The 288,358-nt window shown below is 38.4% G+C and overlaps 3 protein-coding genes across 8 annotated transcripts; 1 reads left to right on the top strand and 2 right to left on the bottom strand.

Moving 5' to 3' along the window:
- Window positions 1-3,071: 3,071 nt before the first annotated feature.
- On the bottom strand, window positions 3,072-84,121 carry CUNH4orf50 (chromosome unknown C4orf50 homolog). The gene is made up of 13 exons (XM_054295992.1): window positions 83,853-84,121; window positions 82,444-82,582; window positions 80,263-80,970; window positions 76,417-76,513; window positions 75,542-75,666; window positions 72,961-75,171; window positions 72,108-72,209; window positions 70,199-70,345; window positions 65,621-65,797; window positions 63,396-63,452; window positions 62,822-63,004; window positions 54,106-54,348; window positions 3,072-7,332 (listed from the first exon to the last, which is right to left on the bottom strand). The coding sequence occupies exons 1-12, from the start codon at window positions 84,119-84,121 to the stop codon at window positions 54,139-54,141; spliced, it is 4,425 nt and encodes a 1,474-aa protein (XP_054151967.1). The 3' UTR covers window positions 3,072-7,332; window positions 54,106-54,138.
- A 2,660-nt stretch (window positions 84,122-86,781) lies between these two features.
- JAKMIP1 (janus kinase and microtubule interacting protein 1) lies at window positions 86,782-230,760 on the bottom strand. Of its 5 annotated transcripts, XM_054295987.1 has the most exons (24): window positions 230,674-230,754; window positions 229,863-230,006; window positions 178,305-178,499; window positions 165,220-165,494; window positions 158,877-159,371; window positions 147,275-147,484; window positions 146,513-146,632; window positions 144,617-144,763; window positions 143,864-144,004; window positions 140,665-140,724; window positions 132,851-132,979; window positions 131,502-131,630; window positions 129,485-129,568; window positions 125,722-125,784; window positions 124,470-124,568; window positions 121,338-121,439; window positions 118,433-118,486; window positions 117,398-117,463; window positions 114,969-115,037; window positions 111,768-111,845; window positions 109,994-110,197; window positions 93,729-93,794; window positions 90,971-91,015; window positions 86,782-88,717 (listed from the first exon to the last, which is right to left on the bottom strand). In XM_054295987.1, the coding sequence occupies exons 4-24, from the start codon at window positions 165,346-165,348 to the stop codon at window positions 88,685-88,687; spliced, it is 2,523 nt and encodes an 840-aa protein (XP_054151962.1). In that variant the 5' UTR covers window positions 165,349-165,494; window positions 178,305-178,499; window positions 229,863-230,006; window positions 230,674-230,754; the 3' UTR covers window positions 86,782-88,684. The 5 variants fall into 5 exon arrangements, with proteins under 5 accessions (XP_054151962.1, XP_054151961.1, XP_054151963.1 ...); XM_054295986.1 differs by lacking the exon at window positions 229,863-230,006 and having other exon boundaries at window positions 230,674-230,760; XM_054295988.1 differs by lacking the exon at window positions 229,863-230,006 and having other exon boundaries at window positions 90,971-91,046; window positions 230,674-230,760.
- Window positions 230,761-249,563: 18,803 nt separating this feature from the next.
- On the top strand, window positions 249,564-282,751 carry WFS1 (wolframin ER transmembrane glycoprotein). 2 transcript variants are annotated; one of them, XM_054293117.1, is made up of 8 exons: window positions 249,564-249,677; window positions 251,511-251,702; window positions 268,277-268,359; window positions 272,257-272,401; window positions 273,228-273,398; window positions 273,975-274,055; window positions 278,307-278,452; window positions 280,096-282,751. In XM_054293117.1, exons 2-8 carry the CDS (start codon window positions 251,516-251,518, stop codon window positions 281,902-281,904), a joined length of 2,622 nt encoding a protein of 873 aa, XP_054149092.1. In that variant the 5' UTR covers window positions 249,564-249,677; window positions 251,511-251,515; the 3' UTR covers window positions 281,905-282,751. The 2 variants fall into 2 exon arrangements, with proteins under 2 accessions (XP_054149092.1, XP_054149100.1); XM_054293125.1 differs by having other exon boundaries at window positions 249,566-249,630.
- Window positions 282,752-288,358: the final 5,607 nt, after the last annotated feature.

The raw sequence follows: 288,358 nt of genomic DNA on the forward strand, positions 1-288,358 counted from the left end.
CCTCAGGGCGGCTGCAGCGCGTCTCGACCCCCGGAGCTGTCCCTTCAGCACCCCGGCCCGCATGGTGCTTCTCTGACTTGGCCTCGGCAGAAAGAGACAAACCAGGGAGGGCTTCGTTTCACTGGGAGGGATCCGAGTTGCCAAAAGCAAGGGCAGGAGGAGTGGAGAGTGTGCTCCCCTCAGCTCCCCGCACAGCCCGCCTCATAAAGTCCGTCCTTACAGCCCTGCCTTAAACATCCTGAGATTTGGTCCCTGAGATCATCCACCAAATTCACAAGTCCTTGGACACTCCTCTCCTGCACCTGCTGACAATCTCTGCAAATGTCACAGGCTTTGACTACGCCAGTAGTTACATAAGGGACATTTTCCGTTGCTCTGAAATAATATATTGAAACAAACTGGTCTGAGATTGATTATGTGACTAAGCAAGTTTGAAGCAGTGGATCAATCACATGGCCTGTTTACTGCTCATGTACAAAGTGATGTTTGAATACAAACCCAGCCACACTGCACTGTTGTCTTTGGTCCCCGGGCATACCTGGTGGTCCCAGCATGAGAAAAATTGCAAGTAACTAATTGCAAATCAGGAAAAGTGGGAGGTTAAAGAGAGGTCCCTGGGATTTCATCAGAAATGAGTCCAGATAATCATCTTTCTTATTAACCCATGGACCCAAACCGTGTGCAAAAGCAGTGATGTGACATACCTGAGCAATGCCAAAATACCTCCAAGGAAAACTTTATTTTCTGCATTTATAATCCAGTGGGACCAGCTGTCTTAAATGCTGCATGTGCATTCAACACTATAGGTGTTCACATGAGGGGTTAGTAAGATAGTCAACATTTCTTTTATTATTGTTTATCAGCACACTGATTTTAGTCAACTGACATTTCTGAGCATATATCACCCAGGATTCTACAGCTCACTTTATAAACCGAATTTCCAGATTAACACGTTAATATCATACAGAGGCTTCACTGGTGCATGTGAAAAATAATAATTATAGCTTGTAGGATATTGCTTCATTGCTTCCTTGAAGTCTTCTCCTGTATGGGCAAATATTGCTTTTTTGAAGCTGATGGTAACATTGAGATTTATTGATCAGGCTGGGGGAAAAAAAATCAATTTTTTCCTACACAGGACACCAAACCCTGTCAGTTAGTGAAATATGGAAGGTGGTAGGTGGAGGGAGTGTGATGTGTGACTTGCCTGTCTTTGCAAGTATTGGAAAAATATTCACTTTATGAGTTATTTCTTTGTAATCAAGAGATTAATTTGAATTCCCAGAATAAAAACTTCTGAAGGTCCCATAGTAGGTCCGATATGCTGCATATTGCATACATCTGCTAAATGAAGAGCATTTTTATTTATCATCTATAAAGCTAAGAAAGATGGACTCTGTTTACACTTGGGATCTAGTTAGATAACACTGTTCAGGTTTCCAGAGCACTCAGGGTTTTTAAAATAATAATAATAAAAAAGAATAATGCTATTTTAAAGTATTAAGTCAGGAGATTCATATTAATTCTGATACATAAGGAGATCACAAGACTCGGAGAACATGTCAGATCAATGCTTTAGAAAACAGCATTAAACTTTCTAGTTAGAAATAAGCATAAAATAATACCAGAGTCTGTCTTTGCTTTTAAATGTTTTGTGTTTTCTTGATACCATAGCCCTTAGTTTACTAAAAACTATTCTCAGTCACCAGATGCATGCCATTTCTTTGTTAGGTAAGAGATCAAATTGCAGTTTAAGGTGCTACAGAAGCAGATTCAGATGCATCCTGATTCTCTGGCATCCTGTGAGTTTGCCTAAAAGCAAGTATCCAGCTTTGCAGAAATATATTGCTTTGGTATATTCTCTTGCAGACATCCTGGTTTGACTTTGCTTGATGAACTTGATTGAAAGTGCACCATCTTCCTATGGGACCTTTTTTCCAAATAAACTAGATGAGTGATAGCAGCAAACCTAGAGACATACTTGCTTCACACTGCAAAACTTACAACATCTTGCTGGAAAAAAGCACAACAAGAAGGGTGTCACATACCTTGGCTTTATTTGTAGCTGAGCTCTTCCTCCAACAGCATGAACATCATGAGCTAGAACAGGACTTCCCTGGTGCAGGGCCTCAGAGAATGTAAAATGCACATTTTGTGTGACTGACATATTTTCTGAAAAATCCCTTTGACAGGATCTTTTCTCCTGAGAAGCTGGGAAGCATCAGCTTCTCCATGTTTTGCTTCTCTGGAATGTGCTTTGGAGAATTGTTTACCCAGTATATGAATTGTTTTTAATTAATGGCCAACCACAGCCAGCTGTGTCAGACTCTGAGTCAGTCACGAGATTTTATTACTCATTCTTTGCTAGCCTTCTGATGTCTCCTTTCTCTTTCTTTGGTATAGCTTTAGTATATAATTTCCTTTTAATATAATATATATCATAAAATAATAAATCAGCCTTCTGAAACATGGAGTCAAGATTCTCATCTCTTCCCTCAATCCTGGGGACCCTCAAACACCACCACAATTTTGCACCTATTTTTTGCTATTGTGCATTTTACAACAGAATCATCGGACCAAAAAAGGCACAAACAGTCCAAAGGGAATGCACGTGAGAGACACGAGTTCTCCTTCTTCCAGAGGAGTGACTGGAGTTGCCAAGTCACAGAGCCTGTGTGCTCTGTGGGACTGCTGTGTCTCTGCCAGCAGGATCCTCCTCCCCCCACACAACCCCATCCCATGGATTGGTGATTTGAACTGAATCCAAAACACAGCTACGAGCTGGGGATGGCTCAGGTTACCCACTTCATGAGCAGTGATACAGCCCATAGTATTCTGACAACTCATATTAATTCCACTAACTCAGCAGAAGCTGAATGGCAGCTCCTCCACCAAAAGGAGCAAGAGCTTGGGTGTAACAATTTCCTTACCCTGTTAAAAGATCAGGTGGCCCCTTCCTGAAAACTGAGACTTCCTGGGTTGCTACCCATGGATACAGTTGTTTATAAAACTGTATTTCAGAAGCTCTGTCACCATTTTAAAGTTAAAATAATAAAATTATAATATTTTTAATTTAAAATATGCATACATTTAATATACAAAATTATACAAATTATACATTTAGCTAACATAGAAAAATACATCTTGTTAACAAGATAAAATGTCAACATATCTTACATAATTTGTGAGAGTTACAAATCCGTGATCATCAAGTAGACTTTGTGACTTCATTACAATTCTGTATCCTCCTAGTTACACTGAGTATTAATACATATGTACAGTTGATATCAATGGCAAATGTCTTAGAGTGGAAATCTTTGCTGAAGAGTTATCCAGAAGGCTTTAATGAAACAGTTAAAATATGAGTGGCCTCTTTTATACTATTGAAACTTCTCACATAGCCAGAACTAATGTGACACCCAGTGACAGGGTGGTCATGGGTCAGAGTTTAAACTTTTTGCATTTATTTACAAACACCCCTCCTTCCCCAGCCTAACTGCTACACCTGCTTAATAAGTGTCACAACATAAATCCCAGCTTTTTTGTGCATTCTTTGGTACCTATTCAAATCCAAATTTGTGGCCCTAACAACTGCTCTTCATGACTTCTGGTTACCACTCCTCTGTTGGCTGTGCAAAAGTGTTAAACAGTTGTACAGCACTAGAGCTCAAAAGGCAAGATCTCCATACATTATTCATCCCAGATTAGTCATAAATACCTCAGGAGGTGGGGAAATATTTTTGTTTCAGTCTATAAATATGTGCAGTAAGTCTTCACTCCTTATTTAATTTACATGGTTTCCTTTTTCAAGTTCCAAACAAAAGACAAGTGTAAAGTTATAAATAAGCTATAAAAATCTTTTTCATGCTGGGCCTTGTCTTACATACTGTGAGCCACATAATGATTTTCTTTTAACTATTTACAAATTCTTTAAAACTTGCTTGTCATCACAGGGAGCAAAACAGAAGACCACCACCAGTCTGATTTTCAGGCCTTCTTTTTTTTTTTTTTTTCTTTTTTTTAAATTTAGCTCTGTACCAATAAATTGTTCTTAATTTCTAGAAGATAAAATTCACTCATGTGTTAAAAGCTTATTCAGCTTTTCCTAAGAGCTGCTTAGGACCATCAGTGAGTGGTACATGAATTGCCTCATGCAGGCTTTTTTGGCACTGGAGTGGCTTTCATCTGTTAGTTACATTTTCCCTCTTTTTGAAAAAGACCACAGTTCAGAGAGTAGAGCAATGTAGTTGTTTGGCATGGGTTGGCATACTGCACAGGAACCTCTCACATTGGAATTTACATTTGCATATTCATATTCCCAAAGCAAGAGTCCACGTTACACAGAGAAACAATAGTGAACAGAGATTTATACCACAGACCCCAGCAACTCCAAATCAAGGCAGGTGTCCAAAACTACTAATCTCTCTTTTCCTCTCCTACAACATTAAAGAGAACATGATACCCACATATCTACCACATCTGAGAATTTCTTAAGCCAAGTAGAAGCAAGCATGAAATCTTGGTCCCAAGAAACCCTGTGGAAATTTGCCAGTAAATGATACAAGCATTTAGTCCAGTATATTTAAACTTTCTCTTTTTTTTTTTTTTCCCTCTTTTTTTTCCTGCCTTTAACTGCAACTTGCAACTTTCCTAGTATGGATCTCAACTGTAGAATTTAAGTTAGCTATAATTTTAGGTTATATCCTATACAAAAAATAGTATACTCTCTTTCCTAACATTTCTACAGGGGCAGAAATTCCTGTCCATAATCCCATGGCTACTGATTTCTAATGCAAATATATTTAGAGCCAAAGGCACAATATATTTTAAAGGAATTCTTCTAAAGCAGGAAAGAGGTTTGAACAAGTTTCTGTAATCCTAGGGCCTGTTACCCCTCTGCCTCCTTAAGGCACTAAAGGATTTCCAAAGGATTAGTGGCAAAACCCAGCCTGCACATGTCCCTCCCTCCACCCCATAACCACAGTAAATTCAAATATTAAAAACCTTCATCTGCAAGTGAGAAATACAGGTAGATTTATGAAACACAAAAATCAGAGTTTCCACTTTTTGAAAGGCCACAAGGACAAACATCAGCCATGCTTTAGCAGGCAGCTTATCCTGGGAACTCTGCTGTGTATGTGACACACTTCCCAGCAACTGCATTATTCTGAATATAACGTGATTATCACGCCAGAGTCAATCATTGTACTTGCAGCATTTGCCAACCATAGTGGTGTGAAGAACAGAATTTGGGATTTAAAGGTCGCTTAAGGAGCAACCTGTAATCTGTATTTTCAATATCCTCCAATGGTCTGTACAGTAAAGTATACATAAATAAGTGAACTGCCAAAGAAACCATATTTTCCATGTAACATTGCCCATCTTGTCTAATTAGGGTGACAGAAGGAGATTGCATTTACTCATAGAACTTAGCAGCATCTTAATTTTGTCTAAAGAATTTGGCCAAAACAATGTTGTGCATAGAAAGTAAATCAGAACAAAGCGCCCCATTTTTCATTCTCTGAAGGTTTACCATGAAATGAAAATACATGTAAAGCATGTCCTGGTAACTCTACCATAGATAGCACATTAAACAAGTTAACTTCTGCTTAGTGAAAGAAACTCAGACTCACTAACAAGTAGACAACAACACTTCTCACTGTAAGGCAACTAGAAAATAATATCTAGGCTTTCTGTCTTAGCTAGCAATCTCACATGAAAAGTTTACTGCTTTCTTCCAGTGATTTGAGGTAAAGTTGGGGTTTTACTTCCCAATCCTCAGCCACATGAAACACATCCACTGGTCTATCAATGTAATTAATAAGCAGACTTTTCCTATATTGGTTGGACAATTTTTGTATGAGGAGGCGGTAGAATTTCAAGAACAATGTGGTACAAACCACAAAGAGTGAAGAGCACTCTACATTCCTTACTCTAATTGTTCTAAAATGAAACCAAAAGGCAGAAAGCTTAAGATGTTACAAAATGGATGACTTCATCATAAACATTTATAATTGATAGTGGGAGATTTTGCATAAATACTAGGAAAGAGGCCTGATATTTTAGTTCAACACTTAATTCAGAAGAAAGAAGTAGGGTTTAATTGCCTGAGTGTTGTAGAAATTATGTATGTTTTCATGTGGATAGCATGCAAATGGATAGAAACCTACACATATGTCATTGCTTTATTTTAGGAACTTGTAGTTAAGCTAAGCTTCACATGTTACCATGACAACATGTCATCTTGTTACTAATTGTAATCTAGAAATGCACATTACATTAATCTGATTTGGGATTCCACAGTTTATTCTTCTTCTGCTTCTTTTCAGAGGATATCTGTAATTACTGGGCAACTACACATTGTAAAGACAGCACATCCTAGCAGCTAGCTCAATGTTAAAAAAGCAAAAGAGAAATACAAGACAAAAAACAGTTTTCAAAACTGAAAGTGCATCCCAATGTAAGAGTTTGAGAGCAGCTGCTGCCATTCAGGTCAGCACAAGTATTGCCACTGACTCAATAATGCTCTGTGCCTCTAGTCACAGAATGGATGGAGGCACCCCCAGGACTCCTCAGGCACAGCTCTGGTGCCTGCACTCATTTCTCCCTGCCTTCCCAAAGGGCTCCCAGAGGTGAAGAGCGGGGGTTGTGGTGTGTAATCTGTATTGGGCAGCACGGCTGCAAAATGTGTTTGTGTCATATGTGCTGCTGCCAACCAGAGTGCACAAAAGGGCCTCTTTCAGGAGAAGCATGTGTGCCTGCAAGTGTTTTATCTGAAAGTTAAATTCAGTGTGGTCTATTCATGTGGTTGAAATACTCAGAGTATCAGGACAGAGCACTTTGATGTTCCAAGTGCCTCTCAGCACACACGAAGATCATTCCCAATTCCAACTTAGCCTTGTAAAAAATGCCATTCTGTCTCATTTGCTAAACAGTTTGTACCCTCAAGTGCCACATTCTCAGATATACTAAACACCCCAACTCAGATCAAAGGCTCTTTCAGGAATGCTCAAAGCCACACAAGGCTGAAGATACTGCATATCCACATAAGCAGACCCATGAAGATGGAGATTGTGCTTGGTAATTGCTTTAAAATGCAAATGCTGAGATCCCAAGAAAACAAAACAAAACTCAGATTCAAACCACACTTTGGGCTGGTGTGCAGGGCCAGCTTCCACTACAGCAGGTGGCTGAAATGGTGCAGATGGCAACTTAGGGCAACTTCTCACTTTTTCCCATAACAGAGCAGCTGCAGTCACCTTCAGGCCAAATCACATTTTATCCATCCTTCAGAGCTCTACTCCTTCTTCTGTGTGACTGATACATTCTTCCCTGGACAAGAGGAAGGAGGAGAAATAGAAAAGGAAGGGAAAAAAAGACAAAAACATAAGGTAAGTATCTGTATTTTCACAATTTAGGGAATTGTGTGTGTTATTCATCCAAGGTGAAAATAAAGCATTTGGGAAACAGTGTGCCCAGGTGCTTCCATACAAACACAGCATAATGGCAGCATATTGTAGAAACTGAACTGTTCAAAACATGTTGAGACATTCTCTCATGGTTTACTGATTAGGGGAAAAGCACATTCCATGCCTTTCCGTTTTGCTAGTCCTTCTTGTACACAAGACAAAATTCCATTCATCAATATGGAAATAAACATTCCCTGCCATCTTCCCAACCAAAACCCACTTGGCAGGAATCTACAGAAGTATCATGGATAAAGTTCAACTCATGGGATGACAGCCATCACAAATCCAACTTTCCAAGTAAGTCCTGTTTCTATGACTCTACTCAGAGAAATAATCAACATTTGCGTCCTTCCTCAGATATTAAATTTCAAAGCCTACAAAACATTTTCTCAGGCTTTACAATTTCCAGTGAAGCTGTCATTATTAGTGTTAAACATCACCAGTGATGCACTGCCTGCAAACTTAACTCTGGTTAAAACTTGATATGTATTGGAGAAACACACATATTAGTACATCAGGAGTACAGGAGATGATAATAGCATAGAGAATTTTTTTAAAAATATTATATTGCAATTATTATTATAATAAATGGCTGGTAATTAACTGTCAATACTAAAATGCATCCCAGTCACCAACATGCCCCTCAAAAGAGAAAAATTAAAAATCAGGAAAGAAAAGAGCCTTCATGGCTTATACTTCAGGGTGGAAAGATTTTTCCAAGCATGAAGAACAGAAATGAAGAAAAATTCTGAGGAGCAAGGCAAAGTAATAAAGGGGAAGACATTATTTTTGGAGAAGCAGCTGGATTGATTATTGTAGGACATAAAACCAGTGAGATATGCAAGAGTCAGTCACTGATCCAGGAGAGTGTCAGCTGGGCAGGAGGACATCAATGATTCTGAGTGATGAGAGGCATTTAGAGCCCTTGCATACTCCCTAGTTCAGCTCTCCATCCTGGATCAGAAACTGGTAAATATTCAGACTTGCTTTTCATTCAAAACAACACCAGAAGCTTTCTGCAGCCTTCCTAAGACATCATACATTAGTTCTGCTTCTGCTGTAGGTGCATCCAAACAAAATTTGGTTTGGAATTCCTTCTCTTTGCATCATTTAGGAAAGTCCAGGCTGTACTGCAAACAAAGAAAATCCATTGCAGTTCATTCTTATCTCCAGGCAAAGAAAGGGAACACTACTAGTGTCTCCATAGATCACCTTCTTTTTGATTAATGTCTTTGTAGCCTAAGTGCAATCAAAACAACACTCAACAGAACACACTTGCAGCTTTTGCTATCCACACCTTCCAAGGATTTTTCAGGACATCAGGTACTTTTTAATTTCTAATTCACATTACAAAGAGAAGTATGACTTAGTACCAGCAGAGCTGGCCTTGCATTTTGGGATAGTCTGAAACACGTCCCTGTCTCTTCCAGTCATACATGAAGTCTCTTTTCTGTGATCCTGTCACTGTGCATAAGCTCTGGGGAGGGTCAGGAGGGTGAGTCTCTAGATTCTCCTAAAATTTAACTTTATTTTAGAAGACAGAGAGGTTGCAATTTTAGTTCCTCAATTGGTTGCAGAGGAGCTACCCACTGTAACCAGTTGTCAGTTTATGGTTCAAAAGGAAGAATGTCCCTAAAGTATCAGGGATAGTTGTAATGGAAAACTATCCTTGAAAAACTATCACTGAAAACTGGTGTGGCCAGAATAATGGAAATCTGTTTCAAACTTCATTAATTCAGTGAACCTACATTTGTTTGCACTTTAGTGATCATTACTTTTGTTATCCATCAATTTAAATTTAAACTAAGTTCTCTAATTTTCCAAAATTGGGTTTAAAGAATATTTGTCAAACATGCAGTGCTAGACTAAGAAAATTTACAAATGTAAAATCATTATTTGTATAATATTTCCTTCCATTTTTATTATATTTTCCTCAAAACATTAGCTGCGAATTATTCAGTCTCTTTTGTCAGACTCTTCACTTTCTCTTTCATTCTTTTCATCCTCTTTGTCTATCCTTGTGCCTTCTTATGTGAATTATCCACCCCCTTCTTTCATTGTCCACAAGAAGTCTTCATGAAACCTTTTGTTCCTTGCAGTTTTATTTCTCTGACAAATTTATCCTCCACCCTTCTCTTATACTTTTTTTTTCATACCACTTATCTAATTAAGAAGTGTGGAACATAAATAACTACTGAATTGTTTTGTAATTACTCTGGTCAGGGAGAAATTCTCTCTTGTGAAATGCTTGAGGAAAATAAGAAAGGTCTTCATGATGTTACTTTACCAAACAAAAATATCGACCAAGCATTTCCAGGGCTCAAGTACAAAGGTGCAGTTTCTAACCATGCATCACAGAGATTAAAATCCAGTTGAGTATTTATCAATACTGTACCTAAGAGTTTTAGCATGGGTATTTCTGATGCTCAGAAATTTGCTGGCCTCCCATTCTTTGGCAGGACTAAAGCACATGGTTGAGCAGTGATGCAGAGGCTGGGCTTGTGCTCCTTCACATCACTAGCAAAATCAATTTTAGTCACCAATGCAAAAAGCTGCTAATGTAGAAGGTCATTAAACAAAACTGATTCCTCTGTGACACTGGAATCTCAAAGGAAACCTAGAAACATAAAAGTGATGACTGTGCACTACTCTCTAAGCCAGGACCAAATAACTTCCAGCACAACAAAGATCAGTGATCCATATTCATGCACTCACTTGATGTTCTCCAATCTTTTACCACCTCTGGAAGGCACCAGCATTTCTTTGTTCTAGCTGCTCCCAATCCATCATATCTGTACTTGTTCATCCTGTGCTAAGTGTCAGGAAATTGTAAGACCACAGGACAAACCTCAGAAGGTGATTTAGATCAACCTACTCAGAGCAGAGTCATTCCAAAGTCAGAACAGTTTGCTCAGGGTTTACCTAATCAAAGCTTGAATAACTCCTGGGGTGGAGTGCACAGCCTTCCTGGGCAGCCTGTCCCACTGCTGGGGTGTCCTCATGAGGGAAATGCTTTTCCTATGTCCAGTCTGAACTTCTCTTGTTTCATCTTACGCCCACTGTGTCTCACCCTCTCACCATGCATCACTGTGAAGGGCCTGGCTCTCTCTGCTCCATGGTTCTGTGTTTCTCAAAGCTGGCTCTTCCACAGGTGAACCAGCCTAGACCCCTTGGCCTCTTCTCACAGGACAAGCAGTCTGCTCCCTCAAGTATCTAAAATATCATTTTTAAGGAATCTTAGAGAGCTCATAATGGTGGGAGAAAACTAGTGCTGACCACCTCCTAAAGACAGCTATCCTGCTGGACTCCTCCACTCCAGCTGCCTGGAGAGCAGGGCTCTGTGCCCCTGCCAGGGTCCATGGTCTCTCTCCTCTGCAGAGCACAAGGTGGATGGATGTCATCTTCTTCCCATTAAGAAGGTACAGCAGTAAAAGCTTTGCTAAAACTTTCAGAGTGTGCACCAAAGTCAGAAAGGAACGAGCCAATATAGAGACTTTAAATACAAACAACATCTGGAAGGAAGAACACTAAGAGCTGCAGGACTGTACACACAATCCTAAAATCTCAGAGATTATCTGTGCTCATTTAGATTGGAAAAGACTTTTCAGATGATTGAGCCCACCTGTAATGAATGCACACAAAGAATTTGAAGTTAAATAGTTCCTTCCATTTGGAAGACAGAAATAGTAAAAGGAGGGTGTTATTTTATTTTGGTCATCTGAAAGAAGACATGAGATATGCTGATACCACTGTAAAAACATGTTAAAATAATGCCTGATATCTGAAGTTTGGGTGGTGGACCGTCATGCACTTCCAACTGCCCAAGTGTGACTTCAGAATATCAGTCAATGCATGCTGGGGACATTGCCCAGTGTGTAGCCCAGCATTAAACATCTCAAATCAGCAGTGGCTGCTCAATACCTCAGCCCCGATGTGCACGGCCAGAAACACCACATTTCCATTGGTTTGCAGCACTAGAGGTATTTAAAGTAAAAGCAACTGCAAAATTCAAGGAAATAATAAATTTTCTTTCTATCCAACAAAGAAATCCATATTTTTGCTATTTATGAAAAAATATTTGAAGAGGATCCTATACAACACCTAAAAAGAGTTTCTGCTGTAAATATAAAAAAGTACTCTGCTGTGCCTCTGCCCTTAACAAGGGTCACGAATTATCCTTTCTTTAGAACCACTGATGCACCACTGGTTTCTATCACTGTGTAGGAGCTAGAGTAGCAAAATGAGAGAAAATGTCAGGCAAGAGGACTTGTGCTATTCTTTAATATATTATAATGTAATTACAGATATTTTACTTGGTCTAAATTATATCATCACTAGAATCCAGTCATTTTATATTTTCTATTAATTACAGAAAATCAACGTGTCTGTGGCAAGCACACACTTTAACAGAAAATTATCTACCATAAATTGTTTAATATGTGTTTTATAGCACCTTGCTTTAAAATAGAAACATCTTCATTTAGAAAAAAACTGATTACTTGCAAATAGGAAAACTGTAAAAAACGAAAGTGATTACAAAAAGGAAAGGTTGGAAAGCTGCATTTTGCAATAATACACATGGGATGCCTCAGCTGTTTGGTAAAGAAATGCTATATAACTAAGAGCACGGTCTTTACAAAAACATTTGATTTCTATGCTTGGTAGAAAAAGAAAAAAAGATCAAATAGTATTCAGTGTAGTCTTCTCATTCACAAATTGCTGCTTCTAAAATGCATTTCTACTTGATGGATTCACTTTGCAGCTCAAGAGGTGTGAATCTCATTAAACTCTCAATGAAGACATATTGATCCCAAGCATAAACAATGGCCAACAGAGCTTGCCTATATCTCGGAGGAAAAGAATTGCAGCCAAGGGGAAAAAACCCAACAACCAAAAACCAAAACCAAAACCCCAAATAAATTATGTTCTCTTCTGTTAGAAAATTGTATTATGTATTTCTACATTCTTGTGCTTAATAAAGGTATAAAATACTAGAAAAGGTTACATATATAGATCTCATTCAACGTAATTTCTCTGGCTTTATGTCAGTTTCTTTCATATCAAACTAATGGTGTAATTCTGGAAAAATGCATTCATGAATGATAAATGAGCCTTGTCTTACTCAACTCTATGGAAAATGCATTATTTTCATTAACAGTAGAATATGGGCAATATACAACAATACAAGCAGTGCTGCTATTTAATGCTACAGAGCTCTTAATAAAAATGTAACACACAGAGACTCATTTTCACACTGCTTGGAGAAGAACAACTTAGGAGTCTTAATTAAGGTTGGGTAACCATAGTGAAGAGGATCTGCAAATGTGAATCTTAGAGATGTGCAGGGACAGTTGAACTCACTGCTGTGCTGAATGTCATTCTGGGAGTTAATATCTTCTGTTAATGGCCTATCAATATATATATAATATATTCGCTTTCAAAAAATGTATTCTAGAACAATATCCCTGCAATCCTTTGCAGCTCTGAGACGCAAATGCTTGCAGAAGATCCCTGATGTCTAACCTCCAGTTCATCAAATATTCCACAACTTTGCAGGCAGTAACAGCAGTAACATACACACACTTCTGAGATCAATTGCTAACCCAAAATCCCCAACATGCAGCCAAGGATAGCTAGCTTGCCAAGAGGCTCAGGGTGAAACGTGCTGATATGAGGCAGTTCAGCAATTTAAAATGACACACAGGAAACCTTGAAGATTGATCACAGATTGTTGGAACACACACATAAAAAAGGAAAAACCAGCAGGATTTTTTTAAAGATAGTCTTCGCCCAGTGCTAGTCCTTATCAAAGAGTGGCCTTATTCCAATTTAAAATAAGAAACAATTAAAACACCTTTGTATTCAAGGGAACTTCCACAGGACTCCATTTACTTTGCTGATTTGATTTTCCTATAATGGCACTGCCTCATTTAGACAGCTACAAGCCTTTATTAGCCCTGTAAACACAACAGCATTTAGTAAATGCAGGAGTTTTTTGTGGTAAATTATGCACATGAACTTAATGTTATTTACATTTCTCCCATTAAGACAATCATAACAGATTTAAAAGCTAATGTAAATGAGTTAACATCATACTACAGAGACAGTAACAGTGTGACATGTCCAAATATGATGGCAGAGTGGTACCTTCTGTGTATCAGGCACATTGCTTTTGAGAAGCATCTCACAACAATAATGCAACCCAGTATAATGAAAAAGCAAATTCCAGAAGGATTATCTTATCAAGTCAAAAATGAAGAAAACCTCCATCATGTGCATGTTTTGCTGAAGTTAAAGAAGTGAGTATTATCAAGAAATTACCTGCAATAACAGACAGCAGGAACAACCCACAACAAATACTTCAAATTTAATATAATTCACTGTGTGCTTTAGTACTGTAATGCACCCAGTTAAACACGGTGCTCCTTCCAGTGCTGAAAATGTAACAGACAGATTGACCCACAAGAGTCCCACAGCCTCCCTCCCCTGCAAAAAAATGCAATAAAAGTGTGTTTAACTTGGTTAATTTCATATGCTTCCCCTTTCAGTTTCTCAGGGAGGCACCCTTAACATAGAAATCATCATGGTAAGATGTGTACAACACATCTTGTGGTCCCATTCCCCAAATATACAGACTGTAGCATCAGTCAGCAGACTGATCTTGCACAGTATTAACTGCCTCCTCTCCTATCTGCTGGCAGTGTGCAGTGTCATGCTCACAGAGCAGCTGTAGAACACCACTGGAACAGATAAATTTGCAATAGGTAGCAGCCATGAACCTTCTAAGTACAGCCATGGTAATATGAAAAACCTGCTGGGATTGAAGAGCACAAATTGTGAGCAGAACAAAATAAGGCCCTTGGAAGTGGAGGCTGTTTGAGCCCTTCAGTCTCTGGAACATGCTGCTTCCTTCCTAGATGAGCCTCCCAGGCAGTTTTACTCACATCTTCATGGTAAAACTGCACACAAGTCTGAGGGCTGTATTCATCTAAGGCACAGCACCCTTTGGGCCAACGGGCTTTGTCCTGGGGACATCAGTGATGCCTGCAAATGCAGACCTGCCCATTGTCCTTCAGGAATTTTAATTATCTGAAAAGCACTTCAAATATCCTACAGAAAACCATTAATTTAAATTATTTGACTTAGGGGAAGTCACAGGCTTTTTTTTTTTTTAAGTCAAGGTCATTAAGAATAGCTCACTCAATATGAGACAAGATTTTATGACTCACAGGAGACTGGAAAAATCAGCAGCAACACTGCATATTTAAAGTATAATGTTTAGTCATCAAAGACACTTTCAGAGTTATTGCCTCCTCCTTAGACACATTTTTTTTAATTGCTACAACAGAGCTGCATCAGTAACAAAGATATATCTTCCCCTAAAATGCACAGTCATAGGAGTAAGTGATCAGCAGGTCTGCCTTGCTGCTATCAGCCTAAGAAAAACAGGCAAGTGAATTCACATTTCAACAAAGCATTTTTCATCTCACAGCCTAGTCTCTCCAACCATGCAGGGAATAATGATGTATATGCATCCAGAGCAGATTAAGCAGCATCTGAAGAAGAGGATTTCTAGATGCTCTGCACCCCAAAGCAAAATAGGCAGACACAAATATTTGAACATCACTGTTTTGCTTTGTTTTCCTTCCCTGATCTTTATAAAGTCCTGAAAAAATGCCGGAATAACTGCTAGAGTAGGTCAGATTTTAATTTTTTAAAATAATAACCAAAGCAGTATCATTATAAGTCTGTGAGCAATCATAAGCTTTCTGTTCCCAGATGAACCCACTGCAGATTTGTGTGTCAGCCTGTCAGACAGGCACAGAGGATGCACAGCTGTGGTTCCAGGATCAGGAGGGTGATGGTACTTTTGAACATTCCATGGCAGAGCCAGACACACCACTTGTCACTTCCAAAGCCTCCAGACCAACAGTGAACCAAGCCCAGCCACAGAAATCTAAACACTGCAGAGTTTAATGACTGCAACACATTGCAGTTAAGTTGCAGTTACTGCATCGTATTTTAATGCACCACCCACAGCAAAAGCCTAGATGGTTTTATCACTAATTAAACTTCTTGGAAATTATTCAGTAAAAGAAAAACATCTGCTACTCCCATTGATATTTACAGATGCAAATCAAGCTTCCCTGGTCCAGCTTTATCCCCGTGATGGAGGATTCAGCATGCAGCATATGACCTACATAGCAGGAATTCGAACTTTGTTATAATGCTGTCCCCCTGAGCACTGAAAAATTTGGAAATCAGACAAGATGAACACAGTGGCCCAGATTCTCTCTGTCATTTGGGCAATTTTGCATTGCATCATTAGTACTAATTCACCCTGCAGGGACCACAGTCATGACAGTGAGCCACAGGGCCCATCATCCTCCAGCTCTATGTCTAGGAAAAGCAAGAGGATGCTCACCTTCCAGGGCTCCCCAGCTGCTGAAACATCCCTCTGTAGCTGTAGATTATAAATATAAATTACAGCAACCTTTAGGATGCTATAACTCACATTTGCAATACCTACTGAATTTTGAGTACACGCTTGGGGCTCATGTGTGCCCAGAAAATTCTCCTGTGCACACTGTTGGGACCGGTATCTCTACTCAGACACACACCTCAGGGTCAATCCTAAAGCAAGCATGGGAAGAAAGAAAAAAACACAGGATACCAACATGTATTTCTTCTACTTTGCCACCATCATCATTTTAGCCACTATGTCAGTCAAAAGCCTTCCTGGAATAATCACATCTTGCAATACCTTCAGGACAGCTGGGGTTTGTAGGCCATCTGACTGCAGGCAGGCTGGTGCTGTGTGAAGAGCTGCAGGTGACCCACATCCCAACTTCAAAGATACTAGAATAGTGGAATTATTTCTTTGTCCTCTATTCTGCCTCATCGAGCTTTGTACCCACAATATCAACAGCAAAGGGCTGCAGGACCTCCAGAATCAGGTGACATATTAGGATTTCTGTGTTGGATTACTAAAAGTGGTCAGAAACATTTTTAATGGCGCATTTGACTTTGATGACACTGCAGAAATCACACTCAATTTCCTGCCAGGTCCTCTTCAAGTGTATTCCTGACAAGTTGACAGAGAGTGGGAGTTAGAAAGAAGTTATTGCTCCAGGATTATCTCAGAGATTGCAGAGCTCCTAAGCTGCTGGCTCCCCTACAGATCTCATTAGGCAGGATGCCAAGAAACTCAGAGCAGAGTATCTCTGCCCATCAACTCCAAGGCTGCCAGCTCTCTGTTAGCTCACCAGGCAGAAAGAAAAGAAGAGAGCCTGGAAGCCCTGGAAATGTGTAACTCCTTGGCACCCTAGGCAGCCAGAGGATCCAGACAGAATTCCTCTAGTTGGGGACCCCAGAGCCTCATGTCTCTAGTTCTAGATATCAGTACCTTCAGACTAGGTGATTGTCATAGGTCCCCTCCAAGAGAAAAAAAATCTATTTTATTCACTAAGAATGAAAAAAACCACTAATTTTCATTTCAAATCAGAATACAATCAAATTAAACAAATCCATCAAAATCCTCTGCAAATTGGCATGAACTTTTTTCATGCTGCACCACTTGAATAATAGGCTGTTATGGCTGGTGTACAACACAACTTGTGGTCCCATTCTCCAAAAATCCAGACTGTAGCATTAGTCAGCAGACTGATCTTGCATCATATTCACTGTGTCCTCTCCTGTCCTCTTTGTCCCAAGTATGTGAGCCCTCCCAATTTAAATTTAAAAACCAAGCCCCTTAGGGAATAACACGTTTTGTGGAGTTTCCCATTGTAAATATGCCTGGATTTTCTATCTTTGTGTAAGCTAAATTGGATAGAATTTATTTTTCTGAAACTCCTATTACCACAAAGCTCTATATGCAGGTCAGCAGGCTTATGTAACAGTGATGCATCTGGCTCTCTGTCCCACATAAGTAAGGCAGAATATGCTGTGACTGCTACCTAACCTTGTGCACTGTTCATCAAAGGCTCACATCCATCTTTTTTTTTCCTGTTAAGGGAGACCCACAGAAACCACATTTGTCCAAAGATCAGCTTTTCCAAAGACCTCTAATCATTACATGTTCTCCACAGAGTGCTTCCAAACAGACACACTGGATCATTTTAATAAAGCTTTTAAATCTTTTTTTTAATTCACTAGTGCTCATCTATTCAAGTTAGTTTTGTTTCTGGAAATAAGGTATTTTGATTTAATTCATATTAGTTGTATTTTAATATAATCTTTTAAACTTAGTTGTTATCTTGTGAGTTTCACTCCAGCAAATATTCTTGCAGCTGCTTCTTGCTCTGCATTTTCCTTTGACGTTTTCCATTTTGTCACACATCCACCAGTCACCCCAATGAAATGTTCATGGAAGTGGTCAGGGATTCATACATGTATGTCCAGAGGGCACAGCATGGAACAGTCCATCCACTCTCAGATGTTGTAAAAATCTTCTCTCCATTAAAACTAGGTCAAGGTATCTTGCAGGGATAGATACACAAGGGAACAGCAAGTGCCCAGCTCTCATGCTGAGAGGAAGCAGGCACAGATCCATGACACACTCAGACATACATACATACATACCTGAGAACAGCAATTTTGGCCTGCTGCAGCAGGCACAGTGATGTGCTTTATTCAGCTATCAAATACACGTAGACATCTATGCATATCCCAGGTCTAGATCAAGCACATAACTCTAACTTGTAATTCTAGCCTCCAGCTAGTGTGGAAATGAAATCACTGACTTTCTATAAGGATGCAAATATGGTTACAATGCAAGGTGATCTACCAGGAACAGGGAGTGCAGCCATCTCCTGCAGAATGGTGGATGTGTCCAGAATGGCCCTAAAGAAAGACCAGAGGCTGTTCTCACAGACAAGTCAGCACATCTGACAAGGACAAACCAGAAAGAACAAATAGGACTTGGCACATAAACCAGCAGGCTGACTGACAGACAAGCCTTTGACACCTCTCAGGGGTACTGATGCTGAGGAGCATATGTGAAGGAGGATTCCCCTCCCATTACTCCCAAGTCTGAGACTTTTCAGAAGAAATAGTCTATTCTGCAGATATGACTTCATACATGTTTTTCTGTTTGCTTGTTTGGATTTTTTTTTTTTTTTTTGTCTAATTCCATTTTTACAAACAAAAAAATTGGCTCTAGGCCAGGACAATAATTCAATACCAAGTTCACCAAAACCAATGGTTTTCTCTACAGAAGTGTAACACCAAAACTCCCTAAATCCGCATCTGTATTAACATCCAGAGCATGGCCTGTTTAGTTCATGCACAGAGCAGGCTCATCCATGAGCACTTGGATGCTTAGTTAATATATGCAGTGCTATACTGAGCCCAGTTAATCAACACTGTCTATTCTAAAAGCAGAAAAAAAATTCTGTGTGTCTATCACACTCCATCAGCTTTCCCCACTCACTTTAAGCAATTAGTTTCAAAGACTTCCTGACTAAATCTACATAAAATGCATCCTTCCCACCTACACTTTGTTAAAGCATTAGGCTATAATTTTATAAGGGGTTCTTGGAGATCAACAATGGCAGACAAGTACCAGAGATTACACTATGCCTCAAGCACAGACACTGGAATTTATGAGAGCAGCAATTTCCTGGATCACCTCATCACCTTCAATCGACTTAAATGCTTGTGGAGCAAGAATGTTATTTATTGTCAGAGACTTTCTGGGTTTGTCTGCAGGGAGATGCCTGTGGTTGCAGATGGAAGAGACAGATGAGAACAGCTATCAGTGGACATAAAGGTACAGTTGAAAGGTCAGGAAGACTCATTGGAAAACCTCTGAAAGAATGAACTTCAGTCATTTGCAAGGGGAGAGGGTGGAATGACCTATCTGGGTTTGAGGTCTAGGCTTCTGAGGGTCAAAATGTTTGGTTACCAGGGTTTTGGGTTTTTTTAGCCAGGACTCCAGCTGGCACAACTTCATGAGCTAGCTCAGTTCTAGACTGATGAATTAAGCAGGTGGTGATGTATTTGTGGCTTTCAGTTAATGACTTGGCCTTGCAAAACCTCCTCACATGGATCTGTTCAAAGTGTTGTAATGGGAACAGCATATTCAGGAGACTTAGAAGATGAAGCCCAAAGTACTGGGACACAACAGTTGTGTTGGCAACAAGCTCCTGCAAACAGTTGCATAAGCTGAAGAGAAGCAAGAGCAATAGTTCCAAGCGTCTGCTTTTAGTGTCATATTTACAGCTTCTCCCTGACTGTGCATATATTAAGCAGATTGTGAACTTGTAGTGAGTGGAGGGAACAATCTGGGTACTTAGAAGGCAGTTAACCTTTGGCAATGGCCTTTGTGTTAACATTAAACAGGTCTGCTTCACTTTCAGAGGACCAGGGTTTTCATCATTTGGAAAAATGAGAAAATATCTCATAGCTACCTGTGGAAATAGCCAGAAAGATTTATCCTTGCACTGTGAAAGTTCTTGGCTGATACAGACCACATGAAGTCAATGCAAACCTGGGACAGCAATGAAGTACAGACATTGGCAGGGAGCAGTGACTCCAGAACACATGCCAGCCTGAGGAACACTTTTCACCATCTAATATTCCCACTGACCTTCTTCTCATCAAAAGAAATATGCCACACCTATCTTTGTTCAGAAGCCACCTGCCAGCATCAACTGTCAGCTGGACTCCTCAGCCACATAATTTGTCCAATATTATGATGGAACCACAGAAACCGAAACAACAATGGCTGGCGTGACACTTATTTTTCTGACCTAACTTCAGTGTTTTCTTGTTTCTAGGGCAACTCACAAAACCCATGTGAGAAAATCCCTGCCATGATGGGAAAATAAGATTTTATTTTTAGATTCAGGAAACTCATCCATCAAGAAAAGGAAACAAAATGAAATGAGAGCTGCAGTAACACATAGGATAAACACAATGTTGTCATTGACTACATCTGTGGAAACAATTAACTGTAAGTACAACCCACTGCTGTTTACAGAGGTCCAGGGCTGATTTACTTGGGTTATTTCCAGATTGGCAAGTAATTTCATAAAAATATTTCAAATATACTGTGCATACTATACTCTTGAGATGCATACTTTAGTTTTATTGGCTAATTCAAAATTTTCTTTCTGATAAAGGACCACAGAAGCCAGAACCTGCCTTCCACTCACCTTCAAATATACAAAACTAGGAAAGCAACTTTTGGTTTTCTCCAGAGAGAACTTATGATGGTCCCTAATTGCATGTTAATATTGTGAATTATTCAAGATCACAGCAGGTAACAACAAACATTCTGTTAAGTGTAATGATACAGCTAAACATGAAAAACCATACAAAGAGTATAATTAACAGCTAGAAAAGCAGAGTTCAATTAAATAGCAAACCCCACTGCTGCTTATGCACTTCACTGGTGGATGGTTAATGCCACTAAGTGCCAAGCTGCTGCAGCCCCAGGAGACACAAGGCTTCAAAGATTCCCTCCTGCTCCATGGGAAGACAGACCAGGAGGTTTACAAGGACTATAACCAGTCCCACTTCTCCTCAGCAAGACAGAGAAGTCTCCATCTGCTTTCAGTTTGCTGCTCTCATTGGGAATATTTGGAGGGGAATTTGAGGCAGACCATACTCCTCTCCATCCAGCACATTTGTCCAGTAAATCTTGCCCCAGATGAGCAGAATTCACCACATTATTCACTGTTACCATCAGTAATACCTGCCCTGTTTTCTAAACGTTAAAAATGAGGCTCAGGTTTAAGAAACACATCCTCTGCCATTCAGCGAAGCACAAGGGGTACTTCATGGGACCAGTTAGTACCCCTTCTACACTGCTGCCTGACTCAGTGTAATTTAAGGGGAGTTGTAAAGACACATCTAGAAGAAAAGTAAAAATCAATTCTAATCCAAGAACTTAAAAATGAGGCATAATATTTTCATGGTTTGAATTGTTCAGATACAAATTGTAGATAGTGAGATTTTTCAGAAAAACAAAGCAAAGGGAAAAATCTCACATTTCCAGAAAACTAGTGAAGTCCAGTCATTTGGCAAAGTACAGATCCCCTGCATCCTCTGTCTCATAAACTACAACAAAAGAATGTAATTTAGGCAATCTAAGAAGTCATGGCACATGCTTCCTCAGAAGAGTGTTGCAGTGGTTATGAGGAGAAAATTCAACTCAAAAAAGAGGAAAAGTTAAAATACAAGTACCTGCTGCAGTGCTTTTTAATGATTACAGATGACCTTCTCTTTTTACTGAAGGTCTCAGGTTGGAGATAATGCATCTAACGTATTACCAGCTATACCTCATTCATTTTCAATTTACATTTCCTATCTCCCCAAGCAATCATTATTTAGTGATCAGAAAAGACAATTCAAACCTTCCTTACACCCAGAAGTCATTTTATTCTAAGTGATATGAATTAAGGGATGCTGGCAAGCTCACAGGGAAAACCAGAACTTCGCTGAAAGCATGAACTAATTTTTAAATAAATGGTTTGTTCACACTTTATTTCTTCCCACCCTTCCTCACTCCATTATAAATAGATTCTTATGTGATGTCTTTTGAAGATTCAGCAGCAGCCCTGGGATGAACTAGTCCAACTGGTATGTTCCTCTGATGGAAAGCAGCTCCCCAGACCATAGCTCCTTCTGTTTCTCACATCTGTGCACAATGAGGAACAGAATGACTGTGCTTTCTCTCCAGTCATCCCCAAGCCAGTATTTAACTTCCAGTATTGGTCACCAGGTTCAAATGTCAGCTCTCTGAGCCATTTTTAGCCAAAAAGCCAGGAGTAAATTGTCCCAGCTAAGAACATTGCAGACATTCTGTATCCCACACCTTTGCTTGAACATACCAAGTCATTGGGATTATGTGGCTGATTATCCTGTAAATTCCATAGACCTGAGACTGAGAAAGGGCACCAAGCCCATAAAGAATGACAGCGGGCAACTTCTAGGAACCCTCACTTCACCAACATTTCTTATGGAGGATTACACGTTCTGTCTTCACTTCAAAATATGTAAAACCACCCACTTCTGCAGAAGGAAAAGGAAATGAACAAATTCCTTCAAGCTTCCTTAATCATTGCCTAAGGGATTTAGGCACAGAGTCAGACACTCAGTTACCCATCTGATTTAGTGCCCAAATGCCTTGGATGTAGGGGCCATATCTATCCTCTTCTGTCTGGAGCCTAAACCCTGAAATGTGCCCAGCAGTGCTTGGCGCAAGGATACATTTATGTAAGACTAATACACAAAAAACTCCCTAGTCTCTGACAGGAGGAAAAACAATGTGGATACTTCCCTAATCCTGCAAATCCTTGATTACACAAGCAACATGGATAAGATCTTTTCAGGGGCAGAACCTATTTTATCAGCAGAGATTGATACACTGTAAGAGTGTACACTGGGGTGTACACCAGTGGGAACTGCTGGGAGAATTTTTATTTCCATGAGTCTAACATTATTCAGTCTACTGAAGTAATGTCCACCTTGAGAAGCCTAAGTGAGTGTCAGGGGAAGTGCTTTTCTTCTCTCACACTTTTGGCAGCAGCAAATACTCTGAACTGAAAAAAATACCAATGTGAGCAAATTAAAAATACCCAAATATTCCCTGTGTGCCACCAACAAGGAGGAAGCGCCTTTTTTGGTCAAGTTTTCTCCTATCTAATTATATTGCAGAATAAGAATAAAATATTCCAAGTTATTAAATTACTTCTTCAAGGATTCAAACCAGCGACTGCTGTCTCACGAGCTGCCCTGCAGCTGTGTGCAGTAACACAACAACCAGCTAATACAACAGCCATCTCTAGCCCATGACTGGAGGAGGGAGTGGGCACAAGTTTGTGTCTCAGGCTGCATGCCACATGTTCCACCCCTTCCCCTTTCTCCAGAGGAGAGCTCATTTCACGGCCAAACTTTTTTAGTTGGTTCTTGAGCACAAACAAAAGCACCTTTGTGCTGGGAAGGAGGCAAGGAGAGCAACACAAGTGGAATTTCTGATGCAGAATCTTTCTTTCCCTTGTTCCCCTGCAGAAAGCTGCCAGGCCAGCAGCAGCCTCTCGGCAGGAGCAGGCTGACAGTCTCAATAAAGCCAGCAGCAAAACTGATCTGCCTTTTCAGGGCCACACAAAAAGGAAAAGAGTTGGGACCCTTCTAAAGCAATGAGAGGTTTCCTTTGTAGGACTGAAGGCTGAACAAAGGCTCACAGGAGACCAGAATTTTAACTCTTCCCTTATTTCACTGGTTTAGGCTCAAGTGGTATTTTACAGGCTTAGCCAGCAAATTCCATTGGTAGCACAGATGAGCTGTGGCTACAGGAGTATTTTTAGGCTTGGTTTCCAATGAAAATGGAGTAATCATCACTACTCCATGATGTCTACACTCACTATTGCCTCTATTTATCCACATTCTTGCATTACTTTTGAACCCAGTGGCCATACTTAACTAAAATCCAAAAAAAGTCTCAAACTGCCTACAAGAATTTCCTACAAGAAGGAAGTGCTCTCTGAAAACTCAGAGGCAAGGTAAAAGCAAACAACTCTCACAGGGAGCTTCCTCACTCTACAAGAAAAGAACACAAGTTAGGATTTTCCTGCCTGCAGAGTTCACATGGGTCCTCTACGTACCAAAATACTGCAAAGCTTCTTTGGGGGCTCAAGCCCACAGAGTAACTATCAGAAAGATTCAACTCAGAGGCAAATCTGATTCAGAATTTTGTTGCTTCTCAGTTGAAGATTCTCATTCCTTTGTCATCAAGACAATCCCCATGACAGAACAGCACTAGCATTTAAGGATGCCTGTACAAGCCACTCTGTAATCAGGTTGTTTCTCCTGTAAGAGACGAAGTGTCTGGTCCTCACTAGCACTGGGCTGTGTCTTCAACAACTGTATTCAACAATATGGGCTTACCTCAGCTTCACAGAAAAGACCTTTACTTGGTTTTCAAAACATCTAAACATCTTCAACAACTGTATTCAACAACATGGGCTTACTTCAGCTTCACAGAATACACCTTTTCTTGGTTTTCAAAACATCTAAATAACATCTGCATCCAGGGAGCAGGTTCCACACCCAGGATCCATGGCAGTCTGTCTTCTGACAATGTGACTGACAACTGGAACAAATGAACATCAGCTGTGACACAAATCCTGGGCCTTCCCAGGGAAGAGCATCTCTCTAATTACTGACCTGTTTCACAGGAAATTGCCTTCAAGAGCCAGCCTTTTTCATACTCCTCAAAGCAAGGCCCTAATCCATGCAGGACCAAGTGCTCATTCAATGGAGCTAAGCATTACATTAAGCAGAATGCTGTTGCAAGCATCCCTCAATAATTTTATTTATCTAGATAGCCAGATCCTTCACTGTCTTTGCATTGGTAATGCAAGGTTACTATAGCAACATCTGTGACCTGCATGATCAAGATAGCAAAGAGCTGATGCCTGGATTAATGTATTTGTAGGCTTAAACAGAAGTCTAAAGATTAAAGATTAATAGTCTATGAAATTCATATGTACTCTACTCATGATGTTACATTTATCCCATTTCCTCTCCTTTTCCACAAACACTTATCTCTAAATACTAGAGTATGCCATGTAATATATTGTGACAACACTATTTAAACTTGCTGTTTATTTTCATTTTCTGTTTTCAGTTTAGCACACAATTAATCTTCTTCATGAGGTCCTAAGACTAATGTATATTTTGTACTATGGTTGGCCAATTTATTAGCATCTTGGAGAAACTAGAGTTCTTGACCAGATTTGCAGATGAGTTAGAGCTCCACAATATTTCAAAAAGAAGAACATTCAGAACAAGTTATCCAGCTAATGCAACATTAAACACAGAGACATCTTCAATTTTCTTTTTATTTTCCTGCATTTAATAGGTTATTTTGAAGTCAATGACTTTCATTCAACTAGGGATCTGCTTGCCAGCAGTCTGCCACAAATTAATAAGAGATCAACACACATTTAGATGCCTCCTTGAGAGCTCTTCTGTAGACAAGAGAAGACATTTCTCCTGAATCCAAGGCTGGATGAAAGCTGCTCCCACAACCAGGATTGGGACATGAAGGTTAGGCATGGAGGGAGGTACTGGGGAACTGAGGTAATTATTTTCTTTTTCTGGTTTCTCATTAAAATACAGGATTAGCTCCTGTAAGAATTTCAGCCAGAAAATAAAGTTCTACTCTTAATGTTTCATCCATTAATGCTGCACAAACTGTCTGAGAGGGCACACATGATCACAGATCAGAAAAGCATGAGTAGTTCTATCCAGTTTTAATTGCTTCAGGTGGAGGACAGGCAAAGAATTCTCATTCTAAGTAATCATTCAAGCAAAAGAGACAAAACAGTGGGCCCTCAAGGGAGACTTCAGCAGCCTCCAAGTCATGTGGTGATCTTCCACAGAGTCACAAAATGTCTCCATGAGACAGCAAATGAGTGTTCACTGTTCTCTCTCAAGCAAGTTTCTTCTTTATTTTTACATTTTTTTAATATTGCATGCTAATATAATTCTTCTCTGAGCCAACTTCTTCTCCCAAAGGCAGCAGGATTACTATTCTATTTTCAGGAAGGAAGGGAACAGAGCTTCAAAGTATAGTGCCCCAAAGCCATGCACTATAAAAACCTCCACCAGCATCAGTGGAAGAACTGTGGGGATGAACTAAATCCACTGTAAGAATATTCCATCACTGCAGTCTTGACACAAAATGCAGAATCTGTTATGGCCTTGGAGTGTCACATGGCTGAAAGTTTAAGGGATTCTTGGACTGGAAAGCTCTATCATCACATGGTCAGTTGCATTTGGGGATTTTTTTGTTGCTTTGTGGGTTTTCTAGCTTTGATTTCATACTGTTGGTGATTTAGCTTTTGTGTCTCCTGGATTTGGCCTTTTCTTTCTCATTGTTTCAATTGCAGTCTGTAAACAGAATAGGAAAGATAGGCCCTCACAAATCCAGTAAAAAATTTTGTCAGTCCACAGCCATTTTCCAACAGAAACACTTATTTCAAAGACATCCAGCTGAGGCTGCAGAGGGAAGAAGCTGATTACACTGGGGCCATCCACCTGCTTTCCCAGTATTGTTAGAGTTCTATTTCATTCCAATCAACCTGCATAATTGACACCAACCCAAGAATCATTGCACCATATGTCAACTTCACACTTCTAACTTTTACATTTACTTCTCTTTGATATTTTAAGGCTTTTGGCTAAGATTTTTAAAACTCACCTTCCCTAACCTCCCAGCTATAATTAAATGGCCTGGTTTTATAAAAGTGCTGAGTGTGTCACACCTTCCCAGAGGCCTGAATGGTACTTAATGTTTCTTGGTTTCAGTCTCACACGTCACAAGTTAATCTTCAAAAAGTCTTAACTGCATTTTACAACCACCAAGGAAAAATCTTCCTATCCCCCCAGCATAACAGAGGAGAGGAGATTTTGCCCCATCATCATTGCATTCCCTTGTGTATTTGCAAATGAATATTACACCTCTCCAGCTAATATGACCACACATCATTTCTTCTCACCTCTTTGCACCCTCCTGTGTTCTAAGCCTTTTATTTTAATTGACTTAAGAAAAGGTTTTATCAAAGAGGACAGCACACTGGCTAGCAATTAAAATCTATCAACATCATTTCTGCAACCTCCCTTAAAATCCTAGCCTGTCTTTCTCATCTTTTGCAGAAAAGGGTCAAATAGTCTTGAAAAACAACACAAAGACAAGGAAAAATAGACAAAGATATATCAAAGGCATGACTGAAAATTTTTAAATGTCTTTTTGTTTCAAAAGTTTCCCTCACTTTCATGGATAAAACTGGCCTAAACTATCTTATCCAAAACATCCATCTAAAAAGATGCTTAGTAAAAGTCCCTCATGGTACAAAAACTGGATTTTTTTTCCCTTCTACCAGGATCAGCACCAACAAATAGCAATGTTGACATCATCTACATTTTAGGGTGATTTTGTAGGTCACTCTTGAGTCTAATCTGGCATTAAAAGCACAAGAAAATTTGGTTCAGCTTTTTTCTTACCCCCAGACTTCTAGGAAATTGTTGGAGAAATCACTCAGGCCGTGTCTTGACTGTCTTGTAAAAACAATGATGTAACAACTGCTCCAATGTTTAAACACCTGCCCAACCCCTCAGTTTATCTACACCTTTAGTGAACTGTCTTCTGCTATTGAAGTTCATGAAATTTCCCTAAACATACACTTAAGCAGTTTTGCTGACATGGCACTGTAGTGTACAGAGCATTCCCATCTCTGTGGAGATGTTAAAAATATCTGAAGCTATAAAATAATTTATATTTTATACTCATGAACCAAGACAATATTTTCTTTCCTAAATCCCAGGCAATCATGTTCTGCCTTTGTTAAAGAATCCATGTGGCTCTGTGTGCCCAAATTGAAGCCATTAATCTCTCCTGTTTGTCACCTCCAGATTAAAGCAACCAGAGACAGTGTAGTGTGCTCCTGATGCTGGAACAAAGATCTCTCTCAGGAGCCTCTACTTATGCACAAAGGGTGAAAATTGAATGTTTTATGAAGAGCATCACAAGTAAGAAGGAAATTGTGTATTCCTTCAGGCTTTGATCCTGCCTAACTGAACTGCATTTCACTATTGACTTTAACAGGAGCTATTCTGTGCTACTAAAAGCACACAAGTAAGTATTTGATATACTGTTAGCATCAAAAACTTATTTGTCTTATAAATAAGTTTTATTTAAACTTATTTAAGTTACAACAGCTTTTTCAAGATTCTGTTATTATCACAAAGATCATCAAGGACCATATGTTTGCAACTGTATAAAAAGTATCTGATTATGAAATTCTGGTTGTTTTTCTTTTCTTAGCAAATGTCTGCTTTTAAAGGCATTTCCTATTTTGTGAAAAACATTTGAGAGAAAGGAAATTTTCTCCTTTGGCAATTTTAAAATATTTTGGTATAGAGCATTGAAAACAAGATTGTCATCATTTAGCCTGACCTACTGAGGTGTTTGAAGTTACCTTTAGTGACTACAAAAACAGCCAAAGCACAGTAAAAATGTAAAATTACCATTAATATGTTGTTCTTTGTCTAACTTAGGAATTAATGAAATGCAATAGGAGCACAGAGAACAGAAAGCTGGGATTAAGGACCCAATAGACACACTGGACAAGTTTTGGGCCTTGATTTTGGAATAGCTTTAGTCTGATCTGATGAACTGAAAACCATCAGCACCTGGAAAGCATTTTTCAGTACAGAAAATGCTTAGAAGAAATTAGTTTTGCTACTGCAGTATTTTATCTACACTGCAGCAGAGGGAATGAGCAGGGGATTAATTTCAAAAGTGTAAAATAAACACTCAGGCCAACACGTGCAATCTGAGTGCAATTTAAGGATTAGAATGTGAGTCAAATACTTCTTATTAAAAAAAAAAAAAAATGAAGTTGTGTCCATCAGCAGTTAGAGAATTTTTGATTTTACTCAAGAAAACTAGTTTTCTTCATCACTAGCTTTCTCTTCTATGACTACACTATGGCATTTGCCAAGGGAGTTTTCCATTTTACCTGAGGTAGATCAAAAGACACCTCTGTTAGAAAAGGTAGGTTGTTAAACTAAATAAGGATGTTTTAAAAATATTAAATCTCCATCTGTTGAATAAGATATCAAATATAATCAGAGAATAAAGATTTTGTGTGAAAAATTTTAATTTAAGCTCTACACAGATTAATTAAAAATAAACCAGCAAACATTCAGAATCTACTGTATGGCAATAAACACATAAGAATCACTTCTTTGTCATTTAAATGAGTAAAATTATTTTGCGTTGACTAAAATACAGCATAAGCAAGGAAGACACTCTCCTTTGTCTAGATCAAGATTATTTCATTTTACTTTTTTCATATCTGTCATCAAGACTAATCCTTCCAGAAATTGTGTGAAATCAAGATTTTCCAATTTTTATTTCAAAGGTAAAAAAAAAAAATCCCAAATCAAACAAAGTTCTATCTCAAATGAGTAAATTTGTGTTGTCTTTTTCATCCAAGAGGCTGAGTGACTGCATTTTTGTGGCAATGGACAGCACAGCCTCTGCCCTCTCTTGGACATGTACTGTGCAGGGACACCTGATGTGGGAGGGATATCCTGGGGAAATGAACTGACAGAACAGCAAAAAGGGAACATCACCAAGCATGTTCACGCATGAACATTTGTCACTCTGATCTGGGTTAAAAAGCCACCTTTAGACCTAATTATTGTGTTACAATATCATATTTATTATTTTAAGATGAAGGATCTGCCACAGCTCCAGTGCTGAAGGGCTGCCTTGGTGGTTTGTCAAAACCACTACAACACATCTCTAAAGCTGAACCAGTAACAGCATTTAAACAACTATATTTTCTTACTGAGGTCAGCCTGGGCATGCAGGAGCCCAAAACAGCAGGAATTTATAATTTCCACTTGCGTTCTAGGATGTGTACAGCACAGAACTGCTCATGTCAGGGAAACCTCTGGGCAGCCAGCACTGTATCATGGCTTACCCAGCCAAACCCAAACTCAGCTGTCACACCTTGCAGAACACACAGTTTTGGTGAGAAACTCTTTTCCTTCATGCAGTGCAGGAACCTGCCTTTAAATCCTGCATATGGATTACCATAGAAAATCTAATTTAAATTTTTTTATCAGAGACTCTCTCTACCAGGCCAGCATTTTTCTTCACTCTTCACCAAGATATGTTTGCCTCTTACTTTCTTCAGTAAGAGAAATTTTAACTTTCTTAACCAAGCTTCAGAAGATCCTCCAAACTTTGAATTCCAAGCAAACTTTGCCATAGCTGAGTACTCTTTCACTGTGTTCTTACTAACATTTTTTTCATGTTACAGTGAATATAATCAGGTCCTAAACAGGTAATCTGAAGTTGCTCTTTATCTCACAGCTACAGTAATCTCTTTATCAATCTGTAGCAAATCCAACTATCTCAGAGTTAACCAGGGCAGGAAGTTTGATTCTTAAAACTGAAACAAAACACCCTCAGCTCTCACTTTCCTTAACAATTAATCCCAGCTCCTACTCCATCTGCTGTCACTTGGACTTTGGTTTTAATGAGGAAATGAAACTCTGTTCTTCTCTGATACATGATATCTACTCAGCAATCACAAACAGATGCTTCAGTTAAAAAAAAAAAGTAGTAAAATAATTTGTGCATTTCTGCTGAATAACCAATAAATTAATGTAATACTGACCCTTTGTGGGTTCTCTGGCATAAAAGTGTCTCTGTATTAGAATGTGCCTATATTTAAATTAGAGGTTTTTGACACAAAGACAATAGCATGGGCTCAGCACAGAGATGTTGTGGGGTTAAACATGGCATTAACTTTGCCATGAAGAGCAAAACTGCTGCCTTACAGGAGCTGGTGACAGGCTGGTGCTTTTCAGAGCAAAACAACTTCAAATCATGGGGCTGCTCTCCTACACCTGCACTGTACATTTGTCTTCTCAGACAGCAAGGCAGAAACACCAGCAGTCTGAACACTGGTTTACAATGGACACAGAGACTGAGCTTTCTAAGGCAGCCTGGAAAAAGAAGAAATGTTAATGGCAAAATAAATTAGTTTTGTACAGCCTTTTTAGCAACACTACTCACTGCAAAAAATTTTCTGATACAATGCTAGACCAAGCTACTAAATGAGCACTGATCCTTTACCCTGAAAGGAGTTTTACTTGATTGCAGCAGCAGAGATTGCAGTACTTTGTGTGCTACATAGCGCATATATATATATATATATATATGTAAGTATGTATGTATGTATGTCATATGTGGTATATGAAATGAGAAAGGAATTGCACTGAGTTTTCTTTTAATCTGTAACACAAGAGTGTCAGAACACTTGTAAGTAATTCATTAAAGATTTCATTATCTTTTTTAGAATTTTTTGGAATATATTTTTGGCAAAGTACTTCACTGCACTATGCTTTGACATCTGGACTTCTGCTAAAGAACTCACTAAAAGTCAATAAATTGTTTATAAACTAAATTAGTTATTTCATGCTAAACATTATCATGGTTTCAAGTCTATGATTTCAATCTTTTAGGGAACTAAGTGTTAATGGCATTGAAAAAAGTTCTCTCTTTCCTGTGGGAGAGAACACTATAATATCCTTGACATAAAAATGCTTGTATTTAACAGCCCCTGAGACAATCCTACTCCCCTCACACCACCTGCAGGGGAGTAATCAGTATCTGTGAGAATTTCACATGGCACAGAAAGAAATGATCTTGCCTGTTGTAATTTTTATTGGCAGCTCCTAGGTCACTGGTGTGGGGTGCTGGAAGAGACCCCTGCAGCAGAGATCAGATGGACAGGGGGCAAAGGGACAAGATAAACCCATTTGCCACACAGCCACACAGTGTTTCCTACTTTTTCTCATACTTGTATCACCCCCAGATACAGCTGACAGAGAAAGGAACCAGTATCTGCAGTGGAAGAAGGTCTGCTACTGAATTTCCAAGGACAGATGCAGGGTGGTGACATGAGAAACAAAGGGTCAAATGAGCATTTTTAGATCACAGACTGAATCAAATAATTCCAGATGATTAAGACATCTGGGATAAAGGACACACAGGCAAAGCAGCACAGATATTTTGTTTCAAAGAATTTGTTTCAAATAATATTCAGAGTTAACTCTAGCTCAGAGAAATTAACCTAATCTTCATATACTTAGAGTAATAACTGAAAATGTGCTCTTAAAGAGCTGCTGTAACAGACTCAGAAGCTGCCCCAGCATTCAGAGCCCAAAGAAGATGGATAGGGCTGAGCAGGAGCAATACCACCAAGGGCAACCCCACTGAGCCTCATCCCACTGCTCAGGATGAGTAACTTGGTGCCTGCAGGGGCTCACTGGGGAGAGAACCACAAATCCCAGCAGAAGATAATGTGTGCCTGAGAAGGCACATCACATTCTGTGTGCTGGAATCCACCTCAGTGCGCCAGGAGAGTCCCTGAGCAGCCAGCCAGCTCAGAGGCACTGATGAGCCCCCAGAGGAATTTCAGAAAAACAGACAGGAACGTTTATGTGCAATACCAAGTACTCTTGGCTTGTTTCACACCTTTTTTCCACAGTTCAGTATTTGGTGTTTATTTGTTTCCATTTCCTTCTAAAAAATGAAGAAAGCATGAGAGCATTAGAGGTGTTCAGGGAGCAGCTTACCCATCTCTCGCAAATTATGCATGTCAGTGGTTGCTCCAGATTAAACATTAATAGAATAAATAATGTCTTTCAGCAAAGACTTGGGTTACCTTAGCACTTGCTGAACTCATGGCAGACTTCCCCAGTTCCTCATCTGGGTACAACCACAGCAGAAAACAAAAACAGTTAAAAGGGGGGTGTGAAAAGCACATGTTTATATGATTTAATGTAGGATAGATTGCTACCTTTGGGAGTCATGAAGCTGTAGCTGGTTATTAAAGGTTGATCTATGTTTCATAGCACTTACTTTATTATGATTTGATTAGATGGACTCAAGGGCAAGTAGATCTTCTGTCAAACTTGGAGACAAACATAACAGTCCCTCTGACCCTAGCACAGCTGTGGTATTCACATGGCTGACTAGAAATGGTCCTATTAAAGCTTTCCAATATCTGGTTTCCAGCTTATCATCTGATTCCCATCCACCAATTACTGCAGGAAGGCTATAAAGTAAGTAATATATATGTAAACAAAGGCAGTAATATATATGTAAAAATTGAAAAAGCCAGGCTAGGTATATTAGGCCAAATCCTAAAGTCTTTATTCTTCTTCCCCTCCTCCCCACATACATATTTAGGTAACTGACTTGCTTAAGCATCTTTAAATAATTAAACATCTTTAGCATTCAGGTAATTCTCAGGCTAATTCAAACAAAAGATACATTTCCAGGCTTTCACAGGAAGCTACTAGCTTGGTCTGCCTGTACCTGTGCTACAGAAAGCCAAAGGAATCTCTCCAACTTGACCCAGTGTTCACTGCATAAATGAAGTTGCACAAATTCATGCCAGCTCCCCCCTGCTTGGGACTGTGCAGATATATCCAAATTCTCTTTCAAGTTGTTGTGGACATCTTCAGTCCATACAGCTAATTTGGATAATTTGGATTTAATTTCAGCTTTGCATGGCAAAGTGCAACTTAATCATCAAGAAGCAGTGGATTTCAAAAGGACTGCTCAAAGAATCTACTCTTAGTTGGTGCTGAGCAAGGGCTTCAGCCACCAAACTGAAATTTAACTGACATTAACTGACAGTATAAACATTGACCAAAAAATTGGATACAAACATATAGCAACTGTGAGTAAAAAAATTCTTCAATTACTCTCTTAGTCTGTTGGAACAAAAACAATTTAAACAGCCTAAAGATCTGTTCCTAAATGCACATCTATACTGACATCTTAAGCCACAAATTATTGTATAAATACCACATATAATTGTATAACAATAAAGAAAATAGGACTACTATTATAATTAATGACACAGGACCAAGGCCTTGATAAAAAGATGGAAAGAACATCCCTTTGAAAGTTCCCAAGTCCTTTCAGATAACACTGGCATAAATCCAAATGACAGGATGACTAGGAGTAGTGATGTTACACTCATGGGGACTGCGTTTAGAGTAATGGCAAGGGCAGCAAAGACACATATTTAAAATTAATTGCACAGGAAGATGTTGAAGAATTGCAAAGAGTACATAATTTTAAACTAGAGATAACAGTAGCCAAACACCCTGTGTACCCTTAATACTGCATCTATACCAAAATAGTATAAAGAGGAGAGAATGTATTAAATTTCTATATTGATATTAGAATGCATTTTCAACAATAAATAAGAAAGTAATTTAAATTTTCATAACAAAAAGAGAGTCAAGTGATTCTGACTAAGTCAGCACAGATGTGTTGGTTGAAATGAACACAAACCTAGACCCACATGAGCTGCAGCAACCACTGTCTCCTGTCCTGCCACTTGGCAGGAGCTGTGAAAAATGGTTAACAGCATTGTAGGTCTCCAGAGGGAGTGAAATGTGGAAGGGGCATAATGGGGCAGACAGAGGAAACCCTGAAAGAGAGGAAACTCTGATTTGTGGAAGGGGAAGATGGAACAGCAGGTAAGTGCCTGGAATCCCATGAGGAATCCAGTAACATTTCCTCCATGAACAGTGATCTAAGCATTCAGGCAACCAAAGGATCAAAATACAGACTGTGAACTCTCATTTTTGTAGAAAAGTATCTCTTTAAAGCCCACACAAGCTTTCAGTAGCTGGATCAATGCAAATTATTGTGTCTGTTAATGAATATAGGACTCCTGCATGTCCCAGGGAATCAGCACAGCACCATTCACAAGCACTGCATCTATTCAGAATCACAGAATCATTTAGGTTGGAAAAGACCTTTAAGATCATGAAGTTCAGCTCTTAACCCAGCACTGCCAAGTCCACCAGCAAACAAACCATGCTCCTAAGTGTCACATCCACACATTTTTAAAATACTTTCTTACTCCACCACTTCCCAGAGCAGCATGTCCTTGACAACCCTTTCCGTGTAGAAATTTTTCCTAATATCCAATCTAAACCTCCTCTGGTGCAACTTTGAGGCCATTCCCCTCCTCTTGTCACTTGTTACCCAGGAGGAGAGGCCATCCCCCACCTGGCTACAACCTCCTAGAGAGTGACAAGGTCCCCTCAAGTCACCTTTCTCCAGACAGAAATTCTTCTGTATTTAGTTAATACATAAATTAATCTCCCATTAAAATTACATCTCAGATTTTCATACATTTATTTGTATTGGGTAAAAATGTGTCAACTCTTCCTTCTTGATGTAAAAGGATCCATTGCTTAGTGCACTGCCCTTGGATTTAGACCAGATTTTGATACCCTGTTTTGCTACAGACTGTGCATGGCTTTGGATTTAATCTTTCTGTGCCTCAGTAAAGGATAAAGCTGCTGTATTTCAAGGGCATGGTGAAGTGTGTTAGGTTAAGACTGTGTGGATCTTGAATGCAATCAAAGCAAGCCTTACACAGCTCAGAGAGGCAGGTAAATGGTTTGTACAAACTGGCTGACTCAGCAACATTGCACAACCCAAGTCCTGGCCAAGTCCAAGTGAGGGACCAGAACCAGTGAGAGCAAGAAACACAGACTTCTAAAATGAATAGGAAATATGGAAATAAACATGGTATTTCAGCTAAAAATATAATAATTTCATTAAGACCAATTTAAAATAGTTTATTTTAAAACTATTATGATATATATTTCTACTTAGTTTGCTGGCTTTATTTTTTTTTTTTTTTGGTAAGGCAACACAATAGATTATATGTCAGTGACCATTGTGCAAAAAATGACAGATGTGCCTTTGTCACCAGAAATGGTTCTATTGACTTTATTGAGTGTTTCAAGATCAATGTGCTTATTTGAAATTTAACACTCCTAAAAATTAGCATAGAGGGTTTTCTCGATGTAAAAAAAAAAGCATGAAATTTAAATAAAACTTATTTGCTGTTGAGATTGAACTTTAAATGTTCATTTTTGTTGAGCCTACCTTGCATTCTGCATTGTAAGTTACTGCAACATCCTAGTTCATCCTCATCTCTGAATTGAGCATCAGGATGCCTCTCTCAACTGTTAAATAATACAGACTGAATCAAGTGGTAAACCCATCTCTGGAGAGAAAACAAAAATCATACATCAAGAAGAGTATTTCCATTAGCTTTTTCAATCACTCACACAGTGTAAAAGTAGGCACTGGAGCTTTTGTTTCAGTGAGGAAAGTCAATTTAACAGTGTCCCCAGTTCAGCACAATATTTCATCTGAGCTGGTGCTATTAAGTCAATTGTTACCCCCCTGGCCAGTACAGCATTCCAGTTACAATGCAGTTTCAGAAAATGCTTTAAATGCTTTGGTTCAACAGGGACACAGCTTTCTAGTATCAACCACTCCTGATCAACACTGTGATTTTTCCCTATTAATTAATTAATTCCCTGTTAATAATTTATTAATTCCAATAAATTTTGGAGATTAGGAAAACATTACTCATCTCAGTCACTATCCTTAGCATTAGCTAGGCAGTCTGCATAAGATTCGCATTAAAATATGTGGTGGTACAATTACTTTAATAAAAGTGGACTAAACAGACAAAATAGTGAATTAAAAGAAGCAGGTGTAATAGAATAGGATGGAATTTAAAAGACAATATATGAAATAAATAGCTGCTAAATTCACAAGGCAGGAATGAAAGAAACACAACACCTCAAGCAGAAAAAGCTGACTGTCTTCCTTAATATTCAACAGTAGAACAAGTGAAAATTTGGGGTAGAAATGTGACTTAATGACATTAAGAATTTGGTTTTAAAAGTCTTTAAAATCCTTCTGTCACGATGTGTAGCAACTGCAAAGACAAGAGGAAGCCTGGAGGTGTTTGTTGTGCATACACAGCTGAAAAGGGTTGACAAGAAAAGACTCATTCTGTTTTTTCCTGTTTACTTTGCCCTGGACTGTAGTAACAGAAGACAATATGTGATACTGAGGATTTCCAGAGTGCAAAATATTTTGCAGCTGCACAGGACACAGAACATGAGAAATGTCAAGTACATCAAATGGAAGTAATTAACTGAATTAAAAGAAAAAAAAATTGTTTATTTTGTAACTTAGCACATCACCCCACTACTTATCCCATGTTTTTATTACAAGGAACCCAGGTTACAGTATTAGTTATACCTCCAAAATTTTCCTGTGGTCCCGAATTGGCCCAGTGAGTACTCTCTCTTTAAAAATAAAGAAAAGAAAAAGTAAACTCCATTTACAATAAGGACTGTAATCTTGGAGGAGAGAGGTTTTATGACTTTTCAAAAATGTTTACCTTATATATGACATGAAATAGCTTTGGAAATTTGATTCCAAAAGATAAGAGAGAAATAAGATGTTCGCTAGATAGATTCTTGTGAAAACTTTAAGGAAACCAGGAATGACAAGATCTGGATGCACTGACTGGTAACAAGTTTCTAACAAAGTGGTTCTTAACATGTAACTAAGTGGTGGGACTCCTTTCCATGGAATACTGCTAAGAGAAAAAGTTTATATGGGTTCAAGAGACAACTTAAAATCCATCAAGGTTTGCTGAACAAAGAGAAACCAACTCTGCTCCAGGAAATCCTTGAGCAGAAAATGATGAAAGCCCTGGAGAGAACCAGTCTGCCCCCATCTCTTCCCCAAGGTATCTACTCTCAGCTGCTGGCTCATTTTTTATGGATCTTCCTTTTCTGACAATAAACATATTTCTATCCTATCCACAAACAAGTTTCCTTTCTCTAAGCATAAGAAATAACACAACAATCTGGCTATTTGACTTCACTAGTTGTGCTCTACTGTACGCCTATGAAACCCATGAGGAGGTAACTTTGCAAGTAAGAATGAAGACAGTTTTTAGGACATTATGCCCTACAGTAATTTGAATGCTGTACCTTATTTGCTCACAGGATGTCCATGCCACAGTGCCAGCAGGTGTGGGGGTACCACACAGGCACAACAGGCGCAAGCCCTGTCCTGCCACAACTCAGCAACAGCAAAACCACTTTTGGCAGCAGTAGCCACTGTTGTCTCATAACTAAAAGGTCTGAAAAAGGGCTAAAATAAATTTTAATGATGATGCCCACTTTAATAACTCATTAAGGATGGAGGAATTAGCCAGATCCAACTGCCACACATCAGCAGGACTGAAAAAGCCATGATCTGTCTGGATAAAATCTTAGAGAGCACAAAGAGAGCTCTAAGTGCTCTAGCAAAGGAAGGAAATTTCAGCTGGCTGTTAAACTTGTGTTAGCTAACCAGACACTACTTCTGTCTCATTTAAAGACACTTTCAGAAGAAAAAAGGAAAGGAAATCCATAACTACAACTAAGTGACACAGAAGTAACCACCATCAGCTCTCTCTATGGGAAACCAGGAGTTGCCTTTGTCACAGCTGATCTTATGACAAGGCTCTCAGCTGCAAACATGTTGTCATAGGGTTTCCATAGGTGACCAAACAAAATGAATGGGAATTCCAGCCTAGACAACATCTGTTTCTTCATCCTGACCCACTCTCTCCCTCCCCCAGGAAGTTCTTTAGCACCTGGGCTCAGCCAGGCACACGTGCTTTCCCATCTGAGCCAACCCACCTGAGGATTTCCAATTCTGGCCGTTTGCTGTGGAGGGACAAATGCCTCCAGCATGGTGAGACTGAAATTCATTTGAAAAATATTTACATTGACTGTATCAGCCATGAATTCTTGAAACTCTGGGGAACAGAAGGAGGCTCCACTCTTCCTCCTGTTCTCCCCATTTTGAAGAATAGCCTAATGCATCACATGACATTTTATTCCTCAAATGCCTCTCTAAGAAATCTAATAAAAACTTGGTTTTCTCCCTTTTAATTATTCCATGAGCAACATATAACAGGACTAGGATTCACCCTGAATCCTACCCAGAACTAGGATTCACCCTGAATATTATTTCACTTATTTTGTTGAAAATGCTTAATGCAAACACCAGTTTGGAGAAAGACAAGCAATGACAGTACCTACATTTTTTTCTGATCTAGGTCATTTAGCAGTATATAAAGCTTTCCACCCCTGAAAGAAGCTGTTCATATTCTCATCAGAAATCATAATGTTTCTGGCTTTAACTACGCTCTATTGAAGAATTAAATGTGTAATTATGGAATTAGGTATTTATATGATTTATAAAGCATAACCATCAGAATTGAGAAACAAGAATTCACATGTAAATTTTGTCCTTCCTAAGACACATTGCCTGTTTATCTCTCAGTGTTTCTGCCTCAACACAACTTCATCTCTTTTTCCACCAGCTTCCGCTTCTGTTCCTGGACAGACTCTTGTTCCCATTGTTTCCTCTCTGAAATCTTTTTCCTCGCCCTCCTCACCTCCTTTAAAATGAGTAGGAAAGAAACCTCTACCCAACCCAGCCTACTAACCTTAAATCCTTAATCATTTCACTGTGGTTTGTGGACTCCATGAATAATGAGGCTCTCTGTCACCACAATCCTGACCAACACTCTCTGCCATCACCTCCTGGCACACAACAGTTATGAACACCCTTGAAGGAGACAGACAGCCAAGCCAACATGGAATCCTTTCCTTCCAGCTTAATCCTTTGTTTCCAACCACAAGAAATTTCTAAACTTCTCAGCAGAGAGAAGATCTGTATCGCCTCAGTGGGAAAACCTTGTTTTTGGGACACTGGTGGGTGAGGCCTGGCAGGATCCCCCTTCACACATCAGATGCAGACTGTGAAAGAGGCAGGAGCCGTCCCACCAGCTGCCTGGGACATGGCTCTGCTTACTGGTGCAGATTGCTAAAGGTCAGAACATGGAAAAAATCCAATTTTCTGGAAGTTAGGAACTGTGTTTTGGATTGCATATCCCAAACATGAGTGTTATGGCCTGGACCCACTTCAAGTTCACCATATAAGCAGGCAGAGCTTGCTCTCTTTCAGGTCACCAACAAGCAGACAGAACAAGGGAAATTAAGGAAAAAAAAAAAAAGGCAAGCATTGGAATCCAAAAGCCATAACTCATTAATTAAATATGTGACTGACAAGGCACTGAAATCCTCTGAGGACCAGACCCCAACTCCTAACTGAACGTCAACTGAATCAGGGGAAGCCTCTGTTGAAATGGGAGTGTAATCATCCTCATACTTCTTAGATCACAAGTACCTGCAAGCTGGAAGTCTCAATTTACAGCTGTTTAATAAATATGAAAATTAGTTAAAATTCCAGGTGCAAAATGCTAAGAAGCAATTGCTGCTAAAATCACAGCTCTGCTACTGAATCAGTGCATTTGGAAGCCATCTGTGCTCTTACAGATCTGATTACAGGTGGCAATTTTGCTGATAGTGGCATATGATTATCAGTGGCAGCAAAAAAAGGCTGTTTTAACTCTGAACTGTTCTGTGGATGAATCTGCAATCAAGCAGTCTGGGCACAGCCACAGCAGACCAAAAAAGAGAGAATAAACAGTATCCATGGCCTACTAGTAAGAAGAGGATGAAGGAAGTGCCTAAACCACCAGGCACTGATTCATACCCTTTTCCTAAGTTTTGCACCTTTCCTTGGCTCCAGGCACACGCAATATCCCATTTCTGCAGGATTCCATCACATGAGTTTGGCAAAGGAAAAAAACCCTTCACATTGGCTTTTCATGAAGAAAATGGGTTTTTCCTTTTAAACTACAAATGTTCCTTCATGCTTTTATGTGCAGGGATATTGGAAAGGGATTTCCACACTTTTCCAAAGGTTGAAAATGCTTAATGTGTCCAAAACAAAATATGATCCAGAGAACAGAGTCAATTTTCAAATAAAAATATACCAAGGAAAAAGCACCAATGCCTATGTGCTTACAGCACTTGGGTACCTCAGGACATTTTGGGAGGGAGGAATTCCTGCTGGAATTATTGTGCTCAGCCAGGGCAGCAGGCACAGACCTGTCTGCCTGCCCAGGGTGCTGAAGGGAAGCAGCTCTGAAGTTTTGCCTCTGATATATGAGTCTTATCGAATTTAGTAAAAAATTATACAAATGCACAAGATCCAGTAGTCCCAGGGCAGTGGCAAAACCACAGCATTAACCACTGTCACCTCATTGTACTAAGAAAACTGTTTCTCTTTGCTTAGCCAAGATGACATTATGATTATAATGATCCTCTCAATGTTTAGGGTACTTCACTGTTCCAGAGGGAGAATCCTGAGGTGGAACTTGCTAAATTTATGACCAAGATTTCATTACTTGGATCCTACAATAGCCTGGAGTCACGTTTGCTGACTTCCATTCCTCCAGCATGGTCAGGCCCAGAGGAACAATGATAATTCCAGCCCCATTACAGCTAACTTGCTTTCTGCTCCAACTAGCGAGGTTTCTTTTGGCTTAGTAAATTAATTAGTACCTGTCTATACAGAATAACGGGAATCTTTCCCCTCTCTTACTGATTTCTGGGGAAAAATGAAAACAAAATCAAGAATATTTGACCCACATCCCAGCCCACCTAAGAATTAAGGCTTCTTAGAGGATCTAAAAAAAAAAGAAAGATGAACATGTTTGTAAATGTAATATTATATGACCATATGGAAGGAAAAGCTAAACTGTCCTTTTCTGTGAAAGAAACTCAACAGATTGCCTAGAAATAGGCAGCTCCCATTCCCCTTATAAGGGAAACAAATGCCATCCAGATGGAAATTATCAAATGGATCAAACAGCTACATTTTATTCCCAAATGATCTTTGTTCTACTTACCACTCATTACACCAGGAAAATTATTTTTCCTGCAGCCCAAATATAGTAAAAAGAGTATTATTTATCATATGCTTGTTCAAAATACTCTGTATTGAAGGTTTCCCTGATGAGATATTGATCTTGACACACAAGAAGGGTGAGAAGAAAAGTGTCCTTCCTAATGAGAACATTCCTTTAAGATCTGTGGAATCTTTTAATTCCCATTAAACCCACACTGTCCTGGCAGCAGTTGGATCTGAAGCCACTTTCTGATGCCCAGGGTGATGAAATGCCCCTTCAGCAGCCCTGTCACTTGCCAGGTTTTTAAAAGGGGAATGCCACCAAGTCCCAGTGAAACCACAGTGAGGTTCTTCTGCTACCTTCACTTATACTGTCCAAAGGGTAAATACTTCAACTGTAAATTTGCACCGAATAAAGCCTAAATTTAGAAATCACAAAGAATACTCATCTTTGACCCTAAGTGATTATGTAGGGCATGTATAATCAAATTCAATATTTTAGGGGGCATTTTCAAGGACTTAAGAGGCATTTGTTACCACCTCAAAGAAAGGCAATGAAATCTGAACTCCTAATTTTTTATTATGACTTTGAAAAATATCTGTAGCATTTTATGTGCATGTCCTCCTATACATTTATGATTATATATATGGATAATTACCCTATTCTCTTATATAAGCTCTAGTTATTTAATTATAATATGATCTTTTAGCCAGAAAACCGACAGCAGCACAAGTACAGTTTTATATGAGTACATGAAATGTTTAACAGCTGTGGCTGACTGACAGGACTAGATCAAGAGCATCTAATCTAACTGGGCCATGTAACACTACCTTTTATTTCACATTAATCATTGAACACGAGTTCAACTGTGTCATAGATCGATCAAGTGGGCCTATAAATTAGGCAATAAATTAGAAGTTGATTTTTTAATGGTGTGGTCACTAACAGATAGCACTGGGTTCAGGTGCAGCAATCCAAAAGAACAAAGGATCCCACAGCTCCATGAGTACTGATAATCAAGGAGGAATTCAACAAGCAGTGTCAGATTTTTTGTACAATTCTGAGACTTGGAAATTAGTCCCAAAACAGTCATTCTGAAGTGGGAAGAAGCCCCTAGTATTAAGCTTCCAGAGGATGCAGCTGAGACATGCATAACAATGTATTGCTACAACCTCTGTTCAACTGAGAGCTCAAAAGTAGTAATTCATAATAAGCTGTATATCATGACATCTCTAATAAAACTTACAGATAGAGCAACCTTTTCTAAGAGAAAAACTAGGCTGGAATAATAAAATAGGAATGTTTTTACATTTTAAAAGGGTCAGATTTATCCACAGCAGAAGTTATTGCTCTAATAATACTGCTAAGGCAATTGTCTTACTCAAAACCTATTTATCTATAAAATTTACAGGGCAGCCCAGTACTGCAGAAGACAGTAAGACAGTATGTTTATTTCAAAACAGACAAGGAGTGTTTGCTTTCATGCTAGAGTTTAGATTTTTTTTCCCCCCAAGGACCACTATTAAATTGAAGCAAAGCCTTTTTTTCAAAATGGTTTATTAAAGTGAAAGATGTGTCTTGACAATAGCATTATTCTTTCCCCAGTATGCAGTTTGCCAGTGCAGAGAGCAGAACTCCCTCTTAGCTGACATGTCATCTTCCCTGGACCTGCAGGACTCTGAGCAATCACTTTTCATTCAGGAGCAGCAGAAACCACTTCCCTCCTTCACTCTGCAAAGCTCCCAAGGAAGCATTCCAACAAGGAACAGCTTTAATATAACCTTACTTAGGACACAGAAATTAAGAAGAACAACACAAAAGAGGTCAGAAGCCCTCTGAAGGAAACACTTGTGCTTAGCTGATTTCCCAGGAGAATGGCAGTGCTGCAGCCACTAATCCACTGCAGAGAACTGCCCCCAGCTCAGGCTGAGTCCATGCTTGAATACGCTGTTTTATAAGCTGCTGTGTTTTTATAAGCTGCTGTGTCTGTTCTGCATTGTCCTCTTTTAAACTACTCAAGAGGAAGCATGCACAAGTGCAGAGGAGTGCACAGTTCACAGATAAAGAACAATGAATCTGGCTTATTACCATGCAAAAGCTCCTGAGCATCAGCACTACACCTGGCACATGCTCAATACCTCACTTGATGGATGCTGCTTCTGATCTCCTGGGGCCTTGAGGGAATCTGTCAGGTCAACAAGGCTTCAGGTATACATGCTCATTTCATTTCCTGTTTAATCTATTCATAAACTGGTACCTAAACATTTTACAGGGAATCCAGAGTTTGGGACTATAAATTAAGACAAAACTATACAGCTAATCCAAGCCATAAGTACAGTGGAAAAGTCCTCAGGCAGAACATAAAAAAATAAACCCAAACAACAAAACCAAAACAGATAGAACAACACAAAAGAGAGGTTCCCAAGTATTAATGTCCCTTTTCTTTTCTGTGAAGACTACTCTGGTGTTCAGAGCAGTCACCTTGAACTCAGGAGGAAGACTGCAAGTCTTTGTCCTGCTAAGCACAACCAGGTCACCACCACGAGACCTTGGTCACTTCACTGCTGAAGTACCTTGGCAGGGAGTCACCTCCCCTTTTTCCTGCAGTGCAGATTTGACACCTGAGGTAGTTCCATTCCACTCATCTTTATAGTCAGTGAGTTGAAAAGGCACCTGTAGAGTGCAGATCATCTTGCCTATTTTAGACCTACATTAGGATGAGATGAATCCTGTCCTGTAGATCAAGAGATGATTTCTCTTCATGGTGGCAGGGACACCAGGAGACTAACTTAGACTTATACATGTCCCAAGGATTCCCACTCCTTAGAGCATGACTTCAGTTTAGCACTTAAACACATGGTAGGTAACCAACTCCCTGCCAGGGAGACAGACACCTGACAACCACTGCTTGAAGGTCTGCAGTGTTGGCTGAGCTGTAAGCAATAAAGAGCTAAATTCTGTAGCCTAATAAAGAAATCTTGTCACCAGAGAAGACCAGGAAACGTTGAATCAATTGTCTGTCCACATGAAAAAGTCAGTGCAAATGGCAATCTCAGAGTCACCTCCAAAGGGACAACAGGAATTGCTGTTCTGGGAAAGATGCAGATATCAGATATAAAAGATTCACAGAATTACACAACATTTTGAATTGGAAGGGACCCAGCAGGCTCATAGAAGTCCAACTCCTGGCCCTGCACAGAACAGTTCCAAGAATCACACCATATGTCTGAGAGCACTGTCCAGGTACCTCTGGAGCTCTGTCAGGCTGGTGCTGTGACCCCTTCCCTGGGGAGCTGTTCCAGTGCCCAAGCACTCTGGATAAAAAACCCTCTTCTGACATGCAGTCCTAACCCTCCTCTGACACAACTTTAGGCCATTCCCTTGGCTCCTGTCACTGTCACCACAAAGAGATCAGTGCCTGCCCCTCCTCTTCCCCTGACAGAGAAGCTGTAACTGCAGTGAGGTCTCCCCTCAGTCTCCTCCAGGCTGAACAGACCAAGTGACCTCAGCTGCTCCTCATAAAGATTCCCCTCAAGGCTCTTCATCATCTTTTAGCCCTCCTTTGGACACTCTAATTGCTTTATATCTTTCTAATATTGTGATGCCCAAAACTGCACACAGGATGTCACCTGATCTTGCTTCCACTGCTCATACATCCTCCTTTGTTTGCTTTATCTCCAAAGGAAAATCCCTGCTCAGCCAAGACAGCCCTCTCCCTCATCTGATAGACTGGAGACATTTAGGAATTGCCTGCTCCTATGCCCTTAGGAGGTGCTGCTTAAAAACTGACCAGCACAGATGGACTCCAGCATCTGAAAAAGCTTTTTCTCAGGGAACCTTACTCACTAGTTCCCTGAGCAGCCTGGAGTCTGCTCTCCTCATGTCCAGGACTGAAGTTTTGCTGCACTATTCCTCCTGTTTAAAACAAGTGATTTTAAACTCAACCCCTTAATGGCTGCTGTGGCCAAGACAGCCACCAATCTCCACCTCACTCAAGACCTTCTGTTAACAAACAGCAAATCAAGGAGAGCATCTTTCTTAGTTGCCTTTCTTATGATTTAGAGGAACCTCTTTGTTGCTCAAAGAACAATTTATCAGTGTCATTGGCCTGGCTAGGCAGCCTATAGCAGAGTCCTACAATGATATCCACATTATTTCTTAGCAGGTAGTGCTTTTTTCTGGCTCTCCTGAGCACCATCACACAAGGTACTTTCTGTATGAGCCTGATTTCCGTCCATGTAACAGACCATGATTCCTGTCCACACCAGCTGCAGCTTTCTTTCTTAGGTTTCAAAACCCTGAAGAGGTCATGGCCCTCAACATGCTCTCCAACACTCACTCAGGGCCAGCCACCTGCTACCCACCACTAATTCTCCAGAATTACTGCACAGCTCCTTCTGTGGCTCCTCATCTGCTCATTGTGACAGAATTGATTTCTGGTTGTGCTCACCAGGATATGTATGCTCATAGGATACAGACATTATACTTCTGCCTTGCAAAATGATGGGACATCAGATCATCTGGAGCTATATAGAGTTATTATTTATTTCTGCCAAGCTCTGGTGCTTTAAATGAGCCTGTCTGCTCATTCATAAATAGTCATTTGCAAAAGATCTACCATCCACAAAAGGTCTCTAATTAACTGTTAATTCAGGACCCACATCATATTGCTGATTATAACCAGCACAGAAAAGGCAAATAAAATTGTAAGGGTGGCGGGGATAAGCAGGGCCCAGTCCTTTGCTATCTAGAGAGTACCTAAATTATGAAGTACACTTTCTCCTACAAATCAGCTCCTCTGAGAGACAAGAAATGCATTGTCTCCCCAAGCAAAGCTCTCTGTGCAGTCACAAATTATCAATACCTTTCAGCTAGGCAACCTCACCATGAGATTTTAAATCCCATTTACCAGAAGGGACTGTCTGTAGCCAGCTGGAAATGGAGATGTGACTGCTGAGAGACAGTCCTCAGCCCACAGAGGGAAAGCAGGGAGGCAGCACTCAGCAGATGGTGGGGCCAAGGGACAGCCACATCCCCTGTTTTTAGCTGCAGCTTTCAGTAAGGGTGAGAAAGAGTCACTCTCAATTTTCAGCCTTGCAGCCACATTATAAAAACCAGCAATGTGCTCCAGGTGCTTCCCCTTCAAGGAGGCTTTGCCAGTCAACCACCCACTGACAAGCCACAGCACTTCCAATTCCAAATTTCCCAACTGCAATTAATACAAGTCCAACCAAAACAAACTCCCAGCAACTCTTTACTGAAATACCCTTTTGCTCCATATTCTCACACCATAATCAAAAACCAGAGGCTAGGCAGAACAGGTAGCATCTTAATTTCTGAGTAATCACTGAGTAAATACTCCCAGGAACCCATGAAAAAAAGAACTCTCCAGCCTTAGATATTTGACCTGGCTCACTAATGGCTTGAACACACAGTGTCAGTGCCTGGGAACCAGGCTCACAGCTGCTCTGGCCCACCAGGCTGAAACTGAGCTGCTCCTGCACCCAGCTGAACCTGACCCACCATCTGTAACAGGATCCTCTGGCTCTTTTTCCTTTCTTTTGCTTTTTTCTCTCTTTTTTTAAAGACCTGCTTCCTTCTCAAGTCATAACTTTTTCTCTCAAGAACTTTCCATACTACATTAAGATTTCCAAAGGCAGATAGTTTACATTACATGAAATATGACAGTGGCCACAGTTCAAGAGCCCTTTACAAGGGTGCAAGTCAGTCTGGCTCCCACCACAGGAGTTTGACACTTTCCCTAGGGGTGCCTCACTCCCACTCCAGGAAAGGCTCAATGGTTTATGCAGATAAAAGCAAAATTGTGCTAACAATATTTTATGCAACCACTGATTTTTTTTCCCTCTCTTTCAGCAGCAAAAGAGACAACAGCGAGCTGAACTGATGTAAGACAAAGTGTCCCCTGCTGGCCTGGTCCCAACGTCAGCTGCATTAAGGCTGGCATGTGGAGCACACAAGTGAGTGTCCTTCCCATGGAATCTAGTTTATTTGGGAAGAAGACATATTGATACATACCTGGATTTTTAATCTGCAGTGTAGTCAAGGTACAACAAGAAATGCCACTGCATAGTCTCAGTTCCCTCTTATTTAAGGTTTAAATTCAGTCTTTAAAATATGAATTAAAGAAATCAGTCTCTACCCTTGTCCTTACTTGAACACTTATACTTGCAAATCCCAAGACAGAGGAAAAAACAAAGCACAAAAAAATAAAGATCTGCAGAAAATCACTTCTCCCTATTATTTTAAACCATATTTATTTATGCCAAACTGCATGCAATTATACACATATATATATATGCACATAAATATTTTATGCACATTTATATGTAAATGAACACATTGTTCTATGGTTCACCATTACCCTGACTGATAGGATGATCAGAGCCAGATAGACTGCTGACAGTCTCTATTCCTAGCTAAATGTAATAGGCCATTCTTTCTGAAATATCTGATTTTCTGTCCCAGCCTTTGTTGTTCTCCTCATTCCCAAGAACAGGCATTGTGAGAAGGATGGGCCTAAGTCAGTGCTTCCAGGTGCCTGACCTGATGAGAATACTTTTGGGCAAAGAGATATGTGAGGTCTTTTTGTTTAGTCAGGCCTTAAGAGAAAGGTTTGCACTGTAGAAATCTTTCATGCATTATCTGGTTTTAAATAGGGGCTTTAATATCCATCAGCTTATGTGCTCAATGAAAAGGCTGTTACTGAGAAGGTACCAGATAGTGCTTTCACAAATCAGAATTGCTACTGAAAAAAAAAATATAAAGAGGGATTTTAGGGATTTAATCACAGGCAACTTGGTTTTGTTCTCACTCCTACAAATACCAGTCCAGAGGATGAAGCTGAGTGACCACAGACTGAACATAAGACCTGATTCCCAAATTTCCCATGTGAATGAAAGCTTCCCATAGCACAAGGCAAGCAATACATGGGGAGTGGCAGGCTTCATGAGCAGCCCTTCTGCATTTTCTACAAAAATTTAATATACAGAACAACCTAGGATCCTGGCATCTTTTACCTGAAAGAAATTGAGTTTTGTCATCTTCCCTACTTCCCAGCCTTCCCCAGCATATCAGCTCTCACAGAGGAATGGAGAACATGTTCCTTCCACTGATTCTGATCAAACCATTTCTGTTGTACACATTTGTAAGATGCAATGGGCAACTTTACCTTTTTAACTTGCAGGATGAATTCTTTCTAGTTAAGTGAGACTGCATGCACAGCTGAGTGCAGACAAAATACAGGGCAACTTACCATTTAAAAAAAAAATACCATGAATGCTACTTTCCTGAAAAATCAGAGAAGTAGTCTAACACAGGAATTGCACTGACTAAAGAGAACTCTTTAAAATATGCATGACCTGTCATTCTAGGTGTTCTTTGCATTTGAACATAAAAAGCTGGCATTAAATTCCCTGTTTATGACTTCACCTACCAGTGAAGAGCAAAACAGCTAAAGCCAACTGCAGGAGGATTATTAGTTTTCTTTAATTTCAGGAAAATGCTCATTCAGTGTTGGAAGAAAGTGATGGATTTTTTTTCACCTCTTACAGGAGAAAGGCTATTCTTTCCAGTGGTTTTTGATCCTCAGATTCCAATTTATCCCTTATAGTGGCTACAGACTGCTCCACAGTGCATTTTTAGTCTCAGATACACCATGAGTTTCCTTTTTATGTTTATCTCTCACACAGCCTTTAGAAAGCACTATGCACTATTTCAGGTTGCTATTTCTAGGTAATTCTATTTCTAAATAATACTTCTGTTAAAACTAGAGACAAAAGATATAACTTTGCTGCTAAAAAATGATATTTTGATTTCAGTATTAGGTAGCTCAAATCTAGAAAAAGAACTGGGCAAATATTGCCTATATATATTAATAAACATTCATTTGACACTATTGATCCCAGAAAATTGTTTCCTTTGCTGTTTCAAACAATATCTTTGGGAAAGGAAGAGTCTGAATGGGGAGCAGGCTCAGTGAGCACCAGTCAATAGGCAGCATTCTGTCATCCATCTTCCTTCCAAGTATCCTCCTCATCCAGCCCAGTACAGATAATGCCATTCCACTCATGCAGGTCCATGGATGGCAAACAGCAGAGCACAGGTGGCTCAACACAGGCCAATTCAGATTTGCTCTGCAAGCACATGGCTACTGATCCCTCTCAATATAGAAAAAACCCAGCAAATAGTTCACAGAATAAGGGCCAAAGTTAATTATCCTGTATAACTCCCTGAGCAAGCTGAGACTCCCACAGGACCTCAGCTCAGCAGGACACCAATAAAGGAACCATCTGGTCTGACACTACACATTTTGGGTCAGGTTCTTATAAATGACCATGTTTAAATAATTTGAAGTTCCTTGTTTGATGGTGCAATGTACCCTCTCATCTTCTTGTAAATCAACTAGTGCATAATTATTTGGTATGATCTTACCATCACTTCTCATTTGTCCATTCAGTAGTGGGAAAAACTGAGTAAGACAGAGGTCTAAAAGAGGAAACCTTTAGCTGACTCACCTTTTCCAGTGCTGCTGCATGCAGCTCTCCAAGCTGATTGTTACTAATTTATTGCCATTCCTCCAATGTAGTGTCCAAACTTCTGCATTTTTAATTAAGTAAAATGAAAAGCAGCTGAAACAGCTGGCCAAATGGTAACTGTGGTATCTGCACATCTTTAAACAATGCTTTGTAGTAGGAGGAATGGATGTCTTAAAAAATTAAAACCACAAGGGGCTACAGGATTTTAACTGAAATCCATGACTTGTGAAGCAAAGCAGCGAAGTGCCAGCACAGAATCCATTTGCTGGATGAATTGCTTGAGTCCATTTTGAATTATTGTGCTTCAATGCAGGTAATATCCTTGCAAATGTCTGTTCTTCCATTGACATCTCTGTGTCTGCAGCCCTTGTTCAGGAAATTATTAGTTCCAGCAGGAGGAAGAGTGGGGGCAAATAACCTAATTAGCTTAAAGTGAAGCCTGAACACTTAAAATAAACCACACTTATCTGTGATAGAAAGAGACTGGACTGACAAAGGCTTAATTTCATGGAAAGTCACCATAGCCCCAAACAAAGTAGATCGCTTCACTAGGGTAACAAAGACTTATTATCATAGTATCACAGAGTATTATTATTAATATCCTTATTATTAGCACCCTTCATGCATTATGATCTGACCTCAGACTGAACTGGCAGGCCCTGTATTTCACTGTCAGCAAGATAAAGCTCCAAGAAGTTCTCACAGTGGCTAATTCTTAAAGCATCCTTTTATCAATGTAACAGTTACCATGTTCAATATTTACAAGAGGTTTTGCATATCAAAACACCTTAATACTTGACAAGGCAGCTGATGGCTGGATAGCAGGTATATCTGTCTTCAGAAGTTCTGGCCAGGCATCAGGAAGAAGTGAAAGATACATAAAAGCAAAGCCCACATTTTGGAATCTCCCTGGAATCTCCTGCTTAGGCAGCACTCAACAGCATCACTTGCAGGGACTATTTCCATTTCCCTTGGCATCTAGGGTGTGCTTTCTAAAGCTGGGTTGGATGAAGTGCAATTCAGTTCCTGCTGTAATGCTACCTTACTGAGCAACTGAAGGCAGCTTTCCACAATAAAGTGCGAGTGTGGGCATTAATATTTCATCAAAACAAGGCATTTTATTTCTGGCTCCCGAAAAACAAGTAGTAACATACTATGAACCAGCTGGGGTAATCAATGGAGGCAGAGGAAAAGCACAGCAACTGTGACATGCATTACAGTGTGTGAATGCCCTTTTCTAATAAAAGTGATGAAAAATACAGAATAATGATAAAGATGTAGGAATAATGGATGTTTTCCAAACGTGTAACTCTGGTGAGATCACAATATAAATCAGTATTTTGCAGAATTTACAACCATGCTCAGTTAAAGTTCCCAGAGCCAGCCAGCATCAGTGCACTCCTGCACCTGCACAGACACACTGCTCCCTCCTCCTTTTCACAGCCAGGATGTGCCCAAGGCTCCTGCAGCCCAGACCACAAGTATTCTGAGCCAGACTGTGAGGAAGTGCTGTCCTGGCAGTGCCAGCACTGCTGGCCTGGCACTCCACACGCTTCTCCCTGTGGCAGGGGTCTGGCAGCACAGGGTGCAGCCTGCATCATCCATCCTCTAAACTCAGATATTTCTGGGCCCACAATGCCCATGCAGTGCCCTAAAGAAACTGGCTGTGGACACGACCAGTAAAGCTACTCAAGCTAAGCTACAAGTTTTTACTTAAAAGCAGCAATTGAAGGATGCTATTTTACAGATACTAGCTCCTACAGCAGTACACTGAATGTCCTGCTCTAGTTGGGCCTATAAAAAGAAAAAGGAAATTTTTTTTTTAAATATCCCAGTAGTAAAGAAACACAGCAAATCTACCCCCTAATTTTTGTAAAATTAATTTCTAGGAAGTCTATGACACTACATTTCCTGAAATTCCAAAGGAAACAGTCACACAAGGGAGATGTTCTTTTAGAACTTGCCACTGCACACTGAAGAAATAGGTTATACATAAAAGCAAAAGTGATTTAATAGATTTGTTTCACAGTCTCAGTTAAAAGAAAATCAAATCACCAACAAAAGGTGAAAAGAAAGTGGGGAGGTGGCCTGGTTAATGAAAAATCCCTGTATTTCAGTGATCTCAAATGTTCTATGAAATTTTGATCATAAAAACTATCACAGCTCTTTTCCATATATTTTCTAGTCATCTCAAACTACTTGCTAGGCTGTGCTAACTAGTAAAATATCTGTGATTTAAAAAAAAATTGTACTTTTGTATCAATGGGGAAAATGCCATTGCTAAGATGTTTACCTTATTTTATTTCTGCAGGTTTTATTCTTTCCCATGCAGCTGATTTCTCCCCATAGGATATCGACCTTTATTGCTTGCTGACAACATGTCTGGAAAATAGCTTTCTGCTGTGGTAGCTGAGGTTGAGCCATCTGTTTTTTCTCCAGAGAGCCATGCCTTATTCATAATGGCATTTTTGTGTTTCACTCCCTGGGCAATTGCACCTGCAGGCTGGTTTCCCATTATGAGAGCCTAGAATTTATCGTCATGTTCCCATCCCGCCCCTCCGCAGCCCAGAGCACAGCACGGTCCAGGGGCACCACAGCATCCTTCATCCCTGGCAGCAGAGCCCAGGGGGCTGCCCCAGGGATCAGGGCAGGCTGGGACCAGCCCATGGGTCTGAGCTGGAGGGGACAGCTGGAGGTATCTGAGGAGGGAAGGAGAACAGAAACTCTGCATGTCCCAGTGTGTTGCTGTATGTTTTTATGGAAACAGGATGCTCTATGCACTGAGGCTGATTTCAGCTGTGGCCTCCCAGATAATTGTACAAGAGGCCCATATCTTCTTTCATTGGGATTTATTCAAAGCTCATATGATTTATATAAAAAAAATAACCTCTGAGTTCACGAAGATCAACCAAAGAGCTACTCGCATTTTGCTGTTCATAATAGTTTTCTTTTGTGGCCACATTTTCATCAGTCTTTTTTCTGTGTGAGTGGGAGAGAGAAAAGGACCAAGAAACTTGATTTGAACTGTTACATATATCCCCTGTTATATCAGGATAACATATTATCAGAATTCTGAGTCACCATTTCATTGCATTATAAATTACTTAACAAAACAAAAATCTCAGTATCTTCCATGTTCTTTTCATTAATGCCAAAAGCAAAAACTATGCTTTTAATTGTTTCATGGCATTTATTTTAATCCAAGATCATAAAGGAAATTCACTGGAGTAATATTTTTAACTACCCTACCTAACTGGCTGCAGTAATTGCATATTTGACTTTTGTTCCCATACAAGCATGGAGAGGTTATGTTGTCTCGGAGAGGCTGAAATCTCTTGCGTGTTTAGTTTAGCAGCAGACTGTCACAAATGCAATTGCAATTGATCAGCTCTGTTCTTAACAGGATTCCTGCAGTTAATGGAAATTACTATAAAGAGCTTCAGGGCATAGGAATAATTGGATCACTAAAAAAAAAAAAAAAAAAAAAATAGAATTGGAGGGGAAAAAAGGTAGGACAAGATCAACATAACAACTTTTTTTTAAAACATCCAACAATTTGCAAAGATTATCATAACATAGAGTAAGATACACCATGATGAAATCAAAATCTTTTGATTATTTTTGTAAGCCCCATGCCTCTCTTAAACAATGGGAAAGAAATGCATAATGAAAAACATGAAACCGTTTGTCAGCTTGTCTAAACTAACAATCAGCTGTTCATCTCTGGAAGGAATCATTCAAACACCTGTATCTTCTGCCAAGAATAAGAGATTTCACTGAACTAAAACCAGTCAGAAAACTTTTACTGACCTGGCAGTTTTTGGGGTGGTTTTCTCTCAGCTCTCAATGCAAGGCTGTGATCCTCTCTGGGCTTGCTACTGTGACAGAAGAACCAGCACACAGGTTTGGGGTGAGGGGAGAGCTGTGGGGGCCACCCATCCCTGGCTGAGAGTCACCAGATGCTGACCCAATCCTCCTGTTCCCTTTGGCACCTGCCACGCGACCCTCTGGCTGTCCCTTAGCCTGTGAAACATCTGTGGAGGAAGGCAGCATCTGCAAGAGACAATAGCATTTTAACAAATTCAAGATTGATTAAGTTTTCCAATGCTCCTCGTTTTGGATTAGTGGAAGCCATTTGGATGAGTTCAGTAAAAGAAATATTCACAGAAATTACTTGTAAATTAACTACATTTAGCAAAATAAGGGAAAAGATAACATACTAATTATTTCAGATGTTGCGCATTCCTGCACCTCTCAAAATAAAGAATCCTATATTCAACAAGTCATCCTCAAAACAAAACAAAAAAGATCTCTAAGCTTTAATTACAGCTGAAAATTTGCCTTGGGCCATTAAGAAAACATAGATTAAAACTAGAAAAAAAGTCCTAATTTTAAAAATTATCTCAGTTCTCCAGAAAGATTTAAAAATTTCTAACAGTATTCTTTTACAAACATATTTTTTCACTCCACACTGCACAACTAATTCAGGTTTGTCTACCTATGAATGTTCAAAAAAGTAAAGCTGAACAGTCTCCAGAGGTTGACTGCATGAACTCTTATCCAGACCCTCCTATTCAAAACAAAAAAAAAAAAATTAATTCAGTTGATTATTTCACATCCAAATCAACTTTAACACCAGAGCAAACTGTCCTTTTAGAATATTTTCACTGAGCTGCAGACAAATTTAAGAGAGAAACGGCAGTTTATTATGCACATTTTCATAACAGTTGCAAGCAGATCTCCCAGAATACCAATGACTACTACAAGGCAGTACATTTTATCATTCAAAGCCAAATTTATTATACCTGCCATATCACTGTTGCATTGTTTCTTGAGATTGCAAGCCTTGTCATTTCAGCCTTTCAGTTTTTGAAGATTTATTTCTTTCTTTCTAAAATTATTTTACCTCATTATGCATTAACATCTCATTGCCATTAGGCCTCTTGCAAAAGCTCCAGAAATGCAATACATAAATATGCCAGGTCAGGAAGAATTACTTAAAAGAAAAAACATTTTTACTTAAAATAATATACAATTTTTACTTAAAATAATATATTGGTTTTGCTCTGTGCATCTTTACCGAGTCTTAGCTACATCACTTGTGTCCAGTAAAAAACCAAAAAATCAAAGGACTCTGAAATGCAATAGCAGTGTAAGATTGCTTTGAAATGACCCAACAGAAAGATGAGCATTTATTGACAAGTTTCTGCATCTAAATATAGTTCTATTATGACATAAAGAAGAACACATGGTGTTTTTGTTGCCATTTCACCTCCTGTTCTTGGCTCCCCACCATGAGCAGAGGGAACTAGTTCTGATGAATTGTGGCCATTGGTCCCCTTAAAGTGCCCAACACAAGCACGTGTGGCCAGCTGAGACACTGCCCAGCAGCAGCTCCCACCTGGATCCTTGATTTCAGGCTGAACAACAGGCCAGAGAACAAGGCAGGCGCACCAGGAATGGAAGGAACACCCATATTGGTCAGTTTGGGGCACAGAATTTAGATTGCTGCTCTTCCCTAAAATGTTTGTTTTCTCTATGCTGATTACAGAGGGGGCCTGTGATGCCATTTGGATATTGCATTTATTTAGGCAAGGTGGCATGAATACCCAAACATGTTCTAGCATTGCAGGAATAGATCAGCTGGAAAATGAAAGCTTTACATTTGGATGTTCCCCTCTAGACACAGGAGCCCAAGGCAGCTCCAGAAGTCCTTGGTTTCTAACCAAGGTTACAAGTGCAGTATCTCTCCCCATCACTCACAAAAAATGCCAGCTGGCTTAAAGCAATGAAAGGTCAGCCCTGAAGTGTTTTGAGGCATGAAGATATCAGATCTAAAAATATTTGATGAGAATTTCCTCACTACAGGAAGCACAGTTAGAGGCATTTGTGGTGATAGATGAGAGTGAGCAGGAGCAGAACAAGTTCTGGAGCTCAATGACCCATGAAAAGGCAAATCATTGTCCTGCTCATAGGCAGGGGAGTTGGTAAAGCTGCCAGAAAAAAACACAACACCAAATGAAAGCTGTGACACCGGCACAAGTCATTTCTAGAAAAATAACCTCCTTGAAGGGTCATTCCTTTCCTTCAGCTCTTTACCCCACAAACCTTTTTGCCTCTTGGAATTAGCAAATTCTTCTGCAGCCACAGTAATGAGACTCAGAAGAAAGCAGGGTTAATGCAAACCCCAGCGAGTGAAGATGTTACTCCCCTGATGAAGATTTCACAGTATAGTCTGTACTATATTTGAAATTGGTATGATTCTCATAAGACTCATCTCTGGCGTGTCATCAGACTAGCACTAGAGATTGTATTTCCTACAGCACTTTCCTACAGCTAAGCAAAAAATTTTGTGTTTTGTCTCAATTGCCCAGACATTAGCTTGTTCTTTTTCAGGTTGGTTCTTTTTTATTGTTTTTTTTACTATATTTATTCTATTTTCCTTTTTTTTTTTTTTGCTTTCCTTTCAGTTTTCCACAAAATATCCCACCTAGGAAGAAATGAAAATATTGTGATATTTGACCAAACTGAGAAGAGTGTAAACTTGCATAATGACAAGTTCTAGGAAGGATTACTATTGAAACCAAAAACCATCAGCTTACCCCAACACTACAAAAAAATAAGACAGTGGTGTCAGAGAGAAGATGAAAATCTTTTAACTTATCTGTATATTTTTAATTGTACATTTTATGATAACCTAAATTCTATAATTTATCAGAAAATAAAGGAAGGTTAGTTTTTAAAGCTTTTCCCTTTTTTTTAGTCATGGCTATTCCTGTAGTGGCATGTGCTGCTCTAGAGAAACACATGCTGTTGTCCATGAACTACAGCAAAAAAACATTGCTAAAATATCTGTATTATGCAGTCAGGAAATAGATCTAAATCTTGTCAGCTAAACCAAATTTTACTTTCAAAGGGCACTAACCTTGAGTAAGAACCTTCTCCTCAGCCAGCACAAATTCTTGACATCCTCTCTATCCAAACAACCACTTACATAATTATTGAACAGCTTTAATAGGTATTTTATTGCAAAGACCAGGCTGCCCCTGACTTTTTTAAACCTGTATTTCATGTCTCTCAGTATTTGTAATAATTTCTCTTAAAGTCAAAAATAACATATCTCTCAGCAATGGAGTTCACCCTTCTTTAAAAAAAATTACTAAAAAACTAATTCCACTCCTTCATCCCCTTGCAATTCCAATGATTCAAGGCATGTTTTTTGTAATGTCAGGTAAAAAAACACCTTTCTGCAAAGAAAACTTGGTCTTGAAAGATTCCTTGCTCTTGATCGGCCTTGTCCCAAAAAGGCTGAAAGCCCAAAGTTAAATTCTTTCTCCCTTCTGAGGGTGGTTTTTATCAAACCAAAGTCTATCTGCCCCTGGCCCTCCTGACAACCACAGGAGCCCAACTTCCACAGCTCTTCCCACCTTATCCCAGAATCCCAGGATGGGTCAGGCTGGAAGGGCCCACACTGGGTCATCTGCTCCACCCTCCCAGCTCAAGCAGGGCCATCCCAGAGCACAAGGCACAGAATTGTGTCCAAATGGTTCTTGAAGATCTCCAGTGAGGGAGACTCCACTCCCTCTCTGGGCAGCCTGTCAGTGCTCAGTCATCTGCACTTACCTAAAGCAGGTACATAAAATGGGCAGCATAATTCCTTGGAAGGATGTTTTTCTCTGGTTTAACTATGAAAATAAATAGATAAACTACCACAGATGATTGTCAGAAGTACAGGTATCATATAGGAAATGTATCTCACCCTCAGTGCCAAAAAAGCCTCTGGCCTTCACAGCCACACACAAAGCATTTTAAGGAAAACATCAGAGAATTTTACTTCAGGCCTATTATCTTCAAATACAGTTCACTGAAAACTTGCAAAGTAATGAGTAGAAATACAAACCAATAAACAAACAAAAAGCATTGTTCTATCAAAACATATCTCAGAAGAAATCCCTTGACAGAAAGAAGAATTAAGCTATGCTGTTCTGAGCATTTAATCCCTATTCTGTAAAACAATTCACTGCACTGGACACATTCCTTGCCTGGAGCTTTCCATCCATAAGGTTTAAGATGACTGCATGAAAAGCATTAAAAAGCACTACCATTTATCCCTACATCCCTTGCACAAATTCCCTTTCAGCCCCAAGAAATGAGGGCAAACAGCCACAATGGTTTCAGATCCACTATGGAAAGAATATATAAAATATATCATCAGGTCAAAGTGTTCCAGCACAAGAGAAATTGGATGAGCAGCATTTTCCATTACAGACATCCAGACAGAGGCAGTTTGCTCAATCGTTTGAAGGAAAGAATTAAACATACTCCTTTTTCTTCTCACCTAGCCCAAAAGAGAGAGAAAAGGCCCAAAATATTGCAGAACTGTAGTGGCTGGGCTGAGTCCATATGAAAGGGGAGCCAAGCTCACTTGCTCCTCTGCGTGGTTCTCTGATCCACCAAAAGCAGCATGGACACTGCCTCATGTTCAAACCAGCCAGACCAGGTAAATCCTGGCCCTTAAACTGCAAGAAGACACCTAAACTCAGGGAAAAAATCAAGCCTCCTCTTTCACACGTCCTATTACTTATCTGGAACATCTCCTCTTGCTTCCCACTTTTACCATGCCAAGTAAAGCAGCTGTTGCAAAGCCAAGTCCTTTATTGTAAATGTTTTGTGAACGTGAATGTCCAAGATCAGTTGATGAATGCTGTCCTGTGCTCTCTTCACTGGGAGAGGCAGAAAAACAGTAACTGTTAATAATGTCCACAAATTAATTCTACAAAGGCAAGAAAAAAGAGATGAGGCCAAGGTCCTTCCAATTAAAAAAAAAAACAGCATTGAAAAGGAGGTGATTAAAATGGGACATGACAAAAGGCCAAACGTGGACACGCATTTTGTGTCTGACATTGGGGATGTGACTGCCAGCCAGGGCACTGTGCCCAGTGCCACGTGTACCTGCTGGAGGCAGCCCTTGTCCCAGCAATGTGTCCTCTTCAGCCACATGCTTTTTGTTTTCCAGACACAAAACAAGACAAGGTTTTAAAATATTCCTATTGCCAAAATTTATTATCGCTCCACTCCAATGGGCTGCAATGGTTTTTCAAGTCTTTTAAAGAGAGAATATATTACAAAGCCTTAGAAATTACCTTCTTCATGCCTCCAAAAAATTTCAAGTTCATATTAGACATACATTGTCATTTCAATGCCTGCCCAAAAGATGACCTTTTTCAAAGCAGAGAGTCAGCATTTATTCACCATCCCACACAGAATTTTTGCTTTCACCAAAGTGACATAGATGCTGGATGAAAAAGAATTGAAATAAAACCCCTTCCTTGCAATCATATATGTTTATTATGATAAAAACCAACTAAAATTAAATTAAATTATACTAAATTGCTTAATTAAGCTAAATTACAAATAAAGAGCTTCATGGTGTACAGTTTTATCATGAGGAAAAGTAATTCAAAACCTAGTCCTCTTTACAGTGACTTTTTAAGATAAGGAAAACTGTCTTTTATGAACATAATACTCTAGCATGTATCTGACCTCAATGAAGAGTGCACCGCTCGAACAAAATTACGAGATACTACATGATTCAAGCAAATTTTATTTTTCACTAACAAACATTTGAATGTAACATTGAGCTGTGAAAATAATCAAGAATGACAAGCCTCAAACGTATGCAGCTCTGCTGAACTGAACTGATGGAAGTCTTGAGTTAGCAAAATAAAGTCACAGGGACAACAGGGATTTATCATGTCTGAGAGCAGAGCCTTGAAAGTCTGAAGAGAAGCTCCAAAGACAGTGGGCTTTGCATAATACCATCTTTGTAGTTTAGTATTTTAATTGGGATGAAAATTTGGGAGAAAATACTTCTGGCAAACAGAAGGAAATGACCAACCATCCATCGTGTCCTGAATGAGCAAAGAACTGGAGTTTGCCTTGGTCTGTGAGCAGGAGTAACTTGGTGGTGCCCATAAGTGCCCCACCAAAGCTGGGGCATCCCAGCACCCAGCTGAAGCAGCTCTATCCCCTCTACTTGTAATTTCATGTACCGACCAAGAAAAAAGAGTTCTTGATAGAACTATGAACCAATAATTTTTTCTCTGAGAACATGACTCAAAGATTTTTACTGAACTACAAAAGGTCAGGCCCTGAATTGAGTCCTCTTTCGCTTCAAAAAGCTCTGGATCAGTTCTTCATTCATCACTGCAAACTTTGAGCTGAAATTCATCAGTAAGTCGCAGCAAAGAGGTTTGCTGCCAATGTGTGACAGGGCTCCACTTGTTACTGGGTCCAGTAATGAATAAAGACAATTGCAAATCTTTAATTTAAGAAGGAAAATAAAAGCAAAAACCTCTCCAAAAAACAGCAATCCACCAGGTTTTGTATAGTAGAATTCTAATGTTATGAATGCTGTAGGAGTGAAAAACTGAGGGGAAGGAAGGAATGAGCTTTCAAAGGAATTTTATGTAAGTGCATGTTTGGTATAGCTCTGGTATCTTAGATGTGAAGTCCAGGGAGAATAAGAATCAAAAACAAGAAATAAAATTTCCAAGATGAAAAGTTAGTTCACTTAAACATATGTCCACAGAATTCAGTACAAGATCTTTTAAACCAAAGGAATGTGTCACATGAATATGAAACAGTCTCTCTCCTTTTCTTTTTTTTAATTTTTATTGTAATCATCATTAAATTAGTAGTGGTGAAACTTGGACATTTTTTCATTGAAAGTGTCTTCCAATGGAAACCTGATAGAAATAGACATTTTTCATGAGAACATGCAACTCTTCCTTGATAGGAAAGTTTCCCCCTGTCATATGTGGAAGGATTTAACACAGACCAGAGGAGCCTTCAGCTCAGTGTGAGCACATCCAGCAAGAGCCAGTCTGTTCCTCGCATGATAAAAGCCCCAGGCTTGAATCCTATTTGTGCCTGAGCCTAAGTGAGACCTGTGGCCACTGCAGTGCTAGACACCATGGAAGGGGCTTGTGCTCCACTTAATATGAACAGCTAAATATTTGTCAAAGCAGGGGATTTAATGTGGGGCTCTATGCTGCAGATAAGTTCACTGGCTATCAGAATACATATTTAATCTAATTCTCTCTTGTTGAACCTAGAAGTTGAATCTGCTAAGTTTTGTGGTAATTGAACATTTAGGGAGACACTGTGAGTGTGAACAGTATTTTGATATTTATTGTGTTGGCAAGCTTTATTAATGCTTATCTATCACAGCAGTGTCTGAGAAAAGCCTGAAGGCAGGGGAGTACTGTCTCCCTTCTGACGGATGAGTCCCATAGCTTGGGTGAGGCACTGCTGGACCCACACTTGAGGTATTCAAGGAGACACAGCCAGACACACAGTCCTGTCCCATCCTGCAGCCAGGAATCAATCCACCTTTTCCTTAACATGCAGTTAAATTGCTTTTTGCTACAAAAACAAGCAGGACTGAGTGATAGCTTGCAGCACTTAGTAACACTGTAAGAATAAGCACTATCAACATGATACAGAATGCCACTCGGTGTGTAAAAGTGCAAAATCATCACAAAAATAAGCCTGTGGATTTACTATACTATATGCCAATTTTGATCATCTTCTGCTGGTGAAAATGTCAAGTGTCATTAAGATAAATTCTTTTTATGCATTCATTTTGCAGTGCATTGTGTCAGCTGAAGTACAATATATAGTATGAACCAATATTCTGTGTACTGTTTTGACAAGCACACAAAATTATACAAATGTGTAACACACAGTACTTCTTCCCCATACCCCACTTTCAACCAAAAAGATTCTACTCAAGTGTACTTGACACAACCATTATCAAATATTGTCTGGGTACTTTTACAGGCTTTAAAAAAAACCCCAAGAAACAGACATCAAAAGGAAAAAGAACTTCTTGATGGACACTGAAGTACTGCAAGGGAATTCTTGTTTTTTCAGGTTGCCAGATTGAGATTCCTGTCCTTAAGAAAGTCTTCAAGTAGGTGTAACTCCAAAATTAGGAAGTTTATTCCCAGTATCCAAGATATTAATGACAATATTGAATATAACCAGGTGTGAAACTTCCTTTCCCACTTTTGCTTTGCCAGAGAAACACAAGTGACCAACTCCCTTTTGAATACAAATGTTCACTGAGTTAAGTCTTAAAATGTTCACAGTTGACCTTTTTTTCCCTAACTTCTTCATAAATCTGAAACAATGCATTGCACAGAAAAGAAATGCAAAATTTATATTTAAAATGTAATTGGGTAATACATGCTGCATTATCCATCAGATACTTAGTCAAAATACCAGGGGAGTGTTTCTTGCATGGAACACTGATGCACTTTGCTTTAAGCTCCTGAAATTTAGACCCTGCCAACAGCAACAGTAAAATGGCCAACTCCATGATTTGTCTGAAGCAATGCTTACATTAAGCAATGAAATATGTTTTACAATTGCACATTAAGTCTCCCTAAACACTTTGAAAACCACCACTTAATTCAATAGTGTACACATGAGGATACTACAAGGAAGTAGGAGCACTTACCACTTGATTACACATTGGCGTAAAAGCAACCATGTACTCTGCCAGGGTCATGTCATTCACCAGACTCTTCATCTCTTCATCAAATGCAGAGTTAATAAATCCTTGCCTGTGGAATTCATCATGCATCCTCCTAATGAAGCTGTTCCTTTCCTGGCACTTTTGGGTGAGGCAAGCCAGCTTAGCCTGTGTGGCATGAACACACAAACATCCCATGGCTCTGTCATTTCACTCCCTTCTGAGACTGCAAGATTACATTTTGTGTCTAATCTGTAATTCCACATTTTGACCCAAAGCTACAGACTGAATTTCTATGTCTCTACATTATATAGATGCCTCCACACCTTCAATATATATGCACAGATAAACTGGAAAGAGATGTTCCCTTTCCATGTGCAAGGTCTGCCTTTTGAGAGGCTGAAAGTCACCTTGCAATGATGTCAGTGAGCCCTTGCTCACTGAGGTGAAGGCAGCAGCACCAGAAAAACAGGGACAGCTGCAGAGGAAGGCACAGAGCCTGTAAGCAAAGGGATTCCCCCGTGCAGGTCCTGAATCAGGGTTCAGGGAAACACAGTACCTTCAGAGGAGCTAATGTCAACTTCACTTCAGACTTGCTCTTCTGCAGCTCTTTCTCCTGAAAGGTTGAATAATATCCTGTATCAATTTATTAAAAAATTACTTTGAAATACTCCAGTGGTTTTTTTATATTTGTTTTAGACCTGACTCTGAGGTGTACACTTTTCACATCTGTGTGACCCTGTATCACAACCAGGATGAATCAGTGCAAGGCACTGGCTGCACACAAATAGGCTCCAGCATACAAACACTGCCCTACATTAGCATTAGTCTTAAAAATTATCAAAGGCTTTTGGATGTTCTTAGATGGAGCCTTAGATCAGTGAGGTTATTTAATCAAAGCAGCATCACAGTCAAGACTTGGTATCCTTCATTATGCACTCAGGTACATATTTACTCTGTGAATCTTCCAAAACATTCATTGGGGGAAAATTTTCCTTTTCCTTATCAATATTATAACTTAGAGAAAAGAGGAAGGATTTTCTGCATGTATATTCTACTCTGGAAAGGAAACATCAACAGCCTTTTACTCTGACACAGCTGATACGTGTCCTCTATTAGGAGGTGAAGCAGGGTGGGCCAGATTACTTAGTCTGTACCTTATGATTAAAATCTACTAATGGTAACCCTCCTTTCTGATTATGCAGAAAAAACACAGTATCTTGCCACAAAAAAATCCATTACCATTATGAATAAATACAGTACTTTTGACAATAAAGTACAGATTCCCTTGCATTTATCTTGCCTGACAATTTATATTTCTATAAAGTTTACAGTAAATATACTATATTCATCATTTAAAAACCCTCCTTTATGAGAAATCAGTTATGCTGAAAAGGTCACATTGTCCTCAGGTAATAAATTGTGGGCTTGGGAGGAATCAGAGCAGGCAGGATAGAGGAAACATGTATTTACATTGCACTGGGGGAACAAACAAAGTAGGTCCCTGCACTGGAGACATTCAACTCTTGATGAGGCAGGCAGCAACACATCTTGCTGATGCAAGAGAACAATTAAGATTTGTCCATTTATATGGAAAGCACATCTCACCCTTTACTCGCCTACCACCTGATGTGACACTACACAACAGTTTCATTTTACCAGCACTGCTCTTCTAAGAGGCCTCCCCCAACCCATCCCTGAGAGAAGCCACTAACCCTCTTTACAGGACTGGTTTAGAGCAAACCACAGCCCAGGGTGAGGCTAGGAAAAACAAAACAGAGCTCCCACCACCAAACAAACAGACAAACAACAACAAAACAGAAACAAAAGTTGTAGAAAGATGGGTTTACTGTGGAGAAAGTAGAATGAAACCTGTTCCCAGTAGGGAGAAGACAATAATCTCTTGTATTTCAGAGTAGAAGCATGTTCTACTCGTTGTGTCAGGCTATGAAGAACAAAGAGCACTATTGAGACCATGCCATTTAGTAGCGATGTTTCAGAGCCTGGTGGGCAATTCCAATTTGGCTCACACTGTAACTATTATCCTATTCCAAAATATAGTTCCCAATAGGAAACAAAATCCAAGGGAAAGAAGTCCTAGGAGGAATTTGTTTCCACCCAAGAGTTCAGTAGCTGTAGTCACAGCAGCAGCTTTGCTGTAACACTGTAAGGCAGCAGCTTTGCAAATCTTAATGTACCTGCTCTGGTTTGCCAGGTGAAAAATAATGCACAAATGTAGAAACTGCTTGTGTCAGTGCATTTGTGCATACATGGGAATTCTCATCAGAATAATTATGACAAAAATCCAAACCACACACCTTTCTGAAAATACTGAAACTCTTTATGTGCAACCCCAGCAGATGAACCAAAGCAGTTAGGAAAACTCTATCAAAATTCTACTATTAGCTTGGAGTTTCATAATCTGATATAGTGGAAAAAGAGAGTTGTGAATGTTAAAAAATCCTGACAACTTAAGCCAAGGAGGTGGCTCTATAAAGAATTTCAACATCATTGTGCTTGCATTACACTATGGGGATTAATCAGAGCAGAGAAAGAATTTTCATGATCATTTATCATTTTTCCATAACATGGATCACTTAGGTAGTTTACATCTTTTCCCTAATTCTCTGAAGTTAGGAGCACTTTTATATGCCTGGAAATGATTTAACTATCCTCAGATTCATTCCCAGGAAAGAAGACTATTTTGTTTCACCCCTTTGAAAAGAGAGATGTAGAATCTGACATCTAAGCTCACATTTAAGCACGAAGAGAACAATTTTATACCTTTTCACATAGTTGAGCCTGAAGAAGTTCCACTTCATTCTGCAAGTCATGAAACTGATTTTGTAAAGCAGCCTGGTCCCTGAGCTGGGCTTTCAAGGTCAACACTTGCTGCTCTAATCTCTTACTGGCTATTTTATTCTCCTCTTTTTCCTGGGCATCCTTCAATGTGTACACAGGCTAGAGAGAAAATACACAGATTTTCAATTAAGGTGTATAAAACAACAAAAATATTCTTAATCATGTGGTATACCACAAAAATTCCCAATCAATATAACTACTTACCTTGTACATCAAAAAGAAGCAAGCTGTTAAAAAATGCATAATGTCAAAACTTCATGAACATATTAACACTTATATTTTTGCACTAATCTTAAACTCTTTATATGTCAAGAGTACTTGAACCCTGTGAGAAGACGTATAGAAATGGACTTCTACAACATTTCTTCAAGGTAAATATATGTATTGTAATGATTTAATAAATGGGAAAACTGGGCAAAGACAGATGAAGTGGCCAATCTGTGGTCACATAGCGAGTAAGGAAAAAACTCAGATGTTCCCAGTCTCCTGCTTCAACAAGAAGTAATATGTCCCTTGTTTTTCTATGTATATTTATCTCAGAGAGATAATTCCCCTCTCCCAAATATTTATTTGTTGTGGAAGATCATTAATAAACTAATTAGATCTTAAGTAAAAATTTCTAAAAATAAAATTTGTTACATTAAATGTAATAATCATGATACAGAGCAAGTGGAAAGAGAAGCTTCTGAATTTAACTCCTCCTCCCCCACCCTTAAATTTCTTTTCTCCCCAATTTCATGCACTTAGATTGAAAGGATTAGTGAGAGCTTTAGATTGATGGTCAGCATCATAAGGTCAGCTCCTACAAGTGACACTGCCTGATTAAACATATAGATTTAGAATGAGGCAAATCTGAAGGAGAAGGAAATATCCTGAAAAACACTTATGCTATTATATGTATTTATTAAAATACAATAAAAGAAAATACTGAGTTGATACACACAGCTGGTCAAGATTTCTGACAATGTAAGTATCAGTATATAAGCAAGTCCAAAAGATTAAGCTAAAAATTATAGCCTGACCCATGATATACTGTGGTAAAACTGTATCACTTTCTGGCAAAACAGAATGATGGTTTGATTTTAATGGTTACAAACATTGATAAAACTGAGAGAGAAGTTCATACTCAGCCCTGATGCACAACACCACAGTAAAATTTTCCCAGCCTTTCTGGCTTTGGCACCCCTGACTACAACACACTGAAGGCACCATTCCACAGGGAACAGCAAACTGAGCTGACAGATCACATTGCAGCCCATCAGTGCAACACAGATTAAACCAGAAATATGTCACTGTCACAGCGCTCCTCCTCCTGAAGCCAGTCCTCTGTGCACAGCACTGGAGCAGGTTGGATGCCTTGTACCAAACTTTTTGGCTCCCCCTTGTGTCAAGAGAACAATAGGAACAGCTGGACACATCACCATGGATTAGACCAGGGCTGCAGGATCAAAAGTCTGAGGATGAGTCCATGACATCCCTTATCTTCTCTCCCACATTAAAAGTATGTTAAAACCAAATGGGAAACACTCCCTAACTGAAGATGCTTTATGGGAAAAAAGGTGGGGAAATAAAACAACTGTGTGGAGGTTAGAGACAGAGAGAAGTTCCCTCTTTCCTTTTGCATTTGGCTGAACCACCAGCAGTTTTCTGTAGTTCCAATACACAAATGAGGCATACAAGATTTATGATGAGCACTCTGTCAGATGTCCCAGTTTGCAGTGACCATGGGTTATGTAGTCAAGCTCCAGAAGGATGAAGGACCCAGCAGCTGGGACTGGGAATCAACCAAAGGGTAACTAAGCCTAAAATATAGTATTTAACACACTGCATTCTTGTAAAACCTGGCAAGATCACTACTTTTTGAAATTGGTACCTAAACATTAAAAATAAAACCAGTATCTTCCTCTTCTTATGTGAATTGTGCTTGTCTGAAAACTCAGTGAGAAAATGAGAAGGAATATGACCTTTTTTGCTACAGGCCTTTTTTGCAGACAGTCATCAGGAGTTCACTGGGGAAGCCTTGTGCCTTATTTATTGTCTGCATTTAATGCAAAATTCTTCTATTAATTTTTAAAGCTGTAAACATTACCCTGCCCCCTTCCTGCTCACCCCCATATTTCTCTTAAATTCAACCACAGCACCACCTCAACATCTCAGAAAAACTCACCCAAATGCTTCTAGGCTAAAATGTATTTCACCTGTTAGCAACTTCACTGAAATAGAGTCCTAGCAGTAAGCTTCAAAGATATGATCTTATCTCTCTTTTACTTGCAATGAATAATATCATGACAGACATGGGATCTCAGGTGACAGGTAGGATCCCTGGGCAGCAGGGGCTGGAGAACATAAGAAATCCAAAAAGCTCTACAAGACACACACAAAACACAGCATATTTCAAACACTTTGGGTTCTAGGCTCAGAGTGCTCACATCTTCACTCTTTCAGGCATTGCAGCAAGAGGTGTTCCAGAAAAATAAAGTTTAGTACAGGAAAAAGCATAAATTACTGTGATTTACTGTATAAGGGATTATTAGTAACTTTGAGTAATGAAAAAGAGTTTTGGTCAAGGGTGGAAAGCAACTGAAAACAAAAACTGGATCACCAGTCAGCAAAACTGCCTTCAGGAAGTAACATGATGCTAGAAAAATAGATAATGATCTTTTCTCTGACAAAGTGTCTTTTTTTTCAATCGAGACAAACTTATTTTTTAAGGTCTCACACAAACCCGCTACCAACAGCTTGGTGTATATTAAGAAGTTTATTTTAAAGGTGAATTACTGAAATAAAGTTGACCTTTCTTAAGATATATACTACTCTATTTTCTATTTGACTACTTGCTAAATTGTGCCAAAAAAATAAGTATTATTCGGTCAAAACATAATGGACTTGAGTTATCCAGAGAATTAGTTCTGCCATCAAAAACTGAAGGATATACCCAGTTCTGTGAAGTGCATGAACTGCATCTTTGACCCTGGAATGAGACACCTGTATTCCAAAATTTGGCACTAAACCACAACAGCCTACAAGAAGTCAGACCTAAACAGCATCACAGTATTGCATAAATCTATCCTACTGACCAATAAACACTAATTTGAAAACATAAGTTGTTGGAGGAATTTAAAAGTAGCAGGGTTCTATAGTGCAAGGCTGACCTGCTCTTTTTCCAGTGTAAAAATATTCTGTCAAGGCCCATGAATTTTATTCCCATGTGAGTCATAATTAACATCTTGCTTCACTGACTAACATAATAAACACTAATTGCCCCAGAATGTCCCTAAAAAAAGGATTCAATTTCCCTAAAAAAATGATTAATGCTCCATTTCCCAAAAATGCACCCAAAATCTTATCTGCTGGCTTAAACAAAACATGTGACACATTTCTTTTTATTTTCAAACAATTTGGTCATTTCTTCTTGCCTGAAATAGATTCTGTTGTATTAGGATGCTACATGCCAACACATCAGAATGACAAGAAAAATATTTTAAATTTTTCATCTAAAAGTCTGAATTCAGCTGTCTAAACACCAGCCCATAGTTCCATGTAGGGTGTACAAGCTAACATGAAATAACTGCCTAAGATTTCCTGGCTACCTACACCTTCAGCCAGCATGCCCTAAGGCTTTTAACTGGGACAAACAATGACATTTAGGCAACTGAACTGATCTCAGAATCCTTATGTTTTCCAGAATGTTTCTATTTTCTTCTAAAACCATATCTGTCCAACCTGTTCAAAACAAATCTGCAAATGTCTGTAGATTGCTACAAATGTGCTTTTCCACCTAGTAGAAATGAAGTATTTCCTCTTTGCAGCTCACCAGTTAAGGAGGGCAAAAATAATTACAGGGTTAGCTGAAAAGTCTTTATAAAAGCTGCTTCCAGAAGATTATTCAGTAATTAAAAATGTTTCTGTAAAACAATTAATTTTGGTGGAAAACATAAACCTGTATGAAGACAGAGAACCACCTGAAAATTAAAAAAAGTTTAATTTACAGCAAACCCAGAATTTCTGTGATATAAACACATTCCAGTGAGATAGAAAGATTTCCTGGATTTTGGAGACACATATCTGGGCCACATGCCTCCATTAAAGACTCTGACTTTAATCCACACCATCTGTCCAGAGTGTCATTTTGCCTGCCCAAATCCAGCAATCAGGGCTACAAGGCCTGAAATCAGGGCAGAAAGGCCAAATACTGCAAAATACTGCAGATTCCTCCAAGACCTTTCATTTAGGCCATCTGAAAATGACTTTGGCTAAAGAGAGCAGAACAAGAGCCCTCCCAGACAAAACAGTGAGGTGTTTACATTGCCCATGCAGAGCCCAGAACCTGGGCTACTCTGCAGACAGATGGTCTACCTTGCACAACATCTGCTCTCTTTTAAGTTTTCAGTGCCTGGAGAGGCTCTTTAAATCTATTCCAAATACCAATAATGGGTATTTCTGCAGTCAGAACCCTCCTCCCAAGGCCCATGCTTTCCTCCATGCCATTTACATACATACCAGTAATTTGCAGTGCTGCTTTCCCTGCATTTTGTCCCCAACTTCTTGTTTAAGGTGGTGTAATTCTGAGAGAGCCTGCATCAAACGAGTTTTGGTTTCTTCATACCTTGTTTCAGCAAAACCAAGCTCTCTGTACCACTTCTGAGCCTAACAGGAAGAACAAAAATTCCTGAGTATAATTAGTCCAGCAGTGGGATCCTTTCTCAATAGCAGCTTACAACCATGGATTTGAGGCTGCTCTGTACATCATAACTTTTGAATTGTTAGAAATTCATTAAAATAAATGAAGTTATACAATACACTACAATCTTATCATAAAACATTAATGCAACTCTAGAAGTGTGTCCTATAGAATATCTCACTAGACCTATGCCAAAAAATATTATTTAAATTTGTTTCTAAACATGAAGCTACCATGAATATTCTGAATAAAGTTTAAAAAAAGCTGTGGTGTATGCACACATGATTTCAGAGATTATATCTTTGAAAGTCCTCAGAGCAAAGTAAAAACAAGTTTTTTATTAGCTGGGCAGGGGGAAAAGGTTTTCTTGAGGAATGTGCCCTGGTTTCAACTGGGACAGAGTTAATTTTCTCCTTAGTAGCTGGCACAATAATTCAGTATAAGAATCAAAACAAAAATCTCAAAAATGAAGAATGCAAAGAAGGGGAAAAAAAAGCCCTCCATAAACTCACCTTTTAATTTTTTTCTAGGCTGCCTTCATTCTACTTACACACATTAACTGTAGTTTTGAAAACAAAAGTAAACTTAAACCAAAAACCACAAAAAAGCCCCTCAATAGCTCAGCTGGTTTCCTGACAGCAAGCTCTTTCCTTTGTATGATATATCATTTTTTCTCCCTTCTGGAAGCAAAGGTTTCACATTATTTTAAGTAAATTGAGGAAAGTATTTTAACATACAACTTCCTTATAACACACAAAAGGATTAGAATGACCCAAGTTAATCAGATTTTACAAAAGAAATAAAAATAAAACTGTCTCTTTATGTTCAAAATAAAAGGTCAGAAGTCTTTGTCTAACCATCCAACAGTCATCTAAATCCATCCCTTCGTTCCAGTTGCCTCACTTGAAAGCTGGGAATCTTATAAAGCTGCTTTCAAAGGACAATAAATTCATACAACCACCACAAAAACCTCATTGCTATTTTTCTTTTACACACTCAACACACCTGCTGCTGCCAATGGTTTGTCCACAGGGCATGTGAGTGATGCCTGTTACAACCCCATAAATGTATTCCTGCCACAAAACCAAAACATTCTGCTTAGATGTGCATGGAGTGGAGATCGACTAATAAAAAACAGGAATGTGAATATCTGGTGCATTTGGAAAGGCACAACACTGAAAGCTTCCTTGGATGGTGTCAAAAGTGCAGAGTTTTCTGTGTCACACAGACACAGAACTACCTCTCCACACTTGGAAGTCTCCAAGAAGGTGTTGCTGGACTTGGTGTTGGCTACACAGCTGTGGGAGAATCAGCAGCACACCTGGCAATGCCTCTGGATGCAGCAAACCCCTGACAGTGATCTGGCTTCCCACTCAAAAACTGCTTTCAGTTCAGGTTTGCAGTAACCCTCAGTGCTCCCTCTACCTTCTCCTTCTCCTCATTCCCAGTGATTGGAGGGAAGCAGCTGCCCAGAGATGCCAGAGTGGGCAGGTTGTGTGTGCCTCTATCAGGGCACCCAGCCTCTGGCACAGTGTGCTGCAGGAATGCAGCTTCACTTGAAGTTCTGGCCAGCCAAGGGTGACTGTGACATTCATCACTCAAAGATTAGAGGAACATTTTGGTTCTGCAGATCAGAGACTTCCCTGTTTTGTGAAAGTGTTAGAGCCTGGCAAAAAGCCATGTAAGAAAACACAAGAAAAAACAAATTTGGTCAGAGTAGAAGGTTACCTCTTTTTTTGAATTTTCTAATTCCTTTTGTTGTATTTTTAGTTGCTCTTCCACTTTTCTGACTTGCTCTTTCATCATACTGTAGCTTTCAAACATGCTGCCCTGGATAGACAAAAAGACGTGATGACTCCTCTCACCTGTACCAAATGGCACTCGGTCTTTCATAGAACAATAGATGGTTTCCTCGTAAACTACTACCAAAAAATTGCATAAAATAAAGGTATTACATATATATATTTTCCTGCTGACTATTCTCAAGTGAAGTAGTAATTCTGCATTTATAAGTACATAATAATCACCACAGAAATTCACTGTGGTGTAAGATACATGGCTACAGAGGAAAAACAAGGATAAGAAATCCACCGCAACTAAAGATCCTGTCTTTAGAGATATACTTCATATACATCAAAACAATAAAAAAAATTAGACCAAATAAAAAAATAAATTAGTAAATGATCATGCGCACACTTTTCACAAAAACATGATATTTTCACCATTACAAAAAGTTTCCTTCTGTTAGGAGAACTTGTAGTAGAATAAAAGCTTCTTGTAAAAGCTTTTACTCTTGAAATAATAGAAATAATTTTTTAAAAGCCTGAACAGTGCAGTCTTTTAAGTATTATTTTTAACTTTGTAGCTTGCTGTATCAGTTTAACATTCTCTAATACAACATTCCAAAAAAAAAAACCCTCTCTGGCATTTTGCCTTCTCTTTCGAAGCTAACTTTAGCACCTCAGCTCATGTGACAGGTTACAGTTTCCTCCATCACTCAGCTTTGCCCTCCAAATGACATTTGTATCTCCCTTTCTTCAGAAGATCCTGATCAATAACATTCCTTACTGTTATTATTTACCTTTTTGCCAGGGGAATAATCAGAAGGATCTGTAGCCAGAACTCCCTGTTCTTCGGTTTGTGTTACACTACATGCTGTTTCAACTTTCTTTGACTTAAGACCAGGTGGTTGATTTTCTTCTTTTAGTTTTACTGTATTTTTGTTCATTCCTATACTTTCCCCTTTTCTCAGCTCTTCATAAGTGAAACCCAAAGAAGACATTAACTCTTTTAAATTTTTATTTTCTAAAATAAAGTTTGCGTTTGCTTTCTGAAGTTCACCAAGCCATTCTGAAGTTTTTTGCTTGATTCTGTCAATCTCTCTTTGCAGTACACATTTTTCCTCCTGTAAGTCAGAAATGGTTTGATAACAGTTAGTTTTGCAGTCTTGGAGCACTGAAACTAAGGCCCTGTATTTGTCTTGCTCACACTTTATCTCTGACAATTGTGCCAACAAAGTTTCTTTTTCACCTTCTGAAAGAGCTATTCTTTGTAAATTTCTCTTTCTCTCTTGCAGCAATTCATTATATTTTGCTACACAGTTCTCCTTGTCTTGTAATAATTTAGCCATTTCTTTGAAGCACCTGCTTCTTTCTTCTTTCAGGTAAGAAAGCAGCTGGAAGTATCTCATTTTCCTTCCATTCAGGGATAGAACACTCCCGTGAAGTTTATTTGATGCAAATGTCCATGGGTCTTTTTCAGAATTCCTGTTTTTCTCTTCAACATATGAGAGATTCTTAGAAAAAGTTGCAACTGAAGATGTTCCTGGGGTCATGGTGCTTTCTTCTGTAAAGTTATCATAACATCCACCAGCAATTTCTTTCTCATTAAGTAAGTTTTGGAACGAAACTATGTTAGCTTCATCTGCTGCTAAAACATATTGAAAACATGCATCCATCTCCTCTTCCAGGGCACACAGCATCTGGGCATATCTGTCATTCTCCTGTTGTAACATACTGACTTTTTTGGCATAATTCTCATTCTCTTGCATCAGCAGAAATATCCTCTGAGAACACGCAGCCACTGCTTTTTCCAGTACAGATATTCTCACATCACATTCATTTCCAGCTTTCCAGGTTGACAGAGGACAGAAACACCTATAAAAACTGTTCCCTGGCTGGAATAGTTTCCTTAAGTACACAGGCCTCTCTTGCAGAGGAAACAGCAAGTTTAGCATATATCTCTCCTCATCTGATGAAAAAAAAAAGTGAGAGTATTCATGCTGCACATTTTTAGCAGCTATTTTTTGACATGAGAAATCCTTATCTGGTTCATGGAGTTTCAAGGTCTGGCCTTTCATTTTTTTCAGGCCAATATTGCTGGAGGGGCTTGTTTGGTGAGTTGGTTTCTGAGCCTGCTTTCCTTTCTCTTCCATTTCAATCATGTCTTCTCCATTATGTTCACTATTCACATCAGGGATGCAGTTTTCTGAAATATTTTCTTTCTCCATTCGTTCAGGACTCCCTTCAAAACACTTTTGAAAGACTTTGAAATCAATAGGTAAACTCTGGGCACCCTGTGTGCTATGGAGACTCTCTCTGGCTTCCACTCCTTGCTTCCCAGGACTGAATAATTCATTTCTGTAGGAAACTTTAGAACTTTCCTCAAGATCACAGGTCACCTGTTCATGTTTGGCTTCATCATTCTGTATTTCCTCTCTTTCAGCTCTCCCTGTAAAGATTTTTTGGTGATACTTTTCATCATCCACATCTTTATCCAGACATTTTTTCTCACTCACACTTCCTGGCAGAATTTGCTTGTTTCCCCAATGTTTTTCTATGTTGCATTCTTCTAGAGATGTTGTGAAAATTTCAGCCACAGTGGAGGGCAATGTCCCATGAAGAAATTCAGTAGTTCTGTCATGAAATTCTCCTTTTGCAACAATGCAAAGATGATCAGACCAAAGATTAGTATTTGTCTCACAGAAACTCAAATTCCTCACTTTCTTCTCAGTGGTGAAAGCTGTTATGTGACATCTCCCAGGCTCAAACAAGGTCAGTTGGAGCTTCTTTCTCATTAAGATTTCAACCACAGAAGCAGGGAATGTCTTCACTGGTGGAGCTATGGTGTGTTCCTTCAAGAGAAAAAAAGTTTCTTCATCTTTGGTTTCCTTACTTGTCTCATCACTGGGTAACTTCTCAGAACAAGGGGGAAGCAGTCCTGCTGCATGATGACTTGGGGTACACCTCAAACTGTCCTTTAGAGTATTTGCCCTCTGTGGTCCAAGGGTGACCTGATGACAGCAAATGAGAAATGTTTCAAGTTGAAAAATATTTGCTACAGTCTGTTACTAATCATAATTTGTTTTTCCCTTGATCCACAAAATACTTGGTTACAGATTGATGAGAAAAAATATTTCCATACAAAGGGTTTTCAAATGATTTAAAGACTTGCAATGAGTGTAATGTTACAAATTAGGTATGAGTAAATCAACCATTGTCTTAGTGCACATGTGTATTCACCTTGTAAAGCATCTGTAGTAGCTATAATCTAAAGTTACTTTTATATTCACCTTTAAATACACCAACTCTTCATTTTCTCTCCAATTTCACATGCTCCCAGTGCACAAAGGTAGCAAGAACAGCAGTAACTTTTCTTCTCACCTGCTCAGTCTCAGCTAGACCAGCAACTTTCACAAAGGCACTGGAACTGCATTCCAAAACTGGTACAAGGTCTTCTGGAAGCTCCTCCATCTGCTTTAGTCCCTCACAATTACAGGCCGGTGTTTCTGTTATGGTGAAGCACAGGCAAATATAATGTCACTCCCAGATAGTTACACAAAAAGCAAACCGAAAACCATCAGAGCAGATGTTCTGAATAGAAAAATATTTTAGTGAGTATGCTCAAAATTACCTTTTCTATCAGCAGCATTCATCACCACTGAGACAGATACAAGCATAAAGTTAGACACGAAAATAAGCTTCAGAAAAACCCCATAAATATTGAGGTCTAAACTAAGGTGTATTTGGGGTTCAGAGTTCCCAGTTCCCAAAGCATTTAGAAACAGAAAATACATTTCATTACAGTGGGCAGGTAAAAACTTAGGGATTAAATTTACAGGTTAAAATTACTCAGTGCAGGTGTGGATTTACATACACAAAAATTTGCTATAAAATTCCCATTAATTTATGTTGGAAGAATTTACCTGATATAATCTGCCAACAAAAGAGCTTTCATGTTGTTTGGTCTGAAGAGCAAATCTGTCTGCTGCATGGCATTCCCAAATACTATACTTCATCCAGGACATACAAAGTACCCCCTCACCTCTGTAGCTTTTTCAAAGTTCTAGGATTTCTTGTGAAAGCTCATATCCAAATAGTGGCAAAAAGTTATCATTTCACCTTCCCCAGATACAGTTTACAGATTAGGAGGATTTTCAAAGGGTTTACACCTTTTAAGTCATACACACCCCATGAATGAAATAATTTTCACTTAAATGGCACAGAAATGAAAGAAAAAGTCAGATTTCTTTGCATACCAGACTCTTTATCATGTAGCAGCACAACTGGAGTTTGAGTAGCTCTGCTTCTGAGTGAATCCAAGACTGCCGTCCATTTCAGATGCTGAACTTCATCCTGGGAAAAAGGGGGGGAGAAGGAAAAAACCCCACAGGTTATATACATATACAAGTATTTGTGATATAAGAAACAGGCAAATAAATTTCCTTTGCTATTTTACATTCAAAAGACAAATTATTTCCTTAGAACCGCTATTATTTCATACAATTTTCTTATTTCAGCATTTTCAAGTAAGTACTGTAATTGTAGACTTTCCTTTAGTTTTCCCTTCATACTTTACAAAGCATTAAGGAAGGAAATCTGAGGCACAAGCATGTAATATGTCAGGTCACAGGTGGAACAGTGACTAAATTATATGGTCATCAACAAAGATAAAAGGAAGTCCAATCAAGAAGGGAATAAGACTAATAGTTCAGTGCCCAGCTACAAAAACAATTGTTCCTAGGTTGGAAGAACTCCAAGTGGAACAACCATTCTGAACAAAATTTTGTTTTTCCATTGATAATTTAATTGCATATTTCATATTCTGTTCTTGACATTTATGTTGAGTCCCTGACTGAATTAGAAAATTTTGACACTTCCTGATGCAAAGCAGATACCCCTATTGCTTCATAACAGCAGGTCACATTTCACATGCACTGTGCTCATTTTTAGTGAACAGAAGAATCAGATTTGACTGTCTCAACAAAACACATCATTGAGACAGTAACCAAAACAGCTGCACCACAGAAACCATGCCAACACAGGCCCTTTTGTCTTCCTGTAGTGCTCTGCATCAAACACCAGCAGAAAATAAATCTGAGCCCTTTGCACAGAGCTGCAATTTTAAAATTACATATGGATGGGAAAGGTAATGACTTCCAAGTCTTCAGTTCCTAGTGAGTCAGAAAAGGCTGCTGATTTTCCACAGCACCACCAGTGAGAATAATTTTTATTTCAACCCAAGTCAGCTGACTCATTGTTGTGCTCTATCAAGAGATCTTGACTGGGAGGCACAACTTAAGTGGAAACCACAACACTTCCAAGATTTCTTCCCTTATTTCCTCAGTAATATCAACTGATAGAAAGGTTTGAGTTGAAAGGTACCTTGAAGGTCATCTATATTCAACCCTCCCTGCCATGAGCAGGGGCACCTTCCACCAGACGAGGTTGCTCAGGCCCCATCCAGCCCGGTCTTGAACACCCCCAGGGGCAGGGCCTCTAAAACCTCTCTGTGCAACCTGTTTGAAACTAATGCCCGTTCCCTGAAACACAATCATTCCTTTCCTGCACCTTTTTGTTTATTTCTTTACAGATATCAACACTTGATTTATATGTGGGTACTGTCAAAAGAAGGTTACACAAAATTATGAATAAGACACAGGGTTCAGGTGGCAGAACATCACACAGAGAAATCAAGACCTCAGCTGCCACGTGGAAGCTGCAGAAAAATGCATTGCTTGGTTTTTTCATACTTTTCCCTCACCTTCAACAGACCCCCCCTAATGCTCACAGGTAGAAACTGATAAGTCAACACACAGCCACATGTAACAAGCTGCTTTTTTTGGTGTATGCTCATTTCTCATTTCTCATTCAGGCATGTACTGCAACTGGAATACTGCAGATAGGATGCTGAGTTTGGAAATTCAATTTTTCTACAAGATTTACCTGGAATCTACACTCCACCATGAGATGCAGCTTACCTCTCAGTCTCCAGTCTAATTGGATCTTGTATTGCACACAATTTCTCATTTTTATAGCTATAGATGGAGTATGATGAGATCAAACAGGATTTTTCTTGTAACTATTTTGGCTTAAATACTACAAGATGGAGGTGCTGAGACTGAGAAATTCTATTTTAATACATGCTGGTAAAACTCCAGATAAGGGGGAAAACCCTTTTCAGTTTTACAGAAAAAACACCAGATGTCTCCCTCCTCCTTTTATCATAGATACTGATTTTTTTTTCCTTGCTATGTCAAGTCATTTTCTACTAGAAAAATGCAAGTGTACTTGTAGTACCAAAAGAGGAGGAAGAGACAATCAGAAATGCAGAAGGCACAGGATTTGATGCTGCTGATTCTATACACAGTATTTAAAGAACACTATCCACTCTGCAGCAGAGTAAAGTAAACACAAATTAGGGCCTTTTCATTTATACCAAAGACTGGATAATTGAGACTCTAGTCTCCTATGACACCAGAAATGTAAATTAATATTTCAAAACTAAATGGTTAGAAAGCTTCCTGTAAAGAAAAAAAATAGGCTTTTATTAGAGTACAAAATAGAAAGAATCCTGTTCCTTGAAGACTTCTGGATTGGTCTCAGGCAATTAGTCTTTTGTGTATCTCGCTTTCTCATCTTTCAATAACTCATTTTTTTCCTCCTTTTCTCAATTTTATCAAACCAATAGTAATTCTTCACTACTTCTTCTCTGGCTCTGAAAGCCCTCACTCCTCTTGACTTTAGCTGTGCAGTACCCTCATTGTGCATTTGTTTGTTATACCTGTTTATGACTCAGTGCAAGTCCCTCAAAAAGTATCTTAAAATATTTTTAAACTGTATTCTTCATTCCCAAGGAAAAGTGAATACACCAGTTAAAGTGATTATAGCAATGGGTCATGGTAAGCAGCTGGTTTTTCTGCCACCTTGGGGCAGCTCCACAGACATGTGGGGTAAGCTGCAGCTTCTGAGCTCAACTCAGAGGTCACGACGTGCTGCTGGTTACTGCAGGATGATCTCACCACTCTCCCACAGAGACAACCTCCTGGAGCTCACTGCTTTGGGATCTAGAATCACTGATGGGATAAAATCACCAGGCCTGCAAAAGTGCATTCCACTAACAGGTTAAAAAAAAAAGTCTGTATTTCCTCTAGCTTTATGGATACAAGATCCTTTCTAGCTTCTCCCAGTTCTGGAAGTACTCACAGTCTGACTGACCTCCAAGATGAAATGGTTTTGCTCATGCCCATTGCCTCTTGGTTAGCTGCAATTAAAATCAGGAGAGGTCCTGGGATATCAGGTCACAATCTGAATGAGTGTGAGGCATAGCTGATTTCACTTTAAATAAAGTCTCAATAAAAATATTCTGCACCTCAGTGCATGAAGAATAAAACTTTGTTTGAGTCCACGCTGTGAAAATAATTGTTCCTTGTCAGCAAAATGAATTGGCAGAAGCTGAATGCTATATTTCAGCATGAGCAGAGCTTTCCCATGCAGGGCTGGGGTGAAGTGCTCAAAGCAAACAAGTCCCATTCAGTGTATTCAGGGCATATCACAATGCTGCAGAGCCACAAACCACTGACTGGCTCAGCTCATTTGCCATGAACGCTGCCTCCATCTTCCCTTGTTTACAATTATCCAGAAAATCTCAGAGACAACATTTATTGTCAAGGGTGCTTTTTGCTCCAGCATTTGGGCAATAATGAATAACACGCAACAACTCATCCAACCATATGTATCCTCCTCCACTGAGGGGTGTCCACAAGGCAGGTCTCAGAAGTTCTAGGTTCTACTTTTAGTGCCAATCTCATTCACATTGAGGCATTTTGCTGTGAGCACAGCACTTCAAAAGTTAAGGAAAAAAGGTTTGTTGAGTGTCCTCAATGAGCACCTAGCAAACGCTCAGATGCAATGAAGCTCCAACTACTGATTCTCCTGGGTGTGAAAGAGACACTGGGAAGTACTAATGGATAAACAATAAGAAGAAAAAAAATCAGGCAGGATAAAGCCTCACACTTGCATCTTGACTGTACCTCTAATGACAGGTATAATCCAGGGTGATACAAAGATAAAAACTAATTACATTTTTCATTATTTTTACTTACCAGTTGACTTACCAGGTAAACACTGCTGTCCCCATCCACCAATCTTGTAAGTTCTGAGTATTTTTCTTTCTGCTTTTTCAACTTCATAATACTTCGATCTTTTAAAGTTCTGTTTTCATCTAAAAGCTCTTCCACTTTTTCCTGTAATTTGATTTCAGATAATTTTAAGCTATAGATCTGATGGTGAGATTCTTCCAATTTAGTTCTGAGAAAGTCTTCAGTGTTCTGAGAGCACTGCAGTTCAGTCAGCAGGTCTGCCTGTTCTCTCCTAGTGTTCTCTTCTTTTTCCCTCAAGAAATTCAGGTTTTGCTGAAATGCCTTAAGGTGGCTTTTCACATCATGTTCCACATTTTCAATACAAGCCTTCCATTCCATTTCTTCCCTGCCAGGGTGTTTACAGCCCTGAGTCCCACTGCACACTGACTGCAGCTTCTGCTGCAGGTGCTGCACCATTCCCTCTTCTAACTTGGATGTCAAAAGAGCAATATGGGCATTAAGATCCAGGACTTGCTTTTCCAGCCTAGATACCTCACCCTGAAGGTAACAGTCCCTTTTACTCAGTACTGCTGTCTGTTGTCTCTGCCTTTGTTTGTAGTGCTCAAAATATTCTGACTGGCTTTTTATTTCATCCTCTTTTGTCTTCAGCTGCTCCTGAAGCCAACGCAATTTTTCCTTGTGCTTCTTCTTTGACTTCTTTTGGTTTTCAACCTATCATTTCAGTGAGATATACAGTTAACAACTGTTAATAACTGTTCACTTATAATTTTTCTTAATTTAGTGATAATTCTGCCTTTCTTTCTGAAAACTCAGGAATGACACAAGTAGAATTTTTTTAAAGCAAGTAAAATGCTGAATTTAGAGCAAAAGTAACCTGCTTTGTCATTTCAGCCATCGCCAAAATATCTCAGTAGGAACCAAATAAAACAAACTCATCCACATCTGCTACTACATGACATACAGGAACTTTTAAAACACATTTTTGAATGTTCTAAAGTACATATTAAACCAAAATAAACCTTTGAACTGTATTTCATATATCCAGCTCTGATGTATTCAGTAACAGATCCTTAACACTGACAGTACTGTAGCACTGGGGTGTTACAGGGAGTGGAGCTGTGGTTCTGTTATAGAAAACAGGACACACACTTTCCAGAGCCCAGAATTTTTCCCACTGCTCTTCACTGTACCTGTCACCTGTCAGCTCCTCTTATGAGACTGCTGAAAAAGGAGAAAGGAGCAGATGCCTTTTGAAACACTTTGAGAAAGGCTTTGGTATTTTCCTTTGCACTACGGTGTGTTTGAACACAGAGACTTGGAGGTGAAAGATGCCAGTGAAAGGCAGGAGAGGCTTTCATGAGTCCAGTACTGCCCCAGCTTTGAGCAGAGTAAGAGCCACCAGAATCGCAGGGACACAGCAGCAACTTTGAAGCGAGACTGAAGGCACAGAGACATGAAGGGATGACTTTGGTTTTTTTAAGGACTTCTTTAGATCAGTCATTTTGATCATCAGTACTTTCCTAGGACTGGTCAGAAGGAAAAGTCAGGTAGATGTGGACTAATATTTTGGTTTGTTAACTCTTGATGGGCATATATGTCTAAGCTTCCCGAGTCTTGAAAAATACATTTCACTTTTAATTACAAAAGCAGAGACTATTCCTCATTCTTGTGAATCTTGCCACATAATACTGGTGTCCTGTTAGAGTACTCATCTTTAACCTAAAATGCTGATAAAACGAAAGGATATCAGAATTGAAAGACATTGCTTTACTGAAGCCTGTTCCTGAAAACCTTTCACTCATTCTCCACTTTCATGAATCCATCGAATGAGCAAACTAGGTAAAAATGCCTGTTGTATGGGGCTAAGAAGACAAAGTCTGACCTAAGGAATACACTGAGCAGGTCCTAGGGAGAAAGTAAGAAGAGGGAGCATAAATTTCATCAAGGGCCTGAATTAGAGAAGTAACAGCAGCATTGTCAAAAACAACAGAGAAATAGAAAGCTGGGAGGCAAAAAAAAAAAAAAAATCCAAAAATTCTTCTGATTTCTCTTTGGTTGTGGCAAAAGAGAAAAGCTGAGACCATTTATTGCTTTAAAACAGAGGTCACTGGAGATGAGCTTGACTTATAAATTACTACCACAAAGAGGAAATAAACAAGGTCATTTGAAACAAAATCCCCTCACCAAGTGGATCAGGTCCTCCCAAATGCTTTGCAGTTTCCCTTTAATGCGCAGATTGGCATTTTCAACCTGGCCCAGCTTCACACAAAGTTGATCAATCCTCACAAGAAGTGTTTGGTGTGACAGCTCCAGCTCTCTCATCCTGTGATAGTGAGAATGAACATTTTTGCTAAGTAAATACCACAGCACAGTTCCAGATGGATAAGCAGTCACAAGCAATGCATCAATTTATCTTTTTTTTTTTGTATTTTTCTCCCAAAAATAAAATAGTAACAAATTTTTGGTCACTAATACAACAAATACTTAATTCTTAACAGGTCTGCTGGGGTTTGCACATTATACTGGAGAGTGTCAAAACTGTTAAACATTACCTTTCTGCTGACTTAATAAGAAGACCATAAGCAAACACATGTACAAAATTTTTGTTCAATGGAGTTTACCATGCTACATGAAATAACAACTCACCATAAAGACAACCACAACACTTCAGTCTCTGCATGTACCTGATCATAGGATTTTGGCAGGTTCACAGTGAAAGTCAATTTTTATGCCAGTAAATGTTTCCCATCAAAATTAACATTACAGGCAACCTGTGTTTTAGGAGCTGAAGTGAAAATATCTTACTGTAACATGCCTTCAGTGGGTTCTAAACCCTACAGTGCATAATTGTCTTTGTCCACAAAGATGGATTTTGACAAAATACATGTTTGCTTTGCCTGTTGCTAGCCAAATGGTATGAAGTGTGATATAAAAATCTTTTAAAAAAGATTATTATTTTGGAAAAAGTCCCATTATTAAAATATTTCTGACAGAATTCCTTGATGAAGTCAAAGCAATTAAAAATTATACAAATAAATGTTTTAATGTCATTTATATTTCCTATTCTTTTTAACCTTTATATTCTTTAGAACAGTGCTGACTATCAAAACCTTATTATTCTAGTCAAATGTATAATTAATGCATAATGGCACCTTCATCTACTGTAATGGTTTTATAATTGACACACTTAATTAGATGAAGCTTTCTGAAAAAATGAACTTTTTTTAAAACACAAAATTCCAAATTAAATCTTATTTTAAAAGGAAAGGAATATACTTGACAAACAGAATTTGCATCATACGAATATTTAAGAACAAAACATCCTGAGAAATCTGCCTAGTTATTTGCATAAATATGCTAGACCATGCTGTAAATCTTACTTAAATAATAATTCTTAAAAAATTATTATTGCATTTCTATTCTGACAGATATACAAAATACACATGAATCTTCTCCAACACTCTAAAACCACAGAAAGACTTTCTTTTTGCTGGTTCTGCATGTATCATTTGACAACCAGTACACAGGGCAAAGTGAAGAGTACATTTGTCACATAACAATAAATTTTAATGCAAACCCCCCCTTCCATTTACCTATTTCTCAGGATGGAATTTGACTCCACGCAGTCCTCCAGAACACCTTTCAGTTTTTCCCTTGACTTTTCCAGCTCTTTTATTCTGAGAGTCAAATTCTCTTCTCCAGCACTGTTTACTTTTTCATCAGGTGTGCCTGCATCTTCTAATTCCTGCAAAACCCAGGGAGTAGCAATTTTAACACTGAAATTCAGGATAGCAAATCCTTCATTACTGGGCATTCTAATACAGTAACAAAATTCTTGTTCTCTTCCAGATGAAGGATTCATGATGAAAAAGAGCCCAAATTAGGTTCTCAGTGTACTACAGTCTAAGCATGCAGTAACAGAGTCTAAGCCTCTGATGATCAAATGAACAGCCCTTCTTGATTCTGAATACATTTATTATTTATGAGAAAGTCTCATTTCATTAGCCTTATTAGCATGTGTGAAGGGAGTTGCCATTCACAACCCAAGATCCCCATAAAAGATTCAGTTAGACTGATTAATAAAGGAATTAGTCATCAAAGTTTTGAAAAGAGAATAATTTTCTACTAAACATCAGAGTTCATAAACTGAGTTTGTTTACTTTGGATAAATATATTACATTATTATTGTTTTAAGACAGAAGACTAAAAAAGGATATTTCCTATTCAAAAGGCATTCCATAACTATTTCAGAGAAAGCATTCTTTTTATTTAATTGGTATTTTGGATTTCTGCATGCAGTATTTTATTTGTGTCTACTTCACTTCTGACAGGTCATGAAACCATAGCTGAAAGAAACTTTCAAATTTGGGCATGAGAAAGCAAGTTAAGGTTGGTTCTTTTCTTCTGCCTCTTTTAGTCATAGGTCTAAAAATTCTTCAGAAACTCACTTCAGTAAGTTTAGTCTTAGAACTGTGTCCTGGTTTCTGCTGGGACAGAGATAATTTTCTCCTTAGAAGCTGGCACAGTGCTGTGTTTTGGATTTGGGATGAGAATAATGCTGATCACACTCTGATGTTTTGGCTGCTGCTCAGCAGTGCTCACCCTGTGTCAAGGACTCTTCAGTGGCTCCTGTCTGCCAGTGAGGAGCTGCACCAGGAGCTGGGGGGGAGCACAGCTGGGACAGCTGGCCCAAACTGCCCAAAAGGAAATTCCACACCACAGAGCTTCATTATACAAACTGAAGGGAATTACCCAGGGAGGGACTGATTGCTGTCCAGGAACTGGGAGGCTGCTGGTCAGCAGGTGTAGTGCAAAGCACACTTGCTTGTCTTGAGTCCTGTTAAATTCTTCCTCTTTCTCATTATAATTACAATTATTAGCATCAGCATAATATTATAGCAATATTTTTTCTCAGTTATTAAATTGTTTCTCAACCCAAGAGATCTACCTTTTCTTTCTGATTCTTCTCCCCACCAGTTGAAGGAGGGTGTGGAGGGACCAAGGCTGCATGGTGCTGGATGTCAGCTGGGTTAAACCTCAACCAGCTGCCACCTGTGAAATGCCGGTGAAATGATTAAATGATTTTGCTACATTTGTGTTGCTATGGAATTGGATCTGTTACTGGAATTCAACCAGATTTTGGATTTATTACCAAGGAAATAATGCAATTACTGTTGGTTTTTTGGGGTTTTTTGGCAGACAAATGCTGAATCTACAGTGCAAATAAGAACATAAAAGTAATTTTTTATACTGATGAATAGAAAATGGCACAAAAACAGTGCAAAAGAATAAAAAACCCAGTTCTCTTATCAGCTCATGTTTTGATGTTTTGTTATGTGCTATTCACAGGTTCAGTCAACACAGTTACATAGAGTAACTTTGGTCAATTGTATGAACTCACTGGCCTTGTGTCAGCTGCAAAAGGACATAGAACTGAAACAACTCAGGCACCCCTCAGCCTCTTAAGAAGACATGATATTGAAAAGCTTCAAGTATGGATAGACATCAAAGAATAAATCCATGTGGACAACGAAGTTCACGCTTTTTGTGATACCAAGTCCCATCTCTTCCCAGAGACCATGCACCCTTGCGACATGTTAACATAATTATGACTCTCCTCTGGATGATATCATTTCTCAAATGGAACAGTGTCTTCAATTTAGACTTCCTTGAGACATCAGTATTTTGTTTTTACTTGTTATTTGTACATTGAATAGACACCCTGTTCTGTGGCAATGGTTATATCTGAACAGCACTGCAAAAGGCACATATAATAACACTGAACATTGTTACTTTTCTCATTAATAATTTACAGTGGAAGCCAAATTAATATCACTTGCAACTCTAGTATGAAACCAGAAAAGCTGTTACAAGTGACACAAGCAATGAGAAAGTTACAGTTTCCTTCTTCACTTATACAGTTGGGACAGATGATTTGACAGCTGTGTCACAAAAAGGGAAAATCAGGTCCAAATTCTGTGATTCAGTCCATCTTGTATGGAACTGAATCACAAATAACAGAATCACTAAGATTGGAAAAGATCTCTAACAGCACCAAGACCAACCACCAACACAGCAGTGCCAAGTCCAGAATTAAAGCATGTCCCCAAGTGCCACAGCCACACCTTTGAACATTTCCAGGGATGGTGATTCTACCACCTCCCTGGATAGCCTACTCCAAAGCCTGAACACCGTGTTAACACACTGTACCCATTCTCAGCTCTACAGTAAATACCAATATACAACAGATAGTAAGACTGTAATGATCTGTTTTCCCAAAGTACAAATCTTGCTAGTTCCATGCAGAAAAAACCATCATAAATGCAATGGAAAATGTCAATTTTCAATCAGCCAGTTTTCTTGAGAAAACTGTCACATGTAAATGACAATGTAATGACAAAACACATACCAAAGTAAGGAAATGAAACTGCTCATACCTTCTCTGCCTTTAAGAACACCCTCTCCTGTCCGTGCAGCGCGCTTATCGTGGCAGCCCCGGGCTCTGACCATCCCATGTTTGTGCTTGTAGTTCCTTATTCAAAACACTGATGAGCAAATCTGTGTCTATGAGAAGTGTTTCTTTGCCAAGAGAATCCTTGTTCCTTCACTGGCACCAGGTTTGATTATCTAAGCTCTGTTGTGGTCCTTTGCTTTTGAGTCATCCCAGGACTCTCTCTTGCAGTGAAGGCCTTATTTTCCCACATTCTTTCATCACACTGCTAAAAACCATAACTAAAACTTGAAAAATTTCTATTTGAAAACACATTCCCTAAATGCTTGTTCCTTTTGAACAATATATTGTGAGCAACACATTTTTTGGGGATTGAGATTCCAGACTTTTGCATTATCCTTGTTTCCAAGGTAAATTGTGCTTTCTACCAGGGTTATTCCAACCCTGACATCAGCCACAATTTGCTGCATGTGACTGAATTAATCTTGTGGAGTGTCTCAGCTCCTTCTGTAGGTAAATGCTCTTGTTCAGTGATTCTTTGTGCAGAGTACTTCTCTTCAGAGCCTGATAATTATCTGAGAAAACAGGCTGCTTCTGAGGCTGATTCCAGCACCTTCAACAGCTTCCTCTGTCCTTCATAGTTGTTCATTGCCTTATGTTATGTTTGTCAGTCATAATTTCCACTTCATGTGATGTGTTATTTTTTTATTTTTAATTTTTTTTTATATTGTAGCCAGCTACTTCATGTTGGAGTTCAGTGTGTCCATGGGAGTAGATTTGTTTCACAAATATGATTTTCAAGAAAACGTGATGAAGGAGAAAGTTATCTTCTAATATTGTGCTCTTAATGTTTGCATCTTGCCTCAACATTTCAGAAATAATTAAAATTATCTATTTATTCATATTGCCTTTACAGTTCTGAAGCATTTATTTGCTTTTCCTTCTTTGAAAGAGTAATATTTTTTCATTTTCTAACCATTCTCTTAAAAGGTCTTTGCAACCTCCTTTTTTTCCAGTGTGTGCTTCACCCCAAATTTTTCTTGCAGTTCAGGTGGTCAATGATTGTTTATCTACCTCTGCTGGTGGAGGTTGTGCCATTTTTGCTAATGATGATGTTTTTTCATTTCACCTGAGTGGATGCAATGATTTCCAAATATTCACATTCAACTATTTCTCTGCTTATCACATTTATCTACATGACCATTTCTCCAAGTCCGTTCTTCTTGAAGAGATCACTGAGCACAGCACATCATGCATTTTCTTTTCCTGACCTCTCAGGCCACCATGGAATCTGTCATTTTCCCAGTGCTGTCTTTACAAGACATTGCCTTTCTTTTCAATAAACATTCAAAGAATCATATTTCCCCCACAGTTCTCACCCACTTCCAAGTTTTCATACTTCAATCTACCATCTTGCCTTTCTCCAAAACCCTTCCATTCTGCACCTGTGGATTTCCAACTTAGGAGTTTAATATGAATTTGACCACTGCAGGGATGTAAATCTTTATTTGTTTCCAACTTTGAACCGTTTGCTTCCTTTCAGCTATTTACTATAGACAATTTATTGTCAAACACTTAGCTTTTTTAATACAGATATTAAAAAGGAGATCCTGTGTTTCTTGGGTGAAATGCAAACCACATTTGTTGAAAGCATGCAGTATGGAGACAAAGATCTCAGTAGTGTAAGAAAACCATTTGGTAGATAACAGTTCACATAGCAGCCAGTAATTGCACTTGTATTTTTCTGCTGTTTGTTTGGTGGGAGAGTGTAAGTCCTGTTTGTAATTTTTTTCAGTGTTTATGATGTGCTGGTCTTTATTTGATTGTGAAATCATTCCAGCTTGAAGCCATATCTTTTAAAAAGTCTCTAATTTTAATTTTGCAGCTTCAAGTATTATGCAAACTGATTTATAAAAAAAAATGCACCAATTTAAAGCTGCTCGATAAATATTTTCCGTGTTTTTGCATGTGGACTCAGCTTTTCACTCCATAGCTTCTTTTAATAGCCTGTAAACAAAATGAAACCAAAACAGAAAACAAAAATAACAAAGAAAAGAAAAAGTCTGCTAAGCTTTAGATAAAAAACATTTCTTTAGAAATATGTGCTGGTATCAACCCTAAATTCACAGACAGCTCAATACCTGAATGTTTTATATTACCTTCAGAATAACTAGAACCAAAATTGCTATCAGTAAATCACCTGGTTTGCCTTGAAATAATTAACATCGTTGACAAGTCCAACTACAATTGGAAAAAAATTAAGTCACTTAAAATTGGCTTTTCTGTTAGATTAACCAGAGACAGATTCGTTTCTGGCAAGATGAATTAAAGAACATTGCCCTTCAAACCAGCACCACAATGTGATGTGCACTCCTAGAAATGTCAAAAGCTGAGTAGTTATGCGGCTGCACAGTCATTATCCCTGTGTTATCTCTTCAAAATGCTTGTCACCAAGCTTGAATTTAATTACTTAAGTGCTTATTGTTGACAGGAAGAGTAGTACATTATACCAGCACAATGCATTTTTTGAAGACTATAAAATTTTTCAATTTATTTTATTTTTTTTCTCTTTTAATCTAAGAGGAATCCAGAATACTATCAGATAATATCAGCATGGAAATCTATAAATCCTTTGAATGCATAACATGACAAAATATTTTAAATGGAATTTTAGAAATGCTGGTGATTTCACTGTTTATTGAATGTTTATAAAGTATTTCTAGATTTGGCCAGTATATCTTTCAACATATTTAAAAACATATATATTCATCCAGCTGTTAGCACCTCTAACTGGGACTGATATAAAAAATCTGGAGGAAATTCCAAAGGCAATAGTTTGATAACTCTTTTAACATTACTCTTTCCAACTTAACTTAACCAAAATAGCATCTGTCTTATCTCATCCAAAAATTCACTTCAGAATGTGGAAAGATGAATAGTTTACTACAAGGCTTCACCTTTCTTCAAACACCTTGCTATAAGCATATGCTCAATCTTTACAAAATAAACAAAATTTCAGAAGCAATCCTGAAAATACTGAAAATTTTGTGCAATTTCAACTACTTTTCAACTTCTAACAATCGAAAGAAACCTCCTGCACTTTTAATAAAACAATAATATCTGAGAATTACATTCTACCCATCTGCATTTGTTACCATTTTATTGAAAAAATTATTGAAAAGTAAAAAGCATATGCAGCAATGCTTGTAATAAAAGCCCAGAGCAAGTTCAAAAGAGCATCAACAGAAAGATGATAACTGAACATACTGGACCTGAAAACCCTAGAAAAAGCCCATAATAATACAGGTCTGATTTCTCAAAAGTATTTGAGATCTGGGCAGTAGAAAGTATTGTTTCATGCTAACAATATTGTTTCATGCTCATAATAGGGGCTTAGGGTAATGATTGTCACCATTCTTTTTCAGTTACAGTACTGAGAGCAGTTTCAAAGATGTTGATTAAGCTCCCACTATAAGGAGATTCCTTGAAAATAATTCACAACAGATTACAAAGAAAAAAAAGCTTAGAAATTTTGTAAAGGTTAAAAGCATTGTGTACTATCAGGTTAAAACCAAAAAAACCCCAAAACCCCAACAACCGTAACAATACAAATACTTTATAATATTCAATATCTTTAAAGCACTGGGCTGAAAGGACCAGGACACTGGGAAAGGACAGTGCGAGTGATGGCAATGTCTCAAGGGAGAGGCACAGAGGATTTTTATCCTCACCCTTTCCATGTTGTGTCATTCACATTGCAAGCCTCAAATCACCTCATAAAAGGGAAAATTTGCTATTATTTCCTAAGTTATTTCATGGCCTCAAGGATCTGGAGGAAGTGAAATCAACTCTTTATTTTGCATGGGTGGTTATGCTCACAGGGCTTCTTAGAAAGCAAAACTTGGGCCAAGTGATTCTTTGCCTCCTCTCCATCCAGCATGACAGAAGGCAGGAACCTACAGCAAGAACTGAACTTTGAGACAAAATGCACCTGCTCTGCAAGAATGGAAAGCACTCACTGCAGCTACGGCACTCAGTATCTTTGAATACAAAATCATTTCTCATTGAAAAGCCAATCACTTTCTGCAGAAATCTAGGAAGGAAGTATCCAAGTTGGACTTTATAGATGGCTCTTCCTCTCTGTGCAGGTGCAACCAGTATGCCCTTCCTCATGGTTTCAGGGTCTTACAAACAATCCCCAAAACATGGCAAAATCTAGGAGTCAAAAACTGAGTACAAAGAAATACAAAGAATACCAACCACACGTCTCGGCTCAGTTGTGTCATCAAGGCCACAGAATGAATGCTAGTGAAAAAAACAAAAAAAGGAACAAAAACTATAACATAAGATCAAAAGAAAATGAGGAAAAAAGAAAAGAAAGAAGATGTAAGATATGTAATATGAAATCCAGTGACATTACAGCAGTTAGTCTTACATCATTAATTGAGTTCATCTGAAAGAAAGACACAGTATACCAATCTTACTCTAAAAAACAGTAAAAAAAATCAGTATTTGAGGGCAGTTTTACAATGGCAAAATCTGTGGATCTTTAACTTCTTATATATTAGGCTTGGTTTTGTGATTCACTTAAAGAAATACTTATAATTACACACACTAAATCTTTCCTGAATCAAGGCTTACTAAGCCAAGGGCACAACCTAAATGCAATGAAACAGCAGAGAATCAGCTTTGAGAAGAGCACAGCGTGTTTAAACAGCATTTGTTCCTAATATATCAACCCACAGATTAAAACTGAGATTTTATATTATTCTTCTGTACAGGCTCTAGAAACAGGACAGTTTGCTGAAGAATTTATAGGGAAGAAATACTGTAATACTTATGTTTTGATTTTACACAAAACTTAAAAACTGAATCCACTTCTAAAGGAAAATGAAAAGTCATACTCAGACACAGTAAGTGGTGCATCCCTTAGCTACCACCAGCTATAAATGCTGCTGTTCCTTCAAAAGCATAAGGATCTCCTGCCCACAAGAAATTATTGTGCTCAGCATCAGTAGCATGCAAGTGTCAGTCTGCACCCTTTAACACATTAAACCTTGAGAAGAACAATGAGGTAAAATGATACCATCCATTGCTTCCCTGACAACACAATCTTCCTTTGGGCCATCAGAACGGGGTTTAATCCCAGGGAAAAAATAATTCAAATGTAATAGGGATAGAAGGAAGCCCTAAACCCATCCAGAAGCTGAAGGTCAATAGAAAGAGATGAAGCTTTTTTGAGGTCTCTTGCTAATGTAACATTAAAGCAAAGAGGATGTTAATCATTTTAACTCATTACCAGCTTTCTGCTAAGCTTGTGATTAAGCTCTTTCTTTTCCAATGCTTTTCCACATCCATCCGGCTGATGAACCAGCAGAGATAATGCTATTTTCCATTTCCAAAATTATCAGTCTGGCTAATCCTATACCTGCTCTGTAAACTCTAATGGCAATGCCTTAAAGGCCTACATTTTGGCAAGAGCAACATCTAGAGATGTTTATTTTTTAGAACAGGTGGATAAAGAGTAATATTTGAAATAATTAATGTGTACAAGTATTGTCTATCCCTCAACGTTTCTCTGCTTTGAGGAGTTAAGTGCAGCACCTTAGACATCACTGGCTGCTAGGCAGGAACAGTTTCAAGTACAGACATGGTCTGGGGCAGAAGAGGGCAAAGGCAGCAGAAGAGCCCTTTTAAGGGTGAAAAGAGCCCTTTTAAGGATGAATAGTGCCCGTGTTTCTCTGTCAGTGCCAACATGGAGCACTGCCCTCCCAACAGATGCAGACAGAGCTGCTCCAGCCGTGTCATTGTGGGGGTGATGTAGAGCATTAATTAGCAACAGCAGCAGACAGCCCAGCTTCTGCAGGCTCTTCTGCTCTTCCACAAACCCAGACAGGTATCACAGTCTCAAAAGTGCAGGATAAGTACAGCAGAGCGGAGACAACTACTGTGGGAGCAGAAGGGGCTGAGGAAGATGCTGAGAGAATTGGAATAGTTGCTGGAAGTGCAACTGGGAGGACTGCCACATCCTGGAAGGAGATGAAGGGATACTGAGATCAGAGAAGGGTGAGGAAGAAACTTTTCCACACCCAGTGAGCTGCTCCCTGAATCCTTCCTCTGTTCTGTCAACCCCACTGACCTCTTTCAACTCCCTCCAGAGTCCTGCAACAGCTTTCCTTTTGCCCTTTTACCCATTCTCAACCCAAGAGAAAAAAAAATGACTGAGAACTGCACTAAGGTCTCCATTCAGCCCAGCAGTAGGCTTATGTAGGATTACATGCACATAAATGCTGAAGAAAATGAACCTGGGACATGACTCTTGTTGGCATCTAGGCAGTGGTTCAGCAAAGGTAACATAACTAAAACACTCTGCTGGGGCTGGAGAAAAACCCATTGTCAGTCCATGCTCTCTGCAGAGCAGCCTAAACTCCACAGACCTGGGAAAACCTGAGCCCACACTCCACAAATCTGGTGCCATCCCTTGCTTGGGAACCACAGTGACACAAATTCATTTGCTGTCTGAAGCCTTGGTCAGAGCTTCTTTCAAAAAAAAATCAGATCCATTATATCAACCTTTTTCTATATTAAAACAAGAAATACTCCTTAATTGTAGTGTTTCGCAGGCGCTTCCCTAATTTTATTTTATTTTTCAGTGTTTGAAAGTTTTGCAAGGCAATGCTGCCAAATACGGCTGAGCTAACCAATTTTTTCAGAGAAAAAAAGAATCTTTGTTCTTTTTTGTTCTAAACCACAGCAAATCCTCCTTCTACTAGTCTAGAGTCCCCCCAGACTCCTTGATTCCTTCCTGTAATTGACAGAAATCCTGGATAGGAAATAATTTTGAGCAGATTAGGGACAGAGCTGCATTTCATGCTGCAATGACTCAAACTCAAATTTTTATCTCCTCTTAAAATAGATTTTGTGATATTAGATTAAGTACTATTAACATCAGTGCAACAGAGAAAAACAATTTTCTGTAGAAAAAAAATTTGTTGGTACTGCCCAGATATAAATTTACCTTTTCCTCAATTTCTTTGAGTTGCCTCTTTTGAAGTTCTATTTTATCTTCTAGATCTCGAATTCTCTGGAACAGAAAAAGCAAAATAGACATTATTACACCTAATTTGAAAAGGATGTGAATAAAAAAGATGAGAAATAGGTTAAAAATAAAGAGAACAAATGCCCATTATTACTGTTACGCTTCCTTTACAGCTATATTAGGCATTTCCTTGGCAGAATTTTCCACATTTCCATGAAACCATGGCAATTCAAACAAGCTGCATGTTCAGAATGTCATGTTTGTACCAGGAAGTCTACTCACCACCACTCATTATTCAAAATTTTCACATATACACACAGACAATTCCATTTTGCATCAAAATTCTTTTTTTTTTTGGTCCAACTGCTAGTTTTTCTGCTTACCTAGACAGTCAGCAGACACTATCACATCTCCTTTTAACCTTTAATCTTCTTTTCCTATGAAACATAACCATGCTTCTAGCATAGTCAGGCTATACCACAGGAAAGAGAATGCACAGATTTTCAGTTTATCACAAAGACACCATCCAGAGACTCAGCTCTGTCCTATTACCAGCCACCTCCCACCAGAGCCAGATGGAATGTTTCCTTCACTGTAGCTCCCCATATTTTTAAGGATTTTTCTTGTTCAGTTTCACAAAGATTCTTCAAAAACATGACTGCTGCTGGGTCCACTATCTTATTCTTTTCTGTATCACATATCTCCTTATTTCCTTTCTGTAAGTCACACTTCTTTTTTATTATTTTTATTTTTATTTTGATGTTGAGGGTCTTATACAATTTAGATGCATTTTATAACACTTTCAGTATAACGTACTTGTTACAGATAAAGTAGGTTATAAATAATTTTTTGTACAGGCAGAAACCTGAAATCTACTCACAGTCACTGGTGATCAAGAAACAACTTCATACAATGAGATTTTTTTGGGGATTAACAACCCAGTCTCAGCCTGGCCAACACCAGCTAGGGGTGTTAACAGTTCCTGAACTTGGAAAGACAAATTATCACCTCCTCTAACGTGGATGGCATAGGTGAGTGCAATTAATGCAGCTGCTGCTGCCTCATTCCCAAATTATTTCATGACTCTCAAACTGATGCAAACAACAGTACCTGTTTCAAAACAACATCCAGTCATCACTCACAAACCTGTGTGTATCAGCTGCTGCTGGTAGATGTTACCTGCATTCAGCTCTAAGACCTCAACCAGGGTAAAGCCTCCACACTCATAGCCCAGGACAGCTGCAGCAAGGCAGCAGTGAGCCAGTGACCAAACTGCTTTGGAGAAACATGGAGTTTGGCCTGAAAATCACAAATCTAACCTTGAACTATTCCAAAAACGAGGTACACACAACCTTGCAGTTCACTTTTCCTCAGGCATGCTCCTCCACACAAATGTTGAAGACAAGCCATAAGCAAAAAAGCTTTGTTATCATTGCTCCTGTTTCAAAATTGAAGATTTAACTTAAAGCCTGTTTTGAATATTATACATGCAGTGTAAGCCAATCAAAACCTACACTATATCATAGTGCAGTGCTCAAAGATTTCCCCAGATAATGCACAAACCAGCATGAGCCAGATTACCCTCAGGTGATATAAGTGAATGCACCTTTGCTGACAATCACAAATGCCCCAAGCACAGCTGTATTAATTCCACTTTTCCTCTATTCCATTTAAATTGATTTATAGCTCATCTACACCCTGTTCAAGGCAAGCCTATCTCCCAAGTGATCATCTTCACGTACTGCATGTAGCAGGAATGTTACAATACTGTGGAAAACCATGGGATGAGAACAGGCAGTTGGAATCAGCCCCAACATCTCTAATCCATCAGGTTAGACTCCTGTTTCTCTCCAACTCATTACAGTTATGCTGATTCCTGCTTCTAACCACATCCCAGACCTGATTGACAGAATTCAATTCTCTGGGGGATGTGCTCTGATGCTCTCAGATAAAATTTGACCACAGTGAGATAAGTGGAGAGAAGCAATTTTTTAAAATATCATTTCCATCTTCAAGATTTATCATGTGAAGATATTTTTCAATAACTCCTGAGACTCTGCTTTAGAAAAAAAAAAAAAAAGAACATAAAGAAAAAAAAATATATAAAATAATTTAAAGCCACCGAACATCTGGTGGCTTTCTCACCTCAGGGTTTAGAGCAAGTGTTCCTCTCTAAAAGAACAAGTTAATTAGGATAAGATGGCATTTTTAGGATTTGGGAATTCTGTTAATCAAGTAAAAATCGAGATGTTATTACTCCCTCATGAATTTTTCATCTTTTCAAGATTATGGCTATCCAGCTTTTTTCTCCAACTATTCAGAGCAGTTCTAAAAAAAGGGCTGAGGCTTCCATTTACCAATTCCTTCCCATAATAACTGTTAAATTTTGGGAGATGGAAGATAGATAATAGTTTTAAGGTGCAAAAACATATACTTTCTTAAAAATCACTTAAAATACAAAGACAACCTACCAGCTGAAAGGGAATACACAAAGGACTGAATCTCTGAGCACTGAAAATCTACAAAAACCCCTCAAAACAACTAGATTGGTAACAGTAAGGCAGATTGTGCTGGTTTTGGCTGGGGTAGATTTAACTTTCTTCACAGTGGCTGGTATGTTGCTGTGTTTTGGATTTGTGCTGAACACAGGGTTGATAACACAGAGATGTTTTTGTTATTGCTGACCAGAGCTTACACAGAGCCAAGGTCTTCTCTGCTTTTCCACTCTCCACTCTGGCAGGGGAGTTGGAGGTCAGTGGGAGGCTGGGAGGAGACACAGCCAGGACAGGTGACCCAAAGTGACAAATGGGATATTCCAAATGATGTGACATCATGCTCAGTATATAAAGTGGGAGGAAGAAGGCGGAAAGGAGAACATTAGGAATGGTGGTGTTTGTTGGCTCCAGTCCCTGTTACATGTGATGGTCCTTGCTCCTCTGGAGATGGCTGAACACCTGCCTGCCCATGGGAAGTGGTGAATTGATGTCTTCTTTTGTTTGGCTTCTCTGTGCAGCTTTTGCTTTCCCTATCAAACTGTCTTTATCTCAACCCATGAGTTTTCTAGTTTACACCTCCAATTCCTTCCTGATCCTGCTGGGGAGGGAGGGAGTGAGTGGCTGTGTGGGGCTTGGCTGCCAGAGGGGGTGAAAGCACAGGAGCTCTCTTTGGTGCCCAGTGCTCTGTTTGGTGGCCAGTGTGGGGCTGAATGGTTTGAGATAACAGCAGGTTTAATTGGGATGCACTAGATTGAATTTACAGCTCTCGGTGCTGTTCAGCCTAGGATCAGCAGGCTCCTGTTCCTGCCCTGGGGCTTGATTACCTGATTGTGTCTTAGAATCTACTGCTCAGTAGTGGCCACTTTGTGCTTTTCCTGCCTGCTGCAGTGCTGTACTGCTTATCACCTCACTGAATTGTGCCTGGGAAGGTTCTGATACCAGCCATGGTGCAGGGCCTGGGCTGGCAGGTGCCCAGGGCACTGCTGCTGCCCTGCACAGGGTGGGCACAGCAGCAGGGCAGGCACTGATGTGTACAAATGTGTGCTCAGAGCTGCTCCAGGTTGGTGCTGAAGGCAGGTGAATGTTTAAACAGCTTGTATTCCTCTCATATGAGTGCAAATCATAGTGACAGAATACTTTTGCTGCCAATGAGTAAAATTTTGTAACTATGTTCTTTGCTGCAAAAATGAAAGAGTCCAAATCTAGACAGGTCAAAATTTTGTTTTAAAACACAACCTTGGGCTGGAACTGTTCATCAGGTACCAAAGCTTGGAGTTGTTTGCTCCTAGCTGTTTCCGTGCTTCCCCCTGGAGGGTTATCCAGGAGGATGAAGTGGGTGTAGCTATTCCCATGAATATCCTCTGATTGCTCAGGGACAGACCTGGCAGATAACCAGTATAGTTCAGCTATTAATATATCCTGAAAAATATGATTTAATCATTTATTTCTATTTAACTGTAGAGAAAACCTTAGTATTTAACAGATAAAAAGAATAATTTTCTCTTATTGTACCTATCTGCATTTACTGCATTATCTTGATCACAAAGATGGCAATTTCCAAAAACAACTTTAAAAAATACATGTATGATAAATGACCATAGCTGTAACAAAAAGGTATCTCCTAGAAGTAGCAAGATCTGTTCATCAGTCAAAGGCTATATTTAATTACTGAGAAGGAAATTACACAAAAGTTAGAGATACCAATTAAGACCAAAGCAGGACTGTTTGAGATTCAGTATAAGCCTTTACATCTTTACCTACTGTTCCTTTAATTTGCAAGAATTACCAATCAACAAGCAGTGGACTCTCGGATTCCAACACTTGATTAAATGCTTTTAGTATATTCTGATTTATGTTTGCAAAAGTGTGACTAGGACAACAAATCATGCAGAACTATTTCATTGTTATCACCAAATTCTACATATTTTTATGCTTCAGTGTATAAATTGACGATCATTAAGTTGAGCTTTTCCTGCTACGAGGTATAGAGTGGTAACAATTGTGCTATAAAAGATGAATTCAGTTCTACCCATGACATGGCTTGCAGGAACCTTGCAAATCCAATATATTTTCAACAGTACAAAAAAAGTGTGAGGAAGCAACAAAATTGACTCTATTTTGCTCTCAGAACCTTGATAAGTCTCAGCTGAAAAGAAAGCCACAGGCTGTTCTTCATTTCATTTTTTAAAAAGAGAGGGTAGGAATTATTGATAGGCAGCCTGGGTCCAGCAGAGTGTTTGTGTTTCCTTTGGAGCCCCTAGCTCGGTCACAGTCAGAGAGAGAATTAGGGACAATGCAGGGCAGCGCTCTGCTGGGTTCCAGCAATTCCTGTGCTCCTGCAGTTAATAGCTGCCCCTCAGTCACAGGAGTGCACCTTTTTTGGGACTGACAGGATTCATGAGAACAACCCTGTGTAGTCAAATCATACAATGGAGTTACTGTAGGCAAACAAAGAGCCAAAGTCAGGCAAAAACAGGGCAATGGGAGTGCAACCGCGCCAGAGAGGAGAGTAAACATAAGGGATGGACTCCTAACACTGTCCACCTTGCCTGCTTTCAAAACCAAAATGACAAAACAACGAATACATGTTTCTCATTGATTTTATTACAATAGTAAATAAAATCTCATCACAAAATAATATAGATGGTGCCTTTGCAAATATTCCCTGCATGCAGCTTCCCTGAGTTTTGAAAGAGGGCTGGACCAGCCCCTATTTCAGCACGGCCGGCACCTGCTTGATAAATAAATCATTCCTGCAGTAGCAGCGAGTTTGCCGCCTCTCCTGAGTGAGTGCTCCCAGGCAGGCACGGCACACCCAGGGCTGAGCACTCCCTGTGCAGAGCTATCAGCAGATGGCTCTGCTGGCCAGGCTATGCTCAGCAGAGCTGCAGCTCTGCCAGGAGGGGGGCTCGGCTCACAGATCCACCCCACTGCCAGACAGACACAGAAAAAACTATGCTCAAGATGCCTTACTTATTATTTAATTGCAATTTGAACAGACTTTTAGGTTCCATTATAAAACTTTTCTTCATAGTCATTACACATGCAGTACATGTACCAAAGTGGGAGGCACAGATTAACAGCCTAAAAATGCTAACAATTAGGTAAAGGAGAGCACACCCAGAAGGGTCAGGCAGCTGAAGAACACATTTCCTTTGGAAGTCTGCAATGCCAAGACAGGCAAAGACTGCCCCTTATGGAGGCACTACATATGACATTGTTACTAACAGTCACAAAAGGGACATTTACCATCAGTCAACCACAGTATATAAATTATATGTTCACTGACTGCAGGCTTCTCCAGTTTAGTTCCTGGAGAGATCCCAAACACAAAGGGCCGTCCAACTGCCCCAAAAGCAAGAAATTTGACGATTTTTTCAGCAGTAGAATTAATGTGCAGAAGATTATACTCATAAATGCTCATTAACCCTCCATTTCCTTTCACCTCATGATGGAAACTTCATTTTTCTGGGAAACAGGATCCACTTCTTGAAATCCAGTGACTCAAGCAATTCTTTTTGGTAAACTTGGATGACAAGTACCTTCCAGTACTGTCAGGGAAATTAAGATAAGTCAGCTCTTGAGTACCAGAGGACTGAGCCCCCAGGATGGGATCTCCCAGCAGGTCTGACCTTCCTACAGAGTGGGAGTGTCTAAGTCTGACAGAAGCATTGCTTTATAGGCAGTATGTACCTGAGCTGGCCTTGGTGGACCAATTCAGGTATCCCTGTACCTACAGCTCAATTTTCCTGATAGCTGGAAAATTTCCAGCACTCTTGTTGCACCCTTGTGCATCCAAACTGAGCACGAGGCTAGATAACCCTGGATGCAGATTGATTGTTGTCATGACTCCCTTGTACAAGGATGCAACAAAAAGGATAAAACAGTATTTAGAACTGAATTGAAGACAAGGAGTCCAATGAAATCATATTAGTACACTTCCAGTAAAGAGCCAGCCAGCTACTGATTTCAAAAGGCAAATTTCTGTCATTTGTAGCATGCTTTGGTTCCTGCAGCTACACTGCAACCCCAAGATTGCAAGCCACATCTCTGGGAAGTCTGAGGAATCAAAGTTTAGGCAAAATGCAAGCAGCATGATGGTGGATGTGTGCCTGGAAATATTACTCTACTTTCACTAATAGAGACATTTCACTAACACAGGCTTAGAAGACTCAGCTTGTGCTTTAGCCAAAATGACAGTATTGCTCCATTTAAAAAGAAGAAGGTTAATGGCATTCCCACACAGAACAAATGAAGTATGAGTGCTCAGCATGTGTTTTAATAGCAATCCATCTACATTAAGTACCATTCCCATTAATACTGCTCCCCTTGTAAAGGAGCACTGAAATGAATGGAAATCCTTAGTCTGAGTTCAGTGAGCCCTAGATTGCAGCCTCAGAGCTATCATTCTTATACTGGAGGCAACATTTCAGCCCAGTAATGATTCCTCATAAATTTAGACATGGGAGGAACTTCAGCAATACAAAGAAAGAAAATTGATCTGAGATGGTCAGAAGTGCTCCACTGCACTTAAATGCCAGGTCCAGATTTCCTCCCCTAAGCAGCCAAAATGTGTGCACTTCCTCATGTGATTAAACTTGTCTTTCAAGCTACCTCAAGTTCTGATGAGAAATGGACTGTGTCACTCCACAATTACATGGTGCCTTTCACAGATTCCATTTTATTTTTTTTACTTGATGTGCCAGCTGCCTTTTTAGTTACACAGATGGACAGAATTTTTGCATTTTCTCCACATTGGGCAGTGTTGCAGGCTACAAGAAGTGGACTTCTTCATCCAAGCCTTCTGTCCAGTTTACGCACAGGGCTAGTCAGACATTCACAGTCCTGAACCACACCTTGGGTGGCTTCAAATCCTCAAGAAGCTTTGGGAAATGGGGAAAAATCTATCTGGAAAAAAACTTTTGTGACAAATTTTGTCTTTCAGACAATGATCACCACATCATCCTTCATTTAGGTGTCAAACTGCAGAACTGATATCCTTGTTCCCTAAATAAGTAAGTAAAGAGCCCACCCATATGAATGTACTGTTTTTACAGACAGCAACACCAAGAAGATCAATTAATCTAGCCTCAAAATATGCTCCTTGCCATGTTACTGCACTTGTGAAAATACAGAATGTACTAATCAGGGGGGTTAGAAATCACCTTAACAGTTCCTGTGACACACTCTTATTGGATTTACATTCACCAGCAAATCCAAGAAAACAATTTGATAATTTTAGCACAAAGCAGACAAAGAAGGATTTGCTAAGCTGCTTAGAGCCTGGCCCTGAAATGTTGGAAAGGTTCAGGTTAATGTCCTTTCACAGGACAGGCTACATCTGACATGAACCATGTGTTGAAACTCTGAAGCCATCTTATGATCAAGAAGGTATCTCATTCTACAGCAAAATTTAGCATGGGAAATATTTTATCAATCTGACAGAGGGAAGAATCAATATTGTTTCATTACATCTTTATTTTAAGAAGATTCTGCTCACAGACACAGGTATGTAAGATCTTGAGCAGTGTGAATGGCATAACTATGTTACATGTACAAATTTAAACAAAGATGAATATAAACTGACTTGCCTTTAGCTATTATTCAAATCACTAAAGTGATGGATAAACACATTCTTTTCTTGGGCTTTTTTGAAATCCAATGCATTTTAACAGCTGTTTAAAAGCATGTAGTGTTTTAACAATACAATTTGCATAGGCAATTGTCACATGCATTACTCAAGCTGTTGGATCTGCTGCTGGAAGGGATGTGTATTCAGAAATCCAAATGTTCCCTTTAATCCCATGTTCCTAGAATGTGATTTTGCATAATGGTCATAAAGAAACAGAAATGCCACTGCAACAGAAATGCCACTGCAACCAATAAGCATTATTGGTTTTGTTGACATCTTATTTTACTTCATGAATGAAAACTTAGTGTAAATTTCAGCCAGTTGCATATGATAATAATAGATCATTTTGGATGGACTGTACCTGTCTGATTCTCAATCATTATTTTGTTGTTTGCACAGCAGGTAAAAATTTCATTCTTTTCTCTGTTCTGCAGTCTAATTATAATCCAGTTAATAGCTACTGATGTAAGAGAATTGTTCTTTTTAAACTTTATTATGCATCTGTAGTTTCTTTATTTGCCTTTCTGTGGAGAATGAACCTTTTAGCAGCTGCACTGATGCATTTCTCAGCATATGTATTCAGTCACATTTGTAGATGTAAGGCAGTGAATTTTATAAATGCATTCAGCCCCAAATAACTATCTGTTATAATTTGATACAAATTACTATATGTATGTAGTATTTATTAGAAAATTTGATTCATCTTTTTTAACACTGAGAATCTTTGAATTTATGCAACAACATATTTTGATATCTAACAGAAGAATATCAACAGTCCTATTGCTTTTTCATTAGGGAAAAACAATAATTTAAGTTATATTAGATTTATATTTACACAGAATGGCTATGCTAAGTCTATGTGAGCTCAGAAGACAAAACCCATTCTACACATTAAAACTGACTCTGTGACAGCCCAGACACATTACCAGGCAGGGAAAAAAAAACCCAAAAAACAAAAAACAAACAAAAAAAAAAACCCAACCCAAACAAACAAAAAAAACCAAAAAAAAAAAAAAAAAAAAAAACCAAACAAAAAAACAGAAGCATAATGTAACATTTATCATTACATTTAGATTCTTTTACATTCAGATATTTAAATAACAAATTCCAATGTAGGTAATTATAATGGTGTCTGTATGCATTGGGCATATGAAAATACACTTATCCTTAGCTTCTGTAACAAACTTCACATCCTTTCCCTTTTAGCTTTGACTTTCTTCAGCACCCACTGGCTTTTCCTAAGAATCAGGGTATTCAGGATATCAGATGAAAGGATTTCAGCATTCAAATTTCAGATAAGAGTTTTCTTGATACTAATATTATTGCAAGGCATACAGTTGTTCTTACTTGGAGTAGAACCTCAGTCAAACATTGTTGAGGACAAAGAGAGCAGACCTTTCAGATGTATTTTTTTAGGTATTACAGCAGTCCTGCTATCACCACTTATTCATACAAGTAGCATCACTAAAGCAAGAAGCAAAGCAGACACAGTTGAAGACTATATAAAGAAAACATACACAGGGAAACACTGTAGGATGAACATGTAGAAATTACTAAAATTAACCCTCATCTGCCATGCATGTCTGCTGTGGGAAATTACAGAAGTTTATTGTGATATTGTCATTATAGCAGCAATAATGTGCTGAAAGACTCCATGCTCACTCCTGCATGACAAATCAATACCACAGGTCAACCATGATTAGCCTAGTCATGATGTGCTTGATGAATATTGATGACAGTTATACAGCTGTGGTATATCAGATGCTTTTAACAGCGATTCATGAAGATAAAAATTGCATTATCAACAGTAATCTATTACATTTTTAGCAACAAACTGCAGACCATTAATACTATGGAAAAAAAAAAAAAAGAAAATCAGTGGTTACCCTAGGTGTACCTCTTCATATTGTATGCAAACAGCTAGCACCTTAACATTTAAGATTCAAAATAAAATCATCAAATCAATAAATCTAGGTAGATTTGGAAGAAAAATAATCTGAGCCTCCCCATTTATTATTATAGCAAGGTTCATAGTAATAATTCACATAATTTCCAAATTGTGTGACACAGCTGTGAGTTTTTGACCAAGCCAGACTCTCTGGGACAAGGCAACATGGCAGAGGAGGCGTTGTCTTTAACTTGTCCTCTCTTTCACAAAGCATTGTGCCAGAGAGGACAGATTTAGTACAACACCTCCTCATGCCTATCAATGCCTATATTTTTATATATCAATGAGGTACACTAAGCACAGCATCCTCTCTCCCTCCCCAAAAGTTTTTCCATCAAACATTAAACCTTAATAATATTCCTTGGGTGAGAAATAAACACCAACCACACCCCTTCCCACACAAATATCTATTATAAATGGCTGAGCCTATATGTTCATATAGATATGGTGACATCCAACCCTATGGATTTGTAAACTGCTCTCTCAGTATGGAAAAGTTGTCCATATAGAAGAGAGCAGGAAGAACTCACGGAGCAATGGCATTTGCCATAGCTTTGTTTGGCCTTTAAGCCAGAAGAGCTGTGCCCTCAGAAAAAACTGCTGCTCAGAAGAAGTAAGGAACTTAGTGAAGAAAATTAGTTGTTGTATCTCAATTTCAAGTTCTATTTTGACATTTTAGGATGAAAAAGGACATTGGTGCCTCTGACTTTTCCTTGGTGTCCATAAGAAGCAGGCACCACACCAGCAGTGAATCCTTCTCTGCGGAGTGGCACTTGGAGGTCAGTAGCTGCTCTGTCCTAAAGCTTTGCCTCCTTCCAGTAAAACACGCAAATAAAGTGCTCATTTCTGCTCCTCTTACTTTTGAATAATCCATTCTGGTCACGAGAGTAAATGCCCTAGTTTAATGAAAACATAGTTAAAATTGTTACAGCTATGTTCTAACTATTTAAAGCTGGAATTGGATGAGTTCAGCAGTTCATAGATATTTTATATTCAGGTCTAGAACTAATGTAATGATTTCTTTTACTCTGTAAAACTGAGCTTCACCCAAGAATATTCTAACTCAAGTTAAAAGAAAACACACTCAGCTTAGTACAGTAGTACAGTACAATTTAGGGGGAAAAAAATCACACTTTTTGATGACACAATAAACTAAACTATCTTTTATCTTTCTTTTTTTCCCTAACAATTTTATACAAAGATAAGACTGCTCTAGGAAATTATTGGACTACATTAATAAAATCTGTCTTTCATATACCTTCTGACTGGCAGCAACCATTTTTGGAATTGTGTGTCAATCTGCTGTCCTTCAAGGATTTTCTATCTTCTCTTTGGATTTAAAATAACTTCAGACAAAATCAGAATAAATTACTTTTCTATTATAAATTTTCTTCATGTTTGGATACTGCCAACAGGGCAATTTGAATAAATCTATCCTAATTTTAAACCTGCTTCTGCTGACTTTCCCCAATTTCATACTCCAGAAGCAGCTACAGTAAAACCAACAAGAATATATTTTGGTTTTTATTATGTTTGATTTATATAAAGCATAATTTGACATTTAAATAGTTACTAGTTTTAGAAGACAAGACGATTACACTATATTTTGAAGGTGAACTAAGCATAATGTTGTGTGGATTTTCTGTACTGGGATTTTTTGGGCTGCTGCTTTTTTGGGGGGGGGGTTCTGTTTTATGGGGTTTTTTTATTTTGCTTAACTGGGAAGTTGATATCACTTCTTCAGAAACATGTTGCTCTGTTTAAAATATCTTTTCTCTGAGATGGATTTTAGAGCTACACAACACATTTTTCTCTCCCTCTAGAAATGATTCAAAGTATATGCATAAAAAAATTACTCTTCTTAACAGAACTTGCTAGTAATGACCTTCAGATTTTCAAAAAAAGCAGTAAAGTCATTCCACTGCACTGACTATAGCACAAATGTTACTTTTAAATGAAGTCCTGCTAAAAATAAACCAGACATTGATTTCCAAAAAGTTGTAAGAGCAGTGTAGCACAATGAGACTTTTCTGATGGTAACATCACCACATGCCCTATTGCTGGAAGCAAATAGCACAAGCTGCTCATGACAGATTTTTAATTAACAAGTTTTACCTCCTCCAAATAGAGAGGATGGTGTAAATCAGAGCACCCTCTCTGACTTAGAGGGAGTACTGCCAACATATTTCAGCTGAGGATCCATCCCCCAGACCTGCATGTTGCACTCTGGGTTTAATAAAAGTGTTGTGTGCCTTAGCAAGCAGATCTAATCACACAGCATGTCTAATTTGGCTCCACAGAGGCCTGCTTTCCTTAATGCACAATGGGTATACATGAATGGTTCCATTTATACACTAATGAACAGTAATCATGTGGGGCTGTAGACACCCAAGAAGAACAGACCTACCAATGTAATACAGAGCCCAACTTCCTAAGATATATTTATTTCACTGTAACAAAGTCAATACCCAGTGGCCAAGAACGCAAGCTTTACATCTGGACAAAGAAAAACAAATAAAGCAACTCACACCTGGGCAGCCATTTAGCCATTTCCTTATGCCCATCCCTGTCCCTCTCAGACAGTCATTCCCCAGGAAGGACATTTACCAGCTCTGTAAAGCCAGCACCTCACACACTAAATCCTCAAAGTCCCTGCATGAAGCAATTAATCTCTAAGGAAACCTTGCATTCCAACCTATAGCTTTCACCACATGCTCTCCCATTTCTGCACCATGCATGTCTGGTCAAGGAGCATTTATAGGCAGAAGGAGGTAACTCTTTCTTCATCACCAGACCTCCTTGAAACCCCACTCTGTGACACAGAAACTCTGACTCAAAGACTGTTACCAGGCTGCCAGATAAGCAGAGTTGTTCTTTTGAAGCCCTTGTATCCGGCAGACCAGAAGGTAATGAAGGCAAAGTAACAGGCCTTCTGAAGTGATTGTAATTCAAAAGTTTCATAGAATTTGGAGTCTTTAATACATTATTTCTGTTTCAGGGAAAGTTTTGGGGTGTTTGAAACAAAGAGACTCTGTATTAAGCCTTGCAGGTCCATCATGTTGTCCTATCATTCTCTGTAACCTCCACTCCAGCAGAGGAAAAAGTGTTGCACATACTGTGGAGGCACTGCAGACTGTAAAATCTGGCCAGGTCTAGACAACTGTTTTGCCAGAACAAAGTGCAGTGGGTGCTTCCTGATGTTACAGCATCAGCAAAACTCCCCCTGGATGTAAATACATGAGGAAAGGAGGGCACTTATCAGAGATGTATTTCACTTAGTGCAGTTTCATCCATTCATTCGGATTCTCTCAGCACAAGTGGGGTTTCATTTGTGTAACACTCAGCTTCTGTCACTTGCTAGTGAGATGAAAGTAATCCCGTGAGAATTAGCCCTCCAATATCCCAGACAAATTAACTAGCATCTTTGCCTTTGTTTTTCCTGTTTAATAGGGAATGTGTAGGGGGGAGGGCATGTGTGTGTGGGTTAAAAATAGATGACTAAAATGCTTAGATGCTTATTAAGCAGTGGAATTCAGTTTAACATGTCCTGCAGGGCTGTAACATTAGCATGTCTAATGAGATGGGCACAACATGAAACTCTAATGACATCCTATAAAATGGGTCTGGAAACAGATACATAAACATCCATGGCTAATGAAGCTATGTTTATGCTGGCATTTTTGTTTTCTTATGCACTCACCATATTTAACCTTATGTTGTGAAGCAATCTGTGAATGCATGAGCTGGACTAACAGAAGATGTGCTCCGGATGTGCATATAAAGTGCTCTAATTGACAGTAAGCAGGGCATGGAACAAATTGGAAAAAATCTAAATTAAACCCCAGATATACATAAAATATGTATTTTGAGTCCTCTGGGACAACTGTTTCACTTTACAAATCTACTCTTATTTTTTCCTTTCTATTTGCCACTATTACATGAGCTCAACTTAAAGGCTCTGCCCAGGTCCCCAAAAACTACACTCTAACAAGGGACACAAAATGTGTCAAACCACATTCATGGTGAAAACAAAAGACCAAACTATACCTAGTCCGATATTAAAATCTGAAATTGTCAATTATTTAGGTGTAGAGGCATTACTCAACAGACAATATCATTCATACCCATTAAATATCACCAACAATATTTACCCTACCGAAAAGAAGTGTTATTGTTTTGAATAAAACATCAACAGTCTGGCTAGGAAATTGGACTGCCTAAGAGACTAACCATTCTCACTAATTTTCAGCTACACTAATAACATTAAACTAATATCTTCTGGCTCCATCTTTATTTACCCAATTTAATATATTTACTCTCTCTTTCTGACGCTTTTAGTGGCAGCTGGTGCCTACCCTCTCCAGCTTTCTGTGCACCATTTCTGATGACTAAAACTAGGTGACAACCCATTAAACAAGTTCATCTCCTGCTCTCAATGTTACACATTCCAAACCAACACAACAGAGTCAAGGAGCAGAGAAAGGAAACTTTTTGGAACTCAGAGGTCAGGTCTAGCACTGCCGCCATAAGCACTTTCCACCACTATAGGATGACAGGAGACGATCACAACAGTGCTGGGTCACATTACACCAGTTTCATCTATACTCATCTATAAGCCAACTGGAACAGGGAGAGGCTTGGACTAAACTGAAAGCAGTTCTTGCCCCAGCTCCTGAATCAGCACCTGAAATAGCAACATTGTTCTGGACACATCTGCACAGCACATTTTGGCATTTGCAATATGTGATTTCAGACTTGCACAGAAAGTAGCAAAGCAGTCCACAAGATCTAGGACATCTACCTACTACTTCCACAGTCTACTATAAAGGAGAGCCAAAATCCTTGGAAACAATTATTTCTGCTGTAGTAATTAATTAACACCCTGAGACATGCAGCTCTCTTCTTTCACTGAATATTTGCACAAAAACACTAGCGATGCTACCAACACTAAATAATTACTGCACTTCTATAGGCCAGGACCTTGCCAAATTCAAGTTGTCAATAGTTGTGCTTCAGGAAGCAGTTTGGACAGACAAGGCTTCCTGAATGAATTTAAAGGAGTGAAAGCTTGTAAGTAGCCTCTTAAAAGACTTCCTGAGACTTTGTTCTTTATTTTTAATATTTAAAAGAGTTCATAAAATAGCTAAAATAAGTAAAAAGGGGAATCTCAGGACCTTTCTGGGTCGCTGCAACCCCGAGATTGTTACAAGTCTCTTTTCCCAGCCTGGTGCTTAAAGAATGAGTTGGAGTTCTTCAGTTCTTGGTCTCAAGGTTGTTTATTGTGTCTTATCTATAAAAATTTCCTCCTGCCCTGCCGAGGTCCATCCAGCAGGACAGTTCCAGGCACTCTGCCTGCCCCTCCTTTATACTAAAAACTACGTGTACAATGTTTACAATTACTTTCCAATATCTATCACCTATGTTAGACAGTGAGCTTCTAGTCTAAACCAATCTGTACATGCCAACATCACAGCAGAAGATAGAGGCCAAGAAGAAGAAGGAGAAAGGTGCACACACCCAGTTCTCTCCATCTTGCTCCCTGAACCCCCGTACCAAAAACCCTAAAATCTACTTTTCCACCCTGTGATAACTTCACTAATATTCTACCTAAACTGTCGTGGCTTGCTGATCTTCATATAAGGTTGGTAATTTGCTCCACAGGTCATAATCAAAACCAAAGGTGTTTTGGGCTCTGTGCCAGGGCTTCTGAGCCCCCTGGCAGAGATCTTGGCCGTCCTGGACAGCCAGAGGGATGTTCTGGGTTCCCACAGGGGAAAAAATAAAAAACTTGGATTCCTGTAACTGTTTCTGCCTTTACTCCTTCCATAGTGTTACACTAACAACCTTCCATTCTGACTTTTTCTACTTTAGGCCTCAAAGCTGCAACAAGCTCCCACTGGAGTCCTGTGGAAGACTGCGTGGTTGCTCACACACGAAAGGTTGTGCAACAGCACCTTGTGGTGAGACAGTGCCTTGTTCTGAGTGTGCACCATGCCCAGCACACCCAGGTGCTGACACCACACGCTCCTTGGCACGGGAGCTGTACAGAGACCAGACTGAACACAACTCCACGAGGTGAGGGTGAAGCGATGCTGTCGTACGGGCAGTGGCGGCAACCACAGAGGTAACACCAACACCACGGGGGAGGAGAGAGAACCACCGGGATTACCTGCTGGGCCTGCTGCAGCAGCTCCATCCTCTCGTGCAGGATCTGGCTGTCAAACTCCCGGCTCTGCCTCAGGATCTGCCGCCGCACCTTCTCCACCGCCGCGCGCAGATCCTCCCGCTGCGCCTCCGTCAGCGACTCGCTGGCCCGCCGGCCGGGATCCTGCTGCAGGGCATTATACAGCGTGGCCTCCAGCTCCTGGATTTTCTAGTGCAACCCAAAGCACACACAGACAGGCTGGCGTTTGAATCCAGCAGGCAAACGACCCACCAAGAGCTAGAGGAGGAGGCTAGCAAGGCAGGAGGGCAGGATGGACACAGACAGACAGACAGAAAGCAGCAAGCGTGAGCGGTGAGGAGCATTCCACACAGAGTGCACGCAGCCTCCTGGCACGGATGGACACCCGGGAGATGGGTCCTGCTCTAGCAAATCATTGATTCTTCCATTTAAGAAAGATTCAGAAGATAGGTCTGCATTCGGTACCTGATGAGACTCCAAATCTTGCTGCTCAACATTACAAATTTAACTCAAACTAACAGATTTCCTTCAACTGCAGCTGAATTGTTAAGCCATCCTATAAAATAAAAAGACCCCAGGAAAAACTGAACAGAAATCTCGCTCTCCCTCTCTGTGGCCCTAGTGACCTGATAGCCATGGCTCACAGTCTGTGTCACTGGCTTAGCTCCAAGCTGCCATAAGCAATGAAGGAAGGAACACTTGTATACACTAATCCCTCATCCATCTCTTGCTGTCTGCCAGATTCCTAACATGATTCTCATGCACTGACCAAAACTGCAGTACTTTGCAAAGCACACAACACAGGAGAACTTCAGATTCACATGGAGAATTGTACTCCCAAGAGGAAAGGAAGGAATCATGGCAGTATTTCCTCGATTACTGGGGCTAGCATGATCCTATCAAAAACCAGCATCCAGACTAACAATATTTGGATCAAGACCATCTGACCACATCCCTTTGGCCCTCAGAACACCTTTGTGAGGTAGGTAATTCCATCCATATTAGTGATGCATAAACAGCTGCACAGAGAGGTTAAATGGCTTGCCCAAGGTCACAGTGCTAGAAATAGTGCCTGCTTGCTTTATCTCTGTTATCTGCTCTGAGCACTAGACCTTGCTTCTTCTCTGAAAACATTTTCCACACAAGAAATATTTACGATGTATAAATAGTGCTTCAGGCCATTATGTTTTTGATTTTTTTGATTTCCCAAAGTCTCACTATTTGCAAAGTTGTGCGTGTAGTTTTACCAATTCCTGGATAACTCCCAATTGTTGTTTAGCCTGAGAAAAGGCAAGGTTGCAGCTTCCCTTTTGAAAATGAGGAAGGGTAAGGTTGGATAGGATCGCACAGGAAAGAATCGCAGAGGAAGAACAGGCATTCCTGATTTAGGATAGGTTAGCAGCAGTAATACTTACAAATGCTTCAGGAAAAGAAAAAATGGAAAAGTTCTAAAGTAATTTCTGGTGTATTTTAGCAGCCATGTTTTTTTTTTCATACATAAACCAGCTTCCAGATGTACCAACAAGATGTTTGCATATCATAGAATAAAAAATGCAATGCAAAAATGTTACACTTGTAAGTACTATAATCCATTCCTAAACTTTTGTTTAAGATTACTTGATTTCTAGTCTGGCAGGAAAAAATAGATATAAAGTAAAAAACAGTCCTATTTATAATTAAAAGAAAAAAAACAAAAACAAACCCTGCATTTTATCATATCTGTTCAAACAAAAAAATTTAATGACTGTTCTTTTCCTACCATGTATGCCTGGTCCAGAGCTTGCTTCCTGTAGTCGAGTTCTTCCTCTAAATAACCCTTCTGTTTACTGAACAGGTCCTGAGCAATAATAAAAACAAGGGAGTGTTTGTTCTTTATCCTAATTCATGAAGAATCATAAATGCCATCATTTTTATGCAAGCTTTCCACTTGGAAGCAAAAGAAAACCCACAGCAAACGACCACGTTCATCCTAAGGATATTTGGAATATCAAATTTACGATATTAGCACTTCAAATCTGTGTATCATATTAACAAGCTGTACCTAGAAAGCATTGACCTCTACACCAGTGCACAAACTTGTCTGGACCTGACAGACGTGCAGCAAAAGGTGAGTGGGGATGTACATGCATGTGGTCCAATAGCTTACACGGGGCCAAGGGAGGGAAAAGAGAAACACAAGAGAGGGCACTTTATGAAAATATCCCATGGAAATATTACCCTTAAGGAAATCATGGGGCAAGCCCTAATTGCTGTTGTCTGATGTGTTCTTCTAGGGAGGAAACCCGAGCATGCAGGGTTATCCACAGGTGGATTCTGCAGCACCATCCCGTGATCTGTTACTGAAGCTGAAGTAACAACTCAGTCCTCAGCTTGTACAGGCAGGAGGCCAAACTGAAACAGGTGAAGTGATACCCAGAGAGGTTGAGTGAGTAGCTGAAGAGCTGAAGAAGTTTTCAAGATACCTAAGATTTACAGGGATTGTTTACTTTTGTTCTTAAAAATCAAACTCCTCAACTTTCACAGCTTATATATTTATATATATATTATATATAAACCCCATAGACTGGGGTTTCAGTGGAACTCAGTATCCAAAAAATGTTTCAAGCAAGTTGTGGACATTGAAATGGTTGCCTGATTAGACAAGCCTTTAGAGTGTTTTGATTCATAGAATCATAGAATGGTTTGGGTTGGAAGGGACCTCAATGATCATCTTGCTCCAACCCCCCTGCCATGGGCAGGGACACCTTCCCCTAGACCAACTTTGATGATAGCAAGTAGAATATCAAAGAGTTACTTAATTTTATTGGCTTTTCTTTCAAAGCAGGTTTTCACACTCAAAAGAATTAGTAATAGAACAAAAAGCAGAAAAGCCCTTTGACTGAATTTAATATTTTCTATCATTCTTTTTTCTAATCAACAAACATTTGCATTTCCTCCACATATAGAATAAATGCCAAATTAAATACATAGGGTTCTTAAGATTACTAATTGCAGCTTTTATTAACAGTATTAAAAAATTCAAATATTGTTGCTCTGGTTAGTTTTATTAGATATGGGATTGCCTCAAAGTCACTTACTTGGCCAAATTTTGCTATCAGACATAAATGTGGACTTCTGACAACTTTTCTGTCAGTTTCCAGTGGTAACAGTAGCAACATACAGGACCAGTATTAGAGGATTCAGAGGAACAAGGTGCTATTTGTTCTCTGTATAAAAAGTATAATATTTACTAATAATTTATTTTGTAAACTTGGAATTCTTTTTATTAACTATTAATTAATATTCAAGGCAAACCCAAAGTAATAGTCAGGGCTTGGTCTTGGGGCTGGAATTTGATTGGGAACAGAGGGGCATCTATTGCCATGATAGCCATTTTATAATTTTCTGCTCCAGCATATTCTAAAGATGCTCCTGGTCCTGAGAGGAAATGTCCTCCAACAAGTCCTGTAGCACGTATTTTTCAGCCGTTATTGGGCATCTCCAGAACTCTGAGTTCAGAACTCTGGAGAATGTGATATGGTACTAGACACCACATTTATACAACTGAATGCCACCATGGTTACCCAGGTGGCTCCTTTTCTGACATGGAAGAATTACAGCAACTGCAAGGCTGTTGTACAAGATGAAACACCACCAAGCACTGGGGGCGCACAGCAAAGGACAGGCCTGCTCCTGACTTTCTTACAAGTGTCTGACACCACAGAGGTAGATTCACTTGTCTGAGACTATAAAATGGGTCAGAGCTACCACCAGAGCCCAGAATAGCAATGCAGCTGCCCTGATCATGTTACTGCTCAAAAGGGAAAGCAAAGGCTGCCCACAGAAAACCAGAGGGAAGGAAACAAGAATAGGACCTCAAACCCTTAACATGGGTTTCAAGGACAACTACACCAGTGCTCAGTCTTTCTAGAAGTATCACGCTAGAATATAATTTCTCCACTCATTGAGTCAATCACATTCTCAGATTGCTGTGCTAAACAAATAGATGCAAGGGCTATCCATGGTAAGACTTGAAAACATCACAGATCATAAGGGGGAAGGTAATGTATCAAGTTACAAACCCCCTATTTTTTCCATTTTTCTTTACAAAAGAATCTTGTATTTGTGGCCACTTTCCCGTCCCCGAGCCTTTGTATTTTTCCATAACAAGACTTAAAAATAAAGAAATACTAAATGTGGTAAGTTTCTTATCTGTGTTAAAGTAAAGAACACAGTCTGAGCACTTCTATTTTTGTTTGTGGTTCAAACACACACTTCTTCAGTGGGCCTGGGCAAATCACTTAACCTCCCTGTCTCATTGTCCCATTCTTTAGGATGAATGCAGTGCTGCTTATTTATCTACCTGTAAAAGGTGTGGTGAGGATTAATCAGTGTTTGGATTGCCATTTGAAGATGTGGAGCACAGCATGCATGGTAAACCAATAAAACCAAACGCTCCTTCTAAAACTGTTCAACATATGGAAAAATAAGGTCAGTTTGTTCTTCAAGACAGAACTGCTTTTGCGAAAACATTCTGTCTTTAGGCATGAAGGCCATGGGGCAAGAAAGGTCACCTGGAGTAAGAGGTCTTGACAGCTTGTCCAGAAGCTGAGTACCAGAGAGCAAAGCAATACCCTTGCCAATTCTACTAGCATGACCCCAACATTAAAAACATGACACTGCTGCCTGACAAATTAATATACAAAGAAAGCACAGAGACAATTTCACACTGGTTAATGTGCTCTCCAGTTATGCCTTTGTGACCTAATTCATATATATTTTTGCTATTTTTGTTCTATATAGATTTGAAAATTCTCTCTCAAAGAATACAAGGAATAGATTGTTCTAGAAACCATGCCTATTTTACCATGAAGCCATCTCTGTCAAGCAGAGAAAGGCAGCAAACCTGCCTGGGATGAAATATATGCACAATCCCTTACATGAGTTTTAGCTAAATGAATTTTTAGCTATTGTTTCTTACCTTCTCATTCTCCAGGTCTAACATCTTCTGTGTCAGTGCAGCTTCTGTCCCCTCTATCTGTTTCAACCACTACAGCAGTGCGAAGAGAAAAAAAAAAAAAAAAAAGAAAATGAACAGAGATTTTGAAAAGGTTCTACCAAACATTTTTAAAGTTTGTTGCCAGCACTTCCAGGCATATACTCCTCCCATGCTATCTGATCACTCTGGAGACACACATGAATAAACAGGTTGTGGAACACAGGCAGAATGGAGGACTGAAGAGACAAACTAAAGACTCACAAGTGGAGGTCGCTTTCCTACAGAAAATAAAATGGGGTTTTCCCCTGTAAAGTTCAAGAAACAAAATAGATTTGGGGCAAGAATGCAAAATCAACCTGGTTGTTTCTTACTCAAATGCTTGTTGGCCTGATTTGTGAAACCATCATCTCACTTCAGGCCTCCAGCCCTTCATTTTTCCAGATGGCAATTAAAAAAACAGACAAGGTGGAAAACTCAACACTTAATTCTGCACAGTTTGCTGCACTCTTTGTGGGAAAAGGCTGACTTGCAAAACATTGGTAATGTAGAGGGAAAAATAAAACAGACAGACATATGGAAACTCTTGTCATTGCTACTATGAATCCCTTGCCATTATGGGAACATTCAAAACAATCAGAATGAAAAATAGCCATTGCATTCCAAAGGTAAAAATTACACATCATAATAGGTAAATGCATGGATACAAGGTTCTTGCTTAATTAATAACTGTCACCAAGATTATGTTAATATTTCCATTTAAGTTTATTGGAATGGATGGAAATGGTCAGTTCTGAATTATTTAATTTAATTCCCCTACTGGTCTTCAATAAGGACCCATGATTAGCTTACAGAGAGCAGATTTGCCACTGATAATTCTTGCTTTCCTCAACTGCCTTGTTTACTAACACTGGACTACTCATATCTGCTTTAAGTCCTTTGGTAACCTTTGCACATCAACTCTTTTAATTTAGTGCTTTGCTGAATTCATTAGGCCTCCGTCTCAAAGGAATTAATGACATACTAGCTTTTTTTCCCAAGATTTGCACAGAAAATTTCAAACATAAATTTACAACTTATGAAATGTGAATTCATTACTTCATAATTTTGAACCTTCCACTATTTAAGAGACTGATGAAAGAATGAAAATTTGTTTTATCTACTTAGCAGGTTAGCTTTCTGCAGAAAAAAAATTAACAGGAACACCATATTCCCCAGAGATTCTATTTTCACCATATTTGTTTTCTTCATTTCAAAGGTGACAGGCTGAAGATATTCCTAAGGAAAGCCTCACTGTGGATATTCAAGCATTCTGAACCTTTGAAATCAATGGAAATAGGAAATCCTGAGCATGTCTCACAGCTACCCTCAATCAAGTGAAGGGCTATTTGCAAAAATTAGAGGTCTAATTTTTTTTAAGGTATGCAAATGATATGCAAAACGAAATGTTGATTCTGAACGTTCTATGCCTGTTACCCTTTCATAAACCATGGGGCACAGGAGACTCGAAGAGTATTTTTGGGAGTCTATGTCTTAGCCTTTTATAGTGGGGTTCTTCTCCTTTCATTTTTTGGATATAAAGTGCTAAATTTCCTTTTCTTTTAATGCCACAGCACAGTGAGAAAACATAGTGATTTTAGCCCTTCCCCCATTTTTATTTTGCTTAATGCAATTACTCATTTAAATTAATGATTATTAAATTACCTAATGTAGATTATTTACTTTAAGGTATTTAGATAAGTAGATTATCAAAATTATATCAATTAAGGCAATTATTAAAATTGCTCAAATTTTAATTTAAAATATCTGATTCTGAATTTCAACAATACATCAGGAAAGATTTAATGGAAACATATGAAAAGGATGCACAGAGCTTCTTCAGAGAAATATGCAGTCTTTCTTAGTTCTAAATGTCACCCTTTTCATATACAGGTTATATTCCCTGGAAGTAAAGAACTAGCCATACAGAAATGAGAGACCTGTCTTGTGCAAACTATTTTTTCTCTATGTCCATTAATTTGCAGAGGAGAGGACCAATGACTACTCTGAGCTCTTTCCATCACCCACAGGAATGAGCCCAGAAAGGACCATGGGCACCTCACAGAGGGCACCTTACACCTGCTCCCAGAGCAATGAGGACACAGCACTGCTGGGAATGGAGTCTCTTCTGTTAAGTGGATTTTTAGTATTTTTATGCTAAGGGAATATCTCCAAAACATGTTTTTATTTTTAAACTGGGTTTCTTTCCTAAGTTTGGCTTTACCTCAAGACAATCCCAATATTCATGTAAGGATGAACACATGCTCCAATCCAGATGACCTGAACAGAAAAGCCATGCTTCCCTGGCAATGTTATGAGGTATCTTACAAGATATGGCCACTTTTTAGCAGAGAAAAACATTTACTAAATTCTACCTTTTCACAGAGGGAAAGCACAGTCCCAGCTTGGATTATTGCAACCTGCTCTTCATTTCTCAAATTCTAAAATACAAAAAGATACACTTTAAATTGAATTAAAAATTCATTCTTTAACATGAGCAGTAAGTTTTAACCATACTTCAAAAAGTAAATCAGTTATAACATTTAGAATTATGGACATGACCAAAAAGGATCCCATGACTGAAAGTATTGAAAATTAAACCAAGGGTGCTTAGTTCCACTCTATTTCAGCATACCAGCCCCACAAGACTTTTTCAACAGATCATTCAATGAAACAGATCATTCAATTAAAATTAAGTGCTTTCAGTCAGGGATTTTGCAATTTTTTGCCTGTTTTTGCCAGTTCACTGGACTAAGCCTTGCAGCAAGTGAATCTCACCTTCATGCACTTCAGACTTCCAATTAAAGAAAGCAATGCAAAGAGTAAGTGCCATAGAAATCTCCACAGGACTTGCAACATAACATGCCAATCTAGAACTTAAAACTAGTATTAAAAAGACCTCAATCTGTTAAATCTAGCTATAAACTGGACTCAGCTCCCTGGATGTTTGTGCCCCAAATGTGTGACTAAGATTTCATACTGTACTTAGCAATAAAGAGGGAAAAGGGGAGACAGTTTTAATTGCCTTTCTCCCAGAAAATCCACTCCTAGCAGTGACAGCCTTCACAGCAGAAGGTGCTACTATAACTACTCAAGAGGGATAATTCGCAGCTTGGTCTGGCTTTGACTTCTGTTTTGCATCTTTTCACTTTGCCTATTACAGTGCCTCTTTTCTGTATCATTTGGTAAAGACCAAATCCTACCTTGAAAAAATACTCTTTTCACTATCTTCAGTTTAACTAAAAAAATTCATGTAAAAGCCATTCATAACCATTCATATTCTTCATACAAACACAGGCATATAAAAATCACCCTGTGCACTGTCTTGGATGTTAGTATCTGCTCTGGGAAAAAAAAGCTTTAAATTAACCATGAAACTGGAAATACATTTAAAAGTAAAAAAGTGTTACCCCATTATCTCCAAGAATATCTAGCTTCTTCATAAGTTCAGATATGTTCACGTCCTGAAAAAGATGTTTGACACTTATTTTTTATGAAGTAGGTGAGAAACAGTTTTTATATGCTACATTTTATGTACCCCTTATTCTCTTCTGTGTGTGAAAAGACTTCAAATGTAAATAAGTGAAACATAATTTTGCATCACAATTACAAAAGCAATTACTGGCACTTTAAGACAAAAGCAAAAGTCACTCTCAATTATAATAAGCAACCTGGATGCCTGTGCATGAGGGCAGAATGTTCCTATATCATTCACACTTCTCATCCTGCTAATGTATGTAGAGGAAAGATCAAAACTGATAAACAGATTTAAAAGATGTAAAGAGAAAGGGCTTAAAAGACTTTTTTTTTGTTTGTTTGTTTGGAGTGGAACATCAGCCACATCAAGCTACAGAAGTTACAAGGACAGAGAGCATGAACAAGTAATTACTAAGAAGGTTTGCTTGGTGATTTGCTTTTTATTTTCTTTGTTAAAGAAAACCATGAAGTTTCAAATCAGCCTTACAGTGGCAGAAGGGAATGTGCACAGTGGGCAGAACATCCTCCTCCAAACAGCTTATCAGTTCACAATCATCTTTCTGATTAGAAAGCCACATTTCTCTGCCACTCAGCTCTCAGATAATGAACTGAACAGCCCATTCTTATTAAGGGTCGGCCACTGAAATAAAGAAAACTACTCCTCTGATTCAAAAAAGAGAGGAATAAATTCATGGAATCACATAATCATTGAATATGCTGAGCTGGAAGGGATGCATTAGGATCACTGAGTCCAACTCCTGGCCCTACACATCATCATCCCCAGGAGTCACACCATGTGCCTGAGAGCATTGTCCTAACACTTCTTCAACTCTGTCAGACTGGAGCTGTGACCCCTTCCCTGGGGAGCTGTTCATTGCCCAACCACTCTCTGGGTGAGGAACCTTTTCCTGGTAAAATTCACATGATGTCTGTATTTCACACTGTGCCAGGATCCATTCCTAGGCCCCCGAACTCTATTTAAAGTTTAAAAAGTTGCTGGAAAGGGTCATGGAACTGTTCAACTAGAGTTAATCACATTCTCCTGAACTATCCCAAGTTTGCTCTGCAAGTTAACCCATCCAAGTTAACATGGACCACGGATCGCTTCCACTGACAGGCTGGAATGTGTGCTTGCTATTTGAAGGCAGGAAGCCTTGAGAGCATGGGAATGGACCAGTCCATGTTAGTCCAAAATGCTTAATACACATACATAAAGCAAAAGGGCCTTGTTAAGTGCTGCCACCCTCAACTCTTACTCAGTACTTACTAAAAGGCCAGCACGCCACAGGGCCATGTGCAGTTTTCAGGTTTTTCTATCCTGAGGTCCCCTCCATCTCTTCCAAAAAACTTCAGGGGTGTTCCCGAATGCTACATGAGCTATTTAACTGTGCACATCATTAACTCTGGAATGAGTTATATGAGTTTTAACATCCACCCAAACACAATACACTTGTGTTTGGGTGGATGTTAAAAACAAAACTATTGATTATGATCAGCATTGACAATGCTGAACAGAAACTTCTTTAGCCATTAAGTCGCACTAGTGCAAAGTGGAATTTACTTGCATCTATTGAGCCAGAAATAATCATCCTAATAATTTATTTCCATATGATGCATAAAGGAAGAATCAGAAACCAAATCAGATTTTGCATCATTCTGGAATCTACATTGATACTGATGGCTAATAATTTTTAAAAGCACTGAAAACAGATAAAAGGTCAACTATTACAGTCTGCCCATTTTAGGTCTGCCCATTTTAGGTCACCATCTTCCAGGTAAGCAAACTGAAAGGCAGATTGAAAAGAATCCACCTGTTAAAGCATATCATAGATGACAATGGAAAAAAGGGAATTATGGATTCTGGTACACTGCTACAGCCAACATGCAGATTAGAACAACAGGTAAGCTAAAAGTGGATCTGGCTCTATTTGTAGGGGATATGCTAACTGATGATTCTTGGTGTGCTTTGGGAGATGAGAATCCAACCAAATCTATAAGTAAGAAGCAGATTTTAACTCTTTTTTTTCAGACTACTCAACTTCCTAAAAATATGCAGGGACAATTTCTGTTTACTTCCTCTAGAGATCATACTGTGCTCATTAAAGCACTGAATAGCAACAAGCCTCAGAAGAGGAGTTGTAAACACAACTAAAAATTCAACCATAAATCACCACTAAAAATTCAATCATAAATAGTGAGTGGCACAGACATTATGCTTTAATTACTTTTAGAAAAGTTGCCCAGCCCTATTGTGTAACATTAGTGACAACACAAGTCTGAATTCAATCTTAAGTGAACCAGCATGCAAATCAAGTTGCAGAAATAGTCTGTTCATGGGAGAACAGGAGTGAAAAGAGCAATTCTTGCTTTCTTATATCAGAAGGTAATCAAGGGAGATCCTGATGTTTATCTTGTTCTTGTTCTAAAAGAGTCCTACCTATCTGAATGAGTTCTGGGTCAGGCACTTTACGCTTCAAGGCCCTGGCCTTGGCAAATAACTAAAGAATATTAATTCAACAAATAAAATCCTTCACTAAATTTGGTGTAATAAGGACTGAATGTCAGCAAACCTGACAAGGAATCACTTCAACACCCACATTCTTCCATAGACTAAATGTAAATTATCTTAATTGACCAGCCTTCATTTTCACTGAGGAACTCCTGATATGACCAGATCATATTCTTATGAAACCGGTTCCCCAGATAAAAACGTCTTTTCCAATTTTTTTTTTCCATTTTCTTCCCTGGTAAGTGTCAAACCGCTTGTTTGGATATTAGACTGGTCATTCAAGAAAGGTTCCTAGCCATCCAACTGTTTCTGGTGTTTCTCTCATATACCTTTATTCCTTCCTGATGGCAGAACAGCTGCAGTGCACTTCCATTGTTTTCAGGGAAGGTGGTTATATGAAGATTAAATGCTGGTGACCTTCTCTCTCTCTCCTGAGGAAAGATTTGTTTAAGAACAACATTTGTGAATATACATTAACATTTATTCCCCACCTTTACAAAACATACTTGTACATTAAAAAGGCAGATCCCTGCTCTCATTCCAAATCTATTCTATTTCCTCTTACTTTTACCACATCTGAAGAATTTTGGCTAAATACAACCATAGTGTTAGCTGCCAGCTGATTCCATTTCTGCAAAGCTACCTGACACTCCTCAGCTGCAGAACCCTTGCAACACAGGCCCTAATTGACTGGAGCCCTGAAATACTCTGCAGGTTTTTATGTGGATTATAACCTTATTTAACTCCTGTTTTCTTTCACGGAACAAAAAAAAAAAAAAAAAAAAAAAAGAAAGAAAGAAAAATCTGCAGAAAAAAAAAATCAAACTCCATCATAAAATAGTATTATTGAATATTTTCTCACTAAAATTAAACCTGTGTGTCTGGTCCCTGTTTATTCTACAGTCTACCTTCCTATTAGACCATTTAAAATTCCCATTCATATTCAGTCCAAAAGCGAAAAAGTGAAGATGTCAGAATATGTTGGAAGGCAGCACTATTCTACAGTTATGATGTTCTTTGTGACAAAACAAAAAAATATAAATTTCTGTCTGTCTAAAGATATTTAGTATATCTAAAACTTAATTGGTCCATGTACATAACTTCCATCCATTTCTTCAAAATATCAACCTATTATTTCTTCAGAAGGCAGATATAACATAACAAAAAAGCAATTTTAAGCTAAACTAAATTTTCATGTGCCTGTGAAAAATGACTGGACTGAAGGCTCTGGGCAACCAAGGCATTGGGTCTTACTCTGAATTCTCTCTGGCCATGAGAACATGAGCAAGAAACCCCAGATTTCATCCCCATGTTACAAGGGGATGCTTTAGCAACATGAGCTTCATTTTCTCAGAGAGACCACTACTACAAATACTTCATGTGACCATCCATGTATTACTCCATTTCCTAAATCACAAATGAGGTGCTTTAATTGATATGGCAGGCAGGCTGCATCCATTCACTTAAACATGTTACAAAGCATGGCAAATCTTGTTCATTAATTAGGTTAAACCTAATTTTAAACTACAGCGTAGAGAGAAAAATCTGTGTACTCTATGCAGTTTTCCTCCTCTGAAGCTTTTTAAAAATAATATTTACATCAACAGTCTATTTAACCCATTCTGATGGGCTTAAATAATGTCTTAGCTATTGTAAACCAAAGCCAGAACTTTAATTCCTATCCAAATTCAGTTATGATTTTGGATATTGTTAAAAATTCATCAGTTGCTATTGCATTCATCTCATCTAAACTTGCTTGCTTTCATTCATAAATAAATGATTGCGTTTTATGCTTTACCTAATTTTCGTCTGAAATAACTGCACTAAAAAATACTTTCCTGATCACCAGTAGAACTGATGGTTTTCCTAAAGCATTGCATTGTCAGTCACATTGGTGCCTACATGTCTACTAAGGAAAAAATCTTTTCTTGCAATCACACAAAAATACTTCCACTGTTATTCTGTGAAAGAATTTTTCCAAGCTTTGGCACATGACAAAGCCTTACATGACATACTGAGCTGTTTTTGATGTGATTCTTCTGTGTGAAAAATACATTCATGAAGGATGTATTGAAGAATATTTGTTCGTTCCTTAAGAAATTTTTTTTGACAATTTTACTTCTAAGAACCCTCACACTTTAGGAAGCAATTTCTAGTGCAACAGCCAAGTCAAATCCTAAATTGTTCTCTATTTTTCTTTACAGTCCTTCCATAAAATATAAAGATATCTATTAGAAAGCATATCCTCCTCTGAACATCTACTGAAATTCTAGTAACCTAAATTCATAATTTTGAATATAATGGGCTATGACACCAAAACATATGGTTGATAAAGGATGAAAAAAAGATAAAGAAATGTCAGACAAAAAGAACACCCACATAACAGGGAGACATGACTTTTTCATCTTTATCAGAGAAGTTACACATGCCAAGGTTTTTGGTGAAACGTGCTGGGTGATAAAAATGGAGGAGTGACAATGACAGGTTTGTCAGAGAGTTTATTCTAAGCAGTGTTAAGAATGCTGGTGATCTTTGAAACTGAACAATGTGTCATCAGGCAATACAACCATGTGACAACTGTGCATCACACACAGATATTTCAGTGTTGCTAAATTCCACATGAGCCCAGTTTGGGAGGGGATGAATAAGAACCATTGCTTTCAGCTGTAACCACAGGCTACATGCTCAGTGCTAAAAACAAATAATTTTGCTTATTTCGTTTATGCAAAGTATGGAATTTGTTTGGTATAGGCAACATATTAGTTTAACATAAAGAAGTTATATTTCTGCTTTACTACTTTTATTTGGCATTGCCAGAGGTTTGGGGTTTTTTTTCATTTTTCATTGACTGAAGCCAATTATTTCCAGTCCGTGACCACTTTAAACCATGAAAAAATGGATTTAAGGTAAGAGGAATTCTTTGGAAGCTGCTATCAAAAAGTGTTCTTTTTAAGATAAATTTACTTCATATGAATGTTGTCAACATTAAATTAATGTAATTTAAAGGAATTCTACATTGATGTGATGGATGTGTCAGCTCTTTAGTCAGATCACTGCATGCAAGATGTGAGAAGGTGTGTTAATTTAATCAGTGCCAGCCAAGGCTGTAGAATACATACCAGGTGATTTTACATGCAGGAAAGGAGCAGTTATGGAAATGAAACAAATAAAAAAGGCAAAATATTGCAAAAAAAAATATTTTATTAGATGAAAACAAAACTATATGCAATTTATATTAGCTATATTACATCTTTATAAACATTAGTGAGCATTCTTTCCAAAACACATTAAGGCAGTGGCATCAATTTCATTATCCCAAGATACAACATTTAAAAAATAGATACCTAAGTGACTTCCCTTAAACATGCACCAGACATCAGTAATCTTTACAGGAATTTCAGCTTGGGTTCAAACATAATTTCTGCTCCATTTGAGAGTTTGCAACAGAGAGAATCTCTTACTTCAAGCTCTAGCACTCTGAATTCTAACAGCTCATTCTGGTCTTTTGCATCTTGCATTTCATTCTTCAGCTGATGCTCTTCTTGTTCCATTCTGTAAATCTGTGAGACAAACACAACATGGTAATACCCTGTAAGCACTAGAAAAAATACTGCTTGGAGTAGTAAGCAGGGGTTTAGACAAAATTGTTAATTATTTCCATTTTTCATTGTACATCAGGCTGTGTCATAGAGAAAAGAAAGCATTTTATCAGAAAGTATTTCTGAGAGCTGTCAGCAGAAAATGGTCAATGTTCTCTTGGAACATAGCATAACAGTGATATGAATATTGTATCCAAATAAGTTAAGCAGTACAAGTTTTCTTTTAAAATCCAGCAAATGAAACTGAATTACATTAACATTTGGGTAGGCTTTTCTCATTGTCTTTGCCTAATTATACATCTAATTTTTTTAAGTATATGAAAGACAATAATGGTGTGGTTTTAATGACTACTTTTTAATTTGCCAGAATTTTGCCTTGGGGTACTAACAATGACAAAACAGAAATTCAATACTGGCTATTAATTATGCCAACTAGTAACTTTGGTCTGCTGTCCAGTTTAACTGGGTGATTTTTTCCTTTGTACAAATCTAAACAGAAGTGTAACGTCTGGCATAATGTACTTTAACATTTATAGTGCCCATGTAAGTGTCCAAGTAAATTAAACCTGTCTTTAACTACTTTTAATCATGATATTTTATTTGGTTATTGTATTTGTATTATATTAATATTAAGCTACCAATTAACATTATCAGTTATTTGTCTTCCTAAGTTGACTAGCCAACTTTCCCACCACTATCAACAAAGAACAATGCAGATGCTCAGCTCTGAGTAGCTCAGAGAGTTAATATAATAAACCTTAAATCAATCAGTATTGCTTAATGCGTGGAAAAACTATAAAAACATTGAAGGGAGCAGGCAATGTTGCTAGTGGCCAGGACAATAACAATCTTTGTGCATCTGTATATCTTATTGGACACTAGAAACCTCAGCCAGCTTGGGCTGCACTGGTGACTATCCATGTAATTCCACAATAAAAAACAGCTTTGATTCCTAAAGAATATAAAAAGCATTTTTGTACTTTAATCAGAGATTTTTACTTAAATTTCTGTTTCTGATGAGAAATAAAGCAATTTCATGCTGATTTTATAGTACTTAGTGCATTCAATTTCTTCTATGATAAAGGGCAGCAACGGTGAAAATATTCTCACATACCTTCTCTAGCAACTCCTGATTTGTTCTAATTAACAGCTGCTTTTCTTCTACCCATTTTGAATCCTGTGAGGAAAATACATATGTTTTGTTAAAGAAGACAAATGAATGCCTACAGTAATTAGATTTCAGACATCATTTTGCATTCAAGTATAAAATGGTCACACATTGAACAATAAAGCCATAATAAATGTTTCAAGGATGTACAGCATTTTATAACAGTGAAAATAAAAGTTCTTTCCTGTAGCAGTCTTTTGTTTCCTAGCATGTTTCAGCTAGCATGTACTTTAAAATCTTTACATGTAGCAATTGTGGGTTACCACATTTATATGCTTTATGTCATTTTAAAAACATTTATTTACTCAGCTGAACACAAAACTATTTCTTTCCATTGCAAAGGTTTGGAAGCTTTCTTGCAAAATCATCCCATTTTAAGTAGTGCAATAAAAATACAAAGGGAGAAAGGGATGAAAATGATTTTACTACCCCAAATGACCAAAAAGAAGCTTCAGCAATATGAAGTTAATTACCCTCTGCTAAAAATCTGAGAATCTGGCTAATACACAGCGTTTGTGACAAGAAATTCAATGCTGCGGAGGAAGGGAAGTGATGCAAGACATTGTATACTCCATTTGGAAACTGCATTTCCAATTAATCACTTGTTCCAAAACACATCTTTCCTTTTAGGTTTTCCCATGGCTGCAAAAGGCCTCATCAAATATCCCTTTAAAGAGCCAAGCTACAAAAACTTATGGCCAGCCATAGCTGGACATTCAGATTTAATGGATTATAACAGCCAAATTTGCTCCTGTTTTTCCTCCAGAGAAATCTATTTACATAACCTTTCTTATGCTATTCTAAAAGGTCTATTAAAACAATATCCAACACTTAATATGCCATACTAACTCTAGATCAAATTATCTTCTAGGTTCAAGGGATGATTTATTTAAAAACTAAATGCCTTTACTAAAGTACTGAGGATGATGAATTATTTTTCAGGAAGATATCTGCACACTGATGTTGCATAAGGAATCAATGGATATAAGGATCAATGGATAAGGAATCATCTGGATATCCCAGCCCATCCAATATCCTTGAAATGTCAATCTAAAATATTATGATATTATATTGAGTCCAATTGGTATTTTTTAAAACATTTTAGTTTTTCTACTTACTGTCTGCTACAATTTCATGTTGTACTGTTCTCTTCACCTTTTTCCATTCATGCACAAAAATGCATTTCATGTAATAATCATGGTTGTGATGTTATAAGAACAACATACTAAAATGAGTACTGAGAGGCATTACACTTGTCGAGAACTTTTGAGGCAAGTGAAAGAAATGTTGAAAATAAAATCTGGTATCTGGTTTAGTATTTAACTAACATTTTACTAACGTCAAGGAATGAAGAGTTGCATGCACAGACTTAGGGTGGACATTGCAATGCATGGATATGGTAAACATCCCCATACAGTATGGTTCAACAGCTACATCACACTGCAGCTTCCACTGCTTCAGTTCACAGAGGTAGAAAAAACAGATCAATCTGCTCTATTGATAACGAATTTCTGCATCTTTCTCGATGGAGTGCAACTACACTTCCTGAGAAAACCTGAACTCCAGCAGAACTGCATTTGCACACAGACCATTGAGACAGTTGAGGATTCATGCATCTGGCATATTGCATATTCCAATAATTTTAAATTTATTGTTTCCCACTATTTAAATATATTTAATATTAGTTAAATATATTTAATATTATTTAAATATTTGCCATTATATGTTTTAGGATTTCTTAACTTAATATAAAATTTCTTATGCATGCACCTCAATGTACTATGCAGAAATGGATGATGAGTTTTGTGTTACTTCTGGGGGAATACTGACAGGTCCAGCCAGAAGAGAGAATAACAAAAGCCATTGACAGTTACTTTGAAATTCCTCATAACTTGTTACAAACCAAGCTTCACATAATTTTTTAACAATAAGCTTCTAATCTCATGCTCTGAAATGGACTTCAGGAAATTTTCTGGAATAATACACTTGGATCTTTTGATTCATTATTTTGTTTACAAACACACTTCAGGGGCTGGCTCCCAGAATGAGCATTCCACAATTATTATTAAATCATCATCACTACCATGACATCTAAATGACAAAGTAGTAATAAAATAATTTTAAAAAAAATCACATAGTGCACAAAGAATTCAGTTTATCATACAACCATTTATTTTGTTGACTGTAAATACTAACAGCTCAGGAGAACCAAGAAGGTGCTAGAGCTCCCAGGAAGACATTGTGATCCCCTCTGAGGAAAGCTAATGCTCAGTGTACAAACCAGCCCACTACAAACAACATTATAGTGCTCCTTGTCACATCCCTGCTCACCCTCTCAGGATTACTAAAATACAAAGTGGAAAATTTGGTTCTGAATTTCAAAGTAGTAATTGACTAAATTCTAATTTTCAGATATTTTTGACATAACTCTCTTGCAGAAAAATCACAGAAGTAACTCCTTACATGGATATCCAAATTAATCTATCTTGTTTACATACACAGTACTTACATTATACACTGTACAGTCAACTATCTTGTTAATGTTTTCAACTACACAGCAGTTTGCCCACAACATCTTTCTTATCAACAAACCAAAATAGCAGCAGTAGATACTTGGGAGGTCTTTGGTTTCATTTATTCTTCCAGAAGTTCAGTGGGCCATCATTTTTAGATTGATAACATATTCTCAGTTTTTAGTAATACTGTATTTACATGAAATTCACTGAGCAAATTGCAATTTGTGTGGAAGCTAGCATAAATTATTTTAGTCCTTAATTTGAATATGGTCCCCAAACCTTTGCATTGAAACAGAATCTTACAGAAAATTTTCATTTCAAAGAATAAACCACAAAAATAGTGTTATCATTCATTTGGCATTATATGTAAGTTGTGTCAACTGCTGCAGGATCATCAGTCTTTGAAATGTATAACTACAGCTAGCTCTATCTTATTACTATAAGTTACCTGCAAACTTAAATTCTTGTTTCAAACAATAAAGCATAAAATAACATCTCCCCAATTTCTACTGTGTGTTCTAGCAGTCACACAACTGAACAACTTGCAAATGCATGCTCATAACTCTTAATCAGACTTCCCAAGGGCCCTAGACAATATTAAATATGCATCAGTAGACACATCTTTGATGAGTATTTACATATATTATATATACTGAAGCACAAGGCCAGATTTTACTTTGTGTGATGGTTTGGGAATGTGAAAGCAGCTGGGCCCTCTGAGACTTTAAACCCAGGAGAGTAACACCTCAAGTGGCTCCCATTAACCTGACAGGCTCAGTGTTCATCTCTCTAGTGTGCTTAGAAGCTGGGGTTTTAAAAAATTTTTATTTGGTACACAAAAAAAATATTCTCCAGTAGAAATATAGAATATTTATATTATTAGAGTTTATTACAAATACTAACAAAATTGAAAAGAGGAGAAAGCCCTTCACCAAATGACAAGGGGAACAGAATGTGCAAGTACATGTGGTTATTTTAATAGTATGATTTAGTGTATTATGTGTTAGAAAATGAGTCTGTAACGACATTTTCTTAGACTGCAAAGTCCTTTCCTTTATTGGAGTGCTGTAATGCTGCAGTAGCAATTAAGCTGCATCATTGACACCAACACACCAGTAAGCAACGAAGATGGCAAGGGCACCACTGCACGCAGAGAACACGATGTGGGAGAGCACATTTAGAGAGCCTTTTACCTGTCCCTTCTCCATCAGAGCTTTCTCCAGGTCCTCAATTTTTGCCTGACACCTGAGAAGATCAGCTTGCAGTTGTTCACGAGTCTGGGGGGGGAAGAGGAGAGGGGTGGAAGGAAAAATCAAAAATAAATATATTTTCTACTATTTTATGGGCTGTCCCATCAGCTTTTAATGTTTTTCAATTAAAATTTTAAACAATTAAAATAATTGTTATTTATATATATAAAATAATTGTTTATTAATATTTTAAACCAGGAAAATAATTGGTTTTGTGTTTATGCTCCATGATGTTTGAAGCAGCCAGTTTAACAGCATTTTTCCTTCCTAGTCTAAAAAGATGTTAACATCCCATAATCAGTGACAAAGTTCTTACCACGAGAAGAAAAAAAATAAATTTAGAAACTGAAAGAGCTCTAAGAAGCTATTCATAAGCTTTAGTAACTTAAGGCAACTGGGGAAAAAGGGACAAGGGAGAAAGAGAATTGCATTAAGCACTGAAAAAGCCCTTTAGGTAAATGAATTATATTGACCCAAAATAAATTACATATCCCATAAACAGCACATGCTGGTCAGTTTTCCTCATTTATACAATTATTACACTCATCACTACACTACAGTGGGTATTGCCCCCTATGTCCAGTGAGGCACCAAAAGGCACTGGATCATACAAGGCACTAAACAAAACAGGATATAAAACACATGTTTCCGGAGACCCCAACCACTGAGGCTCCTTGACCTACCACAAGTATTTTTTTTCCACCCTACTTGAGGTACTTTTCCACCCAAGTAGTTTAAATATTCCTACAGGGATTTTTTTTCCTTGCATCTGTGCATCTCTGGGTCCTTTCTTACCTTAAGCCTCATCTATAAGTAATAGGAAATGTTCATCCCACCAAAATAAACTATGCAAAAATCTAATTTCTGACTCACTCAAGAGATGGATTTGCAGGGACATATCAAAAAACCCAAAATGCCATTAAAAACAAATAGCAACAATTTCCAAGACTACAAAAAGTACAGTCTGCAAATGCCTGCAAAATAAAATTTAAAAAACCCCATGAAGGCAAAGAAAATATATAATGGTCTCTCATAGGTGGCAAATAGATAACTGCCTCTGAAATCCTTTTTTTAATAGTAGATGGAATTATGCCCCCCATTCTAATTCTATCTTGAGAAGTGATCTTCAAAGTCTGTATAGCTTTCCTTGGCTAAGTGTCCTACTTAAAAAGAGAGTGTCAAAACTAACTAGGCTTTTGTAAGATGCTAAGAACTCTAATAAATAAAGCCATAAAGCAGTAATTCTACTATTATAAGAACTATATTTCACAGGAAAAAATAAAAAAGGAGTGTAGGTTGGCTGAGTCCTTTTCCATCAGTAATTTTTAAACACATTAAAATCATTTTCCTTCTGCATTCTTAGCAACACACTGCAGCGGCATAGTACAGCGGTGGCCACATGTAGCAAAGCAGTAACATGTAATAATCACAGTATTCAATATGTTTCTCCCTATTTGGGGTTTGGACAAGTTGCTGAGGGAAGACACACAGGGGTTTTTTAACAGTCCAACTTGGTGCCCATCAGGAGTCCCCACTTCCTATTGTGCAAAACTGCTTCCCAGTCAGCCAGAACCAAGATTTGGGTCAGATTTTTGATTCTGATTTGGGAGATTTTTAATATAATCATATTATGGAAGTACCTATGCCCTTGTAACAACCTACCCTGTGATTAATTTAAAATCCATCATGTCACTATCCAAACTACAGGTTCAAATGGGTTATCATTCTCATAGCATAGAAATCTTTAATGCATTATACATGCTAGAATAAAGTATACTAACATCTTTGTTCTGATTGCACCAGATGAATCTAAATTATCTCCCTACTTATGACATCCTCTAATCCTCAAAAACATTGGGCTCTGCATTTCACTGACCTGCAAAGATACCTCCTGCTATTACAAATTGTTTCAGCTTTTTCTATTATTTCAGAGTTAAAAGAATTTCAGTTAAAAAATTACCCTTGCTTCTCTCTCTGCATCCAGAGTTCCACCAACTTGTTCTTGGAGCAATGCATAAGCTCTTTGCAAAGCTTGATACTCTCTTGTTAGCTGGCAAAACCTGAGTTCAGCTTCTTCTTTAGGCGTGCTCTTAATGAAAAGCAGGGGGAAAGTGGGTTAGTAAAAATGTATTTAATAATGGGTTTGTCTGTATAGAAGACAGACTCACAAACAAGCAACAAAACTCGTACAAAGTCTCAAAGTTTAACAAAGGTATGAAATCCTTAAACAAGTGGAAAGGAAAGGAAGGAAGGATGATGAGTAACTGTGTCTACCACACAATTCAAGGACAGTGTAAGTTGCCATGTAAGACAACAATGTGCAGAAATGGAAAAACTATCTGGGGAAAGGTGAGGGGAAACAGTCTTGTGCAACACTGTCGTCAGCAATTCCAGAGCCAGAGGGGTCTCAGAAGGCATTTGTTCTATTTCTCATGCTGTCCACCCTTCCCTCCTTACACTTGTTCTCTACAATGCCAGGGTAAAGCACACTGACACAGAAGTTACATTTCAAAATTATTTCAAATATATTTTCTTAAATTTATTCTTTTAATACAAAGTATTTTCAAAGTCCTTATTTTCCTTGAATGTTAAGCCGCTAACTTTAACACTCATAAAGTCTTTCCTATACAGCTGAGGACAAGAAATGTCCTTCACTTTAATTAATTTTTGCTCCAGGAACTTGAGTTTTAAAGAAAAGAGATTACTAGATATTATTAGACATTAAACCTAGGAAAAAAGGAAGCTTCTTCTGAGGAGTATAAGGCAGAAGTTAGTGAAAAAGAAAGAAAGATGAAAAAGAGGATCTAATTCGTGCTTTGTGCTCACGCACGCAATCCTCCAAAGTAGGCCAGCAGCAGTGAGTATCACAGAGCTGGGACAAAACATGTCACTGGGTATTTACTACCTGTGATCATCTAAGCTTTTACGAATTGCAAAGGGCTCTCTGAGTATTGTGAGCAGAGAAAGAAAATCCTGATTGTATCAAAACAGTCAAATAAATGATAAGGTTGAAAGGCAAACTATTGTCTAGTAAGTATTGACTTTTGGCAAAGCAATATGCCTATTCATTTTCTTTTGATTAATAAGAAAGAGTTTGAGGAAAAAAATATTTCTCACACCAATATCTGCCAAATCTGTCAGATAGAATATTATCTTATTAATTTTATTGCAAAGTGTATATGTTACCAGACTTAACAAAACCCAAAGGAATTCTCTGCCAAATCTTTCACAGTTCATTGGGTACAATGGCTGAAAGTTTGTATTTATACTTAAAGAAGTAGAAAGAAGAACAAATCAGTTACCACTTACATCTTCCAGATCTTCTTCTGGTGTTGCAGGTGTCCTGTCTGTTTTATCTGTGTTGTATGAAGTTACAGATGAAGTTTCTGAATCAAGAGACTCTTCATCAAATCCAAAAAATGTCTCCACAACATGCCTCTGAAAAATTAGGTTTTTTTAGCTAGTAGCAAAACAGATGAAAATCCCCAATGACCCAGTAAGTAGTAACCAAGGTCTTCTCTGATGATTATTTTAGTATTTAGAAAGAAAGAAAGGTTCCAGTGCAAACTCTTCTCTGATTAAATAAGTTACTTTTCCAACACAATTTGTGGAAGAACCTCCAAGAACAGAACTGGATGTGGAACAGAGATGAGGTAAATACCAAAAGAATAATGCTTTAGCAAAACTGTTTACCAAAATCACACAAGTCCTTACAAGATTCACACTAGAGAAATCCAGTACCTATTCAGAAGAAAGCATGGCAGTACAATGCAACATATGACATGTGTAACCAAAAGGAAAAAAGTATTCTGGAGACCAAAGTGGAACAAATTTAATTGCTCATACTAACTGCAAAAAAAAAAAAAAAAAAAAAAAAAGAAAAAAAGAAAAAAAAACACCCTATTTTGGAAAACCCTACTTAAAAGTATAAATTAATGCTTATAATTTATTTTTTTCAGTATCCTCATTCTTTTCTCTTTTTCAAAAAGTTTGCTCCAATACTATGTCTAATCAAAAAGACTTGTTTAGGGAAAAGCAGCATTGCACTGCAGATTTAAAAAATTTTACACAACATTATCAATTAAATACATGCTTAGAGAAAATTAGAAAAAAATAGTAGCTAGTGGAAATGAGTACAATATCAGTTGTGAAAATGTTGATTTTTTATATAAACACAGTCACAGAAAGCAGCATATTTCCGCAGAAATTCAACCGTTAAAATTTTGGTTTTTTATAAATTGATAACTAGAAAAAAAGGTTTTTAACTGTTATTAATCGAGGCAGGCATTACTTCTCACACCACACAAATCCAACACAATTTCAGAGAAGCAAGAAAACTGAAAATATTTTTTTAAGGGTGTTGCTGAAAAATGGATTCAGGTCATAAAGCAGCCTAAACAGAGAGGGTAGTGGAGAGAGGTGGCTGTAAGAGATGGAGAAAGATCTCCACATGCTTTGCCATTGCTTGATACTGAAGCACAGATCCTGATGTCACAGTTTGCTATTTGGATCCTTTTCAAACACATGTCAGAGGTTGTCTATGAGAAGATAATAGCTTGTTCATTAAAACAGCCATAAGGATTAGAAATAATCCGTTGTTATTAGTTCCTAACATCACGAACCCTACATTTCAGCAAAGAATTGTTATCAATCAATTTAATTCCAGGTACTGAAAAGTTTTAACTATAATGCCCTCTCTCATGATGATTTCCAAATATTTATCTTTCCTTGCAGTTTTCCAGACTTACCTAACCTTAGAGATTTTTTTCCAGTATATTTACATAAGTATGGTCTTCTCTTTCTCACAAAGCCCTAATGCTCACTATATTCTTTTGGTTCAGCACAGTCAAAATAGTCTGTTTTGATTTAAGAGGTACCAAAAAAATCAAGCCTATAGGTGTGACTTTTTGCCTGGATGAATGACACCATGTGCTCCATTGCCTGGTCACCACAGTCCACCAGGTCACAACCTCATCACTCATAAGCTGAACAAGTCCATAATAGTTTCACAGTACAGCTAATTCCACTCAAATTGCCAAATACAGCTCCAAAGTCATGTCCCGAAACACTCAACTGCCTCACTTAAGAAGATCCCTTCAAACAGTACTTAAAAATTTTCACTCAGAAACCCAAAAAGCCATATCTTTTCTAAACAGACTGCGTGTATCCATATGCATGCAAGTAAATGCATAAAAGGCAAAGAGCTTCCAAACAACCTTGAGAAACAAATTTCCTTTTGCAAGCTACTAGACCACTACTTTGTGAATTCATAGGATCACAGTTACAATGCCACAGTGCTGGAAGGACATTACTCTATCCTCACTTGTGCAGGAAGCACTGTGATCTTCCATCAGGCAGAGCCATGTCCAAGGTGCTTAAGACAAACAGTTCCCTGGGATAATCCAATCCTTTCCTGCAGCAGTCACCAGTTGACCTTTCTGCCTTACTTAACAAAACAAAGGGCATAAGGAATAGGTTTAAGCTCTAGTCTAAAAATACAAAGACTTATCCAGAAAGCTAATGTATTTACTCACATTTGAATTAAAACCATTTCAGACTTCTAAGTTCAAAAGTCTCCCACAAAACACAGGAGGTCACTAGTCCTTGGGAGAGGGCCCATCCATCCCATGGCTTTCCTCCCCCATGGAATACTGGTTGCAGCTTACAACCATGTAACAGCAGTAGTACAAATAAATATTGGCAGTTGAAAAGAGAGTTAAAGAAATGGTGCTACTTCAAGTTGTAAGGAAGACAAATTTACAATCTGAGTAGCCAGCTCAACTCACTTTCCTGACTCCAAACTGATATGCAGATACAGTTTCATAAACAAGAAGGTACATTTTATGGAACTAAAGAAGATGGTGGCAGGCAAACAAAGTGCCAAGTCTTGACTTTGCAAAGGCTAGCAGAAGGGACTTCTAAAAGATGGAGAACAAATCTCCAATTTATTATCACATGGCACAGAGATCACACTACCGTATAGGTCAGCAGCAACTGAACTGAAGTGACAATAAAACCTACCTACCTATGGGATTTTTTTGCTACATCTCTGCTGCACAGTCACTTTTAGATAACTCAGGTCAAATACATGTCTTCCTTTAACCCTGCATGCACACACCCACCCATGCCATTTCAAGAAATGAAAATAAATTAGCAAAACAGCAGTGCTTTTTATTTTAAATAAAGGTATATAGGCTGGAGAAAATATTTAAAGCAATTTCATTATTGTGAAAAATAATTCGAACATTTCACTTGTAGCAAATGTAGGGGAAAAATATATATGTATCAAGAAATAAACCACTTGATTATTAGATATGAGGGAATTCTGAAAAAAACCCTTAGTACTTCCCATCACACTAAAAAACCCCAACACTTAAAGGAGAGTTAAAGGTCAAAAACATTTAAATGCTATAAAGACTACCTGTAATATTTGAAGTTAACAAGTGAACGATTTATTTTTAAGACTTCTTCGTTTTTAGAAAAGTTGAATATTTATCATTTTGTGGAGCAGATCCATTCCATAGCAATAGAGATAAGGTACTGAATTACTGTATATGTATGAATGACTGCATATGCATGTATATATTGAATTACTGCACATGCATGAATTGCTTCATAACATAATTACAAAATAGCCAGTTTGACTGTTGATCATCTAGCATCTGAAACAACCAACTACGAGAACTGATTCACAGCAAAACCAAAACAAATAAATTCACAAGGGAACAAATGTATATAGAGAAAAAAATACTCGAATAAAAGACATGTGAGTCATAAAGTTGTAGTTAATAAATAATAAATAAAGCATCAATAAATATGTCAACTCCAAGGGAGACTCCACGCATGCCTCAAAAGCTGAACCACAACTGTTTCTGAAAAGTATACAGAAATGCACAATACTCACTGGATTTCTGTAAATATATAAACCAAGTTATTCAAGTTTCATTTAAACTTTTCTTAAAAATGGAAACATTCTGAATTAACAACTTAGAGATTGTTTTATATTTGTTTGCACATTTCTTATTTCTAAACCACAACTTTTTAACTGAGAAAATAGTAATGTAAATTGCAGAAAAATTCTGATTTGAAATCTAATTTCCACTGACTACTATTAAATGTCATGCATTTAATAGCAAGTATTTTTCATGTGGATTTATAGCTATGTTTTCACATAAATTTAAAGTAAAATTATGCACTAGGTCTTTATAACTCAAGTATTAATACTTCTACTGAATTATGGTGCTCAGTAAACATAAACGTTTAGACTACTATAAATCAATAGTGACACAAACTGCATTATATGCAAATTTCAATATAATCTGATTTCTCTGTTGGTAAAGTAGTTTCATTTTACATTTAAATATCTCATTTTAAGGGATCTAATCAAACATGATGAAAAAGATCCAAGATACATTTCCTTGTGATGCAATCAGTTGTGCTCATCAGTAACTTCTTACCTTCATGCTTATATGTCATTTCTTGGCAGCCAGAAAAATAAAGGCACACCAAGGCACAGAGGCAGAGAAAAAAAGAAAAATATAAAACAAGAAATATGAACTCCATCACACCAGTGTGCAGGCTTTCCACCACTGCAAATACAGTTCATTTATTAAAGTTTAAAAAAGGCACAATCCATAGAGTCCTGCAGTTACCAAATAAACTGGGTAAATATGTCTTACTTTCAAATGCATGACTCCATCCATCATGGAATGAATGTACCTTCATTCCATATGTCAAAAATAAAAAAAAAAAAAAATTGCTTCTGAAGTGTCTTAGTTATTTCACAACAAAAATTGAAAAAAAAAAATTAAAAGCACCTTGGAAAAAATGAGGTGTCTGACTATACAGAGTCACTAATCACTTCTCTGAAGACCCTGCAAGCACAGAGGTTATAAAGCCCATCCCACTTTGCTGCTCCTTTCCTTGGGGAGCCTGAACCAGTTGTCAGCATTGTTCCATGAACTCCTTGGGAATTAAAAGAGTGTTCAGTGAAAGCTCCAGTAGCAACAGTAACCTAGTGCACCTACAGAGCTCCAGAAATAACACTCATAGCTAATTACAAAAACACAGAGCTGTCAGAAGCTTCTCAGCTGAACTGATGTTCAGGGCTGTAAAGGCTACTGGCAAATCATTCACACAATATGTCTCAAAGATGGAGAAAGGCATTCCATGGATTCTGTTCCAGATAACACAAACAACTGTCAGAAAATACTCTTTAGAAAACAACCACAGACTCATTAGAAAACCACCACAGACTCCGCACTCAGACCATCTCAGGAATGAAGGAAGGTGGAGTCTAAAATCACTAATTTAGGAAAATCTGTAACTGATGAGTGTAAATCTTCACTCTCTGCATCGCATTCCTGGTTATTAGAACAAAAGAAAAAGCTCATTCTGGAAAGTATAGAATGATTCATCTGACTATTTTCATGAAAGCTCATTCTCATGAGTTATTTCCTCCTTCACTTTGTCACAAGGAATGGGACACATTTGGAAATAGATACAACCTACCAGCCAAACTTGTGAATTCACTGTGTTAACCCTAATTTTACATTTAACAAACCTTAGAAAAGCAAAGCCAAAGACTTAGATCAGCAATTTCTTTTTCCACGTGTTTGGTTAGGACAGAGGTTAACACATAATTTCACTACTATGCTATACAGTTATATGGTCTGTATGAGATATAAAATCTTGCACGGATAATAGTCAGAAATACACTTAAGTTGTGCATGTCTACATATAAAACAACTCATCTTAGACTGCATTTACAGTCTGTGGAGAGAACCAGGCAATTTTAGGCTAAAACTCCTATGTCCTATTTAGATATCTACTTCCAACCACTTTATGTTACCATACAGATGTCTGTATCTCATATCCATTACTGACATCTAACCAACATTTGCAACAGTTGGATAAATAAATTCCACAATTTTCTTCTGGATTCCTGACATAGGCTGTAAAAACAGAGGTGATGAAATGGCAAAATCCGAACTCATCTGAGTGAGCAACTCATTCCACTTAGATTGTTTAAATTAACTGTGGGAAACACAGCTCCTTTTAGCATTTTGATCCTCACAGGACCACACAGGTGGCCTGGAAGGAAATCAGCCAGGATTGGGTTTTTAGAAGTTAACACCAATTGCAGTTAAACTGTGAGTCAACGCTGCATATAAATGTAAATATTCTACAAGTTCATCCATTGCCAGGTAATGGCACAGTAGTATTATTGATTACTTCTTTCATTCCTTAAGGAATTAGCTCATTTAGAAAGTTTATCTTTCAGTATACAATTATAAATTAACTATATTAAATAGTGTGTATATATGGTGTAACTACTACAGTGCGTACAATCCCATTTGCTCTTCTCTCATAACCTCTTTTTTCACTTGTTTTCATTTTACAGTCCTGCTTTTCCTTTCAGGAGATAGCATCACATAGAATTTCAAATGGTCACCACAGCCACTGAAGAGCTAATGGACAGGGGATGGAATAACTTATAGCAGAAATGCCTGCTCCTGATTAATTTGTTCTTTCTGATGTTTCTTTTCTACCTTAAATAAGAAACACACCCCAACTAACTCTGCTGCTCATACACATACAATTCTTACAGTATACTCAGCAGAATTCCCCATATTATAGCACTCTTAGCAAACAGAAAATAACATTGACACAAAATTTTAATGGTATCATGCCCATTCTCTCCAATCCTCATGTTTTTCAATTCCTGCTTTGGTTGATAAGGAAAAGAAGAGACCACAAAAGCAGCAGATTGCTCAAGATAAAATAGGAAAGGAACAGTGCCTATGTCAACTGAAGCTCTACTAACACAGAGCACTTTCAAGACATAAATACATATTTATTGAAGTTTTCAGCCTACAGAAATTCTCATCACCAGTTACCAACACCTAAAAATTTACTTAACTAGCTTTTTTTTCATGAGGAATTTTACAATTTAGTAAATGATCTTACACATTTGACTTAGAGTCAGATAAAGGTCAATAATTAGAGAAAGCTACAAAAAGTACAGTATAAGTTACATATATCGATGTATATTTACTTTTGCATTCTTTTGTAAAAATTCCTCTCAAAACACAAATTTCCAGTTACACTACAGCAAGAAAGAATGGTTTACAGTTGCTGCAAATATATTTGGCAGGATCTATTGTTACTTCTGATTTTTTTTCTTTTTTCCTATGCAAAAGACACATCATTATTAGAAACAGAATTTGAAGAAACTACCAGTGAAATAGAGAGTCCCAAAGGATAAATTTTTCAGAATATAGGCATTAGAGTGCAGAGCAATATAAAAGCACCACCTGGAGGTTACCAGGAATAGACTGTGCAGAACACACTGACACAAGGCACCCATTTAAGACAGAATATATCTCAAGCTACTATATAGATGATAATGATAGCTCCACTCTTCATTTCCATTTTTTCCCTCTTACTCCATTTCCCACCTCCCACACACATGCTCCAGGCTGCTAATGTTCAACTTCACAAAAAACATTATTCAGCAAATTACTTTTAGTGCATTACAAGAAACTTTAAGGGTACTTTCTGAAGCAAAACTTCTCTCTTTTTATGATCTGAATTTTTGTCTTGAACCCTGTATTAGTTATTAACGCAAAACACTTGGAATTGTCTTACTACTTACATATCACATACAGAAATATTATTTCAGTAACATTCCCAGCAGGAGTTATTCTTTAATTGTGATTTAGCTCTATGTTGGTACAAGTAGTTTAAAGGGGGTATGTTCTTTAAAGCAGGCTGAATATCTGTCCATTGAAATTGTAGTTGCTTCAAGCCATTAAATCGTTATGCCTCGAGCCACTTGAATATTTAGGCTACAGTAGCTAGAAGTGTAATTTTACTGTTTATTTAAAACAAACCGCAAAAACAACATTACTTGTGTGAAGTACAAAATTCTTGAATTACCCTAAAAAATGAAGCACTTACCAGTAAGTGTAAGCAAAAGAATTATTGGATTTTTCTCATTAAGCAGAGCTTCAAATTCGGGCAGTATTTAAATTCAGTATTTATTAAAAGTATTCAATTCAGGCAGAAAGAGATGTTGTTCACAGCAACAGAAATGTATGAAAAACTGAAGGTTTGCTCACCTTTGGAGGCTTCAGACTTTTCCTCCTCTGTTTTTTAGAGCGCAATAACCGTTCTCTTTCCTAGAAGGAAAGAGAACATTTTGGTATGGGTTTGTTTTAAAACTATACTTAGATATGTCTAACACAGAGAAATACCATTAACATTTTATTTAAGCCTCTGGTAAAGCCAACACAATGTCTTTATCCTTTTGATTAACACCATGTTACACCACACTGCACTGCAGCTTTGTGCCTTTAGCAAACAAACCTTCAGCCATGTACTTCACACATCTGATGGGAAGTTGGCAAGAAAAGGCTTTGTTAAATACTGAGCACAGATTTCTGACAGTTCTTTTGACTCTTTTACCAAGAAGCTCACTATGGAAACAGAATTCAGAGTGTCACTCCAGTGTTCAACCATCCTGAAGCAGCAGGTCGGTAGCCAAAAATTAGTCCAGTCTTAGTAATTAAAAGTTGTTGTTATATCAGACACACTCTGATATACATGTGTGCATATGCAGATACAGTGTTACATCTGACTTATCCTTGTAGGGCAAAAGTCTCAAATCCAAAGGCACTCTCAGTCTCTGCCAGCTTAGTGGCTGTCTTTGTTCTACTCCAGTTTTCGTGCAAGATCACAATAAACTATACCATGACATGAGGAGGCCATGACTGCAAATGCAAGATTTCTGTTTGTCTAAGTCCAAGAATACTGCCTCAAATTCCAAAGGAGAAGAAGAGGAAGAGAAGGTAAAAAATGTGAAGGAGCAAGCCAAAAAAACCCAACAACACGGAGGCAGGTGCTCTGTCTTCTTGCTTTTTTCTGATTCTTTCCTTAGCTCTGCATCTTTGTTTGCAGCACCTCTATTTTTAAAAGACAGACTGCAGTTCCAAGTGCTTCTTTAGCAGTTATTGCTCACTGCATGGTATTATTCTATTCAGTTATTTGCTTTGCATTCAGTTGAGAAACTGGAAAAATAGGAAGCTCACAGTAGAAATCACAACAAAATTATTCATCAGCACATTGTTCCAGGAAATAAGTGTTGGAAAATGTAAAATAGCTGAGAGAAGTACAACAATTTACACAGCACCTTGAATACATGTGGTTTGAAAAATAAAGAAAAGTATTGACTGTCAAGATAGAATGCTGCAGGTATTTCAAGCTGCAGAATAATATAACATTTTAAGCTTAAAAAACTGGACAGTTGAATTTAATACTTTCAAAGAAGAGTGCTGTCTTCTCAGATGTCCATTTAAGACACATTTCCTGCTTTAAGTGGGGTATTCTGCCTCCCAAGCAGGTATCCAAACAAATGCAGTGCAGAATGAACAAACATTTCCAAAATCTCAGTCCTCCTGTTTCTAGTCTTGTTTGTAAGAAGACTGCTTAATTTACTTCTTCAACATAAATCAAGCTACAAGAACAATAATAATGCCAATTGAATCCACTAGCATCTTTTGCAGTCATCTGTTTACCTTGACAGCTTTCCTCTTACGAACTGACCAGAACACCCTGTTGTGAGAGAAGTCATGTTGACAAGGTTTTAACAGCATCAAAGATACCCTACAGATGACACTGTTAATCAGTTCACACAACCCTACTTCCTAAGACTACTGCTCTTATTTCCATGTATCATATTATTCTTAGCTGGAGTTAAGCTGATTATTTTTATATTAATCAGATATGGGACATTTGGGTCGTTCTTGGTAACTATGATACATCTGTAGTCTGTAGAGGTGTGGGTTGGGCCAGAAAAGAGAGCTCAAAAGCAACAATGTGCAGAATTCCACTGCATTCACATCGAAGGCAAAGGCTCAGTTACTTTGTACTGGAACCAAAGAAGATGCCTAGTCAAAAATTTAAGTAATTTCTGCAAGTGGAATAGTATCTGTAAGTATGAAACAAAGCAAAAATGAAACAATATTTTAAAATATTTATTTATTTTACTTTTACACTAAACACAAGTTAATATTATTTGACCAAAGTCAGGATACAATATATTTCCTCATATCACTAGCTGAGACAGTAAAAAGAGAGCCCTCTCATACTCACTTTGCACTGAAATATAAATGAGGTTTTATCTGCCATATACTGCACATCTAATGTCATATCACCATCCCTTCCTATGCAGTTTTACTTGGAAGTTAAAGCAGCATCACTCTGTGGACCAGACCCTACATCATAGCATCTGAGAAACATCCTACTGCTTGGAACACTGGGACACTGGGGAATGCACACAGACATCCAACCTTGGCACTGATTTCAGAGAAAAATCCTGGGCCAAAATCTCAGAGGAACTGCCAGGAACTGAGACAGTGTTCCACATACAGTAATAACACACCTTCTTCTTTCTCCTTTTTGGAGCTTCTATTTTTATTTTCAACGATGTATACAATTCTTTTCTATTTAGACAGAAGGCTCTTAAATTCTTTTTATCATCTTTTAGCAGTCAGTAGTGCCATTTGAGATGTCTGAGTTTGCCTGAGTTCCAGATGCTGCTCCAGAATGGCAAGGGTCTCTCAGAGATTATGTGCAAATTTCTGCCAGCACCAGAAGGGTTTATCACAAATTGCACTAAATAGCACTAGACACCTTTAACACAACTTGAAATATTCCTCATCAAACACAACTTGCAGAGTTCCTGTGAACATCAAACACTGCAAACATCCATGAGCATCACCTTCAGAAGCCTTCCGAGTCAGAGGGCAGCAGCTGGGCAATTCTAATCCTAAGCCATGCTGCTACCTTTGGTTTGAGGAACCACACAGAGTTCTCCCCATCTTTTTACATACAGCTTGTATGGCCAGCTCAGCTGGAGACGCTTAGCCAGGTGAAATTAATGACACCATGTTTCCCTCTTTTGGGAGAACTTCTAGATCAGGGGAGTGCTTGGGTTTGCACCCAACACATTTTAGTCATTAAGTTTTGGAAAGTCTCCTTTACTCAAGTTCCTTATTTGCTGACAGCCAGTTCTGTAAGTAAGGCTGATCATGCACTTTTTTTCACAAGCAGCTTATAATAGGTAAATATTTTTAATACAAAGATTCATACACATTCCAAAAAATTCATTCACTACCTGAGAAAAAACAACAACCCTTTGACACCAAAGAAGTATTTCTATATCACTACTACAACTGCAGTTAAAACATTCCTCTCAAATCTTTAGCTTGCCTATAGGTGTGTGTGCATGCACATGTGTATACCAGTCATAAACATTACCACTGTGAGATCATCAATAACATGCTGTTGTTCTTTGACTTGCAGTCTAAGGAATTCAATTTCTTGTTCCTCTCGTGTGCTGCTGAGATCATTCAGAGATGTGTGCCTCTTCAGTGCTGGTTGTGCAGATAACTTTTCTTTCTACAAAAATAAAAAACATAAAGAATGTTTTAAACTGCCTTGCTGCAACAGGAGAAAAACTCTCATGTGCCATGTAGCAACCAAGAATTCTTTGAACCCATCAGTGCATACTCCACTGCAACACAAGGCCTCCTTCAACAAAAAACCCCTCACATTCTATATGCCTCTGTGTTAATCTCTCACATAAGATATTCTGGAACAAAATCAAAGAACAGTCTGGGGAAAAAAAAAATAGCAGACAAGTGAACTCAGTGATCTAGCATAGTGCATGCACTCAAATTCAGTTCTGACTTCTAATCATAAAAGCAGTATTTATTAAAGCTGATTTTTAGTCACAGCTTTTTACAGCCGGCAAAAACATTTTATCTATCTGGGCTCCATTCCCTTAATCAGTGTGAACTGATACAACACAAAGCACATGCCACTCTGAATTTAGAATATGAGTTTTCAGCTGTATTGTCTGCATTTGACAGTTGCCCCATCCCACTGTGGAGACTGATGTGTTAGTTAGAATAAAAGCCTCACAAGCACTGCCAGCTCAAAGTTACTGTGTGCAATGTGCTCTCATAACACAGCGTTGGAGATGATTACTTACCAGAGGTGGTTACTTACCAGCTCTACATTTTCCCTCGATAAATTCTTTATTTTCTCTTCCATTCTCTGGATACATTGTAACATATCATCATTTTTTTTGCTCATCCTCTTATTTTTTTCTACCAAAGGCTTCAGCTGACTTTCTGTCTCCCGAGAACGCTTCAGCTGCAGATGGCAAAAGAACAAAGTTAGCTGGGCTTTAGTTTACCTTTGAAGGAAAGAAAAAACAGTTGTGTTTCCATTTGCTTTTCTTAATTCAGAAAGTTCAGCTCTTCTGCTGAATGGCATCTGTCATACACCACTGCTGAACTAAGAACTACAGCAGCCCAAGCAAGTAAGACGTAACATTTTTGTTTGTCTGCCAAAAAAACTAAATCTGGTCACTGGATTTTGCTCTTGGCAAACCCTTATGATGATCCATAGTGATTTCTTTATAAACTAATCTCAATAGATATAAACTTCTTGTGACCAACTAGATCTCTAGACAAGTTGTTTTCACCAATTTAGCCATCCCTTAAGAGGAGGACACTCTTCCTCCTCTTAATGCATAATTAGAGCCATGAGAAAGTCAGCCAGAGGGCACAGATTCAATCTCAGCATTCTGCTGACATTTTCAAGCTGCTCAATTTTGCTCCTGTGGTTTTATAATGTTAGACAATTACATGAAGCAAATGACTGCTCTTCCTTGCATTTGTGTGTATTTAATATTTCACTGGTTTTACTCCATGAGTCATTTTGTTTGGGGGAAAAAAATCTATTTTTCTCAGTTAAAAGACTTTTCAATTTGCTAAGTTTTATCTGGAAAGGACAAAGAGATCACATTTGTTTTTCTGAGATAAATTCACTGATAAATTTCATTTTCTGTTTCATTCTTGAGAAAACTATTTTTCACAATTTTTAATCCCATGGCCTTGCTGATACTACTGATTTTATGTGTACTCTTGTCTCATAATATCAAACCTGCTCTACATCTCTTTCAAAATATTTTTCTTATGCAACTGAATCTAGAATCAAGAAGAGCACTTGACTGAGCCATACATCCCCTCCATCTAGAGGGACACTGAAGGATACATTGAAATACTTCTGCATTCTTCATGGATGTTTTGAATTATTTAGGCCCACAGAAAGGATTAACAAGGAGGGCGATGTCAATGTGTCACAAAGCCATCAATGTTTCACTCATCTGTAGGACTGACACATGGCACCATTTCAGCCCTCAACATAATTTTAGCATCAGATATATAGGTTCCATCTTTTTAGAATGAAAAATCTTTTCCTCTGCCACTAGAATTAGGGCATTAAGGCACATGTGTAGAAAGTCCCATTGTAAAACTCACCTCCATTGCAGTCAATGGGAGTTTTAACTATTAACCTCAGCACAAGTACTGATAAAGGCTGATAAAATTAGTTCTTAAAATTCATGTGATATCCTTTTCTGTATAAGTTACTATCCCTCTTCTAGGATAATTTCACCTACTTAAGAGACTTCCCTTGAGAAATGGCAGATTTTTCATCACTACCACAAGAAAGCTTTTTTAACTCCTAGCTAGCATAAGCATGACACAGAGACAAATTTCAAAGGGATGAATACAGCAATTTAAGTGCATGGATTATGCATGTTCTACACAACATCATTACACAGTGCTACAGGCAACATACCAGTTAATTTGATTACTATGACCCCAAAACAAATCTGTAAATTTTTATTTTTGTGGGACAGGAAAGATTCCATCCATGTCCTCTAAGGTCACAAGATTAATTTCTATAGAAATCTTTGTTACATTTAGATATAATTGACTGAGGCCAACCAGGACTAATTTGTAAATTATTTATAACGCTGACTTTCCAACATTAAATCTTTTGCCATAAAGATGCCCTCCCAGTCACCATCTGTGTTATTACTAATTAATTTACCAGTTCATTTCTTTCATCTGCTAGGAGAGTATTTCTGTCTTCCAGCTTTCTTATTACAGCATTCAGTTCAGCGATTTTTAACTGAAATCTCCGCACATCTCGTTCATCCAGGTGCTGCTCCTTTACATCAAAAACATATCGATTTATAAAATTAATTAAAAAAATATTTTACTGTCCACAGTTTAATAGCATAGCTTAACAACTGTATTGTGTAAGTTTAAAACAGACTCATACAACAGTATCTGGAAAACTTACTATAATTAACTGAAATACTAAATAATAACATCCTGGGAAAATGCTTCATGAACAGCATATTGTGAAATGCATGTAAATTTTAACAATTAAACAAACTATCTAGGTAAATAATATTTCATATATAGCAGGTTACTTCTCACCAGATTTCTTACTCTCAGCTAAAACAGTTCTAGTGTAAAGGACATAGATTAAAATCACATGGCTCAGTTTTTGAGTAGTACCTATTTTCTAATGGTTAAAATATTCCTAAATTAATGAAATAGTGAGAAAATACTGAGGTTCACAGATCAAGATGACAGTGTAAATTCTGCAAGTTATATATCCATATATTTCTCAATGTTCTTTGCAATTTAAGAGGTCCAAGGAGTTTTTAAATCATTAGTAAAACAGCAGAGTGCAGCACCAGGCCATTTACCATTAACAGGTCCTAATAGTAGCCACAAAATGACTGTGAACACCCTGGCAGTTCTCCAGAGCTGAAATTCAGAGAAAACTCCATTTTCTTACCGGACTTCCCATCAGTTCACTGATATCTCCCACTCCTGCAGGAAGCTCCCTCTTAGGACTGCTGTGGTATCGTTCTGCCTCCTTCACCTGGACAAGCTGCTCATCCAAAGCTTCTTTCTGAAGGAGCAGTTTCTGGGTATGGCCTGCCTGGACACCAAGGTCCTTCTCCAGAGCCAGAATCACCCTGTCTTTGCCTTTTATCTCGTCCATCTGGAAAGAAATAACACATAAAGGAAGTTTCTGTAATATCCCCAAGTGCTCACAGCATGCAAACATACAAATTTGCAAAAACAAAGTTCTGTTTCTCTCAGGATTACACCAGCACTGAAACTGTGGCTGCCAAAAAGAAAATATATCTTCTGTGTAGTCTTTTTCTCTGTCCTTAAAAAAGTTCAAGTTTCTCTGTCCTTAAAAAAGATCAAGAGTTTCCTTGGTCCAGTCTCAACTCCAGAGACAAACAAAACCAGAGGCAAACATGCAGTGAAACAGAATACAAACCACTGAAAACATCCACTTCACCTGAGGATACACACTTCTATACAGAGAAGAAAAGTTTGCTTTCACTATGTTTCAGCAAAGAAACACAATTAGTACAAGATAAGACGAACACACCCTTTAAAACTCACCTGGGCTTTGTTTCAAAGCTTGAGCCACAGACATTTGCCCCATGATGACTCCCTCTTTATTAGTGAATATCATGTGTGGTGAATCTCTTCACAGACATTTAAAATTAGTAGCATATACATGCACAATATTTAAACTTAAAATCTTAAGCATACCTATGTATTTTACGCGCCCTTGTTATAAGATTCAAATGAGGACTAGTCTTTGTGTAGAAGGAAAAAAAGTAAGTGCACACAGACCATTAGAATAAAGGGTAGGAAGCAAGAGTTCTTAAACACCCTCTCTGGTTACTGAACTGTGTGTTCATACATCTCCATACCAAATAAAGCTCACTGCTCACAGTGATCCACTGCAGCTCTCATAGGATTTGTCCCTTGCAGCATCAGTGTTAAATTCACTTTGGTACTATTCCAAATGCTAGAGGAAGTGACAATCTGCAGCAGTTACTATAGAAACAGATTTCTTAACAAGAACATTAACCATTAACAATGTATTTATTGGAATTGTGCTGTATCTCCTCCAGTTTACAAAACTGCTTTCTTGGTCAACATAAATGCATGGAATTTTGGAAGTCAATTTTATTTTGAAAAAATAAAATAATGAAGTAGTTAAATCATATGTTTGTTGCTTATTGTACCCCTACATCCATACAAGTCCTTTATGTCAAGTTACACCTAAAGAAAAAAGAAGGAAAAGAAAAAAAAAAGACATACTAGAAGTAATTTATAGTTCAAAGTGATTTACAGGATTAAACACAATGAGATTACATGATCAGATGCAATTTGCTTCTTCAGGATTCTTGTCTTAATCCTTTCACAATCTACAAAGCACATGAAATTAGTTTGTGTAAAGAACCTGACTGGCAGGGGATGGCTTGGCTGAACCATGATCAAAGATAAAAAGGTCAGATTGAAGTGAATAAGCTGCTCTAGACTACTGTGAAGTTCTAACTGGAACTGATGAGGATTTGCTCAGATGGAGATTTCTTCCCTGATTTAGAAAAGTTGCTGTGTCTCAACTCCTTGTACAACAAATAAAAACAAACTTCCCAGTATTTCAACTCCCATTTGTGAGACTTCCAAGTACGCCAAAAAAGGACATGCAGGAAAGAATGCAGTTTTTATTAATGGAAGAATTTGCAACATGCAGGATTTCAGAGGGACTGTGCAGTGAACAACAATGACAAAAATTAAGCAGCTGCCTCATTTACTGAATGTTATCTGTCAGGCACACTGATCTATAAGGGAGCCCTTGGGAGGAAAAAATGTCATGTAACTAAATACTGTGGACAGTTTAGCTTTCAATCTCACAGGTGTTCACACTGAACATCCACATAACTGACATAGGGATCTGCCCAGGCAAGGCACACATTCAGTAAGAAGACCCAAGCTTAAATATGCAGCCCTAATTCAAGGTACCCAATTAGTAGCATATTTCATACTCTTCCTGTTCTCACAACTTAATGGTAAATGCAATGATATAGGCTTTAAGTTGGAAGGGAAAAGGAAAGCAGCAATCTAGGTACTTGCTGAACTGACACAGAACTGATCCTTTGAAACAGATGTGACCGGTGCAGTCACAGCCACGTCACCCTCCTCTCACATTTCCATTGATCAAAGCACACAGACTCACACAAATTAGAAAGAAATGCCATGAAAGAGCATGGCTTTGAGGTGAGGGTTAAGGGAAGGCATAATTCTCCTCTGCTTTTCCTACTACTCTTTTCCTATCACAAAAATCTACATGATCACTCTTTCAGATAAAAACAAATGCCTCATGTTTAAGTCAAGTTAAAAGTCTTTGAAACACTGATATAATGAAATAGCAATGACTGCAGAGCTTTTTTTATTTTGGGTTTCCATTTAAAGTTACAGGTATGCACTCGAGAACCTGTTACTCATGTAAACCCGGGCGCGCACACACACAAATACACAGAACACTGCAATGGTGCTTAGTTTTTAATAAGCACAAATCACCAGAACAAAGAATTTCTAAGGAACTAGCTTACCACAAATTTATAAAGATTATTAGAATTGCATCAAGAATGCCTCCATATTGTGCATCAGAAGCATGTGGGTCAGTACAATTCTGCTCTCTTCAAGGGAATGGTTATACCCTTTATTCATCCAATGTAACTGCACTGACCTAGTTAATGTCTCAATTTTCTTATATCTACAGCAATCTCACCCAAAGACTTATAATCTTTTTCAGCCTTCCATGGTGCAGAGCAAATCTGCAGAGCAAATCAAATCATCTTCCTTGCCTGTTTTCCTAACAGAGAGCACAAACTGGTCCAGAGTGGGGAAAAAAAGGGAAGAGAAGTATTTTACAGCACTGCAACCTCCCTCAGTTCCATGTGGAAGAGATGAAGAGATGGTATGTCGGGGCCCAGGAGGCAATGAAAGAGGAGTCACACGACTAGGAAAGAGAGAGATGGTTTAGTTTTAAACTGAATGTAAGCTGCCATAGAAGAAGACTTTGGTTTAGCCTAGTATTATATATTCTAATAGTTGTTAAAGCTCAAAGTCTCCATGTCAGTTCTGTCCCACTGGAAAACAGCTGGAGCCACATTTTGTTACATGAAGGAAAAAAAAGTTGACAGCATAAAGGCCAACCAACTAATGTAATTAGGCATGAATTAGGTATGTATTTTAGACATATGTATTATGGTCTCTATTTTAGTGGGGAGAAGCATATCTTCCATTAGGCAAATGAAAATCAAAATGGATTAATCCAGTTTCCCTGCTGCCTCTATTTTAATCCATCACATGTTGTGGAAGCAACTCTGTCGTAGCCAAGACTCTCTAAGAATCTACATGGTCTTAAAGAGAAGCAGTATTTTTTATTAGACTAAGTGACAGAGTTGATAAGGAAGCTTTCAGGCACAGAAGCCCTTCAGCAGATCAGGTTAAGAAGTGTTTTCATGTTTTCTACCATGGCATTGCACTTGAAGGACCAACATTTGACAACTGGAAGCTGCATGCACAAACTCCCACCATGGCTTTCACAGATTCCTGCCTGTTCTGCAACTCATCTGAGACCTCTCAATAAGATACAGAGGACAGATACCATCTCTTCTACCAACATATTTAGCACAATGACATCCCAATCATGGACTGTGCTCACACATATTGCATAAATCAAATATATAGTCCCAGAAATCCCTTCCAAGTGTTGTTTCGGTTTCAAATTTGTTTTCAGTTTAAAACAAATTTACCCACTTTCTGCAGCTACCAAGTAAAACAGGGTCACATGAACTCTTCTCTATTCTCTTTTGCATGGATTTTAAAGTATTTTAGAACAGTGATTATTCTTTATGCATTTAAGGGTGGTACGAGTCAGTGCAAAAAGTCTGTGGTAGGAGGACAGTGGAGCAACATGAGGTTAGAATGTATTTTCAATTATAGGCCTTGAGAAAAAAAGTAGCAGAAATACCCTCTGAAAGAGGATTTAAAGAAAATAAGATCATTCACAAGCAGCTGCAGAGGCAAATTACTGAGAAATCACCTTGAGCAGCATAAGTAACTCTGGAGCTCTTGGTTAAAATTAGAGCTTTATAAATATAATTTCTTCAGGGGTTTTGTGCTGTCAAATGTTAGTTGCTGAACACAGACACTACCTGCATTATGTCAATGAAGGGATAGCATTTACAGCCTGTGTCAAAATTACCCAGGTTCCTAAGAACATGTACCTAACTGCCCACTAACAGCTAAGAGAAATGAGCAGAAATGAGTCTTTTAATAATATTTATGAAACATGAAAGAGAACCAAGCCAGTCATTAGAAAAAGCGTCCCCTGCCAATTATGCCACACTTCAATGACTACAGTGAAAGAAAGTCAGAGACCTTTGGGGGAACTTTAGTCTCTCATGAAGTTGAAAGAGAAATTCCCAGGGAATTAAAAGCCACATCTATCAAGGCATTGACATATTCAGTTTCCAAAGTGGAAAAAGCCAGCTGCTGCATTGCCAAGTGTAAGACCTTCCTCTTCACCCATTCTTGTCAAAGTTATCTCCTAGCCAACTGCAGAACAAAATTCTACAGTGCTCTTCTCCAGCAGAAATTTAATTAACCTTTATACTAAGTGCCTGACACTGAAAATAGGGCTATCATGACAGAGGGATTGCTGGTTACTCTGAAGAACTAAAAGAAGATTCTACTCAAAAAATCCAGGTAAAGATTGAACCAAAAAGAATTAACATATTTTATAGTTTTAAAGGGACACTAAGAACTAACAACAATATCCCAAGCTGAAAGCTCATGTGGAGAAAAGAATTAAAATATTCCAGAGCTGTGTACACTATTCCCTACAACATACATGGCCAGCTATTAAAATAAATGTTTGCTGCTTATTTGGGACACTTAGGGGGAAAAAGGACTAGAGATGCCAACCATTCAGTGGAATAATAAGGGTCACAGACAGAAGTGGATAGGATTTATTTTTAATTTCATGTGTAATTTTTCTAAACCAACAGTCAATTATTTCCTCCAGTAGCTCTTCTCACATATTTTTCCGAAGTGTGTAAATCTCATTAGAAGTTCTGATAAATTATACAAGAAACACGACATGGGCAGAAAATTCCAGAACTGATAAGAGGTTTCTCATATCTTTCTCAAAAGCCAGTTACAACCTCTACTACTGGATTTCTCCTATTACCTATCCCAAGTGTTCATTGACAGAATTGTAATGAAAAAGTAGTTTAAAATACAAAAATGTAGCAAAACTGAGTAATACAAATTTTAGGAGGTTTTTTTTTCTGTCTGTGTGCTACACCACATGTAACTGTTGGGGGTTTTTAATACTGTCCCAAATTTTGTAAGATATAGAAGTCAAATTTGTGACCTTCCTAACTTTTTAGAAAATATTAAGAACAAACACAAAATGCTGAACCTGCACTATGAAAAAGGTTGGATTAGATCTGCTTGATCCAAGGAAAAACAACATCTGGCTGGAATGCTGCCCTGTGAGATCCTAAAAGAAGAAGCATAAATCTTGGGAGGACAGAAAGCCAAGTATTATTTGCAGTCCTACAAAGCTGGAGGTGCTGGGTCTGTGCTGCAGCTCAGCTCAGCCTTGGAATGCAGCTGGAGCACGTGTCCCAAGCAGATGGCACGATCCAGGAGCAGCCTAGCATTTGATAGCAGCAGCTGCGTGTGAAACACAGGCGGGGCTGAGCGGCCCAAGCTGCAGCTCTGCCCAGCCAGGCACGACTGCCTGGGATGATTCAAAGCTCAGCTTTCCAGGCTCAAAATCCGACACTGCTTCGGAGGCAAAACTCACACAGGGCACAAGTGAAGTGGGAAAAGCCAGGGTCCACCCTTTCCTCAGGCCAGCAGGGAGTGCCCCTGCCAACAGCCAACTGTCCCTCTGCTCCAGAATTTTCAGACAAATGTCTCTGCATTGCCCCCAGTGATGAAAGCAGCATAAAGATACAAATTGCACTGCCTCAAAACGGCAAAATTCTAGTAATGGTAAATGCGGGAGAACATGAATACTATTAGAAAACTGTTCCCATCAGTAGATAATCTGGGGTTCGGTGGAGCATTAAACCTTTGCTTCTATTTCATGTCAATTGCTCATATGAAGAAATGGAATGCACTGTTCCTCAAATTTGTAGATGATACCAAATTCAGGGGAGCTGTTACCACACAAGAGGATAGGAAAACCATTCAGAGGAACTTTTAAACATGTTGGAGAAATGAGCCAAGAAACCCTCATAAAGTTTGCCTAAGGTACAATGTCCTGCCCTGGGAGAGCTCAAGTCCCTGCTAGATGCCAACTGAAGTTGGCAGTTTTGCAATGGGAAGAAAAAAAAAGGAAAAATAGACAAAAGGAAAGATCTTTGCATCCTGTAGGGCAAGTTGGATATGGGTCAGTGGTGAGAGATTGCAATGATTGAAGTTAACTTGATATTGGGCCAAACCAGAAGGGGTGTACCAAAAGAGATTTAGCTTTTTATTAAGCATATGGGAAACCACACCAGGAGCACCAGAGCCACTTCTGGGCTCCCTAGCACAAAAAAGAAGGTATTGACACACTGGCCTAAGTGCCATAGAACTGGAGGAAGGCCAGTAAGACCACTATGGGGCTGCAGCATCCAGCATTGCAGGAATGGTGAAGGTGCCAGGCTCACTCAGCCAGCCAAAGGAAGCAGGCAGGATGAGTTAAAACAGCAGATATTCTGGATATCCATTCTGAATATCCAGTTATCCAAAGGGGAATTACAGCCATGAACAAAGTACATGCTTCTGCAAGATACACAGCAAAAGGACAATAGTGACAATCAAAATAAGAGGAACAAGAAAGAAATCTCACAGTGACTGGGCTTTAGGGCAGGCTGTCACTGCTGAACTCCGTCTTGGGAGGTTTTCAGACTGGACTGGAGGAGGCCCAGAGCAACCTGATCCAACCTTCAAAGCAGCTCTGCTTCAAGCAGGACACTGGACCTGGAGAGCACCCTCACCATCTGAATTTCCCATGATTGTATTACACTCCCAAAGCTAAACCATACTGAAGACATAGACTCCATATTAGTATAATCCATACTAAGGACAGACAGACAAACCACCATATTAAGAGTTGTGCAAAGTTACAAAATATGAATCAGTGAAGGATGTGAGTTGAAATTTTGGGCTGTCCTAAACTGGAGCAACCCAATTCTTAATTCTAAAAAAAACTTTCCCGAAGCCTTCACTTACAACATGAAATGCTGTATTACACACAGACACAAAAACTGAAATACTGGTTTTAAAAATCAATATAAATGATACATGAGCTCATTCCATAACATGTTTTTTGTCTTGAAGAGAAATTTCAGTGAAACTGCCTGGACTTCAACCTTTATAAACCGCTTCATCTATTAGTTTGAACGATATTCTTTCATGTCCTGCATTATATTTATTTGGGAAACACCAGACAGAAGCAGCGTTCCACACTGGAAGGAGTTTTTTATTTCTGCAGCAATATCATTTGGACTAAGGAGATTAAGGACACTTAAACAGTGCATCTGTCTCCATAAATCATTGCTGATCAGGAACTTCTAAAAATCACCCCTTGAAAACAATTTCTTTTACTTTGATGCTCTTAACAGCAAAAGGATTTTTTGCCTTGCAAGTATGAATCTGCAGTACTGTCAAACTGCTCTTTAACCAATTTTTATAAGGCTACTTGAAAATACAATTGAAATATGGAAATTTAATTCATCTGGTGTACTGTGTGCCCTCTTAAACAGGAACCTTATTGTGCATCTAATACAATCAGTGGAATCTTAATGATTTTGTGGCTAAGAAAATTGGGTCTATTTTATATTGAAGTCTTTCAGTTAATTTCAATCCAAGCTGTTAAAGAATATTTAGGAAGACCATATGTGTAAAGACTTTAACAGGGTAGAATGATATTTAGCTGGAAAATAAGTGAAAAGCTTGGTGTTAAAGACATTTCTAATAAAAGAAACAGTGTTTACTAAAACATACACCACAAAACGCAGGGTGCAAGTGTCATTTGTTCGTTCCAAAGTTTAAATATTATATTAAGTGTTCACAAAATAAGCATTCTGGTTTTTTCATATTCAACCAATATTAAAAATTAGTAGATCAGTGATGTCATAGTTCAATATCCTTTCAATGATTGGGCTTTTGCATACATTTTCCAAGGCATGAACTACAAAATGTCCATTAATCTTGCCACTGCACAAACAGTACCTAGAGAAATGTGCCTTGCAATGTAAGGGCCTGCTTAAAAACCGGGTCCAAGTGGTCCCAGAATGAATGGAGCCTTGAACTAACATGGTCAATGGCCATGGCCGCCTTCCCACCTGTGCTGGCAGCAGAGTAAGGCTGGGCTCTTTCCCAGGATCCCAAACAATGTGAGCAGCTGTTTCAGGATTGCCAGGCAAAAGAGAGCAACTTTACTTACCTCTGAAAACTAACTGCAAACATGATTATCAAACCAAGTCAGTTAAATGGCAAACTTAATCAAGGGCTAAGAAAAATTGGCTGAAATTGCTATTTTGTGTACTATTGTACAGTTTTCATACTGTGGAACAATACAACTGTTCAGACTCAACCACTCAGAAAATATGGGCTGAACAAAGTAAATAATAACTGTTCTTTTTTTCTAATCTTATTCTCCAAGGTGCCTCTTTACTTTCAAGACATCTGTTTCATTTGTCCCTCCAGTTTGTTACTTGCTATTTTTACTTCTGGTTTCAAAGCTGCCAGCACATTGTGCTGATGCATATATATAACAAGGATGTATTTTCTTGGAGGGTGAGGGAATAAAATCCACAGCAATTAGCATTCCTTAAATTAATGGAAAAATTTATATCACTGTTACATTTTCAATTACAGGAACATAAAAATTCCAGCATAATTTCTTACTGCACATAGAAAAAGTGTGTTATATGTTTTGCCAAATAGATATTTTACTTTCTCTTATTAAGCACTAGGACCTTAGCCATCCAGTCTTGTTTCTGTTGAGGTTTGTTGGGTACTTTTCATGGCTCAATTCAAAACCATGAAAACACTCCCAAATTGATCAATCATATTTTTTAAAAATATAGTAAATAAAATTGTATCCATAGACAATGGATTTTTCTTTTTTTCTTTCTCATAACTTATTTTTTAATAGCAGCCAATAATTTTAAGATTTTAGTCAGATTAGTTGTGGGTGTTAATGGCAAAATACAGATTTTTTCTAGCTGCAATATCTAAGGGAAAAACATTCACAAAAGTAATCTGTGATCTGAAATGCAAAATAAATCAGACAAGTCTGTCAAGACAATCAGACTGCATCCTGAATTACTCTGTCTGAATCTGAATTACAGTATGGCCAGCCCATTTAGGTAGTGAATCCCAAAGATGCTGATTTCCTAATAATGCCACAAAACACTGCACACATACAAAAGAGCACATTAATTGAAACTCAGTTACAGAACTGTGCTAATACTATTAACACTTCTTTTCACATACTGATCATTTAATCTCACAGAACAGTACAAACCAACGAAGAGACCGAAATCCAGGGTTGATAGGGTTAATCTGAAATTGAAGGCGAGCATCCCTTGAACTAATTAAATGGAGGAGAGAGGAGAATATCCCAGTGATCAGATTCTGCAATCCCACGTGCTTTCTCAAAGGAAAAGAGAACCTATCTAGGAACCCTGCAGTATTTTTTACCTCATCCCATATTTAAAGACTACCCTGTGCAATAACTACCTAAATTCCTAAGAATCTAGAAGAAACTCTTTCTAAAAACCCCACAAACCATTTAATTTTAATTTAAGGAATTAAATTAAAATTAAAAGAAATTTAAGGAAAAAACTGAAATTCATTACATGAAAGGAAGGGAGGCACTAGAAGGCAGCACAAGACTCTTGGAGGAAGATATAAACATTTCCTAAGAAAGCCATGAGAACAGTGGCAGGCTTCCTCTGGTGCTGGAAAAAGGAAACAAGAGTTACCTACACACTCTTCCAGTATATTCATCTTTTTAGATATACTGAATAACACAGGCCCAGCAAGGCTACAATTAAAATTTTGAATGACTTCACAGAATTTTTCTTTGTGCCAGACAGAAAACAGAGTGCCCTTCTTCATCACTTTTGCCAACAGTAGGCTGAAAACCTCTTCTCTTGAAAGTGAAGAGTTAAATATTTCCTTTGAAACCCTTCTTGGAGGAGGTTAAATTCATTTAGAAAATGTCCTCCAGAAAAACATATGATAGAACGTATCAACCTTCTCTCTTCTTTAATACTTTTTATAATTGCCTGCACTTCATAGCCATGATTTTAGAATTTTACATGTGTAATAGAGAACAGAATATGAAAGAAGCCACATTTGCAGGAACTCTGCATTGTCGGTCTTTGCAGTGGTCTTAATTAATGAACAAAATGATACCCCTGAGACTGGATCAACTTCCAATTAATTCAAAGCATAAATATTTACTGCATTAAAAGCTTTCATTGTCTCAGACAGAAAATCAGCAGCATTAAATAGATATTACAGTTTGTAGCTTGTCCTCATAATTTTTCCCGAGGAATACAAGAAATAAGAGGTCATTTCTGCACAAATTCAAGCCCACAAGATGTTTTCCTAAGGAAACTGATGTTTCATTCTATTAAAAGTCTGTACTACTTGACATAACATAAATATTATGCTTATTTAATTTTTTCTTATTTGCATAGCTATCATACTGCTAGTTTGTGCAGATAAGCCATTAGGTATACACACACATATAGAAAATATCAAACAGAAGTGTCACTTGATCAAGACCTCTTTAAATGTATAGCTGTGTACAGCCCATCTTAGATTCTGTACATTTTACAAAGCTGAATAATTTGGGGCACCCACTGTCAGGAAATACCGCCTGGATTTTGATTTTATACCAACAGCATAGTCTGCCATCTGTGCTGAAGTCCTAGGGTTTATGAAGCGTGAAAAAAGCCTGCTGTCCTAGGCCCTAACTTTTCTGCTGCTATAGAAAAAACACAGAAATTCTGAAAGGGCAACAGTGCTTCATACTGAATGACCTGGATAAAGATGCAAAAGAAGCAAAGAGACTGTCTTGTTTCAGCACAACTAGTTCCTCCCATTTAAATATAAAGCTCTACATGAATTTAATGTTGCCATCTCACAAGGCATTCTTACTGTCCAATGAACAATCCCCAACTTGTTTTGGTCACCAGGAGTATAGTTGTACAGCTAGGAAGGGGAAGTGTATTTCTTTGATCTGTTGAGAAAACTCATTCTGGAAAGTCTTGCATGACTTTTTTTCTATTTGGAGGGACATAAAGCTTTGGACTGTGCTGGACAGTCTACAGAGCCAAGGTTCACCTTTGCTGTAAGGAGGAGAAACAGTGGCCCATTGTAGCAATCAGCACTGATGGATGATATCACTGCTTTGATATTTATGGGCACATACAGCAATATATCAATACCTGCTACAAACTGAAATAAGCAGCATTACTCAGGGAACTCACCAGCCTGCGGATCTCCCTCTCACACTCCCGCTTTATTCTGTTGATCTCATCCTGGTGGGACTGATAAGCCGTGCGCAGGTCCGCAGCCTTCATCTTATCTGCCTGCATGATGTTGTTCAGAGCTTCTTCAAGCTGCTTTTTGCCAGATTTCAGCTCCAAGATCTCTTGTTGCAGCTTCATTCGTTCCCCGTCGAAGGCCTTGCGAGCCTCCTCCTTCGCCTCGCTCAGCAGCGCCGTCTTCACCTTGTCAGCCGCCCCGTCCCGCAGCACGTTGACTGTCGACTGCAAGCGCTGAATTTCACCGTCCTTGATTTTCACCATTCGTGCCACCTCCTGCTCGTGCTGCCGGATCAGTAGCTCCCTGACACTCTGAAGTTCCTTCATTTTCTCCTCGTGGAGCTTGGCTTTCAGTTCAGAAATATAGGCAGTGTGCTTATGCTGCTCCTGCTCCCTTTCTTGCTTAACCTCTTGGATTTTTTCCCTCAGTTTACCCACCTGGAACAAAATAAAAAATATTGATTAACAAGCACCACTCCACTTTTTAAAGTCACCAAGGAAGCTGCCTCTAAACTGTTCGTAAAAACCTATCCTGAATATTCCAAAGCAAACACTGCACACCTCTCTCCAGTAAACAAATGGAGAATCAGGGCTGAAAAAAGGCCATGTGCATGTTAAGGAATCTGCTGTAGGGGTATGCAACTGGTAATGAGTTCTCATAGATCTTGGGAATAAAATAAAACTGACCAACACACAATCTAGTTATCGCCTTATTTCCTGTACCAACCACACCAGACTATTCTCACCCATAACCCCTCTATTGCGCTCTACAAGCAAATGGAAAATCACTCAAACAGGGAAAAGACTTTATGTTTATGCTGGAAATACTTTTATTTTGGATTTCTTAATTTCTTAGCTATTTTAATGGGAAAGTCCTTATTATATAGGCCAAAAGAATTGGCCTTTTGAAAAACCAAGTCTACTCAATGGACTTCAGATCTCATCCCAAAACTGAGACTATTCATGTCCCCAGATATTTCAGAAAATATAGGCCAGTGAGTCTAAGGGCTGGAGAGGGAGTAGTGGAAAAATGTTATAGACTATTATAGTAATATCCACTGTGATGAAACCTCATTATAAATGATGCTCAGCAGGCTGCATGGAAAGCAATGCTTTTTTTCCATGTGGGATTAGATGTTAATTTAGAATAAAAGGGGAAAAAAGAGAAAGGCTCACTTGTCTATTGCAGTATACCAGAAAGGTTATAATGTATTTCATCATTCATAGTTTCAGTGACATCTTTCAACTATCCCCATTACTGAGACTGCCAAAACCTCTCTCAGAGGCAAAAGTTTCAAAAATTGTATTTTAACCTTCAGTGACAATACAAACAAACATAGCAAATGGAGCTTCATGTTAAAAAGAGGCTACCAAGCAGCAAAATGTTATTCACATCTGCTTCTATCTGTGCAACACAAAGCTGTGATCTGTAGTCATGTGATGCATTTAATTTACACTAAATTAAGCCAGATTTGCAATTTGATCAGGTGGGTGTCCAGTCAGGATCAACCCACCACATGTTGACCTGAGGTCTTCACACAGCTGGGACAGCAGACTTTTCCTGTGCAGAAAATGTTACAATCCTCTTATTTTGAACAGCAGCTTTGAAAATTAACCAGCTCAAACTTACCCTTGATTTAAAGAAAGGAAGAGATTGGAGCAAGAAAGGAAGGAAAGGTATCATACATTTTTATGAAAGTAACCTAGATGTACTGTTGACTGAACACCACCTGGGACAGCACTGCGATTAGAGTTGTTCAAAAGGTAATAGATCTGAGTCAGACACTGTCACACAGAGATTTTATAGCTATTGTTACTCTGTTCCAGGATGATTCTGAGAATGTGTCTTTATTAAGAGAGACAGAGGTTGGGTTTCTACCCCAAATGGTAAATCTGGTTATTGGAAATTATCTGCAGGATATATCCATGTATTATTTATTTCAGTGGGATGACATCAGTTCCAAGCCTACAGTGGATAGCAGTGATTTTCAGTGCTTGCATTAGGATACCCAATTCCAAAGGAGAGTCCATGGCAGGGAGGCTGGAATAGATGATCTTTAAAGGTCCCTTCCAAGCCATAGCATTCCATGATGCTGTAACAAAACTAAGTCACTTACACACCCATCCACACCATCAGAAGTAAACAGACTGGTTTATAGATAAATTTGAAAATGAAACAACACTCATTATTTACTTATTGCTTTACTGATGAGCCAAGAAAATTGAAATTAAATTGAGCAATGAAACCTACTAATGACAACACAGGAAAACAAACTGCATAATGGCACTTACAAACACAGATAATATACCTCCAGAACCACAGTAATTTTAAATTAGTCATATCGTACATAAAGCATACAACTGAAAGGCAGTTTTCAATACAACACATTCATGAGTTTAACTTCCTACAAGATTTTTTAATAAATGAGAAATGGATTTTGACATTTTGGAGGAGCACTGAGTCACCAAATTAGCATATTTGCTCAATTTTTCTCATCTTTCACTGAAGTAAGGGAAAGCAAAACAAAACCTATATGCACCTATATGCTGTCTGTGAGAACAGCTATTAACCACTCAGAGTAACTGAGTACTATCATGTATCACTACTAATTTTACATAAAAGCTTCAGTAAGAGGAATTTAAACAAGAAGAATTTTAATCCTTAAAAAAACTCTAGAAATCCATCAAAATCCACAAAAAAAATTCCTTCAAAAAACACAGCATATTAAATGCTTATTACACCTCATGATCCAGAAAAAAACCAATGCATCCCAGTTCTCAAGGTCTTTAAAAAATCTTTTGTTATTACTGCTTTTGGTCAGAGAAGATGGAAAGTTAGATCTGTCTGTTATATCTTCTCTGAAAGCCATAATCTGTCCTTCCCACACCCTTCAGTCCCTCTCTCCTGCACACTGTGCAGTTCTGTACTTGTCTGGCTTCCAGAACAAGAATAAAATGAAAATATCATGTGGCATTTTTCCATATGCCTGAGTCTCACTTTTTCTTGTATTTTTTTTTAATATGAAGAAAGCTATCTCAGTGGGAATAGGTACTTTGGCATACTTGTTCCTAAATATTCATCAATCTCATCACAAGCATTTATAAAACCACTGAGCTGACTGCAAAGACCATGCTCATTCACTACAGCTCCTAATGCTCATAGCACTGGACTTTAAAGTTCAGTTAGAATGAGTTCTGTCCTCATTCATGTCAACATAAGTAAAATTTTTGTGCTTTGGTCAGCTCCTTTCATTACTCATTACCCAACATTTGGATGTTTTCCAACAAAGCTGTTTCCCTTGCAGTGCGCGGGTATGTGATCCCTGTTCAGTTCATGCATTTCCTTCTCCAGGCTCTCCATAGATGGCAGCAAACCTACAGTCCAGGAGGACATCCTGTCTCCAACAGGGCCCCCAAAGCTATCAAGCAGGTGTTCCCAAAACAAGACACAGTACAGGGCAACTCAGGCAGGGCCACAACTTTTGCTGCACCCCTTAGGCAGCATAAATGAACCCAAGTTACTCATGTGTCCAATGGTCAGAACACCACCTGCAAGATCAACAATGATGCACATCCAAAAATGTGCAAACATATCAATTTTGGATCAGGCATTGCATAAGCATGCAGTAAGCAACTTTACAGAAAAAATTTCTTTACATGGATCAACAAGCAATGAAACAAGATGTACTAAGAAAATATGTACAAAGTTTTGAATGTCTCTTGGGTAAAATTTTATTTCAGTGAAAGCAGAATTTTTCAGGCAAAAGTACGGTAAGGCTAATTTCCATTTGTGGTGTCTCTCATCAATTAGAAGGTTCCTTCTCAGATAAATCATTAAAATGGGCATATACGTGAGGGAAAAAATAGTTCAGGAAAATTAAATTGAATAAATTGGCCCCACAAGAGTTTGTTACCTTTCCTAATACAGTTTATATCCCATGGGCCACAGAGCTGTCTGTTTAGCAGCTTCAGTACTTCCCCCTTACCTATATTTACACCAGTAAATATATTTAATTTATTTAGAATTCTCTAGGTACAGTTTTTTTACTTTTCTGATACCAAGAAATAATTTTCCTTGGGTTTGTTACTATTTTTGAACTACAGTCTAAACAGGAAGAATCTCTATGGCTTTGATTTACTCATCTTGTCAGTCAAGGCTTCCTGTAACTGCTGCACAGACCGGGAGTAGGCTGGGAAATAAACTACACAGTTCCAGTTAAATGATTTGCAGCAAGCAGCACAGCAAAGACGAGGGAGAGGGGTTGAAGGTCTCGTCCCCCAGCTGCATCCTCACAGAAATGCACTCCAACACACTGCAGAATTTACTTCAGACGGCAGTGCACACTTGGTAGGATTTTAGTGCACTCTGCCTGTAATTTCCTCTTTCCTAGATTTCATTTGTGAGCGCACCCGTTTCTCTCCACACATATGTGCACAGTACACATTCTGTCTCCAGTAACAACCTCAATACGCTGGAAAATATTAAATTTTTAAGCTGAAGAAAGGTGAACTAGAAACCAAGCTGAAGCAAATTCTATACTGAATATAGTGTAAGAAGACTAGTTATTTAAAATATTCCTGCAGCTGTCATGGTCATGTACTTACACCTCATTCTTAGTTGAATCAAGAGTTAAACTTGATGCTCTTACAGGTAAAGACTGGAAGTGTATCAAGGCTAAAATCTTCCTAGTGTTCATGTAATTCTTTTTTTAAACAGAGTTATTTAATGAGTCAAATTTAATTCATTCTTCTGTCCAAGGTATAAGATAACTTTATGTGCTCTTTTTAATGCAATTTTTAAAATCATAATAAAATTCACATCTACATTTCTGCATATAAAGTTCTACAGAACTAAAACCAAAAATTTACTAGTGTAAATGTAACCTACCATCAACTCAAGTCTCCAAGCAGAAACAATGAGACATTAAAAACAGTGAAATAATGCAATTTACTGACCTGTAAGTTATAAAGGGTATTGGCCACTACTAAATTTCATGGTGTGTATTTTTAAAAAGGTTAAGTAGTTTGTGGAACTTGTTTTAAAATTTCTTGTCATTATACCAATCAACAGCAAGAGAAGGTGGATGAGAAAGTGAATAGCAAAACCCCTGACTTATCTGTTAATTTATCAATACCCCTGACCTGTAAGAGATTTGACTTGCTTTAGTCTGTGAAGAAAAATTTCCAAGGCAACACAAATTTAGTTGATATTTTCTGAACCTATTGCATCATTCAAACACAAATTAAGGCCTTATGATTTATTTTTCCTCTGTAAAAAAAGAAAAAATTTGAGGATTACATTTGTGATAGGTTTTGGGGTTTACTTTGTAAATTAAAATGCAAAAAATAAACCTTCCAAAGCTGAGTATCACACAAAGATGTTAATGAAACTAGAATGTGCAGAAATGTTTTTATTCAGGTGTTCCACATTTTACACGGATAAAAAGAAAAAAGGCTAGAACAAAGATCCTCTATATAAAAGAGAACACATTTTCAGTGCATATTTCCCCACTTGGTAAGTCTTTGAGACTCTTGCCACAGTATCCCCAGTCAAATACAGATAAATCCACCTGCACATGGATTATTCTCCAGAACTGCCTTGTGCAAAGTCAAATGCACTAATTGATTTTAATAAATAACAGAATAGAAATAACCTTACTGGTTTATCCATATTTTAAACAACCGATAGAAATATATAAAAGTAACTGCTAATCTTCATAAATACAAATGTATTTGATGAATTAATATTTGATGAATCCTATGTGCCCTCTTGATTACCTAAATACCAGTTGAACATATGCTAGGTAGACAAATATTGATGAATCTGTTTCATCAGCAATCAGATGCATCATTGAATAGCTCAGAGCAATGCCACACACAAACTCAGCAAATCAAATTAGGACTCCTACACAGACAGTTTCCAGTTAATTTATATTCTTTATAGGCATTTAAAGTTGCATGCCTTGAATAAAGTGCTGATATTTGTTTTTGAAGACAATTCTTTTTATAACATACAATTTTCAGTAAGGTCAAATACAAAACTCCCTTGTCATTGTCATTTGTATTGCTGTGATTGCAAATTTCAGTGACTGGATGTTGGGAGATATTCAGTCCCTTTTGCACAATATTTAAAAGAATTGCCACCAATTTTAGTTTATCAGTTGTTCTTCTGATTTCACTTCTCTGTTGTATTTTTCTTTTACAATTAACACATTTTAGTATCAAACTCTGCTGGTTTCTAACAGTGCTGCTGTTTAAAGAGTGATCACAAAATAGAGACAAATACCTTGGTTTTTTCTTGCTGAAATTCTATCTGGATGTTGGTCAGTTTAGTTCTCAGCTCCTCATTAGCAGCTTGCAGGGCTTCAGTCTCCATGTCGGGCTTCTCTCCCTTGGCACGACTTTTCTTTGACATAATTGTTTTTGAAGTTTAAAATAAAATGTTTGCTCCACACTGAGCTACCAGCTAGTGCTTTCTGCTTTTAGCATTTAAGAGTCGTGCAGTGGTCAATAAAACCCCTCATACAAGGCTCTGCCATCATGGGAGCAGTCTCTCATGGCCTGGAAGAAGCACAGTGGTAGGAACAGAATTAGGCTACAGCATTGAGCAGAATCAAACATCAGACTTAACATCCACTTTTAAAGCACACTGGACTTCCTTGAATTACACTATACTGCATAGTGTACCAGAGTTTGAAAGAAACAGATAAGAATTTACATAATATATCACGATCTCTAAACTCTATCCAGTGTATTCTGATGTTCACAGAAATAAAAGCATTAACAGTTCTGAATACTATAGCATATAAACAGAAATTATATCTTATTCAGGACTTGACTAGAACCATGCTCAGAATTCCCAAGAGCCACAGAGAAAACCATAAATTAATTGAGGTAGTGCTTCAGTGGCAATTGTTTATTTTCTATAGTAAGAAGAAAGTATTTCTCTCCCTAATGTATCAGTTATAATGCATAAATGTATTATTCATAATTATCATCGAGTTTTGCATCATCAGCATCTATTAAAAAGTTATTTCCAGGTATTAAAACTGGAAAAACATTTAAAAATGTTTATAAAATATCCTGTCTATAACCTGCTTATGTTCAAGGCTGATACTGTTTGAAAAGCTACAATGGAAACAACAAAGTATTTAACTTCAATTTCATTTCCCAGTATGCTCTAAGCTTAAAAAGTATTCAGTTATTTAAATCAGCTTTATGTAATATTCAAGGAGAATACCAATAGCAGACAAATAACCCTAACTCAAATAATTAGGAAATCCCATGATTATTTTGCTTCATGAGCAGTCAGGATAGAAGTTTAATCTGTGATTTTTTTTTCCACTCTGCTCTTCTGCTCTTCTCTAAGCATAACCCAGTGCTCCACAAGACCAAACTGTGGAACAAGTGCTATCAATGCTGAACTACTTTCCAAATCCATATTCTCTGCACATTTTTAAATATTCACATAAATTTTATCTTTTAATTTTTGACAAAGCAGAAAGGTTCCTACTTTAAAACTGCGTTACATTAATGGAGTATTATATTTCCAAGAAAATCTTTATCTACTTGCCAACAAAAAATAAGCTGCTCTTTCCAACCTACTACAGATGGGGAGTTATTTTTAAATTGTATTAGAATGAAAATCCCATGCATTCCTTAGCACATATTTTCTAAAGGATTAGTGACTAATGCCTGAGGTGTGTAGGGAAAAACTAAAACGCCTCAATTTAATGCTCCTTTTCAAGCACTGGTGAACAGGTGGTGAGTTAAAGATCTTCCTTAGAATGACAAGCCAAATCAGATGAAAAGTGAACAGAACTCAGGACACCAAGTCTCAGTCTGTTTGATGATATTCCCATTGAGTTCTTTCATTTGTAAAAAGCAATTGAAAAAAACATGAACATCACCAATTATTTGCTGAAGTAACTTAAGAGAAATAGTTGTTTTGCTCTGTAATATCAGATATCCTTCCTTTGAAGTATGATTTATCAAGTTATCCTATTCAATAAATTTTTTTTTGTTCCTTGTATTCATTATATGAAGCATTTTCATATACAATCCATGAAAAAAACAGGAACTTAAATACATTTTAATTTTGTTATGTACTAGACCTACCTTACAAAACAAACAAATAAACTGGTGCTATTGTGATTTTACACATAGTAGTTGATTCAAGAGAAACAAATCAGCAATATTCTCTCAGTAAATTTTAAAAAAAGGAACTCTTTGGTGAGTAGAAGAAATGGGAGGAATTACTGTTGTTAATAAAGTAATTTCATGCTATTAATTATGGAGTTTCTATGATGCTCAAATTGTATTTAATACTCAAATTAGCCTTAAAACTAGAGAGTTCAGCATTATTCTTTGAAGTACTCTTCAGAATTAAAAAAAACCCTCTCAAGGCGTTGCTCTCCATTTTTTTTCCTTTAGCTCTCAACATTTGAAAATTGTACTTTTCAAGTGAAATAAAAGCTTAGACCCAGAACCTGAAGAAAATCGTCCTCTTGTCTTATAGGCAATGAGGGAAGGAGAGTGGGGAGGGGAGCAAAAGCACCACCTCCCAACCAAACTAAACATAATATAAAACCACAAACAAAACAAAAGAAATAACCAAAAAACCAAACAAAACAAAAAAACAACAACAACAACAAAACAAACAAACAAAAAAAAACCCACACAAAAAAACACACCAGGAAACAACCACCCATCAAACTGCACTGGTGGGCATAAAAAGAAAATTTCCATTTTTACATTTTCACTCTTCCCTGGATACATCTTCCAGCCTACCTATTTCAAAAGCAGGAACTATGGCAACACAAAGCCTATCTATATACTCAGAGAGGCACACAGCCCAGACACACAAGGGCTGGAGCAGAGACTGCATCCTGATTCCTAAATGAAAGGCACAGAACCAGTGAGTGCCCAGATTCCCTCCTAGCTGAATTCCCACATTTGATATTTGAATAAAGGTCAGCACAAGAAAAAACCCCAAAAAATACCAAACAACTTGTAAATACAGTGAAAAGAAATGAAGGAGAAAACACTCCACTCTAACAAAATTTTACTGACGCAGATGCTTCAACGACCAACCTATTTATTAACTCTCCATATGTCTGCTGAGAGGCAAATTTATGATGTCACCAGGATACAGTCCCACAACCACCCCATGACTAAAAATAGCCAATTTCTGCACTCTGAGTTCTACACACTTCTTGCAAACCTTGGAATCATTTGAATGTTTTTTATATTTCACATCAAGAAAAAAAGATAGGAAAGAGTAATGGATTCTAAAGCACAAATCATGTTTTCAGCAGTCTCTGGAATATACCAAGTTTCTGACCTTACTTCATAGGTATAGGGGAAATTACCATTGAAGAAAAACAACAAAATAAACTTGACTGAATTTGAATCAACTACACATAGTTTGGGGGATTTTTCTGTAAAGGATCAAAATACTTAACATGATTTATCTTACAGATATTTTGGGAAATCCATTAAATTCTTAACATACTAGAAAATCAATCAGCTGAACAATGTCCAAACTTTCAATTTCTCTTTTATTTGCTTAGCAAATTTAAGGGATGATTTTTATAACCACCTCAACCTATTCCCTGGTTTTATCAAACAAGACATCAAACTATGTAATGAATTGCTATTTGATTATTCTAGATGTTAAGTAACAATAAAACGTAATAGAAAAAAGAAAAATCAGTTACTGCAGAAATGTGAAAGTGTAGCATCAAATAATTTTGATTACATAAGGGCAAGGAAAAAAAGGAACCCAATATTTCCTATTGAAAAGTAAGTCAATTTAAAGAAATTCAAGTCTGTAAACATGATCCTGTACAAAACACACAAAAATATGGGGAGGATTATATCTCTAGAGAGTGAGTCTTTCAGTAACAAACAGTAATCAACAAGTAAGTAAACCCATAACATCAAGTAATAAATATGGATAACATTATAACACGAGAAATTTACTAAATTATATCAACTAAAATTATGCATTCCAGCCCTATTTCAGACTTCAACAACATTACTCAGCTGCAGCACAATTTTTTGAAGGTGAAATTGTCAATGAGTCATCTCAGCTGAAACACCAAGCCATAACTGAGTTACTGGAGGGAAATAACAAAGCTTCTTCATCTCTCCACTGCACCCCCACATAAACAGTGTGCCATTCTACTTCAACTTTTTTTATTTCAACCTTTATCTTTTAATTCTGCAAAGTCTACTGCAGCTACCCATAACCCTCACTGTGCTTGTGAACATGAGATATAAGTACATTCTTAACATAGCCTAATTCTGTACACTCAAGAAGTTTAAAATAAAGTTTCTGAAGTTAACGTCATACCTGTGACCAATGCATTTACTATTGTCATAGCATCTGACAATAGTAAATGCAGCGGACACAGGTAAAATGTTAACTTCAGAAGTAACCTGCAGTTCACCTATGTTATATTATAGTTTAAAAAAACAGTGATAATCCACCCCAGTGACTGTATGGGAAAGACAACATTCATAGCTGCTGATGCCCAAGGCACATTTCTCACAAGGTTCAGATGACCTACATTTACTGCTTCAATTCTCAGTTCTGTGTAATAAAACATGACTGAATGGATAAAAGCAGAAGAACCTCTACAGGACTGTAAAATAATACTCACCCCACCAATAAATCTAAATGTAAATTATCAATACAGTTTCCTAAGTATATAGTAGACTGGCCAAATTTCTGATACCCCTTTGTAGCTCCCGACAAAGACAAATCTATTTCTGTAACAATAGAACCTTTGAGGGTTACTGTAAATCACAGCCTACTTAGGGAAATACAGAGTTTCCTTACAGTGGAACACTTTATAAACGTCACTTGATTTTTTGATGGATAAAACCAGAAACATCTTTGTTATTTACTAACATCCCACATTCATTTTTTCAGATTCACAGCCTAAAGTACTGAGCTATTCTTGCTTTAATAATATGCATTATAAGGCCACACTATACAGAAAACAATCACCAAGAAACTATAAGCATTTTTTCATTGCTTTTTTTGGCCAGAAGACCTCAAAGGAACAATCCTGCAGAGCCATGTGGAACAGAGCTTTCCTTGGTGGAGATTACAGTGTAGCATGAGTCAGGCTTTTATGACACTCAGATTTTCACAGCAGCTGACATCCCATGAATGAGCACAGGATGTGTAAAGCACTCAACTCTTCAGGCCAGATTAGTAATTGCTTCCATATTTTTTTCAATGGCATCTCAGCAAAGGTGATCTGTGATTCTGTCACACTGCATCTTTCAGCAAATTCCCAATGCCCTCAGGAATCAGTATCCAGGTTTTAACTTCTCACCACAAATCACTGCCTTCCAGGTCCTTATACAGCAGTTAGTGGAACTAATTTGGCAAGTTCCTAAATTAATTTCACCAATGTATTCATCTTCTCTTCAGTAAATTGGTTGCCTGTGATGTGTGCATCTGTTAAAACATATGCAACTAAAATATGTACCCAAGTCACTGGACACCAACAACAACCAAAAAAATAAAAAATAAAAAGCAAAGCATATCAAACTCATTTAGATGCTATGCACACACACAAATGTGTGTGTATATGCTAGTAACAACCTTGTGGCACTGAATTTTTATTTTTGATTGGTACTACTCCATGCCACTGGATAGCATCCAGTATATTAATGGCTTCATTCTAGTGAAAGGACATAAGAGCCCACCAAAAACACCCCAGAGAAACTAGCTCTTAGTTTAAAAGGAATTATCACAAGTAAAAAGGAATGTCTGAGCCAAAGAGGACACAGTATGAGGAGGAAGGGAAGGGATCCTGCACCTCTCTTCTGCTACACAACATTTTCATACACTCAGAGTTACTGAAAACTTAACCTGAATCCCTTCTCAGAAAGCTATGTTCTTGATTCCAGGACTTTTTTTATTTAAGTGAATAAAAAATATTCACTGGCTTCAATGAATTTACACTATTAATATTTACCCAATTTCACTTATAGCACTGTTTCAAGGATTTACCAAATCATTAACCATTAATATCACTCTATTAGCTCTCTTAAAAGACAAAATGCTACAAAGAGAAGTCCTGTGACACACATAAAATAAGAGACACTAGCACAGAAAGGCAAAGTTCAAATGCAACTAAAAATGGTAAAACAGAACCCTCCCTCCACAGCCTTCACAACTGAGCTCTGTTACACAAGCCCAGTGCTTTAGGGTGCTGGGTTCACTGCAGCTGAGAGAGGCAGCTCTAGGCAGAGCTGCTCCACTGATCTCTGGGCCAATTCCCTCCTTTCCAGCACAGACAGGAGACCTGACCTGATGGCTGCAGTCTGGCACAGTGCATCAGCCTCTGCACCTTCTCACTGTGCCCTGGGTATGAGCAGGGGACCCCTGTGCTCCCAGCGAGGAGCAGAACCATGGCCACTAAAGTTGAACATTTAAGAGTAAAAACAGAAGGAGGAAGAAAGGGCAAGTTACAGCATTTCTCAGTTAGGGCTAGATAAATGGCAAATAAAGAGACAGATTCTAATATCTTTGCTGACTATCACTGAAACCCCACAAATATAATCAGCCTGTCAAATTTGGGCTTTTGGATTACACTGGACCCGTTTTGTTTAGCCATTCACATGATTTTTGCAGGAAGTTTCCTTCAGGTATTTTTTTAAACCCATCACTATTATTATTTTTATTTTATTGTAAGGATATAGAATAACTAAAATCTGAAACTAGAAAAATTTAAAATTCAGGGGTGACTGTGTGTAGAAAATGTGCAAGGCAACTGAAAGGTTGAGGGGGAGAGGTTCAGATTCCCAATTTGATGACTCAAGAGAGAGGAGGAACCTCAATGAGAGAAAACCTGGGGTTGTCTAACACTTAACTGCATCTTGAATATTTATTATTTGGTAAATCAATAGGGTAGACTTGAGAGGTCAGGCAAGTGTAGGAAGGAGAAAAGGTGCTTCTGGATGTGATATTAGTTACCAGATGAACAGTAAAGCAGAAGGGACATGATTTCATTCCACTGTCTCTGATCTCAATAATTATTTTGTGCTGTTGATCACCTTTACTAAGTCTGTAAGCCGCCTCACGCTGTGCCAGACAGCTCATCACACCCTCACCTCACTGCTCCAGCACAGCAGAGTCACACAGCTCTGTGCAGAGCAGCAGCAGCCCATCAGTCAGCACTAACAAAGAATTACAAAACTTCTTCACCTACCAAGGGATGGCTCAACTTCCACACAACTTCTCATTAAAATCAGGATTCTTAGCCAAAATGAAGGTATCAGCCTAGTCCAGTAATACACGAAGACTGACAAAAGAACACGCTGCATTTTTTCCAAATTTCCCATCATGGTCCATTTTTGAAGTCAAGTTCCTCAGTTCCTGAGATCAAAGCAAGGATATACACTACAGAATTGGCAGTGCTATTGCCTTATTTTGAAGACTCATAGAATTCCCAAAAAGCTGCTCAAGAATTTAGGACCTCAACCTTGTGTTTGTTTACTGCATCAAGGACTGCTGCTCAGCTTCAGCGTTCTTGAACCCCACATGCAAATCTCATTTCAAATCCAACTAGGTAACTATTATTATTATTATCTTATTGGCAACGCACAGGCTAAGGCTTGATGGATTTTGGTTCCATCTACAGTTCTATCAGAGATGCCTTGTATTTTCTCTACCAAATCACTTATCTCTCAGTAAAGTAGGCATTCCACTTCCAGAAAGACTATCAGAAATGTATTCTGAGGACAATATTATGAAATAAGAGACTAGATACATGTAATGTAAATTCCTACATTTTTGCAGGAATAACCAAATTCAGTGTCCAACAAAACTGCAAGTCCCTTGGAAGATCTGTTAACTTTCTCACAGCAGTGCTCTGATAAACAGCCAGCTAAAACTGGTATTTCAAACACTGGTATTTGAGTGAATGTTCATTGCAGTGAACAGACTTTAAGTCACTCTGGGAACTGGCTGATGCAACTGCATCACCTGGGATAAAATATTTAAGCTGGGTGTTTCAGCCAGACAGGAGCTTCTTTCCCCTCTCAGTTCTTTGGAAGGGAGCTGTGCAATGGCTTCAAACTACAGGCAGTGAAAAGCACAGCTAGATACTAACACAGCAAGAGCCTGGAGACAAACTTTTGCTTCTCTCTCTGGTTAAACAGGACAGAGACAAACATGACAAAGCACAAGAAAAGCACAGAACAGAAACTGTGAACTCTTTGTGCAACCATCTTCCAATATCCACAAATAGAGAATGCTTCACCACCGTGAGAAGACTACAAATAAAATTCCCTTCTGCTAACTGCCAGCAAATTTGATTCAAACCATTCCAGACTTGTTGGAAATGTTGTTGGCAAGTTGGCCACCAGAAATACAAATGTGCTCTCTGACGAAAGTAGAAGTTGAATGTGGCAGCCATGAACAGTTGCAGAAATTATATTTATCCAGATGCATGTATCAACATAATCATTTTAAGGATGGTGTCCCTCAGAATGTTAAAAAAAAGATGCATTCAGTCATGGTTCACCTTAAAAAGAGGGAAGCAGGCAAGTAGATATAAATATAAGACTCCAGAAATACTCTGTGACACACCACTATAGACTGTGACACTTTGTTGTCCAGATTAGACTGCCCCAAAGTATTCTGAAGCTCAGAAATTAATCAATGCACAAACACACACACATATATATACACACATGGAAATAAAGCTTCCTAACTTAGTGATAATGTTAGACAGAACCAGACTACCTGAACATACAACTTTGAGTGCTTTAGTATGCAAGTTGTGCATGCAGCTTATGGGGACACAGCACCGCTAGCAGTGTACTCTAAACTGCTGAGTGGTGTCATAGCTGATTTGGACATTTAGGGGGACTAAAAAGTGATCTGTTATTCACTCCAAAGAAAACATCCTGTTGACCTATATAATGTCTCTCCTACACTGAGAATCAAGATTGCATTCACTACACTGTTTCAGAGAGCAAATTGTGAAGGTGGTTACAGTGTTTTGCAGAAAGTTGAGGCCAAGACATTTCACCTAAAGCTTACAAAAGTCCCAGTAGTTAAATGAAAAATGCTTATGCTTCATTGCTTCAGAACACAACCTCCTTCTTGCCATGGTGCCTGCAAAGAAGGCTATTCTCTGGAAGGTCTCAATGGCTGTAAATCATCTGTGACCATAGACAATAATTTTTATTCAAGTTGTATTATCATGTAAATCTGACACAGTTGCAATCCTATCTATGAATCCGGTTGTGTAGAAAGATCTTCAAATAGTTTCTGCTATTAATTGATGTTCTTGGTGTTCAGTTCTGTTCCTCTTCCCCCTTCATCCCCTAGAAGAGGTGGCAGAGGGAAGCCTCAAATTTACGGTGCTGGCAGTGACTTCACAAACTTAGTCTTAATGAAGAATTGGTGGAAAAATATGGAAATATGTATTGCCAAGAACTACTCTTTCTACATCATCTCCCTAAACTTTAGGTGAAAGGGCGAATCATATTTTACTTTAAGGTTATCATAGCTATGGCAATAACACTGTAATTTTTCACCTCCTACATAGCAAACCCTTACTAGAAAAACTGAAAGCTTCATGTAAATCAAGACTTGGATGTTACCTGTGTACATTGCCCTTGCACATGAAAGGGGAAATGCTGAACAATGTGAAAACTAGGAGCTCTTAAGTGAAACCATGCTTATTCCCCTCCCAGGGCATAGATACTCAAATGGCTACACTACAAACACATACTATTTATTATTTTTTTGTGGTAGAAACATCTGGAAACATCACAAAGGTCTTAACTAACACTTCCCAAATGTTGTAAAGGATTGAAAATTGAAAATATCTAGGTGTTTGCTTTGAAATACGCAAGTCTTCACCAGTAAATAAGAAGGCTATATGTTTCCATTCATAGCATTTTTAATTCTTACACTGATTGCTGGAAGTTAATTGAAATGCCCAAATACCATTTGCCTCCCTTGTAGTACAAAATCTCACATTTTTGTATTGTGTTGTAATAAGATGCAGCACAACTGTGTAAATGTAGTATGTGCAGGTGTGCACAGAATGGGTTTCCTTCAGAAAGGATAAGTTGCAGGTGTTGAGATTAAATTTAGTGTCCTTCAAGATTTTTCTCCCAGAAATCACTGTTTACACAATGCTATGCATAAAACAGAATGTTGCCCACATGCATACATATATTGCTGTAATAAAATCCCATTATCAAAACTACTTAATATTCAAAACACCATTTGGAACTATTGACATTACAAATTAATTGAATCAAAGAGCTGAGAAAAACAAAGAAAGACAACCATAACTAAGAGAGAGCCTATTTATCAAGAAAAAGCAGCAGGTGCTGTAAAACTGGTATATCCTAAGGAATTCTCAGAACTGTCAAGTTTATGGCCTCTCACTACTGTTTATTGAATGCACAACACATAGGCTACAGGCTTCTCACAGTTCATACCTTTTTTCCCATTCATACTCAGTTATGAACATGCAAGGAGCTCCAGAAAAGTCTGAAGATCTGCTGTGTTTTAATACTGGACAGCAAGCCTAATATATTAGAGAGCCCTTTCCATGGTGTCAGAAAAGTCTGTTTAGTTTTCTTTTTAAGACCTCTTGCAAACACTCAGCACATAAATGATTACTTTTACATGACTAAGTGCAACGTCCCTTATCTTATCTCAACACAACCATAACCAACCACAAACTTATCTAGTGGCAAAACCTGTGTGGGAATTCTGCCAGCAGCTGCACAGCCACCAGCAACCCAAGTGTACTACCTTGTTACATTTGCAAGTAAGAAAACCTCTTTAGACACAAGCATGTTATAGTACTTGTTTTCTGTGTTTGGAAAATAATGGATCTGTAATCACATGGCAGAGAACATAAGTAATATTTGTATAGAGGATTAGTCAGCACGGGTTGTTTGTTCAAAGGATGTTAAGAAAAAATGGAAACATGAGAGCAATACCAAAGTTTATCTCAATTTAATTTTCAGTATTCAGAGAAAGAAGGAAAATATCAATCTTTGATAGATTTCATGATCAGTCAGCAAAAGAAAGAGTCACTTAAAAAATGTGCCTGGCCCCATTGCAGGGCAGGCATGCTGCAGCAATCCTAAATTTTCACAGAAGCAGCCAGCCATTCTCTAAAGCAAAGTGCCAGCTCACAGCTGCATGAGAGCAGCATGATATAGCAGCACCATTCCTGCATGAATGCTTGGGTTTGCACTTCCAGCCTCAGGAGACACTGGGAACAGATCAGGAATAGTCTAGACAAATAAGACATTGACCTGCAAGAAATACAATCAAAAAGAAAAACAGGGACCACATAGGCAAGATTTTTCCCCATAGCATTGGGAAAAGGTGCATAAGCAATCCAGAAGATGAAAACCCACTGTGCAAATTTTCATCAGCTAGTTCCAACTGTTAGGAAAGATACAGATAATCGGCACATGATTAAATCACTTTCCAAAACACACCGGCTGTTGAAGACTCATGTTTAGAACATTTCATCTTTGTTATGCAGAGTCAGCTAAACAAACTATTAAGTCTAAATCAATTTTTAATCTGTGTTCCACTCTCTGGATGTACAGGAACAGAGCAGTCTAAAGGACAACAGGGGGATAATAATCTTTAAAGAGCATCCTTTTGAAATTAAAAAATTAAAATACATTTACCTTCATAGAAAGCCAAGTGATAATATCGATCAGCTAGGTTTAGAGTTCAGCATTTTAATTCTTTCTAAAATCAGCAACAATAACTTTCTGTTATGATTAAGTACATGTGTAAATAATCTTTTTAGATAAATCTATAACTGAAGTTTCTCATGCATTTACCATGAAGTGTTAAATCCAGTCAGAAGAAGAAGATGAACTACCCTCCTAGGTACAGAAGAGAGACTTTAGTAGTCACATCAGTTTATCTGTTACCCCCCAAAAAATTTAGTTACAAATTAGAAATTACAAATTAAAATAATTATTCTCTATAATAAAAGTTAATTCCATTAGCAAATATTAAATTATTTTAGACACTCTTTTTCACTCTGTTTCTTTATAATGACTACACTTTAATGAAATTCTTTAAAGTGTTAAAATCAAAGATACTACAATGAAACAGTAGCTGTATTTGCGTGTCATAGAAAACAGATGGACCCTAAGACTCATTTTATATCCTATATTTTTTTACTTTATTCTTTCCTTCATGACTTTTTTATTAACAATCATGCATTCTACAGCTGTCAGTTCCCACAGCACTTGTCTTATTTAGTGTCATACTTTTCTATTCAGAGAAGGAAGCATTTACCATGCAGTACACTAAATATAAAAACGTATATTTCAAATCAAGCAAAGTTTGTGAATAGCAAAGAAGCAACAATTTCAATATGCAAACTACAAAATAGCCATTGGGAAAGAATGTTTCCTGGGTTACTGCTGCTTTTGTTTTCTTTCTGTACTACAGTTTCCTGGCAAACCTCAATTATATTCTCAATATCTTTCTCGATAAAAATGTCTTTTTCTAGTGATCAACAGCATTTTGCTGCAGAAAGAACAGTTACACAGAGTGGGGGTTTACTATTTCCTAATATTTCTAAGCCTAATTACTCTGTCATCACTGCAGGACTACCACAGGATGAAAATACCAAAAACTGGGTGTGGAGTTAAACTGTCAGCCTTACCATACTTCTGTAATGGGAGGAACAGGTAATTTCAGATACCAGATCCCTGAAGCAAACAAAATATTTTGCTGGGGCTTAGGCATGGCATGCATATCTGCCTGCTGAATACCCAGACATGCACACATTATAAACACATAAAACTCAGCAGAAGGTTGGGAAAGTTTGTCAATGGAGCTTAGCTCTCTTGATGGAGACCAAAGCAACTGAAGCCTTTCTTCTTTACTAATGGTGACAAATACAGGTGAGGTAACACAGTGCTCAAGTTAGCAAGCATATGATAAATACAGGACACTAAGCACCCTTCTGTACTGCACATCTTAGATGCCATGGGTGGTGGTGGTGGTGGGAAAACAACTTAAAAAATTAATTAAGAAAAGAAATTACAAGCGAGAAAATGTTTATATCAAGAATCTGTTCAGTGAATCCAGAAAACTTCTCTATGAAGAGAATGAAAGCACCTCACAAAAAAACAAAAGCTTCATACAGATTTGGTTTATTTTATTGCCTGTGAAATCTGGTTGTGTTTAGAAGTCTCTCTCAGTACAAAAAGAACCTCAAACTTGAGGCTTCAAATGATATTGTCTCTAATAAAATGATAGCATCATATCTGTATGGCAGATTTATTCTCTTCCTACCCAACCAACATGCTGGCAATGCACAGTACCTTTCTCTTGTCCACAGCTTTCTGAGGCGGTTGTGTTTGATTTTAATTTAAAGAGGTGAAGACTGAGCAGCACCAGCAGCTGAGTCTCAAGCTTTGTTTGTTCTGGGATTTTCCACACCACAGCTCCTAGTCCTATTGGAATGTTCTCCTTTTCATCACCAAGGAGGGCTTCCAGAGCAGTATTAGTGACATCATCTGTTAAACAAAAGAGATTTAATACAAATCAGCTTTTTTTTCATTAAAAGCTTTGATGATAGCAATGCAATGGAAATTTATTTACACAGGGTAACAAAATGCAGCAGAATAAGGTATCTGTGAAATTGCAAGTGTGGCATCTTCTCTCCATTAAGAACAGATATGGAATGGTGGCCTTTCCTAGATGGCCCTCAGTGAAAGCAGCATTGAAGCTGCTAAGCTCCTTGGCAACTAGATGAGGTCAATCCAGAATGTTACCTCTGTCTAGCTAATACTAAACTTGTATTTCATTTCAACACAAGTTATTGGGTTTTGGGATACCAAAATGGTCGTGGTGGCCACCTATAAATTGTCATGTACAGATTGTCCACTGCCATGAATCTTTATAAATACCAAGAGTATACCAACATAAGGGAGCTATCATGTGTCATATTGGAAGAAGGACAAGACTAAATTTTAGAAATTAATACCATTCTTGAAGGCAATTATCACAATTTCCTTTCTGAAAACAATCAAAAGACAATGGACGGGGCCTTGATATTGTCTGACTTCATATTTCTTTTTAATACTGCAATGTACTTTGATCACAAGGGGAAACAACAGAAGCATTTGACTTTTTTGTTGATGTTCACAGCATGTTAATTTGAATTGGTATTGCCCATGCGCAGAAAAATTTATAGAAATAAAATTGTCATTATGAGGTATCTTCATGGAAAATATCACTCTGAAAGCTTAATGACTGAAAGCAACACAATTTCCTTAATGAGTATCATTTACCTCAGTTTTCCTAGTGTCTCTAAACATCTTTAACTACATCTCTCACAGCAGAGTGAAAAAAAGTACTAAGTCTTCCAGCTAAAAGTACTAAAATACTAAATCTTCTCTTGTGTTAGAGATTGGCAAGTGAATTGAACAAGCCAAACAGATTTCAGCAATGTCTTAAGCAGACATGGCCATATGGGGTCTCCAAAGCAGAGAGCTGGCAGACACAACACAGAACAGGTCAAACTCTTTGCCTTTTGGGCAAGAGAGCTGGAAGCCAGACAGAATTCCACATATGAACTGTGCTGAAACATGATGGATATAACTACTATCGTGTACAATGTTCAAATCTTCACCAAAAAATCTTCCACATAAAATACACAAGGATTGCATCCAAGAGTATCAGTCCCAAATAGATAATTTCAAAACCACTTCCCTTGCTGAGAAATCCTGCATTTCTCTCTAGCGGTTTGTTCAAGGCAACACCATGTATTCTGTTTTTAGTGGTTTAAAGCCTTAATCCTTTATTTGTTCAATAAAGACAGGCATCTAGGTAGTGTTTAATGGAGAAAGGCAATCTGCATACTCATTTCCTTAGGGCCAAATTCACTGCTGTGATAGAATACTTTGAAAAGGATGAAAGTACAGCTAGGGCCAGATCATGGCAGAAGATCAAAGTGCTGAAACAGCTTAGTTGGCATATTTAAGCAGCACAAAACACTGGAAAAGAGGAATTCAATTTATTCATATAGTAACAAAGCTCCTCAGGCCAAGCACCTCTATTTTTTTATGATGTCAGATATGTCTCACCTTACCCCATCTTCTTCATCCTTTTTCAGTTGCCCTATTCTTAAATATTCCAATCTTGTTACTCCACATAAAAAAAATTTTGCTGCTTTATTCTGGCCTTCAGTTAGCAATCTGAAAACATTTGAATAAAAGGGAAAGAGAAGGTTTCCCCATTTTGATATGCAATATAGAAACACCTAAGACAAAGCAAGAACTTCCTTGTGAAAGGCCAGTAGACAGCAATAAGGCCAATAAGATAACAAAACAGACCAATACCCACAAGACTCAAAAGGGAAAAAAACCCCAGCAAACCACAGCTCCAAATTCCAAAGTTACCTGGGTAATTTGTCTACACTGAACAACTTACATATTTTTAGAATATCTACTAATTATGTAATACTAATTCTTCTAAAAAGTAAGTTATTTGATCCTAAAAAGCTTATTATTTATTTTTTTTGAATTCTCTAGTAAACTTGGAAATAAAAATAGCTTATTTTTGGCCAACTGTCCTCACTATATTACAAGAGTAGTGTTTACAAAAGCTTTGAGAGAAGAATGAAAAAGATATCTAGAATGTGGGTAAGTTACAGTCATAAGAGCAAATAAAAAGAAGTAGCAGAGTAATTTGACAATATCTGCTTCTGAAAGTGGATGTTTCAGTAGCATAGCATATGAGTGAGATTAAAAAAGAAGATTAATTGGCAATAAGTCTGGCAAAAACTGAGGCAAATTTGAAACATTTAATTATGCCAGTCAGTACAAATTGTTAGAGTGCTATTCACAGCGAATTACCAGCAACCACTGGAAAACTACAACCTAATAATCCTTCAGTAATCTTCCTATAGCTTCTTAAAAGCTATGGTAATACAAAAATAACTTAAAATAATTGGATACTTAATTTCTCATTTCCAGAAACTGCTAAACTAAATCTATTTCTAATGGTGAAGAGGAAGGATAAAGAGGGGAATCTATTACTGTGGAAATATATCTGTTAATCTACAAACAAACAGAGCATAAACTACAGCTGTTCAAATTCATTCAGAATATACCACACACACCAAAAGCACCTCCAAGAACCAAAACTATTACAGAAATAATTTGACAGATGAGCTATGTTTGATACAGTACTAATTTCACTCAGTGCAGTTAAATCACCAACATGTTCATATCCTGTAGTTATGGCAGCAAATGCTAAATAAACAAAGTTGATTCCGTTATGTTCTTTAACATATAATGGCTCTCTAGACAAAATACAGTGTTATAAAAATGAAGGGTTTTCTCTGTTTATATGGAAATAACTAGCAACACTTGTCAACATTTCCCAAATAGTTAGGAAAGGATGGAAGGTATTCGAGATTGCTCAGGTTTTTAATCACAAACTGCAATACACAGAATCTTTGGTCCAAGTTCTGTTTCTCACACTTTTACCTCCATCATTTCAGGCAGCATTGCATCTTGAAAGCAAGAGAAGTTTAAAGGTAAGAGAGTAAACACTGATGCCATCCTCCATCCTTTTCCTGAGATTCCCAAAATAGGCCAAGCACTCAGGTTCTCAGAGATTTTAGCCAGATCTGTTAACACGGGACATCTTAGTCCACTTTAACTCTTAAACAGATTGAATTACTTACAGAGATCTACAAAAATAACTGCTAAGGTGGACAGCTAGTTTAGATTCCTTCTTGGAATTCCTCTGACAGCTGGGGTAATGTTGTGTACAGTCCATATATGCATGGTCTGTGGACTATAAGGGCTGGGGATCTCAAAAGAAAACCTTGTTCTGTAGAAGGGTGGTACAAAACCTTTCTTCTGCCCAACACAACTCACACAGAAACAGGCAGGGTCCAAGTATAATCCCCAGAGCAGAAAAAAGAGCAATCATCCTTGGCATATGGTAAGAGAAAAACAGTTTCCCCGAATGTTTTGGAAGCCCTCCCTATGTATTTGTACAGCTGATCCACATTTTGAAGACTTTTTGAAAACAGGGCCTTTTTGCTTTAAAGTGACTAAGCATAAAACAATACTGACCCAAATAAAAGGCAATTTCTTTGGGAAAACAGTGCTGAATACATGTGAGTTCTCTGCAGTAGTTGCTAGAAATTTAAGATGGCAAATGCTTTGTAATGAGAATATGTACATTACCACTGGCTTTTCGTCAGAAGTTATTCTAACTGACAGCTAGAGGAGTGGGGGGAAGGAGTTCCTTCATACAACCAAATGTTAAAGGATTAAAAAAGCATATTTCTTTCAAAAAACCTATGACATTTTACTATGGTGCCTTGTAATCTACTCTAAAGCTTTCTATCCATAATATTAATTTGATTTACAACTTTTTAAGAGATCTAATTGTCAGGCATAAAAAAATACATTCAAGGAGACTGCATCTTCCCCTTCCTGCCCTTGCTCTTGGATTTCTGACTGTGACACCTTGGTACCAGATTCCCTGGGATCTCCAACAGAGCAAAAACTTTATTTACACATAAATAAGTGGCACAGATGCAGCCTTTCATGAACAACTTAACATTCTGACAGCCAGAACCTGCCAGCAAGAAACACATGCCCAACATACATCCCTTGCTCTCTCCTTTACCCATTCAGTGTCTGCCTAGTACACAGACATGTGCTGCCTTCTGCTGTGGCTGCACCAAAAGCAGATTGGAAGGAAAGAAAAGAAAAAAAAGGAGACAATAAAAATATAAGGAAAAAAAGAGATATTTAAAACAATCCCCTGAAATCAAAGACAATCTAAAGAGTGGCTTCAATGTAAATGCATCATGGCCCAAGGAAGAAATAGCACAGATCATGCCACAGAGTTATCCCCTTTCAACACAAAGGCTTATCAGAAGGAAAATACTGTGGCATGACCTTTATAGACCACTCTACATATGAGCAAAATGCACTTTGAAAAATGTGCAACCGTTTCTTTACATAGTGAACAAACCATGGTGGTTTGTTCACTATGTAAAGAAGTCTCTATTTTTTATATAGTGAACAAACTTAAAGGGCACAAAAAGACTTCACCAAAAGAGCACATAAAAAACCTCTCTTATTTTTAATACCAACTTTGAAATTAATACAGCTAAAATCAGACATGATAAGCAGCAAGTTCTTGGCTACAAATACATCTGTCATTACTACCAGGGAATACTGATGAAAACTTTCCTGATCTGTTCTAAACTCCTGTTTATATTGCAAAATACATCTTTGGTGGACAAAACACAGAACTTTTACTTGGATACTAGAAGCAATGACGGATATAGAAGTAGTCATTCACTTTCCTGCCTCCCTTATGTTACATGTTTCTGTTTTGGCATCCCCATGACAGGGAACCCTTTGGGATCATTTGAACTTCTGTCAGCAATGATGTACTACCAAAATTAGGTCAACAATTCAAATTTATTTCCATGTTACTCTTTTTGCCTTGCTGCAGATTACTAGGCCACAATTCCCAAATGGAGAGCCTACCAATGAGTGAAACAGTGCTTTCAGAGGAATTGGTATCATTCCTGACACCTTGCTGCTTTAATTGGATTGTCAAGGCAAAGAAAAAATCTTCTTATTCTTTCTTTTTTTCTCTGAAGTAAGGGACAACACAGATTCTTGAGCATGTGTTTCAGAGGATTCTGACTTGCTTCTACAGTTGATTTAAACCATAAAACACATTTAGAAAGTAAGCTAATTACAATGTTTACTAGATTTTATATGACAAATACTGTGTGCAAACTGCAGGATAGGGTTGCTTTTGCATGCAGAATTAGGCAAATCTGTATTCTCCATGTTACATAGTGCTTATGTTTAATAGTCATACAAAAACTTTTTCAGTAATTAAGATGAAGGGGATGAAGTACAATTGGAGGGAAAGCTATCCACATGAAATTATGTCCTTGAAGCCTATCAATAATTAACTAATAAAGTAATGAATGGCATTCTGTATTCATTACATATCAAAATGCACTAAGGCTTTTAAAAAACACATTCAATGGGCTTTCAGTGGGCATGGCCAGAGACTGGTTCTAACTAAGAACCAGTCTTTTTATACTTTTTAAAAAAAGGATAAAAATAATCAGTCAACATAAAATGCTTTCTCCAACACAGATTTCTTTGCTCAAGGCTAAGACTGGTGACACCTTTGAGCCTGTTTACAAATGTTTGTGGGCTCTTTTGGCTTCCAGGTCTGTCAAAGGAGCCAAATTACTCCCTGGAAGCTCTGACATCCAAGACCCTTTCTCTCACACAAAATAAGCTTATGGACATGTTCCATACAGAAAAGTTGTCTTAGGCTACTCAGACATTACAAAAGAGACAATTCTTTTTGGTTAACATTCATTTTTATGTTACCATAGGATTTATACAAATGCAACAAAGATGGGAACACCAGAGTTTTATATAATCATCCATAAAACATAATCTTAAAAAGTATAAAACTGAGGGGTCTAGCACTTCAGTAGGAGCATGTTGAGTGTATTAAGAGACTTGAAGGAATATTCTTTTCTTTATACACTCTTAAACACAAGTGAGTTTTGAGAACTTTCAAGAACAAAATAAATAATGCTCTTCAACACACTCTCTTTAGTCTTTTCTGACTGATGAACAGATCCAGAGAGAATTTCCAGCCATGCACAGGCTTCAGCATTAGCTCTGTGTAAGTCTCATCCCCTGGCTGGACACCTCTTGCTCTGCCTGCACTGCACCAGCAGGGAGCCCAGCTCTGTAGCAATGGGACAAGAATTAATGTTGTGCCATTGCTCTGCTTTGCTGGCAATGCTTTGCTTCCAGATCAGTTTTAAGTCGATGAGTAACAATTTTTGTCCTCTGGACTTACCCAGCAACCAAAGTTATTTTGTCTTGCTGCTACCCAGCTTAGTCACAGCCATAGGCTGGCGCAGTGAAGGTTTAAGAGGCCATTTTTCTTCCCTACTCCCACACAGAGTGTCCAGTGATGCTTTATCAAAGTGATGTAAGATCACCAACTCACTCTCTTCTTCAATATTTTAGATACTTGAGATTTTTCAGTTTTAAAGCTTGAACAAGGATTCCTGCCACTGCTAAAACAACTTCATGTATTTGCATTTTTCTGCACACAATGGAAAAGTAAAGGTTTCACCCTCCAAAAAGAACTCCTATTTGTACAATGGTGCTCCAGAGGGCCTAGTATTTATAAAATGTAAGTCTAGTGCAAGATTTATTAGGCTATTCAGGTCTTTTAGCTTCTCTCACACACAGCTTGTTTATTTGCTGTTTTGCCTCAGCAGTTCATGCAGTATATAAACATGCATGACACTCATCTTACATTTATATAAGTACAAGCAAAAACACACAATGGCCTCATAAAGAAACAAATTAATCCCTAAATCTGAGCAACCTGAAATCTCTTTCCTATATCTTAACTGAAAATCTTTTATGCAAATGCTATTCAATTATCAAACTTAACTTTAACATGATTAATTTTAAAATAACCAATTTTCACATCAGCATTTGTAATCAGTTTGAAAATTGCTAAATGTGGTCATTGCTACAAGTAATTGTGTTCAATTTTAATTTCCTTGTGCACTTTAACAAATCTGCACTGTGTCATAACAGTGATACTTCATGGTATGTGCATTTTTTTTCAGTTTTTGACAAATTATCACAAAACTCTTCTTTGCAACTCTGTGGTAGTCCTTCCCTCTATAAGCCAGATCCTTAAAGCTGCAAGAAATCTTAAAATATGCTTTTCAAGGGGAGATTTGAAATTAGTACATTTCAAATTTTAACCCAAATGAAAGCCAAGTGCTGTGCCAAGGATCTTTGCCAGATGGAATTTGGTATCATGTGAAAAACTGGAACAGTGTAAGCTTTTGCCTTACAATGTTACAAAGATCTTATACGATCACAGTCTTTCCTTTCATTTTTTTCATTCATTTCAGACAAATTCCTGGCTTTAGGGGATGGTCTGTATACAAACACTTGTAATGCAATGATTTTTAGGATTTAGTTCAAAAAAGGCAGATCAGTATATAAACAGATCAAATAGCTGTAAATCTAAAATATATACAACAGCATAAAACTATCTGTCAGGAGGGGGGAGATAGGATGTCAAAGACTCATTACAGAGATATTCCACCATAGTGCCACTATTTCTATATGTATATTCCTAAGGACAGACTTGTATGTAAGAACACAAGAAGCCATATTAAAGGCTAAAAGTAACATTAGGCTGAAAGAAATTTCATTTTCAAATTTCAGTACCAACTTTTCCTATTACTCTTTTTGTTTTTCAAACAGAGGCCTCTTAATTTTGAATCAGTGTTGCAGGATCAACTGGAATATGCTCTAAAATCCAGAAAGGTCTTCAGACAAGTTATCAACCCTCCATCCCCCATTCTAGAAACCTCAAAAATCTATTTTTCACCCTATGACAAATTAACTATTATTCTACTTAAACTCTCTTGCTTTGAAATTCTTCATATAAAGGTGGTAATTTGCTCCATGGGTCAAAGTCACAGGTGTCTTGGACTCTGTACCAAGGTCTCTGAGCCCTCCGGCAGGGGCTTGAGCCATCCAGGACAGCCAGAGGATGTCCTGGGATCCAACATCTCCTCTTTGTCCTTCAACACGAATATCCTCATCCCCTTTTTTATTACCAACACACAGTGCCTGTCATAAGATTAATAAAGCAAGAAACAAAGGAAATCATTTACACCGAATCTGCAGCTTCACTGAACTCCTCACCCAAGAGTAAGTGAGGAGGTCATTGCTGGTGCTGCTCCCTTGCAGGGAGGTGTGCCAAGGGAGGAGGTTTACACCAGGTCACCCAGTGACTCAGCAGCAAGCTCTGGAGAAGGATTGGGGCAGCCCAGCCCTGTGCTCAGCCTCAGCAGCAAACCTGAGCACCCAGACCTGACAGCATCCATCAGCTCTGCTCAGGCACAAACTCAGTGACCTCAGCTTTGCAGCCTATCAGCAGTAATGCCTCAGTTCCAACAGCAAAGTTAAAATGCCTGTGTTTTCTCTGTAAAGCACACAGCTGCTGCGCTCACAATACAGATTTCAGAATAATAATCAAAATGACACGAGCTTGTACATCTGCAAATTATGTGCTCTCTTGCAGATTCTGACAAAGACTTACCATTTAATAAGTATCAGAATCCAGATAGCCTATTATTCCACCTACTCAAAAATGGGATATTTTTCTGTTCAGAAACAGCATGTTAAAGTGATTTGCAGGAGATGGTAAAAGTTCCCTTCTCCCAGAGACCTCACCAAGTTCAATTAAACAATGACAAGCGTAACAGCTTGAAACAGGCACTGTTTGATACAAAGACATCACTATCTTTCAGTAAAGGACCTCATGCTAGTTTTACATGAACAAAGAGCTGCTTCCAATTAAAATCATAGTAATGGGGGATGGGAGGAAAAAAATCAGCCCAAATACTCTCCGTGTACTTGCCTTTATGGAACAATTACCCAGCAACAAAGTGACATCCTTCTCCAGCCATTTTGCCAAAAGCACTGTAAGGGAGTGCTGTAATGTGTGAGAATGATGGCTGCTAAATTCTACTTCTCTGCTAATTCCAGTCCAACTATTCACCCAGCTGAACCCTCACTGTGTGGTCTCTACTGCGAGGATTTCATGTCTGATAATGGCACAGTTCACAACATACATATTTTACAGCTATTATTGAAAAGGCATTTTTCAGTCAAGAAGTATTTAGCTATATCTCATGCCACAAAGATGCAAAGAAATAGTGTGATTTCTTAAACTAGGCAGCCAATATATGCTTATAAGTGTAACTTATCTACCACAGACTTTTCAGTCCCTAAGACTGAATACTACCTGTCTCAGTTACTCCTATGCACAGAAAGAGCAAAGGCTTTTGGCATTCTCAGATCAAAACATTCAGTGCTTCACTAGTAGCACCAAAGCCACACCTCACATGTATAAAGGAAAGCCCAAGACTATTGATACCAAAACTGCAAACTCAAAGTAAGTTTCTTTTAACATACTAGACGATATTCTTACTCTGCTCCATCTTCCCATTCTACAGAGAATGAACTCTCTTTGTCCTGATGGAACAGTATCTCACCACTTCTTCCTATCCTCCTCATCTCATTAATATTTTTGTTTGCCAGGAGTACTACAGTTTTCTTCTAGAGATGTTCTGGTTGACATATATCTAAATAAAGTCAGAACAGGTCTTCTTAGCTCAGAATAAGCTGGTCTTTAAAGGTGGCCCCTTGTGTTTCAGACATAATTAACAGGCTGTTATGCCCAAAACCTTGTGTAACTCTTCTGCTGACATCAGCTGGATTTAACAAAGGCTAGGTGAGTGCCCCTGCCTGCAGACATTGCCTTGCCAGTATAAAGAGTCAATGATCTCTTGAGGAGTAAACGTCTACAATCAGAATCAGGAAAAATATGTTGGAGCAATTTTTGTCATCATTGAACAGAAAGACAGGAAACTATTGAGCTGTATTTTGACAGAGTTTTGCCTTCACTACTGCATCATGAAGTTCTGCTTCTAGCCTCTCCAACAAGAGCTGAAAAGACCAGCTGTGAAAATCTTAGCTGTGTCCTAAAAATATGACTGCCATGGCCTTCTCAAGATACATTAGAGAAACTAATCTAGTTCCCCTAAGTAAATTAAAAGTAGAAACACACCTCCCAAAGCCTGGTGTCTGAAATCCTTTTTCCTTCCTCTCCTCACACATTTTTCTCCTATATATATATATAACTTCACATACACACAGCAATCATATGCTGTACACCAAAACAGAATACTGTCATTAAATGACATAGCCAGAAATGGCTACAAATGTGGCAAGAAAAGTTCATTTCTGGGATGCATAACAGCCTGGTCTGAGCCTCAGATGCAGCAACTCCACCAAGCATTAGCTGGTGCTCACTAAGGTGAGGAAGAACTTGAGCTGGAATGTGCATTATCCTGATTAAACATCCTTCTTCCACAGCAGTGACACAGGGAAGAAGCAGCCTGAGGGGCTTTGTGCACAGGAAACATGCCCTGGGAGGGTGGGGTTTTCTGTGTTTGTCACCTTCCTCCAGCACTTCACACACACCTGCAAAATGCCCACCTTTCAAGAACACGAGTAGGGAGACCAGGAACAGACACAAAACTGCTTCCAGCTCTCCCACAAGGGAGTTCTCATTATTGTGACATATGCTGAGCTTAAAATCCTTGCTGTGCTGACTGCACTAACACAGCTCAGCTTGTTTCACTTTGCCAGCTCATAAAGTTCAAACTCAGCATCCCTAACTGCAGCCCAGTGCTGTTCTGACATTTTCACACCTGTGCAGAGTGAACTCCCATTTTAAACTAAGTTCCAAGAGAAATTTGCTTCAAACTTGTTTGCTCCATAACAAGCTAATTTTGGCATTAATATTCTAATACTATGTTAGGAAATATCAAGTTAAATTCTTTGCAACAGCAAACGTACTGTACCAAGTATTTTTTATTTACGATTCAGTTAAGACAATTTATGTCATATAAAGTTATCTGCAATGCTATCACCTCATTTGTTTTTCTGACAGTTAAAAAAATAATCTATTTTTCACTTTTTGTATAATATCACCTTTAATGAGAAGCATAAAATAACCATAGAATCATAAAGCACTTAGGGTTGGAAGGGACCTGAGAGATCATCTTGGTCTAACCCTCCTGTCATGGGCAGGGACACCTCTCACTAGACCAAGCTGCTCAAAAAAATTGTTAGTTACTTACTAATTTTAACTTAAATACTGAACAGAAATATTTTAAAAAGCTTCTTTGTCCAGTTTCAGGTTTGTTTTTTGGGGTTTTCTTTCTTTGGTTTTCCCACACTGGATAAATTATGTGGCTTTATATCACCCTTTTTTTACTGTGTATTTAAATAAACACCTCCCAGTAAATAAAGTTTTACAGACTGCTGCTGGAGTCAGCAAAGATATGTTAGAAAAAGAGAAATAACATATGCATGCTACTACATCAAAGTATCCATATTTATTAGGCACAATGGAACAGTAAAGGCAAGGAAAGTGCAACCATCAGCAGAAGTGCATGCTCCTGATAAAATATATTGAAGAAGCCACGTAAAAGCTGGCTTATACTTAGTCCTTATCTACACAGCAGTAATTTATATATCTATATATACAAAGATATATATATTTAAATGTATACATACACACATCCAAGATTTTTCTTTTACCAACGTGGCAGTACTTACACATTTTCTCTCTAAAACATTATTAATAACACGTCACTTAGAAGTCCTTTAGGGGGTTAAAATGGGAAGATGCATACTTTGAACTTTTATTTCTGGCACAGATTTCCTTTGTTGCAAGGCAGGCACACAGAGTCTGAATGCTGTGGACATTACCATTTACGTACTGCTGTCCTAATTACCCCTCTTTGCCTACCCTCCAAAGGTCACAGTGCTGAGTTTGCTCTTTTTGGTTCAGCACAGCCCAAAGGCTTCTAAGGAAGCTGTTCACTAGGTTGCATGCATCCATTATGATTTAAAATCCAACAGACACTACAGTTCTTCATTTTCACACGTATCACTTTAGGCAAACCTACACTAAATTTATTCTTTCATATGGCAAACATTCACCTTTTTTTAAATCCTTGTGGGATTCCTCACAATACTCTTTAACTAATGCAATTTGTTTGCTGAAGGCACAGCAGCTGCTGTAAAACAAACAAAATTCAATTAAACTTTATACTAAAATATTGCTAAGTATGAAATGTCGCTGTAATTCAGATTTGGTGAGTTCAAATCTAGTTTCAGAGCACTGAATACCTAACACAAAGGAGAAATAGTTTTTTTAATTTAACAAAGTAACTTGAATAAGCTTTATTGGATATGATATGTGTGAGATAGCCATCTAATTATCATCAATTTTTACATACCAACCCAAGCCGTAGCATTTGGGGAAAAAAAAAAATTAACCTATAAGGTGATTGATGCTTGGTACTATTGGTGCTATTTCACCCAGAGGGTTACAGAAAGTAAATTATCACCTTATTCCACAAGATCCTCCATCTGCAGTACAGCAAGTACAGCAATAGGATAAATTATCCCTTCCCATTTGGTTTTGATGTTTATAAAATATTACTTAGTACAGATACAAGCAAGCCATCAGCATGTTTGCAGAGGGAGGAAAATGATTTACACAGACACAGCTAGATCCTCCACTGCATACACTACTTGTTACTCTAAGCTTCAACAGAAATTTGCTTCAAACTTGCAACTATATTTGCAAGTTTTGAAGCAAATATAGTTTTGCAACTATGAAACTTTGCAACTATATTTGGAAATTTTAGAGCAATCTGCTTTAATTCAACAGGCTAGAGGCATGAAATGAAATGAAAGTCCCCTAAAACGGCTCTTTAGGATTGCATTAAACCTGAAGAATATCTCCAATTATTTCTTTAAAGAAACAGATGCATTGAAAACTTTCCAAGTACTATTTACATAATCCCAATAAAAAATTGTTGAAATTGAAAAAAATGATGATTGAACATTTAGAACTGAGGTCTTTATTCAGAACCAGCTCCATAGATTTCTAAGATACAAAAAGACAACTGATGTATGAGTCACATGAATGTGTAAAACAAAAAAAAATAATCTATTACAGCACAAAATGTATCTTTACAAAACATACTATATTTATAGCCTTTTGAAATAATTAATGGTCTCCAAAATGAGGCAAGGATTAAAACATCATGAGCAAGTGATTCTTTTTAACAACAAACATGAGCAGATAAAACAACTTTTATTCAAGTCAGATCTTGTCTAATCTACAAAAGCAGGATAACAAGTTATAAAACAGCTGGCTCCTGCTAATTACTATTTCTAGATTTATTGGATTTTGGCCTAATTAAGAAATTTAATTAAAATCCAATCTACAGCACAGATGATAGCTGTATTAAGCACAGCAGCTTGCTGCCTTTGTTGGATCATTAGCGCCTCTCAGAGTGTCACTGCAGGGCACAGCCCTGGGCAAATGCCCTGGGCCTCAGCCCCGCGCCCAGGGAGCACCAGCAATGCCTTCCCAACCCAGAAACCACCACCACTGCTCACAGCATCACACACAACAGGCCACTGCTTAGAGAATTCAGGTAACTGCAAACCCACAAACACATCGAGCAAAGGCATTAAATGTTTTTAATGAGTCCTGACACCAGGTTTCCCCTTTCTCACCCAACTGCCAGTAGGGGCTGAGACAAAAATCTGAAATCCCCTTTAAAAAAAGCCAAAATGAAGCCATGCATCAGTATTCCTAGACTTCAGAGAAGTGCTTGACACTGTAATCTCACAGCAATCTCACAGGCTGCTCCTGGCTTGGGTGGGTGCACTGGAATAGCTGTCTAGGCCCAGACAGGGGTGGTGAATGGAGATACACCCGAGCTCTTGGTGTTCCCCAGGACTCACTACTGGGGCCAGCCCTGTTTAATCTTTATCAGCAATCTCGACAAGATCAAGTGCACCCTCAGTCACTCCACAAAGCACACTAAATTGTGCAGGAGTGTTGATCTGCTGGAGGGCAGGAGGGCTCTGCAGAGGGATCTGCACAGCCTGGATCAAAGGGCTGAGGCCGGAGGTAGAAAGTTCAACAAGGCCAAGTGCTGGGTGCTGTGCTTGGGTCACAGCAACCCCAGGCAGTGCCACAGGTTGGGGCAGAGTGGCTGGAAAGCAGACTGGTGGAGAAGGACCTGGGGGTGCTGGTGACAGTGACTGAATGTGAGCCAGAGTGTGTCCAGGTGGCCAAGAAGGCCAATGGCACCTGGCTTGGATCAAAAACACAGCAGAACCAGGGCAGTGATTGTCACTCTGGCACTGCTAAGGTCATACCTCGAGCTCTGTGCTCAGTTCTGGGCCTCTCAAAACAAGAAAGACACTGAGGTGCTGGAGAGTGTGCAGAGAAGGGAAACAGAGCTGGTGAATGGTCTGGAGCACAAGTCTCATGAGCAGCATTGAAGGAGCAGAGGGTGTTTCATCTGGAGAACAGGAGGCTCAGAGAGAGACCTTATCTCTCCACAGTTACCTGAAAGAAGGTTATATCCAGGTGACGATCAGTTTCTTCTCCCAGGCAACCAGTGACAGGTAAGAGAAAATGGCCTAAAGTTGGAAATAGCCAGGGGAAATTTACATAGGAAAAATTTCTTCACTGAAAGGGTTGTAAAGCATTGGAACAGGTTACCCAGAGAAGTGGTGGAGTCACTATCCCTGGAAGCACTGAAAAGATGAATAGGTGTGGAACTTAAGGACATGGTTTAGCAGTGGACTTGGTGGTGCTGGATCCACAGTTGGTCTCAGTGATCTTAAAGGTCATTTTCAACCTAAACAAGTCTGTCATTCTATCTACATATAATGTTCTGTATCACTTCAAACCATGGTGTATAGTGTGTAATAAAACACTTTTTATCTGAAAAAAAATTTCAGTATTAAAAATGAATGAGCTTGAAACACCAAAGCCTAGAATTATGCCTAGAAGAGCTTAGCAGAGAAGCTCCAAGAAGGGATTCTATGTTACCACATCCTTCCCAAACTATGTAGAAGGTCCCAAGTAGCACCACAGTGGGCTGGCCCTGGCTGGATACCAGACACACACACTATCACCACCCTTCACTATCACTCCCCTCCACAAGTCAACAGGGAAGAGAAAACATACTGACTGATACAGGAGATAAAATATGAGCAGGGAGAGATCACTCACTGAGTGCCATAACAGAACAGACTCACCCTGGAATATTAACTGAATTTTTACTAACAAAATCAAACCAAGACAATGAGAAGTAAAATAAATCTTAAGAACAGCTTCTTCCTCCTCCCCCCTTTCCAGCTCTACCTCCTCCCTTCAGTGGTGCAGGGAGACATAAATGCCTTTAAGAGCTTAACAAGATACCATTCATCTATCTCAAAAAGGAGACAAAATGCAAACAGGCAGGTATATTCAATATGAGGTGTATTCAAGAACAAACCTCACATGTGAGGTGATTCCCTTCATTACCTTCGGTCTCAAGTACTGCACCCAATTTTGTGCAGAAATAGGCCAATTAAGGCATCTAGAGAGAGGCCACAAGAAACAGCCTAAACTGCATGGCTGAAAATAATTGGAATTGTTAACCTTGAATAAAAGAAGAGAGTGAAGGGTTAAGAGTCTTCATATCTGTAGAAGGCTGTAACCAAGAAAAAACTAATAAAATTCTCAGTGCATTCACTGTGAAGCAGATGATAAAGGAGCAAGAAGAGATTGATACTGTGAGGGAGAGGGGGAAACCACTGAGACTGCCTAACCAGGAAGAGATAACCTAGAAAGAAGCAGCCTAAAAAGACCTATTAAATCTTTCTGAGAAGCCATCTCCATCAGGCAGGCTATTAAGAACAAGTTGAACAAATATATAGTGGTGCTTTGTCTATCCATCGTACTGCTAAGAACAATGAACCAAGTAATGTCCAAATCCATTTTTTATTCCTTTAAAATTTTTTTGGGGGGGGGCGGGGGGGGGCAGGAAGCAGTATGGATATATACATTTATTTCTGCATGGCATGTCAGTTCTGTAGAAGTATTTCTCAAATGCCTCTCCAGTAATTTAAGGGTCACGTAAATGCCAGGCCAAGATAATTTCATTATTTAGAGGACTCTCAAGGCCTTCCAAAGGGCCACGATCTAATGTTCACTACACTGGCCTTATCACCATACTTGCAATATGTGGGAACTCAGCACATCACTCCTGATGTCCAGAGTTGCCAAGATAACCCCTGGGGGGCTCAGAAATCCTGGAATGTTGCCAGAAGTGCTTGGTGGTTGGACTTCGACCCTGCATGGGATGTGCCACCTGTATGAGGACAAGAGGATCACTTGGGGATAAGTGGTGAAGGAATTGATTATTCACAAGGTGAAAACACAGGTTTTGGGATTGACAAGATGGAGGAATTAGGGCGTGCCTTGTCCTTCTTCTCTTCTTCTTGTCATCCATCTTTGAGGGTGATGCTGGCACTCTGGGATTGGTTCACATTAAATCTGCACTTGTTAATAAGGGTAAAAGGTATTGGAAGGTAAAGGTAAATATCTTATATGTAGTTTTTAGTATAAACATAGACGACCACCCAGTGGGAGGTCAGTGTGCCCATGGCTGTCTTGCTGGGCAGACCTCTGTCAGGCTGGGAGATGACTTTGTAGATACGAATTAATAAACAATATTGAAGACCGAAAAATCTGAAGAGTGCTTTCGTCCTTTGGAGCGCGCGCTGTCCCAAGGCCATTCTACGCCTAACCGGGCAGAGACAACAGGCCGAGAACAGAGAGCAATATTTTTGTGGATGCTTTAAAGACTACACTGCAAAGTAGGGCTTCTCTTTTCTTAAGGGGAGAAATCAGCCAGAGTAACAGCTCCAAGCTAAACCCCACACTGTCTCCTCAATGGTTCTAACAGATTACTTTATGACCAGATATCTTCAATCACCTGGGCTTGCATATCTCACACAAGAGAATCTTGCTTTCCTAAAACAAGCAGTCTAGCACTACACATTGAATTCAAAATGTTAACAATGTCTCAAAAACCAAACGCTCCAAGCAACTAAAAATCCTTGTTTTTCCACTGAACTGTTTTTAATAATTTCTGATTAAGGTTCATCAAGAACTAAAAAGAAAATGTCATCATGTACCTCACAGCTACAGAGCTAAACTCTAAATCAGATTTAAACTTACCCCCTGAAGTGACTGTCAAATGAGGCAGAAAATCCACCATGTTTTCCTATCCTTGCATATGCTCCTTTGAATTCTATTAACATAAAAATGACAGAACTCCAGAACAATTGAGAACTACTTATTTATATTTTGATGGGCTGCCAATCAAGATGAAAACAGTAAAGGTAATACAGTAATGCCAAAAACTTATTAATTCAATGCCTTCTGAAAACAGCTGTACATGATACACAAAATACATGCAAACAGATGTGCTCACACATCGTGGCACATTTTTAAGGAACCACTGAATAATCAGTTAGATGGGTGGGATCACAGTCTCTTTTCCCTTCCTTTTCTTTTTCCCACATTTTTAATTCTAGTTCTGGCAGTACACCTTGCTCTGATACAAGGCACCAACAGGTAGTAGGACTATTGCATCTTTGCTTTCCAGGAAGTCTCTGGCAAGACTAAGCCTCCCTAATGTGACAGGTGACCACCTCAAAGCTCATAGCAGGTTGGTGTTGAATATCTGCAGTGGGAAGCTACTAAATGAAACCAAAACGTTGACAATACTGACTTTGTAACAAATGTACTTTTTATTCTTAATCCATTGCTCTTCACAGAAATACGCACAAAAACCCCATTTTTTCCCACTGAATTTAAGAATGCATGTCACAGTTGTTAACCTCATTTCAGTATTTTTAGATACCACCAATCCCACCAGGCCAAAACAGCTCCAGTGGGCAGATCAAGAAGAAAGCTCCTGAGCTAAGTGCTGGATTTTTGTATAGGTTCCATCTTAATGAACCAGGTCTGGGTCAACTGATTATTTCAGTGTGAGAGTCTGGATAGGAAAGAAAAGTCAAGTTTCCTATTATAGAATCAGTTTAATGGTTAAAAGTTGGGGGTTTTTTAATACTTCCCGTAGTACCATTGTTTGCATTTTAACAAAACCATTTTAACAAATGTTCTAACATTTCTACAGCTTTATTGCTGAAAAAAAACACCACTTTGCCATAAGTCTTAGGGCAGAAGGATCAAAAGTAGTTTCCACATCCTTCATTTGAGTAAAAAAAAATCAAATACAAATGAAGCAGAAAAAAACCCTGCTCCAGTGTAGCCACTTGAGAGATGTTATTCTAAACCCTTGCAGATTAGCACAGACAAAAGAGCTCATGAACATTTAACAGTTGAGCATACATGGGCACAGTACAACAAGGAGCAGATAATCACCCCACCAAAACAACTGCCACAAATTTATTCCATCTCAATATGTAGTTCAAGTCAAAAAGCATCTGCCTTATCACCTCAGATCTTGAACCATGTTGGGCCTCTTGGCACAAACATCAGCAGTGATTTTTTCCTTATGTGTTCAAGGACAAAACAGAAAATCTGCTCTGTAAGTATCAGTTCATTATACAATAAATAATTGATCAGTATTCTACTGACTCCTCCGTAATTATTCAATCTGGTAGGCAGCATAACTTCTAAGAAAAAATAAAAAAGACAAAAAGAAAGACACACACACTAAGAGCTTTGATTTAACTGGCATTGCTCTGGAAATGGCAAACTTCCACTGGCTGAACAGAATACTTAAACGCTGTGTTTATTCAACTAACTGCAAGTTTCTACATTCCAACCACAGAAGCTTTGATACAGCAAAACACAGAACACAAACTCGTGTTCACTACAAAAGACTTGATAATACTCAAGACTTTCCAAAACCAAATCCTTCAGCACCCAGAACTGACTTGACATGTTCAGAAGTAGCACATTTTCTTGACAGGTCTGCCTTTAAAAAGTGCATTTTATAAGTGGATTAAGGACTTGAGAATTGTTGGTATTTTCATAGGTCATGCATTTTATCATGATAAAAAATGAAAACAAAGATGCCATTGAAAGATCTGATTTTGTATCTTACCTGCTTTGTTCATTATTTAAACAGAAAATTAACACCAGCTTTGCACTTTCTATGCTTCTTATGTAACTGTATTATTTACTGGTATTAGAAGGAAATACTGAATTCCAAACAGTTTTTGCACGTTTTATGACACAGCTTGACTATGGTGCATCAGTCAGGTCACCACATTGACTTCTTTTCCATCTTTTATTATATTTTACAAGAATGTGTTATGATCACACTGCATTTCTGCCTGGATGAAGTGATCTTTGTTAAGGAAACCCATACTGTAAAACTGTTAATCAAAGAACATGTTTCTCTATTAATATACATGAGGGAGAAAGGGGGATTTTAAGACACACTTGGGAATCAGACACCCAACTGAAAAGAACCAGGTAATTAATTCCATCTTTAAAGCTATCTCCCCACTTACAAAAACATTACACAAGTTAAGCCCCTGATCTTGTGTTCAACAAGGATCTACCACATGCAAGAGAAATTGCAGGACTTACTACTGACATTAATGCTTCCTCACTGCACAAAGCTACGATTTGGGTTGATGAAATGTCTGTAGTTGGATATTAAAATAACTCAGATATGGAGAAACTGGACAAATACTGCAAATAATGTTGGCAGCACTTTGCTCCTTCTTAGTCTCTGAAGCGCAGGGCAAAAAAAATAAAAAAGCAATCAAGCTCTGCTTCTTTCTTATGTAGATAGAATAGCACAAAACTGTACCACCTCTACAAAGACTGCAGCAGATAAAACCATTTTGCCCTGACCAAAAAGGTTAATAATGTATAAGAATAGACACATGAGAAATAAAATGTCCACATCCAGTATCTGCAAGATCATCACACACTGGTACCAACTCTGCTACGCAGCATTGTAGTGAAAACAACTGAAAGGACCTGTTGCTTTAGAAATGTGTATGGTTTGAGGGAGAATGGACAGATTTCTGCAGAAAAACAATGCAATGATGGTTACTAATTACAAATAAAGCACATTCAGTACACAAAACCACTAAGCTGCAACAGCCAGGGAGTGGAAGAGTCAGTGGGAAGTGTCTCATATTCTTGACCTGCCTTTAATTCTTTCTTACCCCAGACTCAGCTTAACAATGCTCAGGATACACCATCTATTGTGTTGAGATAAAATTCATTATTACACAGCATCACTTCTCTTGGCCACAAAAACACATAAAATGGGTCAGGTCAAGATTACAATAGACTTTACTTAAGGTTTTTGCTTCTTTCTCCACAACATCTTGGTTCTGTTCATTATCTGAGAGCAGATATTAGTCTAAGGATCTGTGCATTACAGCCAGTACTAAAAGAGCAGGCTTCCAGTACTGCAGTGGTTCAGCTGCAAACATTAGGTGTTTTACTACAGGAAAAAAAACCAAGAAAAAAACAAACAAAAACCAAACAAAAAACCCCATCATCCTCACCTTAATTTATATCTTCTTTTTCATAAATCTGATCATTTTAATAAGATACAAGTTACTGAATGACAGAGAGATTAGGAGAAGACCATTTATGAGTTTTGTTTTAGAACATCTCTTAGAAATATGAGTTTTACCAAGTTTTAATGATTTTCTTTTAAAAGTACAACTTAAAAAAACTTTGCTGTCAGTTTCTTTCTGTTTCCAAGCAAACTCTTTATGCAGGTTTTTTCATTGGGTAAGAATAGAGAATAAGCCTATTTCTAGTTATAAAAGAAAATAATGGACAGTAAAGCAGACTTTAGGAAGAGGAGGGATGAAATAACTACCTAAAGACTGGTTACAATCTTTGAATTATGTCAAGTTGTCATGTTGAAACGCATACAAAAAAAACACAAAAGGGAAAAGGAAAAAGCAGTCTGACAGTAATTTATACAGCAGATTTCTTAAAGCTGTAGGAATAACAAGTCCTGTTTGATACACCTTGTTTTTTCCACTCATTTCCACCTTGAGGCCCCTTTCTGAAGATCACTGGAACTATTTCTTAGTGAAGGCTTAAGAAGATTCTTAACTAAGGTATGGCATGATTTTTCTTCCTCCATGACATTTAACAGAGCTGTACAATCTTCTGAAAAAATCAGAAAAGTTTAAAACTCATTGCCAGGGCTGATGAAGAAAAAAAATATGAGAACAGTAAAGTGACTAACAATTCACATAATGTGATAATTAGAATCAGCAAAATTATCACCACCTTTCACCCAAAACCACAAGTTTTTATATATATCACACAGCTTCTCTCACCCTACTTCTATTGAAATACTAAGCCCTAACCACCTCGAAACTTCACTAGAAGAGAATTGAAGTGAGAAAAGCTGTGAGAAATTGTTCAGTGTTCAGTGTTTCAGTATTTTTAAGATACACATATATATGTAAATATATATACATTTTCCTGAACGGTTACACAAAACAAAATAAAGAGGACATTTCTTATATGTTCTATAAGGAATCTCTGAATAGGGAACTGAGGCAAAGAAAGAATTTAAAACCTCTCCAAGATTACACAAGTAGTCTGTGAAAGAACAAACTAGGACAATCCCTTTAAATCTCATCACCAACAACTGTTACTAATCTTGTTATGAAATCCTTAGTTCTGCTTGAGGTAAGGCACAAATTTCCTATTTGCCTCAACTTTCCTATCTTAATATCCCATTAGACTTTACAGTAAATACTGTATGAGCATAAAGGTACTCAATCTGTCTCAGAAGTTGGCAGGTTGAGATTTTTTTGTCTGAAGATATCAACATACTTTATTTCTAACTACTTTTTCACATTATGAATAAAGTCACACAATGACCATATATTCTGTCCTTGGGACCAAAGGAAAATCCCAAGGTATATATTGGGATGAAGTAGCATAAGTCAATGTCAAAAATACAGAAGAACACTATTAGCTCTCAAATCATTTTCATAGCAAAGAAATCCAAACTTCAGAACACATCTGAGGTTTACTCTACTCTTCTCTCTCTAATTTTAACAATTAATTACAAAGATTTCATTTTCTTTACAGAGCAGGATTATAGGCTACAAATGAAAAACAAATTACTTGTATTTTCAACTCCACACCTGCTGACTTATCATTAGATCATATTCCTTTTTCATAGAAGACTAGCTGCTTCTTCAATATCATCTTTGCTAATACTTCTGCTTGCAGAATTGTGCTTTTAAAAAAAAAAAGTCCAAATCCTCATGCACAACTTGCATCAACATTAAATAGACCAAAAAGTAATAGAGATGCAGCTTTTTTGCTAAGTTGCCATTTAAGTCTTTGGTACATTGATTTACAGGAGGTGGATCTCCTGCTATGTAAAAGACTCCTGAATCTACAGCAGTGCTTAGAAGAAAATGTAGGGTTAGTCAAATAGCTAAAATTAAGGAGAACAGCACAAGAGAAAGCAGGCAAGGGTGTGAAGGCATCTATTTAGAAAGGAAAGAAAGGAGAAAGCCCTCCTGGACAATCCTGTGAGAGCCAGCAGAATCACTGCTAGTATTTGCAGCTGCCAGTGGTACCCAGGAAACTTTAATGCACTGGCACACATTCCCTGCAGGATATTTAAGTTATGGGTTTCATACAGAGCCACAACACCATATTCAGCTTTCATCCTCATGTCCAGCAGAATTTTAAAAAACAGCTAAAAAAACTAAAGCTGATCTCTTTGCTGAAGTTGCAAACCAATTCAGCTGGCTGTAGAGTTAGGAGACTGCAGAATTCCCCACAAAGCTATAGATAGGATATAAAAGAGTCATAACATTGCTAAGTAGCATGGCACTGCATCAACATCTTCCCTCTTCAAAGGAGTCTTAGGCAAATGAATAATCCCCCAAACAAAAGGAATATGAACCTCATTTTCAAGAGTTCCAGTTGCTATCTGCAGTTGCTGTGCAGGTGATTCCTTGTGTAGGATGCTCAATTTAAAGCACCAGAATTGCATGACTGAAGGAGAACTAGGTCACAAGTACTCTGGAGAAAAACAGAACTGATACTTTGATCACTTGCCCTTCATACACTGCAAACATAAATCACAAACCCAGCCTTTCACATAAAAAGCCTGAAATCTTTGAATTACACTTGAACACATATGCACTTATCCTGACCCCAAATATTAAGTCCCTGAAGGTCTTTTAAAGTGGTGGCATTTAAGAATACATAATAACATCTTTTCATTAGAGGCCAGTAACAAAACCTGAAATCTTTTTCCCCAAATAATTTATTTCATCTATTTCCTCTTATACACATAACACACCTTTGTACCTCCTGCTGTCCCTAACTAGCTGCCAGCCCTGAAAAGAGAATAAAAGCAAAAAAACACATCACAAAACAATTCTCTGAACAAGAAAAAAAGAAGTATATTTCTGCGTGCACACATGAAAAAAAATTCCCTTGGTGTAGGCAACATTATAAAGAGTGGACTTCTGAAATAATAATAAAATAGCAAAGTGTTTCAAACTTACAAAAAGCTTAAGGAGATTGACCCCTCACCTTGAGGATTATTTATTGCCCAGGATCTTACCAACCAGCATTTCTCCAATTCAGGATGGACTTGGTTTCTTGGATTTCCACAGTATTTCTAACTGGAATCCCTTTGATGAAGAAAAGGGTTTAGGAGAGACATTTTTTGTTGATTTTCTTAGTGGAGAAGACAGACAGCTGTCATGAACATAAGGATTTTCCTAACTGGAAAAGATGGGCAGCTCAAAGGCAAAGAAACCACAATAACCAACCAGTTAGGTCAATTCTTTGCTTTAAAAATTGCTCCAAAAGGGCCAGAACAGGTGCTGATGAATTTGGTTAATGAGGTAATTTTCAGTCTGCTTTTTCACTGGCAGGCTGCCCCCTGACATGGTGAGTTCTTTTTATTTTACAATAGCACCATAAAAATCAAGTCACACATTTAAGACCTCCTGCAGTGCCTGGCATGCATTCATCTCACAACTCTTCAGAAGCTCCATGTTACAGCAGAAGCTAATTTTCAATTAAGTTTTTGCATTACTGATCCCAATAGTGTATCGTACATTTGTATAAAAAATCCTAAGTAACAAAATCTAAAATAAGTTATGGGATTTCTAGCGTCTTCTGACAAGCTTGCTTTGCTTGACTGACTGTAGTATTTGCTTAGTTACTATTTTCCAATGTCTTAAACATATTATTTCTCACTATATTAGGTCTTGCTGAGAAACCTCCAGAAAATACATCTAAATATGAGTAAAAAAGGTTCTCTAAATCTTTCTTAAAACCTGTGAAGATCTGGAGAATATTCTCAGCTCTGGAAAAGACCCTGTTCTGGTATGGGACACTTACATTATAAGCTAACAGGAGACTAAGAAACAACCCAAGGAGAAAAATCAAAGTTTCCAAATACTTGAAGATCAGTGGGCTTTCCTAACAACAGCAACAAAATCATATAATTGTTAATGTTAATTTTTATATTATTGATGATTTATGGTGGAGATAATTATTGTCAGTAGTGTTGTTCCAGCTTTGCTCTTGCCAAGTTTCCTTTCTACTCCTCTGTGTAATTGAACAGTTCACATATGAGAGCACAACCAGGAAGGCTCTCTAAGCTTCCCATAAGTGTGAGCTAATCTGATGAAACCCTGAGAAGCATCCTGGGCTATCATCAGACATCCTCTGTCCAAATAAATTACAACCATTATGTACAGTGGGAACAGGAATTCTCTCAGGCAAGGTGAGGCATCAGCAGTTCTCTGGCCTGGTATTTCCAGGCGCACTTTACTGGCCTTGGCATTACCAACTCACATCCCTGCAGCCTTCCCTTACCCTCTCAAAAATCAACTGAGATGACTGGTGTAAAACTCTATCAAACCTCAGTACTACAAAAACATCACACATTTTTTTGGCAAGTCACTCTTGAGCAGCAGCACGAAGCTGAGATGCCAAATGCACCATTGCCACACCCTACAAACCTCCTCCCCAAAAGCCTCCTTAGTATTTCAACAGGACATAATCCATGCTAATGCTTTTTAAGTGCAGGAGGAATAAAAAGTTAAGCACTCCTGAGAAATATCTTGACTGTAAAAAATGAAACACTTAAATGGTAATAGGTTATAAAAGCAGAATTACAATACAGCATTTCTGTAAAGTGATTTCCTTATTATCAAAATTATACTTTAGAAAGAAAAATAAATGGTTCTTGAACTACAAAGTACCAGAGAGAAGTAAAAAACCAATCCTTTGCCATGTAAAATCATACTGGTAATCGGAATAAGTAACTCAATCCCTACAGGGATTGAGGGTAAATAAAGGGTATTTAAAAGCCAAACACCTGATTCACAATGTTTCTTATTTTAACTTAAAATATTCTTACAGACACATAATCCAGATAGGAGGAAGAAACTACTGAAGACCCTATTTTCTCTCCTGGTTACACTGCTACCTTTGGAAAATATACAATTCCTGTTTTGAAAAATTTTAATAACTTCCTGGCTGCATCAAGAACATTAAAAACTTTGCTATTGACTTCCATGATAGTTTACTGCACAAGTGTCATTGTAGAACGTGACAGAGGAAACTCAGAGCAGTTGGGTTTTCCTGTTTTTAAACAGTTGCACTTCTTTTCATCTGAAGCACTATTTAAGAGAGAGCAACCGTCTGCCTTCCTAGAAAATTTCAACTTTAGGTCTGGCTGTGATCTGCAAGGTGATAATCTTAGAAAATCTGTTAGCAAAACTCTGATTATAGTCCAACCATCAGGCTGGGAAGTGATTTGAACTATTAGGATATGTATGTATTGGAGCAAAAAAAATATTTGGGAATGGTGCTTTGCTTTGAATTATCTTTACAAGTAGAAAGGAGCACTTTCTGTCAGAAGAGGGAATTGCATTTCATCCTTTGTGGAATAGTGTGTTTCCTTCTTGGTGAGAGCCGTGAGCAGGAACTGAATCCCTACTGCATCTCAGAGCACTCAGTGACTGACACAAGCCTGGACCAGGCTGGATTGCTCCCCTTTGACTGGGTATGAGAAACACCAGAACCACACTGAAAAGCTGCTGTGTGCTTTTCAAGAATAGCAAAGTTATTTTTAAAAAAATAGTGTTTTGAAGAACACAAATCCAATCCAACCCTAGCAGAAGTAAATATGCCTGGAATCATTCAATATCTGGGACAAATTTTCCTGCTACACAACTCAAGAGAACAGAGCAGCTACTTCAGGACCCAAGGGCATTATGCAAAAGAATCTACAACAGAGTCCATTTAAGAATTAGATGGAATATCTGACTAATTTTTATCTTAGGAGGCACTTCATTTCTTCACAAACTGAAGAGGTGTGAAAAGATCTGAGAGATGCAAAGACACTGGGCAGTTAACTGGGAAACTTAAAAATACTAGGAGGATATAATGCAAGCAGATGAACGAGATGCTGTTTTACTTCTTTCATTCTGGTTATTGGCAGCTGCTGTTAGGTACAGGATGGAATATTTGTGAGGGACTAACACTGTGCATTGCACAGAACGCTTTGGGTTAAATGGACCTTTAAAGGTCATCCAGCCCAAACCCCTTGCAATGAGCAGGGCCATCTTCAACCAGGACAGGTCACTCAGAGCCTCCTCCAGCTTGGCCTTGAATGCTTCCAGGGATGGGGCATCTAGCACCCCTGGGGCACTCTGTTCTGGTGTTTCACCATCCTTACTGCAAAAAAAAAATTCCTTATATCTAGTCTGAATGTACCCTTTTTTAGTTTAAAACAATTACCTATGAAATAGCTTAACAAACTGAATATATATTTATTTATTATCACGAAAAAATGAGAAGTATATTTCATTTGCCTTACAAAACCAGTAAAATCACTATGAAATTTTTGTGTTATGAAATAGAAGGGCTACACTTCTTACCTAAAATGTTTTATTGTCACAAAATCGATATATTTGCACAAACTGTCCTTCAAACTCCTGGAAACCACAGAACAAAAAGCAACCTCATTTTGCTTTTTCTTCATTATGAATTAGAGTATACATCAATGTTCCAACATTGATAGTCACAAGAATAACCAGAGTTCTTCAGCAATTTTTAAAAAATGCTAATCTAGGTATCTGTCTGTGAGATCTGAGAGCTTACTACTCTGCCAGAATGTCATCACAGCAGAAGATACTCTCTCCTGCATTAATTCGGGTGTAGAAGGAGACTAAAATTTCCTATGGGACAAAAATCTGTATATTCATGCCCCACAGCCAACAACTTAGCCCATTGAAAAATGCTTCAAATCAAAAGAACAATGTCCCAGACAGATGAATAAGCAGTATAAGTAATATAGTATGATCTTTCTCATCTAAATCAAATCCTGCTACGTGATAATGTGATTTCATCTAACAAAATTTAAAAGAATTTTTTTCATTCCTTTAGCAACAGCATTAATTCATCTGTGTCAAAAATACTAAAAATCTGTCATTTATCATCCTGCAGAAAGACTACTTTGCTGTGGTACACTGACAGAACAGTTCTGCCCTCGTGACAACACAAAGCACCAGCAGAGCCCTGCACAGCCAGAGTTGCTGGTTTGCTGGGGTGGTGTTCACAGGGGGTCCCAGGACAAGGGAAGGGATGAGAATCTTGGCTCCATGTTTCACAAGGTCAATTTATTATTTTATGATATATATTAAAAGAAAATGATACATTAAAACTATACTAAAAGAATAGAAGAAATTACTTCATCGGAAGTCTAGCTAAGAATAGAAAAAGAAAGAATGATAACAAAGGCTTGTGGCTCAGACAGAGTCCCAGACAGGTGACTGCGATTGGCCATTACTTAGAAACAACCACATGAGACCAATCATTGATGCACCTGTTGCATTCCACAGCAGCAGATAACCATTGTTTACATTTTGTTCCTGAGGCCCCTCAGCTTCTCAGGAAAAAATCTGAGCAAAAAGATTTTTGATAAAATATGTCTCTGACAGTTTTGCCAGGGATGTCCTGACCCTGCATGGCATTCCCACCCCCAGGCATCCACCTTCAAGTCCTGCCTTGCTTTCCAATGGCCTCTGGGGACATTGGCCTACACCAGAAGAGAAAGGTATCACAGCACCACTTCTACCTCCCACTCCTCTGCACACTTCTCTGCCTATGGGAAGATACATTCAGGAGGAGGAAGGACAAGAATTATTCTAACAGTCATTAAATAATACAATTTAATTTAACCCATCTATGATGTAGTACAAAATTATGTACTGATACAACATTATCATGACACAGTATAAATCAAAATATTTTTAGAATTCAAATTAAGAAGTAACAATTTTTATTCTATAAGAAAAGTTATTTAGGAGCCTGTTTGTAGTCTTCCTCCTAACGGCAAAAGATGAATTTTAATATCAGCACCATCTTAAGCATACCTGGTAACTTTAAACCCTTACCATCTAGAGTTCTATACACAACTGATATTTCTTCTTAAATCTGCCTACTTTAGAAAAAAGTTGATAATCATAGAATTACAGAATGATTTAGCTAGGAAGGGACTTAAAGGTGATCTGGTTCCAACCACCCTCTCATGGGCAGGGATCAAGCTGCACAGGACCCCCTTCAACCTGACCTTGAACACTTCCAGGGATAAGGCATCCACAAGTTCTCAGGGCAAGCTATGCCAGTGTCTCACCACCCTCACAGTGAATAATTTCTTCCTAACATCTAATTTAAATCTTCTTTTAGTTTTAAAATGGGTTTTCTGCATTTTAGAAAGCTAACTTGAATCAATTACTCAATTGGGTCAATTAGCTTTGCAGGTAAAAATGTGAGATATTCCCAGCTAGAGGGAAGACCCCCCCTCCATAATAATCCTAAAACAAATTCTTTCATGCACACAGAGAAAGTATTTGATGCTGATGTACATAGGTACCTCCATTAATTTGAAATTAGACAACAAAAAGAAAACAAATTAATTGTTCCACTGTTTGGGGGTAGAAAGAAAACTTGACAATTTATTATAGAATCAATTCCTCTCTTAACAACAGCATCACACTGCTTTGTTTTACTTTCTGAGGTTCTGCTACAGTTGAGAACCATCACCATCTGCTGTCACTTAGCAGACTGTCTTTTTAAATAAGGTTAATATGAAACACTTCAAATTAATGATTGAATGAATGAGGAGCACTTGATAAAGAAGTTGCTGTTAAAATCTGCATCATTTTTTGATACAATTCATGATGTTTTGTTTTAATTATGGCTCTGCTATTCTACTGTTGTAAAATGGGGAATGTGTAAAAATTTTTTAAGAAGAGTACTCTTTGATGTTTGAACTTCGTATACTTTCCAGCCTAGTCAGCAAGGAGGAAGATTTAATCTGTGAAACAGAGAGCAGCTACTAGGCAAGCTCTAAGTGATGTCCAGGTGTTGGAAAGACAAATTACATGTGGGTAGAATTGCCTTGTTAAGGTCCAGGGCTTGACATGTTTCAGTGACCTCAGACCTAGAGGGAAGTTAACAAGGCCTGGGAAGACAGATGTACCACTGATAGTGGACACAAAGAATGCAGGATTTACAGGCTGCAAGGACATTGGCAGAACTCCCAAGATAAGGGAGAAACTAATAAAGACAACTCAGCAGCTGTGCTGCATCAGCTCCAGCCAGGTAATTCTGGCAGGGGCAGATCCTGAGCACCAACTCACAAACCACTGAGCCAAGAAACACCCCTGGCCCAAAAGAAGGGAAAGACTGAGTATGTGAACTAATCAGCACGAGAAGGGAGAGAATAATTAACCAACAGAATAATAATTTATACAGAATAATAATTAATAACAGAACTATACAACTTGCAGCCAATGAATATTAACACCTTTGTTTGCCAAAACGTACGAAGAGTAAAAGGTTTTGATAGCTGTTGTGTTTGATTTGTGGAACACCAGTGAGTACCCAGGCTTGTGAAATTCTGGAATAAATAGCCATTGCCTTTCTCAAATGTGTAATTATTGGTTTGCTTCACATCTGGTAACAAACACAATTTTTCTGGACAACACCAATTGCCCAAGGAATTAAGATTAGTCAAAAGGTTATAAGTACTCCCAATATTCAAGCTGCTGTCATTTAAGCAGATTTTGGAGATAAACAGTAATGGTTTTCAACACTGTCTAGAAGCTCTTACTGAGAAAGAAAAAATAGGCATGGCTACTAATGGAAAGAATACTGTGAATATTTCAGGTGGCAGGACACTGGACTGCTGGAAGGTGCAACATGTGATAATGGCGATTCTGTTAAATTTCAGTTAATGATTTCAGAGTAGATCTGCAGAGGGTTTGGCAATTGCAGCATCACAAAACATGCAAAATATGCAGCCTCTGGCCTCTCCTCTGCCTTTACAGTAAGGGGGAAAGTCCAGTTTTTCCTCTCTAGACAATCCTCAGCAGAAAACCAACAGTAAGCTGTGTTTCTGTGGCTAAGATTTCCTACAGCAGGCATCTCCACTTAATACAGCTCTAAATCCCCTTTTGTGGTTCAGATCCCCTGTTCTTAAAAAATAAAGCAGGTGAAGACTTTTTTTTAGTTGCAATTGAAAGACTGTGTTGTAACAGCCCTTCACACAATGATAATGACTGCAATGCTTTCCCAGCAAATGACTGATTCATTTTTCTCCACTGAGAGCTGCAAACATTAGTCTAGAGATCTAGGACCTTCCCTAAGGACCAATAAATCTTTAATTATTTTATACAAAGTGACCTAGTTTCAATAGAAAACTGGCATCCTGCAATATTTTTAATGGTAGTTCAATGGTTAGCTCTGATTTGAGCAAAAGACTTCTACAGACACAGAAAAGGCCTCTCCAGTCTTTCTCTGATGGTATTTGTGAGCAAAAATCCAGTAATTGCATTTCTTAAGGCAACCAATTTGCCAGCTTATATGAGTAAGAAACACCTACTGATTTCATTCCCTGTGGTGATACAGATTAACTTAAAAGCAGATGAACAGCGACTAGTTTAGCAATAAATAAAGTCTCTATTAACTTGAAAAAAATCAACACCTGAGCTAAGGACACACAAACTCAGACCCTTCAGAGTGGAAGTTACTATGCAGACATTTTAAGAATTTCACCTTTAGGTCTGGGAAATTCAATGTGTCTGTGACTCCAGCCTTCCCCACCACCTCACTGGAGCAGAAGCTGCTGATGGCTGTGTTGGCATGACCCAAGGCTGTGGCTGCAGCCAGCCAGGCAGTCCCACAAGGTACCACTGGAATTCACAGGAGCCCATCCTGTCACAGCTGTGCAGAATGCAGCACAGGATCAGTGAAAATTGTCAAACACAGCAAGGGCTGTTGTGGAACATCAATGATGAGGCCACCTACCTCTGTTCTTGTGGAAAGTTGGTCATGATCAACACCAGAAAAAGGCAGAAGAATAGGATACAAGAGATGAGTGCTAAGGCACCTGAAGAAAATACCTTGGTTTGATATTTTTAATACAAACATATATATCCTAAATTTATGGTCAGCAATATTCAGAGGTAATCCCTAGAAGGATGCACAGTAACAGGTGCTCATTCCCTTCCTTGCCATTTGCTGCAATTAAGGCTATAGTTTCATGGACATTTTAAGCCAATGAAAACCTTAAAAAGAAAGAATTCTGCCCCCACCTTGAGCCACCACAGCAGTGGTAAATCAAAAGAGAGAACAAACTGTAGCTAGAAGTGAGGCATTTTCCCTTCTCTATATCTTTAACATTTATTGCTTTCTCTCTGAGCCAATTCTTCTCGTAATCTGTAAAATGCTGGAGCCAACACAAGGGAGATCTTGGAAGAGAAAAAAACTGGATATGGCAGGGGAGGAGGAAAGCCTCTTCATCACAGTGTTGATTTCAAAAACTTTCACAAAATTAAGTCCTAAACTGTATCAGCAGCCACTTACAGCTATTTCATCCAGTTCTGCCTACTAAACATCTAATGACATTTTAATGTCCTACAGCCCACACAGGTTTTTTTATTTAAAAACTCATAGTTCAGTAGATGCGATCATTTTTCTGTATTTATAAATACCATATTGATCTAGCTGAAAATATAAAATTAGACAAATAATATAAGAAATACAATTAATTGTACTTTACAACTTGCTGCAAATAGACCCAAGAAGCAATTTTGACATTATTTTGATTTTACATGCAGTTCCTACCTAACATTTGACATTTTCTATTCACCATTCTTGTTTGATGGAAGAAATTAAGACCATTTAAGTTACTCCCTGTGCCAAAACATTGCTAACAACTGTGTCCTCAACCTTTTACATTTGGAATAAATGGATGCATTTGGCAAATGGATTTTTAAATCATCTGAAGTGGACAGACCATTTCGAGAATTCCCACTGTCATCAGTTACTAGAAACACTACAGAGATTTCTAGAAAGATGAGAGATTAAAGAAAGAGGGACAATGTAATTTGTTTGGGTATTAGAAGATATCACAGAATCATAGCCTAGGCTGAGTTGCGAGGGGCCCTTAAGGATCATTAAGTTTAACTCCTGCCCCTACACAGGACATCCCCAAGAGTCACACCATGTGCCTGAGAGCATTGTCCAAATGCTTCTTGAGCTCTGTCAGGTTCGTGCTGTGAGCCCTTCCCTGGGGAGCCGTTCCAGTGCCCAACCACTCTCTGGGTGAGGAACCTTTTCCTGATACCCAACCTCAACCTCCCCTGACACAACTCCAGGCCATTTCCTGGAGTCAGTGTCACCACAGAGCAGAGATCAATGTCTTCCCCTCATGAGGAAGCTGTAACTGCAGTGAGTTCTCCCTTCAATGTCATCTTCTCCAGGCTGGCCAGACCAAGGGCCCCCAGCCACTCCTTACAGAGCTTCCCCCGAGGCCCTCCAGCATCCTCACTGCCCTCCTCTGCCAGTGCTCTGCACACACTGCTGGATTTCCCAACACCAGCCAGAGCTTCATGCAGTAATGCAAATGAAAACTCACAGGATATTTGAAAAAGCAGCAGCATGACTTGGTAAGATATAATAAGGACAGAAATGGATGGATTCTAGGGCTAAGTAGGATAACCCAAAAAAAATACAAGTTGTGTCTTAAAAATTAACTTGGTTTTTTTATCCTTCTGAACCATGGCAGAGGAATGGAGGAATATAGAATGATGATGAAACACACTGGGGGGTGCAAACCTTTCAGTCATTAGTTCAGCATCAATGTGTTGGGAGCTACAGAATGATGACATCACACTGCAAAGGTAACACAAAATGCTAAGCTCCTTACATATTTTGTTTGCTGCTGTTTTTGGCACTCCTTTTTACATAAATCCAAATTCTATAACATGCTGTAATATTGCTGTTCTTTTCCTGCTCTCTGGCCCAATAAAGTCACAATGATCTGGGAATTTTAACAAAGAATATCCAGCTTGGCTTCAAGTGAAGGGAATATCCAGCTTGGTTTCAAGTCAAGGGAAGACAAATTGATATTCAGGCCACAATCCAAGCATGCCCACTGACCCAGTATATTTACAAATATTACATAACCTGAAGTCAGAAAACAAGATGAAGTAACAAACACACTGAGACCTTTTCAACAGATATCTTAGCAATAAACTTAGAGATACAGATACACACACTTTATTTAAATTTAGGTGATCTTGAGAGAGATAAATAATGTAATCTAGTTCACACCAAGGGGCTTCAGTTCAGTGGAATTCTAATTATACCACCAAGAGCAAGAGACACGTGAAACAGTCAGCAAAAAGCATTAGAGAAGGTCTGTCTCACAGCAAGGACTATTTTGAACTAGAGATACAAAACACAAAGCAAGGCAGCTGTGACCTGGATTTCACCTGAGTATTTTCACTTTTCCTGCCTAGAAAGAATTTGCATATTAGCCAATAATGTAAAAAATTATAAACAGCAAGCAAGCCAAGACTTCTAAGAAATAGAAATTACTGCTCATGAACAGTAAAACTGATGCATTTAGTAACCACCTAGGGCATGCAATAGCAATTCAATGCAGTTCATTTGCAAATTCTTCTGCCTAACAAATTCTAGAAAGAAAAACAGCTACCCTGTGGCTGCTGGCCTTACAAACCACTGTCTTACAGCTTCTGTCCACATTTTCTAACTTAAATATGAAACCTGTAACTTTGTAACAAATTATTACTAATGCATGTGTCACATTTCAGGCAAATACTACACTCTAAATAATTTCAAATGTAAATTAGATATGTTGACTGCTGATAGAACGTATTTTTGTAATAACACCTGGAAAATATCCTGATAATAAGACATTCCTCCCAGAATATAGAGGGCAATTTATGTTCATTCACCTACTCCAAAATCAAAATTGTTTGGCACTAATTTTGCTATTATGGTACTTATTTCTAGACCATCAATCGAAGTATTAAACACACACCCAAATATACCAAGAGCATCAATTACTGTGTCAGTTGAAAAGCAACCAATTTCAGAGTTCATCTGGACAACGCAGTTCACTTACACCATTAACAATCATTATAACTTGAAATTCCAGAAACACAAGGAGGACCTAGCTGAAAATATGACTGCTTGTCACATAAACACTCTGTCTTTATCTAGGGGTCAAAAACACAGCTGTGAAAATACTGGAAGTCTTGTTCAGATGAAAAAACCCAACCTAAGCTGGCACAGATAAACAGCTCAAGGAAAGACAGACTCAAACTAGCAAAGCCCCATCTTGTTAAAGCATATGTCACATGTCTACAATACTTTTAACACATGCTAGAACACACTGGATGCATTATCACATTTATTTCCTTGACAACAAAGCTAGAATTAATAGTACAGGGTAGTCCTTGTTCAAAAGACCTAAAATTCAAGAGGAAGCAATGGAACTATCAGCTGTATTTTCAGATGCAATCTGAAAAGTTTTTCTGGGAAGCTAACAAAAAGGAAGAATTGTTTAAAATTTACTGGTTGACTAGAAGTCCTTCCTAAATGCTGTTCTGTGCCTGGCAAAATAATTCAAATAAAGCAAAAATAAGGAAATCTACTTCGAATAAAAAGTATTTGTCAAAAAAAATTTCTATTTTTCAGGTTTCTTTTTTTTCCTTATACCTGGGGATTAAAAAAGAATTTCAAAGCCAAAGGAAAAAGAATGTGTTGCAATAGCTAAGTATATTTGTCTCCTGCAAGTTTTTTAAAAACACCACATTTTCTCCAGTACTGATCTTGGATACTGGATTTACGAGAGTTCTCCTGCAAATCCCTTACATCAAGCTGTGCTTGGTCTCAAGTACTAAATTCTCATTGTGATATAGAAGAAAGGCATATTTTTTTACTATTGTTCCATATCTAAGCTTCCTTCAGCCAGAAAACCCCTGAGGTACACAAAAAATATTGCCCTTGCTTTTTACATTTCTAATGCATGCCATAAAACAACATTATATCTCTATTTAGAAGACTGTAAAAAAAAAAAAAAAAAAAAAAAAAGAGACGTTTCTAAAGGAAATACTCCTGTGAGAATTTGGGTCATTCCACATGTATGACTTCCGCAGCTCCTAGACTTTCAAATAAAGACTTAGGGCAAATAAATAATTTTCCTTTTCTTTAGCAAATGAAGATAATTAAATTAATTAATTTATGTTCTCATTAACTTATTAATTTAAATAACCTGTTTAGGATGCAATAATATATAAAACCCAGAGAATTTACTTGCAGCAGTGAATTAAAAGAAGGACTGAGATTCCCAGCTACTCAGAGATTTTGTTTTATAAATTTACTACTATGACTTGAACTTATAACTGGACTGTACTTGGTGGACATGGACCTTATCAGACTTGTCCACGTTTATCTGAGAAAAAAATTTCAACAGCAATGATGGATATGAATTATGCTCATCATGTGTTCAGCTCAGGCTCCCGCTCATTTCACGCCATGCTCTGTGCTGGATGTGCCCACGCACCTGCAGCGGGTGTGGCACTGACAACACACCTGGAAGAGAGCAGAACTGCAGCTCTGGTGTGCCCCCACACACTCCCAGATAAAATGCAAGGCTGCACTAAGAAATGCAGCTCAGGCTGTAACAGGGCAAAGCTGGAGAGCTCAGCACTGTGAAAGGCAGCCCTGCTCACAATCCCAGACTGGATTGGGTTGGAAGGGACCATAGAGATCCTTCCTACCCCTTGCCACAGGCAGAGACACCTCCCGCTGAGCTGGGGTGCTCAGAGCCCCAGCAGAATGAAACTCACAGTGCCAACCAAAGGCTTTTTGAGAACCAAATGGTAAATCAAGGCACTGGCAAGAATATTTTCAGTCTATGTGACTGCTGTATATAACCACTAATATATACAGGTCCATCTAAATGAACACACACAAATATGCATCCTGACAACTACATGAAAAAAAAATGTCATTTTTGACTGCAGGTCAAGGTAAGCCCTACAAAGAAATTGATAAAGATGCTTAAAACCTACCTGAACTCTAATGTTAGAAAAAGGGCATTTGTGGGGTTTTTAAGGGGGGAGGTATTCAACCTTTTGAATGGAAACCAAAATTGAGAATAATGTCCCTAGAAAATTGTGTTTAAAAATAATTATAGAAGTACAGAGCAGCAATATAAAATAAAATAATATTCCAAATCTCAAAAAGGAACACTGCTTCTATAAACTACGTCATCAACTTCTAATTTTAATGTAAATCTAGCAGTTCAAAAAAAGATGCCAAAGGAATCTATCCATTCCTATAGAATGAATACATTTACTTTGCTCTATTTGTGATTGTGATATAATGCAAAATTATGTATTTTATTTTATAGATTTTTATAACTAACATCATCTCTACTTTTGCTGAAATAAGATTCAAGATTATATCCTAAATGAAGAAAAGTAATTTTTTACAATGTAAGATACAATCAATTAGTGAAAATTGTGATGTAGATATTTCAAGTTTATTCCAGTCTGACTTGTAATTAATATTTTCATTTTTATAAAATCCACCCCATATAACAGCAATAAATTCACACTGAATTCTATTAAAGATGGAATCTTATGTTTTGGGTGTCTTGTTTTAAGTATATTACTAAAAAGGTGGACAGATCAGACTGCTCCTGCCAGTCAACACAGATTTTACCGCAGCCACATATTAGATTAAACTACAGAACTATATTTAACCTGAGAAGATAGGGTCCCATTTATGTAATCCTACTTCAGGAGCTTCTAATGAGTTAGTGCAGCCTAACCCAGATATGCCTGCCAGCAAGTTCCCTGCTCTTCCATGTCAACTCAATGATGAGAGTACAATTTCATTGTAAAAATTGCTGCATGGCGCAAAGAGTACTCTTGTTAAATATGGCAATCATCAATGTAACCAGTAACCTAAAATAAACGTCTGCCTAATTTATCCCATATTTATAACACAGACTCTTTATTTGTATTATATTTGCTATATAACTATAGTCAGTGTTATTAAAGAAGAGATTCCTAAGGCAGGGGAATATGCAGTCAATGGAATTAGGTAAGTCAAAAGATTGGTGAGTTCTTTGACACTAGAGCATTCACTGGAGAGAGCAGATGCCTGCATTTACAAGTCAATGAACACACAAAGAAATTACTGAAAGATGCTTTAGCACTCAAATTATACATTAGGCGAGTTATTATCACAGTGGCCTCTTTTTCCCTTGAAAACCTACTGACAAGGATGCTCATCCATCTCAGAGAGGTCTTCATCTTTCAGAGAGCATCCTCTGAGAGTCGTGCTTCCCCAGCTGAGGGTCCTGCATCCCACCAGCTGCCCAGCAGGCACATATGGCACGTCGGGATCAGCAGGGCTGGGGTGCGTGGCAACATCTGCCAGCTGATCAAGAGTGGCATTAATGAAATGCTAAAAGCAGTTTAGATCACCCCTGCATGCTGAAAGACAGCTGTAGTGCCACAAAAGGTGTATGGGAAGAGCACCACATTAAGATTACAGATGGGAAAAGGAGCAGGGAAAAGGATGAAGCTGTTCAAAACATGCCCTCTGACCCAAGTCATCTACTGTAAACGCCCTGCCAAACACAATCACACTGCTGCTTGAAATCAAGCACAGCATGAAATGCAAAGCTGTGATGTAAGAAACAAAGACAGGAAAAATATTACTAAAAACAGAAGAAACAGTTAAGAATTCATCATTACAATTTGTCATTGCGTCACACAACTTCAGTTCCTGTCGTTTACAGAATTGGCTGTGTTTAAAGGGTTCTTCACTTGAAGTTCATCTCAACAAATGATTCCAACACAAAAAATGTATACGTATGAAAAGAGTTTGAATTTCAGTGTCACTAGCTGCTTCCTGTACACTGTGTCTGCTGATACTGCATATACAGGAAAAGCACTAAAAACACAGCTCAAAGAGATGTCATTTCTGAACATCACATTTTCTCTGGGGCACTCAGAGGTCTTTATCTATTACTGTATCAGGTCCACAGATTTCAATATTCAGAGCAGAGCAACTATACTAGGCATGGAAACTTGGCATTCCCAAAACCAAACAAGACCAATAGACCATAAACATGGTATCTTGGCTTCAAATGCTAATTATTCACTACAAAGCTACAGCTGAAGTCCAGTGGGAAGTGCTTTTACCAATTTAGCTCTTCACAAAGGAAACAGCGGAGGTGCCTCAAAGATAAACAATTTACATTTTTTTTTATAAATTATTTAGGTAAAATAAACTTGATGACAGGAAAGCAACAAATAATGGCCGCCAATCTAGCAGAAATTTCATCATTGGCTTGGCCGTTCACATGAAATCATTAATCCTAATGCAGCTCTCTCTGGGAGAGAGGGAAATGTGAACCCTCCTGCAGCAACCCGGTCATTCAGATGAAGTGCAGAAAAGGGGAAGGCACTGAACCATCTCACAAGCAGCTACATCTTTATGTGCATCATATTCTGACAATGAGGTGAAAGATTGGGAAGGGAAAGTCCAAAAGGTAATGTTCTGTGAATGTGGCTTCAGTAAACTAAAAGATTAACTTGCTTGAGCTTGAGAAGAACACTAAAAATCAATCTGTATGTCCAAGAAGAAAACAATACAATCAGTAGAAAACCTGGCATTAAACAATGACTCAGCATGCTGACTGAGCCTCAAGCTCTGAATAAAGTGTTTATAACATTCAAAATTTAGAAGGGTGGTTGCACTCACTCAAAGAGAAAAAGAAAAGGTATTGGTGAGCCAAGTAGTAAGCTAACAAAAAGCAAAAATCAGAAATTAGAAATTAAGTAGCTTGCTATTTAAAAAAAGACAAAAAGGTCATTTTTCTTAATGTAAGGGCAATTCAGAAAAAAATCATTTAACAAAAACACTAAACACTCTGGAAATTTACAGTCACCCAACATGACAGGCTCTTGAAGTAAAAATTGATTTTGAATTCAGAAATATAAACTCCACGCTTAGCACCAGTAAAATTTATTATAAAATATATTTCTTTGACATTACAAAGGCAAATTTGAATCTGATTACAAACATTTATTATTACAAATGCATAAGATAAAGACATATTATGAATATTCATTAAAATGTCTTACACAAATGCAAGATGATCAGTGCAGACTGAAATATATATATTCTATCCTACAAAGAAAGAAAATCTAAATGGAAGAAGCAATTATGTAAAAAGGAAATGCAGAATGAAACATACCAGAAGGAGCTGAAATTCAAGTTACACAGGAGGCTTAGGTGCTTCATGAATAAAGAAGGAGGAAAACCTCTATAAGTGAGAAATCATGCTATGAAGAAAAAAGAGGAAGTGTATCAACTACATATACAATAATATGCAGATTATGGTACAGCCATATGAAACATCAGCATATAAATTCTACTTATCTGAAATAGAATGACTTTTACCCAAGTTAGAAAATGCAAAGCTGAGCACCAGCTTACAGATCAAGACAACGAATGAGGCATCTTCCTTCTGGCTCAGTATCTTGTCCAGAAGGATGACCAAGGAATTTATTGCTTTCCTGCCATGTGGATAGGCAGGACAATAACTAAACAACCACCAGTTTTGAGTACACTGCTTTCTGCCTTATCAGGAACAGGATGATAGTTTTGTCTCCTTGACATATTTCCATAGCCAGCACTCCAAACACAGACGCAGGAAATGAAATTCCCTTGGCATTAAAAGATAAAATAAATCTCTGCACAGAGACTATTATTCCCCACACATCTACTCAGGAACAGAACCAGAGTCAAATTCTGATCCAACTGGCAGATTGTCTCTCTGCTAGTGCAGTGATGTAGACATCAATTCTGAATTGCATTGCTCAGCATCACTACAGGAATATCCACTGTAGTGGCAAAAAGCACTCAAATATACAAGTCTGACCACATATTGCAAGTTAAGGCCCCTGTGAAACCCAGTGTTCTTAGAAAGGCTTTCCTGTTGTGTTTTTTTCTTGTAGTAAAAAAAAAGTGATGGCTTACCTGATTTTCAACACAAACACCACAGCAATCTACTCCAACATTACAAAACCAGAGAAACACAAAATTTAATGGAACTTCTTAACTAATGAAGCTTTGATATTTAATTGATTTGCTTGAAACCATGAATTTCCAAAATCAAAACACTGTTTTAACCTGACAGTCCCATTAACAGCAATATTGCATACTCCACTGCAGCTTCATTCTAAGCTATTTATTAGCAAAAACACTACCAACAGCATGCAGAAAGATATTGCCAACACAGAGCTACCTTTGAACCTCTGCTTGCCATGGTTATAGGATAAAGCTTCCTGTTCACATCTGCATAGGTACTACCCAGTCTAGTTTGAAGCCCAGATGACAGAACCAAGGTGTTCACAGTCTTCAGTGCCATTCTACAACTCTACAAGTAAGGATTTCCTGCAACTCATTTCTAACATTCCCCTTGGACTCAGGTGTTTATTAGTTTATATTTATTTAAACAGTGCTTAAGTCTTCAGCCCCAATTTCTCCAACATCTGGCTCACCTAAGTCAAGCAACCGTAAATACCACAATGCAGAATATCAGTTAACAAGAGTCACAGAATATACTGCTCTAATGGGATCTACAACCTTCATACAGCACAGAAGATGGTGCTGGGACATACTTTAAAATATCTGAAAAAATAAGTACTCCTTAATCAATGGGATGAAGTGTCCATAAAGGAGTGGCAAGCTAGAGTGCATGTGGTCTTGTTTAACCAGCTGTAAGTCAAAAGGATAGAAGCAGCCAAGGAAAGAAGACCAGGAACAAATCAGGGGATGTGCAGTCAGAATGTGCAGGACCAGGTGTTGTCATTACATTGCAAGTGTTCCATATTGCTAGAGTTTCATACCTCCCTTCCTTGATGCTTCTTGTAGGCAACTCCTCTAAGCACTGACTCTTCCTTGTCCTCACAGCAGCCAACTGACTCCAGTTCCCCTCAGCCAACCAATCCACTCTTTTATAACACTCTCCTTATTGGCTACAGCTGTGGCCTGTTAAAGTCAGGCCTGCTTCTAATCCTTAATAATTAACCCAGCTGCAACTCTTTAAGGGGTAAGATTACTTGCTATACTACCTTTATTTACCTATATTCTATTCCCCTACAACCAGGTTCCAAAGGGAATGATTTTTGCTGTCAGTGAGTCATAACATTTCAGTGGAGCACACTGAAAATATTTACCTGAAAAAAAAAAAATCAAAAAAAAATCCAGAACTACTTGACAGTTTTCCATAGAGGAGAAATTATTAATAGTCACAGAAGCCTTGCTCAGGAACTTTAACACATGTGCTTCAAGCCATCTCTCAGCTCTTGATGTTTTGTTTGACAAGTCTAGTACAATTTTATGTGTTACCCCAGAAGAGTCACAAGACAGAGTTCCTGTGTACCACAGTTCTCTATGCTGATATCCAGCTAAAGCAGATGTAGAGGACAGGCCTGCAGTTTACTACAACAGATTAAGAACACAATCAGGTTGACTCTGACCTCTCCCAAATTTATGTTAAAATGAAATGTTTCTCATCTCTGTAACAGTGGCCTTTTTAAAGACATAGAGTGAGGTCTTTTTTCCTCTGGAGTTGCATATGTGCTCTTTTACAGCAAGTTACAATCAAACAGCAATCGCCATGATCCCATACCAATGGTGTTTGCACCTAAATTAATATGACATGCAGCATTTTCACCAAACACCTTGGAGCCAAGCCCAGTTTTAAAACCCACAGCAAAAATTAACAAAGTTCTCAAAACATTAAGAAAGACTACCTAATATGTTACTTAGAGAAAGTTAAATCCTATCTGGCAAAAACAGGTAAGACCTTTGCACCCAATGCACAACATCTGAGGATTTCCACACTGATGTAGGTATGCTGAGAGCTACCAAAGCACAAGCATTATTTACCCTGCTTATGTGCTCCATGCAACATGGAAGCTGCAGGGGTACACATTACTGACAGAATCAGTCTCAAAACTGATCTCTTCATTTTTTAAGTAGGCAGGAGCACCCACCACCTGCACAACTCACTGCAACCAAACACTCACTTCCAAATATCCAACTAGAGGCTCACAGACCTGTAGTGAGCTGATAAACCAGCACTTTCAGGGCAATAGTCACTGCCTTCTTTATTGCTTTATCCTTCTCACTGGCTACAGTGAGGGAAATACTGCATGTTCACACTGCAAGAACTCTCCTGCTTCAAAGGCACAACCATTTATTGTCATCCAAAACCTACTAGGGACTGGGAGGCTGTAAGAATATACCCCCTGTCCTGCACTCAAAGTGTCAGTCTATCAAGAGCCTACAGCAATTATCAACACAGGCAATACCACATAGCCAGGAACTGTGGTCTGCCAGGTTAGCACACAGGAGATCTCCTTCATGACCAGTCAACAACTCTAAGTTCAGAAACAAACACAGAATTACTGCTGGTGCATCTCCAGTGCCTTCTGCTTGTTGTCTCCACTTACTGGGAAACTTCATCCAGGTCTGTGGTCTGCCACCAAATAGAACAGACTCAGAGAGCTCATGCCGTTGGAGGTCAAATGCATCAGTGGATGAAGAATACAGCTCCTGAACATGAAACCTACGGAAAAATTCTAAGAAATGGGTTTTGGGAAGTTCAAATGAAAGGGCTTGGCACATGAACTGAAAACAAAACTAAGGACAACCAATGAAGTCCTAAAAACGCAGGTATGGATGATACAAAGCTTTGTTACATGGATTTTCACAGGTAGGTTTAATGAGTCTCAGAACTACAATACAACCTGATTGTATTTATTGACATTGTAATTAGTAAGTGTACTGTGTTAGTTTTATACTAATATAGAGAGTTAGCATCACAGAAGAAGGTCTGTGTACTTCTTCAATCATTTAAGTTTTCTTCTGTGGCTCCAAAGGCACATTTGTCTACTAAAATCCTTGGAATACATACAAGAAATTTACAGTCCTACTTTTCAGGGCAGGTTTCATCAGTCAGAAACACCTGCAGCATGGGCCATGTTAAAAGCTGGGGAAAAAATCCAAACTTTAGACTTTACTTCAGATTATTTACTGCTGATTGAAGAATGATATATTTGTAATCAAAGCCCCAAAACTGTAGCAGCTCTTCCCATGCACAGAGGTCAAGGCCACAAAGAGTGTAACTCCTACTGTCAATCTCACTGCCTAGACTGGGTGTTATTTACATCCAGTGCAAATTCAGAACTCATGCAATAAAGGTGATGAATGTATGGATGATGGATCCATGTTATAGAAACTGCAGCTGAGATCAGAATCAAATGAGTCAGTGTCAAGAGGGTTCTTATTTTTCTACTTTAAAATCTACAGCCTTTGCAAAGGAGAAGCCATGACAACATTTCTATCACCCACAGGGTGGGGTGCATCTCAGGCAATATGAAACAGGAAAAAGAAAAAATGCTTTGTGTAATTCAAAACCCCCCAAAATAAGAGTTTCATATTGCACAGCTTCATTGTTAAAGAATGTATCTCAGACTTAATGGCTCCTTCCACATTAAAAAAAAATATTTCGGAAAACAGAATGGCATGGCTTAATCTGTGCAGAACATGTACTCCTCCATCACGACAAAGCACAACAAAATAAGAACATGCAGCGTTTTGACATCAACAAAGCTGCCTACATAGACACCCACTCTTTCTTATTTTCTCTGCAGCATAGTTTTTTTAACTCACTCATTTCCTTCTGCATCTTTCTCACCATTCTTGACTTGTCTACTCCCCATACAGCTTCTTCAGACTTGTTTTCACATGAAGACTGACCATGGAAATAGTCACTCCCTTACAGACAGTTCAAAACATAGCACCCATTTTAATTCTTCCTTCTCCCTCTTTATTTATATACCAATAAAAATAATTTCCTTGAGAAACAGAGATGTTATTCCAGAGTATCTGAAATAACTAGAGCAGGAGAGTTATTCCACAGAGCTAAGCTTCATGCTGTGATAGATTCACACATTTGGTCCCACCTCCCAGTAAGGAGCTGGCAATTACTGCATTCCAGTTCAGGACCATGGATTTTTTCCAGCTCCCTTAGCCCACATGCTATTTACAGCTGATTATGGCAGCTGAAGCAGCAATGCATTTTTGCATCAGATGTGCAAAGGCTAGACAAACTGGACTGGGTATGAAAGAGCAAACCTGCAGTATATATTGGGGAGGTTTTCTGCAGATTAGAATTATTGTTCTTGACAATCATGATATTCACAGCTCTGCTTTACTGATTTTATACTTACATCTAAATCTCAAAAAATGCACTCTATTTATTACCTCAAGTGATAAGGGAAAGCATCCCTCTAAAGGTTTTTGTGAAGAAACAGCAAATAATTGGAATCCTGTGTTGCTTTTGTGCTATTTGAAGGATTAGCCTCTCCTCAGTTCCTGGACAATACATATATTAAGTACACTAAGTGCTGTGATTAGAGCTTAAACACTGTTTAAATAAGACACATCTCCAACACATCCCCTTGTAAAGCATAATTTTTCATTATTATGCAATTATGTTAAAGTGCTAGTGTACAGGAATCTTCTGTTTCACCCAGTTCATCAGATAGGCTGATGAAACAGATTTATCTCTATATTCATTCTTGGAGTGTTTTCTGAGTACACACAAAATTCTCAGCATTTAAAATTATACTCCTGAAAAGCACGGCTTTTTTACCCAATACCTACATTCCTAATAGCTCACTAAATAGACAGACTAAATCTAGCTCAGATATACCTAACCATGGCTATGGTCACAGTTCCCTTTTTCATGGAGAAGTAGGCATCTACTTTTTAGACTATACATAATCTAGGAAAGGCTAAGGTAAAATTATGGGGAAAAAAATTACAAAAAATCCTAAAAATATTTCAGGCTTTCTAACACAGTGCACAGTAGGGAAAAAAAAATCTGCAAGCAATAATATCTACACAAAATATTTGTTATTGACATAAAGGCAGGGTTGGTAGTTAGCTGAATGCAGAAAAGCTTTGCATTTTTGCTGCAAGAGAGAGTAACAGCTCCAGCCTCCCAGCTGGTCAAATATAGAATCTAAAAAATTCTGAGAAATTTCAGTATATGATGACAATCTACAAAAAAAATCCAAACAAAGCCAGACAAAACCCAAAATAAACAAACAAACAAAAACCCCACCACCAAACCAAAGTAGAAAACATTAATAAAGGGATATAATGAGCTTAGAGGGATATAATGAGTTGTCAGGAACACAGTTGTCCAAAAGATTCATTTTTCAAGGTGACTCATTGCAAAGAATGCAAGTTCATGCCATTCATCCGTGAAACTTGACCAAAAATACAAAGAAAAAGGCTCATCTTATCTCTGCAATCAAGCACTTATATCTTAAGTTCTGGAGCAGGAGATTTATCTTGAAGACTTCAACCATTTCACACATGTAGTTTGAAATTGTCCAACAAATGCAAAAATTACTCATAGGGGACTCAGAGGCAGCAGAAGCATTTAAGGCTCATTTCCGTAGGAAGCCAGGCTGCAGCAAATTTAATTAAAGTTTTTAGTAAGAGTTTGGCATTTTACTAAAAAAACACAGAATTACCAGAACAGACAGTAAGTGCTGGGGCACAGCATCCCATCCTCCCTCCCATCCTACGTGGTAGAGGCCAAAGCCTCATGCAGAAGCTAACAGGATGATTATCTTGAGGAGGATTATGCTGCACAGAGAAGCTGAAGTCTGCCTTGGTGAGAATTAAGTCCATCATCCTTACTGGTCAGCTGAACTGTTTTCTTCTTCAGCCATACTTCAGATAAATTATCAATTGGTCTTCCTTAAAAGGAGTGCATCTCAAAGAACATTGATATAAGAAGGTGGCATTAAATGTATTTGCAGATTTATTTTTTTAAGAACTAGGGAGTCAAGAAAAGGAATCAAGAGGAAAAAGTAATTAATTCTCTTATAAGAAATAAAAGTCTGCCACACTAAATTAGCAGAGTATTATTATAATATAGTCTATATCTGACAATCTTAGCAATAAATGATTGAGCCATGATCTGTTCTACAGGAAATGCCAAGATGTGACTCAAGAAGTTCAACACAAGGTAAAAACATTGTGAAAGTACTGCTTTACACCTTGATATGGAAATAAAAGTCCGTTCTTGGGTTTAATTTCTCATTTCTAAGCAATATAGAGAAGGAGCACCCCCCAACACATTCTCTCCATTCTGACACGATGCAGATAATGCAGAAATTACTACAGGAAGCAGTTACTCCAAAATCAGAGAAGTACTTGCATCTTAGGGACTCAAACAGAATGAGAATCACTGTCTCACAAAGTAAAACCTTCACCCTGGAAACATGTCCTGATTAGACTCAGGGTAGACATGCATCACATCACCACAAGTATTTATAAACATGGATAATAAGCTTGTTCAGAGAATTAGCAGTTCACAAGAAAACAAGGCTTGTATCTTTGGGTTCAAATGCAAGCTAGTGAGAAGAAATGCAAAATATTGGACACTTTTTGCACAAACAGAAGCATTACAGAGCAGTAAATTAAAAGCTACCAGATGCTGCATACTGCTCTGGATAGAAAACAGGAAAAGTAAATAAAATCTCAGCCTCATAATCACTGACATTTTGGAATATCTAAGTAAAATAGTGTACTTTAGTTAGATAAGATGTTCCTTGTTCTGTTGAAGAAGAGGAATAAGATAATTTTGGAAGAATCCACAGAGGATTGTTATGCAATGGCTCACTCTTACTCTCATCATACAAACAATAATAACAACAATAGTAGCACCTCAGTTTCAACTGCACCAACATACCACTTGGCTCACCTCATTTTAAAATAAATAGATAATGTTAGGGTTAAATTTTAGTTATACTCACAAAGGAAAACAAAAAAATCACCCCCTCACCTGCACAGCAAAGTCAAAGCAATCAGATCTGCAGACAGTGCCCACAATGAAGGCTGAAAATGGTGCTGACCATGGCCGAAGGGACACCATTGATTGAAGCCACACATTTCATCTGCAGCACATGCTGAGCATCAGTGCTGAATCAAAAGTGAAACTGCAGAATGCAGCTGTGTGACTCTACTGACGCTTCCTTCCTGGGTGGAAAGGTAACAGCTATCACAAGGGCAACTCAAAGCTTTCAGTCATAATGCCTTGCCAAATGCAAGTCAAATTTAAATGGACTAGGAAATATGAAAAAACATACTTTCTGAAACAGCTTTCATTTCCCTTAATGTCAAGGGAAGGTGCTAGAAGATGGGGTTAAGATCGGCTAAAAGTGAGAAGAAAAACTGAACAGAAACTTCAAAGAGTTGGGAGAGACATCTTGAATATCCTATAGTTGTGGCTACATTCAGCATGCATTAAGGAAAAAATAAGCAACACATGAACAAAAACATTTAATATAAATATTTCCTCTCTTAATTTTACACTGATTACAGAATGCCAGATTGCAGATTAAATATATAGGTTTTTTAAAACATCTGCAACAAACAAATTAACTAATATTTACATCAAAGTTCTCTTATTATCAGAACAAAGATGTCCTTCAGCCATCTTCCACTAAAAACAAAGTAAAGTCAAAGCAAAGCAAACCAATGTTGTATGTGCTTTTTGAGGATGACATAAAAAATATTTTATAAGTCTATTCATTACTTCTAAACATTACAAAATTTAAGTGATTTTTATTTCAATTTCACTTTTACCTCCAGAAGCTGGTTTCAGTTTATTGGATTATTCAGCATGTTAACAGGAAAGCACCAGAATAACTTCATGTGTATGCATGTTTATGTTTTTATAAAATGTGCATTAGGTAACCCTCTCTTAAAACCAAGGATTTGAAGATAAATTAGATATTCCCACTCTATACCTTTGTCTTTATCAACATGTAATTTCCCATTGTGAGCAAGACACAGACTGAGTACAAGTTGCTGTGAACTAACAGAACAAAAATAAAGTAATGAAATTCCCACTGTATTCCTCACTACCTCAAGCATTATCCATTCCTGTCCAACTTAACAGCCCAAGGTGGCAGCTTCCCAAATACATCTGGCTCTTCATGTGCATTTATGCATGAGTTTGAGAACCTATATGGTAAAGGAAGAATGCATCAAATCCAAAGGCAGCTGTGGAATTAAATTCCAGATCTATGAGCCTGGATTGTGTTGGGAGGAAAAGGGGAAGACCTCCCCCACCCCAGCACATGGCAGAAGCTTCTCTTCAGCTGCCATTCTAATCGGACAGACAAAGTGATGAAATATTGCAAGTAAGAAAGTTACCAACCAAGTTTTAGTGATTTCTAAGAAAGGCCTACAAAAGCATTCCATCTGCCAAAGACAAAGTTCTATCATTTACAATAATGTGCAAAGGATGGAAGTATCATGAAAAAAGAATGAATGAAAAATTAGTTTAAACTACTACTGCAGTTCCATTTTGCCCCAATGACAATGAATCTGCATCACTTTGGTTGAAGTACTATAGATTTTTCCCTATTACTGAAGCTAGGGCTGATAAAGTTTGCTATTTTAAAAAACCTGAGCAAAAACTAAACAGAAGAAACAAAATTTGCATACAAGAGTAAAACTTCCCAAGATGGAAAAAACCCCACATTTTTAGATCATTAACTCAAGATATTTTATTGTAATATGTGGAGAAAACAATGACCATGAAATGGATTTTCCTTGCTAATGCTGAGTAACATTGCAATAAGTACCCTAAATTAACAATTGTTCTAAATATGGAATTTTTTTAATGAGAAGCAAGAGATGGAATGTGCTTGTGCATATCAGTACACAAAGCTGCAATTAAGGCTTTGTGTCTGTTCTGAATATTGTGCCTTCAAAATGAAGCAGAACAGAGTTAATGAAAGTTGAGAGAAAAAAAAATCAGGACTACAGACAAGGACATGAGGAAGGGTTTGATGGTTCCTTTGATGGCAGAGCAACTTTGGTTCAATATTAATAAATGGTGACGCAATAATCAGTTGTACCTGACCAAATATCCTCTTACACAGAGGCAGCATGCAACCAACTTTGCTTTTATACAAAGGGGCAATCCAATTTCACATTCTTCAGTATTTTCTGCTCCCTGACACGTATTTATGCCAGCTCCATCTGGCCTTGCACAATCCAGAAATACAGCCCAGGCCCATTTTCTTATTCATATACTTGCTACTCCTACATCTCCCATCTTCTATCATAATCCAACCAAAATGTTCTACAAGAAAAAAATCTATACATGGAATTAACTATAAACATTTGCATACTGACAAATTTTACTTAAAGGCAGAAACTGACAGCAGAGCTGTGGCTAGCTGCAATGAAGATGGTGCTGTGGACATAAAGGTACTAATTATGGAAAACAAAATGTGAGCTTGAATGAGATGGACCTCTAAGAGAAGAATCTTAAGAAACCTCTGCTCCATCACTGTGTCCTGGAATTAACATTTTAACAGAGCACATCTCTTTCAGTTCAAGCCTCATTTATACCTCAGGTACAACACATGGCCTCTTTTGAGGATATTTCCAAGTCCTGCATTCCCGTAACAACAATCTAAGGCACTAAAGGAGCATTCATTTAAGTGGAGAGTGAGCATAGCTCAGAGCAGAGCACTTCCAAAAAGCAAATGGAAATAAAAAACTTCATCTACATGCAGGAGAACTTAAACCTGTTAGGCCAATCTCTACACCAATGGCCTCTTAAAGTACTTGTGCCAGACAAGCAGCAGACAAACCCCAGTGGCTCAGTGAAGGAGTCCCAGGAGTGACCTCCTTGAACTTGTAGAGCACCTCTCCCAACTCATGGGTCTCTCCACCCATGAGAAGAATCACCTTTTCCATGAGATCAAAGATTCTGGGCCCTTCTGTTTGAATCTCCAATACATCTATTCAAAGATTAGATTAGCATTAACAACCCAACTATGTGCTCCCATCCAGAAACAAAAAGCTCAAATCTCAAAAGACCCCACACTGCCTCAGGTGCAAGAAACAAAGTCATCCCAGTAAACCGAGAAGTACAAACAGAGCAGAGACAGAAAACAAATGTTCTAAGCCATACACAGTATCCCAGCTTTTGTATCGCAGTAACTAATTTTAGCATTATTAATGAAAAGGCATGGGGGTTTTTTTTCAATGAAGAACAAAAACACCATGTCAAAAGATAATTAAGGCAGAATTTAAAGGTCTTTAGAAAAACCTTCTTGCCTAAATGCACCATGAATTAGTGTGTCTTACAATCACAAAACACTTATTTTCAGCAGGTTTTGGAAAACCAACACAAAGATATTCACCCTTTGCCATATAAAACCTGAAACTGAAGCTGGCATCTCACAGAGATGAAAGACAGTAGACCCTAATAAGCATTACAGAATCCAACTCCTGGTTAAATATACAGGCACATCAAGCTTGCTGTCAGTGAGGCCAACAGTGTAAGAAGAGACAATACTGTTTACATGATGGGTTCTAAGCACAGGGCAGGGATCTCATTGAGCAAAAGGAATCTCTGAATGAAGTGGGTCTCAATTCCTTCCCCCTTACAAAATTTGCTAGGATTTATTTTCTTTCTTCTTCTAATAAATCTATTAATTTTAAAATAAATAAATACAGTCAGTTATCATTAACATAATTTCTTATGATTGTTTTGATTAAGCAGTGTGGTGCATGGAAATAATTTGTAAGGCTAGTAAATGTATAAATACCTAACAAAAATAATTATTGCTAGTTAGTTAAGCCTGTGTTCATCGTCCTCTAATTTAGAGATCCTGCAAACCTGCAGTGACTTGCAGGCCTAGACACTGCTTTACGGGCTGATGGAAAGAACTTTTTTTTAAAATCTCACCCATCCACTAGAACAAACCAATCTTTATGGGGAACCAAGAGAGAAAAATTACAGTGTGTGCAGGTACTCCTGCAATCCAGCCCAGTGGAGTGATCTGTTCTGTAGTGTTGCCATAGAAAATGCAAAGGAAGCCTCCAATTAGGGACGAGGTCACACTTAAGCAGAGATATTATGTAAATATCAGCCAGCCAGCACCCTGCAAAAAAAAATAAAATAAAGGCCTCATCCTGCCAGCCCTCCAAGGGCAGGCCTCGGGTTCTCTCCTCGAGCATCGCTGCCGCCAGGACCCGGCTTGCAGGAGCAGGTGCCAGCGCCGGAGGCTGCCCGGGGACTCCCGGCACCGCAGGTACGGCCGGGCGGGAGCGGGCAGCGCCGGGATGCTCCGGGCCGTCAATCGGGATGCTCCGGGCCGTCCTGCCGCCGTGCCGCGGCTACCGGCGGGGCTGGGGGAGCACGGGGAGCCCGGAGCTGTCCCGGCCCCTCCGCGGCCGCGCCCCGGCCCGCTGATGGCTGCGGGGGAGTTGCGGGAGGGCGGGGGCCGGCAGGGACCGGAGGGTCGGAGCCGCCTCGCCCCGCCTGGGGACGCGCAGCCCCTGCCCCGCCAGGACCGGCCCCCCTTCCCGGGGCTTCCTCGCCCGTTGGGTCACCGGCACGGACGGGCGAGCGGAGAGGGGCACAGCCTCGCCCCGCCCCGGGATGCACTTTTTTCCCTTAGGCATCTCGCACGACCAAAGTCTCCGAGCGCGGCAGCATCCTCCCTCCCTCCATCCCTCCATCCATCCTTGCATCCCTCCGTCCTCCCTCCCCTGCCACGCCGTGCCCGCGCCGCCCCCGCATCGCCCACTCGTGCCGCCGCCACTCACCCACTGCGCGGCCGGCGGCGGCGGCAGGGCCCGGCCGATCCCTGCCCGCTCCTTCCCCGGGCTCCGCGGGCGCGATGCGGAGCAGCAGCGGCGCAGCAGCCGCACCTCGCTGCTGCCGGGTCCCTCCCCAGCTGTCACCGGCGGCCCGCCCTCGGGGGCGGCGGCGGCCGGGCCCTCCCGCGGCCCCGCCCCGCGCCCGCCGCCGCTCGGGGCGCGATGGATCCACGATGGAGGCACGATAGATCCGCGATGGATCCACGGTGGAGCCGCGATGGAGCCGCGATGGAGCCGCCCCGCACGCCATGGGCACCGCGTCCCCTCGCTCGGTCCCCGCTTCAGCAGGTGCGGGCACGTCCGGCACGGAGTGCCCAGGGGAGGGACCCATTTAATTTTTTATGTCACGCAAGAATTAGACACGGAGTTGTCCGATCAACTCAGCTGCCGGACGCCTGTAAATCCTGATGCCATTTAAAACCTCGTTCTTTTGTCAGAATGGAAGAGAATATCAGCTTGAAGCTCCCGGGCCCGGGCTTTGCTGGGGGTTTCAATCCAAACTGACTCCTCCATGCATCGGCTGTAAACGCACCTTTACGAAAATGCTGCTCGTGGTTATATTTCTGTTGATTCAGATTCAGTGATGACCCAGTGATCAGCAGAAATGTGTTTCTGTGAGCCAAGCACCAAGACCTCAGAGACTGGGAATGGTCATGATAACTGGCTCAGTATTATATTGATGGTTCATACAGAATTGGTGTAAACTGGCCTCAAATCAAGGAGAAAATAAACCAGTTTACCACTCTATTTGTTCTGCTGTTGTCGCAGCTGCTGCTGTTGTGCTTTAAAAAGACAAGATGGCAATGGGAAAAGAGATTTGAACAGGAAACACAATATACAAGAAACATGTATCAGCCTCAGAACATGCTCAAAGAATTAGGTTTGGTGGAGTTCAGCACAGACACAGCTCAGGGCAGCATCACAGACACAGAAATTTGAGAAGGGGGCGCTTCAGTATTGCAGATAAAACTAACTCTATTGATGGCCACACTGAATGATTGAAATCCAAATTGGAATGCACATTTTAACAGTCAAGTCAATTAAACAGAAACGCCTTATGAGACTAAAAGGGAATATGCATTGCTGGGTGATGTGAAGCATCACTTAAATCTCTTTCCAAAGGGAGGCATTTCAAACAAGACCTAAAGGAATTCTTGTAGCCAGAATAACCCCAAAAGTTCCTTCTCTATAAGAGAAAATGCTGCTTTTGATTTTAAAAGCAATATAAGTTGAATGTCCCAGTTGTTGTTAATTATTTCACATAGTTAATTTTTACCATTTTCTCAGAAAATTTCAGGTATAAATGTTTTATACTTAGGCTTTTAAAAAATGCCAACACATTTATTAGCGGTTGTGTTCCAAGTCTGGATTAATGAAAGCAGAATAAGCAGCTTGTTATGCTTTAGCTGCTATCTAAGTGTTCCTCATAAGAGTAGGAATCTGGGGCCTGAGTTCTGGCTCTGGTCAGGGAGAGAGGAAATTGGAGCTCATAAATAATATATGCATGGGTTCATATTAGTGTTATGTCTTGTGCAAGGATGGAGTGTTGTGTTCTGAAAAAAAGCAGGATGTTCTGTATAGGATTTGCTTGGAATGGGTTGGTGCATAGGGTTGTTACAGGCAAAATATTATCTTAATAAATAATTTTCACTTGAACTTACTTGAAAATAAAGAAGAGAGTATAGTTTATATCTTAGTTAGCACTTTGTTTCTCAGTATTTTTCATTAACAGAAATGTTTCAGCTTTTTTTTTAATTAACATGAATTTTATTTAATTTAAAAGTGAGGTAATTATCTTGTCTGCACAGAGTCAAAAATATTACCTATCTGTCAGACAGGGCTCTAATACCTGCTGTTCCATTCATTTGGAGAGCAACCATCACTCCATGAACCCTAAAGCATTCTTTTGAGAGCTTGGACTTTGATATCCACTAATATCTAGAAGCTGAGGGACACACTGCACTGTCTGTGCTGCACAGATTTATTGTAAAGATGGTCCCATCCCCAAAGAACAAGTGCTGTTAGTGGTCATGGAATAGCCAAGAGACTGGCGTATTAGGTGAAAGTGCAGATTTATCTGGCCTGGTTTTTGTTTGCCTGCTTATTTACAGCAGTGTTGTGTCTCACTGGAAGAAAACTACTGGGTCAAGCCCAAGTTCACACTGGAATTCAGTGGGTTGGCCAAAAATTAATCCTGATATATCCTGGTGACTGTGGTGTCCCTGCTGATGTGGGAAGGTTCTGAACAACACAAACAGAGTGTGGAGCTGTGAAATCCAGAAGATGTCTGCAAAGGAAGAGAAGTATTTTGCCCAGCTATCAGCTGATTTATTACTACTGATTATTTGGCCAGTGTGTTACCAGCTTCCTACCTCTGCTATTAGTGACTGCTAAAGCAGACTGAAGTATTGGATCTGAAAAGTGGTGTGTGAGACATCAGCAAGAAAATACTTGCCTCTGTTCTGAATTCCTTAAAAATCAATGCAAATTCTTCATTTATTTCAAGAGGAATAAAACTGACTCTTCAAAACTACACTTAAAAATGTCCTAAAAACCTTCTGGTAACTTTACAACTATGCAATTTAGAATTAGAAGCACTTTGATTTTATTGCACTCATAATGCAGTAACTATATTAAGTAGAAAGCAAAATTTCAAGGACAAGCCATAATTGAAAAGTTAATTCATTTTTAATATTGATATTCTCATTTTAAAGAGCTTTAATCCTGCAGACTAGCAGAAGAATATCAGACTCCTTGCTCTAAATTTGCCTTTTAATCCTAATAAAAATCTCTTATAAACAGAGGTGGTGCTCCTGTTCAGTTAAAGCTCAAAGCATGAGAAGTTTTTAAAACTTCAGTTCTTTTTGTAATGCCTTAAGCTTTTACATTCTTTTATTTTAAAAAAATCCTAGAGCACATTTGAAACTGATTTACACAGAGGGGACCAGCCTATTTGCTGCTGTAAATGTAAAAGTGGTGCCTTGATTTTTTTTTTTATTATTGTTGTTGTTATTATGGTTAATATTATCAATTCTATTATTTAGAAATCAGAAATACACACTCAAAGAACAGGTTTTTTTTAAACAGTGTGTTTTTTTCCATTGAAATGCAGCCATCTGCAGGCAGTTATATAATAGTGCATAGCAACAGTACAACAATTGTGTACAATATATGGCTATATTTAAAAGTTCTTACAGCATTGAATGTTAATACTGCTCAGGACAAGAAAGAGAAAATTTCTTTTAGGGGGAACCTTGATTTTACTGACTATAATTATGCACTTTAAAGGATTTGTGTGTGATCTTTTTTGGAAATGATTTTTCTAGAAAAGTTGGATTCAAGAACATCTCCTTCAGAAAGCCTGGGAGATTCAGAGTCATTGAAATGGAATGAGGTTTATTCTTCTAAGTTTTTGTGGCATTGTGAAACTTGCAGTGGATTTGCATTTAAAACAGTCATGTTTTAGCGTTCATTTAAGTTTTTTTAAGAAACACTATTTTCAGATTCAAGGTTTCTGGAAAGAGCTGGCCTGATTTTCTGTACTTGAGATGTGCTTTGCTCAGAGAGCTGGCTGCTGAGTGTCTGTGTATGGGGTGCCTGGGTTCTCTGCATCTCTGCTCTCTGGCAAGGCTGCCCTGGCCCTGGAGCAGAGGTGCCTTTTACACACCCCAAGAGAATCTGTCTTGCTGTGCAGTTGTTACAAAATTCACAGTGGCACCAACACATGCAAAAAAAAATAATCACCTGCCGTGCTGCTGAATTTCAAAACACAGGATGCATGTCTGCTGTTCCAAAGGGGAAGTGGTGCTGGAGTGTCCCACCACAGCTCACAAGGTGGGACCAATAAAGGTTTGGCCAAGGTCAGAACCTGCCCACACCTGCCAAGAGTTGTGTGTGCATGGTATCAATTCTTTCAACAACACATAATCAGAATCTAATTTTCTTTTACAAATGGTCAAAACACTGATATGACAAATTGCAGTGTATGTTCTTGGAGGCGTTCTCCCATCTCCCATTCTCACCCTAGTGATGGGTTCTGCCTTAGGTAGTGATGGTATAATACCCAGAAATAGCATGTGTCACAAAATCCTGCTTTTAATAGGGAATAATTAACATGCACAGGTAAAAATAGTGGCCTAAGGAAGTAGACTGCAATTAAGAGTTGAAATATGTAGTTTAACAATCATAACTTGTGTTTCTGTATTGTACTGGATAGATTGTACAACATTCCTTTCTTTTGTGTGTCAGCACGTGTCTGAGCAGATATGTGTGCACTTTTAATGTTTCCTTGCACCTGTTTTAGAGAAGTCACTTATTCCTTAATAGAGGGGGAAGAGTCTTCTGGGGATATACATCCTGAAATTAGGATTTATTATAGGCTTTATGTACAGCTGACTTGGTTAAAAGCTGCCTTGCTGTGCAGTCACCTATCAAATTAAAAATGACAATATAAATAGATGAAGTTAATGACTATGCTGTGGAATATGGGAATAAACATTTGACTCACTAAAACAAAAGGGAAAATGGAAGATTCACAATATATTAACCCATTTGTGGTCAAAGATGCTGCTATAGAAGGAAGCACTAGTGCTTTGGATGGCAATTGATTTCTCATGCTACACTACCTGCAGAGCCCTCTTTAATGCGTTGCTGAGATGATTAGCTGTAATAAGGAGAGGCTAGGGATTAAAAGTGTAAAAATAACAGCCATTATACTTCTTAGAAGGAATTCTCTGAGGATGTGTGCCCGTGGCTCACTCACGCTTGCTTTACTACGTGATGTACTGAGCTAGTCAGAGCTTTGATGGAAAAAGGCTTCTAAACATGGCTTTAAAATCATGACATTTTGGTGGACCAGTTTTTCTCTTCATGATTATTTTTTCTTTCTTTTTAAGAACGAGTTGCTAATGACCACCTTGACTTTCTGAAGACAAGTCTTCTAATATAGTATATATTGATAATATTACGTAAGTTCATCAACTCTCGGGATGTAGCATCGCTCTTATAGAAACTTAACGTGCAATGGGAAAAAGAAATGAAAATACCCTTTACTGATCTTCTAATTAATATCAGAATTTTATCAGAAAGAATATTTAAGTACTGCTACAGCAGTTTATATGTTTAGAGCATAGGTGAACTTTTCTTGCACCTATGGACTCAAAACTGCTGGTTCAGGACATGATACAAGGTTATGCATCATTTCAAAGGATAGCAGCTAGCTGGAAATGCCCTTTAAGATCTACCACAGTTTCTGTTATGCACACTGATGTAAATCTTCAATCAGTATTCAAAATCAATAAATGCTCTACTGCTGTCATGTAAGGTCTTTGTTTGAGGGGAATATTGAGGAATTCCCCTGGATGTAGCTTTCTTAGAGAATGAAAAAAGGTTGCTCTCATAAAGTTGACCTTTGAGAACAAATAAAGGTTGATAGTAGGAAGTGAACAGATAGTCTGATAAATTCCTTCCCTTTTCCATATTAAAAGAGAAAATGAGCCAAAGATTTGTTTATCTTTGGAAAGCAGTATGTAACTGAGCACAGATGTGTAACATCTGCTGTTTCTCACTTGGAAGCAGGTCTCTTCAAAGAGAGAGCAGGACTTTGAATGCTGAATGTGGTCTTTTCATTAGAGGTAGAAACTGTGTAAGACCAGTTACTAACCAAAGGTACTGGAATCAGGGAGTTTACCTTGTGGAAGATGAAATGAGCCCTTTCATTACTCATCCTAGAGATGCATTACCATACTCAGTGAAGATACCAAAACTCCTCCTGTACTATCATATTCTTGTAAATGCTCAGAAGCAAAATAACTTAAATTTTTCCTTGCTGTCTGGTTTCTGGTGGTGCAGAACTTGGATGCTTTTGTGTGTAATAAAAGTATATTTAATCTCTCTTAAGTGTATTTAATTTCTGTTAAATGACAGCTTAATATGCAACAGAGAAAAAAGAAAATATTTCTCAAGTTTAAAAATCAATTGCCTTGGGTATAATTAATATTAAGAAAAAAAAATTGTATCAATTGCCCATATAGTTTTGGTCTCCTTTTACCACTTTAAAGGCAATGTCACCTAAGTTCAGTAAAACAGGCTGCAGAAAGTTTAGACAGGATTAATGACATTAGTTCTGTCTTTACAATGTTTATCTTTAGGAAAGGTACCAAATTGATTATTGCCTTAGAGTACACTGCTCAGAGTTCAGAAACAACTTGAGTAATTAAGAGTGTGTAAACATAGACTTCTATCCAAATAACATGGAGTGCACTTACATTTTCTTGTGGCCCCCTTTTTTCTTTAAAAAAATAATTGGGACTAGAATAGAGCAGTTCAGTTGGAAGGGACCTACACCAGCCCTCTAGGCCAACAGCAATGTATGCTGCTGGAGATTGCCAGTACCATTTTGTGATGGAGGGTGGAGTCCCATGGCAAATAAAGACTAAGAAAAAATGGGGATGCATGTCAAACAAAATTTAATTAAACTGTGTAATTGCAGGCTCAGATAAACAGTAACACTATGAAAGTGTTGTGAGTACTGCCATAAGATGGTATTATACATACACCAACTTGGAAAAGGCTCTCAGTTGCTCTCTAGCCACAGTAATGTCATAGTGGGTTCAAACAGATCAAGGGGGAAGCTGATAGCAGAAGGTATCAGTGAGTTAGGCTGTGAGAAGATACAAGGGATGTACAATGGAGGAAAGGGCAGTCAGCAGTAGAGGTGAACAAACTGCTGAGGTCCCACAGCTCACACTGTGCACGAGCTCTGGTTGTTCACAGCCCAGGCCCCCATGGCCAGTCTCCATGGGGGCTCTCAAAGGCTGGCTCCAGCCGCAGTACTTTGTAACATGGACTTCATCCTCTGTGCCTCTTCCCTTGGTGATGATTCATGATTTACTTCAAAAAGAGAAGGCTGCCAGGATGACAAATTTAGGCTGCTGATCCTGCGTGCAAATTAATTCTCTCTCTGTGCAGTCTTTCCAATTTCCCAAAGCTCATCTAAGGAGGCTGCAGGGCAAAAAGAAGCAGAGAACACAATTCATACCCCAGAGCTCAGTGTATGAAATGTGTTTAATCTGCTAAAAAAGGTAAAGCTCATAAAGCAACCGGATCTGCTTGGAATTTCTGCATTATTTCCCTAGCCTATTATTTTTATTTATTTAAGATGTCAGTGCAACTGCATTTGGAATATAGCCTGCCTATCTCCTACAGAAGCCTTTCTTGCTCACATGGAATGAGTCAAGCACAGTGTGTATAAAACACTTTGTGGTGCCAGACATGAGGCAGTGTAAGGCAAAGTATTTCTCTGCTTCAAAAAAGGAATGTTCTCTTGCCTAAAGTGAAAATGAAACGGAACCTCCAAAGGCATTCTCTGTTCCTCATGTACCTATCAAAGGGCATAACAGTATTGAATTATTTAGGTAACTTTCCCTATTAGACTGTGTTCTTTTATGAATCATTTCAAGTGGCTTGGGCCCTAACCAGAAAAAGTCTTTGCATATTCTAAAGACTTTGAGAATTGCCCAAAGGAAGGATTTTAGGTGAGTAAAAAATTTATAGCAAAAAAAATTGTGAACCTCAAATTGCATTTTTATGAAATAATCTTTTTAATCTTAAGGATGTGCTGGTTTTGACTGGGGTAGAGATCACTTTCTTCACAGTGGCAGGTGTGGGGCTATGTTGTGGATTTGTGCTGAACACAGGGTTGATAACACAGAGATGTTTTTGTTATTGCTGAGCAGAGCTTACACAGAGCCAAGGCCTTCTCTGCTCTTCACCCTCCACTCTGGCAGGGGAGTTGGAGGTGAATGGGGGGCTGGGAGGAGACACAGCCAGGACAGGTGACCCAAAATGACAAAATGGGATAATGCAGACCATGTGACATCATGCTCAGTGTATGAAGTGGGGTGAGGAAGAAGTAGGTAAGGAGGAATATTTGGGGTGATGGTGTTTGCCTTTGTTTCTCTTTCCAAATCACCAGTACGCGTGATGGGTCCTGCTGTCCTGGAGATGGCTGAGCACCTGTCTGCCCATGGGAAGCAGTGAATTAATTCCTCATTTGCTTTCCTTGTGTGTGTGGCTTTTGTTTTTCCTGTTACTCTGTCTTTATCTCAACTCATGAGTTTTCCATCTTTTACTTTTCCAATTCACTTCCTGATCCTGCTGACCGGGGGAGTGAGCAAGCAGCTGCCTGGGGTGAAACCACATCACATAACTTAAAAAAAAACAACCCTCCCTGCCCTCTCTCACTCCACTAAAATGCCAGGTTAGACAACTGAAGGGAGTCTAACTCAAGAATTAAATTGGTCATTTTTTTTATCCTGTGCCCCAAGAGCTTCTTGAAGATTTGTTTCTTATTCCCACTTTGCTATTGAAAATTTTATAAGACCGGATGACACCTTGATCATGTGTAAAGAGCAGATCTGCATTATGAAGCTTAATTAATGCAATGATTCACATAAGTATTCAACAAAACCACAAAAATAAAAAGCAAATTATCACTGTATTCAAATTGCTAACTGTGAATACTGTCAACCTTGTGTTAGCAAAGCATTATGCTGATTGGATATCTAAATTTGGCTCTTTCTAAATAAGTCTTTGATTAGTAGTCTTAGCTGTATCCAGCAGAAAAAGCTTTTTAGGTTTTCTCACCAATCTTAGTGAGATTGACAGAAGTAGGAAGTAATAAGGGAATGTTCTAAATAATATGCATTTAAAAAGTGATATATTCCAACATGCAGTTGGAATTGAGTACTTACCAATGTTCTGAAGCTCCTCAAAACTTCTTTAAAAGAAGAGTGATTCACAAAGTGTAGTAATCTGAATAATAAAGAAATGTTGATAAAAATCTCAAAGTTGGACAAAATGTTGATACATTATCTGAACTACCTTGTTCTCTGAAGCATTATTCCTAATACCTGGATATCCCTTTAGCAGTTTGTATTGCCTCCTCTTAAAAAAACCCTCTGATGATGGTTGTAGAGATGGCCTGCTACCGTGTTCTTGTAAAGTTTTAGTATCTAATCTAAATCTCATATGCTGCAAGTTATTAATTCCTGTTCTAACCCCTTTGAGTACTAAAAAAACATTCTCTTTGCAAAATATTTTGCATATTTTGGAGTATTTTCTTTGCCAAGGCTAAAAGACCAATTTTCCCACTTTTTTTTTTTCCTAAATTCCATCTAGGTTTCTGACTCACTGCTCTCCACTAGATTTTATCCATGTGATTTACCCCTTTCCAAAGTTTGGGCCTGGATTTTGAAGTGTGGCAGCTGTGGCCTTACAAGCCTGAGTAGTGAAGGGATTACCTCCTGTATGCCTTGCATGCCACAATGGCACTTGCTTTTATCTGAAATAGAATGACATTCCTGATTTATCATTTTTTAATCTGCTGTAATCCCCTGTGTATTAGTACACAGCCAGTTATTCTTCATCTTTCTTTGGCTTCTTGATCCATCCTGTTATTGACCTATCCTGGATCATAGATTAGCTCTATAAAATGTAACATACTGTGTAAAATTCTTGGGTGGTTTGGGGTTTTTTTTCCCCCAATTTTTTTGAATCATTGTAATGATAAAATAAGTGAAGAACTGTAACAGATTGTCTTTGAATATCCAGAGTAATTTTATTTGATCTTTCCTGCATCAATTACGGTAAAGTGGATCCTGAAGTAGTGTAGGGAGACAAGTCGTGGAGAAATGGGTTTGAATCTCCTCCAGTACTGTTTTTGTAATCATAGAGCGATTTTTTCATTAGTGTCCTTTTCTGTTAACAAAGTCAGTAGGAGAATGACTGAAGATAATTATCAGTAGTGAAATGTGGGAAATGTCATAATTTGTTTGTTTTAAACTGTGTTGATAAATTCTAATTCCATTCAGAAATCTAGGTTATCTCCTTCAGAGAAATGTACCTATGAATTCTGAGTTCAATACAAAATATAAAGACATCTTCTGATTAGTATGTTGGGGAAAACAGGAAAATGGAAACAGAGAACTGCAGATCTTGTCATATGTTGAAAATATGCTGGTATTTCTTTTATGAAAGACAGAATTACATTATTTATTTGTTCATCAGGAGCAGTATTTCTAGGAAGAGTATCTCAGAAGTGTATCTCTTGCTGTACCTGTGACTGATGTAAATGTATTATAAATGTATTTATCACTAGAGAGGAACAAATGGTCCATACCAAAAGCCAGACACTGTTCTGCAGAGCTGTTTGGTTTGGGGGGTTTTGGTGACATTTTTGTGAGGGGAGGAGGAGATAGGAAAAAATATTACTGTAGCCTTTAATGTCAAATTCTGTGTCCTTAACTGTGAACAATCTAAGTGGGGACAGATGTAAGTACAAGTAACTAAGTGTAACTAGGAACATGAGGTTAATTTTTAGATGGGTTTTTGCTAGTATTTAATATACTACAAATTTTGTAATGTTTCATAATACCTGGAGTGTTTGTGCGTCCACAAGCTTGGATGGCCTTTTTTTCAGGTATATCATTTTGCCTAAAGAGCAATAGTAACTTTTGCTAAATCTTTGCCTTATTTAACAATTTTTGAAGTCCTTCTGAAGGTAAGTAGCTCTTGCAGATAAAGAAAGAGAGCTACAGAAAAGGGCAAATGTGTGGACTGAGTCAAGGCAGCAATTCAGTCCTGATCCCAGGCACCCTATGGGAAGGACTCACGTTGGAGAAGTTCATGGAGGACTGTCCTGCAGGAAGGACCCCACACTGCAGCAGAGGAAGACTGTGAGGAGTGCTTCTGAGGAGGAAGGAGCAGCAGGGATGACCTGTGATAAAGTGACTGCAGTCCCCCAACCCCTGTCCCCCTGTGCTGCTGTGGGGAGGAGGTAGAGAATATGTGAGTGAAGTTGAGCCCAAGAAGAGAGTTTTTTCATTGTCCCTCTCTCATTTGATAGGTAATAAATTAAAATAATTTTTCCCCTAGTTGAGTCGGTTCTGCCCATGAGAGCAACTGGTGAGTGATCTCTCCCTGCCCTTATCTGAACCCATGAGCCTTTCCTTTTTTCTCCCCTGCCCAGCTGAGTGCAGTGATGGAGTGACTGTAGCCAGGGTCAACTCGACACACTGAGTTTGTTAATCTGCATTATACATTACCTGTTTCAAAATTAAAAAGAAAATTTGCGCCAGAAAGTGTGTAAAATTTCAGGCCAAAGTTGCATCAGTGTGCTACTCATCATACTAAGGCCTGCTTGGGTCCAGAAATGATGTAGAGACATATTTCTGCATGCATGCCTGTGCTGGAAAAAAATCAAGGGTGATGTAATACATAAAGCAGAAAAAATATCATTTATCATTAATAAATAAGGGAAAAAGAGATTTTGGCAAGGAATTAGGATGAATGGGCTGAGAAATATATGTCAGAAACTACCAAAGAAAAGGAGGGGGCAAATCAGCGCATCTTCATGCCAGTTATGCTACTGGCACTTCACCACTAGTGGCAGTCGACTGAAACTGTGTGTGTGCAGAGTTTTTCTCCTTCAAAAATAAGATAGGAATAGGAATATAGCAGCTGTACAACACTTACAGAAACACAACTGTGTGACGGTGTTCACAGGGGTTCTTGGGTGAGGGAAGAGACAAAGGATCTGACTCCATGTTTCAGAAGGCTTGATTTATTATTTTATAATATATATTACATTAAAATTGTACTAGAAGAATAGAAGAAAATGTTCTCATCAGAAGGCTAGCTAAGAATAGCAAGCAAAGAATGATAACAAAGGTTTGTGGTTCAGGCTGAGAGCCTGAGCCAGCTGACTGTGATTGGCCATTAATTACAAACAACTCTATGAGACCAATCACAGAAGCACCTGTTGCATTCCACAGCAGCAGATAACCATTGTTTACATTTTGTTCCTGAGGCCTCTCAGCTTCTCAGGAGGAAAACTCCTAAGTAAAGGATTTTTCATGAAAAGATGTCTGTGACACACCTAGATTAGGTCTAAAAAGAGTAATTTTTTTGTAGCTGAAGATATGAAATTGATCAGTCTAAATACGAACTATAATTGTGAGACTTAAGCTCCCACTAGTAAATTAGCATTTCACACTGTCTTCTCTCTGCAGTTTCATCAAAAGACAAAATTATTTCAGTTTCTCAGGAACCAAGTGGAATATATTATTTGTATTTACCTTGAAGTGGCTGTTAAGAACACAACAGTGACTATTGTCCAGCATTCTACTGTCTGTTCCCAGACTTTTTGTAAGCACTCGTACCTTGAGAGTTCAGAAAAATAATTTTCTGTCACCTTATTAGAAATCACGATTTCCCCCGTCTAATTAGTTCTCAACAGACGTTTCTACCATCTAAAATAATTGCAAATGCTTTAAAGAATGAAGAGGTTTTATTGCCACCTGGTGGGAGTCCTGTGTGTGACACGTCCTAATTGCAGACGAGATTGGGAAATACCTCAAGCTGACCAACACCATCCTGCAAGAATATAGTCTAACTACATCTGGCATCATGACAATAATTAGATGACTAGCTAAGAAAAATCATTATTAAAAATCATTATTAAAGAGCTGCAATCAGTCCCTACACTCCTTTTAATATCAGGTAGAGGCACTGTTAAGTTACTAAATTCCAGTTCTGTTGATGCTAATCAACACAATTGGAGTACTGGCATGTATAAATAAAATCTGAACAAGCTTTTAAATGTGAACCGTAGTTTGAAGAATCTGTACATTTTACGGCAGTTCTTACAGAAATTGTTGCATCACTGCCTTCGGATTTATATCTTTCAGACCAAGGCAAGTGCAAGGTTTCAGAAAGTAACAGCAATCTCTAGCACTTGGAAATGCTGAAAATTACCTGAACCTGTTACCAAATGTATCAAACCATGCATGGAGTTTTTGATAAACAAAAATCTGATCAAAATGGCACAGGAATGAAGAAATCTTTAAATTCTTTATTTGGTATGGCTGAAGGAATGTTTTTGGGTTCATGGTGTCCTGTTTATGTTTTGCATGCTCAATGCAGTGTGTCCTACAGTCAAGCAGATGGCACAGACACGTGTCCCCCATCCTGGTAACAGGATGAACACATCTGAAGTTCTTTGTGCACTGCCTCGATGCACTGCATTGTCTCATCCAGCCACACTAGAGGTCACTGTGAGCAAAGAATAAGCTTGAAAAGGCAGGAACACTGATGGATCAATTTGCAGGCCGAAATTTGTGGCATATCTTCCAATTTCAAAGGTTGACACAAACCAATCCATGTTAAATATGTTATTTGAGAGGGGCCATGGTACTTCATGTAATCTCATTTACTGACAAACTACTTACAAACTGTTGAAGAAGTATTCCTATGAAGAAATCCTTAGTGCTTGAATATGTCCAGTTCAATTTTAGACCAAATTTAATCTCTGGCAACACCAAACTGAATAATGATAAAGGTTCCAGACTTTGTTGATAGTTGTTGCTGTTTCTTCATATATAAATTTTAAGGTACTATTCTTTCCCCCTAGGAAAACAACCCTTCTTTCTCTAGACTGAGCAGAACAGTGCAACTTTGATTCAGGTGCTGCTTCCAGAGTTAAGGAAGCTGAGTCCTGTTTGTATTGTGGATTAGGAACAACATCAGTAGTTGTCTCAGAGTAAAGTCATGAACAGAACAATTCTAGAACATTCAAGGAACTGGAAGAGGAGTGGAATGCCCTTTACCTGTTCCAGGGAATGCATCCAGCCCAGGGCTTACCTCCCAACAGCTGCTGTGCCAGACCTTCAGAGTCTCACCTGCACATGGTTGTACCTGTGCCCAGTTTTAAAAACTTGTCCTCTTTCACAGTGCCTGTCCACAATTTGAAAAGATGGCTGAGCAGTAAATTCAAAACTGAACATCTGGTGCCACCTATGACTTCCTTTAGTGCAGGTATTCACTTGAAAAGGAAAATGTTAACCCTTTCCTCATGGCTGAGAGAGCCAATGCGAGAGTGAGAGAGGTGCTTTTCTATGTACAGCAGTGATGATGAACAATCCTTTTGTGCTGCCACCCAGAGTAGGACAGTGGAATAAAGAGAGATTAAAAGAACAGTGGACAGGGAATGATGCTCACATCACCCTATATGCTGTAGTGCATGAAAACAGTACTTATGTGGAAGCTACTCCAACCCTGAGGTAAGAGAGGCAAATTTAATATGCAGATCTGGGAAGAAGAGTCTTCATCATAATCTTCACAAAACTCCTCAATTCCTGTTTTTACCTACTTTTTATGCCCATTTCTTGTGTTGTTTCCTCCCACCCTTTTATTAATTCTTTCTACTGAATGTCCATCCAAATGGTGCTAACATCTTAATTGTTCCCATCAAATTGTTGATTCTTTGATTTCTGTGTCCTTTTTCTATGCTTAAATTATTGTGCTCTTTCTGACAGAAAATACCTCCCACTTTAAATTATACACTGCTTTAAAAACATAAAAGAAATCTGTTTTTTGTGGTCCTTAGTCTAAGGAAACAATATTGTCCAGATGCTCATGAGGGATGCTGCAGCTTTTATTGCACTAGTATTATGGTGATGTAATGCTTCCATCAATTAAATTATACTGTTAAAATGGGTAAACAGAGTAAACAACTAAACCCATTATTTTGAAATAACAGCCTTGTCTTAATTGGTAAGGTGTGGCAAGAAAAGAAGTGATTATTTTTGAGACAGGCTTTAGGATAGTTTACTTAGCATCACTCAGACATTTTCATTTCCATAATGCACTTCCTTTCATAACTACTGAAGATGCACATGGCATTTTTCTATGAATTTTTCACCTCTTCCTACCGGCACAAGAGCACTGCTGACAAGGTTTTTGCTAGGATTAATGTATTCCAAAACCATCAAGAGTAACTATGTCAAATCTGTGTCTGAGTATACCATGGACTAAAGGAATTAATTTTCAGAGGTGGTATGAAAAACATATGGAGCTGAAGGCTATTCATTGGAATGAATCACACTTCATGCAGGTCTGTTTTCTTGGATGATCACTGCTTTCTCTCTTACTTTTAGGAAGTGAGGCTAATTTTCCCTCTGGACTGATAAGAAACTATTTGTATGCCAGCAATGCTATAAGCATTATCTCATCTCAGTAATATAGGTAAATCAGTTTGAGTTGAGGGATTTAATAAAAAAATGTATTTAAATGTTGCTTAGCATAATCTTTTGCTGTTACAAATTCATTTTCTAGAAGACAGACTTAAACATTTCAATACTAAACACATGCCCATATACAGAAATACAGAATGTGAAAAAGTCAGTTTATATTACATGCAGTTTAACAGAGGCAACATAAGAGTTGCTCAGATTATTAGTTATCTCAAGTATATTTCTACAACTTGATAATTATATGGAAAAGCTGTTAATTTCAGCTTGTATCTCAGTAGTGCACCTCCAGTGTTCAGACAGCCATTACTATTACATTTCATCATCTCAAGTAAAAAATGTTTACAGAATTCGGCTGAAGTCCAACATCACACTTTAAACCTTCAAAATACATGTAAAAGGATTATTGATTCTCTAGTAGAGAAAGTATTGCTTTTTTAAATTTTGTCCTTTTTTTTTAAATCTGGGCTGACAGCAACCTCATGCAGTTAAGCAAGTGTGTAGTTCTGGACTCCTTCATGCAAGGAGCATGGAGGCACTGGAGTCAGTCCAACAAAGGCCACTAAGATGATGAATGCACTGGAGCATCTCTTCTATGAGGAAAAGCCAAATGAGCTGGACCTGTTGTCAGAGACTGAAATGTTCTGGTTAATGGCTGCAACATTGTTATGAAGGAGCTTTGCCTATTGTGGGAACAGTGTATACAGAAGCTGTGACCATCACACCCCACTGTGATTATGACTCCTGAGAGCAACCTTGGACTGTGGGTTAAGCCACCTAAGGGAACCTGAGATAAGATAAGGTGACAGTATTACTCAATCACCTCAGGTCTAGTGAAAAGCAAACAAGGCTGAGGGAGAAGAACACATCCACAAGATAACCAAACCCAGCAGCTGTCCTGAAAACCGTTCCTGGCTGGGTTCAGGCTGGGGAGGCCACAGCCACAGGCTCATCTGCTGAGGCCAGGCTTGTTCAGACTGCCCCCAGCCAAAGCAGAGCAGAGTTTTGGGTGCATGGCCCAACTCTGGTCAGAGACACTGAACACCCACCCTCCCTCACACAAACCAGCTCAGCTGTGAAACCTCCACCTCAGGAAGGCCATATCCATGGGACATCCATGTGAGGGGCAGCTGAGGGGGTGTCATAATCCATCAAAGACCCCCAAAGTGCTCCCCAGACTGATTCGTGAGGCCTTGCAGCAGCGCACTGCATGCGATGCAAAGGGATCCAACAGATCCAGAGTCTGTTGTGAGACTGTGTGAAATTGTCCCCCACCAGTCAGGGGAGACACCTGGGCATTCCACCTGGCACAAATGTAAATCAATCCATTGAACCCTGTCTTTTCAGGGGACCCTCGCTACCAGTAAAACCAGAAGGACAGGACCAACAGGACACTACTGAGATCCACAGAGTGGTGGTCTTTTCTACTTAAACTGTCTCTGTCATCATCTTTCTCTTTCCCCACTTCTTTGTTCTATTTCTTCCTTTCTCTTTTCTCTCATTTACGGTTAAATAAAATCCATACTACTGACTTTGGCATATGGTCACATTTGCACCTTAATTCAGGCAGGGGCATCTCATTCTAAAAATTTTAAGAACCTGATCATAATACCTGTTCAGCCTGGAGAAGAGAAGGCTCAGAGGGATCTATCAATGTACATAAAGACCTGAAAGGAGAATGCAAACAGGATGGAGCCAGGATCTTTCCAGTGGTGTCCAGTTAGTTACAAGAGCAGAGGAGTGAACACAAACTGGAACACAGGAGCTCCCTCTGAACATCACGAAGTGCTTTTTTAACTGGGAGGGTGACCAAGCACTGGCACAGGTTGCCCAAGAAGGTGATGGAGTCTCCATCCTTAGAGATCCTCCTAAGGTCATCTGGACACAGTCCTGGGCAACCAGCCCTAGGTGGCCCTGCATGAGCAGGAGGGAAGAGCAGCTGACCTCAGGATGTCCCTTCCAACCACAACCATTCTACTGATGCCATGAGTCATAACTGAAATTGAAACAGGTGCTGTGCCCTGTTATTACAGGACTTCCATGTTTCTTTTCTGCAGCTGTAATAACTACTGCAACAATTTGCAACTGTGATAATGCCAGATGGGAACTCATCGTTTGTGATAAAGTAATGCCAAAGTGAAATCAGTGGAATTGATAATGGAAGTTGTCATTATGTCTGAGTTTGGTTTACTCTCAGTGTTACTTTAGTGTTACAGTATTCATATAACACATGTGAGTATAAAAGGTGTTCATGACAATTCATTTACTGCAAAGGTTTTGTTGGCTTTAACTAAGGACCTGATCAAATTCAGCAATGTGCATCTTCAGTGTAGGATCAGACATAAGCAACCAAAGAATATTTTACACCAAGCCTTGTTGTTAGGAGGGTTAGAAGTCAGTGTGGCAATTGCACCCTTGAACTGCAATGACTTCTGCCATGATCAACTCTGCCTGTGCTGGAAAGCAGCAGGGGAGGCTCTATTTAACACTTCCTTTATAGTTGCTTTTCTAGCTACCACCCTCATTTCCACCTGTTCCCTAAGCATGTTACATCCGTTAAGCACACCCACTAAATACCAAATCAATTGTATAAAATAATATCTTGAAGGAAATGTGAACAGCAGGGGGAGCAGATTGCAGAAATTTGTCATATCAGAGTTAAGTCATACTGTCAGTCTAAGGAAACAACAGGTAACACATGGCTGGCATTGCATATTCCTGATGAAACCACATTACACTCAGACTACAAGTCATCTTCTTAAATGTGGGGTTTTTTTCAAATTTATTTTGAAGTAAACAGAAGTTTAGTCATGTTTGTTTAAACTTGTTTTGTGTAGGAAAAAAAAAAAGTCTTATGCCTTCCAAGGCAAGGAAATAACAACACTGGGGACCACATTCTTATGTGAGGATTAAAAAGAACTCAGCTGGCAGTGACCCAAAGAATTTAACTGACATTTTAAAAAAGGAAAGCATCCCATGATCTCCTGCAAACTTGGAACTTGTGAAAATCAACAAAGTAACTTATATGAATGACTGAAATTTAAACTTAATCTCCTACTTTGAATTTGTAGCTTGTTTTTTTATTGGGGTTTTAAATAGAAGCTATTCAAAGTACAATATAGGGACTTTGATTTATTTAAAGAGCTCGAAAATAAAACATATTTCTAAAACGTGCTAAGTTCACCATCATAACAGCAACAGTTACACGTAAGTTTACAGTTCGCTTCCTGCCCAGAAGCCTTCCACCTATGCGGCAGAAATGCTAAGAGATGTAGCAGCAGTAACTTGGAGGGCATTTAGAAAAAAATCAGCTACTCGGTTACCGCCCTTTTTTCCCATTCCCTTCGCTCCTGTACCGAGAAACCCCACGATAGGACGGGGAAGGTACGGTGCAGCACCGGGGCTGGCTCACACCGACCCTGCCGCCGCTGCACCGCTGGAACGGAGCTGAACCCTTAGCCCGGACCCGCCGGCCTCCGCCCGCCTCACCCGGCACCGCCTTTTTGCAGCGGCCCCGCCCCGGCACCCCTGGGCCCCCCGTGCGGGCGGTCAGCCCCCGCCCGCTGTCACCGCCCGCTGCTCCACCCCGCCTGCCCTTCGCGGCCGCCATCGCCTTCGCCTCCGCCTCCTGCCGCCGGCTCCGCCCGGCCTCGGCGGGGCCTCGCCGGAGCCCTCCCCGCGGGCGGAGGGCGGTGAGTGGCAGCGGAGAGGGGAGGAGGCCGCGGCCGATGGGCGGGGCAGCGCCGCCCCCCAGGGCTGCGGGCTGCCGGCGGAGCCCCAGTCGGCGTCCGGCGGCCTCCGGATCTGCGGGCAGGTTCGTCATCGGGGGTGCGCGGTGCTGACTTCGCCCGGTTGGGCTCGGTGAGCGTCTGGGGCGGGACCCCGCGCAGGACGGCCCGAGCTGCCGGCCCCGGTCCCCCGCTGGGGCTCCCTGGCCTTCCGGAGAGGCAGGGCCGCCCGGGCGCTCTCGGACCCCCGGGGAACGAGGCCGAGCGAGCTCCGGTGCTCCCGGCTGGGAGCGGCTGGCGGCCGTGGGTGCGGAGTCACCGCCGGCAGCGCGGAGTCACCGCCGTGGGTGCGGAGTCAGCGCCCACTGGCTTGTGAACAGCCCGGAGGAAAAGTTGGTGTTGCCCTTTGTAGGACAAGCGCAGAGTGACTTTTGGGGCGGGAGTGTTTTTGCGAGCTGGCTGATAGCGAGGTGAGCTCCTGCTCACAGCTGTGCTGGGGACGCTGTGCCGGCGCTGCCCGCTCTGGAAGGAGCCGGACCCGCCCGAGGCGCGCATCCCCCGCGGGGCGCCTCGGGCGCGGCCTGGCCGCGCTCGCCGGCCCTCGTACAAAGCACTAAGGTCAAGTTAAAACCGGAGGCACAGTAACTTTTGTGATTGTATAATGGTTAAAAATACTCACGCTAGTTTACCGGGAAGGTATTTTAATCTCTGTGTTTTCCGAGGACTGTTTGAAGGTTGAACTGAACTATGTTGGTTTATTTATAACTTGATGTAGAAACATAATACAGAAACGCATTTACTTGTATCAGTAAAATATTTTCTGGTTTAGGGAAGCCTAATTTTTGCAGCCAAGTTGTTAAATTAGCAGTAGTATGTTTGGCAGTGGAGACATTGCTAGTACTCTTAGCACCCTGTTGTGATTTTTGCGTCCTTTGAGGGGAAAAACTTGTTGGTTAAGTGGTGTCTGTGGTTTTGGCTATACTACTTTAATCTTTACAAGGACAATTTTAGGTTGGTTTTTCTGAATTAGTTCTGTGTTTATACAGAATTAAAAAATATTGTTTACTGCCAGAAATATTCTAAAATGCTCCTTGCAAATACTTAACTTCAGGAAAGTTGTTCTTAAGGAGCAAGAATTGCTATGTGTTATGCTGTGGTAGTACATGCATATCTTGCTACTTTTGTCTTGTGAAAGCCAAACTTTCAGTAGGCATTTTTATGCAAGTTTACTTATTTAGGGAACTTTTTACTATAGAGCAGAGATCCCCTCTTATTTTTGAGAGGACTTATAGTTAAAAGGCCGTCTCGTGTAAGGCCTTTGCCTCCCTGCCATTTATGATTTTTCTTTTTGAGTGGGACATAAAGGTATTTAAAGTAAGCTAATTTTGAATCATGGGCATTTAAGTTGATAATGTCTAAAAACAGCATCCTTGGTTATTTCCCATGCAGCGTTCTACATCTCCTCCTGCTTTGCCTTCTTATCACGATTCTCTGTCTCCTTATTAGGTGATGACTGTTAACCAGGCCTTTGATAAAAGTTTTTTTATTATTACAGGCTTGTCCCTAAAAAGTTTGGGGCTAGTCTTTATTTCTGGCATGGATAAGCAAAACATTAAATTCAAAGAAGAAATTTATATGCAGCATTTACGGGATTGATTATTAGTTTTAGCATTTGTTTACACTTGTAACCCTATTATTATTAGTTAGGAAAAAAAGCAGTCACTGTTCTGGCACAATGTTGTATATGTGATCAGACTCAGCTATAGCTGCTCATGCTGGGAGTTACTGAAGAATGTATAGATAAATCTTGAGGTTCCTGTGAGCCTTCTTGCCATTTTCTAGGCTTTTGTTTACCTAAATTATACAAATACATTCAGATTTCAAGTTTTTATTCATTGTAAATGAATACAAATTCACTCAGTTTTACAGTTTTCTGATAACTTTTCATTATTTTCTTCTTTGGCAGCTAAAATGAATTCAGTTCCTGATCCCACCTCAAGTCCCTCTCACCCCCAGCAGCATCTTGGAAGGTCCCAGCTAAATGCTGCTCCTGTGGCCCATAGTGGGAACAGTCAGAGACCTGGAACCGCTTCAGGAGATTCTGCAGCTTCTTCAGTTCCTGGCTACTCCCGTAGCAGGGAGAAAACAGAAAAAAAGGGTAAGTATGAAAGCAATTCTTATGCAAAATGGGCTTACACACAATAATCTCCCAATGTTTCATGTATATGTACTCCAAACTCTGTTTAAAGACACTGTAAAGTAGGAAAATAAATTTCTTCAATTTCTTTTAACCTGTTGTTGTGGAAGAGTCTTTTCTACTTCAGCTTCCTTTGTGCATATTTTTTAATTTTCCTGTCTAATTTTTCAGGTTTGTACAAAGCAATAGGAAAGAACTTTATTTGAAAAACTGGCAGGGAGATCTAATTAAATTTAGCATTACAATGTTTCAGTTGAATTTCTTTGTTTGGCTAAAACACATACTATAACTGTAGCTTTAATATGAATTCTAATGTGAATGCATAAGATACTACTGTAATGTAGACTGATGGAATAATAAATTGGTACATGAAGCCAAAATTGAAGTTAATATTAGCAGTAAGATAAGAATTTGGATTTATAGTCATGGTACACTGTGAAAGGCAGAATTATGTGGTTCTTTTCCCCCACTTGCTGTGAAACTATTGAGTTTCAAAGATTGTGGAAACTGATAGGATGAGAGTAAGGTCTTGTGCAAAATGTAGAACAAAAACCACCTGGCTCCTGTATTCACCTGCTGAGTTCCAGTTTTAATTCAGTTTGTAATCTAAAACTTGTGCAAGATGGTCTTGTGCTCAAGGTCTAACTCATCCCTTGCTCTTTAACTTTAAAATTGGACTTTTGATTGTGAAACTGCTTATGTACATGCCCTTATGTTCACAAATATAAGTCTCTCTATTGAAGACAGTAAGGCATCCAAGAGTTTAAAATTATTAAATGTGTGACTTTGTGCATGGCAAATACCAGATGCAGCTGAGCTGTGCATGTAATTCAGGCCAATATTACGGCTGTGTCAGCAAATCTATTGTTTGCATCTAATTCATAATTGACTCTTGGAACCTTCTGGGTTCCCTGTTCCCAATGAAGGGGAATTTCTTTTTGGATATCCCACTTTCTATCCTGTGTCAGTATTCAGTACCAATTTTGTCATCTAGCCCACTTGTAAAAGAATTGAGAGATTATGGAGATTTAAGACTTCTAACATTACCTACGTGGTTGCTAATTTAGAGTTAGTGCTAACATATATGTTTTCTTTCTTAATTTTCTAGTTTCTTAGTATGCTTCAACAAGGAAAGAATAGTAACTGTAATAGGAATATGGTATGAACTTATCTTGGCCTTAGTTACAGTATGATTTGAAAAAGCAATACATAGGTTTCTGTTGTTGGTGTCCACATTCATGCAAGATTCTGGAAATCAACACAATCTGTCTAGTGGTATTTTGCACATGGGTTCTGTCAGGTATTCTTTTCTTATTTTGGATATTTTCTTACTCTACACAAATGTTGGACTTTTAAAATCACACTGATTTTTATCTTAGTTCTCTTTACAGTCCTGTGTATTTGCTAATGAGCCCTAGCTATGCAGCACTGTATTAGAGATGCTGCTCATTAAAGAGGGCTTTTGAGCATTGATGTATTTCTCCTTTTCAGTTGTGACTCATTCCTGATTGCTTTAAGTCTCTTCCCATTAAAATATCATGGGTGCCTGGTGCCACTGTCATTGCCCTTCCCATACCCTTCTTAATATACTCAAGTATTTAATGCAGCAGAATGAGCTACCATTGCCATAGTGTTGTGTTGGAATCTCTTAACAGCCAAGATTTTAGTGAGTTTAGATAGAAAATGTCTTCAATAATATATAATACAGTATTTTCTTATATGGCTTATGGTTTTAGAGTTATGCTGTTTGTCATAGTGCTAACAGTTTCTAGAACTGAAAACTTTTTTAAAAGAAAGGAAGTTCTGGTCATCAGAACTTAAAAATGGGCATTTCAGTACGACTTTATTTATAAAGAACTGCAAATTAAAACTACAAATTCAAAAATGTATATATGAAAATGAGTACAAAATAGACTGATATGTCAAACATAAAATTGGCACTTCAGAAGTTCTCAAAATATTTGAACTGACATGAAGGTGTTCCTTGGAATCACCAGAGCCCTTACGATAAATAACATTTGAGTTTCTCACAGGTCTAGGAAAAGTGAAGGATTTGGACTCTCAGCCAGGGCATCTTGTGCTTGGTTGTATGAAAGGAAATATGCTCCAGCCCAGATGCTCTGGGCCGCTCTGACTTCTTTCTTAGAAGATTAAGAAGTTGGGTAATTTTCAATAGTCACTATGATTATGAAGAAGAGGACAGAAAAGACCAGCACACTAATATACGGAAAGCTCTCTCTTACTAAATATGTAGGACACTCCTCTTTGATGATGACTTAAATATCTTGCTCAAAATTTAAATTACTGTAACAAATTTAAGTTTGTATAATTTTTAATAAATCTGCTATAATTTCTGTTTAAGAAGGGGAAATGTACTGTGTATATCTCAATTATTTGGAAAGGCAGTTTCAGCTCAGGACTATCTCCCACATGCCCATGTGTCCTTCCCCCACAGAAGGTCACTGGTATACTGGGCAGCAATAGTTGAAACATTGCCCAACAGGTGGAAGGAGATCCTTCCCTTGCAGTCAGCACTGGAGTGCTTCATCCTGTTCTGGACTTCTCAGTGCATGGAGAGAGACATGGAGAGAGTTCAGCACAGGGCCACAGAGATGGTGAATGAGCTGCAGCATCTCTCCTGGGGGAGACAGCTGAGAGAGCTGGGGCTATTCAGCCTGGGGGAGAGGAGTCTCAGGGGGATCTATCAATGTGCATGAATAGCTGAAGGTGGGGTGCAAAAAGGATGGAGCCATGATCTTTCCAGAGGTCTCCAACACAAGGATCAGAGACAGCTGGCACAGACAGGAGGTTCCCTTTGACCATCAGTAAACACTTTCTTTGTTTTTCCTGCGCGGGTGACTGAGCACTGGCATAGGTTGTCCAGAGGTGATGGAGTCTGCATTGATGGAGTCTGCATCCATTGAGGTATTCAAAAACCATGTGGACACTGTCCTGGGCAGCCAACTTAGGTGGACCTGCATGAACAGAGGGGTTGCAACAGGTGACTTCCAGTGGTCCTTTCTAACCTCAACCATTTTATTAATTCTTGTAATATTCTTGACACCATATCTGTATTTCTGATCTGTCATTTTTCTTCCAGTTTTTGTTAATATACTCTGTGTTTAAGGCTATAGCATCAAAGTGAATGTTAAGTAATTTGTTTCCTGGAAGCACACATCACATCATCTATTCCTGCAGCATTATCCGTATCTTACAGTGTAATGCAACAAATTAATGAATGCCTTGGCTCTCTGTCAATAAAGCACTTAAATGCACACAATATCCTCAGCAGAACAGGTACTTCCTTTGGATCAAACTCTTATACTGCCATTTTTTTTCTTAGCAATTTTTCAGTCTCTATTCTGCTAATGTATTATTAGGTAATGTTTATCTTATTCCTTAAATAATTTCTTTCACAATGGGAGGTAATAGTGTTTTGAGAATTTATGGAGCAAATTGAATCTTGATTTAATGAAAAAATCAATCATTAAGATAATTTATAGATACAGGTTTTGTTGTGTTAAAAAAGAAAAGGAAGGCATTCCTATTTCTACTCAAAACTCTTGCATTCTGCTTATGTATGGTTTTGGTTTTCCATTCCTTGTGTATGTAGGAATGGAGAGAATGTCAATATGTCAGCTTTCCTGTATGAAAATAAATGAGAAAAAAAAATGGTTACTCTTGCAAGGATGTTCATGGACAGGGAGCTTATTAGTGAGCAAAGCATATACACTACTAATTAGGACTCCTGAAATTTTAAAGCCATGGAGTCATCAGTATTCATGTGAGCAAATTACAGGAGAGTTCATGTATAGCAAGGAAGACCAGTAGCTGCTTCCTAGTGAAGTCTTTCGAAACAGACTAAGATTCTAATCTCATAAGACACTTTTATGCCTCTCAGGTGCAAGGCCCCTCAGTTTCTGGTCCAGGTGCTACATACCCCTTTCTGGCTTCTGTGTTTCATTACTCTTTAGAATCTCCTTCCTTCAAATGCAGCCTTAAAGCAACGTGAAAAGACAGAGCTTGAGTGAAAACGCTGGAGCTCCCAACACCAAATTCTCCAAGTAGGCTTAAAAATATTATTCTTGCTAGAGAAACCATTTCCTCTCCTTACATACAGAACAGAGCTTGGAAAAAAGCACTTTCAATGTGGTGACTTAGTTAGCATGTGGGTATGCTAACTAAGCATAGTAGTGCTGCTGCTATTAATGTTTTTTGAAAGAGATGCCTGAGTCTGCAATTGAGGTAAGTGCCCTGTATTGCTGAGTTAGAAGGTAGATCTGTATATCCCAGGAGATGCTTGATTCAGATGAAAGAAAAGCAGAATTGAGAGACACTTCTCACAATACAGTCATGATTGGGTCCTTGACTGTCATTCAATTCAGCCACAGTGATAACTTGAACTGGATGACTCTCACCCCAGGTGAGCATTTATTGTGCTGGAGGTTATCTGGAAGAGTTACCATTTATTGTATTGCTTAAGTATATTCAAGCATGTAAAGTGTCTTTCGTCAAAATTGGCTGTCTGCCAGTCAGCAGGTAAAAGAGGTCATGCTAGGATACTGGAGAAGCTGGGGAAAAGATGGTAATTTTTCATATGTACATGAAAAAGATTATTACTGGTTTATTTCATCATTCATGCACATTTACTAGTCCATAAGGTTGGAAAGGAGAAATTGCAGAGCTAAGTTGCAGTGCTTGAAGAAAGGTCTCTGGTTAAAAAACTAGATGGGGTTTTTTGTCATGGTTTTGCTGTAATCTCTTGTTCTAGAATTGAGAACATATGGGAAGGTGTTTGTACAGAGAGCTTTGCAGACAGAAATCAATTTATTATATTTGGGTTTTAGATATATAGAGTTCTGTGTGTACTTAGGTTATGAAAGTTTTTTGTACCTCTAGGAAGAGAATTATTAATTGACTGACTTCAAATTTATAAATAGTTAAAAATCTTTTAAACAGTTTACAATGTATTGCAACAATTTATCACAGTGTGTCTCCAAGGCATTGCTAAATGATAGCTAAGAAATAAGGAACCTTTCTAATTTACAAATATTTTCCAAGTGTTACCTTCTTCCACTTAAGATTACAAAACCTTTGCTTCAAAGCTCTATTTTAGCACTTCTGTGTCTTTACTTTTTGGCAGTTAGCTATTACAGACTAACTCTTCAGGCAAACTGAAGTGTTTGTGCAAAGCTTGAAGAAATCTCAGAAAAACCTTTGATTATTTGAAGGGGAGGATTATGCCTTGAAGTATTAATTACTTAACAATTTATCTCTCAGTTTATTAATGCCCCTTCAAACTTTACCTTTAAATACTCAGGCTCCTAGAAAGCTCATTTGCCAGGTTTTGCTGTGGGAGAGAAAGGATTCTATCCAAACAAAAGTTAATGACTGTATTTTTTGATAAAATTTTGGGACATCATCATTGTTGGTGCAGAATAATGAAGCAGGCTTTTTTGTGTCTGCTGCTATTGTCAGTAACATGCTGGTATTTTTACCATATATGGGAGGAGGATTGAACACCCATTTATTGGAGGAAACATTCTCCATCTTTCCCTCTACCACCATTTGAAACACATTAATGGGTTTTCTGGTTGATAACAAAGATACTATTACTGCTATCAAATTTTTGACATTCATGTGATGAACCAGATTATGGAAGATACCCTAGCTTAGTCTTCATCCATTATTTTCCAGGTGGATCAATTTCCTAATCTGTTTATGATAACAAAATTTCTAGCATAGTCCCAGGGTGCTGAAAGAAAGGAGGGTAGGAAGGGAAGAGCTGTACACATATTAGTGAATTATGTAATGAAATGGGAGTGGCCCTATAAATTCTTTGGCATGAAGGACAACATTCCTTTTGTGCAAATTTAAGAATTTTATCTAGTGGTTGGAATCTTCCAATTCAGTTTCCTTCAGAAGAGATCCAGTATGTGTGTTCCACTGTGCAGACAAATCCCTGTTCCAGTACAGTAGTCAAGGAGAGATTTGGAGCTGTTGTGTTGCTGGAGGGCCCCTCGCAGCAGCAGCCCCGCTTCACTGTGAAAGTTAGAAGGTGAGACTGGGAGCAGTAAACTGGCAAGTAAAGCTAATCCTTTGAAAAGTTAATTACTAGAAATGCTTATGTCACTGGATTTGCTAAAAAGTTGGAATGTTCCTTTTTTAAGGGCCCCTCTATTTTGACAGTGAATGGACTGCTGGAGTGTCAATGTGAAGTGCTCTTAACTGCAGAATTGCTGAAATTCCATGTGCATTGTGGAGGTTGTTATGATAACTTTCTGTTCTCTGCACCTACAAAAATATGTGGGCTTGGTGAGCTCTGTGGTCTCATCTTCTCATATTGTTTTTCATTGCTTTCTCCTTTCTTTTTTTTAGTGGAAATGATTAATATTTATGATTATCAACTAAGAAAGGACAAGATGCTGATTTATTTTTAACTCTATAGTTTTGGAACTGCAAATTTATGTTAGGTTTATCCCAGCTCATCCATAAAGGATTCAATCAGAGATGCCTGCATAGGAAAAAGCAGCAGGACTGGCTCATTAGTTACATATAAAATTGTTTTAATGACTTTAAAACATCATTGTACAGTAATAGCTACACTAGAAAAATACAAATTTCAAGAATGGTTTTTCCTCCACTTTTAAAATTTATAGTTTATAATATCACTCTTTATCTTCCACCTACATGCTTTTTTTTATTGCTCTCCTGACAATTTACGTTCATTTTGTGGGGGTGCAGAAGTTGTTCCCAGTTCAATTTAATGCTATTTGATGACTTGCAATTGTGGAGTGACTGTTACCATATCTACAAATGCATTGCTCCTCCCAGAGAAAGTAGAATTGAGTCCTAGATTTGAACAGCCCTGTAAACAAATGTTACTCCCTTTTCTCCCATCACTGTCGAATGCCTGCCAAAGTATGGTAGTATAAGAACTTGGAATTGTTCTTGGGACAAGTAGAGTTGTCTTAAGATCTCACCATGGAGGTTAAAGACATAAAAAAAACATGCAATGTACTCTTAATTGTACCAAGCCCTTACTATGCAGTTAAGAATTCAGGAGGCTTCTGAATGGATGAAAGGATTCAACACTCATAGATGAGCAGCTAAGCATCCAGAGTTAATAAAACCTTTTTTCAAATCGTTGATGTTTGTTGAGCAAAGTATTTCTTCTTCTCCTCCAGTCAGTTCCTCTGTCACTATAATTGATATGTGCAAATCATGTTTATGACGTGATGCTTGATGCCAGCTTTTAAGTGGAATGTCAGTCTTTCCAGAAACTTCACTCCTACACAGTTACTGCACACAATACCACTGAGCTTTTGGAACTTGTGGAAAGTGAGTAGGAGGATTTCTCTAGAGACTCAGGCTGGCTCTCCTGAACACTGAAGGCTCAACAATACAATCCAGTGACACAAAAAAGCTGTTAGAACCTGTATTTACTGTTATAAAATGTACAGATCAAATATTCTAAAAGTACCTATTCTACCTGTGGACGAATGGAGGCAATCTGACATCTTTCACTTAGGAAATGAGCTTACATATCTTCTAACAAAAGAAATTATTTTAATTTTGCATTAATTGTTTTATGCCTTTACTCCTAAGAGTGTCTGAAATTCAAGAAAGCTTGTTTCATACTAAAAATAAAATCTGCAATAAAAAGCTGTGTGCTGTCCTTTGAAATTGTTGAATTTGTTTGATTTTTTTTATTAACTCACCAGATTTGTGGTTACAGAAAGAAGCATAAAATCCAGCGTTACACTATCAGAATTGCCACCATGCACTTCCAGAAGGAACTGGATGTATTATATAGGACACGACTCCAAGAAATACCTTGTGGGCAGATTGTGCACAAAATGTGTTGCTCTGCCTGTTTTGGTTGATATCCATGGACAGGCACCCCCATAAGCTTTCATTTTCCTACTTTTTCTTGATTATTTATTTCTTGACAAATAGACTTTGATTATTTACTTTGTAGGTACATGCATTCTTGTTGCCTGCTCCCTCTCCCATGTTATAAAGTTTCCTTCATACTAGCAAATGAGCTATTACTGACAATCCACCACAAAAGGATTTCCTATAGATAGTATATTTAATTTGTGAAAAGTGTGCAAGCAAGTTCCTTCACTCTTCTAACCTGAATTAACTGCTCCATGTTTGCGACAGGATGTTTTTCTGATGGTTCAGTCATGCTTTGGGGTTTGGGTTTTGTTGTTATTTTTTTTTTTGCTTTCTGTTTTTTTAAGTACCACAATAAAACCAGATGATTACAATACAATCCTGTCATAGTTTTGAACAGTGCAATAAGACATCTACTGACTTCATGAGAAGCTGTAACATTTTCTGACTGTGCTAGGTAAATACTGGATGAATAGAGAACAAGGCATGAAAACTGAGCCATAGGAGAAGGATTCCCTTTCAACAGTTGTCTGAGAGCCACATTCAGTCATGCAAAGCTGAAAGATGCCAGTGCCTCAAAGTAGTCTGCAAATACAGAGGTTTTGCAGGTGGGTTGTCTTCAGCAGCTGGATGCTTGGTTTGTAAGAAACCAAATGATGCTTTTTCATGTTGTTCATTTTGGGTTATTTCTACCAAAGGCGTTGAAATCTAGGGAACAGAACACATTTCAGCGCTGTTGAAAACAAACTGATGAAAAATTACTATTAAAAACTGACTGGCTTCCAGCAAACTGATTGTCTTTGTAAATATTTATGGTAATAGTTAAGGTGATGTAGGTGTTTTGGTGCACCACCCTAAATTCTGTTGGCACAGGATTCATAGCGCATTTTTGACCTTTTACTGGCTATTTCTTTTTCAGCTTAATCCAATGCTGGGTTATATAGCTGCATTTTAATTTTTTCTCTGATGAAACTTGTGGCAAAGACTGCTTTTGTGATTCTAAACTTAAATGTAGAACAGTTAGAACCTATCTGGAAGCACTACTTAAGCACTTTTATTAATACTAAGAATGGGATAAGCTTTGCATGTTGCACTTCAGAGACATATTTTTATGGAAATTCCTAAACAGAAAAAAGGTTAAGTAAAAATCTAGCTTAAAGTCTTGATAATGGAAGTCATAGAAGAGGCTTTTTCAAATACAAATAATTCTATATCTGTTTTTTCTGTGCTATATCAATCTCCACCTACACATTCATTTGTTCATCTTACCTTGTGGAGCATGGTGGGAGGAGTGGAGTTTAGCAGTGAATACAGTTTATTCATGGTAGTATCCACTCACTGTAGAAGCAAGTAATTTTCCTTGTGATTGAGACAGTACTCCCTTTCAGATTCAATTACAGTAAAGCCTTCTTGCTAAAGCAGTAAAGCGATGTATGCCTGAACCTCCAAGTAAGCACAGTGCTGTGCAATGTGACAAAGTTCAGTTCAGACATCAGTGCTCTTAATGGTATATAGAGGATTTCTTCATATGTGGGAGAAGATCTAATGTCAAAGAAGACATTCTTCACTCCCTGCTCCCACCCCAGTAATTTAGCTGGTAGAAATGCCTGGGGATGAAATCTTGTTCCATACCACTCCATCAAACATCTCAATTCCTCTGTCAGTTAATAACGTGACACTGAGGGAGATGCCTGACATCCTGTGACTTCTTATAAGTAGAAAACCCACTGAAGTTCAGTAGTGAGCTTTTGGAATAAAGCTAATGAAAACATGAAGTGCAGTTTTTCTTCCTCTGGATGCAATCCAGCTTTTTCTTACATCTGAATTAGCATGGGTGTGTTCCAGTTCAGGAAGGCTCACAGAAACTGCTTTCAATACTCAGTGCTAATAACTAGAGATTGGTAACAGGCTTTGTCAAGTTCAAGATTCTCGCTACCTTTGTCCTGAGAATCATTTACAGCACACCTGTTAGAGCCAAGGGGCTTTTTCTAAATGCAGTGCTACTGCTGTCCTTTATTTTATTCAGAATGTTCTTTAGCTACTTGCAGCATAAACATTTTTAAAAGCCTTTTTAAACTCATAGAAATATTTGGCATTGGCCAAATACTTTTAATCTGTTCATGCCCTTGAGTTCTTGTGCTAGAAAGACGCTTAGAAAGTCTCTCGATTTACCTTCTCCATTTCATTCTCCTCACTTTCTTCCCCAAGTTATAAAGCTCTGATAATAGTGTCCTATTAGCACTGAACTGTGTTTTTCATAAACCACTGCTACAACTCTAAGGTTTTACACTGAGTGATAATAGTTCAGAGCTTATCACTGGGTGCAGTGATAGAGTGCCTTCCTGGTTTGCTGCATTTCATCTAGCCTTTTATCACATAATTAGTCATTAAATCCTTCTGCTGGTTTTGCTTGACTTATTTTGTTGGTTTTTTTTCCTGAATAACACAGAATCATCAACAGATTTTGGCATCTTGGTATTAGCCCTTTTCCTTTCACTCATATAAATGTATTGAGCGATTTAGACCTTATTTTATATCCTTGTATGTCTAAACTGATAATCTTTCCCCTGGGAAAATGAAAGCTGTGTTTTTCTAATCTTCATTCCTATTCTGTTTCTTAATCTCTCACTTTTCTATGTAACCTGCATTCTAATTTGTTTAGAGGACTTAAGTGAGAAGCCTTGTTCCCTATCTTTAGAGATGTAAATAAGAGCTGGATGCCCCTGTCCAACCCAGTAGATCTATTTTTCTTAATTAGGGAAAAAATAGGTTTGTAAATGTTTTTTTGTATCCTTCTTAGTTGGAGGAGCTACTTAACCTATAAAGTTATTTATTAAATGTATTTAAAATCATATCCTGTTTTTGAATGCATAATTTTCTCAGATGTAGTTGAGGTTGTTATTGTTGTTGCTTTCTGGCCTTTTTGCTGCTCTGTTTTTTGTCTTAGTTACATTTATTCAAACAAAAGTTTAAGGAAACTACATCTGAAATTCTATACCTAAACCTAAAATTTGCAAGATCATTTGTAAGACTGCTTGGCTCACTTTGCTGGGCCACTTTGATAACAATTTTCTCCTGTGTCAACTGTCAGATCTTCTTATGGAATAGTGAAAATGGTTATGTATTTTCCTAGGTGTGTGCTCAGTGAGCTTGGAGGAGTGTTCCCACTGGATAGGACTGAAGATACTATTTTGTTGTGCATATGCTCAGCTGTTCCTGACTGTTTTCAGTCACTTCAGGAATATTTCCTGTACTATAAAATGGGAGGGCCAATCCAGAAATCTTGTTTTGTATCTTGTCATCTTGGATCCTTTATTCTTCCCAGCACATAAGTTATATCCTTCTCCTACTGCACATTCCTGTCAATTCTTTTTCTGAGCCCAAACGAATGCATGAAGTCGTGATCATATAAAGTGTGTATGGCATACAGGCTTCCTTCATACTCTTTGTGTGGGTGTTGCTTAATGCATTAATCTTTTGTTCAGTAGAGTTTCCATGAGCTTTAATATTCACTTGTAAAACCTGTAATTTCTTTTAAACTTACATATTTTGTATGAAGGCTTCATTGTTGCTTCCTGTATGAGAAGGTGCTTTCAGTTTTCCTTTTATTCTGTTCTCACTAGGTTTTCACCTTTTCATTCAAAGCACTTAGAAGTCTGCAGCTTGTGTTTGTTTAAAAAACGTATTTGTTGTGTATGATAGCATGACTGTCATAGGGCTGGCCTCCAATAACTGTGTAAACAAATAAAACCTCAAGCTCAAAAGGCATAAGAAATTGTGATCCTTTAAAATACCTTTTTCTTTTCTTAGTTATTCCTTGTTCATGGTCTTTAACCTCTTGCTTAATCTGGAATTCAGGGGCTGTAGCTGTGACCTAAGAAGAAAGCTGTGTGCACCTGGCCAGGGGTGATATTAGCAGGCAAGGGGCTAAAACTCCCCTGAGCTGAGTAAATCCACTGCTGAGAGCTTTAATGTGTTTGTGTTGGTAGGAAAGTAAATCGACAAACACTTTTATTATTCAGCATGCACTCTATTGATTCTTTCTGCCTGAAATAACTTCAGTAGACTTTTTGGAAGGAAGGCAGTGATTCTTAGTGGTTAGAAGAGCACTGAGAAAATTGAGGGTGTCTATCTGATGGGTGTGTGTGTATGATCCACTTTGTGTGCCCATATATACAACTAAAAATCTTCCTTTATGTGAAAGGACTATTATGTGCCTTTAAAGATTTCAGAATTCAAGAATGGAAGTGTCACACGCAATGTCACTTAAAATACTGAGATTTTGGAAGCAGTGTTTGTCTAAAATGTGTGTAAAAGATTTTGTTGAGTATGTGATCAGACACTTTGCAGCAAGCCAGCCAACTCCAGTGATGCTCACATGATGTGATTCAGTTGTGTATGTTAAGGGTGTTAAAATTGTTGGGAATCTATTGCATCTATTACTGATTTGTATTAGAATACTGGGAAGGGAATCTTGTGTCAACCCCAGTTTACTTTATTTGTCTTTAAAGTCTTTTGCATTGAACATATTTCTTATCCAGATTGTGTAAGTCCATTCTTCAAAACTTTGTATGAATGTTGAAGAGTTGTTGGGTTTTAGTCTTCAATATAGTCCAAAGATGAGGTTTAGATAAGTTATTTAATCTTTAACCTGTAATGGCATCTCCCTTTTGTGATTTAAAATTTTGACCATTGGTATTTTACAATCTCATTTGGACTAATCCCCTACTGTGAATTGACTGCCTTTGTCAATTAAATGGTTAAATTTCAGGGGTAAGGGACAATAATTGCATCCCAGCAAAGTTTTTAAGAAACTGAAATGTTTCCTTTTCCTATTTCTAATCAAAACCTAGCAGAAACAGTAAAAATGCCTGCCTGTGACAGAATGAATGCTAAATTCCCATTTGAGCTTACTGCAACAAAGCTGGAATCTTACTTTATACGGTCAATGTGACAAGTAATGTGTAAAGCTTCAAAAAGTAAGTAGCTGTCTTTCTGTACCATGATTACATGAATGCAGCAATGTATGATCTGCATCTGCATCATACTTTGCAGATCACAAATAATTTTTTTCCATTTTTTTTAATGAAACAGAAAAATTAAAGTGTGCAGTGTCATTTTATATCTTAAACCTAATAAGAATAAAAAATCCAAAACAAATAAAATTTTATTAATAATGTTATTGTTACAATATCTGTTAACTAGTTTGTGTTGAATGATCTGTCTCTAGGAAAGCAGAACTAACTATATTGGGAACTGATTTATAGAGCAGCCTGATGATGAGCTAAGCTTTACACATTCCTGAGTTCTTAGTGGCTGAGTTGGAACTACAGAAAATATTAAGTACTAACCACCCTTCTACACCCCTGGTCTTAATTTCTTTTATTTATTATGTGCTGTCTTAAACTTTTCTGCTTTCTCTCGCCTGCTTTCATTTGAACATTTGAATGGCTGTAGTGCTTGTGAGCCTTGAATGACTGATAGACTTCATTGGCTTGCATTAACACACTTGACACAAAACAGCTAGTGAAGTCAATTTTAATTGTCATAAAATATATATTAAGTCTTGCAAGTTGAGTGTTCCTGTCTTGTGGAAATTTTTATATTCAAGACATAGTTAAATTTGACATTTAAAAGGTATGAGTTCTAAGCAAAGCTGAAAAATAAAAGCTTCCACTGACAGCATTTCCATTGCACTACTCTTATGTGGGAGGAATACACAAGATATTTTCTGACTAAAAACATGCTTAAGAACAAGAGTGATAAGTTACAGTCATCACTTCTTATGATATTGTTATGTGGCATGCATATACTCTTGTGTAGTTGTTTGTTCAGTGCTGAGCTGAATTGCAACAATGTGTTGGCCATCCTTGTTCTAAACCACACCTTGACTGTGCTTTGGACCTTTTACCATCAGAGACTGACTGGTATACCCCATGAAAAAGTAGGTTGATAATGGCAGCCGTGAAACTAGAGTCATTCATGCTTGGCCTGTTTAATTATCCTCTTTCGTAAGCAGAGGAAAAAACATTGCTGGTTACATGAACTGCATATACTAAGATATTCTAAATTTGATCTCCACAGTGTGTTCATCCACCTTTACCCTACAACTACAGAATCAACCCACAGGCATATTTTTAATTAACTATCTGTTATTTATGTTCATAGGTCACGTGCAAGTACATAGAATTGATAATTGGGTGGGAGAGATTGGGCAGTAGGTTGAAAATAACTGCAGAAAGTGTTTCTTTCCCCTGGCAGTCAGCTCTGTTAGAACAAACAAGTTCAACTAGTTTACTGCAACCTTTTTGTTTTTCTCATTCAAGGAGGCAGTTCACCATACGGCTGCACATATTTAATTTTTTCTTTTCTCCCCCCATCTTTGCAAATACCGTTATGTACATGTTAATCTGCAATGTAATTGCAATAAAGTAACTATAGCCTGGTGTTGTAAAACTTTCCCATTTTGTTTCTTCAGCTTTCTTTTGAAGTAGGTTTTCTTCGAACACATTCTACTGAGCAAAAAGAGCTAAAAGGGCTCAGAGCTGTGCCCTGCTCTTGTGTGTGTCAAGTGGATGGAAAGGAGGAGACTTTGCCATATAAGCTGCCAGACAACTGCCTTTCTTTTTAGAGCTTTTATCAGTTTAGCAAACTGCTTTCTGTAGTTTGTTGTTTTTCTTATGTGTGTAAATTCCACTTTATCATTTAACACTGACTAGGAGGCACGAATGGTGCCTCCTATATTATCCAGAATATCACTGAAATATCTGTGGGGTTTTCAACATGTAGAAAACCCTGAACAGAAAAAACAAAAGGCATTCCTAAGTCCTCTAGCACAGAAATTTTGATGCAAAAGGGTTTAATGAATTTGAAAGCACAAGAGGAAACAAGAAAAGTACTGCCTTGCCCAGCTTGTTTCATTTGAGTGGGGTAGGTAGATAAATATTTTGTTTCTTTCAAACACTGTGCTTTTTCCTGTAACTTCCTGTTTATTGTGAGCAGAGAGCCCCTGAGTGATGTTTGCTGGTGTTAATGGTGCCATCTGGAAAACAGGCTTCTGACTTGTTTAGAGTTCAAATTACCTTGGTTATATATCAGGGCAAGGAGATTAGGTAGTTAATTTTGCTGGGATGATGTTTGCCTATTTTACAATAATATTTTTACAGCTTTTTGAAAAGACCAAGTACTAAATGAAAATTATTTTTCATTATGTGCCTTGTTTAGCCAGACAACATGTTATAATCTGGCATTAGAACTTTTCCAAGTAGAACTTGGCAGACAAAACTGTGGCATGGTGAAGAAGAAATCTTACTTCTTTATTTGCTCTTGTTAAATACATCTGTTTTAATTAAAGTGTTGGCTTGTAGCCTGTTCTTCTTTAAAAATGGTCCCAGTACCAGGGGTGTTAAAGAATGCAAGTGACCCTGTTGTTGAGGAGATCATGTGGGATGGGGTTGATTTCTTCCTTCCTGTCATTTCATGAAGAAGAGCTGGTAGTGCCTGGCCCCTGAGCTGGCAGGGCTCACATTGCTGTGCCCCAGTCAGGCAGGCACTCTGACTTCAGTGGTGCCTGAAAGTCACTTTCCTACACCTGGAAACTGCTTCCCAAGCACACTTTTCATGCTGCCACTGCCCTCAGGATGTAGCTACAAAGTGCCACAGAGTGTTTGTGTGGAGTAATGTCAGTAGGGGTCAGACTTTGGTGCTTAGTGTGGAATTAGGGTCTGCCTTTCTAACTATAATTTTAGATTGCTTGGTTAGTAAAGCTGTAACTCTGAGTCAGTGGTCAGTTGTCCATTCTGACCCAACTTAAAACATGCAAGTTGTATTGATTTTTCTCTTTAAAATTTTTCCAAACTAATTTATGAGAAATCATCTCATAAAAGAGTAGCAGTCCTGGCCTTCATCAGCTTTGCTATTAACTAATTCTTTATTCATCAAGTAGCACGCAGCATGATGTTGTTTTCAAATACTGGTTATCAGATAAAGCTCTCAAGTTTTTCATTATGATTGACTGGTGGAGCAGTATGATGCTTTTGAAGGAAACCAATTGTTTAAGTTTGTAGGTGTTCAGTAGATGGGAAAGAAATAAAATACAAGGTCCAGTGTGGAGAAAAATTTAAAAAAACAAGGTTTAACAGTGTAATTGTTGTTAGTTTTTTTATGTTCTAGAGCCTGGGGGACTGAGCTTTCAAATACACTGTTTTAAAGGCTGATTAATTTTTCAAAATCCTAGAAAAGGTTCCAGTGCTAAAGAGATTGACAGGTGAAAGACTGAATAGATATCAGCAAAAGAATAGTAATAGTACAAAAGCTGATCCATATTACATGTTCCACATGTGCTCATTTATTGTAAGGAATATTCTATTGAGAAAAAAAATTTTGTGGAAGTAAATGAGAAACTGTAAACTGTGGCATCCTGTGGCATGTAGCAAATAACAAGGGTAAATATGCTGAAGTACAATACTGAGATGGAGAGTCAATATTGTAATAATTTAATTTCCACTGTTCTTGAAAACCCTTATGTTGGATTTTTGAGTTATGATCATTTAATTCTTCAACCACATACAGCAACAATTTTAAAAATACTTTAAACTATTGCAACTAAACAATTTTCTTTATCTAATTTATAGAGGGCATGAAGGAAGAACCTGAAGTGCTCTTTGAAGACCTGCTTGAGAGGGCCAAAGCTGGAGAGCCAAAAGCACAAACAGAGGTAATTATATAATTATATATGGTTTTTGTCCAGTCTTCTTTGCTCTTCATTCCAAAAATAGCACTGCCTGCTGCAGAACTATTATCTCTTCCTCAGCTGAACTGTGTCTGCTTAGATGCTAAACTGTTCAAAGGAAGGTGATGCCAGATGGTTTCTCTGCCTTGAGAGAGGCTGCTTCCTTGAGAGTGTGAGTGGCTTCAGGTCCAACTCTTTAGCATGGAAAAGGTACAGACCTGATTTTGCTTTTCTTTTTGTTAAAGAAGCATGTGGAGAGCTGTGCAGACAGGGACTGCTGAATGCTGTTGGTTCAGCACTACACTGTATACAAAGATACCAGGGATCTTAGGCTGCACTCTGGAGAAAGCTGCCATTGGGCTGCTTTAGCAGGGACAGAGGTTGGTTGTTGATGTTTTGCTCATATATCATTTCTCTGTTGAATTACACATTTTAGAAAAGAACCCCCATGTTTATTGAAATCTTTTACTTATTTAATGGCAGGTAAAATTGAATTAATAGTATCAGTTCTGTCCTGTATTTGTTAGCACTTCAGGTTTTCCCTCAGGTTTTAGAAAAATTGTACCAGTTTTCCACTGCATTCTATTGCCTGGTATAGTGGTCTAGTATAAATAGCTTAACATTTTCTGGAAGGATTTTAATTTGTGTTTAACCTGGTTAGTGTTTTACTTGAGCATTCTTTTCAAAATTCAGCTTTGATGCTAAATAGGAATGGTTGCAGTCTCCTACATGCTCATTGGTGGTTTGGATTTTTCCCCAAGAATACCCACTCCTATTGTAAATAAAAATCAGAGGTGAGGGTGGGAAAATAATTCTTTTAAAGCTGGTAAAAAAAAAAAAAAAAAAAAAGGCCTTGCTGGCTTGTTCTCCATCCCTTATCAACTTGTTTGAGGGGCAAGCTGACCTTGGAGTTGTAACCTGAGATAGTAACAAATTCCTCACTTTGAAACAGCTGGTGGCTTTGTGGAGGATGAAACATTATCCTTGAGGGAACCATTGCTGTAAAATCCATCTTTTGGCTCTATTCCTCCACATGTAAGAAAGCAAAGTCCATAATATTCTTTCAGGCTATAATTTCCAGTTGAGTAAGAATACTCAGAAATACTTTCATAATCTAGTCTGTGATGCATACATATGTATATATAAATGATGGGGGTTTTCTCCTTCACTATTAATTCCACTTTCATTCTCTTCCTTTATCTCTATAACTGTGTACATTTTCTACTCCCACACAATAATAGGGTTCTTACCATAAAAAGATACAGCACACAATTTTTCTTCGGTATGCACTCAGGATGAATTGACTGCCTGAAATGGATCCTAAAATACAGTAATTTCTTTTTTTTATGCAGTCACATTTCTTGTTACTTGTGGAGAGGGAATTAGCTTTTTGTTTTTAAAACCCAAAAAGAAATTTATTTCTTCTCTATGGTTGAATACATTCCTTTAGAATCAATTAGAAAAATGTATTTTAATTTCTCACATTTGTAGGAGCATGAATGAGATGCTGAGATGCCACTTTTGTGCTGTTTGTTAACCACTACACAAGTCAAACACAAGAAATCAGCTGGTTCAATGGCTTGTAGTTATTTTATTATTCTGTGTTTATTCAAAAATAATTCTGCAATGCCTGTGGAAATAAATGCACTCTGAGTGGCTGTCAACATGAATTACTGTAACTATATATATATATATTTAAATTGAGAAATAACTGTATGGCAGTTGCATAAATGAAACACCCACAGCAGGAATTCTGTAATGGAGAAAAGGCAGTTCTCTGTCTTTAACCAGAGGATGTCTGCAAGGGGACATCTTGCTTGAGATGACCACCTCACTTAGCAAAGCCAGAGATGGGAGCAACCTTCAGACAAGTACAGTGTGAGTGTCTGTGTTAAGCTGTTACCAAGTCTGACTTTATTTCACACTCTCAGCTCATGAGAAAGAGAGAATCCCAGACTACTTAAATGACAGATTTGAGGTTAACACTGTTCCCCATCCATTCTTTCTCCTTTGACTGCTACAGGCCAGAGCTTTGCAGCCATTTTCAGGTGGTTTGATGTAGGAGCATTGCTGCTAGAACCACAGACAAGCCAAAAAGAATTTCAGACATAAAACAGGTTATGCTATCATTTTGCTTGTGCTATGTGCCTTCTGTGCTATGACTAGTCACACAAACTGTTAGTTGATGTTGCAATACATGTTTCTGTATCTAAAAGGTCCTTAGAAACTTAAGAGCTGTGTGATTAAGTGTTGCTACTCTTGAGGTTTTGCTCAAAATCTCAATGGCTATAAATATAAACCTGCTTAAGAAACAGCTGTTCTTGTCAGATGGATGTTATTTGCCATGTAACTTGTTCAAGCAATTCCTTTCTGAAATAAATAGCTGTAGGTACATCTGCAGTTGAATGACAGATTGCCATGCAATTGCTGAAAGATTTTTTTTTTTTTTTTTGTCTCGTACACTCTTGGTGTGCACCTCCCATTGAACTCAGGCATGACTTTGTAATCAATGTTTGGATTATCTAGTCCAATTTTCTCCTTATTTCTGTATAGTTTTGGATAGCTTCACTGTATGTACTATGGATTTAATGTCTACCCAATAACTCTCTGTGTGGAAGTTGTTGAAACACTCACTGAAGTGTATGAAACCACATAAATGGCTGGAGAAATAAACTTTAGTGGAAGAAGAAAGACCTTTCTGTCTTATATGATATTATATATAGTGTATGTGTGTGTATATATATATGTGTATATACATATACACACATTTATATATATATATAATTATTATATCTATTATATCACTGCATTTAATCTACATAAGGGAAACGTGATTTATTAATCTTTCAACAGTATTTCTTTAGTCACCTTTAGTGGCTGTAACAAATGCTGCAGTAACAAATGAAAGTTTCAGAGAACCTTTCAAACAGGGTTTTTTGTTCCAGCAGATAATATTGTGGATTTTAAAAGCTATTAAGGTATTGCATTAATTGCTTCTAGAATGTAGCTGAATGAAGTAACATTACAGAGAGAGGGGGGAGTGCAGTGAGCCAAGCAAAAACATTTTCCACATTCTTGAGGTATGCAGATAAAATGTCCAGTAGTTCTGATAATTTTCTGCCATTTCACTTCTTAAGGCCTTGTCTTGTGATAAGCAGAAGAGTTTCATACTGTTGCATAAATATATTTACTAGTACATTTTCATATATTTTAATTTTTAGAAGGAAGAAAAAGGGTGGTGGTTTTTTCTTACCTGTAAAACAGTAATATAGACACCTGCTTGGTAATTTCTGTAATCCTGAATAGGAGAATTTTTATAAGCTTTTTCACTGGATTTGTTTGATGCTTAAGCAGTATTAGTTTTATTTCATTCACCAAATAATCATGAGTTTGCTTTGATCTTTAGTGACTGAACTGGAGTGAGTCAGGGATTGCCCTTCTTGAAGCCTGCTTCCATGCCAAGGCCTTGTCAATAGCTTCATCTGAATTTCTGATTATATTACACTTACTCTGTCTCTAAAAGGAAACTAGCAGTATTGTCTGGTCGCTGTTGTAGGAGGAAAAGAATTCAAGAAAACTTTAAACACTCTGAGCTTCACTTGATTCTGCCAGATGCCTGAACACCAACAGCAACTGATTCACTGACCTGGCCAAATGTGTTGCAATTCCTTCTTGCTTCAAGTTCTTCCAGATCTTTCCAATCAGAAGATCAGCTTACAACTATGTTCTTTAGTGCTAGGAGCAAATGTTTTGACCTTTTGTTCAGAGAGAATTTATCTTAGCTGAGTTCTAGGGGGTGAGAAGGAAGAAGGGAGAAAGACATAAAGACAAAGTAGAGTATATTTCAGTAATTGAAGCAATTTTGTTTCCTATTTATTATAGGTGGGGAAGCACTTCCTGAAATTAGCGGAAGAGGAGGATGAAGAACTCAACAATTGTAGTGCAGTTGACTGGTTCATCCTTGCTGCTAAGCAAGGTCGAAGAGAAGCTGTCAAACTCTTGCGTAGATGCCTGGAAGACAGAAGAGGTATGGGCTCTCTGAGGCTGCCTGCTTGCACTTCCCACATTACCTGAAACAATATTGTACTCCTTTTAACTCTGAAAAGAGTGGTTAAGGTATGATGGAAATTATCATGGCAAAATGGCGTGAGCAGTTGCTAACAGACTGTTCCAACAGGTAATTTAAAAACCACTAATTATCAATACTGCTTATTAAAGCATTTTTGTTAGTTATTTGCTTGAATTTCTTCATGAAATCCATGCATGTTCCTCTCGTCCTAACCTTTCATGGAAGCTGCTTTTCTTTGACTCTGAGGAGCATATGTAACCACACACCAGCTACATATCTGTTGTTGTTTCATTCTTTTACCCCCCTCCAACCTCTCTTCTAATCGGTCTTGTTCACTGTCTTCTCCCACTTTAAGATTCTCATCTTCCTTCATGTTACTTCTCATGCTTGGAATGGTCTCTTCTGGTCCACCAACTATCTGAACTCTTATGAAGGGGGAAAAAACCCAACAAAACAAAAAAGAAAACCAACTTTTATTCAGTTCTTGGTGCCCTTGCATGTCACCCATGCCTGTCTGCACTACCTTTTGCCTGATCCACTGTGCTTCAAAAGTTGAAGCAAGACATAGTATAATGCATGTCTTGCACATCTTTGAAGTACAGTTTAAACCTAGATTTTGATAAGAATGGACACAGAAGGACATTTGAGTAATTTACTTGGTGGTCAGAATGTGACTGAAACTTGAGAAGTTTCAGACTAAACTGAGAAAAATAAATTGTGAGAAAATCTATCATTTCTGCATGGGTGTGGGATGAGTGTGTAATGTATATTTTCTTTTCTTGAGGCATAACTTCTGAGAATGAGGAAGAAGTGAAAAAGCTGACATCTGAGACTGACTTGGAGAGGGCTGTTCGAAAAGCTGCCTTGGTCATGTATTGGAAATTAAATCCAAAAAAGAAGAAGCAATTAGCTGTTTCTGAGCTACTGGAAAATGTTGGACAAGTTGACAATGAAGGTTTGTTCATGAATTGAATTATGGTATTGTATTTTTACAAACTTATAGGCACAGTACAGCTCGAAACCTAAAGAGCTTTATGAACAATCAGGAATGAGATAATAATAAATGTACAATCTACTTAAGATAATGTAACTCTCTCAAAGACTAACTCTCTTTTAATAACTATACTCTCTTGCTGTAGGACCAACACTTGCTGTAGGTTGTGGGTCATTGAGCACTTGTTCAATTGATCATATATTTAAAATATATTTATTTATCACTCATTGTCTTTGGAAAATAGATATTTTATGGCTCTTCTCTATTTGATTTTTTTTCTCTAACAGTCGTCTTGATGATACCTCACTAGATGTTTCAATTTACAGATTCAGTCTTCAAGACATTGTGCCACTACAGCACTAAATGTTAGCTGTGGCAGTCCTGTTTCTTTTTCTAGTACAGTAACGGGAATATAGAAAACTAGCCACTTGTAATCTGTTTCTCTGTAAGTTTGTCTTTTCCTTACTTTGTGGAAATATCATTCCCCAGATGTTTGATCACTTTAATTGACTGATTTGACTTCTGTTATTGAAACAGATGGTGAGAAGCAGCCTGGCCCAGTCCCAAAGTCCGTGCAGAAGCAGAGAAGGATGCTGGAGCGATTGGTGAACAGTGAATGTGAGTGCATGCTGCTGCTTTCAGCCTTGGCCAGGGATTTTAGTTTCTAGTTTGCTTTGGTAAACAATTTTGTGTTGCCAGAGTAAGAATGTATAGAAGGTTTGGATTGCTGATAGTGTCAGTTTATTCTGTGTGGAAAACAAATAACTGATCTGCATGTGAACTCACAGAAGACATCATCATTGCAGTCAACTACTAAAGGCAGTTTGCCTGTCATTCGTTATTTTCATATTCTTGCCCTTTCAGCACTCAAAATGCTATTCAGCAAAGAAAATTCTCACCTTCAATATTTTTTTACTTTAGTTCTAAATGCAGTAGTGTTTCTGATTACAGTGAGGGAATGAATTATGCACCAATTTAGTGCAGACAGATCCTTCATTCTATTTGCCTTGCTTCCGTTTGCTCTTCCCTTATAATTAATATTTGTCTTTTCATATTTGTTCAATGAATGAATTAGGAAAGATGCACCAAGATACTTCTTTCATTATTTACAGCAGCTTAATTCATGTATTGTGAAGAATTAAACCCCTTAACACACACAGGGTCAGATTTGTAGACCTAAGTCTGTGAGTTTTGTAAGGTTTGATGAAGTGGGAATTGGAAATTAAAGTTCTTAGTCTGGCATAACTGTAAGAAATACTGATGTGCTTTTGGGCTTTTAGGAGGAAAGTGTTATATTAAGAAAATGAATTATCAACAATGCAGCATGTGTAGTTTTTCAAGAATAATATTTAACATAACGTTCAATTACTCATTGTCAGGAAAACCTTGATTTCTTGAAATGCACTAAGTCATATGGAATAGGTCCTGTGCAGTCTAGATCCATACTTGAAGAGCAGTTTTAAATGTCACACAGCATGTTATTTACTAATACATGTGTAGTTAAGATTATGTGGAACAGAAGCGTCGTACATGGAATAGGGAGTCAGATCTGGAGCTTTGGAGGTTTAAACTCCTTGAAAGATCAGATTTACATTTCGTTAGGTAAATTTGGCCTTTACCTTCAAGGATTGTGTTTGTTACAAAATAGCACTCCTAAGAAGAGTATTTTAGTTTTCATTAGCTTTCACAGAAGTAAAAGAGCAACAGGAGCACACACCTGTGTGAGAATAAGGGATTAAGGGATGTGAGAAATAATATTTTGGAAAGCAAGCTTGTGGTCCTATCAAACCTTCTGTGAGACTATGTCAGCTATTTTTGTGACTTATCTGCCACTTTTGGCAAGGTAGAAGTAGTCCTTCAGGGACAAGACTGTTGAATTTCATTGTCCAGTCATTGTATCATAATGCAGACGTATTTGGGTTCATAGGAGCTGTGTTGCATTGGGGTTCTTTCCACCCCTTTAGGTGAACTGGCATGTGCTGCTACAAGTGAGTGCACAGCAAGTCATTTTGTTCTGGATTCTTCAGTAATTCAGAGTTATCAGTAAAGGAACCGGAAAATATAAATTTATTTTTTAAGGCTTAAATTGCAGATAAAATAGCAGGGCAGTAAATGAACCTATATGTAAGTGTAGGCAGAAATTGATGTGAATTGATTCCTTTTCCTAGGATGGATGGGGGAGGCAGGGAAATTTGTCATAAATATTATAGGTAAAAGTTATGTTAAATTAGGGTATAGTTCAATTATATTGTATTAATTATGTTATCATAATTGTATTATGTTAAGAGTGGGGGGGGTAATTAGAACGTTCTAGGAGAAGGGTCCAGGGTTTGGTGGAAGGGCGGTCTGGCGGGGCAAGGCGAGGTCGAAGAGTGATTGGATGGAAGATCTGACCAATCATTCGAAGCCCTGCAGAAACGATTGGTCCAGAATGAGCGGCGTTAAAGACCAATGAGAAGCCTGGAAATGGACCAATCGCCATGCAGATCCAAAAGGGACCAATCCTGGACTCGAAGGGGGCTCTAAAGGGGGGGAGTTCAGTGGGGTCAGGGTTCTTCTTTTTGGAAACTTGTTTTGTGGGGAGAGCCCAGAGCCCTTGGGAACAGCGCACTGTTCTGCTTTTGGTTCACTTTGTGGGTGCTTGGGTTTATCCTAGGTGCTCTGTTCCTAGCAGCTATTTTAGTAAACGAGAATCTCTTTCTCTAGAGAAAGTTTGGCCTCGTTCGTATTCATAGCAATAACCAAATTGAAAAACTCTACGAGTAATAAAGTAGAATCTACAAAATAAGCTTCCTATATCAATTTAAAGGACACTTGGGTGACAAAATACTAGTGACATTTAAAAATGAAAAATTTTCATCAAACAGTTAAAGTAGGAGGTAAGATATTACTTCTTCTCTAAAGAGCTTTTGCCTTTTCATGGAGGAACAAGAAAATTATGACTCTTGAGCATTTACTTCTCTGACTCATTTTCTTCATTTATTTTGCCAGAGGGAGTGTTTTCTTTCAGTGTTAGTATATTGCCAATACTTGGAAGGTAATTTTTAAACCAGATACGTGCTTGCAGATATCTGATCTGGGTTGTCCTTAATGGAGATATAAACAGAAAATTAGAGGTGACATTGTCAATGGGCAGTTGTTGCATGCCTGAGAGGGTGCATGTCATTGCAGTGGATAGGCCATCTATACATAGTATGTTAATAACTCCTTCCTTCTCAGGACGTCCCGTGATCCTGTAAAAGTGCTGTTAAGGTATTTTTATGAGGTTCTAATGTGTCTGCTTGCTGATTCTACATGAATAAGACTATTTCAGCACTGCGTATTTTTTCCCAATAAGACAGTAAATTTAGATGACCTTTCATAGTAGGCTTAATCTGAAGCCCACCAAAACACCTAAAAAGTCTCACCGATTTCTTGATGCAAGTAAAGTTGCCTTATAGTCTGTGAATAATAAGAATAGTTAGCAAAAATAAATATTTTCTTGTTTCTTGGGAGGCATGCCAGATGGTATTTGTGGGACATAAGGGTTCATGCATGGAGGAGGAGAAGTAGTAAAAACCCAAACTATGGACAGCATCTATATTGTGAGATTAAACCAAAAGATAGACTGTAAGATGATGATTTTCTGTTGAACTCCTTAACATTCCTCTTCCTCTAGTATGTATCTTGAGACAAGTACTTTATTTTGCTCTATATCTCCAGCGTTTTCAGTCTTAAATACGGACGTATTTATGTGTTGCTTCTATAAATGTAGCATATTTAAATTAAAAATTTTCTGGGCCCAAACACATTAATCCTCTGATTTTTAGTTTAATGAAGCAGTTATCTGTTTCTTTAAAATCTCAAACTAGTAAGCAAGCCAGCTTTCATATTTTTGCATCAGATAACTAGTTAAATTTATTGCGTAGGAGGTGCGTTACAGATTTTTGTCATTCAGTTATTTCAAGTATACACCAATGTCATTTGCTTTAGTTCATGGGAAAAAAATTGCTGTTAATTATTCTCCTTTACAAACTTGCATCAAGCTTCTCTGCCATAGAAACTAGTTAATCCATGCTAATGTAGAGAACTGGGTGCAAAGAGTTTGAACCAGCATATAAATCATCTTTTGTCCCGCCATTTCCCTGTTTTCAGTAGTAGCCCCATGCCTCCCTTATACACACTGAAGTGAATAAGGATCTTCCAGGGCAGAGGGATGATTTTTGTCTCTATGTAAACAGAGCAAAATATGTTTTGTTGCTGGTAGCTGTTTTAGATCACAGTTGATACAGTTTGGAGGAGGCCCGTTGTATAGTCATATAGCATATTAAATTAATACACTTTAGGTAATCCATATTTAGTCTCATAGATGTCATAATTGTAATTGTATATTTCCCATAATTATGTCTGTAACTTCTGAACTCAGAAAAATGACTGCTAAATAACAAATCAGAAGTCCGTGTTTCAGTTGATGACATGCGGATAATTCATAACTGCTTCTGTAGAATCTCTTTCCAATGCAGCTGTTGAATATTTCTCTTAAGCGGATACAATAGTCTTATGATTTAAAACTGTGGCCTAAGCCAGTAGTCTCTTTTCCTGTGGAATCCTTGCAGATAAGCTACATTCACTCACTCTGTTATTCTACTTATCAGTATAATAAACTTATCTGCTGATCTGACAAGATGTTGAGTATTATACATGTTGCTGTCACAAGGAGATTTTTGTTTTCAGCAGAAATCTTAGGATAAGTTGCAAGGTAAACCTATGTTGTCAGTAGTTCAGTTTTTGTAGACTAGATTCTGGCAGGAAAGCAAATTAATATTCCAATTCATAATCAATACAGTGTTGTGATAAAATTTACTCCAAATTTTTATTTTATCTTTTTAGCTAAAAAATTTATTGCTTTGGATGACTTTGTTGAAATTACCAAGAAGTACGCAAAGGGAATCATCCCATCCAACCTGATTATGCAGGAAGAGGAAGATGATGAGTTGGCAGGGAAGAGTCCTGAAGAGTTACCCCTACGACTGAAGGTAAAAAGGCAATATGGAACAGCTTATGTTGAATGGCCTCTTAAGCATCACAGAAAAAACCAGGAGTAACTTGCACTTCTCTCTCAATGCTGATGTTTAGTCTGTATAGAACACCACAAGAATTGTGGCTGTAATTTCTTTTTGGACTTGACTTCATATATACGTTTCAAGTTTGGTGTATATGAGTCACATATTTAAAAGAAAGGAACAACAGTTTTCCCTGTAAAGGGTCAATCTACCTTCTTTACATCTTCAGTGAGGATTTAAATGTACCTGTCATCACTGCCCTATTTTTATTATAGATGTTGTTATATGCTTCATATCTTTCCAATTTAAACAGGGGCAAGCAGGTGGGAAAAATTATCCATAGCATGAAAAGGTTCTGTTATGATGGAATTCAAGAAAGATGAAACTTGCTGTTAGCTTCTACACTGATACTTCTCTAGACAGTGAGAGAAGGGGAAGTAAAGGTGCATGCCTTCAATACTGGCATACAAATTTTAGGCAAGGTAGAGGGTGTGTGGTTGCTGACCTGAGTTTTTACTGTAAGTTTGTTGCCCATTACCGTATTGCAGGGGTGGGGAAAAAGAAGGGAATGAGTGAAAGGTGTCTCTTTCCAAGCATTTGCATGGCTAATAGTCTGAAAGAGATGCTTTTATGAAGAACAGAGGTGCCTTCACAAATAAACAAATTTTTGGCCAAATCACTGGGGCATGTGCTGTCCCAGTTCATCACAGTGCCACAGGTATTTGCTGGAACATTCTTGGCTTTTCCCCTTGAACTAATTAATATAAAAATATACAGTCTGAGAAAGCATAAAAACTGTCCTTTTATGGGAGAAGGAGGATTGACTGCAGCATCTCATGTCCCTATGCAATATTTGATTGTGTGTTTAAAAAAATCCAGGACTTTTTAATTCATCTTTTGTAAAGGTATGGTTGGTTATAGGGATATTATTCAATCCAGCAGTTTCTCTGTTGTCCAGTGACTGTGTTGAAAATGCCACATAAAATAGGCAGAATTTTAAGATCCTCTACAGATACTGTTGTGGAGTTAATAGAATCTGTAAATGTGTAGTAATTGAATGTAACATACTGCTGCTGCTTCCAAAACAGGTTTTGACAACTGCATCCCTAGATGCTTGGCAAGGATTCTTTAAAGATAAAACCACAGCTGTAAAGACTTGCAGTGTGTCTATATGAATCATAGGCACTACTTCCTGCAGTGTATCTGCATAGAATGTATAGCATAATCCTTGCAGAATGTGGCAGTTACATGCTTTAAAGTCAAGTAATGACTTTAGATAATGCAGGGCTGTAGCCATGTAGTTTATCTTCAGTGTGAAGTTAGCAGAGCAGAATATTTGACTAGGAAGCCATTTAATTCTATGTGTCAAAGGTAATGAAATACATCTTGCCTGAAATCAAAATTGTCTCTGAGCTTCATGTGACTGAGTTAATAAAAATCGAGCTAATAATCTCAGACACAGTAATCTTTTTTTATTGGCAACATTGATCTGAAATATAAATCTTTTCATGTTAGCTGAGGTTAGACAACTGGCTGCTACTGCTTCAGCTAGGAGTGTTTGTGATGTAAAGATACAAAACTGCTCATTAATAAAATGCTTCTTTTTCTTTTTCCAGGTTTTTAAATATCCACTTCATGCCATTATGGAAATTAAAGAATACCTTATAGATATTGCATCAAAGGCAGGAATGCATTGGCTGTCTACCATTGTTCCAACACACCATATCAATGCTCTCATCTTTTTCTTCATCATCAGTAATCTGACAATTGATTTTTTTGCCTTCATTATTCCATTAGTCATATTCTATTTGTCCTTCATTTCTATGGTGATTTGCACACTGAAAGTTTTTCAGGACAGTAAGGCTTGGGAAAACTTCCGTGCTTTGACTGACTTACTGCTTCGTTTTGAACCAAACCTAGATGTTGAGCAAGCTGAGGTGAATTTTGGATGGAATCACTTAGAGCCATACTTTTATTTTTTACTGTCAGTATTCTTTGTAATTTTTTCCTTCCCCATAGCAAGCAAAGACTGTATACCATGCTCAGAGTTAGCTACTGTCTCAGTTTTCTTCACAGTCACAAGTTACATGAGTTTAAGCACGTGTGCAGAACCTTACACACGAAGGGCATTAATGACTGAGACAGCTGCAGGTTGCTTATCCCTACTGCAGGTATTACCTGGGAATTTTGGCTACTTGAAATTCTTAGGGAAAACCTTCTTTACAGTTCCTGTAGGCCATTTCTTTGTGATCAATGTAAGCATCCCCTGCCTTCTGTTTTTGTACTTGTTCTATCTTTTCTTTAGAATGGCCCAACTACGGAATTTTAAAGGCACCTACTGCTACCTGGTGCCATACCTGGTGTGCTTTATGTGGTGTGAGCTCTCTGTGGTCATTCTGCGGGAGTCCTCTGGCATTGGGCTCGTTCGTGCATCCATTGGTTACTTCCTGTTCCTCTTTGCCCTGCCAGTGCTGGGTGTAGGCATTGCACTGATGTGTCTTGTCCACTTCATTAAGTGGTTTTTGTCTTTGGAGCTCATGAAAATTGTAGTGACCCTGGTTTTGTGTGCTGTTCCTTTGCTGTTTCGATGGTGGACAAAGGTTAACTTCTCCGTAGTTGAAGTGGTGAAATCGCTCACTCGGAGCTCCATTGTGAAACTCATTCTGGTGTGGATTACAGCCGTGGTGCTGTTCTGTTGGTTCTATGTGTATCGGTCTGAAGGCATGAAAGTTTACAACTCCACCCTGACGTGGAATCAGTATGGTTTCCTCTGTGGACCCCGGGCCTGGAAGGAGACCAACATGGCACGTACTCAGATTTTGTGCAGTCACCTGGAAGGACACCGAGTGACGTGGACCGGGCGGTTCAAATACGTGCGCGTGACAGAAATCGACAATAGTGCAGAATCTGCAATAAATATGCTTCCATTTTTTATTGGTGATTGGATGAGATGCTTGTATGGTGAAACTTACCCTCTCTGTGATCCCAAAAATGTTACACTGGAGGAGGAAGAATTGTGTCGTCTGAAGTTTTTGACAAAGCATAAATGCCACATGAAAATGTTTGATCGGTACAAATTTGAAATAACTGTGGGCATGCCTTTCAGTAGCAAAAATGGAAGCAAGCCTATAGAGGAAGATGATATAACCAAAGATATTGTGCTGAAGGCAAGCAATGAGTTTAAAAAGGTGTTGCTGAACTTGAGGCAAGGGAGTATAATTGAATTCAGCACAATTCTGGAGGGTCGTCTTGGCAGTAAATGGCCTGTCTTTGAACTGAAAGCAATCACTTGCTTGAATTGCATGTCTAAACTCTTACCTGCAGGGAGGCACGTGAAAATAGAGCAGGACTGGAGGAGCACAGTGCATAAAGCCATTAAATTTGCTTTTGATTTTTTCTTCTTCCCATTCCTGTCAGCTGCGTAATGTGCTCGTACGTTGGTTCAGTGGTATTTTCAGCATCCACTGCATTTACACTACCAAAGGTTTGGCTCCTTATGAGGAAAAAAAAACCCAACAAAAATCTACCTTGCTGTAGCAATGCTCAAACAGTGTGTTGATATAGAGCACTGGTTGAGTTTTGCCAGTGTACACACCGTATCCTGACCTTAAACCCTGTATGACTGAAGGACTATATAGTACTTTAATATTGTAAATGAATACAGGGGATCACTGCTGACTAATTGCATGGAAACTGTTTTGTCCAAAATGGATATATTGCCTGTGGTACAACACTAGATGCATTCACTTGCTCAATGTTAAAAGCACTTTACTCTTTTAAGTATTCACAATGTGCCCATTTGTATTTTCACAGGTATGGGTTAGAATAGGTAACTGACAATAGCTTTTGTTGCATTTATTACTTGTATTTATTTGGTGTTTTCTAGAAAAAGGTGATCTTAGAGTCAGTACCTGGTGGTAATATTTGCGTACAGCAATCACTGTTTCACTATTTGTCCAGAAGATAGTGACCACTGTTTTTTGAAAGGGCACAACATTTCACACCCCAGCAAGGTTTTATGAAGTTCCCAGGCTTCTACTTAGCATTAAATACAGTGTATGAAATTTGCTATTTGTTCTGATTGGTTACACTAAGGTAGAGTCCATGCTGGTGTATGAAAGGCAAATACCAGGTCTGGTATTGAGATATTGGTACCGGTAATGTACAAGCCACAGCAACTGAAATTATACCTGAAAGTCTCTAGTGGAAATGGAAATAGAATGTTTGTTTAATTACTTGTATTTTGCAAATAAACATGAAGTGCAAACTTGAATTAAATGGGTACAACATTTGTTCATTATGCTTTGACATTGTGACCAGTTGTTTGTGTTGTGCTGATAGCAGCTTGCACTGAAAAGTACCATTTAGAATGTTTAAAATATTCTGATGTGAGATACTTGTAGTTGCACTTGACAGTTTTGAAGTCAACAGTAAAATCTGGTGTGGCAGGTGAAGTTTTTGTAGCCGTGCAGTCTGCACATAGTGCTTCCCTCTGCTTTTGGTGTGACTTTGGACCTTTTCTGGCTGCTGTGTATCACAGTATCACATCACAGATCCATCCTGCCATTTCCCTGACTCCTCCACTGAGCCTGCTTTAGATTCCTTTGTGCCTTTGTGTGCCAGTCATCACCAGGACCAGGGAGAAGGGTTAGCAGTGAAAACCTTTTGGGGGCAGTGAGGCAAAGGCTGCATACCAGCTATGAGCACCCTCTTGAGCAGAGGGCTGCAGCTGGGAGGGAGGAACCAAAGGCACCCCCAGATGTGCTGCCCAGTGCCTATGGCAGAAGCCCCCACCGTCCAAAGCCCCACAGTCATGCTTTAGCCCATCAGAAATCTGTGAAGTAAAACCGTATCTTCAGGGTGCTTCTAGCTTTGAAAACTTGCCAAGTATCTCTCTTTCCACCTGGGGAAAAACAAAAAGGCATAAGATAGAAAGTACATGCAAGTTTTGACAGCTTCCCTTACCCAGGCCCATTTTGGCTGGAAATAAGCCAAACTTCGGCCTTTCTCCTCTTTTTTTTAGAACATCCATACGCTCTTTTTAGATACCCAAACATTCTTCCTGGCTCTGAAATATAAGCACAAAAGATTTTAAGTTTTTTAACTGTTTCCCTTACATGCATACACAATTGTGAAACTTCTATTCATGTGTTTGTCAGGAGGGAAAAAAGGCAACAGTCTTGGGATTCAGAACTAATGTTAAAATTTCTCCTTTTAGCTTTTACCCTTTGTATGGATGTCAACTTAGTGACTTAGTGTGGTGCATTTTGAAGGAGTTGTTACATGTCTTGAAAATGTAAAAGTGACTCAAGTCAGATGTGGGAAGTTTTGCAAGAGGAGGGAGAGTACTTGATTTCTTTGTAACGAGTTGATTTTTAAGAGACAAAAGGCTTAATTTTTTAGTTGCCATCTCTATCATAATAACAACTCTGAAACTTGTATTGCAGCCTTTTTTGTGGAAGTTGTTAGAGGATATTGGCATATAACTGTTACTAAATTTGAAAACTTTGAATTATTTGTTAAAAAGCTCTGGTTCCTCAGAGGGGGAGAGCTCCTTCAAAAATACTCATATCAATATTGGTCAGATTCAGTATGGAATAATTCCCCTTTATGCACTTACATTAAGAAAAAAAAGCACCCAAAGCCAAAGTCTGAAATAGCTAGGTCCTAGGAAAAATAATCCATGTACTCTGTAGTGATGGATTGATGGGGATACTTGAATTTGTCAAGCGCCTCCTTTCAGCCCAAGCTGGAAGTTTTGCACAGTAGTACATTGAAGGTCATTTTCCATCTGTTTCCAGTTTTTCAGTGCAGCCACAAGGGACCGAGGAAGCAAATTTTACTTCAAGACCTCTAAATAGTGGATGCTATTTCTTAAGTGTTTCTCTGTGATGTTTTTAAATTTTTATGGAAAAAGAGGGTACATTAATGACTTTGATGGAGCTTGTCGATCTAGTGTTCAGTGCTCTGAAACCTTTACCAAATAAATCTTTCCTTTCTAAAGTGTATCTTAGCTGACAATCACAAAATTGCTGGAATTTAATAATCAAGGTGTTTTTGCAAAGGGTGCCTCTATTTGATTTACACCTTGCAAGTAAACAGAGCACAAAATAACTTTGTTCCATTCCTGCTACAGCTCTGTGTTCCAAACCAGTCCATCTTCTAGGCTGGAGAGGAGCAGAATCTGGCAGCTGCTCTTAATAATTCAATTATTATTTTCTTACTCAGTTTTCAATATATGATGAATTATAAACAGTTCCAAAGGCAGGTGCTCTTTCTCTAGGCTGGTAATTCAGTCTTTTCAATTAGTATTAATTAATGAAAGAGGAGGAGGATATTACATGGCTATTGACAATTCTAAATTAGGTTCAGCTGTTCTGTAAGTTCAGCTTTAGCATTTAGAATATAAAGAATTTTTAAAAAATATTCATTTGAATTTCATCTTCAATGTAACATGAGAAAGTACTGCTTGTTCTCCAAACTGGTACATTCTTCCATAAGCACAGAAAAACAACACAACACATATAGATATTCTGAATAACTTAAGAGCCCACTCTGTAATGACTAACAGCATCTTGCAGAAGGCAAGAATGCAGAGTTTTTCCTTGTTCTCCCAGAGACAAAAATGGCAGATCTGTAGGAATTAACATGTGGTTTTATTTCTTAGAACGAATGGAATTTTAAGTGCTATACAATAGGTGGTGTTAATGGTAAATTTGTTCCAATTTTTTTGTAACACAGGGTAATAAGAATGTTGCCCAGAGGTGCTGTGGCTGCCCCATCCTTGCAGGTGTTTAAGGCCAGGCTGGGTGAGGCTCTGAGCAATCTGGCCCAGTGGAAGGTGTCCCTGTCCATGGCAGGGGGGCTGGCAGTCCCTTCCATCCCAAACCATTCTGTGTCAGTGCTTCCCTATGTTCTTACACTGAGCTGCTCCTCTGCCTTCTGGCTTCTCTGTTTCCACTGGAAAAGGCAAAAGAAATTTCCAGAGAGTGAATACCTTTTCAATACTTTTGAAACCCATTGCAGCCTCTCAGGCTAAGGCTCACATCCAGTAACAGCTGAAGGAGGTTGAAAGAAGCTGCACTCCCTCAGCTTCACAGCTGCAATTGTTTGAACAGCAGATGGATATGAAGGAAAACCAACAACTATGCCATTGAGTTAGAAATATACTAATCCATGCAGCAAAAATTAGGTGCAATTTGCTAACTTGTAAGGAGATTACCTGCTCCTGGCACCTACATACAAGCAAGTGTTGCATACAAATAGAATGCGTGGAAACCAAACACCAAATCACAGCCCTGTTTATATGCATTAAGAGGGTTCATTTATTTTCATATTATTACTCAAAAGCTTTAATTACCTTTTACTCTAGGAAAAAAAATCATTAGGATCCTGCAGTTCCTCTTGTAAGTCATAGCCTGATGTAGAAAATATGAGAGTCACCTTCCCCTTAAGGGGAAGTGTTAAGCACTGAGAAAACTTGAGTTTTTGTCCCCTCTAACTAAGCTTGAACTTCAAGTTTTGAAGCAGAACAGGACCATGGAAACACTACTTATAGCTTTCCTTTAAAAAATACGTGAGTATGCTCTTTAAAAAGTCGGGAAGCCAGTCCTAGGGCATCCAGGAGGTCGTGTCCTCACGCAGGAGCATTGACCTCCAGAGAGAGCACATCTCTGCCTGGAGCCTCGCTCTACTGGTTGCTGTTCAGGGCTTTTTGCTAGAAAATGGCACATTTGCTAGTTTGGCAGAGGGCAGGTGTCCCCTGGCTGCAGAGCGCAGGTGTCCCCAGCTGGCAGAGAGCAGCTGTCCCAAGCTGGAAGAGGGCAGGTGTCCCTTGGCTGCAGAACGCAGGTGTCCCCTGGCTGCAGAGCGCAGGTGTCCACTGGCTGCAGAGGGCAGGTGTCCCCTGGCTGCAGAGCGCAGGTGTCCCCAGCTGGCAGAGCTCGCCTGGCGCTTTGGCTCCCGGGCCATCAGGTGGCACTCCAGGCTCACGCTGCGCTTTCCTCCCTCTGCCGCTGTCTCCAGAGGGCACCGCCAAGGAACAAAAGACTCAGGGTCTGGTTTTACTCCATTTCCAAGAGGAAATGCAGTTAGAAACAAAACCTCTTATGAAAAATAGATAACCATTTGTGAAGCCGACTCCCTGCCAGATGCAAGTGAAGTTAAACAAATGCCGTGAAGTTAAACAAATGCCAAGCAAAGGCATCATTGTGGAGTGTGCCTGCAGTCCAAGACTATGGAAAGGGAGGAAAAAGATCTGGTTTTCTGTGTGATAAAAAAACTACACAGTGATAAATGAACAGCATATGAAACTTATGAAAAGTGCAGCCTAGCTGATTTGCAGCTTAGCGGGTTCTGAGAATGTGCCTGTCTCTAAGATCTCATAAGCCTGTCAGCATCAATCTGCATTGTCTGCTTCTGTAGTAAAGTCAGTAGTGACAAAACAGTCCTGATGGTGCTGCTGGTGGAAACCCTGTTTTCTTCCTGCATCTTCACGTCTCAGAAGCAAAAAAAATAATAATCATGGTTTATCAGAGCTGAAACCTTTTTATTAACTCTCTGTTATCTGCACAAGAAGAAACAGAGAAAATCTGTGGCAGAGTTTAATAAAAACCTAGAATTTCCCTTAAATCAACATTGCTTCTACCTAACTGCAACTCTTGCCTGAGATACCCATGGACATTAGATAACACAAGGATTTGGGAATGTAGAAAAGTTGTGTCAAGATCACATACCAGGTAAAGGCCAATAAGAGAAACTCTGCAATACTGATTTTTCATCTTTTACAGATCAAATAGATAGATGACAGCGGGTTTCTAGAGATGTTTTGTTCTATATTTGTAGATGGCAGGATTTTGTGCAATAATAGCAAGTTTGGCAACAGAAAGGGCCCTGTAAATGTTGCTGTTAACCATGGGAGACAGCAGTGCCTGACAGCAGGAGCAGTGTCATGCTAAATTAGAAAGGGCTTGAACCAAGCCCACAGAGCCCATAATATCCCAGGAATCAGTGTTTGTCGATCTCAGCATGGCCTGTCTTTATCTGAAATAATTTAGTCACTTTAAAGAGCAAGGCATTTCAACAAAGCATCTCCTCTGCAGCTCCTCTCCCGCTCCTCCCTCCCTGTTCATCGCCGGTGACAGCAGAGATGTTTCCACGACAACAAGCCATGCTGTTGCCTCAGGTGACAAACTATAACTTCAATAAACAATCACTGAAAACAGCTTCAAACAATTAATTAGGTAATGGAAATGTTATTTTAATAGGGCTTAGATGCTTCGGAAGTAGTTTACAGACCAAGTTCTGATCAAGAATTTGTCTAGAATCAAAGCCAAAGATGCCATGCGAAGGTCAGGATGGATATCACTGTCTGAATACTCTAAGAACTATCTTTTTTAAAAATCCTTCAAGATCAAAACATATTCAATCCAGAAGATGCAATGCAAAACAATTCAGAGTGGGTTTTTTTCTTTGCTTTTGGTTTTGTTTCTAAATTTTGTTCAAAGCACATACTGGCAGGGATTTACCAACTTGCTCACTGAAGGCAGTCCATGGCTGACACACTCCCCATATGTGTGCCCTTGCACCAGTGTGACAGACAGATGATGAGCCCAGCAATTGGTTTTGCAATAAATGGATTTTTCAGTTTTCTCTTTACAGAAGATGCTTTCCTACTGTTATAAATGGATGATTCATAAATCTCTCCTAATACTGCTTCTAGTAACAGTTCAATTGATCTTCAATCTTTGTTTAAAAAGTGAATCTCCATGGAGTGCTTCAGCCCTACAGCCTGAAGTTTCTCTAGCCCACAGCAGCTCTGTTGTCTAAGCTTAGGGGTACACAGTCTTTAAGTGCAGGTGGATACACTGAGTATATGCC

Source organism: Melozone crissalis, unplaced genomic scaffold, assembly GCF_028551555.1.
Source record: "Melozone crissalis strain CALT ecotype California unplaced genomic scaffold, PUWL_Pcris_2 ptg000006l_1, whole genome shotgun sequence".
Taxonomy (NCBI): Eukaryota; Metazoa; Chordata; class Aves; order Passeriformes; family Passerellidae; genus Melozone; species Melozone crissalis.

Excerpts from the sequence above, each read along its gene's own strand:
- CUNH4orf50 (XM_054295992.1), bottom strand. The coding sequence starts at position 84,121 with ATGAATCCTTCATCTGGAAGAGAACAAGAATTTTGTTACTGTATTAGA. Across the intron at positions 70,346-72,107 it reads TAGAAAATTCAAAAAAAGAG|GCTCAGAAGTGGTACAGAGA; the intron begins GTAACCTTCTAC and ends TCTTCCTGTTAG. Across the intron at positions 63,453-65,620 it reads AGGCTCAACTATGTGAAAAG|GAGAAAGAGCTGCAGAAGAG; the intron begins GTATAAAATTGT and ends TCAACCTTTCAG.
- WFS1 (XM_054293117.1), top strand. The coding sequence starts at position 251,516 with ATGAATTCAGTTCCTGATCCCACCTCAAGTCCCTCTCACCCCCAGCAG. Across the intron at positions 273,399-273,974 it reads TGGACAAGTTGACAATGAAG|ATGGTGAGAAGCAGCCTGGC; the intron begins GTTTGTTCATGA and ends TTATTGAAACAG. Across the intron at positions 274,056-278,306 it reads GCGATTGGTGAACAGTGAAT|CTAAAAAATTTATTGCTTTG; the intron begins GTGAGTGCATGC and ends TTATCTTTTTAG.
- JAKMIP1 (XM_054295986.1), bottom strand. The coding sequence starts at position 165,348 with ATGTCAAAGAAAAGTCGTGCCAAGGGAGAGAAGCCCGACATGGAGACT. Across the intron at positions 159,372-165,219 it reads TTCAGCAAGAAAAAACCAAG|GTGGGTAAACTGAGGGAAAA; the intron begins GTATTTGTCTCT and ends ATTTTGTTCCAG. Across the intron at positions 146,633-147,274 it reads GTGAACTGATGGGAAGTCCG|GAGCAGCACCTGGATGAACG; the intron begins GTAAGAAAATGG and ends TTTGATGTAAAG.